Below are 275,345 nucleotides of genomic sequence, written 5' to 3'. Positions count from 1 at the left end.
GTCCCTCCAGTCTGAGCTGTGCCACCTGCCTTCTCTGTGGCGTTGAGCACACAGCCTTGGCACACCATCATGCTTCCCAGCTCACAGCTGGCTGGCGGGAGTCGGGCGGCTCTGCCGGGCTTAGCCCCATGGTTCCTCTGCTCGGGCTCACGGGCAGTTGTGGGGTCGAGGCCCTCCTCGCGCTCTCACTCAGCCCCAGCCCCGCCTCTCACGGGATGACTGTTCGCTCCTTCCGGACAGCAGCTCTGCCAGGACAGAGTCGTCCCTGGTACTCAGGGTCGAGGGCAGGGCTCGTGCAGCATGTGCATGTGGGCGGGGGAGGGCGCTGTGGAGGTTGCTGTCACACCGCCCTGTCTCGGCCTCCTGTGGGAAATCTGACAAGGAGCCACTCACTGTCGTGGGTAGGAAGTGGACAGCGCGTGTTGTACGTGTGGGATTGTGCCTGGGCTCCTGTTTGTCCATGCGGAGAGCTCCCTGGGGAGACCTGCTTGTTTGCAAGTTCACTTCCGGCTCAAGGAGTCCTCTCCCCGCTGCCTCGTGTCAGGAACGTAGCCCTTGCAGGTGCGGCAGCGTGAGCCCAGGGCAGCTGCCGGGGTGGGTGTTCTGGTGTGGAGTCACAGGCTCTGCAGTGCCTGTGTGGGCGGTGAGAGCAGTCAGCTCTGGTTCTGTTGGCCTGGCTCTGTCCGTGCGCCTCTTCGGCGTTTTCTGGCAGAGCTCTGTGGCAGAGATTGCGAGAGTGTTGGAGCGAGCGAGAGGAACCTGGTCAGAGTGCACCTGGTCTGACGAGGCACTTCTGAGGGCAAAGGGGAGACCCCACCCCTGGGGCTGAAGCTCAGGGATTCCTTGCGGCCGGGTGACCCGGCCAGTGCCCACAGGTCCGGTGTTCACATCTGGAGAGCAGCTGCCCTTGCTACAAGGCATTGTAAGAGTGAGCAGCAGGTGGTATTTCCTCTCGCCTGCTGGCTGGCCCAGTTTATGTGGAAGCTATGCTTGATTGAATGGTCCTCCTGCCAGCCAGTCGCTTCGCCCGTGATTTGACTGACATGTCCACTGGTGCGCTCTGAACAGGCACTTGCTTCCTGTCTACTGTCTCGGCACCAGGAAGTGGGAAACCGATTGCCCCGCTGAGAAGGCTCAGCCAAGGGGTGACGGTGAGGGAGCGACTGTACTCCCTTGATGTTGTGATGAAACTGTGGCTGTAAAAGTCTCCTTTTGTAAAAGGAGAGGGAGAAAACACCACCCTGTTAGGTGTGCTTGCTAGTCACCAGGACACCGTGAGGGCCAGGACAGGAGGCGTGCGGTGCGCAGCGCCGGGGTGAGGGTGTTCCTGGGATGAGAGAATCTCGGGGCGACTGCTGGGGGTTGACTTGATCCTGTGGCAGCCGAGCGTTCTTGGGATTTAGGGAAGGATCCAGGATGGCCGTGTGGTTGTCGTGATGCTCTGCAGAATGAAGAAATGAGTGCAGACCCGGTGCACCTGCAGCGGGGTTCACAGCCTCGAGAGCACAGACCAGCCGGCGTGACAGAAACATGAAGCTTGTGTTTGCGCGTTTGTCCAGTGTCCTGAGGGTGTCGCGTGCCGCAGGTGCGGCCCCAGGACTGAGGGCAGCCAGTGTGAGCAGGGGAGGCGGTGTGTGTGCCGTGGGGAGGGGAGAAGCTGCCGAGCGGCCAAGTAGGGGATGCTTTTGGCAGTGGGCGTGTTTGCTGCTGGACAGAAGCTATGCTGCAGTGTTAGCTGACGGGTGGCAGAGTCTGTGGGTCCTGTTGGCTGGGAAGACAGCGTACCTGTTTGTGTGCTTGGGCCGGGTGCAGCGGGAACACCTGGTTTGGATGGCAGTGTCCTCAGCGCAGCACCGAAGCCAGGCAGACAGAATTCACAGTTGCGAGGGAGAGGCCTGACTGTGGCCAGGAAAGATGACCACAGAAGGACTGGGTGGAGAGGGCTGGTGTGCAGTTGGAGCTCTAGATGGAGATCCCGTGTCGCAGCCGTGTGTGCGATGGCCCAGGACGGGCAGGCAGCCTTCCCAGGAGATGGCAAAGATGAACTCAGGGAGCTGTCCTGGGGGGCTGAGGGAGTTTCAGATGGCAGCCCTGTGGCAGGGTCACTTGCACGGCTGCTCCTTGATCCGGGGACCGTCCCAGGCTCAGTTCCACTGGGGCACATAGGTCCCCACCCGTGTTGCCACAGCAGCGTTGCTGCAGGTGTCACATGGCCACTTGGCCAGCAGTGCTCCAAGGTGAGCTGGTCAGGTTTCCTCCTGCCTCCAGGACACTGCCATCCTTCATGTGTTAACTGCTTTCTAAGGTTCCATGGTGTGCGGATACCAAACTCGGGAAGATAACTGGGGTCTTCACATGCAAACCCCGCCAGAGGCACGGCAAAAAAGGACTCTTGTGAAGCACGGTTAGCTTCCGCCACTGCATGGGGCAGCCACGTCCGCTCCTCACGTGATGCCGATCCAAATCGGTCGCCTGCTATTGATGATAGCCCTTTGGCAAAATTGGAGCGATTCCCTGCCTGCCCCGCCGGGCACGTGTGCACACATCCAGCCCGGCAGCTCATGCTGCAAGACCGCGTGCCACCTGACTCAGCCAGCGACAGAGGGCTTCTCCCAAAATACTGACGCACCCGTCCTTGGAATCTAACCTTGCAAATAACAGCAGATAAAACTCGTTCCCGGGGTTGTGGCTCTGGCTAGCTCCGGAGGGCTAGCGAGTCTTGGGCAGCCGCGATCAGCCACACATGAGAGCCATGGGGTGGGAGAGGGCAGGGCAGATGGCAGGGAAACTACTGAGCTCCGCGTTGGCTGCACATGTGCTGATGGCAGCAGGTTCGTAGCTTCCGTGTCAGGGCCTCGAGCAGGTGGCCACACTCTGTATTTGTGGCTTGGTTCCTTCCCACTGCCTTTATCAACCGTATTTTCAGGATGAACCAACAGAGGCCCCAGACACATAGCCAGTGTATGGCCCTGTGCTAGAGCTGGGGATCCAAGGCAAACGGCTTGGCCCCTTGCTCTGTGTTGTGTCGACCAGCAAGAGGGACAGGCAAGAGGTGTACACCTTGGCAAGTGCTAAGAGCTAGGCCCCCTTGGTCATCACGGCCAGGGGACCTGACCACCACCGCACTGGGACCTGTGCACAGGCCATCGTGTTTCCCCTTGTGATCACTTTGGTGGAATCACTTGCATGGGCTGTCCTAGGCATTGCTTGTCCTTGGGTTTCTCTGGTTGGAAGACCTCCCCAACTCAATAGGCTTGTGAGGCACACTGACTACAAGAGAGGCTTCTCCAGTCGTCTGGGCGCCGTGCCGCACGCGTGCACCTTGTGCCCTGGAAGAGGTGTGTGCAGTGCTGTCCTGGGGAGCGCCTCACCGTGTCCCCACTCGCGGCTGAGGACCTCTTGCCATGGGAACAGCAGAGTTACTGGTGGCAGATCCATATTGATTTTCAGAGCCATTTTAGGGGAAGTCCCCTCTAATGTGCAGAAGGGTTCCCCCAGAGCAGCTTGTTAACCGTTGAACTGTTGGGTGTTCGCCATGGCGAACCCACTCATGGTTGCTCTGCGCTCAGTGACCCACCTCCCAAAGCGCCCGCCTGCGGGTGCTGTCAGCCCCGAGCGCTGGCTTGCAGACTGGCTTGTCTGTTAGCTTTCTGATGCCTGAACAATGTGGAGTACTCAATGGAGCAGATAGCGGGAATTAAGGGATTAAGATTGCAGTAAACTGGCCGACATTTTTGAGGTTTTCCTTAGCAGGTGTGCACAGACTCGCTAGACAGCGTTTTATTTTTAAAGAAGATTAACACGTGCTGGCAGGATCACTGCAGACAGATGGTAAGCTTCCGGCTTGGGGCCCGAGGGGCTTCTGCAGGCCCCTGGAGCCCACGCCCTGCCTTCCTCCTGGGTCTTGTTGGGCCCTCAGGTTAGCTGCAGAGAGGAGATGGAGCCCTCTTTTAATCCTGCTGTCTGTCTTGTCACAGCATGGCCTCCCCCTCCCCTCCCCCAGCTAGGCAGGGGAGCTGAGCGCTGTGTTGGGACGGTGCTCCGGGTGCTGATGAGCGGGGGCAGTCCCCAGGGCTCCTGCGTGGGCCCTGAATTCTTCCCGTCTCAGTTCACTCTGATGGACAGCCGGAGTCTTGGCTTCTGTGGGGTACTGACTCGAGTTCATGATATGATTTCTCCTGTGACCTGGCTGTTGGTTACTGAAGGAGAAAAGGGTTTCTAAATAGGTTGTTCCGTTTGTCTCCTGAAGGAGCCCAGGAGGAGACGAGGACGGTGCCTGGGTGCGGGCTGGGGGCCTGTGGGAGTGTGTTGGGGGTTGCCAGCATGGCCGCAAACCTCTTGAAGAGGTGGAGGCAATTCTCGAGGGATTGTGGGGGGCTGCGGCAGCAGTGGGGGCCAGCTAATTACCCAGCATCCTCCTAGCTCTGCCTGCCGCAGAGCTGGCCTGAAGACCTCGAGGTAACGAGCTAATTTTTAAAAAAGACTGGCTCATCTCCCTGTTCTAGTAAGATGCCCACCGTCAGCCAAGAAGCGGCCATGTCTGCCAGACGGCCTTTGGGCTTTCAGTGGGCGCAGTGGGAACCGCAGTGGTGAAGAGACGAGGGGAGGACACGGATTGGGGCGGGCGTCCGTCGTCACCGTCTCCTCTGACTTCCAGATCATGGTCAGGAGCATCTTCCTGTTTCTGGACCGCACCTACGTCCTGCAGAACTCCATGCTCCCGTCTCTCTGGTGAGTGCCCCGGTCACCTGGGCGTCCGCTTGGCTGTGGCCTTCATTTTCTCTTGGTTGGATGTTAGCCAAAGTCACCAGTGCAAACTGGCTCCTGAGTGGTGGGGACGAAGGGTGGAGCTGGGGCAGGCAGGTGCCCAGGGATGAACAGTTCTGGCACTTGCTCCAGTCTTCATTGAGCTTCACAGCTAAGGGATCCCCGTGGAAGCAGTCAGAATTCTGTGTCAAGCCATGTTTCTTTGAATATTAATTTTTGTTTATTTGAGAGGGAGAGGGAGATTCCTCCTCTGCTGGTTTGTTCCCTGGACGTCAGCGACAGCTGGAGCTTGGAACCGTTCTGAGTCTCCCACAGGGTTGGCAGGGACTCAGGAACCTGGGCCATCACCCGATGCCTCCCAGGAGCGCATGAGCAGGAATCGTGCGTGGAGCCAGGCATCCTAGCCGGGGACACAGGTCCAGCCACGTTTAAGTGCCGCACCAGACACCCAGCCCAGCCACGCTGCTTCAGCAGAGCCCGGGTTTCAGAGCTGAGAGGGGCTGATGGCAGCTGCTGACTTCTGCTTTGAGGGTCGAGGCCGACACACTTGGGCTTCTCTCCAGAAACGTGAACCGCCCTTGGCAGTGCTCCAGTTGGAACTCAGAAAGACAGCCCCCGGCCTGGCATGGCTGGCCTAGCTTGCTTGCCCCCGTGAGGCTGGCTGACAGCAGCAGTGCGGGGGTCTGGTCTCCAGGACGCAGAGAGAGCTCTCGAGGCTCGTTTAGGTCAGCCTGTCATTCTCTCTGCTTAGCACCACCATCGTCATCATCTTGTAAGGACACTGCTCCCCTGTGCTGCTCTGGGTCTGCCAGGGGGCACTGGAGTCCCTCCTTGACAGCTTACTGAACCGTGGTTGACCAAGGTTGTGCCTCTGTCTCAACCGTGACTGCCCCAGAGGGTGTGAGTCACGCCCTGTTCCCACTGACTTCACACTCGTCCTCCCCTGGGGCACGGAGGCCTCTGCTCTCACCATGGGAAGCAGCACTCGCTTAAGCAGCCACGCCCTCCCAGAGATCCGTGCAGTGGATCAGTGTAGTCCTTGCTTGGACTCCTGCGTGTGTGTGGCCTCTGGCCCCTTCCTCACGCTCGCTTCCTCTTGCTCCTTTTACCACTCTGACCCCGCCAGCCCCACCTATCTGGCACTCACAGTCCACGTCCTCTCTGAGAAGGCGGGCACAGTACACAGGAGAGACTTGTACCCAGGGACGGGTGAGGGTGACGAGAGTGACAGGAGCAGACCACTCAGCATCAGCACTGCGGAGCTCTGCTCACGAGTTTATTCCCGGAAGCGTACAGAAGGGGTGAACGTCAGCAGCCCCATTGACAGAGTGAAGGTAACTACACCCAGGCCGACACACCCCACACTCAGAGCGCTCAACTTTGATTTCTTTATTTTCCTTTTATTTGAAAGGCAGAGAGCTTCTGTCTGCTGATTCACTTCCCAAATGCCCACACTAGCCATGAAGCCAGGGGCCCAAGTACTGCACCATTGTGTGCTGCCTTCAGGGTGCACATACACAGCAGGGTGGGTCAGAAGCAGACGAGCCAGGGCTTGAGCCAGGTGCTCGGATACAGGATGCCAGCACCCCCTGAGCTCTCGGGTTATAAATATAATTTTTAAAAGATTTATTGATTTGGAAGAGAGATCGTCTGTCTACTGTTTCATTCCCCATATGGCCACCACAGCCAGGACTGGGCCAGGCCAAAGCCAGGAGCCAGGAGCTGCATCCTGGTCTCCCATATGGGCAGCCAGGGCCCAAGCACCTGGACCATCTTCCACTTCCTCCCAAGGCATGTAATCAGGAAGCTGGATTGCAAGTAGAGCAGCAGGAACTTGAACTGGTGCTCTAACTTGGGATGCCGGAGTTATAAACGGTGGCTTTCCCTGCTGTATTACAACACCAGGCCCCGTAAATGTAATCTGTGACGTAACTTCCATATAAATCCTAACAATTTCTCATAGCATAGAATAAATTGCAGTACCTCCTGTCCACTGGGAGGCAGAGCCACGGAACGTGAGTTATCTAGGAAGGGAGCTTTGAGCACGGTGGTGAGGGAGTTCAGACGGGAAGAGCAGGCTGTGGTGAGAGGGAGCAGGTCCAGAGGCAGACGCCTCCCGCTGCGGGAGAGAGGACTGGCATGTGGGCCCGCGCTGGGTGCCGGAGGGTGACCCGGAGGACGGCGGTGTGGGCCCGCGCTGGGTGCCGGAGGGTGACCCGGGAGGACGGCGGTGTGGGCCCGTGCTGGGTGCCGGAGGGTGACCCGGGAGGACGGCGGTGTGGGCCCGCGCTGGGTGGTGGAGGGTGACCCGGGAGGACGGCGGTGTGGGCCCGCGCTGGGTGGTGGAGGGTGACCCGGAGGACTGGCACGTGGGCCCGCGCTGGGTGCCGGAGGGTGACCCGGGAGGATGGCGGTGTGGGCCCGCGCTGGGTGCCGGAGGGTGACCCGGAGGACTGGCACGTGGGCCCGCGCTGGGTGCCGGAGGGTGACCCGGGAGGACGGCGGTGTGGGCCCGCGCTGGATGCCGGAGGGTGACCCGGGAGGACGGCGGTGTGGGCCCGCGCTGGGTGCTGGAGGCTGAGCCCTTTCCGGCTCCCTGAGGGCTCTGCGTGGCTTCCAGAGCGTTGGATGCAGTGATATTTAGAGCATTTGAAGTCCCGCAGCAGGAGTCGGAAGGTGGATTCGGTGGAGAATTAACCGTTCTGAGCACTGGCTACCCATCTGGCAGGCACGTCTTTGACGTGTTGCACAGGTGTGAACTAAGACATCTGATCCCTGTTCACAGTTCAGGAAGGAAAGTTCCTTGCCTGGGACCACGATTTAGGTCCAGGCAGTGGCTCAAGCCTGTGTCTACCCATCCTGCATTACTGCTCTGTGTGCCCCGTGGATTCTCTGAAGCACTCAGAAGGCCACTGTGCGGAGTGTCCAGGGAGCAGGAGCGGTCACTGTGGCTGCTGTGTGCAGCCAGCAAGGGGACGTGGCACCCAGGATGCTGCCCGTGGGGAGCTGGGGCAGCCGCCCGACTGGACTGCAGCATCCGTGCTGTGCTCATGTCCCGGAAGAGTGTGACGGTGGGGAGGCAGTAGGCCACAGACAAGTCGCTGTGACAGGCTCCATCGGGGCAGAGGGGAGGGAGGACACCACGAGGCTCTTGAAGGGTGCTAGTGCGGAGTGGGTACCTCGTGCGCCTGCAGCCGCTCACCCGGGAAGAAGGGTTGGGGCCACGGGCCCACGGACGTCTACACTCTGATGTGGTCCGGCACACATGGTCCAGGAGAGCCTCCACGGCCCTTTGTCAGGCTTGCCCAGCCTCATCCAGGAAAACAGGCGGCCTTTTGTAAGTAAGGAAATACGACACATGCCAGTCTGGCCAAAAAGTCAACATTCTTCAGAGGCAGAGTTACAGAGAGGTGAAGAGACAGAGCGAGAGAGATCTTCCCACTGTGGTACACTTCCCAAATGGCCACACCACTGGGGCTGGGCCACGCTGGAGCCCGGAGCCTGGAGCCGCTTCTGTGTCTCCCACATGGGTGGCCGGGGCCCAAGCACTGAGCCCATCCTCCGTTACTTTCCCAGGCACATCAGCAGGGAGCTGGATCGGAAGTGGGACATCTGGATCTCGGAACCAGTGCCCACATGGGATGCTGGTGTTGCAGGCGGCAGCTTTACCCGCCAGGCCTCAGCACCAGCCCCCAGAGGGCTTCTGACACCTGGCTGCAGGGAGCAAGCACACGTGTTTGTGGGGACCTGTTCCTACAGCATCCAGAAATGAAGTCTTATTTTTCCTCTTTGTTCAGGGACATGGGATTAGAACTGTTCCGAAACCACATTATTAGTGACAAGATGGTTCAAAGTAAGACCATCGATGGGATTCTGCTCTTAATTGAACGAGAGCGAAGCGGGGAGGCCGTGGACAGGAGCCTGCTCCGGAGCCTGCTGAGCATGCTGTCCGACCTGCAGGTGAGCGCCGCGCCCGCCAGGCAGGCTCTGTCCCCAGGAGCTGGGTGCCTCCTGGCTGCCCTCACCGGAACAGGGGAGCCAGCAGAGGTTCAGGCACAGGGAACGAAACCCTAGACCCTGCTGTCGGGAACATGGGACGTGTTCAGTCCCTGCAAGGGGGATGACTCGGCTAACAGGAGCCACAGGAGAAAAGGTTGATAAGTATGCCTATAAAAATGCTAGCTTTCTCACGGGAAGTGTGGAGATAAGAAATCAGAGACCTGGAAAAGCTGTTGGTGGCACGTGTGAAAATCAGAGGGTGTATTTGTAGCATGCACAGAGCCCTGCCGGACCCGACCCCGGGCCCGCAGGTCACGGGCTGCTGGGAAAACCAGCTTTCAAGTTTGCTGACTGCAATGACTCTGGTTTCTTAGGTGTATAAGGATTCATTTGAACTGAGATTTTTGGAAGAGACGAATTGTTTGTATGCTGCAGAAGGCCAAAGATTGATGCAAGAGAGAGAGGTGAGATGAGCGCGAATCGCTGTGCTCCCCTTCCGTGGGAGGAGACCCGGGGTAGCCGCACACGTGCACACATTCTGGAAATCTCAAATCTCACCAAATCCCAGTAGTTAGCTCTCTTCTTGTTAGGGTAAGAATTTAATTTCTTTTCCTTCACTTAGAAGCTGTTCTATTGTCTTCCCCCTTAAAAATCAAAAGCCAGTAAGGGAGGGTCTGAAATTTGTAAAGGAACTCAGGTTTAAGCAAGAAGATAAGGAAACAAATCCTTAATCTGCAAAGTAAAATGTGTCAGAATCTGTCATCTGTGTGAAGCATTGAAAAAAATGAAAACCACGTCATCATAAAAATGCGCCTCGTCCCCGGTTTCCGCCTCATCCGGAAGGCGTCTGTGCACTCTGACCTGACCTGCCTCACTCGGCCTGGCTGCACAGGGCGGACAGAGCCTCGGGGGCATGTGAGGCATGCGGGGGGGGGGGGGGGGGTGCTCAGCCTGCCGCCCTGCTCTCGGCACCCAGCTGTGCATGGGCCCGCGTGGTGAGCAGGCATGCACCAGGCGTGTGGCCTGGGCCCTGACTCCAGAGCTGGGCCTTCGGGAAGCTGCTTCATGTGCTGCTCACAGCCCCCCCTTAGCTGGGGCTGACTGTATACTCTGCTTTTAATTTTATAAGGGAAACAAAATTTCCATTTCTTGGGTAACACCAAGAACCTTTTTGTTACTGATGTGCTTAAATGTTTTCTTTGGAAGGTTCCAGAATATCTTAACCATGTAAGTAAACGTCTGGAAGAGGAAGGAGATCGTGTGATCACGTACTTAGACCACAGCACCCAGTGAGTACTGCAGCTCCTCTGCCGCCTCGCTGAGATAAGAACACCTTTGTCCCTTCGCTCGGTGCCGTCCCCGGGCGCCTTTGTTCTTGCTGGGAGCGTTTGTCATGACTCAGCACTTGGCCGAGGGGCTCCGCACCTGCAGGATTGTGTGTGTGTGCGTGGAGTCGCACTGGCCAGTAGGCGTTTTTTAAAAGAGCTTAGGGTTTTCCTAGGGGGTGGGATAGTGAGATTGAGAGGCAGACAGGGAGAGAACAAGGTGGAACGGGAGCTCCCGTCCTCTGGTCCACTCCCCAGCGCCCACTTGGCTGGTGCCCTGAAGCCAAGAGCTCAATCCAGGCGAAGAAAGGGAGAGACATTTTGTGAGTGTGCCTCACGCGAGGAGAGGTGAGACGCACACGCAGGAGACAGAGAAGAGGGAGTCTGAGGAACCGGAAATGGTACAAGGCGGGAGGGAAGACGCCCTTGGCGTTCACATGTGCTGAGCAGAGTGGGGCTGAGCCAGGACGGGGCCCCCACGACTGTGTCCTGCTCCCCTCTGGTGCATTTAACTTCAAGAGGAAGCAGCCAGGAGAGAGAGAGCAGAGGGGACAGCAGATCCAGGCTCATGGCGGCAGAGGGAGCCACACACTGGGCTCCGCTGGAGCTGTGGCCCTGGGCAGGTCACACGCCTCTGCTGTGCAGAGTGGAGGGCTGCCATGAGAGCCAAGTGGGGAGGAGCGCTGACGCCTCCCTCAGAGCTCGGGAGTGGGTCCCCCACTGTGGCCTGTGGCGCCAGCATCCCACATTGGCGCTGGCTCCAGTCCTGACTGCTCCACTTCTTTTTTTTTTTTTTTTTTTTTAAGATTTATTTATTTATTTATATGAAAATTAGAGTTTCAGAGAGAGAAGAGGCGGGGGTGGGGGGGTCTTCCATCCGCTAGTTCACGCCCCAATTGGCTGCAGTGGCCGGCCAGGAGTCAGGAGCTTCCTCCGGGTCTCCCACACGGGCACAGGGGCCCAAGTACTTGGGCCATCTTTTTTTTTTTTTTTTGACAGAGTTATAGACAGAGAGAAAGGTCTTCCTGCCGGTGGTTCACCCCCCAAATGGCCACCACGGCCAGAGCTGCACTGATCCAAAGCCAGGAGCCAGGTGCTTCTTCCTGGTCTCCCATGCGGGTGCAGGAGGTCAAGCACTTAGGCCATCCTCCACTGCCTCCCGGGCCACAGCAGAGAGCTGGACTGGAAGAGGAGCAACTGGGACTAGAACCGGCACCCATATGGGATGTTGGCGCCGCAGGCGGAGGATTAGCCAAGTGAGCCACGGCGCTGGCCCCTTGGGCCATCTTCTACTGCCTTCCCAGGCCATAGCAGAGAGCTGGATCCGAAGTGGAGCAGCCAGGACTCAAACCGGCGCCCATATGGGACACCGGCACTGCAGGCAGCAGCCCTATCTGCTATGCCACAGCGTTAGCCCCATCCTCCCCCCTTTTTTTTAGGATTTATTTATTTATTTAGAAGCAGAGAGAGAGAGGTCTTCCATCCTCTGGTTCACTCCCCAAATGGCTGCTGGGCTGATCCGAATCAGGAGCCAGGAGCTTCTTCCCAGTCTCCCACGCAGGTGCAGGGGCCCAAGGACTCGGGCCATCTTCCACTGCTTTCCCAAGCCATAGCAGGGAGCTGGATCGGAAGTGATCAGCTAGAACTCAAACTGGCACCCATATGGGATGCCGGCACCACAGGTGACAGCATTACCCACCATGCCACAGTGCCGGTCCCTGGCTGCTCCACTTCTGATCCAGCTCCCTGCTAATGGCCTGGAAAAGCAGTAGAAGATGGTCAAAATGCTTGGGCCCCTGCACCCATGTGGGAGATCTGGAAGAAGCTCCTGGCTTTGGCCTGGCCACAGCCCTGGTGATGGCAGCCATTTAGGGAGTGAACCAGTGGATGGAAATCTCTCCCTCTGTCACTTCCCTCTGTGACTGTCTTTCAAATAAATAAATCATCAAAAAAAAAAAAATCTCTGAAAGGAACCTTGGGAAGACAGCGAAAATCAGTGCTGCTTGGAGTAAAGCAGGTGCCCTGTTCTGAAAACAGCGAACAGCAGCGAACAGCAGCACTGGGCTGTGGGTGGGGAGAGAAGCCCAGGAAGGGCAGCGTCGGGGCCTGTGAACCCGGCAGCCACGGTTGCTGCGTGTCCAGACTGTGACGGGAACTTCTGTGGTCCCGAGGCCCTGCCAGGTGACGCCTGGAGGGAGCACGAGCATGGGCAGGGGCGTCCCACGAGGGTGGAAATCTCGTGTCGGGCTGGGTCTCGGGCTCCACCAAAGCTGCTTGGAACCTGAGGAGTGTGAGTCGTGCGCCTGTGTCCGGGAGGTGAGGGGCGGCGGCACTGGAAGCCTTGGGAAGGCTGAGAGCCTGGGCAGCATGGGGGCGTGGGGGAGAGGGGGACAGGGAGAGAGGCGTGCGTCACCGGAGCCCTCGAGCTGGGCAGTGCTGTGGGGGTTGTAGTCGTCCCTGACGGCCCCTGGACGAGCCGCTCAGCAGGCTCTGGAGGGCTCTGGACTCCACGCTGGGATTTACGTCGCGTGATGCAGGACTGACGTGAATTGGAAACCCGACACAGAGCCTGGCTGCAGGCTGCCGGCCAGTAGCAGGCTGGACTACCTTGTCCCAGGTGTGCTGGCCTGGCTGCCGAGTCTTTGGCCCCGGTCCCACCTGTGTGACCTGCTCGCGAGTTCCTTAAGTTGCCTTGAGCAAGGGCTCCGAGTCCGTCCACCATGCCTGTGTGAGGACAGCGCTTGCTCTCACGCCTTTGGGTTCTGATTGGCTGTGACCCTATCTTTGGTGCACGTTCAGCTCGGGACCGCTGCAGCTAGCCCAGGTCTCTCCCTTAAACCGTATTTCTAACGCTCTGCTTCTCCTTGTGTAGGAAACCACTGATTGCTTGTGTGGAGAAACAGCTGCTAGGAGAGCACCTGACAGCAATTCTGCAAAAAGGTAGGTTCTCCCCCTTCCTGTCGGTCCGCCTGCGTGGTAACTCTTAGCTCGGCAGGAAGGGGAGGGCGATGCCCCAGAGGAGCGCGTCGGCCACTGGGGGAGACGTCAGCAGGTAGGAGAGACAGCCTGCAAGGCGACTGGGAGAACATTCCCTCTCCGTCTGGGGGCTTCGCAGTGGGGACGTGGGTGCACGCGCGCTGGGTGGGCTCCTGTGCCTGTTCACTCATTGTCCTCCTCGCTCTCACCGTGCGCACCCTGGCCTGTGGTTAGGAGCCCACTGGCGTATGGATCTTCATGGGGTCTCTTGAGTGGGCCACGCGTGCACCTCGGTGCCAGGGGAAGCCCCGTCAGCGTGACCTGCGCAAGCAGAGGACACTGTCCGCCCCTGGCCACTGCAGGAGGGCGCGCGTTGTGTTGATAAGTGCCGGGGTTTTGACATCGGTTCCCTTGCTATCTAAAAGGCTTGCTGAGAGCAGTTGCAGTGCTAGGGGTCGGGCGCTGGCTGCCGCCTCTGAGAGCCAGTTCAGTGCATTTGGAGCCCCTGGATCTCTCGAGGAGCAGCCCAGGACCACCCACATGCTGTAGTTTGGGTTCCGCCCTGCCAGATAATGCTGTTGTCTCCAGCGGGAGACTGCGGGAAGGAGCGTGAACTTTGCTCCTGTTACAGACAGCCATACTCCACCCCATGTAGTTATCTTTGAACTTGAGAACAACCCTGAGAGCTCCGAGTCTCCGTGGAATGAAAGAAGGGAAGGAGACGGAAGTTCAGGACGGAGCAGCCTGGTGGTGCTGTGGTCAGGCTGGTGCCCGCAGCCTCTGGTCGGGCGCCTGGTCCCAGTCTGGATGCTTCTCTGCTCCCACCGCACTGAAACTGCGTGTCAATGAGGTCTTCAGTTCACTGTCCATCCCGCAAGACCGGTGCTCAGAGTTGGCACCAGGTGTCATGAAAAAGAAGCCACTACAGAAAAAAAGAAAAAGACTTCAAGTCAACAGGAGAAATTCGCTTAAGTCATTTAGTGCATACTTGGATAAGCAGAATTGTTTCAAGAAAATCATGTATGTACAAATGATCCGAGTGTAGCTTAGAGAATCACAGACAGCTGGAGCGGTGGCCGGGGTGAGCCTCAGACGTATGGCCCACCCCACCCCACCGCCGAGCTGGGACTGGGAGGCAGTGTGGCTGGCGCACGGCCTCTGCCCTGGCCCAGTGACTGCCTCTCCACTGGAAAGGCAAGAAAAGTCTTCCACGAAAACTTTCCTGGTTGTGGTGTAGCTTTAGGAAGTGTTTATTGTTTTTATTTTTTCCGTTTATTCAAGACGTCCCATCTGCTAATTCACTCCCCAGTTTCCTCAAAATGGCCAGGAAGGGCCAAGCCAAAGTCGGGAGCCTAGAGCACCATGTGCATGGGTGGCAGGGACCCAAATGCCGGAGCCGTCAGCACGGACTCCCAGGGCGAACATCACCGCGAGTCTGGTATTGGGAGTGGAGCTGGGCCCAACCGAGGCTGCCACACAGGATGTGGACATCTTAGCCACCAGACCAGATACCCACCCTGGAAAATATCCAGATATCTACAAGAATAAACCTCAAATAGATGCTTCGAATAAATATTTCAAAATGTCTGATCATAAATGTTTGGAGGCCAGCGTTAATGGCACAGTGGGTTAAGCTACCACTTGTGATGCTGGCCCCTCATATCAGAGCTCCACTTCTAATCCAGCTCCCTGCTAATGTGCAGCCAAGGTTCAAATCTGTGGACCCCTGCACCCACATGGGAGACCCAGGTGGAGTTACTGTCTCCTGGTTTCAGCCTGGCCCAGCCCTGCCTGTCCCAGTCACTTGGGAGAGTGAACTAGCAGATGGGAGAGCTCTGTGTCTCTCTCCATCACTCTGATTTTGAAATAAATCTTTAAAAATAAGTGGCTTTATTATTTGATGTGCGAATCGGCTGGAAAATCAAGTGGGTTGGTTTATCTTTAACCATGACGTTTTCCGACTGACGGACTAAATCAGAAATAACTTGGAACCACGAAACTGCCAGGGTGAACAGCTGGTGTGGACGTTCTGGCGTGCGTCTCCCAGCACGCTCCCGAGCAGTGAGGTGGAGCTCAGAGGTTTAACCAGACTGTCTGGCCTCTAGAAATACATCTCCAGTCGTGCGTTGCCTGTGTGGGGGCGTGTGCTGTGGCCCTCCGCGGAGTCACTGCCCTGATGTGCTCCTGTGGCTGCTCTCTCTAGGTCTCGACCACCTGCTGGATGAGAACAGAGTGCCGGACCTCACGCAGATGTACCAGCTGTTCAGCCGCGTGAAGGGCGGCCAGCAGGCACTGCTGCAGCACTGGAGCGAGTACATCAAGGTGCGCAGGGCTGTGTGCTGGGGCCCTGCCCCGCCCTGGCCCCTGGCCACTCTGCACTCCTGCCTCCTGCCGTCTGCAGTTCTGTGCTCTGGGGCCCTGCCCCACACCCTGGCCACTCTGCACTCCTGCCTCCTGCCGTCTGCAGTTCTGTGCTCTGGGGCCCTGCCCCACGCCCTGGCCGCTCTGCACTCCTGCCTCCTGCCGTCTGCAGTTCTGTGCTCTGGGGCCCTGCCCCACGCCCTGGCCGCTCTGCACTCCTGCCTCCTGCCGTCTGCAGTTCTGTGCTCTGGGGCCCTGCCCCACGCCCTGGCCGCTCTGCACTCCTGCCTCCTGCCGTCTGCAGTTCTGTGCTCTGGGGCCCTGCCCCGCCCTGGCTGCTCTGCACTTCCTGCCGTCTGCAGTTCTGTGCACTGGGGCCCAGTCCACACCCTGGCCGCTCTGCACTCCTGCCTCCTGCCGTCTGCAGTTCTGTGCACTGGGGCCCAGTCCACACCCTGGCCGCGCTGCACTTCCTGCCGTCTGCGGTTCTATGCACTAGGGTGCAGTCCACTCCCTGGCCGCTCTGCACTTCCTGCTGTCTGCAGTTCTCATGCCACAGGATGCATAGATGCTTCAAAAAGTTCATGGAAAATGAAATTAAGTTTATTTTGGTGCAAGAAAAAATGTTGCAATCCAAGCATAGTTCGATCATAATATGCATTTTCCAGGAACTTTTTAGAGATTCTTCGTAGGGTAGACAGCAGTTTTCTGTCTGTCCAGATCACCTGTGGGAATGTTTGTGTTTAAAATACATTAGCACTTGGAAGAGGATCTCTGTGAACGCCCACCTGGAGAACCGGGCCCTGACGGGCAGCTGTTTGCTCCCGGCGCTCTGCCTGGGGTCTTGCCCGGCCGTGTCCTCGTGCCTTTTCCACAGAGGCTCCCTCCCTGCCTCTGCTCGTTGTGCCCGTGTTCTTTATTTCTCAGCAGTCTTTGAATCTAGGTGAAGTTAGGACTTCCTGCTTAACCCCAGGGTGGGCCTGTCAGTCCCGCGAAGTCGTTTGGTCTGTCCTCGAAGTACAAGCAGGGTGACTTTGAGGTGGGTAGTGCTGTGTGGCTGTGAGTGAGGTTCTGAGTGTCCGCATGGACCGAGGATCCCCGCCCCACACATCTGTATGTCAGCTGGCGTGCACAGTGCGGCCTCCATGCAGGGGCTTCTCGTGTTCATGTGTCCTGCTCAGAGGTGCCATTCCCCAGGGAGCAGGCCGCACCCCTCGCAGCTTGGACGTTCTCTGTCCTGTTGGCCCCACAGGAGGGTTCCAGGCTGCCCGATGATGAGTGCCAGCGAGGCCTCTGGTTTCGATGCCGGAGAGAACAGACAACATCACCAGAGATTGCCCACCAGCAGCCGTCCTGAGACGTCCTTGCATACCCTAGAGTCCATCTAGGAAAGGCTTTCGAAGTGACAAGACTTACCAGGGTTTAGGGATGGCAGCAGTGAGGGAGGGAGTGGAGCGTTTAAGGCCACAGAGGGGTCCTGGTGCCGGAGTGTTTGGTGTTCTGTGGTCTGACAGAACTGCAGAGTGGATAGATGAGTGACAGGGCTGTCTACGAATGGCAGGCTGTGTCGCGTGTGCAGCCCGGAGGGGAACAGCTGTGTAGTCAGCAGACGGCTGCCCTTGGGGCAGAGGCACACAGAGGTCCCTGCTGCTGCTGCCGCACGTGGGTCTGAGCTGCTCAGTGGCGAGAGAGGAACAGAGGCCCAGGTGCTTGGGCCCCTGCCATCCACGTGGGAGAGCCAGGTGGAGTTCTGGCTCCTGGATTTGGCCTGGCCCAGCTCCAGCCACTGGGGCCATCTGGGGAGTGAACCAGCAGGTGGAAGATCTCTCTCTAACTCTGCCTTTCAAATAAATAAACCTTTCTTTAAAATGTAGGCTTCATTTGTGAAATTTTTAAATTACTCTGTGTTTAATACCAAGAGTAATTATGTTAAAGTGTGCTGACGGTGTGCTGGCCGAGGAAGCACTGTCTGGTGCCCTGCCTGTGGGTGATGGGCACCTGTTTCCCCTTGCAGACGTTTGGAACCACGATTGTCATCAATCCTGAGAAGGATAAAGACATGGTGCAGGATCTGCTGGACTTCAAGGACAGGGTGGACCATGTGATCGAGGTGTGCTTCCAGAAGAACGAGCGGTTCATCAACCTGATGAAGGAGTCCTTCGAGACGTTCATCAACAAGAGACCCAATAAGCCTGCAGAGCTGATCGGTAGACAAACACTTCCAGACGGTTCTCTGATGCGGGAGAGCAGGGCAAAGCTGGGGGGGGGGGGGGGGTAGGGAGTCTTACTAAGACATGCGCACGCCTGGAGATGTGTAGGGATTCCATAAGGCCGGGTACACTTGGAATGGAGTGAAGAGGCTTCACTTCACAGAAGAGGAAGGGGGTGGTTTGTGTTTCCTTGAACGGAGCTGATTTTGTAAAAATTAGCCTTAATTCTCCAACTTGATGGATCTGAGTGATTTCCATTTAGAAATTGGACTGTGAGGTGGGCATTTGACTCTGCAGTTAAGACGCCGTGGTGCGTGTGTGCGTCCCATATCAGAGCGTCTGGGCTCGTGTCCCAGGTCCACTACTTCCTGCTTCAGCTTCCTGGGAAGTGATGAATGACGGCCCAGGGACTGGGATCCCTGCCGGTCACATGGGAGGCCAGATGGAGTTCTGGGCTCCTGGCGTTGCAGGCACCTGGGAGGTGAACCAGCAGGTCAAAGGTGTCAGTCTCTGTCTCTCTGCCTTTCAAATATATTTTAAGCAAAAGAAGAAAATAGGTGGGGTTTATATCTGTTACGAGGCCAGTCTTGTCTGTCTGTAGATGATACTTAACACAAAATATCCTTACTCTCTTTGTGTCCTTTCATCACAGGATGGCATTAGGTGCGATGGCAGATGATAGCATGTTTTAGGGTATCTTTTTAAAAAGTTACCTTAAGAGACTTTTAAGTTACCTTTTGTATAACTACTTGTTATAATATCAAAGTAATAGTTCAGATTTTGTGGACTTCTGAGACGGTAGAAGTTTTTAATCTACAGGCAGGCAGAGGCAAAGATTAACACGGTGATACAGGAGTCTTATATGGTAGAACACGGAGCTCAGTAGTACGTTTTCCTTGACTGTGTTTGTGCAGAATATAACATAATAAGTCTTCAAAGACTAATGAGATCAACAGAAGAATTCACCAGGCAGCTGTCTCTCATGCCGCTTTCTCTGTGGTTGCTCCCAGGGGGCTTTGGGACATTGTGGCTTCCATCTCGTGAGGGCTGGGGTCCCCTCAGACACCTCAGGGTGGCTTGCGTGGGCTCAGGAACAAGCCCAAAGCAGGCGAGCCCCTATTCTGCAGCGTCCCCTTGGTTTAGCCAAAAGCGGCCTTGTGCACGTTCTGGCCTTGCAGCGTCCGCAGCAGTGGCGTGTCCCCACAGCCACGGTGCGTAATGAAACCCAAGCAGGCTGGTGGTCGCTGGCACCTAAAGACGCCTAAACCTGCTGTGCCAAAATCCCGCTCTTGCCTTGTTAGTTTTGGGAAGTGTTTACCTCACATGACTTGAAAGTTCCTGTCTCTGAAATTCAGATATTGGCCTTTTTGTCATAGAAAAGTTTCTGGTAGAAATTAGAGATGTTCTGTGCTTCCGGCTTGGACTGTACACTCCAAATGACTGTTTTCTGGGTTTCTTACACGTTTACTCTGCAGCCAAGCACGTTGATTCCAAGCTGAGAGCAGGCAACAAGGAAGCCACAGATGAGGAGCTCGAGCGCATCCTGGACAAGATCATGATCATGTTCAGGTTCATTCACGGTGAGGAGCTGTTCGGGTGGGCGGGCACTCGGCCGCTGGACAGCCGCGTCCCGCGTTGCGGTGCCTTACTGCGGCCGCCTGCTCGTGCGGACCCCAGGCAGCAGGTGGTGGTGGCCACAGGGCATGAGTTCTCGCTGCCCACCTTGGAGACCCGGATCGAGCTCCTGGTTTCAGCTTTGGTCTGACCTGATCGAGCCCCAGCCGTGGTGGGCATCTGGGGATGAACCAGTGGGTGGGAGCTTTCTCTGTCTATCAAATGATAAGTATATCATCTTTTTAAATGACCCATATCCAGCCCTGTCTTTTCATTTGGGAGTTTAACCCGGGAATGTGTGTGTCCATGGAGCTGGTTTGCATCCAGATGTGCAGCTGGAGTGTGACTCACTCGAGGTGTGACTCACTGGAGGTGTGACGCACTTGAGGTGTGACGCACTCGAGGTGCAGCTCCCCTGTCCTAAACGGTGCCTCCCTCTCATCTGTCGTAAACAGGCAAAGACGTCTTTGAAGCGTTTTATAAAAAGGATTTGGCAAAAAGACTCCTGGTTGGAAAAAGTGCCTCAGTGGACGCCGAGAAATCGATGCTGTCCAAGCTGAAGCATGGTGAGCACGGGGCGGGCCGCGCCCCTGCACGCACGGGGTTGCTGCGCGGCCCCCACCCCCACCCTCACCAACCCTTGGCCTTGCAGAGTGCGGGGCTGCGTTCACCAGCAAGCTGGAAGGCATGTTCAAGGACATGGAGCTCTCCAAGGACATCATGGTGCACTTCAAGCAGGTGAGCGCTCAGCACATTCAAGGAACTGAAATCCAGAATGGCAGAGAAGAGGGGCCCTAGACCTGAGTGACCCAGGACTGCCCGGGCGCGGACCGCGGCTGCCTTCCGTGGAACGCGCTCCAGGGACCACAGTGAACCCTCCCACCTCGGGAGCTGCACCGCTTACTTGTTTCTGACCATTGTTCTGCTGGTGTCTGACGGGATGGCTTTATCCGGTGTGTTTTTAGCACATGCAGAATCAGAGTGACCCAGGCCCCATCGACCTCACCGTGAACATCCTCACCATGGGCTACTGGCCGACGTACACGCCCATGGAGGTGCATCTGACGCCAGAAGTGAGTGCTGGGTTGTGTGTGTGAGCAAGAGCTGAGTCGTCACACAGACGGTTGTCCCTGTGGCCTGGGGAACAGCGCCAGAGTGACCGCCATCTCTGCCCCTTGGGGACAGCGCAGGCACTGTTCTGCCGTGGCACTGTTAGCCTCTCCCGGCCTTGCAGGTGGAGGCCCAGTCCCACTGAGTTAACACCCAGCATGGCAGGCGAGAAGGGGGGGGCCCTTGCAGTGTGGAACCAGGGCAGAGACGCCACCAGCACCTGGATCGGGGACTTCCCGCCTGCAGAACTCCTGACGGTGGCAGAGCCCCGCACTGCAGGGCCGCGTGAACCACTGTGCCGTGAGGGGGTGGGGAGGGTGTCCACACACCAGGGGTGCGTTCCCTCGCGCGTCTGGCGGCTGGAAGTCGGCAGGCACGGCCTCGGTGGGGCTGGTTCTGTTACTAGAGAGCCGTTGCTTAGAGTTCTCAGGTGAGAGACAGTAGTGCAATGAAGAGAGCTCACCGGGCAGACCGGGCTGGCAGCTGAGGACCCCCGAGTTGTTATGGCTGTTGGTGTGGCCCTGGTTTCTCCCTCTGCAGCCCGGGTGTGAGTCTCCCAGCACTTCATAGTAGCCTGCTTGTGAAGAGCAGAGGGGCTTCCCCTGCGCTGCCCCCAGAGAAGGGGCTGGGCGTGGCCAGACTCCGACGTGTAAATGCTGGCTTACGTCCTGTCCCGTCCCAGAGATCCCATTTTCCTTTGGCTCCTCGCGTACACGTAGGCTCCTGTTCATCCAGCCACCTTGCCAGCTCCTTCCGAAGGGCCTTGGAGGAACCCACCAGGCCCGTCTGTAGCTCGGGGGCTGTGGCGCTCCTGTGTTTCTTGGCTGACAGACACGTCCCTCCGTTCCCAGCCTCCCTGTGTGTGTGCATCTCTTACACTGACACCAGCCGTGGGGTGAGGGCCCACGCTACTTGGTGCAACCCCATCTAAATGAGCTCTGTCTGCAGAGATCCAGTTGCCCAGTAAGGTCACATTCTGGGGTCCTACGTGGTCATGAATACTGGGGGACACTGTCCAACCCGGTCTAGCTAAGGCAAGTGAGAAACTTTGTTGAGTATTTAAAAAGAATGAGAGAAAAATTAACCCAGGAAGAAATAGTAACCACACGGCACTTCCTGTCTCAGATCAGGAGCAGCACCAGGGGCACAGGATACAGGAAGTGTGAGTCGAGACCAGGGGCGGCCTCTGCACAGCTGGCCACGGTCTTCAGTGCACCGTGACTGTGGCTGACTGCGGCGAGCCAGCTGTGGGCCGGAGCTCACGGATGACCACCCTCTGACTGGTACATTCCAGTTCAAACGAGGTCCCAGAGGGGACGGGAAACCCCGGCATCCAAGGATAGCAAGTGTCTTCTCAGGGAGTACAGGCCAGAGGAAGAGCTGGCTGTCAGGGAGTGTGGCAGGGGAAGAAGTAGCTGCACGCGGTGCGGTCCAGGGTGGTGGTGCTGGGTGTAACGCTCGCCGTCCGTGCCCTTGCAGATGGTTAAACTTCAGGAAGTGTTTAAGACCTTCTACCTCGGGAAGCACAGCGGCCGGAAACTTCAGTGGCAGACGACTTTGGGACATGCTGTTCTCAAAGCAGAGTTTAAGGAAGTGAGTTTTTGTTCATTTCATTTACTCGGTAAAGTGAATGGTAAGGGGTAAGTATTCCACCCAGAAAACCCAAGATCCCCATCAGCAGAAAGCCGGCTTCCTAGCAGAGAAGAGCATAGCATGTGCAGCCCACCCAGGGGGCCGGCTCCCAGCCGCTGCCCGAGCTCCCAGCCCGGCCGAGGTCCCAGCCGCTGCCCGAGGTGCCAGCCGGGCCAAGGTCCCAGCCTGGCCGAGGTGCTGCTGAGGGAGGACGGTACCCTGGTGAGCTTTACGGTTTGTCATAAAGCTCATTCCAGCACTCCTCTGCCTGCGACGTCCCACGGGATGAGTGGGAGTTTTCCGTGCAGTGCTTACCCTGTACTGCAAGGGAGGGACGCGTGTCGCAGAACACGTGTGGGAGAGGCTCTGATTCTTCAAATCAACCGCGCTAAGCACAGGCGTTGTTACATTCCTGCCTCACAGAGCTGCTGTAATGCGCTCCTCTGTGTTGTCCTATAAATTACACGAACATGTGTGTGTGGTATTGTTGTACGGGGTCGTATACGTAAAACCACAGAGCCCAGACCTTCAAGTGTGGGGAAGTTAATTTCTGTCATCCCAAGCTCGTCCACAGTTAAACTCGGCCTCTGTCTCGCCTGCTGGTAGCTGTCCCCACACATGCCTGGGTCTGCTGGAGCCCCCAACACGGCCTCCTTGGCCCTCGGTTGTCTGCGCAGAGCGTGGAGCGTGCTCACCAGTGCAGGCTGGGATGCAGATGCAGGCAGCCGTGGGCACTTGCTGCCCAGGAGCGGTCCTGCCATAGCCTGGGCTCAGGGAATCGATGACCCATGTGTGTATTTTGTGGTTTTACATTTTTCTTTAATTTACTTTCATTTGGAAGGCAGAGAGAGGAAAAGCGCCCATCTGCTGGTTTACTCCCCAGTTGTTTGCAGTGGCCAGGCTGGGTCAGACCGGAGCCAGGAGCCAGGAGCTCAGCCCAGGTCTCTCATTGGTGGCCAGGCTGGGTCAGACCAGAGCCAGGAGCCCAGCCCAGGTCTCTCATTGGTGGCCAGTCTGGGTCAGACCGGAGCCAGGAGCCAGGAGCCCAGCCCAGGTCTCTGACATTGGTGGCCAGGCTGGGTCAGACCGGAGCCAGGAGCCAGGAGCCAGGAGCTCAGCCCAGGTCTCTCATTGGTGGCCAGGCTGGGTCAGACCAGAGCCAGGAGCCCAGCCCAGGTCTCTCATTGGTGGCCAGTCTGGGTCAGACCGGAGCCAGGAGCCAGGAGCCCAGCCCAGGTCTCTGACATTGGTGGCCAGGCTGGGTCAGACCGGAGCCAGGAGCCAGGAGCTCAGCCCAGGTCTCTCATTGGTGGCCAGGACCCAGGGTGCGCAGTCGCAGGAAGCCGGAATCAGAGCAAAGCAAGGACTCAGACCAGGCACTCCTGCCTCTCTGCTGGTTCACTCCCCACATGGCTGCTGTAGCCAGGACTGGGCCAAGCCAAAACAAGGAACCAGGAGCTCCCGAGACTCCCACGTGGGTGACAGAGGTCCAAGTGCCTGGGCCATCCTCCACTGCCTCCCCAGCACGTTAGGGAGCTGGATCGGAAGCAGAGCAGCCAGGATTTGAAGTGGCATTCCAGGACAGGATGAGGGTATTGCAAGCGGCACTTGACCCTGTTACGCCCAGAGCACCTGCCCCTGTTCCGTCGTTGGACAGAGGTGTCGAGGTTTTTTGCCAGCTGCCCCTCCCTTCCTGTGCTGTCACGGAGCCTCCTCGGCCTTGTGCTGGCTTCAGTGAGAGGACCCCGCTGTGCTCGAGAGTGGAGGGGAAGGGGCCGTTGCGTCTGGGCGCCGGCTTCCGGCAACCGTCATTCCCTTCCAGGCCAGCAGAACTGATGAAAGGTTTTTACTGCAAACTCCAAGAGAAGGATTTCTAGGACTATTCCTAATGATCACTGTATTTTACATTCTGTAATGTAGTTTCTTCTCATTTGGTATGACGAGTAAGTTCATCCCCTCAAAAAAAGTTGGAGAGCAAAAAGCAGAGCAGGTTGTGGGCTCAGGCGTAGCTTCAGCTGTGACGCTCTGTTCTCTCGAAGGGCAAGAAGGAGTTCCAGGTGTCCCTGTTCCAGACGCTCGTGCTGCTCATGTTCAACGAGGGCGACGGCTTCAGCTTCGAGGAGATAAAGATGGCCACCGGCATAGGTAGGCGATGCCACGAGTGCACCGCCCGCGGCACTGCTGGCCACACTGGGTAGCATCATTTCTTTTCTGCGTATTTGTTTTTATTTGAAAAGCAAAGAGAGGCAAACAGTGATCCTCTGCTGCTGGCTCACGCCCCAAATGCCCACAACAGCCAGCTGGGGCCAGGCCTGCGCCGGGAGCCCAGAACTCCAGGTCTCTCACGAGGGTGCCAGGACCCTCACTGCTGCCTCCCAGGGCCGCGTCAGCAGGAAGCCGGATTGGAAGCGGAGCTGGGACTCCCCAGGCCCTCGGATGTGGGATGCCCACTGCCCTCCCCAGAGGATCCCCTGCTGTCTGATGCTGACCCCTCCTGCCTCTGCTTCCCTCCAGAGGAGAGCGAGCTGCGAAGGACGCTGCAGTCGCTGGCGTGCGGGAAAGCGCGGGTGCTGCTGAAGAGCCCCAAGGGAAAGGAGGTGGAAGACGGAGACAAGTTCCTCTTCAATGCAGACTTCAAGCACAAGTTGTTCAGGATAAAGATCAATCAGATTCAGATGAAGGAAACCGTATGTATAGAGTTTGTCTTCTGGCTTGTGCTGTTCCCCAGGAGGCATTGGTCTCGGGGTGACTTCTTCCCAGACTGCTCCTAAAACAGCCGATGAGAGCTTTCTGGCCGTAGCAGCAGTGCCAGTCCAAGGACACAGTAGTCCCTGCTGATCAGGAGGCCACACACACAGTGCACGGCGCTGCCAGAGCCCAGCACCCGGTCCCGCTGCTGCACACGTCAGATGCCCCTGAGCCCCAGCCTCAGGCGGGGCCGTGTCTGTGTGATTGTCGCCAGGTCCCAAGTCCAGAAGGGTGGGGACCACTGCCGCTGCCGCCTTGTCCTCCTAAACACCCAGTCTAGACGGGTGTGCGCAGGGGCCTTGTGGAGTGCTGGGTTCTGTGTAGACGCTGTGTCTGCCCCCGCCGTGCTCCCCTGGGCAGGGGTGTGCTCACCCGAGAAGAAACGCAGGTCACAGGCGCACACTGGGCGGTGGCACCGGGCATGTGAGTGGTCGTCTGGGACGTGTTCAGGGGTTAGAGGTCCCCGGCTTGGCCAGGACACGGGAAGGAAACGGGTTCTTGTGTGGAAAGCTGTTTCATAATTGTGGTTTTATATTCGAGAAATTACTTTGTCATATGAAATGACAAGAAGTTTTGGTTTCCTTTTGGTACATGTGGCCTACAAAACCCGTTAAACTGGATTTTCTTTAATAGACAAGTATTCACATTCTCATTAGCAGAATTCATACTTAAAATTTTTTTAAATGAGAAATTGAATGGATCAAATACTGATCTTACTCACATGTCTTGTGAAATTACTTTTTTGTTTATTTTTTAGCTTTAAAATTTAACAACTTTTAACGTTTTGCCCTGTTCACTTCATATGTACACATGTGCATACACATGTAGACACACGTGCACATCTCTGTGCCACCTCTCAGGTGGCTGAGGAGAGGGAGACGCGCAGGCAGAGCACAGACAGGTGTGAGGGCAGAGACCCACTCTGTGCGCTGCTGCCCATTTATCCAAACCCACAAGTGCAGCACCAAGGGGACAGCTCTGGGCGACAGCCAGGCGGCGGCCACCGCGACACGTCGGGGAGCATCCGTGAGAAGCCAGGCGCATGGGAGACCTGTCCTCTCACACATCCTGTGTCTGTGTCCCCTCTCACACATCCTGTGTCCCCTCACACGTCCTGTGTCTGTGCCCTCTCTCACACATCCTGTGTCTGTGCCCTCTCTCACATGTCCTGTGTCCCCTCTCACACGTCCTGTGTCCTCTCTCACACGTCCTGTGTCCCCTCTCCCACGTCCTGTGTCTGTGCCCTCTCTCTCACGTCCTGTGTCCCCTCTCACACGTCCTGTCAACCCTCTCTCACGTCCTGTCTCCCCTCTCACACGTCCTGTGTCTGTGCCCTCTCTCACGTCCTGTGTCTGTGCCCTCTCTCACACGTCCTGTGTCCCTTCTCACACGTCCTGTGTCTGTGCCCTCTCTCACATGTCCTGTGTCCCCTCTCACACGTCCTGTGTCCTCTCTCACACGTCCTGTGTCCCCTCTCCCACGTCCTGTGTCTGTGCCCTCTCTCCCACGTCCTGTGTCCCTTCTCTCACATGTCCTGTGTCTGTGCCCTCTCTCACATGTGTCCCCTCTCTCACGTCCTGTGTCTGTGCCCTCTCTCACACGTCCTGTGTCTGTGCCCTCTCTCATACGTCCTGTGTCTGTGCCCTCTCTCACATGTCCTATGTCTGCCCTCTCTCTCACGTCCTGTGTCCCCTCTCACACATCCTGTGTCTGTGCCCTCTCTCACACGTCCTGTGTCCCCTCTCACACGTCCTGTGTCTATGCCCTCTCTCACACGTCCTGTGTCTGTGTCCCTTCTCTCACACGTCCTGTGTCCCCTCTCTCACACATCCTGTGTCCCCTCTCACATGTCCTGTGTCCCCCTCACACGTCCTGTCTCCCCTCTCACACGTCCTGTGTCTGTGCCCTCTCTCACACGTCCTGTCTCCCCTCTCACACGTCCTGTGTCTGTGCCCTCTCTCACACGTCCTGTGTCCCCTCTCACACGTCCTGTGTCTATGCCCTCTCTCACACGTCCTGTGTCCCTTCTCACACGTCCTGTGTCTGTGTCCCTTCTCTCACACGTCCTGTGTCCCCTCTCTCACATGTCCTGTGTCCCCTCTCACACGTCCTGTCTCCCCTCTCACATGTCCTGTGTCTGTGCCCTCTCTCTCACGTCCTGTGTCCCCTCTCACACGTCCTGTCTCCCCTCTCACACGTCCTGTGTCTGTGCCCTCTCTCACATGTCCTGTGTCCCCTCTCACACGTCCTGTGTCTGTGCCCTCTCTCCCACGTCCTGTGTCCCTTCTCACATGTCCTATGTCTGTGTCCTCTCTCACACGTCCTGTGTCCCCTCTCACACGTCCTGTGTCCCCTCTCACACGTCCTGTGTCCCCTCTCTCACGTCCTGTGTCTGTGCCCTCTCTCACATGTCCTGTGTCCCCTCTCCCACGCCCTGTGTCCTCTTTCACACGTCCTGTGTCCCCTCTCTCACGTCCTGTGTCCTCTCTCACATGTCCTGTGTCCCCTCTCTCACATGTCCTGTGTCCCCTCTCCCACGCCCTGTGTCCTCTCTCACACGTCCTGTGTCTCCTCTCACATGTCCTGTGTCCCCTCTCACACGTCCTGTGTCCCCTCTCTCACATCCTGTGTCCCCTCTCTCACGTCCTGTGTCCTCTCTCACATGTCCTGTGTCCCCTCTCCCACGCCCTGTGTCCTCTCACATGTCCTGTGTCCCCTCTCTCACATCCTGTGTCTGTGCCCTCTCTCTCACGTCCTGTGTCCCCTCTCTCACACATCCTGTGTCCCCTCTCCCACGCCCTGTGTCCTCTCTCCCACGTCCTGTGTCCCTTCTCACATGTCCTATGTCTGTGTCCTCTCTCACACATCCTGTGTCCCCTCTCACACATCCTGTGTCCCCTCTCACATGTCCTGTGTCCCCTCTCTCACGTCCTGTGTCCTCTCTCACACGTCCTGTGTCCCCTCTCTCTCACGCCCTGTGTCCTCTCTCCCACGTCCTGTGTCCCTTCTCACATGTCCTATGTCTGTGTCCCCTCTCTCTCACGTCCTGTGCCCTCTCTCCCACGTCCTGTGTCCCTTCTCACATGTCCTATGTCTGTGTCCCCTCTCACACATCCTGTGTCCCCTCTCACACGTCCTGTGTCCTCTCTCTCACGTCCTGTGTCCTCTCTCACACGTCCTGTGTCCCCTCTCCCACGCCCTGTGTCCTCTCTCCCATGTCCTGTGTCCCTTCTCACATGTCCTATGTCTGTGTCCCCTCTCACACATCCTGTGTCCCCTCTCACGTCCTGTGTCCCCTCTCTCACGTCCTGTGTCCTCTCTCACACGTCCTGTGTCCCCTCTCCCACGCCCTGTGTCCTCTCTCCCATGTCCTGTGTCCCTTCTCACATGTCCTATGTCTGTATCCCTTCTCTCACACGTCCTGTGTCCCCTCTCTCTCACGTCCTGTGCCCTCTCTCTCACGTCCTGTGTCCCCTCTCTCACGTCCTGTGTCTGTCATCTGTGCCCCCCTGTGACCTGGTCTCTGGCGTGTCGTGTGCCCCTGCTGCAGACTTGTAAGGGGAGAGGGTGGTCAGCCGTCTCCTGGGGCTCGCTGTGCCCTTTCTCTCTCTCTCTCTCTCTCTCTCTCTCTCTCTCTCTCTCTCTCTCTCTCTCTCTGCCTCTCCTTCTCTCTGTGTAACTCTGACTTTGAAATAAATAAATAAATCTGTATAAAAAATAAAAACAATCGCGGGCTAAGTCCCTGTTGGGGAAGCGTTCAGTCTTGTCCAGCAGCAGTTGCCAGCCGCACTTTGCTCCAGGTGAGGTGGGAGCGGTGCAGGGCCCGTGCTGTGATGCAGCACGCAGTGGTTAAACCACGTCCTGCACCCACGTGGGAGACCAGGAGAGTCCCAGCTCCTGCCTTCAGACCGCCTGGCTCGCGCCATTGCAGCCTCCTAGGGAGTACACCAGCTGGTGGAGATCCGTCCATGTCTGTGTCTCTGTCTCTCTCTTTTCTTCCCTCCCTCCCTTTCCCCCTCTTTCCCTCTGTAGCTCTGCCTTTCAAATAAATAAATCTCAAAAAGAACACGCAGTGCAACTAGGCTTTCTCCTTGTCCTGTCTTCTGGATGAAGGGTTCCTTTGACAGTGTGATGGCTTGGGGCCTGCCCCGTCCTGAACCCCCCACCCTCACTTCAGCTGCAGACCCTCATAGGTTAAAGCTCTTTGTGGTATTCGCTGTCTGCTCCCAAGAACTGCTCCTCATCGTGTGTTTAAGTCAAGAGCGATTGTAACTAGACGATGGCTTCCCCGCTGGGCCAGGCTGGCTACACACTGACTTGGCAGCTACACCCCTGGGCTCCTGACGCCGGGCAGAGCTCGGTCTTCGGAACAGATCCTCACGGCCATTACGCTTTGCTCTGTTTTGTGTTGTGCTGATAGGCGCAATCTATGATATGTAGAATTGTTGCATATTTGGGTTGTTTTTTTTTTTAAAGATTTATTTATTTATATGAAAGAGTTACTCAGAGAAGGAGAGGCAGAGAGACAGAGTCTTCCATCCACTGGGCACCCCCCAGTTGGCCACAACGGCCGGAGCTAGGCTGATCTGAAGCCAGGAGCCAGGAGCTTCCTCCGGGTCTCCCATGCAGGTGCAGGGGCCCAAGGACTTGGGCCATCCTCCACTGCACTCCCAGCAGAGAGCTGGATCAGAAGTGGAGCAGCAAGACTCGAACTGGCATCCATATGGGAGCTGGCACTGCAGGCGACGGCTTAACCTGCTATGCCACAGCACCAGCCCCAAATTTTTGCATATTTGTAATAATTTGAATTTTATAAATTACTTTCTTTTGGTTTAAGAGATTTGCTATTCTAGAAAGCTAGCTTTTATGGGAACAATTCAAAACGCATAATAAAACAGGACTCATCTTGAGTCTGTCCTCTCTCCGCGTTTCTCGTGAACCTCGACCCTCTGAAATCACGCTGAGATACATTTTCTCCTCCTCTTGTTTTTGTCCAGGTTGAGGAACAGGTCAGCACCACTGAGCGGGTGTTTCAAGATCGACAGTATCAGATTGATGCTGCCATCGTCAGAATAATGAAGATGAGGAAGACTCTGGGTCACAACCTTCTGGTTTCTGAGTTGTATAATCAGCTGAAGTTTCCGGTCAAGGTGAGCGGTGCTGTGCCAGCAGCCGTCCTGGGGCCCCGTTCTGGGGCCTCAGTCGGTGTGCTGGTGCAGACGTGCTGGGGACCGGGCTCTGTCCGGCGTGTTCCACTGGCTCCTATTTCAAGAAGCAAGAGTGGATGTGACGTGGGTGTCTGGGCAGACTTTTCTCGGCGGTGCTCCGGGGTTGTGAGGAGATGGCGGTGAGAACTCCTCATCTGCAGGTGGCAGCCACAGAGCGTCTCAGCTCTGCACCCCCAGCGCCGGCAGTCACTGCCCTGCACGTGGGACACACGCAGGCAGGGAAGCAGGAAGGAGACCCAGCAGGTGTGCGGTCCGCCCGGGAGTCACGAGCTCTGCCTGCCACCAGCTCGCAGTCCCCCGGCCCTGTGCTGTGGGACCTGGGGACACCGCGGGACAGCAGCCAGTGCTTGAGCCCTGTGCCCGCAGAGGTGACGTGCGTCAGCGTGAAACACTGTCACGGCTGTTACTCTCCTCCCCCACGCCAGGGCCGGTGTCCGCTCTCCTCTGCCGGCCCAGAGGCCTGACAAGCAAACGCAGGGCTGTGTGGCCAGCCCGGCATGCAGCTGCCCGAGCTCCTGCTCTGCCTTTAAGGGAACTGCGTTTCCCACTGTGTCTTAACCGCGTGGCCCGTCACTGCAGAAGCGGTGGCCTGTGGGAAACTCCCTGTGGAGGGAGAGCCTTGCTCGTGCACTCACATAGGTGCTTCCGAATGTGGTGGACTGGGAGGTGCGTGGGTGGCAGGGGCACTTGGAGTTGGTACCATGTGGTGCAGAGACAGTGAGTGTGGTCAGTGAGTGGTAACAGAGCCAGTGCCCAGGGGCGTGGTCCTCCCACACTCGCCTGGGTGCGTGGGGCCTCCCCTGCTGTGCACGCGCCGCTGAAGGCAGGGGCTGTGTGCGCTCCCGCTCCCCCGGGACACCACCCTCTGAGGGCAGAGATTCTCTTAGGCAGGAAACTGCATTCTCTGAGCGCTACCTGGGTGTGCAGTTAGAGGGACGCGTGCATGGTGCGTGTGCACTGGCAGTGATTCTGTGACACCATCGCGTCACGTGTGAGTATCGGCACGTGTGGCACCCCACTGATCGGGGACTCTGCTTTGCTTTTTCAGCCTGGAGATTTGAAGAAGAGAATCGAATCTCTTATAGACAGAGACTATATGGAGAGAGACAAAGACAATCCGAACCAGTACCACTATGTGGCATGACGTCAGCCGTGTCTGCGCTAGAGAAACACTAGAATGTATCTCCAGAGCAATGGGCGCCTCCACGCGGCTCCGGGACTCTGCTGGAGCCAGCTGTGGGCCCTGGAGGAGACGGGAGAGCGCTGGTTCTGGGCTGTCCCCCCAGGGCTCGGGTCTCCAGACAGCATAAGTATCTTTTCCCCCTCTGGTTCTTTTAGGCATTTAAATTGTTCCTATTGCTTTGTGCAGACTGAGACGTTGGTTAACGGCGGCCCTCAGAAGGTCGTGTTCCTGGGGCAGGAGCTGCGTTTGCTTTGGTTCTGTGTGTGTGGTCACGAGTGCGCCGAGAAGACCCTACATGCTGCATTTCGCTCTAAAGATGCCTGAGGTGTTCCTGAAGCCACGCCCCCTCGTGTTCCACCGGCCGACCAGTGATGCAGCCGCAGCAGCCCACACCTGTGTGTTCTGTTTTTCCAAACGTTTCAGGCTTTTTGACTGGATTCCTGAAACTTCAGGCGAGGTCCGGGGGCTGGGCGTGGGGCCGCCAGCACCTTCAGTCCCGCCCAGCTCCGTGCGCTGTCGGTGAGGGCCTGGGGGCTAGTGTGCTGGTGTGTTCATTCTAAGATTGAGTCTAGCAGTCCCTGGTTTTTGGCATTGGGGAAACTGCTGTTTGATTTTTTTAAATTGCAGTATTTGTATGATTACTATAATAATAAAGTCAGGTTTGGTTTTTACAGTCCTGTGCAGGGGCAGCCCTCGTTCTCTGCTCTACCACTATTAAAGTTTTCTAGGAGACTTGAAGTCTTGACATTGTGAAACAGAAGTTATTTTGTCAAAGATTAAAAGGCTTTTGTTGGTATCTGGCTACGTGTGTGTGTGGGTGTGTGTGCGTGGGCGTGTGTGCGTGCGCGTGCGTGTGCGGCCCAGCAGCTCCCTGGAAGCTCCGTGGGGGTGTCAGTGTGTGACTGTGATCACATTTCAGAGTGCTTTCTGTTTGACATAAGCGCATGTTTCACTTTGATTAAAAGCTACCAAAGGAACCTTGATCATGGTATAAGTATTTAAAGCAATATTTTCTGGAATACACCAAGTTTATATCATTTGATTTTGTGGTAAATTATTAAAAGATTCTCCATTTTTGAAACATGCGTGTTTAGGATATGACATCCTTTGGGTTCCCATATTAAATCCTTATTCTTCATTATTTCTATATTTGTAAATTTTTGTTTATGAATTCTGATATGTGGTCTGGGAGAGACCAGATAGACTTCTATTTCTACTTCTTCAATTTTAAGTTCACTGTGTCTGGAGATTGTTCATGTAATTTATGTGGACTGACTTCGAATAGTCTAACAGGCCTTAAAATTGCAGTAATAAACTCTGTGGTATGCAAATGGCACGCTCCTCGTACCTCTTCAGCCCGTGCCCCCCGTCCCCAGGGCGCCAGAAGCAGGGACGCGGCCCGCTGCTCATTCAGTGCTTGTTACGGGTCGGCGGGCACCGGGAGTCGCTGGCGAGGCAGGTGCACAGGAAAGGAGAGGGAGAAGCCGTGAGAGCCGTGACGGAAGGAGCGGGCCGCTCAGTCCCCTGTACGCCTGCAAGGCAGGGCACCGCCACGAAGGTGAAGTGACCGTGTGAACGGCAGAGGCCACCTTGCTCGGGCCGGGGCCCACCACACAGGGCAGGGCTGGGGTTTGGTTGTGATGGTGACCGTGTGAGGGGAGCTGCGGGCTGAAGAGCTGGGCTGCTCAGGGCCGCGGCAGGGCAGACCAGAGAGCTGAGGGCCGAGTCAGGAGGGGTGTCCAGTAGGGGTCCCGTGGGGTGGTCAGGACAGGGCTGCTGGGCCCTGGGGAATCAGGGAATGGACACGCCCTGCCCAGGGTGGAGCAGGCCAGGACAGACCCCAGTTGCCCCATCGCGGGTGTGGAGGAGGTCAGTGTATCGGGGGCACGGGCAGCGGCCCGGGGAACAGGCTGCCTCCAGAGACACCACAGCCGAGCAGGACGGGCAGCCCGGGCAGCCCGGTCTGGGGTTTGCAGGGATGCCCGCTGTGGAGCACCCCGGTGCTGTCCGTGGCAGGAATGGAGACGCACGGGTGTGGCGTGTGGAGGGGCTGCGGTGTGTGTTCACATCAGGAAGATAGTGCAGCCGACCTCCCAGGAGTGGGCTGAGTGCAGGACTGGTCACTCCGTGGCCTCGCGCTGTGCGTGTGTGTGTGCATGTGCTAAGTGTGTACTTGGTCTCTTCTTGCATCCGAAGCCTTCTTGGGTAACGTCCGCGGCCTGAGAGTCTTCGCCACAGCTCCTGCCCACTGCCAGCTGCCACCAGCCACTTCAGCAGTCCCCTCTGAGCTGGACAGAGACCTCCCCGCTGCCCAAGGGCCTGCGGTCATCAGCCTTGATCGAGTGATTGGGTGTCCACCAGCCTGACAGGCCAGCACAGGGACCCAGTCACACCCCCGTAACGGCGTGGACGGCCCTTGCCCCTGCTGGACTGCTAGAGAGCCTCTGTGTGAAGACGTTCTTAACTAAAAACAGTTACAAACTAGGAAGCAGCAAAGCCGCCGCAGCTGGGACCGTCTAAGGGCCCGCCTGGGCTTCCTTACGTGGTAACCGACGTTTTCCCACTGCCGATTCTTGACCCAAGTACTGCCAGGCGAGATGAGACGAGGGCCACGCTTTCCCGTGCCGCCCTGCCTCAGCGTGCTGCCAGCTCTCGTCGGATTATTTGGATGTGTAGACTGAGATTCGTCACCTCTACTGACCAAGTCACCCTCGACCCAGGACATGTGACTCCACACTCTGCAACCCAAAGAACGTTCTCAGAACCCACACGAGTGAGTGCCAGACATCGAGACATTTTATGTTGCCTTCTATTTGCACCATGGCGTTTTTGTCCTGCGTTTTCACTTTTGATGTATTTGACAGGCAGACAACACCATGCACGGGTCCACTCCCTGAGTGCATGCAAAAGCAGGAATGAGCCAGGCTGAACAGAGCCTGGACTCAACCTGGGTCTCCCATGTGGGCGCCAGGGACCCAAACACTGCACCAGCAGGAAGGGTACAACAGGACGTGTCCAAGCTTGCCCAATATGGGCATCAGAGCAGAGTTCAGGACGAGGTGACCATGTGGGCAGAGGCCGCTGTTAGAGCTTCAAGGTGACGAGGCTAAGAGCACAGAGCTGAAAGCTGTGGAGAAACAGACACACGCTGTCCGTGCCCGGGAAGAAAAGTCTGTTTGCCCACGTGGACAGATCCGCACTCTGTGGTCCAGTAGCCCAGATGCTGTGACACTGCTAATCCCTAAACCTGTGTGGGTAGTAACAGCGGCCTGCAGACACACCCGGCTATCCACAGGAAGACCTGGACACAGCTCAGAGCAGCTTTCTCTGAGACAACCAGGAACCTCAGGTGACGGGGCAGGCCCAGAGCGCTGGAGTGAACAGGTGGCACGCTCGATGGGGACTCCCTCATACATGATGCACAGCGGGCTCCAGGCACGCAGCACACACGGCACGAGCTGCCATCTGCATGGGCATCGGTAACAGGAAAAGCAAGTGCACAGAGACAGGAAGTGGCCCAGGGGACCGGCCCTGGAACTCTCCTGGGTCCTGATCCAGCTGCCAGGTCCGTGGCTGTATACCATTGTCAGAATGGGACACCCAAAATGGGTCACGCATGTGAGAGCCCAGGGTGGGCTTGGGCCTGGCCCAGACCTCACAGCTGCATCCTTTGTGGAGTGAACCAGCAGATGGAAGCTCGCTCGCTCTTGTGCTCGCTCAGTGTCACTCTGCCTTTAAAATCAATATTTTTTAAAAGGTAAAAAAAAAGGACACGTAGGGCCCTTTGGCGTAGCTCCAGCTGCTACATGAACAGGCGAGGAGCCCTCAGTTCTTCAGCCCAGGATGTCACGTGGGGACCACAGCCTCAGCCGTCGTCCTTAACTAACGTTTCTGTCCTGCTCCTAACCTCTCCTTTGCTAGGTGGCCAGGCTAACCACGGCTTACATCACACATCACACCCTTGCCCTTCTTCCTCCTGTGTCATCTGAGCACGGTGCCCTGCGGTGTGCCCTGTTAGAGTCCTGGAGCCATTGTTAATCCACCACCCCCAGGATCCGGTTGACAGCATTCCATTGTTAAAAAGAACAGCGCCTGGTTATAACTGTGTGTGTGTGCGTGTGTGTGTGTGTGCACAGTGGAGACCAGAGCAAAACAAACCACGCCATTTGGACACTTCTCTTTAAGGACCAGACTGAACCTTTAAAATCTGTATTTGTCTTATTTGAAAGGCAGAGGAGGTGGGGGGCAGAGACTCCCATCTGCTGGTTCATTCCTGACATGCCAGCACCAGCCAGAAGCTCAATCTGGTCTCCCATGGGAGTGGCAGGGACCCGAGTACCTGAGCATCATTTGCTGCCCAACAGGGTGTGCGCTAACAGGAAGCTTGAATCGAAGGGGCCAGAACTGGAACCTAGGCGCTCTGAACGGGACGTCGTCCCAAGCAGCGCCTCAACACTGAGCCACAAGCCGGCCCTGCAACTATTTTTTTACATCTGCTCTCTTAGAAGGTAAAAGTTTTGGTTCTTTTTTTGTGAGAAGGTTCCTTTTTCATAACCTTCTAAAAACAAAACTTTGTGGTTTAAGTGCTTCAAAGAAATCCATGAAACATGCCAATAACAGCATTGCACTCCGTGTGAGGGCGGCAAGGGTTCCCAGAACCACTCCTGGAAGATTTAGAAAAGGTCATTTAGGGGCCGACCCTGTGGCAGAGCCGGTAAAGCCAGCACCTGTGGCGCCGGCCTCTCACAGGGGCACAGGTTCGAGTCCCAGCTGCTCCACTTCTGATCCGGCTCCCTGCTGACGCACATGGAAAGCAGCAGCAGTGGCCCAAGTGCCTCAGCCCCTGCACCCACGTGGGACCTCTGGACGGAGTTCCAGGCTCCTGGCTTCAGCCTGGCCCAGTACCGCCTGTTGCAGTCATTTGGGGAGTGAGCCAACAGATGGACGATCTCTCTCCCTGTCTCTCCCTCACTCTGTAACTCTTTCAAGCAACTAAAGAAATCTTTAAAGAAAAACAAACACAGGTGTGTAAAGGCTGGGTGGTCCCAGGAGCTTTGGGAGCTGCGGGTTACAGGGCAGACATGGTGAGGTCCAAAAGCCACCCACAAACGACACGTCCTCCAAGTGGCACCAAGGAGGCCCAGTCCCAAGATACGAGTCTCTCAGTGGGCAGACCCCAGCTTCCTGAGGAACAGGCGCTTGTCCAAGAAGCAGAGCGGGAAGCCGGAGTTGTGCCGATCTGAAGCCAGGAGCCAGGTGCTTCTCCTGGTCTCCCATGGGGTGCAGGGTCCAAGCACTTGGGCCATCCTCCACTGCCCTCCCGGGCCACAGCAGAGAGCTGGCCTGGAAGAGGAGCAACCGGGACTAGAACCCAGTGCCCATAGGGGATGCCGGCACTGCAGTTGGAGGATTAACCAAATGAGCCATGGCGTCAGCCCCATCTCTTTCTACAGTTGTTGTATGATGGGAATCTCGCTTTTTTCTCATTTGTATTGATCTCACTTGGAAACTCTGTCTTCTGTCTTTCTGACATTCCTTTGTCAGAGTCACTGAGTCACTCCCATAGCTGAAGAGAACACTGCAGAGCAAGCGAGCTGGGCCCTGAGGCACAAGGGCAGCAAGACAGCCTCTGGCCACCCTCACTTCCTCCTGGGGCCCAGCGTGCGACGTTCTCATCGCCCGTGGTCCCTTCCGGTTTGAGGGACGCCGAGCTGAGAACGAAGAGGTCCCTGCGGGCAGAGTGTGCACGGCCCCGGGCACCACCCACCACCACCTCCCGCCCGAGACTGTCACTCCCTGGGGAACAAACAAGGTATCCTCACAAATGTTTACGTATTTCAGCAAAAGATGAGGGCGAGACCATGCAAAAATGGACACCGTTATGTAAAACATTAGAGCCAGATGACAGTGTCTGTTAAAACCAGGCTCTGCACCCTGCAATACATGGGAGCGCTTGGGTTAGTCGTGGGGCACGGGACACAGTGACATTTACCAAGAGCACATATTCGCAGAAAACAGGGTGGCAAGACTGCCCTCGGTAAGAACTGGCTTTTCCCTTTCTCTACATGTCCCAACTTTCCATTACGAAAGCTAGGGTGCTCACTCAAGACGCTCGGTGGACCTGGCTCAGGCTGGACATGCTCAGGTGAGACTAGGGCGGGTGTGGTGCCACTGCGCCGCCCGCTCCCCCTGTCCAGGGTCTCTAGTCCAAGTGCCAGCACAGCCGGCAGGCAGCAGGCGATGGCCGCCACCCACACAGGAGCCCGGATGGAGCTCCTGGCTCCCGCCTGGCCCAGACCTGGCTGTTGAGGCCCTTTGGGGAGTGAATCAGCGGATGGAAGGTCAGTCTCCCTCCCGTTGCTCTGCCAAACAGACAGGTACATATAGATAAGTAAATGCACCCTCAGCAATGAGCGCTGGTGCGACTCCGTCCCTCACGCTGGAGCTCACTGTTGCCAGCTTCCTCAGGGCGACCTGGCCCAGGACCCCCGTCACGTCAGCTCTCTCGTGCCCTGGTGTCTTCGGGCCTGTGAGTGCCACGCTCCTGTTCCTGCAGGTCCACCTGTGTCTCTCAGGGTCAGGTGGGGACACACAGTGTGTGCCCCGTGGGGGAGCGTGTGGCTTCGGCAGGAACCAATGCTGGTGATGGGACCGGGGACGGGGACCTCCCTGGGCTGGATGTGTACCCCAGGGTCCTCTCCACTACCACGTCAGTCCCTGATGTTATAGGCTAGGTTGTCCCTAAATTAATTTTCCAACTCTTGTCTCTACTTAGAGAAGAATTCTAAATAGAGGCCCAAACACGGCATGCAGTGTGCTGAACTTTCCTTACAAAGTGAGAAAAACACACAGGCCCATTAGGGCCTTTTTAAGGGAGAGTGGGGCCAAAGGACGGGAATTATCACACCTGCTGGGCTCGTCCTGAGTCCACGTGGAGGAGGGCACGAGCTTCTGTTCTTCCAGCTTTGTATGTGCTCAGAACAAGGGGAGTGTTCACGTGGCACCACCCCCACGTCCTGGGTGAGAGGAGGTTCCTCCTGGGGAGGGGTCCCCTGACTGACAGGTAGGTGAACATGGCAACCCAGAGCAAAGGGGGTGCGGCTTCCACTCATGAACTTTCTGTTATCTATCTAAGCTGTCCCACATCACCAAGACTACCCAAACACGTCTCTCGTCAGACGTTCGGCCCCTGGGGGTGGGACGCAGGTTTCCAGGTCCCAGTCCCTTCCATGTTAATTGGAATTTTCTGTCACTCTCTTCTTTTGCTCCCCCCCACTCCGTTAAGATTTATCTGAAAGGTAAACTTAGGGCACACACAGGTGAGACAGACATTCTTCCACCTGCTGGTTCACGCCCCAAATGGCCCCTACAGCCAGGGCTGGGCCAGGCTGACGCCGGAGCCTCAGCTCCATCCGGGTCTCTCACATGGGTGGCAGGGGCCCAAGCACTTGGAGCATCATTGCTGCGTCCCAGACACACACGAGCAGGGAGCAGAGGACTCCGATCAGGTACCGGAAACGATGTGGGTCCCACACCCGTCCACCTACTTTTTTTTTTTAAACATTTATTTATTTATTTGAAAGGCAGAGAGAGAGAGAGAGAGAGAGAGAGAGAGAGAGAGAGAGAGGTGTCTTCCACCCACTGTTTAACTCCCCAGATAGCCACAACGGCCAGAGCTCTGCAGATCTGAACCCAGGAGCCAGGAGCTTCTTCTGGGTCTCCCATGCAGGTGCAGGGGCCCAAGGACCTGGGCCATCTTCCGCTGCTTTCCCAGGCCACAGCAGAGAGCTGGGTTGGAAGTGGAGCAGCTTGGACTAGAACTGGTACCCATACAGGATGCCAGTGCTGCAGGCGGAGGCTTTACCCGCTGCGCCACGGCGCCAGCCCCCACCTACACCTGCTTTTCACACACACGTGTTCACAGAGCCATCTCAGAGCCCGCCCGGGCAGTATGCCAGGACTAAGTCCTTCTCCGACCTGTAACTTCCTCCTTTCGCTGACGGACCTGCCAACGACCACCGTCTGCCAAGTGTGTGTGCCTGTGCACCCTGGGAAACCCCAGGTCGTCTCAGAACCGCTCACCCCACCCCAGACACACGCTTCCGTCAGCGGTGCTGCGCGAGCTCTTCCGCCTGGAAGAGCTATGCTGGTCCAAAACGGCCTCGCTGACAAAGACCGTTCGAGCCACAGAGAAGCAGAGCTGCCCTCTCGCTTCTCAGCCTGAAGACAGAACTGTGCCTCTCCAGGCGCTGGCGGCAAAGCAGCCCCGCGCCCTCTGCACTTTCCCTCCCGGGTGCCCGACTGCGCCCCTCGGTCCTGTCCTCCGCTCTGGGCCACTTGTGCGCTGGCAGACGCAGGGCTCCCGAGGCATGCAGGTGTCGCAGGACAGACGCACAGCCGCGCCGAGCAGCACGTCTATGCAAAATGACTGTCTCTACCATTTCTCACGGAGAACCGTAATTCAGAGCGAAAGGGAGGAGTGTTTACCCCAGGTTCGCGCCGTCAACCTTCACCTGATTCCGAGAAAGGCAGGGGGTGGGGTGGGGGGAGAGGGGACAGGGAGGGGGCCGCTCCCACAAGTGCCTGCGGCAGGAACCCCAGTCCCCGAGCCTCTCCCGCGGCTCCCGGAGTGATCACAGCGACCCGCGCCCGGGGCCGAGCCCGCCTGCTCCCCGGAGCGCGCCCCCGCGTGTGTTCTCAGGCCGCACACACCCGCCCCGCCCCGCTGAGGCGCCCGCGCGCTTCCGCTTTCCCGGCCCTCACTTTCCCCGCCGCGGCCTTTCTGCTTCCTCTTCCCCGGAGCCACCGCACTTTCCGTTTCGCGCGGCCCGGAGCCCGCTGACCCCTGAGCCCGGGGCTGGCCGGGGAGGAGGGGGCGCGGCCGGTCACGTGGCCCCACAGTCACGTGCCGAGCCAGGTCACGTGCGCAGACGGGGCGGGGGGACGTCCGGGAGACCCGGCCCCTGCGGGCGTCGAGCCCCGGCGCGAGACGGGCGCGCTCTCGCGAGATCCGCGGCTCACGTGACGGCGGGCGCGGCGCGGCTCACGTGACAGGCGCTGCCGGTCGTGGGGTCTCCTTGGTGCCGGCGCCGCAGCTGTCGGGCCCGTCGAGTCGGTGGTCGTCGCCGCCCCTCCCGCTGTCTCCACGCCCGCACCCGAGGCCCAACCGACGCCGCCCGGCCCGCGCCAGGCTCCCACCACCGGCTCGGCCGCCTCGCGCCATGGAGGCCCCCGGCGGCGCCCGGCGACCGCTGCTTCTGCTGCTGCTGCTCGGTGAGGCCGGGGGAGGCGGCGGGCCGGGGCGCGGGAGGAGCCCCCGCCGCGGCCCGGCTGCGCGCAGCCCGAGGTCGGGCCGGCGACGAGTGCGGGGGGCACCGTGGGCGGTGCCGCGGGGGGTCCGAGCCTGGCGCGGGGACCCTCGCCCTGCCGCTGGCCGCGGCGGGCGATCAGAGGGCCTGGCCCCGGCCCGGGCCCCCGGGCGGAGAGGTCGTGGCGGCCGTGTGCGCCCGGACGCCCACCTGCCTCGGGCTCGGCCCGCAGACCCCCGCCCTGGTAACGTGCGGAGCTGGTCGCAGGGACCGGGAGGGGATGCGCGTGCGTCAGGTAGACGCGCACCTGCGCGTGGGCGCTGGGGGTGTTGGTGGAGCCCCCCGAACCCCACAGTTCCGTCTGCCGATGGGTCTTGTCTTGCTAGTTGAGTGAACGTATTCCAGGACTTGCATAAGCAGCCACGAGAGACGCCCTGGCCGCGGCTGGGCGCCCGTGACCCTTCGCAGCAGGTGCGGTTAGTTAGACCAGCTCTCCCGCGTCGTAAAGCTTGCGTCACTCTTTGTAAGCACACCGCACCGGCCTTGGGATCAATAAAATGAAGATTCGTAACTTGTTAACAGTGGGGCAGCTTGGAGTACTGTGCCTGCGATTGGGCTCTGTCTTTCTTTCTTACTTTCTGTTTTTGAGAGGCACAGACGGCAAGCCTCCAGTCTCTGGTTCGCTCGCCAAATGGCTGCTGTGGCCCGAAGCTATGAACCCAAACCAGGTCTCCCACGTGGGTGGCAGGGACCCAAGTGCCGAGCCCTCGCTGCTGCCGCCCAGAGAGCGCTGTCGGGCAGAAGCTGGAGTCCAGCCAGCCGGCACGGAAGCCCAGCGCCTTTTGCTTTTTTTAACTGTTTGTTTATTTGAAAGGCAGAGGCGGAGAACTTGGATCCACTGGTTCAGCCACCTGGGCCAGGCAGAAGCCTCGAACCTGCAGCTCCGTTCGGGCCTCCCGTGGGGGTGGCAGGGCCTGAGCAGGGAGCTGGCTGGAAGCAGAGCGGCTTTCAGGTTTTATATTCAAGTAAAACCCAGCTCTTCAAAAGGTCTTTTAACAACTTGAATTCACGTCTGTCTAAAAAAATTTTTTTTAATATAAAACACCAAAAGGCATATTTTCATTAAGAGACGCTCTGTTCAATTTCTGTTCTTATTGGTAATCTGGAGTTAAAGCTGTTCTAGTGGTCGGCAGACCTGATGAGACTTGTATTTGACACGTAGGACTAGCAGTAGTCGCGTCTGTGACTTGTAAGCCACGGAGAGACCTGTTACTTGGGCACTGTGGAGAGTTTTATGCTAATTACCGTTGCCCTGGGCGGTGAGAGTCCTGAATTCTTCGCCAGGTTTCAGACCAGAATGTTTTTGTGGACCTGTGGCTTTGAGTTTCTGTTTGTGGTAAATTCTGCATCGTGGGCCCCTCTCTGTGCATACCAGGAAGTGTAGCGCGCTTTGTGGTCTCTGTCGGCTGTGCTGCGATTGCTCCTGCCCGGGTCTCTGAGGCCCGGCCCCTGCCTGACAGCTCGCCCTGCTTGGTACCGTGTGAGGAGATGCCCGGTCTTCACGGCGCCGCCCTTAGCACGAGGCAGCTCTGTAGGGGTGTGTGTGTATGGGTGTGTGTGTGTGTGTGTGGCCTCCAGAGGCTGCGAGCCCATGTGTGGGGTCGGACCTTGGTCTTTCTCTCCTTTAAATCTCCATAGATGATTGTGCATTTCATTGATTACCAAGAAAGACCCTGGGCTTAAAAGAATCAAGATAGTACAGGTGAGGATGTGCTTAGGAAAGCTAGTATTTCGAAAGATAGACTTTGGATAACAGTCTTTTTCATTTCAAAGCCTGTGTTTCATAATTTTAAAAATTATGTGAAAGGCAGTGAGGCAGAGCTCCCATATGCTGGTTCACTCCCCCCAACACCCTGAACAGTCAGGGCTGGGCCAGGCCAAAGCTAGGACCCAGGACTAAGTCCAGTCTCCCACGTGGGTGGCAGGAACCCAGCCACTTCTGAGCCATCACTGTGCCTCCTGTGGGACACGTGAGCTGGCAGCTGGAATGAAGTGCGGCTGAGTATCTAACCCAGGCCGATATGCAGGCGGGATGCAGGCATCTGAACGTGTGTTACCTCTTGACCAGACTCCAGGTCTCTGCTTCAGGAGTTTGCTACTTTGAAGCCGGTCCCTCCTCACCATGCCTTGGAGGCGGTGTGGTCAGGCCTGGGCCAGGCAGCAGAACCCACTCTGGGCGGGGCTGGAGACCAGTCTCTGGGGTGTGACCTGGAGCAAGGGGTCAGCATCTGTGTGCCTTGGTCTCCAGCTCTGCAGGAGGGAGTCACGGTCGTCAGGTTAGCGCGGTAACTGACGGCAGTGCTTAGGGCGGTGCCTGGCACACAGTGGGTGCCTTACGGTGCTCGCCAGCTCACACTGTGTCAGGTGCACCAAGTGCTGACGGATTGAGGGTCCAGGAACACACGGTCATTCAGGGTGGAGGAGCCACCGAGAACCGAGGTCTGACTCAGAAGTGTGTGTTGCCCGTAGCTGCACTTGTCTCAGATCGGAATTTCTGCACGTGGGAATGTTGAAGGAGCAGCCAGAGCTGTGGTCTTGTGACCCAGGGGAACCACTGCATTTGAGACTGGGTGGAGGGCTGCCACAGGCACAGGCACCCGTGGGTCAGGTGGTGCCGCCTGCAGGCGCTGCCATTTGGCTCAGTTGCCTGTCAGACAAGCCACAGCTCCTGGCTTCGGACTGGCCCAGCTCCGTCCGTTGCGGCCACTTGGGGAGTGAACCAGCAGATGGAAGACCTCTCTCTCTGCCTCTGCCTCTCAAATAAGTAAATATATCTTTTTTAAAAAAATAAATAAAGCCCTTCATTGGGATGGACATAATTGCCCATATCAGAGGTGGAGCGTGCCTGGGCTCAAGTCCCACCTCTGCCTCCCACCCCGTTTCCTGCTGTGCACCCAGGAGGCTACAGGTCATGCCCGAGTGTCTGGGTTCCTGTGTGCACGGCTTCAGCCTGGCAGAGCCCTAGTTACTGTGGGCACTTGGGGAGTGAACCAGCGGATGGAGGATGTCTCCCCTTCTCTGAAATAAATACTTTAAAAAGTTACTTACTGTGAAGTGTCTACTAATGAAGTACTTGGGTTGCTAAAAAGGTTTTTTAAATTTAGGAAAGTGTTTTATGAAAGAGTAGCTTGGTAAGAGTTGGCGCGGGCATCGGCCGTGTGCCGGGCGTGTGCCGGGAGTGTGTGTTCACCAGCACCCACTTCTAAGCTCATCGCAGGCTGAGGAAGCCTGGGCAGATGTGGGCGTGCAAGGCGTGGTACACTCTCCTCTGGCTTCCGTAGACACGCCTGTCCTGTGCTCGCCAGTGGCTATGGGGCTCGTCCTCACCCCACAGGCACAGCGAGACTGTTGCGTCTGCTCTCACTGCGTCAAAAATAACTTGCAGAATTTCCTCGAGGGATTTTTATGGTGGAATAGTCACTCTCGAGAACAGCTTTAACGGGGCCACTGCTGTGGCGTAGAGGATAAAGGTACCGCCTGCAGTGCCGACATCCCATGTGGGCGCTGGTTCGAGTCCCGGCTGCTCCACTTCCGATCCAGCTCTCTGCTGTGACCTGGGAAAGCAGGAGAGGATGACTCAGGTCCGTGGGCCCCTGCACCTACGAGGGAGACCCAGGAGAAGCTCCCGGCTTCAGATCGGCTCAGCTCCGGCCATTTGGGGAGTGTGCTAGTGGATGGAAGACTTCTCTCTCTCTCTGTCTCTGTCTCTCTGTAACTCTGCCTTCAAATAAATAAATCTTTTAAAAACAAAAAAAGAACAGCTTTAATAGGAAATTGCCCGGGTGTGTGTGAGAAGCACAGGAAAGAGTTAAGTGCACAGGTTTCCTGATAGACCAGAGGTGGCTTCGTTCTTGCCTTGCTTTGTACTGTGCACAAGGAACTGTGGTATTGCTGTTACTAGGAGCCTGAGGGATGACGTGGATTCCTTGGTTGAGGCTTCAACAGCAGTTGCTCTAAAGGTTTGTTTTGTAGAGAGTCCTGAAGGTCAGAAGAGTGGTTGATTGCAGTCCATCACTTTCCCAGGAAATAGGATTTTTTTTTTTTCTTCAGTTTGTTTCAAAGAGAGCAAGCGAGCTGTCTGACTGGTCTAAACCGCAAGACCAGGCACCCACCCGAGGGAAAAGCGAGGGCTGCTCTCACATAGCAGCAGTGAGCCCGTGGTGTGAGTGCGGGGCGGGGGACACACACAAGCTTGTCACCACAGAGCCCCGGGACCCCTCCTCCTCCTCAGTCACAGACAGATGTGCCGCTCTAGAGCTAGCAAAAACACCCGTCCTCCCGTCTGTGAAGAGCTGTGCACGTTGTGGAAGTGCTGGTTCCTTTTTCCTTTAAGATGTCTTTATTTGAAGGAGTTCCAGTGAGGAAGAGACAGAGGCAGAGGGAGGGGCAGATCTCCCAAGGCTGGTTCACTCCCCAGATGGCTGCAGCTGCCAGGGCTGCGCCAGGCTGAAGCCAGGAGCTTCTTGCAGGTCTCTCATGTGGGTGCCAGGGCCCAAGTACTTGGGGCCGTCTTCCACTGCTTTCCCAGGTGCGTTAGCAGGAAGCCGGAAGTGGAGTAGCTGGGACTTGAACCAGCGCCCATAGGGGACGCCTGTGCTGCAGACGGCAGCTTAACGCGCTTGCCACAGCGCTGGCCCCAAGGCAGTGTGGTTTTTCTTAGCACACCACCGGTTCATGAGAATTTAAAAAGGTGCTCGAACTTAGACACCAGTTGGGACCACGGTGGACTGCACAGTCACCCAGCTCTTCAGTGGCTTAAGCAGCGCAGACAAGTCTTTGGTGAGAGCGTGGTTGCACAGCTGTCAGTGTCTTTTTGGAAAGGTGTGTGATTGTCTCTGTCTGGAATCAGCAGGTCTTGCGCATGGCGCCTCAGCGGTGTTTGTGGTGAGAAACAGCAACGGCACAGCGTGTATCATGGCCAACTTCTCAGCAGCCTTCTCCGTCGTCTACGAAACCAGGAGTGGTTACAAGGTAAGAGGCAGCGCAGTAGCTCGGGCTTCTCTCTGCGGGAGTGCGGATGCCCGCGTGTGTGCCTGTGAGGGCATGTGCGTGTGGATCTGTGTGCATGGGAGAGAGGGAGAGAGAGACCCCGAGAGGGTGTTTGAAGCTCACAGCGTCCCAGTGTCCCAGGGTTCCTTCCAGGTGTGCCTGTTCTGAGGACGGTCAGTGACCCTTGCTGCGGTGTGTGCGTGCTGACCAGTGCGTCCTCCTGCATGCTCGTCATGAGTGTCTTCCCGCCCTTTGGGAACCGGGACGCCATACTTCATTGTGCTAATCGGTCGTAATTTGTTAGCACACTCCCGTGTGGGTCGCTGGTAAGCTTTCTCGTGCCCAGAGGATCGCTCTGTGACTGTAGTTGTTTTGGTCTGTGGAATTCACTGCCGATCCATCGTTGTACTGCAGCAGGTGTGTGGGTGAACAGCTGCCTGGTGCCGGGTGCTCGGCTGCTTTGCCTAAAATGCTCCATTAGTGGTTCTGTGAACAGCTCTGTGTGTGCAGGAAAGTGATGAGTAGATACATTTCAGAGATCTCTCCAGAAAAGTAGGCTGTGTGTGTTTGTAGTTCTTCCTTTGTTTTGTTTGTTTGTCTATTTATTTATTTATTTATTTTTTGACAGGCAGAGTGGACAGTGAGAGAGAGACAGAGAGAAAGGTCTTCCTTTTCTGTTGGTTCACCCTGCAATGGCCGCTGAGGCCGGCGCACTGCGCCAATCCGAAGCAGGGGTCCAGGTACTTCTCCTGGTCTCCCATGGGGTGCAGGGCCCAAGGACTTGGGCCATCCTCCACTGCACTCCCGGGCCACAGCAGAGAGCTGACCTGGAAGAGGAGCAGCCGGGACTAGAACCCAGCGCCCTTATGGGATGCCGGCGCCGCAGGTGGAGGATTAACCACGTGAGCCACGGCGCCGGCCCCATTTTTAAAGTTTTTGTTTTTGTTTTGAAAGGCAGAGTAGCAGAAAGATGGAGAGGCAGGAGAAAGAGATTTTTCATCCAGGGGTTCACTCCTCATGTGGCCACAGCATGGGCCAAGGAGCCAGGAACTCCATCCAGGTCTCCTACCTGGGGCGCAGGATCCTAAGCACTTGGACCATTGTCTGCTGCTTTCCCAGGCGAATTAGCAGTAAGCTGGATTGGAAGTGGAGCAGCTGGGACTCGAACCAGGGCTTTGATATGGGATACAGGTGCCTGGCTTAATGTGTTGTGCCATGATGCCGGCCCTCTCTCTTCTCTCTTCCTTTGTTATTTTTCCACTAATGGCATTTTATGTACTCGTTCTCTTTAATATTTGCCTTTTAAAATACATCTCTGAACCAGATTTTATTTTGAATTTGCTGTTGAGACAGCGCCTGTCTTTGTGTTACCATGCGGGCTGTGTCGGGGCCCAGGGTTGTGTGCAGATCTGCACTTGCCGAGAGCGTGCTGGACGCAGTGCAGCTCCCTGGCTGTGGGACTCATTGTTCTCTCTGCAGCTGTGTCTCAACACTAAGGACAACTGGGGAGGGCTGGTTTTACAAAACTCCCAGATTATGAATACTTGGCAAGCACCTCACAGTTTTGTATTGGGTTCCTAAAGTGTCCGTTTGTTACATGTTAAAGGTGTCGCCCTGTAGTTTATTGTTTCACAAAACGTGTCCTTGCCCCCTCGGGCAGTTCCTGTGGGTCTACCGCGGTCCGAGCCAGCCACCCGTCTGGCGGACAACAGTGCAGACATGGGGCGGCGGTACCTCCTCACAGACGTCTCCACGGCAGAAAGGAGCGGATTGCTCAGCTTTGACTCGTTAGGGTGACGGTTACTTTCGTCTTGGAAAATTATTTTTTTAAAGATTTATTTATTTACTTGCCGGCGCCTTGGCTTAACAGGCTAATCCTCCGCCTTGCGGTGCAGGCACACCGGGTTCTAGTCCCAGTTGGGGCGCCGGATTCTGTCCTGGTTGCCCCTCTTCCAGGCCAGCTCTCTGCTATGGCCTGGGAAGGCAGTGGAGGATGGCCCAAGTGCTTGGGCCCTGCACCCGCATGGGAGACCAGGAGAAGCACCTGGCTCCTGCCTTCGGATCAGCACGGTGCACCGGCCGCAGCGGCCATTGGAGGGTGAACCAACGGCAAAAAGGAAGACCTTTCTCTCTGTCTCTCTCTCTCTCTCTCACTCACTATCCACTCTGCCTGTCAAAAAAAAGATTTATTTATTTACTTGAAATTCAGAGTTACACAGAGAGAGAAGGAGAGGCAGAGAGAGAGAGAGGTCTTCCATCTGCTGGTTCACTCTCCAATTGGCTGCAACAGGTGGAGCTGGGCCAATCCGAAGCCAGGAGCTTCTCCTGGGTCTCCCATGTGGGTGCAGGGGCCCAGGCACTTGGGCCATCTTCCACTGCTTTCCCAGCCCATAGCAGAGAGCTGGATCAGAAGTGGAGCAGCTGGACTAGAATCGGCACCCATATGGGATGCTGCCACTGAAGGCAGCAGCTTTACCCATTACGCCACAGCGCCAGCCCCTGGAAAATTATTTTAATTGAATTAGAATTTTTTTGTTATATTAATAATTAAGTCAATTTTGTCTTGATTTACTTCTCAGTCTGCTAGGGAGATGTCATACTGAGCTCTCGTTTCTGTCAAGTATGCGTGCGCCAGAGAACACAGGGGACACAGCTGCACTGGGGTTGCCATCAGCATTTCTAGTGACGAGGAGTCTGAAGGTCCCAGCACGTGTATGGGACAGACGTGTGAGGAGGTGGAACGCCTACACCTGAGAGGGTCGTTACAGTGTGCATTCCCCACAACTACAGACAACTGTTAGATGTCAATTTTTAATAACATAATACTTAGCGCCTGGCACTGTGGTGTAGTAGGCTAAGCCTTTGCCTGCGGCACCAGCGTCCCATATAAGTGCTGGTTTGTGTCCCAGCTGCTCCTCTTCCAATCCAGCTCTCTGCTAATGGGCTGGGAAAGCAGTGGAAGATGACGCAAGTGTTTAGGCCCCTGAACCCATGTGGGAGACCTGGAAGAAGCTCCTGGCTTCAGATAGGCCGAGCTCCAGCAGTTGTGGCCATTTGGGGAGTAAACCAGCAAATGGAAGAGCTTTCTGTGTCTTTCCGTGTCTCTGTCTGTAATTGTACCTCTCAAATAAATTTAAATAAAATTTAAGGAAAGAATCCTTGCACCTTAACCGTTATGTCTGAGATGGAGCGAAGGTTGACGTTTGCATCAGCTTTTCCAGAGAGCTCTTTCTTTGGTTTGAGAGACAGAGATCCCACCTGCTGGTTGACTTCCCAGATGCCTGCAATGGCCAGGACTGCCCAGGCCATAGCCAGTAGCTGAAAACGCAGCGCAGGTCTGCCACAGAGGAGCCAGTGACCCAGTCACGTGAGCCATCCCTGCTGCCTGCAGGTTCCGTGTCGGCACCCAGAGCTGTGCGTCACACCCAGGCGCTCCTGAACGGGATGGGGGCTTCGTAGCTCTTGTCCTTGCCACTAGGCCAAACACTGTGTGCCTCCGGTGTTCTGAGTCGCCTGGACGCCCTGCGTTCTAACTGGCTTCTGCTGGCATTGTGTTTGTCCTAGAACGTGTCCTTTGACCTGCCGTCCACTGCAGAAGTACTGAACTCCAGCTCCTGCGGTAAAGAGAACACTTCCAGCCCCAGCCTCGTGATTGCTTTCGGAAGAGGACGCGTCCTGGCCCTCAATTTCACGAGGAACGCAACGCTCTACAGTGTCCCGCTCCTGAGCTTTGTGTACAACCTGTCCGACTCAGACCTGTTCCCCAACGCGAGCTCCAAGGGTAGGGCCGGCGGGCGGGCGTGTGGGGAGTGCTCCGAGCAGGCGGGCAGCTCAGCCTCCTGTTTCCTGTCCGACCTAGACATCGAGACTGTGGGCTCCACCACCGACATCAAGGCAGACATAGACAAGAGGTACCGGTGTGTCAGCGACAGCGAGGTCCACATGGGCAACGTGACCGTCACCCTGCGGGACGCCACCATCCAGGCCTACCTGTGGAACAACAGCTTCAGCCAGGCAGGTGAGCACACACTCCTGCGTGCCCCCTGGCGTACTGCACGGAGCACCACACACGGGCCTTCCCTCTGGAGATGGGGCGGGCACATCGCGGTGCAGAGTGTCCGAGGTGCAGGGGCGGGCATGCGCTCACTGTGGAGTTGTGAAACGCTGGTTGGCCACAGCCAAGGGCCCTCGGGAAACCTGGTGGAAGTGAAATTAAGACAATTTATTTTGGTGCAGAAAGATTTGAAAGCCATGCTTAGTTTTTCGAAATACATATTTTCCATGTACTTTTCTGAACATAGCTTGTGTGCATGGGTTTCAGAAGTGCCTTTGCTTCAAAGTAAACTTGTCTTGTTTTCGTGAACCTTCTAAAGTTCTCTGGCACAAATCACAAATAGGGTGCTGGGGACTGGGGACTGGGGCAGTGTCAGGAGGAGGCGTGGGGAGGTGTGTGGTGGTGTGTGGTGGGGGCTGGGGTGGGGCGGGGGTTGTTGGGCACAGGGTACAAGGTTGTGTCAGGAGGAGGCGTGGGGAGGTGTGTGGTAGTCGTGTGGTGGATACTGGGTCGGGGTGAGGGTTGTTGGGCACAGGGTAGGAGGTGCATCGGGGAGGAGTGGGGAGGTGTGTGGTGGGGACTGGGGTGGGGCGGGAGTTGTTGGGCACATGGTACGAGGTTGTGTCAGGAGGAGGCGTGGGGAGGTGTGTGGTAGTGTGTGGTGGATACTGGGTCGGGGTGAGGGTTGTTGGGCACAGGGTAGGAGGTGCATCGGGGAGGAGTGGGGAAGTGTGTGGTGGGGACTGGGGTGGGGTGGGGCGGGGGTTATTGGGCCCCTCCGCACTCCTCCTGCACAGCCTCCTACCCCTGTGCCCAACAGCCCCGCCCCGCACTTCAGAATGCACAGTGGGCGAATGCAGACGTGTTTGTCTTCAAAGGCTCGCAGAGGGGCAGAGCAGGTGAGAGCAGGTCTGTGCCAGGATTCCCGTGGCGGCTTCCTCTGGACCAGGCTCACCGAGGCCTCGTCGCCCCCTGCCCTGCTCAGGCTGTGCCCTTCTGAGGAGGTCGTGGCCTCTGGCCTGCACCACTAACCCAGGGCTAGCCAGGCAGGATCGGGCCACCTCGCCTCCTCTCAGCTCCTCTGCTTGTGGAGTAAGAAGCATAGCCTGTGTTTGCCGGCAGTTAGGGTTAAAAAAGAAATCTAGAGGAGTTGTAGGAAGCGCTTACCCTGTGTCCAGCCCGACAGGCACACCTGGCACCCTCAACAGGCAACAGACATCCCGCACACTGGTCACCCTCAGCTGTCTCTCTAGGAGGGCTTGCTGGAGCCTCGGGTTGCCCTCCCTGAGCCCTTCTGCACAGTGCTCCTCAGCCCTCTTGCTGGAAGGTTCCACAGTGACCAGGGCGCAGCGCCGAGCGGCCAGGGGCTGGTCGTGTCCCAGTGCTGACGGGGGTCTGGGCGTCTCCCAGGCTTTCACCCTCACTGGTGCAGGCCCAGCTTCTGTACAGCCAGGATGAGAAGAAAACAGCTTTTAAAAAGATTTGTTTTATTTGTTTGAAAGGCAGAGTAGAGAAGGAGGGAGAGACAGAAATCTTCAGTCTGCTGGGTCACTCCCCAGATGACCGTAATGGCCAGAGCTGGGCCACACTGAAGCCAGGTGGCAGGAGCTTCTTTCAGGTCTCCCACAAGGGAGTGCAGGTTCCAAGCACTTGGGCCATCCTCTACTGGCCTCCCAGGCACAGCAGCAGGGATCTGGATCGGAAGTGGAGCAGCTGGGACTCAAACCTGTGCCCATATGGGATGCTGGTGTCACAGGCAGTGTCTTTACCCACTATGCCACAGCGCTGACTCCAAGAAGAAAACATTTTTAAAAGAATCTGTTTCTTTTTTTAAAAAAAAAATTTCTTGCCTTTTTGGTTTATTTTTAATATTTATTTATTTATTTGAGAGGCACAATTAGAGAGGGAGAAACAGAGGGAAAGGTCTTTTATCTGCTGGTTCACTCCCTAAGTGACTGCAGTGGCCAGAGGCGGGTCAGTTCAAAACCAGGAGCCAGGAGCTTCCTCCAGGTCTCCCACATGGGTGCAGGGGCCCAAGGACTCGCGCCATCTTCTGCTGCTTTCCCAGGCAATAGCAGGGAGCTGGATCAGAAGAGGAGCAGCCAGGACACAAACTGGTACCCATATGTACAGAGGCTTAGCCAATTATGCCACAGCCCCAGCCCCCTTGCTTTTCTTATTTTTCTTATTTTTATCTAGTTGAAAGGCAGAGTGACAGGGAGAAAGGGAGAGGTAGCTTCCTTCTGCTAGTTTACTCCTCAGATACCTGCAGTAGCCAGGGCTGGGCCAGGCTGAAGCCAGGAACCTGGAACTCCATCTGGGTCTCCTCCATTAGTGGCAGGGGCCTGAGCACTTGGGTCTTGTTCACTGCCTCCCAGGATGCATTAGCAGGAAGTTGGATTGGAGGTAGAGCAGCTGGAACGTGAACTGACGCTCTGATAGGATCTGTGGGTGTCCCCACAGTCGCCCTAACGTGCTGCATCGTAATGCCCACTCCTGGAGAATGAACCTCTTGGGGCTGGGGCTGGGGCTGTGCTTAAACGTGCTCCGTGCAACGCCAGAGTCCCACATGCACACCAGCGTGTGTCCCGGCTGCTGCGCCTCTGATCCACCCCCTGCTAACGCTCCAGGGAAAGAAGCAAAAGTTGGCCTGTGACCTTGGGCCCCATCCCCTCCATGGGAGACGGGGATGAAGTCCCTGGCTTCAGCCTGACCCAGCCCTGGCCATTGTGGCCATCTGGGGGTGAGCTAGCAGATGGAAGATCTCTCTCTCTGTCTCAGCCTCTTTCCCTGTAACTCTGACTTTCAAATAAGTAACTCACCCCTTGTGTGTGTATATATAAAATCTTAATTTTTGTTTTATTTACTTGAAAGAGAAACAGACAAACAGATCTTCTGTCTGCTGGTCCAGTCCTCAGATGCCCACAGCAGCAGGAGGTAGGCACTCAGTGCAGGTCTCCGTGTGAGTGGTAGGCACCCTCTGCCTCCAGGGGTGCACACTAGCAGGAAGCTGGAGTTGGAAGAGGAGCCAGGACTCTAACCCAAGCCCTCCAGCATGGCATTCGGATGCCAGCAGCATCTGAGGTGCTAAGCCAGACATCCACCCCTGCGGTGTCCTCACACAGAAATGGTCACTGCCCCCGCTGCTAGCCCGCCGCCAGTGCAGGCCTGAGTTGTCGCCACGGAGAACAGCCCACAGGCCTGGACCGCTCAAGGCTGTCCCTGTATGGAAAAGACTTGCCAGCCCCTGATGCAGGGGGGAGCAATATTAGTGACAGAACCAGGGCACAGGGAGCCCCGTTCTTGAAAACCAGGTGTGAGTGGGAGAAACAGGCTCACCAAGCGGGGGAGGAGGAGCCCCGGGGCAGCAGGCTGGGAAGGCCGCCGCGGCTGGCGAGCTGTGCCCCTCGCACACGTCACGTCTGCAGCAGGCCCCAGGGCAGTGCTGTGACTGAGGTCCCGCCCAATCTCTGAGTCTTCCCCCAGGCCGGCAGCAGTGTCTCCTGGGTCTGTGCGAGCCAGAACCTGAGACCGCACGTGCTTGAGTGTGGCCTCTGCCGGCAGCCGTCCCTGGTGTGGAGCTGGAGGTGACCTCAGGGGCGTGACAGCTGTTTGGAGGGGCGGGTGCTCACAGCTGGGAGCAACGTGCCCACGCCCGTGGCCTGCGTCTGTGTTCTCACTCAGTTCTGAACAGTGGAAGGGGAAGCAGAGTCTGGCTGTGGCCTGTCTGTGACCTTCCTTCCTGCCGGCCGAGCCCGAGTGTGGCTCCGTGAGCCGTGCTCAGGTCGTGTGCTGGCTGCTCGCTTCTGCTCCCCGGCTCATCGTGGGGGCTCCACAGGATCTTAGGAGCCTAGGACCGGGAGCGCCGTTCTCCAGACTGAAATCAGAGACAGGACCTGCCAGACACATCTGTGTGTTTGAAGGCTAACTGTTCCTTCTGCTCCCCGGCTCATCATGGGGGCTCCACAGGATCTTAGGAGCCTAGGACTGGGAGCGCCGTTCTCCAGACTGAAATCAGAGACAGGACCTGCCAGACACGTCCGCTGTGTGTTTGAAGGCTAACTGTTCCTTCTGCTCCCCGGCTCATCATGGGGGCTCCACAGGATCTTAGGAGCCTAGGACCGGGAGCGCCGTTCTCCAGACTGAAATCAGAGACAGGACCTGCCAGACACGTCCGCTGTGTGTTTGAAGGCTAACTGTTCCTTCTGCTCCCCGGCTCATCATGGGGGCTCCACAGGATCTTAGGAGCCTAGGACCGGGAGCGCCGTTCTCCAGACTGAAATCAGAGACAGGACCTGCCAGACACGTCCGCTGTGTGTTTGAAGGCTAATTGTTCCTTTTTGCAGACACACTCATTTTTAGAACAGTTTTAGGTTCTCAGCAAAGTGGAATGGTTGCGTATGTCCCCGCCAGGCACAGCCTCCAGCCGTCTGCATCCCACAGCAGCGTTCGTGCAGTGTCCGCGTGGTTGCGAGTGGGGGAGGTCTGGAGGTGAGGCGGGGTCCTCCTGGCCCAGCCACACGATCCCCAGAGGCAGCTGTGTGGTTGCAGTGGCTCATGTTGGCCAGGGGCTGCCTGAAGCTTTGGGCTTCTGCCCACCGTGAGTCCGTGGGCTGTCAGGGAGGCCGTCCTGGCCCTGGCCTGCTGAGACAAGTCTCAGGGTTGGAGCACGGGCACCCGGTGAGCCCACTCCCTGGGCGCTCACTGCTGCCTCCCAGGCCCGCATGAGCAGGAAGCTGGAGCGGGCCAGAGCCAGGATTGAGCACGGGCATCCCAGTGAGGGACGCGGGCACTGCAACTGGCAGACTGGCCCGTCCGCTCTCTCTCGTTCCGGTTCCACAGCTGCTTTGGGGAGAGGGCGCAGGCCAGTTCTGTTCCGTACGTGCCCATGTCTCCCGGTCTGTTGTGCCGTGTGGCTTCCTCCTGAGTAGCTGTTGAGTGGACTTGTTTCTGTGCAGGATGGTCACAAGGTGACTCCTCCCCTCGTGCTCGTGCCCAGAAAGCCGTGTTCCTCTTGCCTTTATTTATTTATTTATTTATTTATTTATTTATTTTTAATAAAGATTTATTTATTTATTTGAAAGAATTACAGAGAGGCAGAGGCAAAGAGAGACAGAGAGAGATCTTCCATCTGCTGGTTCACTCCCCAAATGGGCACAACGGCCGGAGTTGCACCGATCCGAAGCCAGGAGCTTCTTCCGGGTCCCCCATGCAGGTGCAGGGGCCCAAGGTCTCAGGCCATCTTCCTCTGTTTTCCCAGGCCACAGCAGAGAGCTGGATCAGAAGTGGAGCAGCCGGGACTCCAACCAGCACCCACATGGGATGCTGACACAGCAGGCAGTGGTTTCACAAATCAGGCCACAGTGCTGGCCCCTATTTTTTTTTTTTTTTAAGATTTATTTATTCATTTGAGAGGCAGAGCTACAGACACAGGGAGGGACAGAGAGAGAGAGAGAGAGAGAGCTTCCATCCGCTGGTCTTTCCCAAGTGGCCACAGTGGCCAGAGCTGAACCAATCCAAAGCCAGGAGCCAGGAGCCTCCTCCAGTTCTCTCACACAGATGCAGGATCCCAAGCACTTGACCCATCCTCTGCTGCTTTCCCAGGCCATGGCAGGGAGCTGGATCAGAAGTGGAGCAGCCGGGACTTGAACTGGTGACCATATGGGATGCTGGTGCCACAGGTGGAGGCTTTACCCACTCTGCCACAGTGCCAGCCCTCCCCCCACCCCCGATTTCTGTTTTTAAGATTTATTTATTTGAAATGCAGAGTGACGAAGGAGTCAGAGATCCTCCTGCTGCTGGTTCACTCTCCAGATAGCTACAACAGCCAGGGCTGGGCCGGGCTGAAGCCAGGCACCCCGAACCCCGCGTGGGCTCTCCTGTGGGCGGCAGGGCCCAGCGCTGGGGCCGTGTTCCACTGCCTCCAGAGTGCCCATTAGCAGGAATCTGGGCTGGAAGCATGTAGCCAGGGCCGCGCTGTGGCCCAGCCGGCTAACGCCCTGGCCTGCAGTGCCGGCATCCCATATGGGCGCTGCTTCTGGTCTTGGCCGCTCTTCCCATCCAGCTCTGCTGTGGCCTGGGAAAGCAGTGGAAGGTGGTCCAAGTGCTTGGGCCCCTGCACCCGCATCGGAGACCTGGGGAAGGCTCCTGGCTTCAGATCGGCGCAGCTCCGGATGTTGCAACCAACTGGGGAGTGAACCAGAGGATGGAAGACCTTTCTCTCAGTCTCTACCTCTCTTTGTAACTCTGCCTTTCAAATAAATAAAATAATTCTTTAAAAAAAAGAAAGCAAGCATGTAGCCAGGACTCGAACCAGCACTCTGACACAGGCTTAACCTGCTGTGCCACACGCCTGCCTCTGGATTTTATGTCACAAGGAATTTACGCAGAAGCCAAGGTTCAACTGCCTTTCCTGTCAGTTTTGCTAATGAAGCTAAGTTCTGAATGAACTAGATACTTTCTTTCTAAGGATCTTGAAGTGGGGCAGATGATGATTGTTCCGGAATGGTCTTGGTGCTGCAGAGAGCCAGGCAAGTGAGTCTGTCAGGACTGTGTGCCAGGCCAGGCCAGGTGAGAGGCTGTGGCTGTACCCAGCCCATCAGCTGAGCCTCACAGGAAGTGTGGGGTGGACTGAGCCCAGCACCTGGGCCTCACAGGAGGTGTGGGGTGTACCCAGCCCATCAGCTGATCCTCACAGGAGGTGTGGGGTGCATGCAGCCCAGCACCTGGGCCTTACAGGAGATGTGGGGTGGACTGAGTCCAGTACCTGGGCTTCACAGGAAGTGTGGGGTGGTCTGAGCCTAGCACCTGGGCCTCACAGGAGGTGTGGGGTGTACCCAGCCCAGCACCTGGGCCTCACAGGAGGTGTGGGGTGCACCCAGCCCATCAGCTGAGCCTCACAGGAGGTGTGGGGGGGACTGAGCCCAGCACCTGGGCCTTACAGGAGATGTGGGGTGGACTGAGTCCAGTACCTGGGCTTCACAGGAAGTGTGGGGTGGTCTGAGCCCAGTACCTGGGCCTCACAGGAGGTGTGGGGTGCACGCAGCCCAGCACCTGGGCCTCACAGGAAGTGTGGGGTGGGCCCAGCTGAGCACCTGGGTCTAAGCGTCCCCAGAGGAACTGGGCGTGTGTGCGCTTGTGAGTGAATCGAGTGACTTCTGTAGCCACTGGAAGTTAGAACTGAAGCTGCTTCCCACACTGGCAGGCCGCGATCTCCTTCCCACCCAGTCAGCTTTGCTGGTAGGATAACAGCTGGCTGCAGCTGAGGGCACTAGTGCTAGAGTAGCTCTCGGCATTGAGAGCCTTCTGATTCTGACCTGCGGGTGTGGCCCCCACTCCTGGGGCCGGCTTCGCCCTCCTGCCTGCCCTGTCCATGGGGACAGAGGGCCTGGATGCGCCGCCGGCCCCCGGCCCCCAGCCCCCAGAGCTGCTGGACCACAGCTCCCAGGGTGAGTTTCTGAGCTCTCGTATTGTGAGCGCTCGCAGGAGGCCTTTGGGAGCGAGGGCTTGTGTGGGTTGAGTGGTGGTATCCGAGGCCTTGGCTGGAACCACAGCGTGCTTTATGCTGGCTTCTGAGGGTGTGTTGGTGTTTACAACTTGACATTTTGTAACCTGCTTTGTGAAAATGAGGTAGGAAGACCAGTGTGTCGGATACATTGAGAGCAGTTGTCAAGGGGTGTGGCCGTCTGCCCTGTATTGATCTGTGCCGGTCACCTCCAGGGTTCTGGGAGGGCTCAGAAAGCCATGGGGAAGCCGGGGCTCAGAGTCCAGCTGTCAGCCCAGCTCGTGGGCACTGCCTGGGCCAGCCCTCTGGGCCCTTCTCTTCTAAATCCGGGGCTCTGACTGCTTTGATGAGAGGCACACCCCCTCCTCGCCCACCTGTGGGTGTTTGGGGCCATGGTCCCGTGGCCCCACCTGTTGCAAGTGTGTAAAGAGACTGGGTGGGAATTATGCAAATGCTGCTCGGCACACCCTGATTCTCACGGGAACGGCTGGCACAGGGAACCCGAGTCCAGGTGGCGGCTGCCCCGGGAGCCAGCCCCGGCCTGTCTGCTCACGCAGAGGCTTTGGCTCGCTCTGCCTCCATCTTGAATCACGTTTGTGTTAGGAGCAATCTTTAAGGACAGCCCTGAGGGGCAGTCGTGTGCAGACTCTCCAGCATGGGCCTGGGGGCTGGAGACCCCCGCCACAAGGCGCTTCCTGTCTCCCGCGTGGCCCATGCCGCTCTCCCGTCTGTGTCTTTCCCTCGCCTGTGCCCTCACCCCAAGTAGAAACCTGGGGCATCTGGCCCCTTCCCGCTTGACCCTCTGCTCGCAGGGGGCTCCCTGCCGTGGTCAGGCCGGTGCTGCACTCTGCTGGCGTGTGACGGCTCAGGGTGACGGCCGCTGTCTCCAGTGCAGGTGATGTGGTCCACGGGGCAGCAGCAGGAAGGTGGCTGTTGAGCGTGGCGGCCGCGCCGAGGCTGGGCTGAGAGTGTGCAGGCAGGAGGTGCCGACTGCTGGGAGGGTGCTCTGTGTCCTGCTTGCCTCCTGCTGTGCTGAGCCTGCCGCCTGCACCACCTGGCTTCGGCCCGTGCCTCCAGGAGGGTGGAGGATCGGACAGGCGTCTGCTGGGAGCCCAGAGGCAGGCTGTGCGGTGGCTCCTGGTGCCTGCTGCAAAGCGGCAGTGTCTCTTCTTTCCATTGTCCCCCCAGAGTCTCGCTGCCGGCAGGACACGCCCTCCCCGACCACAGCACCACCGGCGCCGCCCGTGCCGCCCAGCCCCTCACCGCCGCCCAAGCCCGAGAGCCCCTCTGTATCCAGGTACAACGTGAGTGACGGCAACGCGACTTGCCTGCTGGCCAGCATGGGGCTGCAGCTGAACCTCTCCTACGTGCACAGAGACAACGCGGTAGGAACACGGGTCTCCCGGCGCGTGCCGGGGCCTGCTGGGGGCGGGGGGCAGCCTCCCAGCCTGCTCTGAGGTGGCCCCTGATAGAACGGCCCATCTCCCTCACACACACGAGTGTGGACTGGCCTCCCCTGGTGACACAGTCAAGGGCCCTGGGGAGCCTGCTGGGCTGAGGTCCGGGGCTGTGGCTGCTGGAGGGACAGGTAGGTGACCTCCCTGGAAATGTGCAGCAGGTGCCACGGTGTTTCTGGCTTTGGTTGAAATGACCGTGGACTGGCAGGTACAGTGTCACGGTCGCTTTGTTTCTTCAGGAGTGAGGGGGTCAGAAGCGGTAACTTGGGGTTTCCTTCTCCAGACCGTGACCAGAGTGTTCAACATCAACCCGAACAAGACCAAGCACAGCGGGCACTGCGGCGCCCAGCAGGTGACCCTGGAGCTGCAGAGTGAGAGGAGCACCGTGCTGGTCTTCCAGTTCGGGATGGTAAGGCTCTCACCCCCTCGGGAGCCCAAGGCTGCTGAGCCACGTGCACGCACCACGGCAAACGTGGGCGGAGCCCTGGCGGTCATAGCTCTGCCTCGGGGAGGGGAGACTGTGGCTTCTGCCCTGCACGTGTCTGGCGTCTCCTGGCCCCTCAGTTCCCACCTTCTTGGGAAGGGCCTCCGGTATGCTCAGCAGTGGGGGCTGGGCTCCCAAGAGGGGTCGCCATGCAGGGCTGGCAGAGGCAGTGCTGTGTGTCCTGCACTTTGTGCCTGGGAGCCACGTGCAGAGAGAGCGCGTGGACTTTGCCGTGCGAAGGGACTGATGAACGGGCGGCCCTTGGCGGGGGTTTTGGCCTCCCCATGCCGCTCAGGCCGGGATGCCCAGCCCTGGGCTGATGGGCACAGTCTGTTTGTCTTCGCGGTGAGTCCAGCGCGTGACTGGGCTGTCTTCTCCCTTTAAAGAATGCCAGTTCTGGCCAGTACTTCCTGGAAGGAGTCCTTCTGAACACAACCCTTCCTGATGCCAGAGGTGAGAGTCGCCCTTCTCCCCGCCCGCCCGGGGCCGGGCCGGGGCAGGGCTGGGTTAACGCCTCTGCTATGCCTGGCAGAGCCCGCCTTCTCGGCCACCAACAGCTCGCTGAGGGCGCTGCAGGCCACGCTGGGCAACTCCTACAAGTGCAACTCCGAGGAGCATGTCCGCGTCACGCCCGCCTTCTCCCTCAGCATCTTCAAGGTGTGGGTCCAGGCTTTCCAGGTCAAAGGTGACAAGTTCGGGTCCGGTGAGTAGTCGGGCCAGCATCGGCAGGGCTGTTGGTGGAGAGGTTTGGGCTCCCCCGCTGTCGGTGAGCGCGGTCGGCGCCATGGTTTCTGAGGTGGGAGAAAGCACCACGTGGTGGCCGGGGTGGGGTGGGGTCAGCGGCGACGCCTTTGTCCCCGCAGTGGAGGAGTGCCTGCTGGACCAGGACAGCATGCTGATCCCCATCGCCGTGGGCGGCGCCCTGGCCGGCCTGGTGCTCATCGTGCTCATCGCCTACCTCATCGGCAGGAAGCGCAGCCACGCCGGCTACCAGACCATCTAGCCGGCGCCGCCCGCCCCGCGGCCCCTCCCCCTGAGCCCGGGCGGGCGTGCAGGGGAGCGCGCTTCCCAGCCAGCTGTCCACCTCTGCTTTGTCGGGTGAGGCCCGCCCTGCGGCTCGCTGCACGGAGGCGCGGCTGTGGAGAGGAGCTGTGCATTTTGCTAACTGGGTTAAATATTTTGCTAACTGGTTAAACGTTCCTATTTACCAAAGTAGAGCTCTGCGGGAGGCAGGGGCGCTTTCCTGATGGCCACGGGCTCCACTCATTCGGCTTCTTAAGATTCTGGTGTTGGTTTCCTCATTCCTTACTCAGACGAAAGCCTTGTAAAGGGAAACAAGCTCTGGTCCACACGGGGCCGGAGGGGCCCTGCCGCCCGAGAGCCGGCGCCTCCTAACGCAAGAGCGGGCGGTCTTTCATTGACTTTCTTGTAAAGTGGTTTCCAGCCCTGGCTTGGTGTTGGGGTGACCCTGTTCTGTGCTGTGTGTGACACCAGGCCCACTGCTGATTGTGCTGGGGACCGGCCCGCGTGCAGCGGCTGCCTGTAACAGTGCTAATAAAAAGGCCCTCTTTGTGAGGACCCCGCGCTTGTGTCGCTGTGGGCCGGGGTTAGGGGGACAGCTCTGGGTAGCAGCTCGAGACCTCAAGCTGGGACAGTCATGCGGCCAGTGTCGTGGGTTCTGCAGCCAGCACCCTGTGCCATGAGAAACGAGGCAGGGCTGGCGTGCGAGCTCCCTCACGGCCCTGACCCCTGGGAGACCTCTGCTCCTCAAAGCGGCAGCCTCAGACACAGCCCTGCTCATAAAGGCAGGCCTGGGCTCTGCAGACGCCCCCTTTGAAGAGGCAGCCCCTGCCCTGGTCCCGAGGTAGGCAGCAGGCGCACACCCCCTGCCCTCAGGGTCTGGCCTGTGGGAGTAGCCGAGGACGGCCTGCCAGGTGGCCCTGGGCTCTCCTTCTCTGACCTGTACCCCAGCACCCTGTCCCAGGATCTGCCCTGCACACAAGACCTGCAGGTGGGCTCCAAGTCCCATAAAACTGGGGGAGGACCATAGGGGTGCAGGGAGCCATGGGAGCTGAGCCAGGAGCAGGGTGGGGTCTCCACCAGCTGAGGCTTAGACATCACCCCTGGGCTGAAGACGGAGGGGCAGAAGGGGGCATCCTGAGGCCGGGACGGAGGCAGGAAGTTCGGGCTTTGCAGCATCTTGTGTGGAGAGCAAAGGCCTCTGGGGCCCCCATAAGCTCCTGGGGAGATGAGGCTCGGGTGGCCGCTGGTGCAAGGGTGTTGGGACGGCTAGGCCTGTGGCGGGGGGGCTCCCCAGGCGTGCACATCAGTCACGTGTGTGCTGTGAACATGTTGGCACCAGGCGGCCTTGGTGCCTGAACAGGTACACAAGTCAGAGCCTGGGATGCGACCGCATCTTGGCCTGGTCCAGCCTTACAGCCTTGGAGTGTCCCCCAGGCTGCTGGGCCCCTCTGCCTGTGAACGCCGGGTTCCCTGGAGGAGCCAGCCGCCTCTGGGCGCTGCCAGAGTCCCAGCCAACCACCAAGTAGAAAGAAACAGCCCTCAGAGGAACCAAAGGGGTTTGCCAGGAGCTCAGCCCCTCCCATCCCCCCGGTGTGCTGCACCTGTGCCCCGGGCCCGGGCCTGCGAGGCCCATTGTGAGTCTTGCCTTCCACGCTGACCCGGTCCCCTCCATGCACCTTGCACACACGGAAAGCAGCAGAGTGCTGGGCCGTCACCAGTCCCACCAGAGGACCGTGCCCTGTTCGCTTATTTGAAAGGCAGAGTGACAGGAGGAGAGAGCGAGCTTCCTTCCACTGGTTCACTCCCAGCCTGGCAGGCCAGACCGAAGCCAGGAGCCAGGAACTCCGTCTGGGGCTCCCATGTGGATGCAGGGGCCCAACTACCTGGGGCGTGTGAGCAGGAAGCTGGATCGGAAGTGGAGTGGGGGGACGGGCACCAGGTATCAGCCTGCACCACACCTGCCCCATGGTTTCGCTGCAGTCACAAGCGGGCGACCACAAAGGCACAGGTGTTGAGGGGCTAAGCAGCTCATTGTACTTTATTCCTAATGTCTGATGAAAGCAGGCTTTCCTCACAGGGTGACGGGCGGGACAGTTACAGCAAGTTAGGCGCATCGGTGCAGGGCCTGCGGGTGGGCTCAGCCCTGGGCCAGCAGCGCGGCCCTGCAGGTCTCACGGAGCTTGGTGATGGTCGTCATGGGCAGGCTCCCAGGCTCCGAAAACACCTTCTGGGGAGAGACGGGGCTGTTGGAAAGGGGCACACGCGGGCCCCAGCTGTCCCGTCAGGGCTCGACCAGGGCAGGCCCCAGGCTGCCGCCACCGTCCCCTGGCCACGTAGCTCTGACACTGGGTACGTCAGGTGAGGCAGAGCAGCCCCTCAAAGCCCCCCACAGGTGCTCAGACCACCAGCCTCTGACACGCATGACCCCTGTGACAGCCCCACCCACGGGGACACCGAAGACTCACCTGCATGAACTCATGGCACTCGGTCACAAAAGGGCCCCGGGTGATCTGCTTGAACTTGTCACAGATGTCTGGCGCACTAGCGGCTTCCAGGATCAGAGCCTGGTGCTGCTTGATCAAGGTCAGGGCCACGCGGAAGATGATCTTGGAGCCCTCGTTAAACAGGCAGTCCCAGATCCGCAGCACGGTCTGCAGGGGACACACCCGGTCAGGCCACGGCGGCCGCTCACCTCCACAGGCAGGATGTCCACCGACAGGCAGTCCCAGGTCCACAGCACGGTCTGCAGGGGACGCACCCAGACAGGCCACGGCGGCCACTCACCTCCACGGGCAGGATGTCCACCGACAGGCAGTCCCAGGTCCACAGCACGGTCTGCAGGGGACGCACCCAGACAGGCCACGGCGGCCACTCACCTCCACGGGCAGGATGTCCACGAACAGGCAGATGAACCAGCGGGACACGAGCAGCGTCCACATCACGCCGTGCCCATCCATGAGGGCCGCCACGGCCGGCAGCTTCATCCTGACCAGCTCTGCGAGCACCTGCTGGTCAGTCTTGAGGCCCAGCATCTCAGGGCTGTAGTAATCTGCACAGGAGTGGGAAGGGAAGCCGGAGTCAGGCTGCCCGTTCCCCGGGGAGGGCTCGGGGGACAGCCGGGGGTCAGGATGGTCGTAACCTGCAGGCGAGCCCGGGTTCCAGTCCCATCCGGCTCCCTGCTGATGCACCTGGGGAGGCAGTGGAGGATGGTCCAGGCACTTGGGCCCCTGCCACCCAAGTGGGAGACCAGGATGGAGTTTTTGGCTTCCGCCTGGCCCAGACCTGGCTGTTGGACCATCTGGAGATGAGTCAGCAGATGGAAGATGTCTCTTTCTGTGACTGTCACTCTGCCTTTCAAATAAATCTTTAAAAATTAGAAGGGGCTCTGGCGTTGTGGTGTAGTACGTCTCCACCTGCAGCACTGGAATCCCATATGGATGCTGGTTTGAGTCCCGGCTGCTCCACTTCCAATCCAGCTCTCTGCTGTGGCCTGGGAAAGCAGTGGAGGATGGCCCAAGTCCTTGGCCCCTGCACCCACGTGGGAGACCCAGGTCCTGGCTCCTGGCTTCGCATCAGCCCAGCTCCAGCCCTTGCAGCCATTTGGGGAGTGAACCAACGGGTGGAAGACTTTTCTGTCTCCCTCTCTGTAACTCCACCTCTCAAAAAAAAAAAAAAAAAAAAAAACTTAAAAAATTTTTTGAAACAGAAACCTAGGTCACAAGTCTGCAGGCAGAAACAGACCTGGGCCAGACGTGTGGTGTGGTGGTTGTCGCTGCTTGGACCCCTGCACCCCGTGTTGGAGGGCCTGGGCTGAGTCCTGGCCTCCTTACTGCCCACCTGGGTCCCTGCGTGTGTATCCTAGGAGGCTGTGGGTGATAGGGCGGGTACTCGGGTTCCTGCCACCCACTCGGGAGACCTGGATGGGGTTCCAAGCTCCTGGCTTTGGCCTGGCTCGGCCGTGGCTGTTGCAGGTATTTGGGGAGTGAACCAGCACGTAGAAGTGTGCTCACTCGCTCGCTAGGTGAAAAGTAAGTACAAGCAAGCACCTGTGCTCACAGCAGTGTTGCCACAACAGCTGGAGGTGCCAGCCGGGGATGGACAGCAGGCCAGAGTGGTCCTGGAGGGGGTCTGACACCTGCCAGCACCCGTGAGGTGGCAGACTCGGGAGGCACTGGCGTGGGGGCCCGAGTCAGAAATGGCCAGCAGCTGCCATGGGCCCTGCAGTGTCTAGTGGGGGCAGTTTCCGCTGGGGAAGACGAGAAAGTCCAGAGATGAGTGGCTCTAGAAAGAGACGCACGCTCAGACTGACGGACGCGTGTGTGTCCATCTCCCTGGGAATGGGCCTCTGTCTCTCCAGCTTGTTGCTGTGACACGGTGGATGTCCACGTGTGGTCTGTGCCAGAGGTGAACCCACAGACCGGGCCACGGCACAGCCTCAGGCAGGGGGGTGGCTGAGGAACTCACGGCCGGCCAGGAGCCACCTCAGCCACAAAGGAGCAAGCGCTGAACAATCCTCCCCTCTCCTCCACCCAGCCAGGGAGGCGAGGGGGCGGTCAGCATTGACCCCCAGCCCCCACGTGGTGCCGGCGAGGAGGCCAGCGCCAGGAATCCCGGCCGAGGCCCAGCGTGACCTTGGCCAGGTCAGAGCAGCTTCCAGAAATAGAGGCGCTTACCTCCCGCCCGGGGCGGCACACTGAGCCGGGGCCGGGATTACCTTAAGCCGGGCAGCTCCTGCCGCGCCCCCTGGGACAGCAAGGACAGCCCCCGGCTGGCCACGCACAGAGAGGTGCCTCCAGCTCCCGGTCAGGGCCACCCACAGGCTGCCTGATATCTCCAGAAAGTGGCCCTGGCCTGTGCTTGCCCCCCGGGGACATCACCTTTGCCAGCCCCTCATCAGGGATCCAGGTGCCCCACTCCCTCCCACCCCAGCCCTTGGCTGGGCACCTCCCAGCTTCCTTCCGTAATGGACACACGTGCTCCCGCTCATGCACTCACACGGGCCCACTGGTGAACTCCCAGGTGCCCAGCACACACCCGCACAGGCTGCCCACCCCCAGGGTCTCCACGTCGCGAGCCGCCTGTAACCGCACTGGAGACGGAGGGCTGTGGCCTCAGCATCTGTGGGCCTGCAAACCCTGTTGGCCATGTGCAGGCCAGGGCCACGGACGACAGGCGATTCCAGCCCAGTCCCTCGGCCACCCACACTGAGGATCCAGGGTGACCGGCCACAGGGGAGGGCTCGGGGCAGCGACTGCCTCAGGGAACCGCCTGGGCGCTGGGCCCATGCTCCCCCCCTGGGCACCGCAGATCATTGTAACTCCAGGCCAGCAGCCTGTCTCTCCAAAATCATTATCGATTTTTACGTAATCGTGTTTTCATACTTCTGAGGGGTGTTCAGTCCTGGACCACCCGCCTCGTTCTCAGGGATTCGAAGTTTGGCTTTCTCACGTTGGAGTCTCTGACCCACGGGCGGGGCTCGGCGCAGCGACTTCGATTCTGCCACCGGCTCTTGCCCGACCACCCCAATGCCGCCCTGTCACCACCGTGGCACCATGGCTGCCTGTGCTCTGCCTTGGACTTCTCCCGGGATGGAGCCATGGCTGCATTCCAGGGTGACTGTGTGGACAGACCTGGCAGCCAGCCTGTCGGTCACCCTGGCTCAGCCTGCGTGCGCCGGGTGTCTGCGCACCCGGAGCTGGTCAGCAGCTGTCTCCTAGCTCCTGCAGGACTTGTTGGAAACAGCAGGAGCTGTCTGCTCCAAGGCTTGGAGAGGCGTGGAATCTGTGTGCCACAGGGCAGCTGTGTTAGGTTGTGTTTTCCCAAAACACCTGCGTGACAGACAGGTGTGTCAGGAGCCACCTCTTCTGTCCTCAGTGCTGTGGCCGCTGAGCTGCTGCAGCGAGATCAGCTCCACACGTGCCTTGTATAACTAAGGGCAGGGTAACCGCAGCACTCACATGGACGTGGGCAGGCAGGGAGTCGGTGAGGGCCCAGGAGCCGGGCAGGGGCGGCCAGCACCCAGGGGTGTGCACCACCCCGGCCTTGTCGCCCTCCGTGCTGAATCAACATGGCTGGGGCTTGGCACACCACTCCCATCATGCAGCTCAGCCAGCAGACCCCACGACACCTGCCTGAGAGCAGGACCTGCGCTGAGCCCGCCCCAGCCCCGGCCCTCGGCCGAGTCCAACAGGGCCTTCCGTAACGCGGCTTTCGATCCAAGACCTGCCTCTCACACACACACACACACACACACGTGAGGCCAGCTGACATGCACACACACACCTGTGACCCACCTGACCACTCACACATGCACACACAGACATGTCAGGCCAGCTGACCCCTCAGTCACACATGCACACACACGTGTGACCCCACTTGACCCCTCACACATGCACACACACACCTGTGACCCCCCGACCTTTCAGTCACACACACACAAATATGTGTGACCCCACCTGACCTCTCATGCGCACACACACGTGAGGCCACCTAACCCCTCACATGCACACACGTGTGAGGTCACCTGACCTCACACACACACACGAGACCACCTGACCCCTCACACACACACCTGTGACCCCCCCGACCCTTCAGTCACACACACACAAATATGTGTGACCCCACCTGACCTCATGCACACACACACACACGAGGCCATCTGACCCTCACACATGCACACACACATATGAGGCCATCTGACCTCTCACATGCACACACGTGTGAGGTCACCTGACCTCACACACACACGTGAGACCACCTGACCCCTCATACATGCACACACACACGAGGCCAACTGACCTCTCACATGCGCACACGTGTGAGATCACCTGACCTCTCACACACACACCTGTGACCCCCCGACCCTTCAGTCACAAATATGTGTGACCCCACCTGACCTCTCATACATGTACACACACACACCTATGACACCACCTGACCTCACGCATGCACACACCTGTGACCCCCACCTGACCTCACACACACACACACCTGTGACCTCACCTGACCCCTCAGACATGCACACACACACACGTGAGGTCACCTGACCTCTCACACATGCGCACACACCTGTGTCCCCGCCTGCCCCCGCAGTCCCACACACGCACACGTGTGAGGTCACACTGGCTCCCAGAGTTGAGTCCATACAAACGTCAGGGAGGTGCCAATGCCTCCACGGAGCGGAGCCCATAGGGGACTGCTGGGCTGAAGGGCCGTTGTCAGTGCAGCTGTGAAATGCCCAAGCCAAGGCGAGCCAGCTCCGTGCTGGGGGCTTCCAGCCCTGCGGCCCAGGTGCAGCCTCGGGGGGCAGGGAAGGTCTCAGGGCCCGAGCAAGGGTGAGCCAGCTCCATGTTGGGGGCTTCCAGGCCCCGCAGCCCAGGTGCAGCCTCCGGGTTGGGGGGAGGGCCTCAGGGCCCGAGCGAGGGCGAGCCAGCTCCGTGCTGGGGGCTTCCAGCCCTGCGGCCCAGGTGCAGCCTCGGGGTGGGGGGGAGGGCCTCAGGGCCCGAGCGAGGGCGAGCCAGCTCCGTGCTGGGGGCTTCTAGCCCCGTAGCCCAGGTACAGCCTCCGGGTGGGGAGGAGGGTCTCAGGGCCTGAGCCAAGGTGAGCCAGCTCCGTGCTGGGGGCTTCCAGCCCTGCAGCCCAGGTGCAGCCTCCAGGGAGGGTCCCAGGGCCAGAGGGGGCGGGGCCGGCTTGCTCCTGAGGACAACTTGCTCCAGTGGGAGTATGGGGCCCCCAGGACCTCAGTGCCGCTGAGGGCAGGGCCCACGGTGAGCCGCGTCACCCACGGACAGGCCTCAGCACACAGACCCGGGGCAAACACGACCACAGCCGACACCAAGCCCGAGTCGGCGCCCACCGGTTAGGACCGCCTCTCCGCTAAGCCGACGGTGAGAACTTGCACTCAGCTCCCAGACAGCCCTGCACGTGCCAGCAACAGCCACAGCCGAGGCACGGCGGGCGCACGGCGGGCACACGGCAGGCACACGTACCGGGCAGTATTCTCCCAACAAGCGCGTCCAACAGCCAGAAAGATTCTTCCTCGCTCTTCGTGATAAGAATCAAATAGCCGGCTATAAAGTTCATCCCCTGAAATTGGAAAGATGAGAGGCGTAAACGCCGAGTCACGGGGGCCGCTCACCACTGGGGGCCCCTCCTCTGCTCTTCCCAGCGGAACCCAGGAGATGGGAAAGGCTGTGTTCCAGTGCGAATCCAGAGAGCGAGGGCGTGGCTCAGAGAGGCCCCGCCCCCTGGGGGGGCACTGAAATCAAGGCTCACCACCGCCTTCTAGAAAGCTCAGTCCGACGCCTACTGCCTACTGCAGGGCTACCACAGACACCCACGCCTGGACAGAACCACGGGAGCGCGATTCGTGCTGGAGACGGGAGGGGGGAGCTCCCAGAGCACAGGGGGCCGAGGGTGGAAGTTGCCAGAAACTGTGAGAAGCGCCTGGACGTTTCGATCCCACACGCTGTTAGATTTATGCCCCTTTGTGCTTTGATTTGCTGGTGTTACTGCAAATGGTCCTTATAGAAGATGATTTATTTATTGGAAAGGCAGGGCAACAGAGAGAGAAGAGAGAGAGACCACTCCCATCTGATGCCTGCAACGGCCAGGGCTGGGCCAGGCCGAAGTCGGGAGCCTGGAGCTCCATCTGGGTCACCCACGTGGGTGGCAGCAACCCCAGCGCTTGAGCCGTCACTGCCGCCTCCCAGGTGTAGGTGAGCGGGCGCTGGTCAGGAGCCAGGTGCTCCAGCGCGGGTGCGGGGTCCCGAGAGCAGCCTCAGTGCCCGCCCCAAGACGACTGCTAAACCCCAAAGAACAGAAGTCGCATCTCCCAAGGACGGTTTCTCTGCCTCTCTGCCTGAATCCTGGCGCCCCCGCACAGGAAGCAGGTACCAGTGATGGGAGCGCCGCCCGAGAGGGCCCAATCCAGCTGCGGGGCGCGAGCGGGGTGGCTGCCTCGCCCCCTTCTCTCCCCAGCCGCGGCCCTGGCTCAAACACGTGTGCTTTCATCCCCGAGCCCCGGCAGCCAAGACCACGTGCTCAGTTACTTCCCGCTCCTCCTTCCCTCCGGAAGCTCCCGGCGCTGCTGATCGCGGTAGCCGGGCCCCGGCCTCCAGGAGCTCATGACGCTCAATGCAGGGGAGGCCCCTTCTGCTCCCGGTGACAGCCAGGGACAGCCAGCACGGGCTCCTGCTGTGTGCCGTGCCGGGCGAGGCCGGGCACGGGCCGCCCACCCAGCCCAGGGCAAGCTCAGCGAAGGGACCTGCCCTGGCCCTGGCTCTGCTGGCCTCCAGGTAGGGACGCTGCACACGGCCAGCCCTGCTGACGCCCACAGCACTGAAACAGGTGCGGCCAGGGCTCCTGGGAGGGGCCTCCAGGACACCATCCCCACAGCACACGGGCAGTCCCCATCGGGGTGTGTCTGCTCTGTGTCCCGTCACCCCCCTCCTCCGGACTCCCACCCTCACCCGTCTACATCCACTGCTGCCCTGGCGAGGCCTGACGGCAGGCAGTGTACGGCCTGGGCTGACACTCACCTGGCAGTAGCCCACACCCTGGTTGTGGCGCCCGTACGCCAGCAGCACGTTGTACAGGGCCTGCTGCAGGCAGGGCTCCGCGGTCTTCCGGAATCTCACGTTGTCCGGGAAGGTCCGGTTCAGATCTGCACAGGAATCACAGCAAAGGGCACTCAGGACCCTCGTCCAGGCCCCCACCCTGGGGTCTCAGCCGTGGTCCCCACCCTGCTGCCCTTGAGTCCCCGAGAAAGGCCCGGCCGCCGCCCTGGGCACACCGCAGACGACCAGGGAGGACGGGGGCCGGCCTGGGTGCTGGGACGGTGCTGGCTCCCAGCCAGCCTTCTGCTTGGGACCAGGGCTCCTGCGGGCCCAGGCGGCTGCTGACCCAGCTCCCTGCCCCCTCCTCACTGGCCACTGCCCCCCAGGGCCCAGGGTCACGGGGGGCCGGCGTGAGGCACAGTGGTTCTGCTGCTGGGGATGCCCGGGGCCCACCTCGCACTGCCTGGCTGCGGCCCCTGCCTGCTTCCACGTCCAGCTTCCTGGGGGGCAGCAGTGCTTGCCCTCCCCGCCCCCCACGTGGAGGACCCAGACGGAGGTCCTGGCTCCTGACTGGCCTGGCCCAGCCCTGGCTGTTATGGCTGTTTGGGGAGCGAACCAGCGGATGGAAGATCTCCATCAGTCTCCCTGCCTTTCAAATTAAAAAAAGGAAAGAAAGAAACTAAAAAAGATTAAAACAAAAATTAAAAACAAACCAGAACCTGAGGAAGCTCCGTGACCCGTGAGCTCTTGGGGAGGCGGAGGACATGCAGGCCCCTGGCGGGCACGAACAAAGCGGGGCACTGGGGCTGAGCCCCCTGCCGGCCCCTTGCTGCCTCGGGACACAGCCCCATCATCCCAGCAGCAGCTGAGCGAAGCCGCCCTGGGCTCCACACGCCGTATGGCCACACGCTGCCTGCCACGGGTCACCTGCAGGTCCACCCTGCCACCGGCGGGTGAGGACATGTGGCCCCGGATCGGCCCTTTTGTCCAACTCCACGGAGCCTGGGCTTGCTCCTGTACCAAACACGGCCACAGGGACCCCGCGTGGTCCGAGGCGTCACAGCCTCTGGCCTCAGCCTCCAGTGTAAGAACGCAGATGGGCAGGGCAGGCCCAGGCCTCCAGCTCGCAGGGCCCCGCCCGTCTTCGCCAGGCAGGCTGTTCTGGAATTCTGAACATTCCCGTCACGCCGCACACGCCTGTTATCCAGCAGTCCCCGAGGCTTTGGCCTCTGCCTGGGGAGGAGGGAGCCCACACCTGCAGCCCCCCCGGGGGAGGCGGTCAGGGTCACAGGCTGGGCGGGGCCGCGGCAAGGTCCAGCAGGAAGACGAAATCGTCAGAAAGCACGTGTCCAGCACACACTAGCGGGGCCTCCTCGGGCCTTGGCCTCCTGGGGCCGTCCGCTGTCCCCGACCACGGCCCACGCTGGGGCAGCCGCTTCCTCAACCTCTCAGCTCTCTAAAGTAGTAGGGTTTTCAAAAATCCCACATTTTGTATTTAATTTAAATTTCCCCAAGACCATGAAAATCAGAAAAGCAGATTATTTGCCAAAAAACCTATGGAGTTCAGGTGAAACTGTCACGGTGTTTGCTCCTCGCAGCGCCCACAGCCCAGGAGAAAGCAGCCAGGCCGGGGCAGGGCGGGGACGCTGGGACACGGTGGCAGGGGCGCAGGCTGCGGGTGGGGCGCGCGTCCCTCTTCCCCTCGGTCTCCGGGGGCCGCCGTTCAGGGGGCCGCCTTGAGAAATCCGGTGTGCTCACCACCAGGTTCGCTCCTGGCGGCCGAGGCGCTCACCGAGCAGAGACCGTGTTCCCCCAGGGATTCTCCCGCGCCTACCACCAGTCTCCCCCCAGCCCAGGACTCTCGGGACCCCATGCCCGGGCCAGCGCACACTCCCACCTGTCCGGATGGCCTCCTGCAGGCCGGGGTTGCTGCCTCCCTGGACAAGGCGCTGGTAGTAGCCAGGGTTCCGGTCCATCTGGGCCTGGGCTCCGCTCACGGCCATCCAGACGTGGGCGCGGTGCTGCAGCGGGACCCCCTTCCTGACATAGCGCTTCACTGCAAGACACGGCAGACGCGGGCGGCAGCTGCAGCAGCACCTCACTCCCAGACCCGTGGCTGCCACTCCACACACACACACACGCAAGTACACATGCACATGTATGTGCACACACACACATGTACACACACCCAGGCACACAAAGATCCCCCCCTCACTCCCAGACCCCTGGCTGCCACTCCACACGCGCACACACACATGTACACACACATGTATGTGCACATACACACACATGTACACACACCCAGGCACACAGATCCACCCCTCACTCCCAGACCCCTGGCTGCCACTCCACACGCACACACACATGTACAAACACATGTATGTGCACATACACACACATGTACACACACCCAGGCACACAAAGATCCACCCCTCACTCCCAGACCCCTGGCTGCCACTCCACGCGCACACACACACATGTACACACGCACATGTATGTGCACACACACATGTACACACACCCAGGCACACAAAGATCCACCCCTCACTCCCAGACCCGTGGCTGACACTCCACACACACACATGCATGTACACACATGTATGTGCACATACGCACACAGAGAAAGATCCCCCCTCACTCCCAGACCCCTGGCTGCCACTCCACACGCACACACACGTACACACACATGTATGTGCACATGTGTACATACACCCAGGCACACAGAGAAAGATCCCCCCCTCACTCCCAGACCCATGGATGCCACTCCATACTCACACATACAAGCAACAATACACACACACACAGATCAGAACCTCGTCCATCGCCACCCAAACTGATGCACGCTCTCCACAACTCTGCCTTCCTGCCCAGAACCCAGCGCAGTCAGACAGCGCCCGGCCCACCCAGAACCCAGCACAGTCAGACAGCGCCCGGCCCACCCGGGACCCAGCACAGTCAGACAACACCCATGCCCACCCAGGACCCAGCGCAGTCAGACAGCGCCCGGCCCACCCGGGACCCAGCGCAGACAGCACCCAACCCACCTAGAACCCAGCGCAGTCAGACAGCACCCGGCCCACCTGGGACCCAGCGCAGGCAGACAGCGCCCGGCCAACCCGGGACCCAGCGCAGGCAGACAGCGCCCGGCCCCCCGGGACCCAGTGCAGTCAGACAGCGCCCGGCCCGCCCGGGACCCAGCACAGGCAGACAGCGCCCAGCCCACCCAGAACCCAACACAGACAGCACCCAACCCACCCAGAACCTAGCACAGTCAGACAGCGCCCGGCCCGCCCGGGACCCAGCGCAGGCAGACAGCGCCCGGCCAACCCGGGACCCAGTGCAGTCAGACAGCGCCCGGCCAACCCGGGACCCAGCGCAGGCAGACAGCGCCCGGCCAACCCGGGACCCAGTGCAGTCAGACAGCGCCCGGCCAACCCGGGACCCAGCGCAGGCAGACAGCGCCCGGCCCCCCGGGACCCAGTGCAGTCAGACAGCGCCCGGCCCGCCCGGGACCCAGCACAGGCAGACAGCGCCCAGCCCACCCAGAACCCAACACAGACAGCACCCAACCCACCCAGAACCTAGCACAGTCAGACAGCGCCCGGCCCGCCCGGGACCCAGCGCAGTCAGACAGCGCCCGGCCCGCCCGGGACCCAGCACAGGCAGACAGCGCCCAGCCCACCCAGAACCCAACACAGACAGCACCCAACCCACCCAGAACCTAGCACAGTCAGACAGCGCCCGGCCCACCCAGAACAACACCGGCAGGGGTGGTCCGAACTCAGGACAGAGATAAAGGAAAGGACCGGCCGCAGTCACTGGCATTTCTGCCAACTAACAATGAGTAACTGGAAGCCAAACGCCCCGAGACGGCACCAGGGCAGGCACTGAGGGGCAGTAGGCTAGCCGCTGCCTGGAATGCCCACACCTGTATCGGGGCCAGCTCTGCCTCTGCCCCCACTTCCCGCTGCTGGCCTTAGGAAGGCTGACGATGGCCCACGTTCTTGGGTTCCTGCCTTCAGGGGAGACACGGATGAAACGCCAGGTGCTGACTAACACTGGCTGTGCAGGCATCTGGGGCGCGAACCAGCGGACGGAAGGTCCTCTCTGTCCTGCCTGTCATATAAGTTCTTAAGAACCAACACAACAGCATCAGTTACAACAACAGCAAGAACTCCAAGGACAAATCAATCTAACACAACGTCTGCAGAACCCGGATGCTGAACTCTGCACAAGAAGCCAAAGAGACGGCAGGTTCTCAGCGGCAGCCCCCCCAAGACTCGGCTCTTCCCAAACTGACTACGAGGTCCTGCCATGGCCACAGGGTCCCAGCTGCATCTAGAAACCAGAAAGGACCAGATCCACTTGGAAAAGAAGCTGCAGCAGCCGCTCCGCCTGATGTCAAGGCGTATGGTAAAGCCACAGTGGTAAAAGAAACGTGGCGACGGGCAGACCTCAGGCAGGAATAAGGGGGAGTAATAAAGAACCCCGACACAGACCCACACCCAGATCTGCCGCTCTGACACGGTGGGAGGGAAAGGTGTGGGTGCAGCAGGGCGGGGCCGGGAGGAAGACAGCCACACACAGAGCCAAGGCGCCCGGGCCTCAGAACACGACCTGCAACTCCCTTCTCGCCGAACACACACTAGCACCTGGCCCAGAACCCCTCCACAGCGTCTGCCAAGAGAAGTGAAAACTAAGCTCACACGAAAACCAGAGTGTGAACATGCATGACGTCGGCCTAAACTGGCATCACAGTGTACCCTGGTCAGCAGTGCCGGTCCAGCCCCTCCCTTGGGACCACCCTGGGACACTCTTAAAAACTTACTTGGTTTATTTATTGGAGAGACAGGGAAAGAGCAAGCGCAGGGGCAATGGAGCGCTCCTGTCTGCTGGGTCACTCCACGGCCAAAGCCAGGAGCCTGGAACTCCACCCAGGGCTCCCACACAGAGCCCAGGGGCTATCCTGGGTACCTGGGTACTGGGCCATCCTCTGCTGCCTTCCCAGGCACACCCGCAGGAAGCTGGGTTGAAAGCAGAGCAGTCGGGACTCGAGCCGGCAGAGCAGGCTTAACCTGCTGCCCACAACACGGGCCCTGGGTTTTCCGTGTCTGTGTGAGAATATGTGTCTGCAATGCATGTCAGTGTGCATGGTGTAGTTTGATTTCTAAGGAACTGAGGAGACATGACAGAAGCCACACTTGCTATAGAAGAGAGAATTTAGGGTTCGCGGGGCCCAAGAAGCAGCAGAAAACACCACCTTAGGAAGCTGTCTCCTAAGACGCCAAACGCCAAGCCTGGACCCATTCTGTCACGAGGGGGCATTAAGACAGAAAGGACACAGGAAAACCCTCCCCTCAACGCAGGGGAAAAGCCAGTGAGACCCCAACACCCCTGGGGGGCTAGGGGGCAGGCCCTGCAGCCCCTCCCAGCAGCTCCGCCCCAGCACTGAGGGCAGACGCGTCCCGCGTCCCACGTACTCCGTTTTCCCACTTCCATTCCGGCTTTGGGCTCTTGCGTCTGGGAAGGCAGCAGGTGACAGCCCAGGTGCTCGGTCGGGTCTCTGCCACCCACATGGGACACACAGATGGAGTCCCCGGCTCCGGGCTTTGCTCCCATCGGGGGAGTGAACCAGCAGATGGAAGGTCTCTCTCTCTCTCTCGTCCTCCTTGTCACTCTGCCAGCCCAGCTCCTGCCTCTGCTGCCCTGCAGTCCACCATGGACAGCCGCAGAAGATGGGCCGCCTCCCCCGCCCTCCCTTCCAACCAGGCAGCATTTCCCGGGACCTGTCATGGACCACCACTCTGGACCCCCACTAACCTCTGAGGGCCCGCAAGGACTGCAACTCTGGACCCGCCCCCACTAACCTCCCAGGACCTCCATGGGCCACCACTCTGGACCCCCCACTAACCTCCTGGGAACCACCGTGGACCGCCACTCTGGACCCCCCACTAACCTCCCAGGACCCGCTGTGGACTTCTACTCTGGAGACCCCACTAACCTCCCAGGACCCGCTGTGGACTTCCACTCTGGACCCCCTACTAACCTCCCAGGACCTCCATGGGCCACCACTCTGGACCCCCCAATAACCTTCTGGGAACCACCATGGACCGCCACTCTGGACCCCCCACTAACCTCCCAGGACCCGCTGTGGACTTCCACTCTGGACCCCCCACTAACCTCCTGGGAACCACCGTGGACTGCCACTCTGGACCCCCCCACTAACCTCCCAGGACCCGCTGTGGACTTCCACTCTGGAGACCCCACTAACCTCCCAGGACCCGCTGTGGACTTCCACTCTGGATCCCCCACTAACCTCCTGGGAACCACCGTGGACCGCCACTCTGGACACCCCCACTAACCTCCTAGGACCCACTGTGGACTTCTACTCTGGAGACCCCACTAACCTCCCAGGACCCGCTGTGGACTTCCACTCTGGACCCCCTACTAACCTCCCAGGACCTCCATGGGCCACCACTCTGGACCCCCCAATAACCTTCTGGGAACCACCATGGACCGCCACTCTGGACCCCCCACTAACCTCCCGGGACCCATGAGGACCGCCACTCTGGAGACCCCACTAACCTCCCAGGACCTCCATGGACCACCACTCTGGACCCCCCCCACTAACCTCCCGGGACCCACCGTGGACTACCACTCTGGACCCCCACTACCTCCTGGGGTCTGCCATGGACTGCCACTCTAGACCCCCACTAACCTCCCAGGACCTGCCGTGGACCGCCACTATGGATCCCTGCCCTGCACTAACCTCCCAGGACCTCCATGGACTGTCACTCTAGACCCCCACTAACCTCCCAGGACCTGCCGTGGACCACCACTATGGATCCCCGCCCCGCACTAACCTCCCAGGACCTCCATGGACTGTCACTCTGGACCCCCCCCCCCCACTAACCTCCAGGGACTGCCGTGGACCGCCACTATGGATCCCTGCCCTGCACTAACCTCCCAGGACCTCCATGGACTGCCACTCTAGACCCCCACTAACCTCCCAGGACCTGCCGTGGACCGCCACTATGGATCCCCGCCCTGCACTAACCTCCCAGGACCTCCATGGACTGCCACTCTAGACCCCCACTAACCTCCCAGGACCTGCCGTGGACCACCACTATGGACCCCCGCCCTGCACTAACCTCCCAGGACCTCCATGGACTGCTACTCTAGACCCCCACTAACCTCCCAGGACCTGCCGTGGACCGCCACTATGGATCCCTGCCCTGCACTAACCTCCCAGGACCTGCCGTGGACTGTCACTCTAGACCCCCACTAACCTCCCAGGACCTGCCGTGGACCACCACTATGGACCCCCGCCCTGCACTAACCTCCCAGGACCTCCATGGACTGCCACTCTAGACCCCCACTAACCTCCCAGGACCTGCCGTGGACCGCCACTATGGATCCCTGCCCTGCACTAACCTCCCAGGACCTGCCGTGGACTGTCACTCTAGACCCCCACTAACCTCCCAGGACCTGCCGTGGACCACCACTATGGATCCCCGCCCTGCACTAACCTCCCAGGACCTGCCGTGGACTGTCACTCTAGACCCCCACTAACCTCCCAGGACCTGCCGTGGACCACCACTATGGATCCCTGCCCTGCACTAACTTCCCAGGACCTGCCGTGGATTGCCACTCTGGACCCCCCCCCCCCCACTAACCTCCAGGGACTGCCGTGGACCGCCACTCTGGAGCCCCCACTAACCTCAAGTCCTTTAGTCGCCACCTCCCTCTGCTGGCTTCTGGCTGACCACACAGCTCCAGCCCCCGGCCCTGGTGCCGGGCCCCCATGTCATTGCCTATGCTCCCCCACATCTGGTCCTGGCTGCCCCTCTTGTAGGGAGCCCCAACACCCCACTCTGCTCCCCGAGCCCGTCCTGTGTCTGCAGCCACTGCTTGGGCAAACACTGGAGTCCTGTTCCACCGAGCACTGCTCCAGGTACTGAGGGTCTGGCGGCCGGAGCACGTAGGGCGCTGGATCCCGGGCAGAAGAGAACCCACGGGGACCTGTGCTGCTGGCACAGGGCTGAGAAAGGCAGGCAGGGGCCGGTGGGCACCTGGGGGCGGCCGGCTGGCGGACCCCCTCAAGAGGGGAGGGGTCCTGTGCCTCCCTTTAGGGCTGGCACGGGTCAGGCGCGGCCAGGAAGGGGGAGGGGGACCGAGGAGGGGGCGGGTCCCGCGAGGGTGGTTTTGTCCCAGGCCCGATCCGGTCCAGACGAGGAAGACGCCGCTTTCCTCGGGCCCGCGGCGACCCCGGCCTTCGTGCCTCCTCCTGCCCGGCAGGGTGGGCCCCGGGCTCCTCCTGCCCGCCCAGCGCTGCGCGTGGCCGGGGAGCTGCGCCCACCTGTGCCGCTCCTGCGGACGCCGCGGCTGCGCCGGAGCAGCCGGGACCACTTGGCCGCCCTCCTGGTGAGAACCACGAGGTAGGAGGAGAAGAACTCCTCGTAGGCGGCGTAGTCGAAGTCCTCCGGCCGCTCGAATCCGTAGGGGTCGATCCTGCGCGGCAAGGGGCAGGGGCGGCTTCTGGTCAACTTAGCACGCGCGCCGCGCTCTGCGTGCACCTGCGTTCCGCGCGCGTCGTGGGGAGGACGCGGGCCCGCGAAGGGCCCCGCACGCAGGAGGGGCCGGGCTGGGGACCCTACGCTGGCGGGAGCGTCCGGACCCCCGCACCCCTACCATCGCCACCCACCTGGGACCCTGGACACCCCCTACCCACCTGGGTACCCGGGCGCGCGCGTCCTGCGAGCACTCGGTCGGCTCCATCGGGAGGGGCCAGGGCCCCGCCCGGAGCCGCGAGGACCAGGAGCGGGGACAGCGGGTCCAAGTCCGCGCACGGAGCCAGGGACGCGTCCTTCCGGCGGAGCGGGACGGGGGCGGGGCCGGCGCCGGGTGGAGAGCCGGGTGTGGGGGTGGGTGAATTGGGAAGGGGCGGGGAACGCCAGGGCGGGGAGGGACCGACAGGGGCGGGGCGGGGGTGGGGCCAATGGGGAGCAGGGGCAGGGGCCGCCAGGGCGGGGAGGGGCTGGGGGCGGGGCGGGGCGCGGGGGCCCGGCTGCACCTGCTGCTGCGAGGTCTGGCTCCTTGGGCTCCTCCGACCCTCGCGCCGGAACGCCTGCCATCTGGCGCCTGCTTTTAAGTTTTTATGCAGCAAATGAGGGGCTCTTGTTTTCGCTGGCTCCCGCATCTCAGGCCGGAGAGCGAACCACCGATGAGGAGCCCGCGGCCCCGCGCCTACCTCGGGTGGCCCCCAGCCGCCCCGGCCTGTCTCTCCTTGGTCCGAGGACCTCACTGCGGCTCCGGAAATCTGCCAGGACCGGGTGGGCCTGACCGCCCGCCCCCACCACAGGGAGCCTCGTGGAGGCGCAAATTGAACTCTGTGTCATCTTCCCAGACTGGGCGGGGGGAGCGGCTTTGCCCGCGTTCCTGCAGCTGTGTGTCCCGCCTTGGGAACCGACATGTCGGGCAGTAAGAGTGAGTCAGGGTCCAAAGTTGAGGGTGCGCCCCGGCCTTCCTCTGCCTGGTCCTGATGGGGCCAGCGGGTAGACTCCAGTCTGTCTGGGTCTAAGGGGACACTGGGCGTGAGTCTCTAGGGCGCGAGCTTGGCCCTGCTGGAGACATCCGGGTAAAGGCCACAGCGGTGCGCATGCATTTAAGGCTACAGCCAGGGGTTCTGCCCGGAACTTCTCATCAGAGCTCTCGGAGCAGAGGGAGGGTGACTGCTCCTCGGACGGACACAGACGGGCACCCAGGGCTAGCCACAGGACCGTTGCATTGCCTCCTGGAGTTGATGAGTGGAGCACCACAGCATCAGTGTTAGTGCCGGGGTCGGTGTTAGTGCCGGGGTCGGTGTTAGTGCTGGGGTCGGTGTTAGTGCCGGGGTCAGTACTAGCCTCAGTGTTACTGCTGGTAGCAGTATTAGTGCTAGTGTCAGTGTTAGTACTGGTGTTGGCATTAGTGCTAGTGTGCTAGTACTGGCCTCAGTATTAGAGCTGGTAGCAGTATTAGTATTGGTAGCAGTATTAGTACCAGTGTCGGTATTAGTACTAGTGTCGGTATTAGTGCTAGTGTCGGCGTTAGTGCTAGCGTCAGCGTTAGTGCTGGTACCAGTATTAGTGCTGGTCTTGTCGTTAGTACCAGTGTCACTATTAGTGATGCTGTCAGCATTCGTGCTGGTGTCAGCGTTAGCACTAGTATCCTATTAGTGATCGTATCAGCTCTTGTCACCAGCTGAGCAGGGAGCATTGCCACCCACAGTTTACAGCCAATCATCAAGGAAAATCCAACACTGGGTTAATACTGGCACACAGGGCCCTGGGGGTGACAGGGTTAACACTGGCACACAGGGCCCTGGGGGTGACAGGGTTAACACTGGCACACAGGGCCCTGGGGGTGACGGGGTTAACACTGGCACACAGGGCCCTGGGGGTGACAGGGTTAACACTGGCACACAGGGCCCTAAGGGTGATGGGGTTAACACTGGCACACAGGCCCTGGGGGTGACGGGGTTAACACTGGCACACAGTGCCCTGGGGGTGACAGGGTTAACACTGGCACACAGGGCCCTAAGGGTGACGGGGTTAACTCTGGCACACAGGGCCCTGGGGGTGACGGGGTTAACACTGGCACACAGGGCCCTAAGGGTGACGGGGTTAACTCTGGCACACAGGGCCCTGGGGGTGACGGGGTTAACTCTGGCACACAGGGCCCTGGGGGTGATGGGGTTAACACTGGCACACAGGGCCCTGGGGGTGATGGGGTTAACACTGGCACACAGGCCCTGGGGGTGATGGGTTAACACTGGTCACAGGCCCTGGGGGTGATGGGGTTAACACTGGCACACAGGCCCTGGGGGTGATGGGTTAACACCGGTCACAGGCCCTGGGGATGACGGGGTTAACACTGGGTACACAGGCCCTGAGGGTGATGGTGTTAACACTGGGTACACAGGCCCTGGGGGTGACGGGGTTAACACTGGTCAAGGGCCTGGGGGTGACGGGGTTAACACTGGCACACAGGCCCTGGGGGTGATGGTGTTAACACTGGTACACAGATCCTGGGGGTGATGGGTTAACACTGGTCACAGGCCCTGGGGGTGATGGGTTAACACTGGCACACAGGCCCTGGGGGTGATGGGGTTAACACTGGTCACAGGCCCTGGGCATGTCGGGGTTAACACTGGCACACAGGCCCTGGAGGTGATGGGTTAACACTGGTCACAGGCCCTGGGGGTGACAGGGTTAACACTGGCACACAGGCCCTGGAGGTGATGGGTTAACACTGGTACACAGGCCCTGAGGGTGATGGTGTTAACACTGGCACACAGGCCCTGGGGGTGATGGGTTAACACTGGTCACAGGCCCTGGGGGTGACGGGGTTAACACTGGCACACAGGCCCTGGGGGTGACGGGGTTAATACTGGTACACAGGCCCTGAGGGTGATGGGGTTAACACTGGCACACAGGCCCTGGGGGTGATGGGTTAACACTGGTCACAGGCTCTGGGGGTGATGGGTTAACACTGGTCACAGGCCCTGGGGGTGATGGGTTAACACTGGTTACAGGCCCTGGGGGTGACAGGGTTAACACTGGTCACAGGCCCTGGGGGTGATGGGGTTAACACTGGTGCACAGGCCCTGGGGGTGATGGGGTTAACACTGGTGCACAGGCCCTGGGGGTGATGGGTTAACACTGGGTACACAGGCCCTGGGGGTGATGGGTTAACACTGGTCACAGGCTCTGGGGGTGATGGGTTAACACTGGTCACAGGCCCTGGGGGTGATGGGTTAACACTGGTCACAGGCCCTGGGGGTGATGGGGTTAACACTGGGTCCACAGGCCCTGGGGGTGATGGGTTAACACTGGCACACAGGCCCTGGGGGTGATGGGGTTAACACTGGTCACAGGCCCTGGGGGTGATGGGTTAACACTGGTCACAGGCCCTGGGGGTGATGGGTTAACACTGGTCACAGGCCCTGGGGGTGATGGGTTAACACTGGTCACAGGCCCTGGGGGTGATGGGTTAACACTGGTCACAGGCCCTGGGGGTGATGGGTTAACACTGGCGCACAGGCCCTGGGGGTGATGGGTTAACACTGGTCACAGGCCCTGGGGGTGATGGTGTTAACACTGGCGCACAGGCCCTGGGGGTGATGGGTTAACACTGGCGCACAGGCCCTGGGGGTGATGGGTTAACACTGGTCACAGGCCCTGGGGGTGACGGGGTTAACAGTGGTCACAGGCCCTGGGGGTGATGGGTTAACACTGGTCACAGGCCCTGGGGGTGATGGTGTTAACACTGGCGCACAGGCCCTGGGGGTGATGGGTTAACACTGGCGCACAGGCCCTGGGGGTGATGGGTTAACACTGGCGCACAGGCCCTGGGGGTGACGGGGTTAACACTGGTGCACAGGCCCTGGGGGTGATGGGTTAACACTGGTCACAGGCCCTGGGGGTGATGGGTTAACACTGGTCACAGGCCCTGGGGGTGATGGGTTAACGCTGGCACACAGGCCCTGGGGGTGATGGGTTAACGCTGGCACACAGGCCCTGGGGGTGACGGGGTTAACACTGGTCACAGGCCCTGGGGGTGATGGGTTAACGCTGGCACACAGGCCCTGGGGGTGATGGGTTAACACTGGTCGCAGGCCCTGGGGGTGATGGGTTAACACTGGTCACAGGCCCCGGGGTGCCTGGCCCTGCAGACTGCATGTCCACCATTCTGTCCACCCCGCTCTGCCTTTTCCTTTCATTCGGTGCCGTTCAGAACCAGCTGCAGACTCCCTCTCCTTTTACCCTCAACACTGTTCTCTTTCTGCAGCAGAACTAGAACCAGCCAAGTCCACAGAGGCAGGTGGTTGCTGGGGTGGTTGCCAGGGCAGCAAACAACTGGTGGGAACTTGGCGGCCTGGGTGTGAGGGGCGGCGAGCACCAGGTGCGTCGTCAGTGGCTGCACCAAGGCCGTTCTGGCACTGTGGTCTGGGCAGGCTCCCGCCGTCAGGGACACAGGTGGCTGGGCTGGCGCTGGCCCGGGGCCATGTCAGAGAACCGGACCTCAGGAGGGGCCCTGCTCAGAAGCCCCCGGAGCTGCTCCTCAGGATGTCTGCCCCTGCTCAGAGGGGATGCAAGTCCGTGGTCCCCCAGCCAAAGGCTGGGCTGTGGGGGTCTATGCTTGGCCCAGAGGACAAGGGACCTCACCCGTTTTCACCCAGCCTTGAGGGCGGGGGACGCTGGCAGCGCCAATTCCTGGAACAAGAACGAGGGAAGTTACTTTACCTCTCTCTGTTTCCCAGGGTCCCAGGGTCCTGGCCAAGCTCTGCAGTGGCACTTTCCAGTACTAGCAGTAGCACTAACACCAGCACCAGTACCACACCGATGCTGATACTAATAGTGATACTAGTGCTAACAGTACAGCAATACTAGCATAGTACTGATGGGAGTCCTAACACTGACACTAGTACTGACTCCAGTACTAGGAATAATACTGAGGTAACCACTAATAGGATACTAGTACTAATATTGATACTGTCACTAACAGTGATACTAACACCGACACTAGTACTGACTCCAGTACTAGGAACAATACTGATGTAACCACTAATAGGATACTAGTACTAATATTGATACCATCACTAACAGTGATACTAATACTAACATTGATGCTAGTACTAACATCGACACTAGCACTAACACTGACACTCGTAATAATACTACTACCATCAGTAACACCAGCACCAGTACCACACCGATGCTGATACTAATAGTGATACTAGTGCTAACAGTACAGCAATACTAGCACTAGTACTGACGGGAGTCCTAACACTGACACTAGTACTGACTCCAGTACTAGGAATAATACTGATGTAACCACTAATAGGATACTAGTACTAATGTTGATACTATCACTAACAGTGATACTAACAACGATCTAGTACTAACATCGACACTAGCACTAACACTGACACTCGTACTAATACTACTACCATCAGTAACGCCAGCACCAGTACCACACCGATGCTGATACTAATAGTGATACTAGTGCTAACAGTACAGCAATACTAGCACTAGTAGTGATGGGAGTCCTAACACTGACACTGGTGCTGACTCCAGTACTAGGAATAATACTGAGGTAACCACTAATAGGATACTAGTACTAATATTGATACTGTCACTAACAGTGATACTAACACCGACACTAGTACTGACTCCAGTACTAGGAACAATACTGATGTAACCACTAATAGGATACTAGTACTAATATTGATACCATCACTAACAGTGATACTAATACTAACATTGATGCTAGTACTAACATCGACACTAGCACTAACACTGACACTCGTAATAATACTACTACCATCAGTAACACCAGCACCAGTACCACACCGATGCTGATACTAATAGTGATACTAGTGCTAACAGTACAGCAATACTAGCACTAGTACTGACGGGAGTCCTAACACTGACACTAGTACTGACTCCAGTACTAGGAATAATACTGATGTAACCACTAATAGGATACTAGTACTAATATTGATACTGTCACTAACAGTGATACTAACACTGACACTGGTGCTGACTCCAGTACTAGGAATAATACTGATGTAACCACTAATAGGATACTAGTACTAATATTGATACTGTCACTAACAGTGATACTAACACCGACACTAGTACTGACTCCAGACCTAGGAATAATACTGAGGTAACCACTAATAGGATACTATCACTAACAGCGATACTAACACCGATGCCAGTACTAACACCAACACTAGCACTAACAAACACTGACAGTCGTACTAATACTGCTACCATCCTCACACTGACTCCAGTACGAGGAATGATACTGGCTGAGGCCCTGTGCTCTGCCGTGCAGCCTGCGTGGTCTGGGAATTGGAGCCAGAACCGCCCTTTCAGGTCTGTTGGGTGAGGGGGACTTAATGAGCCTGTGGGAGGTGGAACAGTGCAGAGGAATGGTCAGGGGTTGGGGACACCCAGGGGAACAGTGTGGTGCTGAGAGGCACCCTGTACCCCCAGAACGCCTGTGCAGTGGCTAAGAGGCTGGGCAGGACGTCCACTTTCCACGTTGGAGCGCCTGGTTCATGTCCTGCCTCTGGCTTCTGACTCCCGCTCCTGCCGTAGCTGAGCTCCTGCCTCCACTGTGGGGACCCAGACTGGGACCTCACTGAGCCCCAGGGCTTGTGAGCATCTGGGGAGTGAGCCAGTAATGGGGGCACTCGCTCTCTCCTTGCCACAGCACAGTAGCATCCTGGGGCCCCTCCCAGGCCTCCCACCAGCGTCCTGCCCTCTGGGTGAGACCCAGGCTGGGCAGAGACAATAGATGGTCCACGTGGGTGGGGCACACAGGGGAGCCCCTCCCCAGCCACCCACAGTCCTGGCCATGGGTAGCTCGGCTCAGCCAAAGGTGAATGAGGGCGGTGGGAGGGCGTGGCTGGCCCTGGTGCCCACGTGGTCTCCTTGCTGGCAGAGCACAGGGATTGGAGACTCCAGCCAAAGGTGCTGGGGCTTCAGCCTTCGAAGGCAAGCGACGGGTCTGGGATGGGCAGCGCTCCTCGGGCTGGCCCAGGGGTAGCCTGGACTTCTGTGGTTTGGTCCTGCCGCCTTGTCCTGCAGCTCAGAGTCTTGATGGTGGACATTTTGCCCTGTGGACACTGTGGGCAGTTATGACTTGCTCTGGGAGGAAATGCTGAGAGCCTCGCCAGCCGTGCAACCTTTATAAGGTAAGGATTTTTAGCAAAGATGCTGCTGTGCAACGCGGCACTGTGTAAACACTGCAAGTTCTGAGCAAGCGTCCCAAGGAGGAGGGTGAGGGAGCCAGGCCTCTGGGCAGCAGGGATGTGCCTGCGCCTTGGTGGACAGCCCGAGTCTGCCCTGCAGAGCCAGGGGGGCGGGGCAGAGACCTCGGACCCTGCGCTGTAGTGTGGGTCAGTGCCAGGGCTGGGCGGCTTAGCCGCAGGGTGTTTCTCACAGATGGGGCGGGTGTGTGCTCAGGGCCTCCTTCTCACACATAGAAGCCCTGCAGTAAAGGCAGCCCCGCCTCTCCTGGCCTCTCCTTCAGCAGATGGAGCTCACAGCTGGCGCGGGTTCTAATCGCCGGACGCAGGAGTGATCGCTTCTCAGTGGATCAGAACCTGGCTGGGCAGAGTTGTCCCGGGGTGGTTTGTGTGGAGGGATTCCAGGTCTGAGCGGAATGTAGCTGCCACCTGCACGGACGCCCCGGACCAGCGGAGCGCACCTGGCCACCACACATTCCCTGAAAAGCAGGGCGCCACTGACCATGGGCACCGCTGGCCGGCCAGGGAGCTGGACGCGAGCTGAACACACAGCTCTCAGCCCCAGCTTCTGTCTCCAGGAGCCTTCACCCCTCCCCGCCCCTGCTCGGGAGCCTGGGAATGAAGCGACCGCTGCCGGCTCCTTGCTCTGTGCGTTACCATCAACACTCACTCCCCACCCCACCCCCATCAGAGATTGGCCTGGGCCTCGGGCAAGCGGACCCAGCGTGTATCCAGGTTGTTGGGGCGCACCCGGGCCTCTCCCCTTGGCAGCAGATGCCACCGTCACCTGTGTCCCCGGCCCCCATGTGGCCGTCTCTCCATGTCTTCATCCTCATCTCCTCTTAGAGTCTTCTGTCCCCTGGTCCACTCCCCTGATGGCCACAGCAGTCGGGGCTGGGCCAGGCTGAAGCCAGGAGCCGGGAGCTCCCCTGGGGTCCCACATACGTGAGCTCTCATTGCTGCCTCCCAGGCGCGTCGGCAGGGAGCTGGATGGGAGCAGAGCAGGACTGGACTCCGAGTCTCCACCTGCTGGACCAGGACCCTGCCCCTCCTCTCCTGATGAGCTCGCCAGTCAGAGGCCCAGCAGGCGTCCTCATTCTGCCTCATCACCCCCTGCGAAGACCCCATCTCCAAACTTGCATTCTGGATACTGGGAGTCGGGACCCCGGGTGTCCCCTGGGCCCATGGCCAGCAGGCGTCCCTGCCGGTGTGTTCTGAAGAGGCCATGAGGGCAGCACGGGCTCTGGCAGCCTGGGGCCCGCGCAGGCTCTCAGATCATTACCGGAGAATGGCAGGGTTCTTGTCTTCACCCAAGAAAGAATTCAGGCATGAGACAGAGTAGTGGGAGGTAAAATAGCAAGGTTTATCAGGGCAGGGACATCCGTAAGGACGGAGGGGCACCTCTCCAGACTGGACCTGGGAGAGAGTGCCCAGTCACTCGGACTCTGGGGGAGCGAGGTGCCATGGCTGAGTGGAGAGTACACCTGGCCAGGCAGGCGGGCGGCCCAGCAGAGAGGCAGAGGGCTGAGCGCGCAGTCCGGCTGAGGCCGGGGCCGGGGGTGGGGTGGGGTTATGGCTGTAAATATTAAGAAGCTCCTATCTGAGTTTTCCCCTGAAGGTATCAGACAGGAGGAAGCCTAGCTGGTGCCGTCCTGGGTTCAGAGGAAGGGTGAGCAGGATCCCCTGGGGAATGGGGATCCGAGCAGGGTGTTTGAAATGCAGATACTGGGCTGCATCTGGGAGACTGTGGAAGATTGTGGGGCAGAAGGGGCCGGGACCCCCACCTGGCAGGTTATCAGGCAGAAGGGGGCAGGGCAGGATGCGAAGGCCGGGCTGCCCCTGAAACATTGTCGCGATGACTTTGAGATGCAGATGCATATGCTGGACATAGATGTCTTCTCTTTAGGCCTTTATGTCGCACACGCATAAGCTCATATCTGACTTCCTACCTAACACCTCCTCCCTCTTCCTCCTGGGTCTCCCGGCCTTGCTCCCTCCATGCTGGCCTGTGGCTTCTCCTGCCTGGGCCACACCTCTCAGAGTGGCTGGCCCATGGCCATGGTGGTGGGGAGGGATGGGCCCCGGCTTGTCCAGCACCCTTGTCTACCTCGTGTTTTTGTTTGTTTGTTTGTTTCCCATCTGTGTCCTGACCGTGCTGGGTGCACAGCCCAGGGGTGCTGAGCACAGCCACAGTGGCCTGCAGTCACCGCCCACTTGTCCCTCCCTGGCCCTGGGGCCCCTCCTACTTCCCCTCAGCAGGCTAGCCTGCTCCCGGCCGGCGCTCATCTGTCAGATGCTCCCCCACATGCAGCACAGGCACCAGCCGTGCAGGCTGCCGCCCTGAGCCATGCGTCCCAGAGCGAGCTTTCCAGCCGGCTGCCCGGCTCCCGGGAGCCGGTGCGAGGCCATTCCTGCGACAGTGCAGCCCGCGGCCTGTTCTCCCCAGTCTCCCGGGGAGCCCGCGGCCAGGCGTGGTACCCGCTGCCTCCCCGTGGTGGCTCGTAGTGGACAGTATCGTTGTCGTGGGCTTGCTGGCCGTTTTGAATGTGCTATATTTTATTACTGTTGTTATTTATTTGTTTGAAAGACGGAGGTGGACACACAGGTGAGATGGAGAGAGGGGAGAGCCCTCAGCGGCTGGCCCACTCCCCACGGGCCCACAAGCAGCCCGGGCTGGGGACGGCCAGGAGCTGGATGCTGACCGCGGTGTCCCACACGGGCGCAGGGACCCTGTCGCCGCCACCGCGCAGGCCGCGCACCAGCAATGGAACCCAGGCTCGGACCGGGACGGCCCGGTCAGCGACCTAGCCCGCCCCTCCAAGCCTGGGGCTTCCGCAGACACCGCGTTCTCCGCCCCGCCGCGCCCCCTCCCCGCCTGGACACCTCCTGCCCGGAGACCCCTTTCATCCGGGAACTCCTGTCTGGATGCCCCGCGCTGCCCCGGGAGGGGGCGGAGCCGTGCGTCCGGGCGGGGACGAAGCCAACGCATCAGGTGTCCCAGGAGGGGCGGGGCGGGGCCAGCGCGTCAGGTGTCCCAGGAGGGGCGGGGCCACGGGGTGGGGGCGGGGCCAGCTCGTCAAGGGTCCCGGGCCCCAAGCGGTGGTGTGGTGGGACAAGCCGCGCCCGCCACACCCGCGCCCCGCAGGCTCGAGCCCCGGCTCCTCTGCTTCCCGGCCCCGGGTCCCCGAATGCTCGGGCCCTGCACCCACGCGGGAGACAAGCACGGAGCTCCCCGCCTGCTGTCCAGCCTGGCCACAAAGGCCGCTTCAAACTCTTTCAAATAAAACATAAATCTTTTTTTTTTTTAAAGATTTATTTATTTACTTGAAAGAGTTACTCAGAGAGAGGAGAGGCAGAGAGAGTCTTCCATCCCCTGGCTCACTCTAAAGCCAGGACAGGAACGTCTTCCGGGTATCCCAAGCACTTGGGCCATCTTCTGCTGCTTTCCCAAGTGCCTTAGCAGGGAGCTGCTGGCAAGTGGAGCAGCCGGGACTTGAACCGGCGCCCACTTGGGATGCCAGCATCACAGGCCCGCTTTTCCACTTGACCGTGCTTGGGGGTCCTGCTCTGGCCCCCTCCCCTGTTCTCATGACGAGTGCCCCTTAGAGCCTGAAACCAGACAGGGCTGGTCAGCGCCGCGGCAGGCAGCTGCAGGGTGCATTGGGTCAGTGCTGGCCTCGCTGGAGACCTGGGTGGGCAGAGTCAATGCGGCCATTTGCTGGGGCACGGCCCCTTGGAGGAGGACCCAGGTGGAAACACTACTGGGGTTCTCATCTCTGAGGGCAACCAGGGTATGAAGTCTCCCCAAAGTCCAGAAGCCTAAGCAGGAGGGGCCCACCTGGGGTCTGCCTGACGCGGAGAGCCGGGCTCTCCGTTAGAGGAAAAGAGGCCGTTCCCAGACAGGGCCGCGGGACAGTGACAGGAGTGCAGCCCACACCCGCGCACTGACGGCCCTGGACGCCAGGCCCCACCGGGAGTCCCTGACTCACACCAGGGAGGGCTCTGGGCGCTTAGTCCAAAGCCACGTCCACCATGACGGCCAGTGGGTGTGTCCCCAGGAGCGGGACCCGGCAGCCGTGGGCCTGCCGCGTGTCCGTGGAGCAGGCCGCCCGGGGAGCTTCCTCGGCCTCTCTGGGGTCACGCCCCCACCAGGTACAGGCAGCTCTGGAGCCGCACACCAGGGGGTGAGAGGCGGATGCCTCACCAAACACAGGCCCTCTCCTATTTATTTATTTATCTTTTGAAAAAAGATCTATTTAATTCAAAGGCAGAGATACAGAGCAAGAAGGAGAGAGAGAGAGAGAGAGATCTTCCATCTGCTGGTTCGCTCCCCAGATGACCTGCAACAGCCAAGGCTGGGCCAGGTTGAAGCCAGAGGCATCATCGGGTTCTCTCACGTGAGAGGCAGGGACCCGAGCAAGTACTTGGGTCATCCTCCTCGGCTTTCCCAGGCGCGTTAGCAGGGAGCTGCATGGGAAGTGGAGCAGCCAGGACATGAACCGGCGCTCATATGGGATGCCGGCATCGCAGGTGGCGACCTAACCAGCTGCACCACAGAAACAAAGCCCTGTCCCACCGTGAACCTGGAGACAGGCGTCCCCGGGGCCCTGCACCTGCCGTGGTGTGCACGTCAGCTCCATCCACAGGTCCAGTCCTCCTGGCCCCGGGCCTCGTCTTCCCGCGAGGAGAGCACCTCAGACCTGAACCGAGCTGGGCAGCCAGCAAGCTGGAGAGGTTGATGGAGAGACCGCGGCTGGCTGGGCAGCCCTGGGCTCTTGTGGGAAGGGGCCTGTGGTTTCTCCTCCCCCTCCTGGACTTTGCTGGACGAGGTCTATTCTGGGTGTGGAATTTGTGAGATTCTTCTGGGGAGGGGCGTGCATCGGCACAGGGTGGGGAAGATTCCACCGGATGTCGCTGGGGAGGGCTGGGCCCGCCTGCGAGCTTTGGGACGAGGAGAGACCTGGGTGACTGACGCTGGGCTGCTGCCCGGGCAGGCTTCTGCGCGTCTGCCCTCATTCCGCCCCGGGGACGTCCCATTTCTGTCCCAAGCCCGTCTCACACACACAGGCTGAGGCCTGCCTTCCTACAGAAGCTGCCCCTAGCCCTCGGCCGTGTCCTGTCCTTAAATCCACAGGAACCCGGCACCCTCGCTGCCCCTGGCCGCGGACGTCCGTCCACCAGCTGTCCTGTGTGGGGTTATTTAGTTGCTAATTCTGGCAGCCCTGTCCCAGGGGTTACCACGTCCAGCAGCAAACCTAGAAGCTGCCGAGCTCTGAACGCTGTGTTTCCGGCTCTGGAATCGGGCGACGCCACCTGCCATGCAGCAGGGGGCGCTCTCGGGCTCTCAGCAGAGCAGCCAGAAGCAGTGAGGCAGGGACTGGCCGGCGTCAGCTTACTCCTGGTTCCCGTTTCTCGTTTCTCGGAAGGTCACAGGAGCAGCTCAGGTTTCAGCTCAGTGGCTTGGGCCGTTGGCATCCGGGACTCGGTTGGATTTTTTGCCTGGGCTGTGCAGAAGTCGAATCCAAAGCAACGGCCTTTATTCTGCGCTTCGCGGGCAATGAGCTGCCGACGGCGGGGCTGGGTCAGCGGGTCGTGGGCCCAGGGACCGAAGGGCGCTGGGGACCTGAAGCTTTGACTGCTGCCCTCCTGACTCTCCTCCTGCCTTCGGGCCATGGCCAGCACAGCCCGGGGGACCCCACACTGCGGGCCTGGGGCTCAGGGCGGGGCTGGCCAGGGGACCCCCCATTGTGGGCCTGGGGCTCAGGGCGGCTCTGGCAGCCCCCCCCCCCCCCCCCCCCGGCACTGTCTTCTCCAGGACAAACCCTTGCTGCCCAGAGCAGCCTGGAATGCGGCCCAGGGAGGGGCCCCTGCACCCACGTGGGAGCCAGGAGGAAGCTCCTGGCTCCCGGCTCCTGCGGCCGTGTGGGGAGTGACCAGCGGATGGAAGATCTCTCTCCCTCTCTCTTTCTCTCTCTGTAACTCTGACTTCAAATAATAAATCTATTAAAAAAAGAGTGAAAAGGGCCTCTCCCATGTTATCAGGCTCTTGTGAGATGGGGGTGGAGCCTAACTGAATACCCAAAGGGGGTGGGGCTTGTGTGTGTGTGCATATGTGTATGTGAGTGTGTGGTGTGTGTGAATGAGTGTCAGTGTGTGCGTTTGTGTACATGTGAGTGTGTGTATGTTAATGTATGAGTGTGTATGTGTGTGACTGTCGGTGTGTACATTTGTGTACATGTGAGTGCGTGTGTATGAGTGCATGTGAACATGTCAGTGTGTGAGTGTATGTGTGTGTACGAGTGTGTCAGTGTGTGTGAGCATGTCTGTGTGTGTGAGCGTGTCAGTGTATGTGTGTATGAGTGCGTCAGTGCGTGTGACTGAGCGTGTCTGTGTGTGTGAGCGTGTCAGTGCGTGTGACTGAGTGTGTCAGCATGTGTGACTGAACGTGTCAGTGTGTGTGACTGAGCGTGTCAGTGTGTGAGTGTATGTGTGTATGAGTGTGTCAGTGTGTGTATGACTGAGCGTGTCAGTGTGTGTGACTGAGCGTGTCAGTGTGTGTATGACTGAGCGTGTTAGTGTGTGTGACTGAGCGTGTCAGTGCGTGTGACTGAGAGTGTCATTGCGTGTGACTGAGCGTGTCAGCGTGTGTGTGACTGAGCGTGTCAGTGTGTGACTGAGCGTGTCAGCGTGTGTGTGACTGAGCGTGTCAGTGTGTGACTGAGTGTGTCAGTGTGAGTGACTGAGCGTGTCAGTGTGTGACTGAGTGTGTCAGTGCGTGTGACTGAGCGTGTCAGTGTGTGTATGAGCGTGTCAGTGTGTGACCGAGTGTGTCAGTGTGTGAGTGTATGTGTGTATGAGTGTGTCAGTGTGTGTATGACTGAGCGTGTCAGTGTGTATGACTGAGCGTGTCAGCGTGTGTGTGACTGAGCGTGTCAGTGTGTATGACTGAGCGTGTCAGTGTGTGTATGACTGAGCGTGTCAGCGTGTGTGTGACTGAGCGTGTCAGTGTGTATGACTGAGCGTGTCAGTGTGTGTATGACTGAGCGTGTCAGCGTGTGTGTGACTGAGCGTGTCAGTGTGTGACTGAGCGTGTCAGCGTGTGTGACTGAGCGTGTCAGTGTGTGACTGAGTGTGTCAGTGTGTGTGACTGAGCGTGTCAGTGTGTGTATGAGCGTGTCAGTGTGTGACCGAGCGTGTCAGTGCGTGTGACCGAGCGTGTCAGTGCGTGTGACTGAGCGTGTCAGCGTGTGTGTGACTGAGCGTGTCAGTGTGTGTGCGCTCCCCTGTGTGCTGCAAATGGACCACTCTTCATGACAACCCCTGGGAGCGTGCAGGAAGTGCGCCGTGTTTCAGTGGACACAGACACCGCAGGCTGGGCCGCGGGAGAAGCCCACCCACTTGCTGGCCTCTTCTCCAAGCCTGAGTCCATGCCGACCGCAGCCCAGGCACCGGGGAGCTCGCCAGGACGCGGGTGCTCAGCCCCAGGCCCTGGGTTCCAACGAGGCCTCCAGGCACCTCTGATACGGCAGATCCACGCACTGGGTCGGGAGGGACCTAAAGCCCGGCCTCCGCGGCAGGTGCAGAGGCCGGGTCCTCCCCCGTGGGCGGCGGGGAGGGGGGTGGTCACTCCCGCTCTTCCCTTGTGGGTGTGTGCAGCGCCTGGGCTCCTGAGACCCCGCCCGCCCCAGGGCCGGTGGCCTGGGTGCCTCCAGCAGTAGCCCTGGTCGGCAGCTGTGCAGAGGCTTCCTGGGTGGGGAGGGGCTGTCGGCTTCATTTGTGCTTTCTCAACCACTGCCCACTGGAACCCCTGATGTCCCGGGAGACTGACACAGGGGGTGGGGCTGGGGCAGAGCCTGTGCCCGCCTGGGAGTCCCACCCCCGCCTGTACAGAAGGCCAGAGCTTCAACCCCCTCCCGCCCTCCACTGAGTCCTTTTAAAAATATTTATGTTCATTTTATTTGAAATGGAGAGAGAGAGAGAGAGAGAGAGAGAGAGAGAGAGAGAGACCCTCCATCTACTGCTTAACTCCCCAAACGCCTGCAACCTCCAGGGCTGGGGTCCGGCCGAAGCCAGGGGCCGGGAACTCCATCCGGGGCTCCCACGTGAGGGGCAGGGACCCCAGCACTGACACCACCACCAGCTGCCCCTCAAGATTCCGCCAGCAGGGACCTAGTGGGCGGTGGAGGCACCGTGGTGCCTGGAACCAGTGCTCTGCCCAGAGGATGTGGGATGCCAGTGTCTTATCTGCTGGGCCACACACCCATGTTTTCAGCACCTACTGGGCACGTCCCTGGCCGAAGGCAGAGCCAATGGAGCCTTGGAACTGCTCGCCTTGGGCTCCACCCCCATGTCCTTTCACCCAAGCCAAGGTCTGGAGTCAGTCCTGAAGATCAGTTGTTGGGCCACCACTGTGGCGTGGGCTAAACTTGTGCCTGTGGCACCAGCATCCCATATGGACGCCGGTTCGAGTCCTGGCTGGTCCTCTTCCGATCCAGCTCTCTGCTGTGGCCTGGGAAAGCAGTAGAAGATGGCCCAAGTCCTTGGGCCCCTGCACCCACATGGGAGGGAGACCTGGAAGAAACTCCTGGCTCCTGGCTTCAGATAAGCGCAGCTCCAGCCGTTGTGGCCTTTTGGGGAGTGGCTGGGTCAGCTGGACCTGAGTTAGGCATGGTCCACCCACAACGTGCCCCCGTGTGGGCCACAGCTAGCCGGCCCCCAAGGACACAGGACACTGGGCCTCTGCGCCATGCAGCCTCTGTGCTGTGTGTTTGGGGTGGGGCCATGTGACCACCCAGCATCCTGACTGCTGCCCTGGGCTCCAGGTGTTTGAGGGGCACTTCTCCAGCCGCACACCCTGCAGGCCTCCTGCCCCTGGATGGAGGCTGCCGTGAGGGGCCTTGGCCGGGAGACACAGAACCACGTGTCCAGGACAGCCAACGTCCCTTGACCAGCAGGCATGGGTGGGAAGGGCGGGCGTGGGGAGGGGACAGCAGGTGCGTTTCCTGGCATTGCGGGGCTGTTTTCAGAACGTGGCCACTACAGCCTGCTGCTGCTTAGGTTAAGACGGGCGCTGCTGGAGGGGACGAGGGTGTGCAGACCCGGAGCCAGGCTCGAACAAGTCCTCTCCTGCGGTGAGACTGACAGTTGAGCCGGGTGCTCCCGGGCAGGGCTGGCTGGGGCTGCGCAGGCTCTGGCGTGGCACCGACGCCCATCAGGAACACCGTGAAGGAGGAGTTGGCAAATGTGCCAGAGCGTGAGTCACGAACACTCTGCGTGGTGACCTGCTGTCCTGCGCAGGAAACCCAGGCTCGTCAAGGTGTGCCACGGATGTGATCAAAGTTGCAGGTGGTCTCGTCAAGGGCCCTTGGAGTGCGAGCATTTAAAGAGGCGGAGGGAGAAAGTGAGTGGGGCGGGATTGGGGCGGGATCTCGTCCCAGACGCCAGCAGCAGCCGGGCTGCCAGGCCGAGGCCATCAGCTGAGGACTCCGTCCGGGTCTCCCAGGGACCCAGGTGCTTGGCCAACTCTGCTCCCCCGGGGTCTGCACCAGCAGGGAGCTGGGTTGGAGTGGAGGCAGGACTCCGCCCAGCTCTGGTATGGGACGCGATGTCCCAAGAGGCATCTTAACCTCTGCAAGACACCTGCTCCCTGCCAGAGCTTTTAAATAAGAATTCTAAGTCATAAGGAAGCCCCGCGCCACGCTGGACGGGCGGGCAGGAGGCGGCTGCGCTGCCCCAGACCCTGGCTGCCGGCCCGCTGCCCTCCACGGCGCCTCTGCCCGCCCTCTGTTCCATCCTGAAGGGAAATGGGTTTTCTTTTCTTTTCTTTTCTTTTTTTTTTTTTTTAAAGAAATAAAGTTAGCAACTCTTCAAAGGAGAGAATACACAGAATACATTCAGTAGCTTTTCCTAACAAGTCCGTTTTGGACTGGTTTATACTCAGAGACGGACACAGAGGGGGAACTCAATCCATCGCTGCGGACCAGTGCGCATGGCCACAGCGCCCTAGGAAGAATCAGCGATGTAGAATGTGCACGATCCGGGCGGAGCGTCCGACTGTGGCTGCCCTCGGAGGTCACTCCTGGCAGTCTGCTGCACCCAGGGCACCAGCTCTCCACAGCTCACAGGCGGTGCAGGGCTCATAGGTGGGTCACAGGTCACAGGAGATGCAGGCTCACATGGCAACACTAAGAACCCCACAGGTGTGCCATGAACTGCGAGGCAGTCAGCTCCGCAGACAAGGCTACCAGACCGGACGCTGGAACACACGTGCGGTTTTTCTCTTTCCCTCGGCTTTTATTTGAGACGCCTGCTGAGGGGCGGCATTTGGTGCAGTGGTTGGGACGCTGCTGTGCCCGGGTTTGAGTCTCGGCGCTGCTTCTGAGTCCAGCGCCCAGCGAACGCGCCCCCTGGGAGGTGACACGCAGTGATTCAAGTACCTGGGTCCCTGCCACCCACGTGGGAGTCCTGCACGGAGCTCCTGGCTCCTCGCCTCGGCCTGCCCGGCCACAGCTGGTTTCAGCCAATTGGGGAATTAACCAGCGGATGAGATCTCTCTCTCTCTCTCTCTCTCTCTCTCTGCCTTTCAGATAAGGTGAAAACAAAAAGGAGTAAATAGAAATTGAAGGAAAAACTTGTCCAATAAAGCAAACTGCCAGTGCAGGGCAGGGCCTGCAGCAATGGCCGCAGTGGGGGGCTGGGGGGGCTGGGGGGGCGGTCTCCTGCGGAGCTGGCACCCCACTTGGCCGTCCCAGCTGGTCCTGGCTCACCGCCATCGGGGCACGGTGGGAAATCACCGTTCCCACACAGAGCCGCTGCGGGGCCCACGAGCAGAGCCGAGGGCGCTGTGACATTGAGCCCGTCCCCCGCGTGCCTTTCCTCCCTGTCACCCGCACGAGATTCTGGTCGTTTTTTCCACCACTTAAAATAATTCCACTCAGCGCGTTCCCCAGCGCTGTGTAAAAATAGAGCCAGGCCCTGGGCTGCTGCTGCCGCGGGAGTGTGATGACTTTATCTGCCCTGCCTGTCATCCCGCCTACACCGGCTCCAGGCCTCTGTGCGACCACAGGTCCAGCAAGAGAGCGCGGTCGGGCGGGGCCTCAGCCCCCATGCAGACGCCCGCCCCAGGGCCCTGCCTGCGCCCCCACCCCCAGGCCAGGCCCTCTGACTCCTCAGGCTGGGTCACCACGGCCCTGCAGCCCCCCCACCCAGAGAAGGGACCCCCACTCTCCCCAGATGCCCAGCAAGACCCCCGAGCCAAGTCCACAGGCCCTCAAGTCCAGGTGGGGGTCGTCTTGTCCCCGAGGGCTAGCGCCTGCGTCCGGGCTACTCTCAGGCACATGGGACCCAGCCAAGAACCCAGCAAAGCAACTACCCCCCCGGGGGGCAGGGGCGTGGCTCCGCGGGGAGCAGGCCCCACGTGCCGAGGGGAGCCCGCGTGGCCCCGCGGGGAGGACAACAGAACTTTGCAGGATTTCGAGGGAACTGCTCCATGGCAGAGGCCGGACGGGGCACGGCTCTGCTCTCCCTGAGCACCGGGCGGCCCCAGGCTCGCTGTGGGCGGGATGGGCCTGGGGAGGCCTCCCCAAAGCTGAGGTCAGAAAGCGGCTTCCGCTGCCCAGGGCCCAGTGGGTATTTGTGACATCATCCGCGGGCCAGACCAGGATTCTGCTGGCCTTCTGCGGCCCAGGGGCGGACATCCCCACCCCCACCCCTGCTGGACGTTGGAGGCAGAGCCAAGGCAGCAAAGGCCGGGAAGCCTTTGGAAAGCCGAAGTCAATTTTCTGCAAAGAGGCCCGTGAGCAAGCCGGGAGGGCCAGGGTGCAGGCTGTGGCCACAGCAGCCCCGTGTGCTGGGAGGTGTGGCCGCCCGAGAGGCCCGGGGCGTGTGGGCACGCGGCGCTGCACGGCGGGCAGCTGGGACTTAGCGCGGGGAACGCTGCCGGCTGCTCACAGTGGACTGTGTTTCCTCCTGTCGACTTCTACACGAGATGCCCACGTGGAAGACTCAGGGCGCAGCGGGGATGGTCGGTGGCCACGGCGGGGGCTGCAGTGACAGCGCCGGCACCCTCCTCCCACGCGGGCTCTGCATGGAGGCTTCTTCAAGCCATGCAGCTAAAATCCCTGGCACAGAGGAGACCTCTCAGCCCCACGCGGTCGCCGTCTGGACCTCAGCGTGGCGTTTCCAGACCCAAGGCCCAGGGTCCTGGCGCCGTATGGCCCACCGGGGCCCCTGAGCACGGGAGGCCCCAGCCCCTCCAAGTGTTAATAATCTGTTTTTATTTGAATGGCAGATAGAGATATCCCATCCACTGGTTTACTCCCCGAATATGTACAACACGTGGGGCTGGGCCAGGCCAAAGTCAGGAGCCAGGAACTCCAGCGGGGCTCCCATGTGGATGGCAGGGGCCGGCCACGGAGCCCTCACCGATGCCTTCCAGGGGCGGTGTCAGCGGCAGAGCCAGGACTCGAACCCACGCACTCCGACGTGGGGCCGTCCTCTCCAGGCATGTCACGGCTACGTGTTGGCCACGGGGGAGCAGCGGGAGCCCCAGTGGGAGGCCCGGGGCTCCTGCCGAGCTCTGCCTGTGCAGTTGGGGGAGTGAGGCTGATGCCTCCAGGTGGACCAACCTGGGCCTGGCAAGGAGAGACCTTCAGGCCCTGCGCCGGTCACCTCCGTCCACGCCAGCGCGGGTGCAGGGGAGGGGAAGGGCGGCAGCGGAGGACGTGGCTGCCCGGGGCGTCGGGGCTGGGAGTGGACGCTGCAGCCGGAGCTGGCCTCACTTTGGGGGCTCACACGCCTCGTGGGCCCTGGCCGTGGTTCTGAAAGACAGATCGAAGGACCTCTGGTCCCCGAAGCTCTGGGCCCTGTACTTTGCCAGGCGCACCGACCTCCGACGCTCGTCTCCCAGCGTCCCCTCCACCGAGGCCCTTGCGGCCCTCTCTGGCCCCTGGGCACCTGGGGCTCCCTCCGATGCTGGGGGCTGGGGCCCTGGGTGGCCTCCAGCATCGAGCTCTGGGGAACAGGCCATGGTGCTCTTGCTCCCAAGGCCGCCGGCTCTGGGGGTGGGACCGGGGGCTTCCTCACGCCAGCCAACAGTGGGTGCCCCTTCCACCATGCTGACAGGTGGCTCCCGGGCCTGCGCTGCTGTCCCGCTGGCCTGGGCCTGCCCCCAGGCTGCCTGGCCTCTGGACGCATCTGCACGCTGGGTGTCATCTCCCTGGGCTGGGCTCCTCACCGGCCTGCCCTGAGCTGACGGTGCCTGAGGCTCAGCCTTCTGGCCTCCCGGGGCTGCCCTCACCTTTCCAGAACCACGGGGCTGCTGGGGCTGCTGCGACCGCACGTCTGGCCCGTGGTCACCTTCCTGCCTCCCCACGCCTGCCCGTGCTTGCCGGGTCTGGGCCGCACTCCCCGAGCACTCTGCCTCCAGGTTAGCCATCTGCTCTGCCTCCAGGCTTGCTACAGGTGTCAGGTGTGCCTGGGGGACCGGGGGCTCCTGACCCCGGGTTCTCCATACCTGCACAGCCTGAGCCCCCTCCCCTAACACAGCCTGGGCCCCCTCCACCTGCAGAGCCTGGGCCCCCTCCACCTGCACGGCCTGGGCCCCCTTCACTGGCACAGCCTGGGCCCCCTCTGTCTGTACAACCTGGGTCCCCTCCACCTGCACGGCCTGGGCCCCCTTCACCTGCACGGCCTGGGCCCCCTTCACTGGCACAGCCTGGGCCCCCTCTGTCTGTACAACCTGGGCCCCCTCCACCTGCAGGCCCTGGGCCCTTTCCACCTGCACAGTCTGGGCCCCCTCCCCTGGCAGAGCCTGGGACCCCTCCCCTAACACAGCCTGGGCCCTCTCCCCTAACACAGCCTGGGCCCCCTGCACCTGCAGGCCCTGGGCCCCCTCTGCCTGCACAGCCTGGGCCCCTTCTTCCTGCATAGCCTGGGCCCCCTCCACTGGCAGAGCCTGAGCCCCCTCCCCTAACACAGCCTGGGCCCCCTGCACCTGCAGGTCCTGGGCCCCCTCTGCCTGCACAGCCTGGGCCCCCTCCCTTAACACAGCCTGGGCCCCCTGCACCTGCAGGCCCTGGGCCCCCTCTGCCTGCCTGGCTGCCCCCTTGGCTGGCACTGTGAGACGTGCATGGGAGGGCCCGGCGGCAGAAGGGGGCTGCTGTCCATCCTGGGCCTGCACAGCCACCAAGGGTCCCTGCAGGCTGCCCAGGCCGTGTGCTGAGTGCTCTCCCTGGGACTCAGGGTGACTGGCAGCTGCTGTCTGGGGCTGGCCACCGTCACCCAGAGAGTCTTCCCCCACGGCCTCGCTTCTGCTTCCTAACGCTCGGCTGCTCTTGCTGGCTGCCCACCCATTGGAAAGACACAGCCGGGGCTCAGCAGGTGCCGGCCCTGGGGGATGGCGCTGCCCTGTGCCTTCCGGGGCGCTGCCCTCTTCAGCTGCACACAGCCCTGAGAGGCGGCCGCCCGGTTCTGGGGCGAGACCCCGGGGCAGGCGACTTCCCTCCCCGGTTGCACGGCCTGCTGGCCTGACTCCACCTTCCTCCTTGTCCAAAGTCACCCACTCTCCTGCTGTCTTGGTCTCGGGGCTCTGGGTGCTGCTGGGCGACCGCACCGTGGGAAGCTCGGTGTTCCCCATGGCCATCGTCTGCCCAGAGCCTTTGCTGCCTGGCGTGGCTTCATCCGAGGAGGGCAGCCTGTTCCGGGCAGAACGGTCGGCGTCTCCCTGGGCAGCCCCTGGGGGCTGAGCAGATGCTGTCTCTGGGGGCCTTTTGCCTTCTTCCTGCTCCCACAGGGCGCAGCTGTCGGCCATGGAGAAACCCTCCGGCCCCCGGCCGTCCTGGGCCGCGGAGCCTCCCCCGGCATCTCCATGCTGACTGCTGGGGCTCGGCCAGGTGCTTCTTCCTGGGTGGGTTTTTGTGGCCCTGGGAGAATGCGAGGCTGCACCCTGGCTGCCTGTGGGATTTTCCTTTGGTGCCGGGAACCAGTGCTTCTCACAGCTGAGCTCGGGAGCACCCTCTCCGGGGGGGCACTCAGGACCTCCGAGCGCACCTGGGCCCTGGCAGCCGCACCTGCCGTCCTGCCCTCTGTGGGGAGCATCCTTTGGCCCCAGCACTGCCCCTGGGCCCTCAGGACCGGCACCAGCCGTGCCTGCCGGCTGTGCCCGTGACCCCTGCTCGGGAGCTGGTCTCCCGGCAGCCCGGGTACCCATCCTGTCCTCGGCCACGGTGGGAAACACGGCCTGTGTGCTGTCGGCCACATGCCCTCCCCCGGGGGTGCTCGCCACGCTCTGCGGGGGGGCGGGGGGCATCTCGTGGACGACGGGAAGGCGCAGTGTCACCTGGGGGGGCTCCATGGCACACTGTGTCCGCCGAGCGGCCTGCACGGCCAGCGGCTGGAGCGGGGGGATAAGTTCCAGCACTTCCTCTTCCGGGAGATGCTTTTGGGTGGCAAAGACAGGGTCTCCTTCCCAGGCGGGGCCTGCCTCCTCGGCCTCCTCATCAGAACTGCACACCGTCATGGTGACTTCAGGGGCTCCCCCTGGGCCGGCCCTCACCTCCCAGGTGGCACCGGCGCTGCCCCCCGCCCTGGGCTCCACTGCCCGGTCTCCTGCAGCTGACCTGGCGCCCCCTGGGGATGGCCCAGGCATGAGGCCGGGGAGGGCGTGGCCTTCGTGGGAAGCACGCTCCGTGCTCAGAGCCAGGCGGCCGTCCCCGTGGGCCATCAGTGGCAGCGTGGGGTGCTGGGCTGGCCGGCGCCGGGACTCCGCATGGCTGATTCTGGCACAGTGAGCCAGCCAGCTCCTGGGGCCGCAGACCACGGTGGCGATGCTGAGGGCGGGCAGCGGCTCGGCCGTGCAGGCCAGGAAGCGGGCGGGCGGCGTCCTGAGGCAGGTGCTGGCCATGGTGGCCGTGTGCAGCACGCGCACCTGGGGCCTGTGCATCTTCCTGCGCTGCAGGTGCTTCCTCTTGCCCGAGTCCTTGCGCAGGGGCAGCAGGCCGGCCTCGGAGCACAGGCAGCTGCTCTGCTCGAACCTCTCCCGCAGGCGGCACAGAGCCGAGCTCCTGCCCGGGGCCTTGGGCCGGTCCGCGGGGGGCCTCTCGCTGGCCTCCTTCTCCTCCACCGCCAGGAACTTCTTCAGGATGTTTTTCACGAAGCTCTTCCCGGCCGGGGGGCCCCAGCGGGGCTTCTCTCTGGGGAGGGGCCTCTGGCCGGGGCCGTCGGCTCCTTGGCCGGTGCTTTCCTGGAGCCGATTGATGGTGGCGTTCACCAAGCTCCTGCCGGGCCCCTGCTTGTCCCTGGAGATCAGCCGACCCACCTCCCGGGTCCTCTTGAGGTGGGGCTCTCGGCCCGAGCCCATGAACTTGGCCTGCAGGAGCTGGAAGCGTGTGGGCCGTCGCTGGGCCTCCTGGGGCCCCGGCGGGCAGCTGCCTCTGTGTTCTGGGCCCTCGGCTGCCAGGGGCCCGTCTGCACGGCCGGCGAGGTATAGCAGGAGGCTGCCGAGCAGGGCGCGGGCCACGGGGTCCCAGGTCCTGCTGACCCTCTTCCTCAGACCCTGCTGCGTGTGCGCCGGCGCCGCCCTGCTGCCGGGCTCCCGGCTCTGTGGGCTGTGGAAAGAAACTCACGGTCACATGCCTCGTCATCACCTCCTCCAAGGGGCTACGGAACGTTTCTAAGGGGGTCCCACTCCTGAGTGCCCAGGGGTGCAGAGGGAAGAGCGAGGCTGGGGCGAGGGGGGGCTACCACAGCCAGGGGCACCACGGGCGCTCAGGGCCCACTCCCTGCGAAGCCGCTGTAGCGTCTCCCACCTCCTCCTGGCGTCTTTGAGAGCTCACACTCGGTGTTTGTGTGTTTGCGGGGTGTGTGTGTGTGTGTGTGTGTGCTGTGGAGCGGAGGGTTAAGCTGCGGCCTGGGACGCCCGAGGCCATATTGGAGTGAAGTTAAGTCTCAGCTCCTCCGTTCCCATCCAGCTCCCTGCCAGTGCCCTGGGAAGGCCGCGGAGGCCGGTCCAAGTGCTTGGGTCCCCGCACCCCTGGGAGGCCTTTGGCTGCTGTGGGCGGAGGGAGTGAACCAGCTCTGCCTTCAAATCGACGAATCAATCTTAAATCCAGCCTCGTGAAAGAAGGGGGCAAACCACTTTGCCTAGGTGAGGCAAGTGGAACACGAAAATGGGCACATCCTGCTCACGTAGACAGGCAAAGAACCAGAATCGCTGTGGGTACACGCTCACACCTCAGGGCCCCTGGGCCTGCCCTCACCTCCCAGGTGGTCTTAGCCCCTGTGTGGCCATTCTTCTGCAGGCTTGTGGGGCCCTGAGTGGACAGCACAGCCCCCGTGACCCAGCTCTGGGCAGGGCCTGGGAACCTGCATCCTAAGGGGAGCCTGTGGAGCCAACACTGCTGGTCCAGGGCCCGGTCCTGAGCCCACAGAGAGAGCGGGACCAGCCCGTATCACAGACAACTGTGGGTTTACAGAACCAGCACACTGGGACAGACACTGACAGACACACACCAAACCCGGATGCGTGCGCGCCACAGCGGGTGTGAGCGAGCTCGCTGCACAGCGGGGCGGCAGAGTGATCCCACAGCAGCTGCACAGCACGTGGGGGCTCTGCCGCCCCGGAGGCAGCCGCCCCTCTCCTCACAGCTGGCAGACCGGTCCCGGGTCAGCCACACGCCCCTGGGCCCAGACGCCCCACCCCGCATCTCGGGGACCAGGAGGGACGCTCTCAGGGTCGTGCAGCTGCCTGGTGCAGGCGGTGCCCACTGAGGCTGGCCCTCAGGCCACGCCTCCACGACACTGGGGCCACGGCCAGCGGCTGCCTCCCCGGCCTCCTGAGCCATCTGCCAACCCATCCCCTCCATGAGGGCCAGGTCGGCCGAGGAGGCTGCACGGGGCCGGGACCCGGGGGGCTTCACTTCCTAGGACGTGGTCCGCAGGGCGTCCCTCGGGGTCTCCAGGCCGGGAGGGCACTGTGGGCACCTGCGCCACCCTCAACCCTCCTCCCCTGCTCTTCAGTTAGGGTTCATGTGCTGTGCCCGTCCCCCGGCCTGAAGTTCCCACGTGGTCTCTGCAGCAGTGGGGTGGCCACCTGGCCTCAGCCTCGGGGCTGTGAGTGACCACGGGCACCACTCAGCTGATGGCCACTCAACTCAGCAGCACGGGGCTGCCCCTGCCGCTGCCCAGATCGAAGTGTCTGGCAGGACATCTGGGGTCTTAAAGGCATCAAGTCACGTGACTGAACCCAGCCGCCCTCACCTCGTGTCCCCTGCCTGGGTAGGTGGAGTCCCCAGGCCTGAGCGTCCTCCGTCGGCTGCTCCCACCCGGTGCCACCTCCGGCTAGCAGACTGCGTCCCCAGTCTCCGCCTCCACGCTGGCCTGTGGCCCGCAGCTCTGCGCCGTGGGCCCAGCAAGGAGGCCTGCTCCAGCAGGGGCTGCCCACTGTTTCAGGGTGGAGTCCAGGCTCCTGACGGCCACGGGGCCCCGGGACCCCCGATCCTCCTCTTCCAGGACCTCTGCTCGCTCCGAGTCCTCAGCCGTCGGAAGCTCGGCCATGGCCACCGTTCCTGTGCCCTCCTGGCTCCCCCGGGAGGTCCACCTCCTGCTCTCCTCAGCAGTGCCTCTTGGGGTCACTCAGCTCCCGTCCCTCGGGACCTGCCCTCTGCTGTGGCAGCACGTGGCACATCTGCGGCTCCCAGTTAGCCACACTCCGTGCAGGCCTGTGTGGGCCCATGTGTCCTCTGCTGGGTGCCCAAGACCCAGCCACGCTCCGTGTGGGCCTGTGTGGGCCTGGGTGGTCTCTGCTGGATGCCTGAGCCATGCTCCGTGTGTTCTCTGCTGGGCACCTGAGACCTGGCCATGGCCCGTGTGGTCTCTGCTGGATGCCTGAGACCCGGCCATGGCCCGCGTGGTCTCTGCTGGTGCCCGAGACCCAGCCACGCTCCGTGTGGGCCCGTGTGTTCTCTGCTGGGTGCCCAAGACCCAGCCACGCTCCGTGTGGGCCTGTGTGGGCCTGGGTGGTCTCTGCTGGATGCCTGAGCCATGCTCTGTGTGTTCTCTGCTGGGCACCTGAGACCTGGCCATGGCCTGTGTGGTCTCTGCTGGTGCCCGAGACCCAGCCATGCTCCGTGTGGGCCTGTGTGGTCTCTGCCAGGTGCCTGATCCCCAGCCACACTCCATGAGGGCTCGTGTGGTTTTTGCTGGGCGCCCAAGACCCAGCCACGCTCCGTGAGGGCCTGCGTGGTCTCTGCTGGGCGCCTGAGACCCAGCCATGCTCCGTGTGGGCCTGTGTGGGCCTGGGTGGTCTCTGCTGAGCGCCTGAGCCATGCTCCGTGTGTTCTCTGCTGGATGCCTGAGACCCGGCCATGGCCTGTGTGGTCTCTGCTGGCGCCCAAGACCCAGCCACGCTCCGTGTGGGCCCGTGTGTTCTCTGCTGGGTGCCCAAGACCCAGCCACGCTCCGTGTGGGCCTGTGTGGGCCTGGGTGGTCTCTGCTGGATGCCTAAGCCATGCTCCGTGTGTTCTCTGCTGGGCACCTGAGACCTGGCCATGGCCTGTGTGGTCTCTGCTGGTGCCCGAGACCCAGCCATGCTCCGTGTGGGCCTGTGTGGTCTCTGCTGGGTGCCCAAGACCCAGCCATGCTCCGTGTGGGCCTCTGTGGTCTCTGCTGGCGCCCAAGACCCAGCCACGCTCCGTGTGGGCCTGTGTGGTCTCTGCCAGGTGCCTGATCCCCAGCCACGCTCCATGAGGGCTTGTGTGGTTTTTGCTGGGCGCCCAAGACCCAGCCACGCTCCGTGAGGGCCTGCGTGGTCTCTGCTGGGCGCCCGAGACCCAGCCATGCTCCATGCGGGCCTGTGTGGGCCTGGGTGGTCTCTGCTGAGCGCCTGAGCCATGCTCCGTGTGTTCTCTGCTGGGCACCTGAGACCTGGCCATGGCCTGTGTGGTCTCTGCTGGATGCCTGAGACCCGGCCATGGCCCGCATGGTCTCTGCTGGTGCCCGAGACCCAGCCACGCTCCGTGTGGGCCCGTGTGTTCTCTGCTGGGTGCCCAAGACCCAGCCACGCTCCGTGTGGGCCTGTGTGGTCTCTGCTGGGAGCCTGAGACCCAGCCATGCTCCATGCGGGCCTGTATGGGCCTGGGTGGTCTCTGCTGAGCACCTGAGACCCAGCCATGCTCCATGCGGGCCTGTGTGGGCCTGGGTGGTCTCTGCTGGTGCCCGAGACCCAGCCATGCTCCGTGTGGGCCCGTGTGTTCTCTGCTGGGTGCCCAAGACCCAGCCACGCTCTGTGTGGGCCTGTGTGGTCTCTGCTGGGTGCCCAAGACCCAGCCATGCTCCGTGTGGGCCCCAGCCATGCTCCATGTGGGCCTGTGTGGTCTCTGCTGGGTGCCCAAGACCCAGCCATGCTCCGTGTGGGCCCACGTGGTCTCTGCTGGTGCCCAAGACCCAGCCATGCTCCGTGTGGGCCCACGTGGTCTCTGCTGGTGCCCAAGACCCAGCCATGCTCCGTGTGGGCCCACGTGGTCTCTGCTGGTGCCCAAGACCCAGCCATGCTCCATGTGGGCCTGCGTGGTCTCTGCTGGTGCCCGAGACCCAGCCATGCTCCGTGTGGGCCTGTGTGGTCTCTGCTGGGTGCCCAAGACCCAGCCACGCTCCGTGTGGGCCCACGTGGTCTCTGCTGGGTGCCCAAGACCCAGCCATGCTCCATGTGGGCCTGTGTGGTCTCTGATGGGTGCCCAAGACCCAGCCATGCTCCGTGTGGGCCTGTGTGGTCTCTGCTGGTGCCCAAGACCCAGCCATGCTCCGTGTGGGCCTGCGTGGTCTCTGCTGGTGCCCAAGACCCAGCCATGCTCCGTTAGGGCCCGTGTGGTCTCTGCCAGGTGCCTGATCCCCAGCCAAGCTCCGTGAGGGCCTGTGTGGTTCTGCTGAGTGCCTGAGCCCAGCCACGCTCCGAGGGCCTGGGTGGTCTCTGCTGGTGCCCAAGACCCAGCCATGCTCCGTGTGGGCCCAGATGGTCTCTGCTGGTGCCCGAGACCCAGCCACGCTCCGTGTGGGCTTGTGTGGTCTCTGCTGGGTGCCTGAGCCCCAGCCATGCTCCATGTGGGCTTGTGTGGTCTCTGCTGGGTGCCCAAGACCCAGCCATGCTCTGTGTGGGCCTGGGTGGTCTCTGCTGGGTGCCCAAGACCCAGCCATGCTCTGTGTGGGCCCGGGTGGTCTCTGCTGGGTGCCCGAGACCCAGCCACGCTCTGTGAGGGCCCGTGTGGTCTCTGCCAGTTGCCTGATCCCCAGCCATGCTCCGTACGGGCCTGTGTGGTCTCTGCTGGACACTGGAGCCCCAGCCATGCTCTGTGTGGGCTCGGGTGGTCTCTGCTGGGCGCCCGAGACCCAGCCACGCTCCGTGAGGGCCCGTGTGGTCTCTGCCAGGTGCCTGATCCCCAGCCACGCTCCGTGTGGGCCTGTGTGGTCTCTACCTCACTGCTGGATGCCTGAGCCCCAGCCCCGTGGAGAGCGGGTGGCAGTGGGGATGGTGGGTCTGAGCTGTGGAGGCAATGGGAGCCACAGGCCTGAAGAGACCACGTGCTGGGCCTCCGGCGTGCGCAGCCCTGCCTCCCCGGAGCCCTGGTCACACAGCAGTTGCTGGCTCACTGGGCTGTTTCAGTGTGTGCATGACTGCGGTGCTGAGTCACCACGAGGACTGAAATAGCCACACTGACCACACGCTGTGGGCATGTGCTGGCCGGCGGGCCAAGACCGTGAAGCGCACCCTCGTGGACGGTGTTGGAGCTCCGTGGTCTGGGCAGAGAGACGGGAACGCAGTGGTCGTGCCTGGAGGCGCACAGGCAGGAGGAAGCCCAGGGCTCCGCAGACGCGGGTTCCGTGCGGAGCGCTGTTCTGGGGGTGCCGTGGTCACTTCTCGGTGCTTCTCACGGCTCGGACGTCACAGCGGGCCCACGCCCAGCACAGCGGCCACAGCAGGTCCACATCCCTTGGCCCTTGTGGCCAGTGACACAGCTGGGCCTGGTTCCAGGGCAGCACTGGGCAACCAGCGAAGCTAACGGCCCGACTCCCTGTGCCCACGGCAGCAGGCTCTTGTCTCCAGTCCTGGGGAAGGTTCTGGCAGGTTCCAGAAGGCATGTGTGCCCCCTGGGGAAGCTCCTACAGACAAGCTCAGCTGTGCTCTGGGCCCTATGGGCTGAGGACGTGGGTGGGCCCTCAGCAGGAGAGGACAGAGGAGCCACACCCACGCGAGGCCACTGGCTGCACCGCCTGCCCCGGGAGCTGAACCTGCATGCTGGGCCTTTGGGCCTGGAGCCGTCCCCTCCCTCCCGGCAGATTCCTACTCATCCCTCAAAACCCTTCCCCAGTGATCTGTGAGGGTCTGGGTTGGGGTGGCAGTGTGGCCCTCAGAGCAGAGCAGCCTAGCACGTTTTGCGAGGCCCATGTGTCCTGTCATGCCCACTTGTGCGCCCCCGGGATGACGGCTGGGGCACCTCGTGGCACTTGGCGGCCTGTCCCTGTGCTGGCAGGCAGGGTGTCCTGGGGCTGGGGCGGCCGGCTCCACAGAACAGAGACCACAACTGCGCAGACTCTGCCAGAGGGCCGAGCCGGCAGGGGCGTGGAGGCGCTGCATGTAGCAGAAGTGGCCCTGGCAGAATGGAGTGCGCTCCTCCAGGGCCAGCGTGAGCCGCGCCGCGAGCCTTCCACGTTCAGCCGGCCAGCGGCGAGAGTCACTGCTAGCATATCAGAGGGAACGGGGAGCCCGCGGGGGAGACACCCCCAGGCCCGCGCCTGGGCTGGACGCCACCTTCATGCTCAGCCAGGGACCTTGGCAGACCCCGCACTCCCAGGGGACGCCTGGCCCACCCGGCCACACCCTGAGGCCCACGAGTGCACTGTGGAGTGGCCGCCAGCAGGGCCCCCATCACCATCCTGCCCTCCGCGGCCCCCCGCCCCCGGAGGCCAGTCGGAGCCGCACTGTGCCCGGGTGGGGGCACCCTCCACCCACCCTCGGAGGGGGGCTCGGGCTCTCCTGCCCCCACCCCAAGATGCTCAGGTGCCCTTGGGAAATGAACTAGAGCTGCAGTGAGTGATCACACTGCTCGAGCCCGCCCCGCCCAGCCTGGGGACTCAACTCTCCTGCACCTGCCCTCAGCACACCTGTCTGCTTCTCGGGTGGCCTGGCCCACGGCGGCCCTGTCACCTGCTCGCAGGAGGCCCGTGCCTGTCTGGTGCGTGTCCCACCCAAGACCTCACATCTGCCCCTGGAGCACCTGTGCACAGGGCCGGGGCTCAGTGCCCCGCCCCCCACGGAGTCTTCCTCGCACAAGCAACTCCTAGGGACACGCAGCGACCAGACAGGCAGCCACGTCCTCACCTCCGTCTACACTGGCACATAGCGACAGCCTGGGACATGCAGTGACCAGAGACGGGCAGTCATGCCCTCATCTCCGTCTACACTGGCAGACAGCGACACCCTGGGACACACAGTGACCAGAGATGGGTGGCTGTGTCCTCACCTCTGTCTACACTGGCACACAGTGACAACCTGGGACACGCAGTGACCAGAGATGGGCAGCCACACCCTCACCTCCGTCTACACTGGCACACAGTGACACCCTGGGACACGCAGTGACTAGAGATGGGCAGCCATGCCCTCACCTCCGTCTACACTGGCACACAGCGACACCCTGGGACACACAGTGACCAGAGACGGGCAGCCGTGTCCTCACTTCTGTCTACACTGGCACACAGCAACACCTGGGACACGCAGTGACCAGACAGGCAGCCACATCCTCACCTCTGTCTACACTGGCACACAGCGACACCCTGGGCCAGACAGGCAGCCACGTCCTCACCTCTGTCCTCCGTGGTGTACAGCGATGCCTGTGGACACACGAACCTGTGAGTCTCGAGGTAGTGGCTGCTGTGTCCATCCCTACCAGGCCACAAGGACCAGGGAGGCCGGGCCCCCTCAGCCCCACCCCCACACACCGGCACCCAGCAGTGTCCTGGGGCAGGCGAGTGGAGGGGACGGGGCCATCTGCCCGGTGCCCTCCTGGGCTCCACTGGTCCTCCCAGGACAGACTGTTGAGTGCTCAGAGCCCAGCCAGGGTGGGGTCCGCGAAATGCAAAGGCCGGTAGTGAGCGGCCTCCACGGCCGGGCGGTCATCCATGGCCAGCAGCACTGCCCGGAGCCGGCTTTCCCTGCAGTGACCACTTGGGGCCCAGGGGCCATGTGGCAAATCACTGTTGCAGCAAGAACAGCAGCCTGGCCAGGCTCCAGAACACAGAGTAGGGTTCTCAGTGACGTGGGTTTAAACACCGAGACTTGAGTCAGAGCTTCCCGGTGTTCTGCAGATAAATCGGTGTTGGATTCCTGAGTGTGGAAACGGACACTGGGAGCTGGGGGCCTCCTGAGGCGGGGGGAGCTCCCTCCCAGCGGGCCTGAAGCCACCAGCACGGCTGTGACGGCTGCGGTGTGGCCGAGCCCACGAGGGCTGGGCACGGCTGCTGGCTGTCTCCTGGGCGACCCCGCAGCTGCCAGGAGAGGCTGTGCTAACAGGTCAGTCAGAGGGCCCGGACGCCTGTGTCTCCCTGGAAACAAGCCGGCTTCAGGCTGATGGGGGGGCCACGTGCCCCCGGCTGTGACAGGAAAATGTCGCCACGTGTGGGTTCTCACCCTGAGCTGTGCCGAGTGCGCGATGGTTCGTTTGGTGTAACTGGCAGCGTGCACGGTCAGGGCTTTAGGTGAGGCCGAGCTGTGGTGCTGGTCCCAGGGTCACTTCCAGTGCTGGCCCCAGGGTGGCTTCTGTCGGGGGTTCAGGCTGAGAGGGTGCCGTGGTGCTGTCCCCAGGTCGCTTCCATCGGGGGTTTAAGCTGAGCTGGTGTGGCCCCGGGTGAGGTTTTGGGTTAAGGAGACTTGCTCTGGAGTCCTTGTGGGGGTTTCCCATTCCGTCATTGACCTTGGGTTGGTTTCCCGACCGCTCGGCTGGGCGGGCTGGCGTCACACAGGTCACTCCGGGGTTGAGGGCGTGGCAGAGTGGGCAGGCCTGGGCTGGGCCGTCACCTGACCGGATTGCTCTCACACCCTGCTGCTTTGCTCTGGGGGAGAAATTCACCCCCTCTTCCAGCCGACATCTTGTCTACACAACCCACACATCACCCGCGCTGCAGGAGGCAGAGTACGTGGACCCCAGCGCAGTGGGACGGACGGGGTGGGGCCGCCTCACCCTAGGGAGGCCCCAGCACACGCCGCTGTCGACTCCTGCAGCCGAGTGACCTGAGTGCTCCCCGCACGGTCAGGACAGAGCGCAGCGCCTGCCACTCCTGCCTCTTGCTGGTCCTCAGATGTGAAGACGCGGGGAAAACAACTTCCAAGGAAAAGCAGCCCCTCTCCTGATGCACATTGTCCACACGTGGCCTCCACCGGGGACCAGGCCACAGGACCCTGGCACGGGGCCTGCTACACCTGCGAGGACGCCATCCGCGCTGTCCCCCCCACCCAAGCCACCGCAAGGGGTGCTGCTGACGGATGTGGAGGAAGCAGGTGCGGCGGGTCACCCGCCCCACCCACGCCTGCCTTGAGAGCTCACCCGGCCCTCAGGCGCCATGTGGTACAGGCGGCGACTCACGGCGTGCGCCACCCCAAGGCCCTGCAGCCACACCGCCCTGGCAGGGGCACTCGGAGGATTAACCTGGGGACAGAACGTCTAAGATCGTCAGCATTTCAGAAATACTGGACACAAACAGTGCCGCAGTCAGAAGCAATGCTTAGAAGGACCCACAAGCTGTTTGGAAACATCAACCTCCCGGGCCCAGCACGGCGCTGTGCCTCCTCCACCCTTCCCCACCCCGGGACGTGCCTGCCAGGTGGTCTCCGTCATGTTCTGGGCCTGGCCGCTGGGGGCTCTCGTCAGCTGTCCTCTTAGACAGAATCCCTCCATCCCGCCATGAAGGGAGGGTCTGATTTGCACCCCTGCCACCTGCCCCAGCCTCGCTCCCCTGCGGGGCTGCGGGAGTCCCATCCTGCCCCACAGCACGGGGTGCATGGCCGCCTGTACCCGCCTGCGCCATAGAAGGCCTGCCCACAGTCACGTGGGACCGCAGAACAGGTCTTCTCCCTCCCAGGTCTCTCCCAGGCAGACACCTCTGCCATGCGCCCCGGAACACCAGTAACAGCACGGGCAGCTCACGGCCCGTCTTCCCCGTGAGCCATTCCCCAGGGGTCGACCTTGGAGTGCGGGTGTTTCTGAAAACACGGGCCTGGAGGGAAGGCGCCATGCCTTTCTGTCGTGAGGGCCAAGTGCACCGAGCTGCTGCCCAGGCCGCGTGCGTGGGGAGGTGGCAGGTCTGCCCACGGACGGGCGGGCGGGGCTGTCGCAGGGTCACTGCGGGGAGCGGTGCACCCGCTGTGCCACAATAAAACACACCCGTGGCCCGGGAGGCCGCTGCTTACGCTGTATTTGCAAGTTTGAGTGGCAGACCTAGGGACATAGGCAGTGCCAAAGGTTTGGTGCGGGTGAACGAGACACTCACAGGACAACGGTGACTGCATCAGAGCTGGGTCCTGAGCCTGGGGCCTGACACCAGGCCGCAGCCCATTAGGCGGCCGGCCCTGCTGAAGACGTGGTGTGGACGCCGGGGCCGCCCTCACTGAGGACCGCGGGTGGTGTGGACCCTGGGGCACCCTCAATGAGGACCGTGGGTGGTGTGGACACTGGGGCTGTCTCACCGAACCGTGGGTGGTGTGGACCCTGGGGCACCATCACTGAGAACCGTGGGTGGTGTGGACACTGGGGCACCCTCACTGAGGACCATGGGTGGTGTGGACACTGCGACGTCTCACTGAGGACCATGGGTGGTGTGGACACTGGGGCACCCTCACTGAGGACCGTGGGTGGTGTGGACCCTGGGGCACCGTCACTGAGGACCGTGGGTGGTGTGGACCCTGGGGTCGTCTCACTGAGGACCGTGGGTGGTGTGGACCCTGGGGCACCCTCACTGAGGACCGCGGGTGGTGTGGACACTGGGGCACCCTCACTGAGGACCGCGGGTGGAGTGGACATTGGGGCACCCTCACTGAGGACCGTGGGTGGAGTGAACACTGGGGCACCCTCACTGAGGACCGTGGGTGGTGTGGACACTGGGAACCCTCACTGAGGACCGTGGGTGGTGTGGACCCTGGGGCACCATCACTGAGGACCGTGGGTGGTGTGGACCCTGGGGCACCGTCACTGAGGACCGTGGGTGGAGTGAACACTGGGGCACCCTCACTGAGGACTGTGGGTGGTGTGGACACTGGGGCACCCTCACTGAGGACCGTGCGTGGTGTGGACCCTGGGGCACCCTCACTGAGGACCGTGGGTGGTATGGACCCTGGGGCACCGTCACTGAGGACCGTGGGTGGAGTGAACACTGGGGCACCATCACTGAGGACCGTGGGTGGTGTGGACCCTGGGGCACCATCACTGAGGACCGTGGGTGGAGTGAACACTGGGGCACCCTCACTGAGGACCGTGGGTGGTGTGGACCCTGGGGCACCATCACTGAGGACCGTGGGTGGTATGGACCCTGGGGCACCGTCACTGAGGACCGTGGGTGGTGTGGACACTGGGGCACCCTCACTGAGGACCATGGGTGGTGTGGACCCTGGGGCACCCTCACTGAGGACCGTGGGTGGTGTGGACACTGGGGCACCCTCACTGAGGACCGTGGGTGGTGTGGACCCTGGGGCACCATCACTGAGGACCATGGGTGGTGTGGACACTGGGGCACCCTCACTGAGGACCGTGGGTGGTGTGGACACTGGGACATCTCACTGAGGACCGTGGGTGGTGTGGACACTGGGGCCGTCTCACTGAGGACCATGCATGGTGTGGACACTGGGGCACCCTCACTGAGGACCGTGGGTGGTGTGGACACTGGGGCACCCTCACTGAGGACCGCGGGTGGTGTGGACACTGCGACGTCTCACTGAGGACCATGGGTGGTGTGGACACTGGGGCACCCTCACTGAGGACCGTGGGTGGTGTGGACACTGGGGCACCGTCACTGAGGACCGTGGGTGGTGTGGACCCTGGGGCACCCTCACTGAGGACCGTGGGTGGTGTGGACCCTGGGGCACCATCACTGAGGACCGTGGGTGGTGTGGACCCTGGGGCACCGTCACTGAGGACCGTGGGTGGTGTGGACCCTGGGGCCCCCTCACTGAGGACCGTGGGTGGTGTGGACCCTGGGGCACCATCACTGAGGACCGTGGGTGGTGTGGACACTGGGGCACCCTCACTGAGGACCGTGGGTGGTGTGGACCCTGGGGCACCCTCACTGAGGACCGTGGGTGGTGTGGACCCTGGGGCACCATCACTGAGGACCGTGGGTGGTGTGGACACTGGGGCACCCTCACTGAGGACCGTGGGTGGTGTGGACCCTGGGGCACCATCACTGAGGACCGTGGGTGGTGTGGACCCTGGGGCACCGTCACTGAGGACCGTGGGTGGTGTGGACACTGGGGCCGTCTCACTGAGGACCGTGGGTGGTGTGGACCCTGGGGCACCGTCACTGAGGACCGTGGGTGGTGTGGACACTGGGGCACCCTCACTGAGGACCATGGGTGGTGTGGACCCTGGGGCACCCTCACTGAGGACCGTGGGTGGTGTGGACACTGGGGCACCCTCACTGAGGACCGTGGGTGGTGTGGACCCTGAGGCACCATCACTGAGGACCATGGGTGGTGTGGACACTGGGGCACCCTCACTGAGGACCGTGGGTGGTGTGGACACTGGGACATCTCACTGAGGACCGTGGGTGGTGTGGACACTGGGGCACCGTCACTGAGGACCATGCGTGGTGTGGACACTGGGGCACCCTCACTGAGGACCGTGGGTGGTGTGGACACTGGGGCACCCTCACTGAGGACCGCGGGTGGTGTGGACACTGCGACGTCTCACTGAGGACCATGGGTGGTGTGGACACTGGGGCACCCTCACTGAGGACCGTGGGTGGTGTGGACACTGGGGCACCGTCACTGAGGACCGTGGGTGGTGTGGACCCTGGGGCACCGTCACTGAGGACCGTGGGTGGTGTGGACACTGGGGCACCCTCACTGAGGACCGTGGGTGGTGTGGACACTGGGGCCCGCTGCCTAGGAGGGAACCAGAGTAGCTTTACTTCTCCTCGGTGGACAGGCGGTAGAGGGCCGTGCCCAGGTCCTGCAGCCGTGCCTGGTGCTCCAGCCCCTGGTAGAGGCCCTTGGGGACAGCGTCCAGGCCGTACAGGAGTCCAAACAGGAAGCCGGCGATCGTGCCCGTGGCCCCACTCTCACCTGAAACGGCAAACATGGGCCCGTGCCAGTGCCACCCCCACGGCCTTCCCAGGCTGCCCACAGCCTGCCCCTCCTCCCTCACCGTGTCCCATGTCCCCTCCCGTCCCCCTCCAGGGACACCGCTGTGAAGGAGGCGCCACTCAGGCCCGCACACTGCCTCCCGCTCTGTCTTGGGGTCGGCGCTTGTGCAAGCTGCTCGACTCCCTTGGGATCCATCTTTCAAATTGGTGAAGATGGGAATGTGGAACGATCACTTATAGGTAGGCTTCCGAGATTTCCCGGCTGAGAATAATAATAACAAAAGAAAATACCGTGGGGAGCAGGCGTTTGGCCTGGTGGTTAAGCTGCCCAACCCCAGGTCAGAGTGCATGGGCTCAAGTTCCGGCCCTGCTCCTGCTAATGTGGCCCTGGGAGGCAGCAGTGGGGGCCCAGGTACCCGGGAGGCCTGGGGTGTGCTCCCAGCCCGAGGCTGCTGCAGGGGCTCGGGGTGTGAGCCGGGGATGGGAGTTCTCCGAGGGTCTGTGCCTCTCAGAGAAGCACTTCACCCCGCGTCTCTGGGGCTGGACCCCTCAGCACCTGTGATCACGCTTCCCCCGCCTCCACACTCAGGGCATCGCTGAGTTCTGTCCTTTTCACACACATCTGCTTGTGCGTACACGCACGCATACACGTGTACACACGTGGGAAAGAGAAGCTGGTCTTGATGAGGCTGGGGCTGCGGTGGGTAGGGGGAGGTGAGGGGCCACAGCAGGGGACTCCAGGAGTGGACACAGCCGGGGGCTGGCCCCGAGGGAAGGCTGGACACAGACCCCTGGCCGATGGGCAGACCAGGAGCCGCCTCGGCCGAGCCCTTGAGCTCTCGCCCCCGCCCTTGCTCCCTCCACCAGGACGCGCACTGGCCAGGGAGAAGTAGAGCCAGGGTTTGCTGGGCATCTCCCCACCCTGATTCCTATCTTCAGCTGTGCAACAAAGCTCTGTCCCACACAGAACTTTCTAGTAGGAGTGGACGGCAAAGCGTACAAGGCTGTACAGAGCACTTGCCCGGGGGCCCGGTCAGAGAGGACCTTTCTGAGCAGGGCCTCCCCCCAGGCTCTGCTGGGCCCCCTTGGCCATCTCCCTAGCCCATCACGTTGCCCGCATGCTTGCCCGCCTCAGTGACTTGGCATCCATCCCCTGTGCCCACAAAGGAGACTGCCCAGCACAACACCTCCGGCCCAGGCTCCTGTGTCCGACCCCACATGCCCCACTCAGGGCCTTCGTCCTGTCCTCGGCTGGGTGTCCCTGGATCCCCCAGAAGCTCCCGCACCTGGCCCCAGGCAGTGTTAGCGCCTCCTCCTGGCAGGAGAGACCAGACCCAGCCCTCGTGACAGTGCCTCTCCCTCCCGCCGGGGCCCTGCGAAACGTGGAGTGAGGCGCGTGCTTGCTATCGCACTTCAAGGGCACAGCACCCCAGGGGTGGTGCCACCCCAACCCAGGGCCCCTGATTCTAAACTGATCTGAGCTGTGCAGAGGCTGCAGAAGCAAGGAGGCGTGAGGAGGCCTCACAGACCCCACGTGGTCAGGGGGCAAACTCTGAGTCTCGAGCCGGGGCAGTGAGGGAGAGGAGCCCGATGGCCACCCTGCCCTCCTGAGCGCAGTGGGCTGGCCACTCCAGGGCAGGCGCCCGGAGCCTGTGGCGTCCCTGCAGGTGCATGCTGGGACAGTGGCCAGCAGGTCAGTCAGAGCCCTCCCAGAGCAGCTTCCAAATAGAAAGAAGCCACTGCTGGAGCCCAGAGGCTGCCCGCTCCATGTCTGGCCCCAGGACGCCCTGAGAGGACACTCAAAGCCCACGGCCCTGAGGGGGCCATCTCACCTCCATGGAACATGGCACGGCGACATAGCTCGTCCCAACTGCTGCCTGCAGCGAGGAGGGCGTCGTAGGCTATCATGGGGGCATCGTGGCCTCGTCGTCCCCCTCGGCCCTCAGAGCTCCACTTCTTGTAGGTCTGAAGAGGTAACCCAGGTCAGAAGCAGAGACATCAGTGTGTGTCACAGCAATGTGCGTCAGAGCAACGTGTGTCCCCACAGGCTGTCACTCGCTCATTAGCCCCAGTCACCCATCCATTTATCGTCCATTCGTCCCTCCCTCCTTTCTCCCTCCCTGCCTGCATCCCTCCATCCATTCCTCTGTGTATCTAGCTATCTAGCCTTCCATCCGTCCATCCACCCACCCACTCATCCACCTGTTCACCCACTCTCATCCATCCACCCACCCACTCATCCACCTGTCCACCCATTGACCCACTCACTCATCCACCCACCCACCAATCCATCCATGCATCCACTCCTCCACCCGTCCACCGTTCCACCCACCCACTCGTCCATCCATGCATCCATTCTCCGCCCCCTTGTTTGCCCCTGTTGAGCACCAAAGCAGTGCCAGGCCTTGTCCCAGTGTGGAGGCGACACTTGCCTTGTCTCTCTCCTCTGCGTCATAGTTGTCAGGAAAGACGGCTTTGTTCTCTGTGTCTTCACTGATCTTTCTTTCCTCCAAATAAAACTGCCACTTAGCTTCGAAGTAAAACCAGTGCTCCTGGTATTCTAAGGGGAAGAAGAGAGCGACCGTGTCGGAGGTGATGGCCGTCCAGCCGCAGTGGACGAGGGAGGGAGGCAGGGTGTCTCCCTCCGTCTGCAGGTGCACAAAGCGCTGGGCTCCTGCTGCTGCACAGTTGCTGCACACTGAGCAACTGTGCCAGGAACACGAAAACGCTGGCTCCTGCCGCTGGTGTGAACAGGAAGGGAGCAGCAATGGGTGGAAGTCAGGCTCCAGAATCGCTCAACTCTCTCCTCAAACGAGGGCGGCCGCGGAAGGCTTTCAGTGTATCCTCCCCAAATTCTGAACCTGCACTTCTTCGTGAACTGAACACTGTGTCTGCCACGTTGGGAGGGAGGGGCTTCGCTGTTCCGGATAATGGCTCTCGGTCTAAGCCCTAGAGATGTCAGGAGGCTGAAGACCATCGTAGGAGGCTGCTGGCCCAGCAGAGTTGACAACACAAAGTCACCGTCCTCAGCCTCCGGGGAGCTGCAGGTGGAGCCGGGCACTCAGCGCAGGCCTGCGTCGCCCCTCCCACCAGCTGTGCAGGGACACGATGGTGGTGACAGACCACCTGTCCACAGGAGCACGGAGCTGAGATCAGATCGGGGGTGGGGCGGGGCGGCCACAGAGGGACGCTGGCTCCTGCTGTGTCTTCCTGGCCACAGCAGACCAGGAGGTCCCAGGACGGGTGCTGGGACGAGGGTGCAGGTCGCCCTGGGACTCAGGTCTCCGGGAATGCTGGGCTGACTTTGGCTTCACAAAACCCAGGCAACGTGAGGTGAAGAGGGGGCACTCGGGATGAGGAGGTGTGCGGTCCACCACCCCCGGACGTTGGCCTGGGGGAGCCCAGCACTGCCCTGGCCGGGGGAAGCTCGGCTGGCGGACTCGCAGTGCTCTTCCAGTAGCCAGGGGCAGGGCGGGGCACTGGGCTTGAGGGAGGGGCCCCTGGGCCCCTGGGCCCAGCTGTGCAATCAGCCCTGGGAAGGAAGCCAGCTCCTCTCGGGAGAGAGCAGGGGTGGGTGGGTGGAGTCTGCAGATCTCGGGGACCTGGGAGGAAGCACCGCCCTAAGCAGGTCACCCGTGGCCTGAGGAGGCCAGCTCCGTCCACACTGACGGGACGCGGGTTCTCTGGGCTCCACGGCTGGGGGCGGGGAGGAGCCGTGTCTGCACAGGCTGCACTGAGATCCACAGTGGGGCGAGTGACAGGGGCGGGAGGCCGGCTCACCTGCCATGTGCCGGATGGTCCTCTTGCAGTAGTCCTCGGCCCGCGGGAGCACCCGCACCATGTCACGCCCCCACTGCACCAGCGGCTTCCCTTGCACGGCGTACGACACAAACAGGGCCGTGCACAGGGACCCCAGGAAGCCTGGAGGTCGAGGAGAGAAAGACGGTGCTGTCACTCAGTGCCAGCCCACTGGGTCCTGCTCAGACCGGCATGCGGATGGCGCCGAGGGATGGCACGGTCATGGTGTAGCGGCACTGAGGGTGGCGGTGGTGATGGTGCCAGCCGCTGATGGCTGCAGTGAGGCTGACGGTAGTGCTGGTCACAGCAGCCATCGTGGTCAGGGAGGGCCGCAGTAGAAAGGGTGGCGACCCCAGTGACACCAGCTGTGATGGTGTCAGTTCTACTGGTGGTGTTAGCCGCCCAGCCTGCCCTCCCGGGAAGACCGCTGCTTCCCTATCAGGGTGGCTGGGTGTGGAGAAGGCCCAGGAGGCGGCCGGCCATGCCGCAGGGACCCCAGGGAAGCCTAGGGTCTTCTCACACAGCCCAAGAAGGGGCATGCGCTCCCTCACTACAGTCACCTTGTAACAGGCGAGGGAACTGAGGGGCGGGGCTGGGGGGGCTGGCCGAGCCCGCTCCCTGGGCTCACAGCCGACAGCATGATGTCAACCAAACCAGGTCCCCGATGCCAGCCTGGCTTCACCAGGGCCCCATCACCAACACCAATGAGAAGTCTTTCCCTTGTACACTTTCTCCAACATCACCACACTCAGCGTCAGTCCCACTTTTAAGTTGAAAACATTAAAAACCGTCAAGCCCCCCACGAATCCGCAGTCCCATGGGAAGGCCGGGGTGGCCCCGCCGGCAGCTCGGTACCTGTGGGGTGGTTGTGGGTCATCCTGCCGCACTCGATGCTGACCTCGATGAGGGTGTCCAGCCGCTCAGGCTTCCAGTACCTCAGGCCGATGCACATGGCTTTGGTGGCTGCTCCGAATCCCGAGCCTGCGTGCGACAGGGACACCTGGGTTCACACTGCTGCTCCAACGGTCCCACCTCTGACAGCCTGGCCTCACAAATACTTCAAAAAGTGCAAAACTGCGTGTAACAACGCGCTCGCCAGAGTGTGACTTAAACGAGTGGCCGACAGGTGAACCGCCAGGCGGCCAGCACGGAGGTCACGCGGCACCCTCATGCTGGGACGTGGCCCGGCTGTTGAAAACGGGGTTTCCTTGGCCGAGGACGTGCTGGTGAAAGACTTGTACCTGCCTCCGGGAAGTGTGAGCGCAGAGCTGTGTGCCTGGTGCGCTTCCGTCGGAGCTGAGTGTTCTTTTTGTTTTAATGAAGACTTACTTTATTTATTTGAAAGGCAGAGTTACAGAGAGGGATGGAGGACACAGAGACAGGTCTTCCATCTGCTGCTTCCCTCCCCCAGTGTTCACGATGGCCGGGGCTGGGCCAGGCTGAAGTCAGGAGCTTCTGGGTCTCCCATGTGGGTGCAGGGGCCCAAGCACTTGGGCCATTTTCCACTGTTTCCCAGGCCATTAGCTGGGAGCTGGATCAGAAGTGGAGCAGGCGGGACTGGAACCAGCACCCATAGGGGATGCCAGATGTTGCAGGTGGCGGCTTTACCCGCTACACCACAACACCTGCTCAGGGTGAGCGTTATCCTAACAGAATGAGGGGCATGCGAGGTTCGACAGGTGTCCCCTGTGACGCCACGCCTGGTCACAGAGTGACCCTGTCCAGCGGCCGGCAGCTGTCCCAGGCCCTTGGCCCTCCCAGCAGGCACCGATCTGCCCGGGCACAGCTGCACGTTCTCGGGCTTTATACAGTCACACAGAGCGCAGCGCACTCTCCCCTCGCTCTGTCTCTCAGCAGCAGTGTTCCAGCGTCCCCTTTTCATGGGTGGCCACTGTCTGGGTCGACACGGGGGTGTTCCCCATGTACCTGTTGGTGGACGTGTGGGCGGGCTGTTTCTTTCTTTCTTTTTTTTTTTTTTAATATTTATTTATTTGAAAGTCAGAGTTACAGAGAGAGGAGAGGCAGAGAGATAGAGAGAGAAGTCTTCCACCCGCTGGTTCACTCCGGCTGCAATGGCTGGAGCTGCGCCAGTCTGAAGCCAGGAGCCAGGAGCTTCTTCTGGGTCTCCCACGTGGGTACAGGGGCCCAGGTACCTGGGCCATCTTCTACTGCTTTCCCAGGCCATAGCAGAGAGCTGGATTGGAAGTGGAGCAGCTGGGACTTGAACCGGTGCCCATACGGAATGGCAGCAGTGCAGGCAGTGGCTTTACCGGCTACACCACAGCACCAGCCCCAGCGGGCTGTTTCAGTCTGGGGCCATTACCAACAGAGCTGGCGGGGACACGAGGCACCAGTGGGTGTGGCTTTGTTTTCTCTTAGGTGAGTGCGTAGTCGGGGAGAGTCCCAATCACATTTCCATTTTTTAAGACGCTTCCAAGCTGGCTTCTAAGGGGGTGACCCATCCCTAGTGACTGCTGGCTGCTGCTCCACACCCGGGGACACTCGCCGTGCTCCGTCTTCCTCACCCCAGCCGTCCCGTGGGCACGCAGGGTGCCCATTGTGGATTTACCTGACACAGGATGCTGAGCGGGTTGGGCGCTCACGTGCCGGCTGTGCGTCGTCTTTGGCAAGGACAGGCCTCTGCCCACCCTCTGTGCGCCCGCAGTGCCGCGCCGGCCGGGCTCCTGCCCAGTCGCCTCTGCCCGCCCTCTGTGTGCGCCTGCAGTGCAGCGCCGGCCGGGCTCCTGCCCAGTCGCCTCTGCCCGCCCTCTGTGTGCGCCCGCAGTGCCGCGCCGGCCGGGCTCCTGCCCAGTCACCTCTGCCCGCCCTCTGTGCACCCGCAGTGCCGCGCCGGCCGGGCTCCTGCCCAGTCGCCTCTGCCCACCCTCTGTGCGCCCGCAGTGCCGCGCCGGCCGGGCTCCTGCCCAGTCGCCTCTGCCCGCCCTCTGTGTGCGCCTGCAGTGCCGCGCCGGCCGGGCTCCTGCCCAGTCGCCTCTGCCCGCCCTCTGTGCACCCGCAGTGCCGCGCCGGCCGGGCTCCTGCCCAGTCGCCTCTGCCCGCCCTCTGTGTGCGCCCGCAGTCAACGCCGACCGGGCTCCTGCCCAGTCGCCTCTGCCCGCCCTCTGTGTGCGCCCGCAGTGCCGCGCCGGCCGGGCTCCTGCCCAGTCGCCTCTGCCCGCCCTCTGTGTGCGCCCGCAGTCAACGCCGACCGGGCTCCTGCCCAGTCCTGGCCGCCCTCCCATCCTTTCAACAGCGCTGCCTAGAGAGCGGAGGGGGGTTTGGGAGCCCCCTCCTCATCAGTTCTCCGAAGATTGCGTTCACCAGGCGTTGGGGGCGTTCGGCGGGGAGGCCACAGGTGCCCGTTTGCTTGGTGACCTCCTTCCTCGGAGGGGCCACTTCCTGTGGCGGGACGGCCGGGGTTTGTGTCTTTCGCGGAATGTGTCCATTTCACGCGAGCTGGCGTGACGTTGCCAGTGTTTCCTCGTCCGTGGCTCCCGCGGAGCCTGCAGCCGGCTCCCTCTCCCGGTGGCGGCGGTGTCATTTGTGGTGTCCCTGGTTCGTCGGCCCGTCCTGTGAGAGGATCCTATCCTTTCTGATCGTCAAGAACCAGCTTTTGGCTCCATTGACTCCATTCTGGAACTCATTATTCCCTGGCTTCTGCTGCCTTGGGGCCTAGTTTGCTCTTATTTTTCTAGTTCTGTAGAGCGAGAAGTGAAGTGGCTGGTGCGCCGCTCGCTGAGTCTGCTGCGCTGGGACTTGTCCGCTTCGCACGCGGCACTGTCGGTTTGCTCTGTGTCTGGGGTCTCTGGGCGCTGAACACGTAGGTTTGTGCTGGGCTCCTGAGAGCCCGCCCCTTCCCTGATGAGACCGCCCTCTTCACCCCGGCGCAGTCTTGGCTCTGCCGCTCGCTGTGTGTGGCATCGGCCCAGCACCGCGCCTGTCTTCCGGGTACCCGTGCACCTTCATGTGGGGCTGCGGCTGGGCTTGCTTCTCCCTCCAGGCTGACGGCTCCGATGCTGCATGGGATCCTGAGCCCCCCTAGGGTCGATGCCAGTATCGCCGGGCTGGGATTCAGCCCGTTGCTGGCTTGTTTTCCATGGGCTTCACCTGTCGCCCTCGGGCGCTGTCCTGCCAGTGCGGGATTCGGTGTTGTCTGAAGGATTCAGCGTGAGCCCTTCTGTTGCTGCTTGTGGTCTCCGTGGAGGCTTGGGCTTCCGTGCGCATCCCTAACTCGTTACTGCCCACATGGTTTGAGCCCTGGGAGGCTTCTCTCACCCACGTGGGAGACCTGGATGGAGTCCTGCCTCCTGGCTTCAGCCATGGCCCAGCTCAGCTGTTCAGGCATCCGGGGGGTGTGAGCCAGAGGTGGGCTCTCTCTCACACCTGCCCGTGTGACTGCAGCTCCACTCTCTCTCTCACACCTGCCCGTGTGGCTGCAGCTCCACTCTCTCTCTCTCACACCTGCCCGTGTGGCTACAGCTCCACTCTCTGTCTTACACACCTGCCCGTGTGGCTACAGCTCCACTCTCTCTCTCACACCTGCCCGTGTGGCTACAGCTCCACTCTCTCTCTCTCACACCTGCCCGTGTGGCTGCAGCCCACTCTCTCTCTCTTACACCTGCCCGTGTGACTACAGCTCCTCTCTCTCTCTCACACCTGCCCATGTGACTACAGCTCCACTCTCTCTCACACCTGCCCGTGTGACTACAGCTCCACTCTCTCACACACCTGCCCATGTGGCTACAGCTCCACTCTCTCTCTCTCACACCTGCCCGTGTGGCTACAGCTCCACTCTCTCTCACACCTGCCCGTGTGGCTACAGCTCCACTCTCTCTCTCACACCTGCCCGTGTGACTACAGCTCCACTCTCTCTCTCACACCTGCCCGTGTGGCTGCAGCTCCACTCTCTCTCTCTCACAGCTGCCCGTATGGCTACAGCTCCACTCTCTCTCTCACACCTGCCCGTGTGGCTACAGCTCCACTCTCTCTCTCTCACAGCTGCCCGTGTGGCTACAGCTCCACTCTCTCTCTCTCACACCTGCCCGTGTGGCTACAGCTCCACTCTCTCTCTCTCACAGCTGCCCGTGTGACTACAGATCCACTCTCTCTCTCTCACACCTGCCCGTGTGGCTGCAGCTCCACTCTCTCTCTCTCACACCTGCCCATGTGGCTACAGCTCCACTCTCTCTCTCTCTCACACCTGCCCGTGTGGCTACAGCTCCACTCTCTCTCTCTCACACCTGCCCGTATGGCTACAGCTCCACTCTCTCTCACACCTGCCCGTGTGGCTACAGCTCCACTCTCTCTCTCACACCTGCCCGTGTGGCTACAGCTCCTCTCTCTCTCTCACACCTGCCCATGTGGCTGCAGCTCTACTCTCTCCCCTTCTTCCTGATGGACCGACCTCCTTTAGACTTTCTCCCAGCGACTGCCGCTGGCGCCGTCTGCAGCCCTGAGAAAGGCCGCTCGCCTTCATCCCTCACTCCTACCTGAAGTCGTTCCCGGCCAGCCCCGGATGAGGGGCTCCCCTCTGTCCTCCCCGTGCTGTCCCTCTGCCGCCTCCGTGTCAGCCGCTCGGAGCGGTTTGACTGCTCTGTGCCTGGTGTGGTTCCCCTCGTGCTCCTCGCGCTGGGACGTGCGCGGTTTGACCGCAGTTTCCAGACATTTCTGGGGCTGTTCTGCGCTGTGGCAGGCGCTTGTGCAGTTTGGACCCCGGCTCTCTGTGTGGGCCACGCTGGGCAGTTCTGTTGCTGCTGCCTCAAGGGCACTGATCTTTTCTTTGAGATGTTTCTAGTGTTCAAGCTCAGACGTCAGAGTTCTCATCTCAAGGAGCGTGGTTCGGTCTCTGCGCCTTCCACGTCTCCACGTAGCTTTCAGAGCCTGGGGTCCCCGCCTGACCCTCCTAGGCCCCGTGTCAGCTCACGGCAGGTGCTACTGACTCTTCTCTTCATTCTCGGCTGTGTTCCCGTTCTTTGCACACCCAGTGAGATCTCAACCGAACGCCAGCCGTAGTGAATTTTCCTTTGGGGGTCCTGATATTTTCGTATCCCTACAGATGTGTTTGAGCTTTGTCTTGGGGTGCAGTTAATTTGCTTGGAAATAATTGACCTTTTCAAGTCTTGCTTTTTAAGCGTTGGGTCTCAGGGCTGGCGCTGCGGCCCAGTGAGTTAAGGCCCCGGCCTGCAGCGCCGACATCCCATATGGGTACTGGTTTTGTCCTGGCTGCTCCACTTCCAATCCAGCTCCTTGCTAATGGCCTGGGAAAGCAATGGAAGATGGCCCAAGTCCTTGGGCCCCTGCATCCACGTGGGAGACCTGGAAGAAGCGCCTGGCTTCAGATCAGCACGGCTCTGGCTACTATGGCCAGCTGGGGAGTGAACCAGCGGATGGAAGACCTCTCTGTGTCTCTACGTCTCTTTGTAACTCTGTCTTTCAAAATAATAAAAATAAATCTTTAAAAAAAAAAAAGACGAGTTGGGTCTCACTCTGAGGACCAGAGCAGCGTCCCTACAGTGCCCTGTGAACCGGGTGGCTTTGCTGGTGAGGACAGGTGCACTTCCTGGTCCGTGCAGGTGAAGAACCCTGGGAGCTGCTCCTGACTGGCGCGGGCTGCCCAGTGCCCGGCCAGATGCCCAAGGGACACTCAGCAGGCTCTGCCTCAGTGCCCTTCCCCGCACTGTGGCTTGGAGACCCCGGTGGTGACCCCGGCCATGGCTGGCCTCACGTCCCATCTCGGGATCTGTGCCATTCATGGGCTGATTCCAGCATCCAGGGCACCCATGTGCCCCAAAGCCTGATTCTCCGGTTGCTGCAGACGGAGGGTGTATCTGGGCCTCGTCATTCATTTTGGCAGACGTAGGGGTGTGCTTATTTTCACACTCAGGCACGGTGGTGCCCAGGGCTGGCAGAGCACACACTCAGGAGCCCACGCCGCGCGCTCCCTCACAGCCCTGTGCTTTCTAAGGGTTCTAGTGAAGAGGGCCTATTTTTATAATGGCAGTAACGTTCTAGAAAGTACTCTGGCGACAGAGGCTGTGATCACTCACTTTCTCCCATGAGCCACTTGGGCTGTGGCCCGAGAAGCCCCACAGATGCAGAGCTGCTGAAGTGGCCCCGTGGGGAAGCCGGGCAGATCTGGGTCCTGCTGCCTGCTGGCTGTGTTTTCACTTTGTCTAAAAGACAGAGAGCTCCAGGCTGCTGAGCCACTCCCCAGATGCCTGCACCGGCCAAGGCTGGACCAGGCTGAATGCAGGGGCCCAGAACCCAGGCTGGGTCTCCCATGTGTGTGGCAGGGACCCGAGCTCTTGCCCTCACTGCTGTGCCCTGGGTGTGCGTTGGCAGGAGCTGGACCCAGGACTCCGAGAGACGCTGGTGCAGGAGAGAAATCACTTCTTGAAGAAGCGTTCCCTCGGCCACCTAGCTCACGAGGGTGCTTTAAATGTTCAGGGAAGGGGCCAGTGTCGCGGCCTAGCGGTACAGCCGCAGACACCAGCATCCCTGTGGGTGCCGGCTCATGTCCCGGCTCCTTGCTGCTGGCCTGGGAAAAGCCGCAGAAGCCCTGCCACCGAGATGGGAGACCTGGAAGAGGCTCCTGGCTTCAGCCTGGCCCAGCCCTGGCCACTGCAGCCACTTGGGGAGTGAACCAGAGGTAGATGACTACTGCCGCCCCCCCCCCCCCGCCCCGCCATTGCAACTCTGCCTGGCAAATAAATAAATCTTAAAAAATGTTCATGGAAAAGTAGAATTAAAAATGTTTTGTTGTGAAACTTAAAAAACTCTGTGCACTTGTTTTTCTACAGAGTTTTTGAAGGCTCCATAAATCCCAGGCGTTGCATAGGATGAACAGACCGGGCAGAGCCAGCGCCGCTCTGCGTCATGGGGCCGGCTGGGGGTGGGGCGGTGCCCACCTTGCTTGCCTTGAATGCATGCAGATTGCTCTGGAATGTTCTAGAAGCTGTGCAGGTGTACAGTGATTCTGACCCTCGCGAGGAAGTTGGACGTGGCTGCTACCATGCCTGGGTTCAAGTCCCAGCTCTGCTCCTGACCCCAGCTTCCTGGGAGCGTGCACACTGGAAGGCGACAGTGAGGGCCCAACTGTGTCCCTGCCGCCACGTGGGGGATGGGATGGAGAGTCCCTAGTGCCCAGCTTTGGCCTGGCCGTTAGCGGGCATCGGTGGGGTGACTGGCAGGTGGGAGCTCTCTGTCTCTCTGCCTTTAAATACATATAAAAATACAAATGAAAATGACCGGCCCTTACCACCCGGGGTCCAAGGCAGTGTCTTCGCCCTCACAGGCTGAAGCATCTTGTTTGAGCCAATGGCTTTCAGCCCGGGGTCTTCCCTGGGTGGGAGAGCAGAGAAGGCCCAGGCCACGAGGGGCGGGGCAGGGTTCCCTCCCAGCCCCACGTTAGGGCTGTGGGCATCCGGGCACGGGGTAGCCATGGGAGTGTGAACACTTCCTCTCCCAGAACACCCAACTCACAGGGATAATAACACCGGTGCAGCTGTTCACACCATTGCTGTGTGGACGAAAGTGTAAGAATGGAAAAATCAACCGTGTTAAAAGGTGGTACGTTGGGGCCGGTGCTGTGGCACAGCAGGGTAAGCCACCTCGTACATCACCAGCATCCCATACCGGCACCGGTTCTAGCCATGCCTGTGCCACTTCCGATCCAGCTCCCTGCTAACGGCCTGGATGGCCTGGGAAGGCAGAGGAAGATGGCCCAAGTGCGTGGACCCCTGCACCCGCGTGGGAGACCTGGAAGAAGCTCCTGGCTTCAGCCTGGCTCAACCCTGGCTACGGTGGCCATTTGGGGAGTAGACAAGCAGATGAAGAGCCCTCTCTCTCTGCCTCTGCCTCGCAACTCCACCTTCAAATAAATAAATAAATAATCTAAAAAAGAAATGCTGGTGTGTGCCCCTGCGAGCTGCGCTATTTCAGTCTACATTATTTCAGCTCGCTGTCCTCCTTGGATCCTCTCTGAGCCTGCTTCCAGGCCCACGGTGGCTTCCTAGGAGGCTGTGGCGGGGGACTGTGTGGGGCGCCACCCCGTGAGCACGAGGCCTCCCGGGCACGGAGCCGAGGTCGGAGGCCAGGTCTTCTGATTCCAGGCTGCGTTCTTAAAATGAGCAGTATTTAAACTAGGCTTTTATAACAAGATTATACACGTGCATGGTGAAAATACAGAATGAGGGTCTGAAACAAAACCTAATTAGGAACCAAAAGCAGGAGTAAGCATTTGTCACAGCCGCTGTGACACACGCAGACCATGGGAGTGCCTGTCCACCGCCCAGCTCCCAGCTCATGGGCGGGGGGGCAGCAGCTGGTGGCTCAGGGTCTGGTGCCCACGGGGAGACCTGGGTGGAGTTCTGGGCCTGGTGAGCCGCAGCTGCTGCCGGCTTCTCTGTGTCTCTGCCTCTCGGATAAAATGAAAAAGCAACTGAAAACTAAACAAGGTTTAAAAAGCAAGAACTGCACTGCTTCCACAATTCCAGCCTCCACTGTGGAGTCTCGATTACCCTTAGAGAACGGCTCTAAGAACACACGTGTCTATGGTTGTGTGCACGCGTGTGCACAGCATGCAAGTCTGCGGGTCTATGATAGTGTGCTCATGTGTGGAACATGTGAATCTGCGCACATGCGTGCAGAACACGTGAGTCTGATAGTGTTCACATGTGTGTGCAGCACATGGGTCTATGAGAGTGAGCACATGTGTGTGGAACATGTGATCTGTGCACGCATATGCAGAACACACAAGTGTGTGCATGTGTGTACAGAACATGAGTTTATGACAGTGTGTGCAGAACATGTGAGTCTGTGGTTGTGTGCATCGTGCGGAACACACAAGTCTGTGACTGCATGTGTGTGCAGCAATGCAGATCTGTGATTGTGTGCAGGTGTGTGCAGAATACACAAGTCTGCGATGGCACCTGTGTGCGGTACATTCAAGTCTATATGTGCAGATGTGCCAAACATGCACACGTTCTGTACACGTGCAGAACGCACGAGTGTGCACACACATGTGCAAAACATGCAGTCTGTGCATGCACACATGTGTACAGAACATACAGTCCGTGTGTACATGTGTGTGTACAACTCTCCCTCTGTGCATCCTTTGGTGACAGAGCTGGGCTTGGGTCAGATGCACTGTGTGCAGCCTGCACGGGCAACCTCACCAGCATCCTAGGGAGTAGGGGCTGTACCGGGAGGGGCAGGTATAAATGACAGTGCACACGCAGCACCCTGGCAATGCAGTGCCCTGGCACACACAGCGCCCCGGCACATGCAGCACACCCTGGCACACGTAGCGCCCTGGCAATGCAGTGCCCTGGCACACACAGCACCCTGGCACACGCAGCGCCCTGGCACACGCAGCGCCCCGGCACACAGCGCCCCGGCACACGCAGCGCCCTGGCACACACAGCACCCCGGCACACGCAGCGCCCTCGCTGCTGCAGCCTTACCTCACCAGGAACATCCCAGCTGTCTGAAGGAAAACCGCCAGACCCATGCATGCATCCGCCCAGCGCTGATGGGCGACCCGGGCTCCCCTCGGAGGCTGGCGCTGCCTCCAGGCACAGGGAAGCTGTTTGCGCCTTAACTGCACCCTGGAGAGGGCCCTGGGCTTAGCCAACAGGGCCAGCGATGCCTTCCTGTGCTGTGCACCTGCCCACTCTGCCTCCGTGTCGTCTACACTGCCCACCCTGACTCCCATGTCCAGTCTACATTGCCCACCCTGACTCCCATGTCCAGTCTATACTGCCCACCCTGATTCCCTGTGTCCAGTCTACACTGCACACCCTGACTCCCCATGTCCAGTCTATACTGCCCACTCTGACTCCCTGTGTCCAGTCTACACTGCCCACACTGCCTCCTTGTGTCCAGTGTACACTGCACACCCTGACTCCCTGTGTCCAGTCTACACTGCACACCCTGACTCCCTGTGTCCAGTCTACATTGCCCACCCTGACTCCCGTATCCAGTCTACATTGCCCACCCTGAATCCCGTGTCCAGTCTACACTGCCCACCCTGATTCCCGTGTCCAGTCTATACTGCCCACCCTGATTCCCTGTGTCCAGTCTACACTGCCCACCCTGACTCCCTGTGTCCAGTCTATACTGCCCACTCTGACTCCCTGTGTCCAGTCTACACTGCCCACACTGCCTCCCTGTGTCCAGTCTATACTGCCCACCCTGACTCGCTGTGTCCAGTCTGCACTGCCCACCCTGACTCCCGTGTCCAGTCTACATGCCCACCCTGACTCCCTGTGTCCAGTCTACACTGTCCACCCTGACTCCCAGTGTCCAGTCTACACTGCTCACATAGCCTCCCTGTGTCCAGGCTACGCTGCCCACACTGCTGTTCCTGTGGTGTTAGTGGGCAGTCTGGTGCCCGTGGGAAGGCCACACCTAGACCTGCTGAGGGTCCCTGCCCTGCCCTAGGGGCCCTGGCCAACCTCTAAGCAGAAGCAGGCTGCGGTGTCGGGGCTAGCGCGGGCGGCAGGTTAGTCCAGGATCCTTGCCCTGCCCTGGGGCCCTGGCCAGCTCTGTGTGGAGGTGGACTGTGGTGTCGGGGCTAGCGCGGGCGGCAGGTTAGTCCAGGGACCCCGCCCTGCCCTAGGGGCCCTGGCCAGCTCTGTGTGGAGGCGGACTGCGGTGTCCGGCTAGCGCGGCGGCAGGTTAGTCCTTGCCCTGCCCTAGGGGCCCTGGCCAGCTCTGCGTGGAGGTGGACTGTGGTGTCGGGGCTAGCGCGGGCGGCAGGTTAGTCCAGGGTCCTTGCCCTGCCCTAGGGGCCCTGGCCAGCTCTGCGTGGAGGTGGACTGTGGTGTCGGGGCTAGCGCGGGCGGCAGGTTAGTCCAGGGTCCTTGCCCTGCCCTAGGGGCCCTGGCCTGCTCTGCGGACTGTGGTGTCGGGGCTAGCGCGGGCGGCAGGTTAGTCCAGGGTCCTTGCCCTGCCCTAGGGGCCCTGGCCAGCTCTGCGGACTGCGGTGTCCGGCTAGCGCGGCGGCAGGTTAGTCCAGGGTCCTTGCCCTGCCCTAGGGGCCCTGGCCAGCTCTGTGTGGAGGCGGACTGCGGTGTCCGGCTAGCGCGGCGGCAGGTTATCCTTGCCCTGCCCTAGGGGCCCTGGCCAGCTCTGCGTGGAGGTGGACTGTGGTGTCGGGGCTAGCGCGGGCGGCAGGTTAGTCCAGGGTCCTTGCCCTGCCCTAGGGGCCCTGGCCAGCTCTGCGTGGAGGTGGACTGTGGTGTCGGGGCTAGCGCGGGCGGCAGGTTAGTCCAGGGTCCTTGCCCTGCCCTAGGGGCCCTGGCCAGCTCTGCGGACTGCGGTGTCCGGCTAGCGCGGCGGCAGGTTAGTCCAGGGTCCTTGCCCTGCCCTAGGGGCCCTGGCCAGCTCTGCGGACTGCGGTGTCCGGCTAGCGCGGCGGCAGGTTAGTCCAGGGTCCTTGCCCTGCCCTAGGGGCCCTGGCCAGCTCTGCGGACTGCGGTGTCCGGCTAGCGCGGCGGCAGGTTAGTCCAGGGACTCCGCCCTGCCCTGGGGCCCTGGCCAGCTCTGTGTGGAGGTGGACTGCGGTGTCCGGCTAGCGCGGCGGCAGGTTAGTCCTTGCCCTGACCTAGGGGCCCTGGCCAGCTCTGTGTGGAGGTGGACTGTGGTGTCGGGGCTAGCGCGGCGGCAGGTTAGTCCAGGGTCCTTGCCCTGCCCTAGGGGCCCTGGCCTGCTCTGCGGACTGCGGTGTCCGGCTAGCGCGGCGGCAGGTTAGTCCAGGGTCCCCGCCCTGCCCTAGGGGCCCTGGCCTGCTCTGCGGACTGCGGTGTCCGGCTAGCGCGGCGGCAGGTTAGTCCAGGGTCCTTGCCCTGCCCTAGGGGCCCTGGCCAGCTCTGTGTGGAGGTGGACTGTGGTGTCGGGGCTAGCGCGGCGGCAGGTTAGTCCAGGGTCCTTGCTCTGCCCTAGGGGCCCTGGCCAGCTCTGCGTGGAGGTGGACTGTGGTGTCGGGGCTAGCGCGGCGGCAGGTTAGTCCAGGGTCCTTGCCCTGCCCTAGGGGCCCTGGCCTGCTCTGCGGACTGCGGTGTCCGGCTAGCGCGGCGGCAGGTTAGTCCAGGGTCCCTGCCCTGCCCTAGGGGCCCTGGCCTGCTCTGCGGACTGCGGTGTCCGGCTAGCGCGGGCGGCAGGTTAGTCCAGGGTCCTTGCCCTGCCCTAGGGGCCCTGGCCAGCTCTGTGTGGAGGTGGACTGTGGTGTCGGGGCTAGCGCGGGCGGCAGGTTAGTCCAGGGTCCTTGCCCTGCCCTAGGGGCCCTGGCCAGCTCTGCGGACTGTGGTGTCGGGGCTAGCGCAGGCGGCAGGTTAGTCCAGGGTCCTTGCCCTGCCCTAGGGGCCCTGGCCAGCTCTGCGGACTGCGGTGTCTGGCTAGCACGGGCGGCAGGTTAGTCCAGGGTCCTTGCCCTGCCCTAGGGGCCCTGGCCAGCTCTGTGTGGAGGCAGACTGCGGTGTCCGGCTAGCGTGGCGGCAGGTTAGTCCAGGGACCCCGCCCTGCCCTAGGGGCCCTGGCCAGCTCTGTGTGGAGGTGGACTGTGGTGTCGGGGCTAGCGCAGCGGCAGGTTAGTCCAGGGTCCTTGCCCTGCCCTAGGGGCCCTGGCCAGCTCTGTGTGGAGGCAGACTGCGGTGTCCGGCTAGCGTGGCGGCAGGTTAGTCCAGGGACCCCGCCCTGCCCTAGGGGCCCTGGCCAGCTCTGTGTGGAGGTGGACTGCGGTGTCCGGCTAGCGCGGCGGCAGGTTAGTCCTTGCCCTGACCTAGGGGCCCTGGCCAGCTCTGTGTGGAGGTGGACTGCGGTGTCGGGGCTAGCGCGGGCGGCAGGTTAGTCCAGGGTCCCCGCCCTGCCCTAGGGGCCCTGGCCTGCTCTGCGGACTGCGGTGTCCGGCTAGCGCGGCGGCAGGTTAGTCCAGGGTCCTTGCCCTGCCCTAGGGGCCCTGGCCAGCTCTGTGGACTGCGGTGTCCTGCTAGCGCGGGTGGCAGGTTAGTCCAGGGTCCCCCATCCTGCCCTAGGGGCCCTGGCCAGCTCTGCGGACTGCGGTGTCCGGCTAGCGCGGCGGCAGGTTAGTCCAGGGTCCCCCATCCTGCCCTAGGGGCCCTGGCCAGCTCTGCGGACTGCGGTGTCCGGCTAGCGCGGCGGCAGGTTAGTCCAGGGTCCCCGCACACCAGCTGACCCTTTTCGTTGAAAGGTGTGTGCCAGGCCAGGAGGTAGTTGTCTGGCTTCAGCTGCGAGCAGCCTTCAATCGTGGCTGGGTCTGGCCGCCGTTCTGGAAGCTTCTCAATGACCTCCACGTAGCACCTCACCATCTCGCGGTACAGGTCGTCCAGGCACCAATAGTCTGAGGGGAGTGGAGAGCAGCGTGTCAGGTGCGGAGCTGTGGAGGAGTACCACCTGCCCCGCCTCCCGTGGGGTGGGGCTGCTCTGCGGGGACCCCGGCCCCCCTCCCAGCTGCAGAGACGAGGGAGGTTCTAGGGACCTGTCACAGCCGAGCCTGCTCCCTGGGGACATTCAGCTGGGAGACAGTCACTCTAGATGTTCTTTTTATTTCTGAAGACTTGTTTTATTTATTTGAAGGGCAGAAGGACTGGTGCTGGCGGGGAGAGCTTCCATCCACTGGTTCATGCCCCAGGTGGCCCGGACAGCCAGGGCTGGGCCAGGCTGCAGCCAGGAGCCAGGAGCTTCCTCCAGTCTCTCACGTGAGTGCAGGGGCCCAAGCACTTGGGCCATCTTCCATTGCTTTGCCAGGCACATTAGCAGGGAGCTGGATGGGAGGAGGAGCAACCAGGGCTTAAATTGGCGCCCACACGGGATGGCGGCGCTGCAGGGGAAGGCGTAGCCCACTACGCAGCAGCCCCGGCTCCCCTAGGTTTCCGACATTATGGGTGGCTGCTGCACGCATCAGAGACATACGTGAGCACCTGGAGCAGAACTCAAGACCCTGTATCTGCGCTGCTGGCCCCGTCCTGGCGGGAACGGGGGGGAGCCGCATTCCACCTGCTCTCCGGTGATGAAGTGGTGTCTGGGATGGGGCCGGCTCCCTGTCTCCCTGGACACCCTGTGCCTGCACAGCCAGCCAATGCCACACCACATCCCCAGCCCACAAGAGCCACCCTGGGGACAAATACGGCCCCAGCCCCTCCCCACAGGTGCAGGTCCTCGCCTTCTCCAGGTGGCGCTCCGGGACCTGCTGCGTCCCGCCCAAGGTGGAGCTCATCAATGGGTTTAAACACTTGTTTCTTGAGTGGCAGAGAAACAGAAAGAGCCCTCGTCTGCTGGTTCACTCCCTAAATGCTCACGACGGCCAGACTGGGATTCCACCTGGGTGTCCCCTGTGGTTGCAGTGACCCAGGTTCCTGAGCCCCACTGTGGCCTCTCTGGGTGCACATTTGCAGGAAGCTGGAAGCCGGAGCAGAGAAGGGTTGCAGCCAGGCTCAGACAGGGGATGTGGGCGTCTTGACCGCCAGGCTGAACGCCTGCCTGCCAGTGGATGCTGACTGCCAAGCTGTGTGTGTGATCTTGGCCCTGTCGGTCCACAGCATGGCGGACAGAGGGCCACGCATCCTCTAGCACACCAGGGAACAGGCCACGGCTGGTGATGCAGGAGCAGGGCGCACCTGCCGCTGTCCCCTGAGAGCAGCCACGCACTTGCATGCTGAGTGAGCTCCAACTCAGGGCTTTGGGGCTGACTCCAAGAAGCAGCCGTGTCTTCCCGTGCTGGTGGGCACCTTGTCTCAGGGTGGAAAAAAGCAAGAGACCAGGGAGCAGGCCTTGCCCAGAGCTTCCCGTGGTAGAGCCGGGCTGGAGACAGGTTGGGAGGAACGAGGGCTGCAGGCCACATGGGAGGGTGGACACCGTGGCCCTGCAGGAGTGAGATCAGCTCTGAGTGCACACAAGCCCTGTGCCAGCAGCGTGGGCTGGGCCCGTCCACTCTGCAGCCCACGGGCCGTGGCTCTCGGCAGCAGCATGATCTGCTCACAAGCAGCCTCTCTCCACTGTGTCCTTAGCCAGCCAGACCCTTCTGAAGGCCCTCACACAATTCCCTTTGTTCTGGAATCAGATACATAGAATGTACTGGGGGCTGGCACTGGTGTAGCGGGTAAAGCCGCAGCCTGCAGTGCCGGCATCCCATGTGGGCACTGGTTCGAGTCCTGGCTTCTCCATGTCCGATTCAGCTCTCTGCCATGGCCTGGGAAAGCAGTAGAAGACGGCCCAAGTGCTTGGGCCCCTGCATCCACGTGGGAGACCCAGAGGAAGCTCCTGGCTCCTGGCTTCAGATCAGCCCAGCTCTGGCCATTGCAGCCATTTGGGGAGCAAACCAGCAGATGGAAGACCTCTCCCTGTCTTTCCCTTTCTCTAACTCTGCCTTTCAAATAAAATAAATAAATTTTTTTTAAAAGTCTGTACTGAACTGAATTTAGTTGTTTTAAAAAGCCCATTAAATATATCAACAGAAAGCATGGTCTTGGCAGTTAGGATTGAACTAGAAACGCGTGTGCGAAGTTGCTGTGCCTGGGGCTGGCGTTGTGGCACAGTGGGTAATGCTGCCGTCTATGGCGCCAGCATCCCATATGGGCGCTGGTTCAAGTCCCAGTAGCTCCACGTCCAATTCAAGTCCCTGCTAATGCGCCTGGGAAAGTAGCGGAGGATGCCCCAAGCACTTGGGCCCCCACACACACGTGGGAGACCCAGAATAAGCTCCTGGCTCCTGGCTTTGTTCTAGCCCAGCCCGGGCCATTGTGGCCGTTTGGGGAGTAAACCATCAGAGAGAAGACCTTTCTTTCTCCCTGTAACTCTGACTTTCCAATAAATAAATAAATAAATAAGGAGCGTTTCTGTTTTGTGACGCAGCCACCTTACGCTTCTCCGTGTCACCTCTTGGTTGCTTAACAGATACTCAGTTCCCGAGACTGCCTTTGGCTCCCCTGACGCACGCGGGGTCGAAGAGGCCGAGCACCAGCGGGGCTGCACCCCCCGCCCTCCCGCCAGCCCCCCACAGCCCTGGGCTAGTCGGTGGTGCCAAGCCGGGCCCAGAGCTTGCCCTCAGGGGACACAAGCCTTCGCCGGACGCCTGCCCTGGCGAGATTCAGGTGCCTCGGCGCCGTGAGCACCGTGTTCGGCGCGGTATGCACGGCGCCACTGACGCAGCCTGCTGGGCACGGGACGCTGCTCCTTCCTGCTTGCTTCAGCTCTCTGCCCTGCTCAGAGACACGCCCCACACCGGAGGCCACACGGCTGCCTTCCCCGGGGAGTCACAAGCAGAACTTGGGCAGCGACCCCAAGATGTAGCTGCCCGCGTGAATGCCTGGCCTTGGAAAACGGAAAACCATTGCACATGGCGTCCCCTAAAATATGTGCATGGCCCTGGGGGCCCCGGGGGTGGGAGAAAGCTCGAGAACGTGGCGGTGAGGCGCCAGGCTCTGGGCGCTCCCAACACCAACCTCCTGTGGCTGCCTGTGTGCGTCAGCTCCTTCTCCTGTCGGATGGTGACCAAGTCGGCCTCCAGCCCCCCTGGGGGGTAGGGAATGGCTTGCAGGACACATGGCCGTCAGCCAGTGCCTGGACACGCAGCACCATGGGAGTCGGCTCCTGCCACACTGGCCCAGCTCCTGCCACCCTCTTCTGGGGGCTAGGATCTGTTAAAAACACTGGGCTGCTTGGAAAGTGACTTTCAGTGAAATGTAAACTTGATTTTCAGCGAGTTGGGAGAATCGCTTACCTCGCGGAGGAGCGAGGGATTCGGGGGCCCTGCTGAGTGCTGGCCTAATCCGGCTCCACCATGACCGCCATGACGCCCTCTCGTGGGGGCTGATTCTCCTCGGAAGCCAGTGCACCCCCCCCCCCCGCCGTGAGTGCTGCTGACCCAACCTCAGGGGCTCAGCGGGCCCCCAGCAGGACCAGACACTGGGCTGCAGGCTGTGACGCTCACCAGGCGCTGACAGAGAGCAGGACGCGCGGGGGCCAGCACATATGTGGGATCGCCAGGCCCAGCGCCAGACACGGGGAGCCGCGCTCGGGGTGGGGGCTGGGGGGAGTGTGCTGCAGGACCGACGACGGTGGCCATGTGCAGCAGCTTGACCCACAGGCCTTCCCGTCCTGCACCGGCTCTGCTTGGGGGGTGTGCCTGACCACCAAGGCTGCTGGGGGACCGCTGTGGCCCTGAGACTGCGGGCGACCTCAGGGACTGGAGGGCGGCTTCATCGCCGCCTCCCGGTTGGGTGCCTCAGCCCATCGGCACGCCCCAGCTCTCCCTAGCTATTTAGGGACGCAAGGCCGACGGCATTCCTGCAGAATGACCACACAACTAAACTGAGCTGTCCACAGCAGGCGAGCCAGTCCCATTCACTTAGCGGCTGCCCTCGGGGCTCACCCTGCAGTGCGGGGGGGAGAGCGGGGCGTGACGCCTGCTGTCCCATCCACTTCCACAGCACACCTAAAGAAACTTTGTCCCCCCCGCCCCCAACTCCATCAACCTTGTACCATTTTCGAGAGGCCGTTCACACACGAGCTGCCCCGGCTGGCGGCGCTGCCACCTGATGCACCGGGCTCAGGGTGCCCAACCACACTATCTGAGTGTCGGACTTCAACGGCTCCCTCACTGACCGCACGGCTCACAGCTCTGCACAGCCGCGCCCGGCCTACCTGTGGTGAGGGCCTCCGCGGTGGCCATGTGCATGATGGTGTTGTCGCTTACTGGCCACTGCTCTGGGGAGAGCACGAGCTGGTCCAGCCCTCCGCTCCGCTGCAGCTCGCTCTGCACCGAGCCCGCGGTGCTGTTCTCCCTGCAGAAGTTGCTGTAGCCCAGGGCGTCGCCAGCAGCCCCCAGCAGCATTGCAGCCTTGAACTTCTCCATCGATGGGGCCGGGGACGGCAGCTGCGGCTGCGGCCTTTGTCCCTGCCTCTGCTGCCTTCGGCCAGCGACGCTGACATTTATACTGTCACTCTGCTGTCAGCGCGTCCTCTAAGTGGCTGGACGTTCCTTTCTTGTGTGCTGGTGCCACCAATGAGCTTGGATCCCACCACGTGGGAGGTGTCAGGTTCCCTGGCGTCCGGAGCACAGCAGCTGCGGGCTCCTCTGTGAGCTGAGCCGTCCCTCGCAGCAGGAGGCGTGTGCACATGTGGGCAGCCGGGCCTTTCGCTGCACGAGGCCCGCGCCCACTGCCCCGCTCACCCGTTGCCTCTGGCTCTCGCCTTTCCCAGAAACTGCAAACAGATGCGTCTACCTTGCCACAGACTAGATTTTCCAGAAATTGCTAGAACCGCCGTGTGGCCTGTGCCTGCTGCTCTGTCCCAGCGAAGCCCTGCCCACCTCTGGTTTCCTCTCTTAGGAAGCCTTTTTCTTTCCATGTTGGGGATAGAAAACGTGTAAAAGGGTTGCAGAAGCGAAGTGTCCTCCACACAAGGCTGTGGTTGGGAGGCGGTGGTGACTCTGGCCACCTCAGGGCCTCACGCACTGAGCCCTGCCAGGCTGTGAGGAGGACGCAGGTGCAGCAGGGTCATTACCCCACCCCAGCCCCGGAGGGGGCCACGCCGCCCTCCCACCTCCCTGGGGATCCGCTCTCGGTTCCAGAGCAGAAGGAAATACACTGTGAAAATAAAACTTCTTGGTTACAGCAAGACAGCGAGCTGCCCTGCAACACGTGGTGCGGTGTCAGGGCTTGGGAAGCCGGGGTTCTGGAGCTGGAGCCAGGCGCCCAGCCTGCTCCAGGGCACTCGCCGTCCCGGGCCAGGTCTCCTGCCGGCCTTCACTGAGAACACCCTGGAACAATCCCCACGGCCTGAGCTCCAGCGGCAACACTGAGATGAGCTCACCGGTTTCCGCGTTCGGGCACAGGAACCGCGGCTGTGGTGTGAAGTTCGCTCCGGCCCCGCGGGGCAGAGAACACACGTGCTGCCCGTGAGCTCTACGCTGTTCCACAGCGTGCACTACGTCAGAGACAGGACAGCGTCAGCCAGGCACTCTGAGGGCACAGGCGACCTTACACCACTCTTACCAAGTCGGGGCTCGTGCTGGTACAAAATTCCCCTCACTTCTCTGTGAATTCTGCTCCCACGGAAGCACACCACGAGACGCAGCTGATGGGAGTGCGCACCGGGAGCGTCCCAGGCCAGCGCGCAGGAGCCCGCCCTCCGGTGGCGAGAGCCGGCACAAGCCGGCACAACCCAGAACAGAAGCAGACGACACGCAGCCAGAGAACACACCTTTAATGTTTCTGCAGATCTCAGCCCTGCACACAGCACGCGGCCGAGCGGCGAGCCTCTCTGCCACGTGTGCACAGCCCACAGGGTGTAAGTCTCAGAGGGGAGTGCAGACCCGCGGTCTCCATGTGGCTGAGCTCTGGGCACTTCTCTGAACCCAGGTTACAGGTCGAGCACACAGGGCCTGGAAGGAAAGCCAACGTGCCTGAGGTCGTATTAACAGAGACGGCCCAGCTCCTGCTATGAAGAGGGGAGCAGAGGCGAGAAAGGGCACGTGGCTTGCTCTAGATTCTGCTAGTTACGTCTTCACACGACTGGTTATGTCCTCACACGACTCGTTATGTCCCCATGTGACTGGTTACATCCTCACACAACTCGTTATGTCTTCACACTAGTTATGTCCTCACACAACTAGTTATGTCTTCATACTAGTTATGTCCCCACAAGACTAGTTACGTCCCCACGTGATTGGTGACATCCTCACACGACTCATTATGTCTTCACACTAGTTATGTCCCCACATGACTAGTTATGTCCCCATGTGACTGGTTATGTCCCAAGACTAGTTACGTCCTCACACAACTAGTTATGACCCCATGTGACTAGTTGTACACCCGTGACTGGTTATGTCTTCATATGACTAGTTATGTCCCCACATGCCTAGTTATGCCCCCATGTGACTGGTTATGTCCCAAGACTAGTTAAATCCTCACACAACTAGTTCTGTCCCTACACCCCAGTTCTGTCCTCGTGGGCCTAGTTATGTCCCCACGTGACTGGTTACATCGCCGCATGACTGGGAGGGGCCGGCTCGTCCCACCTGGGGCAGGGCACACAAACTGTGGGCAGTAGCGAGCATTCCCTGAAGTGCAGAGGGCACCTTGGGGGGGTGCTCTCTGTGGTGTCTGGAGGGGGTCCCCCCCCACCACAGAGCGACCCCAGCCCACCTGTTTCATGGCCCAGTTGCAGGCAGGCAGCAAGGCAGGCCTATGAGGCCAAACGTGGCAAGCGAGGTGTGGCCACAGAGCGATGGTCACAGCTCAGCACCAGAGGGGCAGGGGCGTCCAGACCCTCTGAGGCAGGAGGAGCACGGGCACCCAGCCAGGTGCCCAGCGCAGGGGTGGGCTGCGGCCCACAGGTGAGACGGGGGCCTGGGGCCGGCGTCAAGCGTGCATAACCGTGCGATGGCTGGACAGCGCGGGTGTCACTCATGGGTGACAGGAACCAGCACGTCTGGTTTTCACATCTAACTCGTCACTCAACAGAAATCTTTCTCATGGAAAAATCCCTTCTTGAATGTAATAAAACATATTACAAACACTCGGACTTCCCAGGCAGTTCAGTAGCATCACCAGGCGCGGAGGGGCTCCTCCGGCACGCAGCTAAGCGAAGCTTCACTGGGGACACGCTGCCTGTGCCCGCGTGCAAACTGCAACGGTGTCTTAGAAACCAGAAAGTGATTTCCAGATAAACACTACCGAAAGTGCAAACAAAAATAGATCTGGCAAATCTAGACATTCGATAATTCAAAAAAATATAACTCTTGAATTTCTGGCACAAATTTAGAAAACGACGCTGTGTAGAGGATCACCTTCTCCGGGTGCATCTTCAACAGCTCCGACTTGTCTGGAGGTGCAGCGCCCCCCGAGGACACAGCGCGGCTCCTCAGGGCGATCACAGCGCAGTGCAGAGTTCTGGTGACCCTGGCGTCACCTCGGACCCTGAGCTAAGCGTCCCTGCAGCCCTGCCCACGGCCGTGGGCCGTTTCTTTGTAACTAGAAAAACCATGCAGCAGTCTCCCGAAGCAGCGGCTGAGGACAGGTCTCCGAGTCGGCCGCCACCGTCGGGTGGACAGAGGTGGCTAGGCCGGCCTCACCCCTGGTCGCGGATGGCCTCTGAAGAGGGTGGCAGGCGTGCAGTGACTGACCAGAGCGTGGCCGCGCGGGATGCCTTCATCTCACAACCCGGCCCCGTCTCCACTCTCCTCCTAGCAAGGGCGGGGCTCACCCGAGACCACTGGCCGGGCGTACTCGACAAAGTCGTCTATCAGGACTGGCCACGCGCCTAGGAAACACAGAAGGTTAAGTCGGTCAGACAAGGTTTTTCCCACAAAACATCTGCATTTCAAGAATCCGTGCCGTGCTCATGGACTAAGCCGGCTGAGGTTCCACAATCCTTACGCTCGAGGAGGCCAGGTGTGCGCTAACTTGGGCTCTGTGAGGGCAGCCCACACATGGCCCCTACGTGTGCTCCAGGGCCTGGCTCCCAGCAGCCAGGCCCACCTGTCCTAGGAGGCAGCCACGAGGGGCAGCTCTCTTCTGGTCAGTGGTGCTCCGGACCCCAGGCAGGGCCGCTGGCCAGATCCCCCCAGGGGAGCCCACTCACACAGGGCCCCGGGCCCCCCGCAGCTCCCGCAAGCCGAGCCTCTGTCCCTTGACAAGTGCTGATTCGCTGCCTGTGAGGGACGGGAAAAGGGGGGAGCTGAGGACAGAGATGGATGAACTAAAACGACCCGCACACCGCAGTCACCCAGTGCCCCGGCTGAAGGTGTGGGACGAGGCTGCCCCAGAGCACGCCCTGGCCAGATGCGTGGCCACGAGGAAGACGTGAGGGGGGCTTCAGAGACCCTGCAGCCCAGAGGCTCTGCTGCTTTCCCAGTGTGGCACACGCGCAGGGTCCTGAAATCCCGGAAACCATGTAAGCCGAAACAGCGTGCTGCTGTCTGTGATCTCTGAGAAGCAGGAAGCAGCGGGCGCTGCTCCACCCCCCACGTCTTGGGAGACGAACGGGACCTGCCTGACTGCTGGTTCTGAATCCGTCAACCCCTCTCCTCCTCCAGGCCCCTGTGCCCTCAGCCTCTGGAGGCAGGGAGAGGTGACAGTCCCATCCGACACAGCATCTCCCACAACCTCCAGTACCTTCTTCATCGTAGTTGGACATATCGTCTGCAATCATGTTTCCAAAATCTAGCAGGAGGTTCCAGGTGTCCCTGGGAATGGATCTTTTGTGATGTTCCTAATATGCAAGAGAAAAACCCCCGGGTTGACACCGAGTTTGGCTCTCAGATGCTCAGGCCGGCGGTCCACACCTACTGAGGGATCCTCATTAACCCAGGGGCGAGCCCAGCAGCAGAAACGCTACAGGTCACAGTAACAGCAGCACCCAGGCTAAGAGCAACAGTGCCCACGACCAGACAGGGAACGGGCGTACTTGACCCCGACGAACACCTCACACTCCAGACCAGAGACCGCCGCTGCTCAGACACCTGGCCGTACCGTGCCCTCGCTGCTTCCCGCAGACCAGTTCAGGACGAGTGCCAGCGACTACAAACACTCATCTCGTTATACACAGGCAGGTCTTCCAGTGGGACGTGACACCCCTCCAAGGGTACCGTGGGGATGGCGTGAGGCACGGGCTCTGCTTCTGATTCCAGCTTCCCGCTAACCTGCCCCTTGGAGGCCGGGGTGAGAGTTCAAGGACTTGGGTCGCTGCCACCCTTGTGGGAGACTAGCAGTGTGTTCCCAGCTCCGGGCTTTGGCCTGGCTCAGCCCTGGACGTTGTGGACATTTGGGGAGAGAACCAGAGGATGAAGAGCTCTCTCTTGATCTTTCAAATCAGTAAGTAAGTGAATAAATAAGCAACCTGTGACTCAACGTTACAGGTAATGTAAGAGCTGCGTCCGCCCTGCCCGATTCAAGGGAGTGCCTGGTCTCCCAAAGTCAGCACTCATCTCTCTCATGCCTGTCCTTGCGTGTTAATTACCTCTATACGTAAACTCATCAAGAGCTTATAAGCTGTTTAACACTTTAAAACATTAACTCCTACCGAGTTATTCCTGGTTTCCTGCCACCGTCTTTTCCACTCAGCATACGTGGGCGATGGAGCCTGTGACCGACGACGCACACCGAGCTCACGCACCCTGCGGCTCCGTAACCAGGGCTGCGTTTTTAACTCGTTCCCTACCCATGGACACTGGGTGCTCCAGGGTTTTGTGGTCACAAGGCCAGGGGCACGTTCATCCTGACCCTGCGCACTGGGAATGTCTGCCATTCGGGTTTGACCCCAGGTGGAGTAAGGGGTCACGGGCAAGGTTTCCTCCACCTCTGGACAGACGTAGCCAGACGGGATGTGGTGGGATTTCTCAACACAGCTCTCACAGTTAGCTCCCACCGTCCCCGTGCCCACTCTGTGAGTGCTGTGCCTACGTGAGGAGACTCAGGCACACACAGGGACTTGCCCAGGGCCACATGGCTCATTCTGTGGCAGGGCAAAGTACACACACCACCTGGCATCCTAAACCGAGTGGTGGGGGCGCAGGTGCTCGGCCAGGCTGTGGGCTGTGCTGTGAAGACCACTTCCTTTGATTTCCATGGCGGGGACAAGCTGTGTGGGTCTGCCACCCTCAGGGCTGTCCACCTCACCAGACGGGCCTGACATGGCTACAGGCCCCGCCCTACCGTCTCTTGGCCAACAAACCCACTGTACACACACGTTACAGTGCCATTGGCCTGGGAGCCGTGGGGCAGCTGGAGACCAGGCACAGCCCTGTGGCTGCACCAAGCTTTTTCCTTAAGGCCTGGAAACTTCCTGCGGGGAGGCACTGATTTAGCTCAAGGGGTTCAGATGGCATCAGGCAGAGGGCTGCTGACGCTGGCAGACCTTGCAGAACCCAAGGAGAGGGTGCTTGTGGGGCGCCATGAGCGGTTCTCCGGGACCCCCGAAGGGCAGTCCCTACCTGGGCTCGCCGCCGTGCCTTCCATGCGGTGCCAAGGCTGTGCACTGGCTCACCTGGGACCTGAGGGAATCTGTGAGGGACATCCCCTCACCCAGCACCAGTCATGGGACTGCACACAGCCGCACACCCGACAACCCCACCTTCAGGCTGGGCACACACAGCAAGCCACGGGGCGCTACTTACCAGTAAGAACGTGTTCCAGAGATCTAAAAACTTAAACCTCCCAGATAACACCAGTTTCCAATAGGCAACAGCCATGTCTAAATCTGGCAAAAAAAGAGAAAGAGCAGTTAGTAAACCCACTCTCTTTTTTTGTCTATTGCCCAAGAACAAGAGCTTCCAGCAGGCTAACACCCAGGCGTCACAGGAGGGCTGACGGCTGAACGTCCCTGGGCTCTGCGGATGTGGGAGAGGACTTGTGCGCTGAGCTGTCTGCACTGGGAGCTGACTGTCCCTCAGCGGTCAGCGCGGGAGACCGGCGCGCGTTCTTTGATCCCGACCTGATCCCTAGTGACGCGTGCTTTTCTGAACGCAGGCTGCTCTCCTTTCTCCGCAGTAAGCTGCAGTTTGGCATCTTGGCCAGGAGCGACACGCCGCCCTCCACACGGACCTGCCCTGCCCTGCACCAGCGAGAAAGCTCTGAGAACTGCCGACTTCCAGAGCGGGCCAGACGCGTGAGCAGCTCAGGGAAGAGCGCCCACTGCCACTGAGGTCAGGAGCCTTCCAGGTCACGACTGCTGCCAGGCCCGCCCGCAGGGCAGTGATACACCTCCGCGCCCCGGCCCCTCTCCAGCAGGTGGCTGACGGGGTGCGTGGTCGCAGGCTTTGCAACACTGACTTGTTCTCTCACTGCAGGGTTCCTGTTTGCTGTCGTGTGCCAGACAGACCAAGCGCACACACAGGGTAGGAGGTTTATGTCTTCAAACCAATCACCTCTAGCTTGTAGGCAACAGAGCAGTTACACTGAAATAATTTCCTGATCACACCAGATAAACTGATGTGAAAAGCAGATCAATAAAGATGTCAAGGGGGGCCGGCACCGTGGCTCATTGGCTAATCCTCTGCCTGTGGCACCGGAATCCCATATGGGCGCCGGGTTCTAGTCCCGGTTGCTCCTCTTCCAGTCCAGCTCTCTGCTGTGGCCCAGGAGGGCAGTGGAGGATGGCCCAAGTGCTTGGGCCCTGCACCCACACGGGAGACCAGGAGGAAGCACCCGGCTCCTGGCTTCGGACTGGCGCAGCGCTGGCTGTAGTGGCCACTTGGGGGGTGAACCAGCGGAAGGAAGACCTTTCTCTCTGTCTCTCTCTCACTGTCTGTAACTCTACCTGTCAAATAAATAAATAAAACATAAAATAAAAAAATAAAGATGTCAAGGGACTACATTTGTTTAGGGCAAAATACCCAATTAAACACTTCAAAAGATCTCCGGTTGAACCTGCTGTAGTCCCAAGTGGGTGAAATGGTGACTAAAGCCGGAGCTCGGAGGTTGCCAGGGCCGGTCCCTGTTAGAGGGGACACGGAGCGTGGTCTAGGCAGCAGCCAGCTGACAGAAGAGCTCTGTTTCCGTGTCTGAAGGGCCCGCGGGGGCCTCCGAGCAGCAGACACCCTGGGTCTCGATCAGAAAGCGAGAGGAGTCAGACGTCCCGGACCGGGCGCGTGGGCAGCTCTCTAGGCCTTACCTATTGGGCCCGCAGTACAATGCTAAGGAGGTTACTCTTGTCCTGCTTATAAGGCTACATCCTTATCCCTTAGGAGCAACATTAATTGCAATCTATATTCAGCTCATCTGAATGGTGTAAAGCTCTCACACTGAGAGGTGGAGGTGAACCTGGGGAGGAAAGAGAAACAAAGTTCACGGCAAACATTTCACCTGCTTGCTTCCGGGCCAGTTTGGTCCTAGAAACCTTTCTTACAAAGTACCTGACCTGCATGCTTGACAATCGTACGACTCACAGAAAGTGTGCAAGTTTCCCACGGCTACCATCCGTGCACGGTGCGAGTCTCCCACGGCTACCGTCCGTGCACGGTGCGAGTCTCCCACGGCTACCGTCCGTGCACGGTGCGAGTCTCCCACGGCTACCGTCCGTGCACGGTGCGAGTCTCCCACGGCTACCGTCCGTGCACGGTGCGAGTCTCCCACGGCTACCGTCCGTGCACGGTGCGAGTCTCCCACAGGCTACATCTGTGCACGGTGCGAGTCTCCCACGGCTACCGTCCGCGCACGGTGCGAGTCTCCCACGGCTACCGTCCGCGCACGGTGCGAGTCTCCCACGGCTACCGTCCGCGCACGGTGCGAGTCTCCCACGGCTACCGTCCGCGCACGGTGCGAGTCTCCCACGGCTACCGTCCGCGCACGGTGCGAGTCTCCCACGGCTACCGTCCGCGCACGGTGCGAGTCTCCCACGGCTACCGTCCGTGCACGGTGCGAGTCTCCCACGGCTACCGTCTCTGCACGGTGCGAGTCTCCCACGGCTACCGTCTCTGCACGGTGCGAGTCTCCCACAGGCTACGTCTGTGCACGGTGTGAGTCTCCCACGGCTACCGTCCGTGCACGGTGCGAGTCTCCCACGGCTACCGTCTCTGCACGGTGCGAGTCTCCCACGGCTACCGTCTCTGCACGGTGCGAGTTTCCCAGGGCTACCGTCTCTGCACGGTGCGAGTCTCCCACGGCTACCGTCTGTGCACGGTGCGAGTCTCCCACAGGCTACGTCTGTGCACGGTGCGAGTCTCCCACGGCTACCGTCCGTGCACGGCGCGAGTCTCCCACGGCTACCGTCTGTGCACGGTGTGAGTTTCCCAGGGCTACTGTCTCTGCACGGTGCAAGTTTCCCAGGGCTACCGTCTGTGCACGGTGTTTAACACAGTCCCACACGGAGCCGTGTGCAAAACCACCACAGTAACGAGTCAAACTGAGAGCAGAGACCGCAGGTGGCCAGCACGGGGGCCAGAGTTCCAGAGCGGCCGCTTTCTCCCCAAGGACCTGGGCCCTCTCCCCTGAGTTGAAATGCTTAGGGCCAGACGAAGACGATGGTTCTCTGCCAGGGAGGGGCCTCAGGGCACACAGGACGTAGCCACGTCCGGAACCAGGCTTCCTCGGAACCAGCACTCCCAGAGCCAGCTCCAAACTCGAGCCAGGAGGAAGCCACTCAAGTTCCTTACGTGAAAACAGAATTGAAACACCTTCATGAGCCCCTGTACTGCGCTGGCCATGGACACAGACATGTGAGCACACGCAGTCTCAGTGCACAGGGGCACACAGGAGCAGGCTGCCATCCTGCCAGGACAGCCCAGGGGCACACAGACACGGCAGCACACGCAGTCTCTGCACAGACGGGGGCTCAGCAGTGGAGGAGGTACTGGGCACACCTCCCGTGCACCCTCGAGCCCACGCGTTCCAGCTCCCCAGGGACAGAGACCTCGCGATAGTCAGATTTGAAATGGTTTAAATCAGCCACTCTGGTTTTGGTTTACGATCACAAAAATATTCTTCTTGCTTTATTTTTTTTTAAAGCGCTCTTAAATTTTCTAAAACAGTGTGTAATCTCTATGAAACAGCCACACAATCCCAGAATTCTGAAGAGACTATGGTTTGAATGTAATTTCATTTTTCTTCAATTACCCCCATGAAGCAAAGAAACAAAATCAGGGTGGACGCCTGGTAAACACTTAGGTGTCTCAGGAGTAAGAAGATGATCTGCTGCTGTCAGCAGAGAAACTGAGGGCCACGCTCTAGCCGGTTTGGCTTTGCCGGCCTGTTGCGCTGCTTCGTGCTAAAATGCATCAGGTCCGGTGTCGCAGACGAGGTTTCAAACACTGCGTATCCTTAGGCTGAATGTTGTTGGAATACCCGTGAGGAAAGCAAGCACTGTCACTTTAAATCGGGCAATGCAGAGCCTGACTTCCACCTACTGGGAATTGCTGTGGTGTCGTCCTGGGTGGGCAGTATGGGGGGAGGCGAGGGCTCCCTGGCCCGTCTACCTGGCCCGCGGGAGCGGGAGCTATGGAACAAGCCCTCGTGTGCAGCGCCTTGCTTCCGAGGCGGCTGCTTGTGTGGCAGGTGCCGACCCAACCAGCGGTGCTGTGGGCGCTGCCTGCAGCCCAGCTCCCAGCGTTCCTTGCTGCATCTCAAACACAACGACCCTGGAAGTCACAGGAAATGCCAACCACTGTAAACACTTTCCCTTTCAAGACTATAAAAGGAAGGGTGCCGAGCTCGCACAAGCAATCAGTACAAATGAGGAAGAGGAGGCTACTCTGAAAACGATGAAGAGGAATGGAGCAGTGAGACGGAGAGCTCCACACACTCAGACGCCAGGTGCTTTCTTATGAGAACCAGCAAGCAACACGGTGCAAATGCTGCTGCCGCAAGTTCAGATCAGGCTAACGTCACAAAGCCAGGAACGCCTCCCGGGACAAACTCAGCAGCAACGGGCCCCTGAAGCCCCTCTGAAAACCAGGGCGGGCCACAGACCAGAAGAGGCCCTAGTTCAGTAAAGCAGGGGGGTGCCCCTCCTGTAGGAGTGAGTGTCCCTGTGAACACAGGGACCCAGGAGACACAGAGGTGAAAGCCCTGGAGTGCAAGGAGAAAGGGCCATCCAGCAGGAGCAGGCCGCCACCCTGCCCGGACGGCCCAGGGGCACACAGGAGCTGGCCGCCACCCTGCCCGGACGGCCCAGGGGCACACAGGAGCAGGCCGCCACCCTGCCTAGATGGCCCAGGGGCACACAGGAGCAGGCCGCCACCCTGCCCGGACGGCCCAGGGGCACACAGGAGCAGGCCGCCACCCTGCCCGGACGGCCCAGGGGCACACAGGAGCTGGCCGCCACCCTGCCCGGACGGCCCAGGGGCACGCAGGAGCAGGCCGCCACCCTGCCCGGACGGCCCAGGGGCACACAGGAGCTGGCCGCTACCCTGCCCGGACGGCCCAGGGGCACGCAGGAGCAGGCCGCCACCCTGCCTGGACGGCCCAGGGGCACACAGGAGCAGGCCGCCACCCTGCCCGGACGGCCCAGGGGCACACAGGAGCAGGCCGCCACCCTGCCCGGACGGCCCAGGGGCACACAGGAGCAGGCCGCCACCCTGCCCAGATGGCCCAGGGGCACAGTGGGCGCCTCTGCTGCTTGCTTGTCCATTTCTCGACAAGCTTGGCAATGAGCTCTAGAAAACACCGATGACGGCACTGTCACTGGGGTCATGGCTTGAATTCTGCCACAGAACAGTGTGGGATAGAGAACAGGAAAAAAGGAGTGTGTTAGTCCCCACGGAAAGAAGCCAGCTGCTCAAAGAGCAGCCTTGAGCACAGCCAAGGGGGGCGGGCATCAGGAAACCCTGTGCTCCTGGCAGTCTCCACCTGGAGGCTCCAGTCCCTCTCCGGCTCCCCCCGCGACGCCTTCTCATCTGAGAACACTGTTTATCGACGGGAGTCTCTCTCTGAGCACTTTCTGTTGGAGTCTGATCCTTACTTCAGAGGCCTCATGGCCGCCCCTCCAAAGCGGCAGGCGGCGTCTCTGAACGGTGCAAGACAACAAGGATGATCAACTTGGGCTTTCAGACAGCGGTGAGCCAGAAATGAGGGAAGAGAACAGAGCAGGATCAAAATCCAGATGAGCAAGATCTCCAACTGGGAAATTAAGTTTTCCCGTGAACAACACATAGTAAAAGCACAAGTCACAGCGGTCACTCAGCGCACAGCACGACCCGCCGAGCCACCTGCAGGTCACCTGGCTGGTCTGCCCAGCTGGCACCACGCTCCGACCATCACTGCCGACTGCCGGCCATCCCAACCGGTCAGCGAGGTGCAGGGGGCACAGAACGCGCACTGAAAACTCACCACCACCGTTTGCTATGCCAAAATCATGGTGAGCATCTCCACTTACAGTCCCGCTAAGACCTGGCCTCTCACAGGGCTGCACGTTATACTCACCTAACCCTTTTTGCCCAGGGTTCTTAGCAAAGGTAAAAGTAAACTGATAAAAATCCTTAAACTTCGTGGAGTCCTTGAGTTCCTGCTCCAGTCTCGGCAGAAGCGCTTTCAGCTTCTCGGTGCTGTCACACCTGCAAGAGAGACAGCTGTGGCTCAGGGCAGACACATCTCCCCGGCCGGTCCTCCCTGCTCCGTGCTGCAGGGCTGCGGCTACAGGGCTCCCGTTTCCCAGTGTCCCCTGCAATGAGGCACATGGACACCGTTTTGAGTGCGGGGCCCAGGGGAGTCACAGGGCCCACCCCTCCTGCCCAGAGGGAGCCGAGAGGCTCTGGGCTGCAGGTGCTGACGGTGGACAGCTCTGTGCATACGCTGAAGCCACGGAGGGTGAACTTTATAACTTTTAAGATTTATTTATTTGAAAGACAGAGAGGGGAGAGATAGGGAGGAAGGAGAGAAGGGGGAGAAAGGGAGAAAGAGAGCCAGAAACAGAGAGACAGATACATCTTCCATCTGCTGGCTCGATCCTTAAATAGCCCCAAAGGCTGGCCAGGCTGAAGCCAGGAGCCCAGAGCTCCATCCAAGTCTCCCTCACAGGTGGCAAGGAACCCAGCACTCGGTCATCTTCTGTTGCACATTCAGCAGAGAGCCGGACAGGATGCAAGCAGGTGCTCCGATTTGGAACGCAGGCATCACGGGGGCCGCACCACGCCACTGGCCCTGGGCTGTGAACTTTAAATGGGAGAAAACACAGCCTGTGCGTTATGTCTCAGCAAAGCTGCTGTCCAAACAGAACTTCTTCTTGTAAACCTGAATAAGGGCAAGGGTTAGCTGCAGCTTCAGCCGTGCCCAGGCCAAAGCGCTGAAGACAGCACAGTGACGGGGTAGGCAGGCCGTGGGACAGGACTACTGCCTCTCTGTGCCATCGAGCAAGGCAAAAGCAAACCTGTATCACTAAGATGCTGTGTTTCGGAACTCTTCATTGCAGCTGGTTAAAGCAGCCATGGACAGGAGCTGGCACTTGTGGCACACTGGTTAACTTGCCACTCCATACAGGAGTGCCGGCTCAAGACCAGCTGCTCTGCTTCAGATCCAGCTGCCGACAGTGCCCCTGGGAAGCAGAGGACGGTAGCCCAAGTCCTTGGGCCCCTGCCCCCCACGCGGGAGACCCAGATGGGGTCCCAGTACCTGGCTTCAGCTTGGCCCCGCCCTGGCTACTGTGGCCATTTAGGGAGTGAACAAGCAGATGGAAGCGCTCTCTCTCTGCTCCTCCTGTCATTCTGCCCTTTAAATAAATAAATCTTTTTTAAAAAATCCGAGTATTACAAAATCTCAAGTTTTAAAATTAAATTTTCTTCCAAAAAAGTCAAATAATCTTTAGAAATATAAAATAGCCATTTAAAATCAATTTTAAAAAGTTTTGTTTTAATTTTATTTGGAAGGCAGCTAAGAAACTCGAAGACAGAGACCTTTCATCTGCTCGTTCACTCCTCAAATGTCGGCAACCGCCAGGGCTAAGACCACAGCCAGGGTTTCTCACGGGCACGGCGGGGATCCAGCTGCTTAAACAACCGTCCGTTACTGCCAGGGCGCACAGCAGGAGGCTGGGGTGCAGGGGAGCTGGGATCCAAATCCAGCCCCTCTGATGGGGGAGGTGTCCCCAGTGAGGTCTCAAGCACTGTGCCCATGGCCCACACCTAAATGACCTGTAAGGCAAAACCTGGAAAAAGGAAACAAAGCCTATTTTATTCCAACTGAACTGCGAGGACTAGAGAAAGCAACACTTCCCTTATCCACTTATCCAATCAGAGCAGAGCTAAGGAAAGACGAAAGGAAGCCTCAGACAGCACCCCGGAAACACATGGGATGGCCCACGAGCACACGCAGACACACACAGAGCAGCCACGAGCACACAGAAACACACAGAGCAGCCACGAGCACACAGAAACACACAGAGCAGCCATGAGCACACAGACACACACAGAGCAGCTACGAGCACACAGACACACAGGAGCCCACGAGCACACAGAAACACACACAGGAGCCCACGAGCACACAGACACACACAGGAGCCCACGAGCACACAGACACACACAGAGCAGCTACGAGCACACAGACACACACAGGAGCCCATGAGCCCATGCAGACACACACAGAGCAGCCATGAGCACACAGACACACACAGGAGCCCACGAGCACACAGAAACACACAGAGCAGCTACGAGCACACAGAAACACACAGGGCAGTCATGAGCACACAGACACACACAGAACAGCCACGAGCACACAGAAACACACAGGAGCCCACGAGCCCACGCAGAAACACAGGAGCCCATGAGCACACAGAAACACACAGAGCAGCCACGAGCACACAGAAACACACAGGAGCCCACGAGCCCACGCAGAAACACAGGAGCCCACGAGCACACAGAAACACACAGAGCAGCCACGAGCACACAGAAACACACAGGAGCCCACAAGCACACAGAAACACACAGAGCAGCCACGAGCACACAGAAACACACAGAGCAGCCATGAGCACACAGAAACACACAGGAGCCCACGAGCCCACGCAGAAACACAGGAGCCCATGAGCACACAGAAACACACAGAGCAGCCACGAGCCCACGCAGACACACACAGAGCAGCCAGGAGCACACAGACACACACACAGGAGCCCACACAGGAGCTCACAGCCAGCTGCAGACAGCACCAGCCCCAAGGCCCCTGGACACAGCCTCTGCTCCTGCACAGGGGGCAGGTGGACTCCTGTGCTGGGTGCTCCTTGCTCTTCTAGCTGCACCCCGTGCAGGAGCACCGCCCCCTCGGTGTCTCTGAGCCCACAGAAAGAGACCTCCCAGGTGTGGTACTCGGGTCTGAGCTCCATCTCTGGGCACGCACAGCTTCTGCGAACTCCTTTCGTCTGCCTCGTGGGCTTCCGTTAACTCCGTATCTTGTAACTCGCAGCTCCTGCTGAGGTGAAGCTTCCTGCTGTTTCTGGTTTCCTGGTTATGCGCTCGCAGATCCTGGCACACAGGAACGCGTTCCATAGCTGTGCGTCCCAGGGTGGCACAGCTGGGTCCTGAGCTCTGCAAACATATGGCAGAGTCCCTGTGGCCCACACCTCCACGACGTGCTGCTGAGGGTGGGATCTATTCCCTGTGGCTGTCCTCGGTCATGAGTGTGGCAGGGCAGCGTCTCACATGTCCACTGGCTGTTAGGGTGACCTCTTTCGCTAAGCGTCTGTTCACATTTCTTGCTCACTTTTCAATCCGGCCGCCTTTCTCTCACTGATCTGTAGGAGTCGCTGTACGCTGGCTGCCTTCCCACTTCTCGAGGGTCATGTGTACAGCACAGTGCACTCTGTCTCTCCCTTGGCTTGTTCTTGGTGACACGTTTTAAACCATCCTTACTGCTTATCATAGTTCCACGTTATCTTCTAGCGGCTTTTAAAAAAGATTTATTTGAAAAGCAGAGTCACAGAGAGAGGGAGAACCAAAGGAGGAGAGATCCTCCACTGCTTCACTCCTCAAACAGCCGCAATGGCCAGAACTGGGCCTGGTCGCAGCCAGGAGCCTGGAACTCCATCTGGGTCTCCTGCATGGGTAGCAGGGACCCAAGCACTTGGACCATCTTCTGCTTTCCCAGGGCCATCAGCAGGGACCTGGATCAGAAGTGGAGCAGCCAGGACCCGAAGTGGCACCCATGCCGGCTGCGCATCACAAGTGACAACCTGACCTGCTGTGCCACAACACAGCCCCTCGAGGGCCTTTCTGACTTTGCCATTTAGCCTTTTGTACTGAAATCCACAATCTACTGACCACTGCTGCCCTTCACACACGCTGCGAGGTCGAGAGCAAGATTAGTTTTCCCCTGTGACTAGCCCGCTCCCCCAGGACTGCTTATCAAACATGTCTTTCCTCCTCTTCTAGGTAACACCTCTGGAACATCCCACACACAGGCCGGCTTCTGAGCTCCCCATTCTGTCCACTGACACTAGTACCATGGAGCATTTTCTCAAAAAAAAAAATCATTTGAAAGGGGAAAAGACACACAGGTACACACACACACAGAACAATCTTTCATCTGCTGGTTCACTCCTCAAACACCTACAACAGCCAGCGCTGGGCCTGGCGGAAGCCAGGAGCCTGGAACTCCAGCTGGGTCTCCCATGTGGGTGGCAGGGACCCGAGTACTTGGGCCATCACCTGCTGCCATCAGCAGGAAGCTGATCTGAGGTGGCGCTGGGACTTGAACCCAAGCACTCTGACATGGCACGCGGGTGTTCCGAGCCGTGGAACCACTGCGCCCAATGCCCACCCCCGCCACGTAGCTGTGATTACTGTAGCTTCCAAACCTAGTATCTGATAGAGAAAAATCTTCGCAACGCCTTCATCTTCTTCTGTTGGTTATTTCTGACTGTGCATCTGCACAAAAATTTCAAGTCATCTTGTCAAATTGCACATAAACCCATGGTCTCTTGGGGCTTCTGACGGCACCTGCACCACACGAACAGATAAACCTAGGGACAGAATACTGAGTGCCTCTGCTTCTCCACTCACTCAGTTCTTTTCTCCTCTCCATCACTGCCTTCCCTACATCTTTAGCCACACTTACCCTCAATGGTTTGCATTTTTTGATACTGGAAATGGCACATCTAAGATTCACATGGCGTTTGAAGTATGACTGCTGTTTGCTCGCCGTGGGTCTTGTGGCCTGGGCCCTCACCGCCAGTGCCGGTACTTCTCGTAGCACAGCCACGGTCTCCTGTCCAGCCGGTGAGAAGCAGGCATGGGGTTTGGTTCCCTCAAGGAACAAGTAGCTTACAACCTGAGTGAGTGTAATGTTTGCTGTGGGGTTATTTTTTTTTTTCTGGCCAGATTAGTTTTCTATCAGTTTTTAAGATTTTATTTACCTGAAAGGCAGAGTTAGAGAGAAATCTTCCATTATCCACTGGTTCACTCCCCAAGTGGCCCCAACAGCTGGGGCTGGGCCAGGGGAAAGCCAGGAGCAAGGAGCTTCCTCCAGGTCTCCCACATGGGTGCAGGGGCCCAAGTGCTTGGGTCATCCTCCACTGCCTTCCCAGGCCGTTAGCAGGGAGCTGGATGGGAAGTGGAGCAGCCGAGAACCGGCGCCCACACGGGATCCGGCACTGCAGGCGGTGCTCTAACCCCCAGTGCCACAGCCCCGGTTTGGAGTTTTTCTGTTTTTTAAGAAGTCTTAAATGGAAGCTGAATTTTACCTGGAGAGTATTAGGGGTGTTTCTTCCTGTGACACAGAGAGTTGAACAATCCTGCGTTCCTGGACACGACAAGGCCCGTGTGTTCTCCCGGCCTCTCGGCCACTGTGTCTCCGGAGCTCGACTCCGCCTGTTGTCCGCACGCTCAGGGCACCACGGCTTCTGTCTCTTCCCTCTGGGGTCTCCTCACTGAGGGCAGCCTGCAAGTCTCCCTTCTCTTCCCAGCGCTTGTCACTGGGCTGCGCAGCCTTAGGATGGGGGATCTTTCCTGCTCTGCTGTTCTCCCACGGGTTTGTAACACTGGTAACATTTTTCCCCAATAAGTTTGGAAGGATGTGCTAGTGAAGCCATCCCATCCCGCAGTTTCCCCTTGAGATTCTAAGTTACAGGCTCAAACCCCTAAAGATTATCCAACAACATTCTTCATTTCTGGCCGGTGCCGCGGCTCACTAGGCTAATCCTCCACCTTGTGGCGCTGGCACACCGGGTTCTAGTCCCGGTCGGGACGCCGGATTCTGTCCCGGTTGCCCCTCTTCCAGGCCAGCCCTCTGCTGTGGCCCGGGAGTACAGTGGAGGATGGCCCAAGCCCTTGGGCTCTGCCCCCATGGGAGACCAGGAGAAGCACCTGGCTCCTGGCTTCGGATCAGCGTGATGCACTGGCCGCAGTGCGCCAGCCGTGGCGGCCATTGGAGGGTGAACCAAGGGCAAAAGGAAGGCCTTTCTCTCTGTCTCTCTCTCACTGTCCACTCTGTCAAAAAATTTAAAAAAAAAAAAGATTCTTCATTTCTTTATGTCAGTTTCAGCAAGTTGTTTGAGGGCTGGCACTGTGGCGTGGCGGGTTGGGCCAGCCGCTGGTGTCCCACGTGGGTGCTCCGCTTCCAGTCTGGCTCCTGCTGATGCCAGGGAAAGCAGTGGAAGACGACGACCCCAGTGCTTGGCCCCTGCACCCACAGGGAAGACTGGGAGAGGCTCCTGGCTCCTGGCTCCTGGATCTGACCTGGCCCAGCCATTTGGAAAGTGAACCAACGGATGGAGGACCTCTCTCTGTCTCTGTCTCTCCCCCTCTCTAACTCTATACCCTTCAAAAAGAAACAGAACAAATCCTAAATAAAAAATAGTTGTTTCTTTAAAAGAATTTCTCTGTTTCACATAGATTGTCAATTTATTGGCATTAAGTTGTTCACGATAGTTATTTTCTACAATGTAAGATTTACAGAGATGCTCTTTTTATTCTACATTGGCTGCTACTGCTTCTAGAAGCCTTTTCAAACGACAAGCCTCCGGTTTTGCTGGCTTCTCTGTTGACAGCTTGTTTCTATTTAACTATTATTCTATTAAATCAGTTTTTAAAAGTGAGTTCCTCCTTCCACCATCTTTAATTTCCTGCTCCTTGACAGGCTGTCTTGCTCACTGGTCTTACGACACTTACTGTCTTTTCTTCTGAAATACGCGTTGAAGCTGAAACCTGCAAGGTTTCACATCAGACTTTTCTTCATCACTCAATTCAAAATATTTTCTAGTTTTCATTGTAACCTTTATTTTCAATCCAAGGGTTAGAGGTATACAACATCCACATAGATTTTAAGCTGCCTGGCTATCTTGTTACATTCCTGGTTTAAGCGTACTATGGCCAGAAAACACACCTGGATAGCTTCAATCCGCTGAAACTGTTCCAATTCACTTTATGGCCAGTATCATCCATTTTTACCAGGTTTCTAGAATATTTCTGAAGTGACTATATCTTCATCATGATACATTAATTTTTCTCTACCCCATGTTTTAAATCTATTGTTAGCAGTATGCACAACAGCTGGTTAGTTGATTTAAAAAAGATCCATTTTGCATTTAGTTTATTACAACTATGTAGTTACTGACATTCTGGTTTAAATCATCCATTGCCTGCCTAATTTTCCTTGCATTCTTTTGACTGTATTATTTACTTAGCAAATAGAAAGATACAGAACAGTCTGATAAGCTGACTTCTCACTCAAATGTTCGCTGTAGCCATGAGCCAGGGGTAGATGCCAGGAGCCAGGAATTCAATCGAGGTCTCTCACATAGGTGGCAGGGATTCAGCTACTTGGGCATCACTGCTGTCTCCCAGAGTCCACATTAGCAGGAAGACAGAGTCAGAGAGAGAGCCGGGTATCAAACCTAGGCCTCTGATAAGGACAGACACTAACTGCTGTGCCAACACCGCCGTGGCTGGACTCCTATCTGCACAGCACCCGTGAGGAGCCTGTGGGATACCGACCACATGCACGTGGGATACTCAGGAAGTACTGAGCTATGCGTCTGCCTGTGGCGTTTGAAATATTTGCTATTGGTCCATGATGCACTTATGAGATACCTGTAAGATATTTTTGAGGTGTTTGGTATCTGATGTCCGACATTTGATGAGGTATTTACAAGTATTTATGCTTATGAGGTATTTGATATTAGTATTTATGAGGCATTTATGAGATATTTCTGAGATTCCAGATATTTGATATTTCTATTTATGAGGTATGATAACATTTGAAATATCTGATATTTGAGGTATTTATGATTTTAATATTTGAGCTGCTTAAGGTATTTGAGATTTGAGGTATTTGATGTTTATATTTATGAGGTATTTGAGATACTTATGATAGTTATAAGGACCATGAGGTATTTGATATTTATGAGGTGAGATATTTGATATCTGAGGTGTTTGGTGTTTGTATTTCTTTTTTTTTTGACAGGCAGTGTGGACAGTGAGAGAGAGAGACAGCGAGAAAGGTCTTCCTTTACCGTTGGTTCACCCTCCAATGGCCGCTGCGGCCAGCGCACCGTGCTGATCCGAAGGCAGGAGCCAGGTGCTTCTCCTGGTCTCCCAGGGGGTGCAGGGCCCAAGCACTTGGGCCATCCTCCACTGCCTTCCTGGGCCACAGCAGAGAGCTGCCCTGGAAGAGGGGCAACCGGGACAGAATCTGGCGCCCCGACTGGGACTAGAACCCGGTGTGCCGGCGCCGCAGGTGGAGGATTAGCCTATTGAGCCGCGGCACCGGCCTGGTGTTTGTATTTCTAAGATATTTGATATTCACAAGACATTTACACAAACATTTCCTCCCACGACCCTTTGCCTTTTCTATTCCCTTGACACCTGTGGATAAGCAGAACTGTGAAGTCAGCTCAAGTCCCATTTACCAACTTTTCTTTTATTTTTTGTGGTGTGAAAACTCCAGAGTTTGCATTTCTGTCTGGCTCTGCAATCGGGCTGACCCTGACGTACACCGTGAGGCAGAGACCGAGGCTGGAGTCTTCCTGCGCCCAGTGCTTCCCCTCCCCTGCTCAGGAGGCCCTCCCCTCACCGAAACGCCCTGGCTCGTCAGCGGGAAAACCGGCCCTGGGCTGCTTTGTCCTGAAGCGTTATCCTGGCTGTCGAGACGTCAGGCGGCGTGAGCCCTCCCACTTTACTCACCTGTCTCAAGTTCTGCACGAGACTGTAACGTCTAGCTCCCTGGTAATCCTGCAGTCTTCCGTCTGCTGAGCAAAGCGAGCCGAGTTCTTTTCAAGTCTGTTTAAACATCCTATCACCTGGAACCACCAGGTCCATTTCTGCCGTCCGGTTTTCCTGCTCGCTCTTTTCATGTAATCCTATCTTCTCACATTTCTGCTTCTTTCTGATACTGTGCTGGACACTGTATTAGAAAAACTTGTCTGTAGACATGAGGTCTTTTTCCAAATAGTATTTCACTTTCTTCTGCCAGCAGCCGCTGAGCCTCAGCCATGCAGAATTCAGAGGGCGCTACCTTCTAGGCTCAGATGGCCGGGGTGAGAGCAGCTCCGGTGAGGGCTTCCGCCTGTCCCTCCCTGCACCTGGACGACGCCTTCAGTGCCGTTCCTGTCTGCACACCTAGAAAAGGCTGTCGACTGGCAACCACCTTTAGGGAAAAGCAGGCCCGGCTGCTGTGCTCACCTTTTGGATCTCTGCTTCCCAAGCCTTCACTACCTGGTTAGCCCTTTAATCCCTTCAAGCAGATTTCAAAAAAAAAAAAAAAGTTCGCAGTGTTCTAGCTATCCCTGTGGTCCAACTCATGTGAATCTCTCCGTACACCACACTCAGAAATTTCTCTCGGTTTACCTAAGAGTCCTCAAGTCCCCAACGAAGTGAGGTAGCACTGTTAAAAGGAGGTTTGCTAACTTCAGTCAGGAGAGTTGATAGGAAAAAGTATGAAAAAATAAAAATAGTGCAAACAAAAGAGCTAAAGTGCTTTTAAAACTCAGTGCTATTTAAATTAAAGCCAGCAGTTCTAGAAGCACAGGGCATTAACAATGCATAGAGAATTGTAATATTTACCAGGCTCACAGTGTCAGATATGGAGAGTGGTGTTATTACCCATCATAAACCTGATAACCTTAGAACATTTACCTGGGACAAGAAGGCAAGAAACTGTCCTATTTTGGGAAGATTCATGCCAAAAATCTCTAAAATAGGTTATGTCGCGTAGTAGGCTAATAGGAACTTCAGGAACTTTTACAACGTGTTTGTGGACGATAACCAGGACACGCCGGTAAGTGCTTCTGCAGGAAGCACCCATGCCCAGGACTGCCCATCCTGCGGAGGTTTTAGCTGGGGACATGGCACAGCCTAGCCCGACGGGACACCGCTTCCAGCAGCCATCCACCAGGCCTTCAGACTTGCAAAGCCACAGCTGTCACAGCACTGCAGGCTCGGGCTCCTGTTGGTCCTCAACAACCAGCAGGAGCGTGGGACACTCACTAGAAGTCTTAGACTGCACGCCTACACAGGGCACTCACTGGGTCCGCAGAAAACAAGCACTGTTGGCTTTTCCCCCCTTCCGTGCTGTAAGAACACTTGTTTACCTGAAGGATGGGGTGGGGAGACTTTTCTCTGCCAGGGGCTAGTTGGATATTTATAACATCATTCTCAGGCCACACAAATTTATCAACTGAAATATTAGCCTGCAGGAGCCGGTACTGTGTGCACAGATGGCTAAGCCGAGGCCTGCAGTGTTAGCATCCCACATGGGCACCAGTTCAAGTGCTGGCTGCTCCACTTCTGATCCAGCTCTGTGCTAATGAGCCTGGGAAAGCAGCAGAAGGTGGCCCGAGTCCTTGGGCCCCTGCACCTATGTGGGAGACCCAGAAAAAGCTCCTGGCTTTGTTCCTGGCACAGCCCTAGCCGTTGTGGCCATTTGGGGAGTGAACCAGTGTATGGGAGACCTCTCTCTCTGTCTTCTTCTCGCTGTGTAACTGTACCATTCAAATAAACAAGTAAATCTTGAAAACACACCAGCCTGTCACAACCTTATTGGATCTCGAGTCCTGCCTGTGGCTGCCCTCACAGGCTCCCTCAGACCAGACGACCTCGCAGGCTCCCGCAGACCACGGCTGACGTCCCCACCGGGCTGTAAAGCTTGCGTTCTTCTCGGCAGCTGGAGACGAGCTCTTCCACAGTGTGGCACTGAGCCGCCTGACGTGGCAGCAAGGGGCTGGGCGCACACCACGCCGCGGAACAGGTCAGCTTCCCACCGGGGACTCTCACTGCTTCCATGACTTACCGGACAGGCGAGAAACATGCTACATTACAAATTTACTTACTAAATTAGGCTTTCACCCCAACCCTGACCGTAGATAGACAAACGTTACAAGCAAAAACCAAAATATTTTATTAACGTTTAATATAGCATTGTAATGAATTACACATTGGGTACATAACATTATAAAATAACTGAATGGCTGAAAATAATCCTGTTTTTACTGTTAATTCAAAATTGGAAGGGAAAATTTTTTTTTCTTTTTGACAGGCAGAGTGGACAGAGAGGGAAAATTTTTTTTTTTAAAAATTAGTTACAAAAGTGATTAAAAGAAACAAAAATAGTAAATAAAACTTTACACTGGAACCTAAAGGAAAGCCAAAGGCTTAGCAGTGCAAACATACTAAGAAATTCTAAGATACACAAAGGAAAACGGCAGATATGAAACTGGTATTCACGGGGCGGTGAAAAAGAATTAGTGCTGAAAGTATCTTCCTTTCTGGAAAGATTTAACTGAAACAACTTACTCACCCAAGCTCCGTCATTCCCTCCATAAACTCCTTTTTGCTAAATTCACACTGAGTTGCCGCCCTGAATTTCCACGCGATGACCAAGACGCTGATACTGGCAGGATCCAAGCTTAAATCATCACAGAACTGTTGAATTCCATCAATTCCGATTTTGTTTTCATCTTGTGGGTCTGCAGTCAACATGAAGAGAGAGAGAAGTTACACTATCTTTCAAAGTAACTCTAGGGGCTGGCGCTGTGGCGTAGCGGGTAAAGCCGCTGCCTGCAGTGCTGGTATCTCATACGGATGCTGGTTCTATTCCCGGCTGCTCCACTTCTGATCCAGCTCTCTGCTGTGGCCTGGGAAAGCAGCAGAAGATGGTCCAAGTGCTTGGGCCCCTGCACCCACGTGGGAGACCCAGAAGAGGCTCCTGGCTTCAGATAGGCCCAGCTTTGGCGGTTGCGGCCAATTGGGGAGTGAACCATCGGATGGAAGACCAACCTCTCTCTCTCTCTCTCTCTCTCTCTCTCTTCCTCTCTTCTCTCTGTGTAACTCTGACTTTCAAATAAATAAATAAATCTTTTTTTAAAAAAAGAAAAAAAAAACACTGCATTTATAGGCATACCCATCGCCAGGGCACTCGGTGATTTTACTAGCCTCAGACTGGCTGCCATGACGCCACTCTCACTGCACAGAAGTTGGGCGAGGGCTTGCTCAACCCTGGCATCCCCCTCCTCCCTACCTCCCCAGTCTACCCTGAGTCACGGTCCAGTCTCATTCAGACTGAAGGAAGTGGGTCCTGCCACTGAGAACCAGGAAGACGACGAAGGGAACCTGGACCAGATATTTGAGACACATACCATGCACTCTGCATGCTAGACACGCATTCAGTCCAGCTCTGCTGCCATGACACCCCTTACCTTTGTACCTGCCGTACAGCTGTTCTAGCTTCTTCTGGTCCACAGTGCTCCGCAGGGACTCCCTGTGAAACGAGTCTGGGTTCTGGAAGAAGCTGTCCGTGGCCTCATCTAGTTTCCACTCATTCTGTGTCAAGCAGTAGATGGCGGTTGTTTCGCTAGCCTGAGTACACGCCATAAACTGGCGGACTTTGTCCTTCTGAGATGACTTCAGCTTATGCTGTGGGACATGGAAGACACCGGAGAGCCAGTGAGACACTGCAGGGCTGCTCTCAGTCTCTACTCCTAAGGCCTAAATATATAATTTTTAGAGATTTATTTATTTGAGTGACCAGCGCTGTCGACGTAGCGGGTAACATGCAGTGCTGACATCCCATAAGGGCGCCAGTTCGGGTCCTGGCTGCTCCACTTCCAATCCAGCTCTCTGCTGTGGCCAGGAAAAGCAGCAGAAGATGGCCCAAGTCCTTGACCCCTGCACCCATGTGGGAGACCTGGAAGAAGCTCCTGGCTTTTGACTGGCCCAGCTCTGGCCACTGCGGCCATTTGGGGAGTGGAGCAGCAAATGGAAGGCCTTTTTCTCTATTTCTCCCTCTCTGTAACTCTGCCTTTCAAATAAATAAATCTTTAAAAAATTTTATTTGAAAGGCACAGTTACAGAGCAAGAGGGAGAGAGATCTGCTATTGGTTCACTCCCCAGATGGCTGCAACAGCTATGGCAGGGCCTGGCCAGGTGGAAGCCATGACCTGGAACCCCATCTGGGTCTCCTGGGATGCCAGTACTGCAGGTGGCCGCTGAACCCCCTGAGCCACGACGATGGCCCCAAGGCCTGTGTTTTAACTGGACTTTGCTTTGTTGGGTGACTCCATTTTGGAACTGCAGGGAGAGAAAAGCCTTGTTCTTCAGTTAAGACTGCAGTCTTAGGAAACGGAATCTGTCCAACACACACTCTGATCCTCCCCAGCTGACTCTGCACGAGGCAGATCAGCACTTTTCTAAGTCTCGGCACAACTCTGCAGCATCCACTCAGCCCCCTGATGCGAGGCACCTCTGTCACCCTGGGACACATCTGCACACTCTCCGTCTTTAAATTCAGGCTGCGAGCCGTGGGAGGACGCCTCACAGCTTAGGAACGTTTTAAGATTTTCCTCACTTTACAGTCAACTGGACCCCATTGATGAAAGCATACATGCACCCCCAACAAAAATGTTCTAACTACTAAAGTGCCACAAGGAGGCACAAGGAGCCAATTACAGTTAAATGAAAATGATAATACTAAGGACGTCTGTGTACGCGAGACAGAAATAAAATGAAACATGCGGCAGAGGCTGTGGAAGGTGATAAATCACTGTCAAGTACCTGTACTATATATAGTAACTACTGAAACAAAGTAACACCATACTACTTCCAGAGCCAGGATGGGTAACCCCATGACAGAAACACCAAACACTCTGGGCCACTGCCAGCGTATGACGGCCCCAAACGTTCTGTAGAATAAGGGAGCGACCGTCATTTAAAGGACTGCACTCGGCTTGTTCAAATAAAGATGAGGCGATTTACAGAAACACAATAATAATTACAACTGACAGAAACATACAAATGGAGAACACAGATGAAGACACTGAGAGGGAAACAGGCCCACCACACAACCGAGGGGGCAGTGGGCTGAAGGCAGGCTCCCAGCTTCCCGGCTGACAACAGTTCTAGTAAGACTTAAACACCGGCCACGGTGGCCATTGGAGGGTGAACCAACGGCAAAAAGGAAGACCTTTCTCTCTGTCTCTCTCTCTCACTGTCCACTCTGCCTGTCAAAAAAAAAAAAAAAAGACTTAAACACCTCCAGTGCTTCACCTGTGGCTCTACTCCTGTCCTGAAAGCCGAGGGACCGGCTCCTGTGGCCTCCCACCAAGGGTGCACACGCAACGTGGCCTCGCCACCGAGTCCTCACCAGGATGCTAGCAGCAAACAGCAGGGCAAGCGGTCGGCATTTTCCCTCCCTAGGGCTCGCTGACACACAACACCGGACACCGTTGGCAGGTGGCACAGGGCAGCCTCGGCCACAGCTCTCCCAGGCAGGCTCTGCAGCTGGCCTCCCCAAACCCGTCTTCCCAAGAATTCTCAGTGTCTCGCAAGCCACAGGAGAGGCCTCAGGGGCTGCAAGACGCGTGGTATGACGACAGACTGAATGCATGAGATTTGGGAAATGAACTTTTATAAAGCTATGAAATGGATTCATCACTGCTAACTTAGCAAATGTATTTAATTTCCAACATGGCCAAACACTGATGACTGTTTCCAACGTAAGCAAAAGCTCTGTCGAGAAACAGTCTGTGAGCGGCTGGCGGAGGCGGGCTCTGGGAGCTAACCCGTCCTCCATCGGGACAATGACTCCATGTTCAGGGAGTCTGGGGTCCCATTCAGAATTATGTGCACCAGGAGTCCTCCCGGGGGGCACATACATGGTACTGTCTTGTGCATGTGGTCTTGCATGAAATCGGGGGTCCCACAGCCATTTTGAGCCCACCTGTGGAGTCTCCAGAGCGGGGAGGGTGGCAGAGGCAAACTGTCTCTTCAAGACCCAGGTGGAAAAGGTGCTGGGCCACAGACCCCTGGGGACCCGTTTTCTGCAAGGACACCTGGACATTCATCACACCACTCACAGCAACGTAAGACCATCCGCTTAGAGCCAGCCGCTACAGACCTGATCTCCAGTCTGCCTGTGGCTGCCCCGGCAGGCCCAGACGGCACGGAAGGTGGTGTGTGAACCCGCAGCTCGCCCGTGACCGTGGCTGCCGACTGACCCTACGCCGGAGGACCACGAGGAACAGACGCTCTACACCCCCTCCTGAGGGCGACTTCTGAGGACAGCAGGCAGGAGCGTAAGGCTGCCCTCTGGTGAGATCTGGTGAGATCACATGAGCGAGAGGAGGGCAGAGCCGTGCGCGGGCAGTGAGCCAGCGCCCGCTGGGGAAGCGGGCAGCCGCCCAAGCCGACAGCCACCTCCGACCTTAGGACAAAGATAGTCACGCGGTCTCAAGGGGAACAGCCGCAACGTCGTGATCACGGGACAGTCGTCAGTCCTGCCACGGTGATGGGACAAAATCGGCTACGTCCATAAAATGAAGTTCCACGAAGCCACAACGAAGAATGAACCCAGACACCATGACAACATGCTGCCGGCACGGCCGCTCGGTGCAGCAGCTGGGACACCAGTGGGGGCTGCATCCTCTGCCGGCGTGCCTGGGCTCGAGGCCTGGCTCCGCTTCTAATCCCAGCCTCTGCGAGTGCCCAACCTGAGACCGCAGAACGCACCAGCACTTGGGTCCCTGCCACACACATCGGACACCTGAGTTCCCGGATCCTGGCTTAGCCTCGGCTGCCATGTGCATCTGGGGAGCGAACCACTCGAACCACTCGGTGGAGATCTGTCTCTGACTGTGCCTCCTTGTTTTCCAAATAAAAAAATTTAAAAATCATGCCTTTAAAGAAGAAACAAAACATTATGCTGAGTGAATGATGCCAGACAAAAAAGGCCACATGCAGGGGTCGGCACTGTGGCACAGTGGGTTAATCCTCCGCCTGTGGTGCCGGCATCCTATATGGGCACCGGTTCTATTCCCGGCTGCTCCTCTTCTAATCCAGCTCTCTGCTATCTCCTGGGAAAGCAGTAAAGGATGGCTCAAGTGCTTGGACCCCTGCACCCACGTGGGAGATCGGGGGAGGTTCCTGGCTCCTGGCTTTGGACTGGTCTAGCTGCAGCCGTCGTGGCCATCTGGGGAGCGGACCAACAGATGCAAGACCTTTCTCCCTGCCTGTTCCTCTCACTGTAACTCTGCCAAATAAATAAATAAAAACCTTTAAAAAAAAAAAAGGCCACACGTGATTAGACCTCAAAAGCTTTACAAAACAATGGAATTAAAAGGCAATTTTAGCTGTGGGCTTAGGGCTAAAGTGCCTGCGTCTCCCTTCAGAGGCCGAGCCAGGTTCCCACTGTGGCCCTCGCCTGCCTCCAGCTGCCTGCCAACATGAGAGGCAGCAGTGACGGCTCAAGTACCCACCACCCACGTGGGAGGCTGGGTTTGAGCTCCTGGCTCCTGGCTCCGCCCCTGTCCACTGCAGGAAACCAGAGGCTGGGAGCTGTCTCTCAAAATAAACAAATACATTAATTAAAAAATGCTTGAAATCTGTGCATAGTTGTTTTCATGATATTCACGTCTATGAACTTTCTGAAAACCCACCTCTCTTTTTTTTGACAGGCAGAGTGGACAGTGAGAGAGACAGGGAGAAAGGTCTTCCTTTTGCCGTTGGTTCACCCTCCAATGGCCACCGCGGCCGGCGCATTGTGCTGATCCGAAGCCAGGAGCCAGGCGCTTCTCCTGGTCTCCCATGCGGGTGCAGGGCCCAAGCACTTGGGCCATCCTCCACTGCCTTCCCGGGCCACAGCAGAGAGCTGGACTGGAAGAGGGGCAACCGGGATAGAATCCGGCGCCCCGACTGGGACTAGAACCCGGTGTGCCGGCGCCGCAGGTAGAGGATTAGCCTAGTGAGCCGCGGCACCGGCCCGGAAGGCCCACTTCTATGAGACACCTAGAACTGGCAACTCTGGAGAGCGGCAGCGGAGGAGCAGCTCTTGGTGGGCACCAGCGTGCTCCGGGGAGATTTAGATGTTCCCGAGCTAACACAGCTCCGTGAGTGCACGGACCGCCGAGTTCACTTCAAAACTGACAGAGAGCTTTAGCCAGGGTCCCGAGGAAGGCGCCAGGCCAGCCACGAAGACACGGGCTGGAAGTGAGGCCAGCCGGCCAGCGTAATGACAGCCAGCGCTCTGCAGCCAGGCCTCCGGACCAGCCCCGCCCCAGGCTGTCCACACTGCCTGACCCCGGCCAGAAGTCCCCGCCCCAGGCTGTCCACACTGCCCGACCCCGGCCAGGAGACCCCACCCCAGGCTGTCCACACTGCCTGACCCCAGCCAGGAGACCCTGCTCCAGGCTGTCCACACTGCCCGACCCCAGCCAGGAGACCCCGCCCCAGGCTGTCCACACTGCCCGACCCCGTCCTCCACCCCAGGCTGTCCACACCGCCCGACCCCATCCCCCGCCCCAGGCTGTCCACACCGCCCTACCACGGCCAGCAGAGGTCCAGCGCAGGTTTCCTCGGAAACTAACAGTGACCGCCGGCCGCCCGTGCACCTGCCCAGGGGAACTCGCGGCCTCTGGGGGAAAAGGCGGCTCCTCCGCTGACAGTCGCACGGGCCGGGGGCGCGTGCCCACCCAGGCGGGACTGAAGGCGACAGAAGCCGAAAACCACCCCTGGCGGAGGCAGCAGGTGCAGCAATTAAGGGCAGCGAGTAGAGGGGAAGGGACTTCGCTTCGTCGCCGTATTCTGCTCAAACGCACTAAACTGCAGGGCGTTCACGACGCAGGAGACGGCCCCGGACACCCACGCGCGCCCAGAGCCCCGATAACCCTCCAGGGAGCTTCTCGGGCTGCGCTCGCCAGGCGGACGGCGGGGCGGCCTCCCCTGCCTGGCCCGCAGCGTCCGAGCCGCCTCCCCGCCTCGGAGGGGCCGCCGCGGCCGCCGCCGTCCCGCGCCCCCGCCGAACGCCGACCCTGACCCCGACCCGCAAGGGCGACGCCGGCACCTACCATCCTCGGCAGCGGCACCGCGTCTGTGGGGCCGCGCTCTGCGCAGGCGCAGCCGGCAGCCGGCCGCCGGCCCGGGCGAAACCTGTGTCCGAGCGCCCCGACTCCCGGCGTGCACGGCGCCACGCAGGGGCCGACGGGACGTCCATCTCGCTCCGCCCCTCCTCCGCTTCCGGGCGTGCACGGCGTCCCGCGTCCTCGGGGCCTACGCGCCGCGCGCTCCGACAGGGGCGAAGCCCGACGCCGCTTGCCGCTGCGAAGCCCCTCTCCCGCCGGAGCTGCTCCGGGAACGAGGAGCAGGTCGGTCCCGGGAACTGCAACTCCCGGTGCACACAGCGCCGCCCGAGGGCCGACGGGAACGCGCCGACTCGACTTCTTAAAGGGGCCGCACAGCCCCGCCGCAGCTGACGCGCGTCCGTGGAGCCGGCGCAGGGCTGAGGCGGCCCCGTCCTCCCCGCGGGTCACGCCCTGGGCGCCCGGGAAGGGATGCGGGACGGCCCGCGCGCACCGCGCTCCGGCTCGGGGGCTGGCGAGACCGGGTGGACGAGCGGGGCGCGACCTCCTCCGCCCGGGTGAGCGCTGCGGGGCGCACGGCGGCGGGCCCGGCCCCGGCTCCGGCCACAGACGGACGCCCCTGGCCACGGCCGCGAGCGCCGCGCGGAGGGCGGCCCTGTCCCTGGTGCCGCGGGCCTTGTGCGGGCTCTGCCGTCTTCAGCCTCCCGGCGCGGGTGGCCTGGTGGCGTCTCGGGCGCTGACGCCCGGCGCTGGCCGTGTCCCTGCCGCGCCCTCCGCCTGCACCGCCTGCGTGTCGGTCACCAAGCCGAGCTGCAGTCCCTGCCCCGCGGGTGCGCTCGGCTCTATTCCCGCACGTGCCTGCGCGAGCCCCCGGGGCCCTGGACGCGGTGGACGCGGGGCGCGGCCGCAGCCTTCGTCCCCGCCGGCCGAGGCCCTGGACCCGACCGCGGCCTCCCTGCGGGGGCGAGGAGTCGGTGCGTGCCGGGTGCGGTTCTGGCGCAGGCGTGGTCCAGGGCGTTCAGATTTCCCCCGCGGCTGGACCCTCGTCCGCCTCGGAGCACGGTTCGGGGTTCCTGTCCCCGCTGGGCGCTGGCAAAGTCGGCGCCCTGGGTGCACGGCGCGGGGCTGGTTTTCCCGGGCTCTGAGCCAGGGCCGTCTGGGCGTCTGCAGGTTCGGGGCGCGCACAGCACCCAGGGCATTCCCCGCTGCAGACTTACCGGACGCTCCCCACCCTGCGTGCGTGCTTGTCCCGCTCGCTCGGCTCCCCGGCCTGATGGGGCAGCCTGTCTGGTTGCGGACTCGCACTGTGGGAACCGATTCAGAGCCCACCCGCGGCGCAGGCCCGCCCCTTCCCCAGAGCGCCTGGGCACGCACGAGGGCCAGTGTGAGCCTGAAAGCCAGTGAGTGCGTGAGCGAGGGTGAGTGTGAGAGCCAGTGAGTGCGTGAGCGAGGGTGTGAGAGCCAGTGAGTGCGTGAGCGAGGGTGAGTGTGTGAGAGCCAGTGAGTGCGAGTGTGAGCGTGAGAGTCAGTGAGTGCGTGAGCGAGGGTGTGAGAGCCAGTGAGTGTGTGTGATGAGGGTGAGTGTGATGAGAGTGAGTGTGAGAGCCAGTGAGTGTGTGAGCAAGTGTGATGAGGGTGAGTGTGAGCAAGTGTGTGTGTGTGATATGAGGGTGAGTGAGTGTGAGCAAGTGTGTGTGATATGAGGGTGAGTGAGTGACAAGGATGAGTGTGACTGAGCGAGTGAGCATGAGTGCCCCGGTGCGGGGGTGTGGACCGATGCCGGAGCCCTGCAGCCCGTCGCCGCCTGCATCGCGTCCTTGTGGAAGCTAAGCCTCCGTCCGCCTGGAGTGCTGGCCCCGTGCGGCATTGCTTTGTGTCCCGGCTGCTCCACTCGCGTGCAGCGCCCTGTGCGGGAAAGCACCTGTCCCCGGGCCTGGGCCGTCCTCTGCTGCCTTCCCAGGCCATTGGCAGGGAGCTGGGTTGACGTGGAGCAGCCGGGACTCCCAGGCGCCCACGTGGGATGCCGGTGCCACAGGCTTTGGCTCACTGCACCACGATGCTGGCCCCAAGAAGTCTTCAATAACTGAAAATAGCTGACAAAATGACCCAGAAGCTCTGAGTGTTTAGCAGTGTGCTAGCACTGCTGGTTTTATTTGTCCTTGGAACTGCCGAGACACGAGACGTGTTTGAGGTGAAAGGAGGAGGTGTGAAAGGGGTGACTCACTTGCAGGGTGGCAAATCTCATGTTCTTGTCAGACGCGTGTTTCAGAGGAAGATGAGTGTGGATTCAGAAAAATGGACGCTGCCTTACCTGTGGCCGGGGGGTGACTGATGTGGGGCCCCTGGGCAGGAGGGCCAGACGGGGGTTCCATGGAGCCAATGATGGGGTCAGTGTGTGAGGGCTGGACGTGGGTGTCCACGGAGCCTGGGACAGGGTCAGTGTGTGAGGGCTGGATGTGGGTGTCCATGGAGCCTGGGACAGGGTCAGTGTGTGAGGGCTGGACGTGGGTGTCCATGGAGCCACTGATGGGGTCAGTGTGTGAGGGCTGGATGTGGGTGTCCATGGAGCCTGGGACAGGGTCAGTGTGTGAGGGCTGGATGTGGGTGTCCATGGAGCCTGGGACAGGGTCAGTGTGTGAGGGCTGGATGTGGGTGTCCATGGAGCCTGGGACAGGGTCAGTGTGTGAGGGCTGGACGTGGGTGTCCATGGAGCCAATGACGGGGTCAGTGTGTGAGGGCTGGATGTGGGTGTCCATGGAGCCTGGGACAGGGTCAGTGTGTGAGGGCTGGACGTGGGTGTCCATGGAGCCTGGGACAGGGTCAGTGTGTGATGGCTGGATGTGGGTGTCCATGGAGCCACTGACGGGGTCAGTGTGTGAGGGCTGGACGTGGGTGTCCATGGAGCCTGGGACAGGGTCAGTGTGTGAGGGCTGGATGTGGGTGTCCATGGAGCCTGGGACAGGGTCAGTGTGTGAGGGCTGGACGTGGGTGTCCATGGAGCCTGGGACAGGGTCAGTGTGTGAGGGCTGGATGTGGGTGTCCATGGAGCCTGGGACAGGGTCAGTGTGTGAGGGCTGGACGTGGGCGTCCATGGAGCCAATGATGGGGTCAGTGTGTGAGGGCTGGACGTGGGTGTCCATGGAGCCTGGGACAGGGTCAGTGTGTGAGGGCTGGACGTGGGTGTCCATGGAGCCTGGGACAGGGTCAGTGTGTGAGGGCTGGATATGGGTGTCCATGGAGCCACTGATGGGGTCAGTGTGTGAGGGCTGGATGTGGGTGTCCATGGAGCCTGGGACAGGGTCAGTGTGTGAGGGCTGGATGTGGGTGTCCATGGGGCCTGGGACAGGGTCAGTGTGTGAGGGCTGGACGTGGGTGTCCATGGGGCCTGGGACAGGGTCAGTGTGTGAGGGCTGGACGTGGGTGTCCATGGAGCCTGGGACAGGGTCAGTGTGTGAGGGCTGGACGTGGGTGTCCATGGAGCCTGGGACGGGGTCAGTGTGTGAGGGCTGGACGTGGGTGTCCATGGGGCCTGGGACAGGGTCAGTGTGTGAGGGCTGGATGTGGGTGTCCATGGAGCCTGGGACAGGGTCAGTGTGTGAGGGCTGGACGTGGGCGTCCATGGAGCCAATGATGGGGTCAGTGTGTGAGGGCTGGACGTGGGTGTCCATGGATTCTGGGACAGGGTCAGTGTGTGAGGGCTGGATGTGGGTGTCCATGGAGCCTGGGACAGGGTCAGTGTGTGAGGGCTGGACGTGGGTGTCCATGGAGCCTGGGACAGGGTCAGTGTGTGAGGGCTGGACGTGGGTGTCCATGGGGCCTGGGACAGGGTCAGTGTGTGAGGGCTGGACGTGGGTGTCCATGGAGCCTGGACAGGGTCAGTGTGTGAGGGCTGGACGTGGGTGTCCATGGAGCCTGGGACAGGGTCAGTGTGTGAGGGCTGGACGTGGGTGTCCATGGAGCCAATGATGGGGTCAGTGTGTGAGGGCCAGACGTGGGTGTCCATGGAGCCTGGACGGGGTCAGTGTGTGAGGGCTGGACGTGGGTGTCCATGGAGCCTGTGTCGGGGTCAGTGTGTGAGGGCTGAACATGGACACGGCATGGAGCCCATATAGGGTCTCCGTGTGAGGGCTAGACGTGGACACACCCTGGAGCCCGTACAGGGTCTCCATGTGAGGGCTGCGCGTGGGTGTCCATGGAGCTTGTGACAGGGTCAGTGTGTGGGGACCGGACATGGGCATCCATGGAGCCCCTGATGAGTTTGCCGTGTGAGGGGCCAGACGTGGGCACGCCATGGAGCCCGTACAGGGTCTCCGTGTGAGGGCTGCACATGGACACGGCATGGCGTCCATACAAGGTCTCTGTGTGAGGCTGCGTGTGGGCACGCCATGGAGCCCCTGACGGGTTCGCCATGTGAGGGCCCTTGAAGAACGAGGGAGCCCACCTGGGGCCTCTCCAGCTTCTGTCTTGGTTCTGGGTGATCCAAAAAGGGTGTGCCTTGCCCTGTCGGAACGAGAGTGAGTCACTGAGCTCACACATCCGTGTTTGCCCTGTGTGACAAGCTCAGTTTGTTTTTGAGGTGGTGACATCCTGTGAGCCGTGTGGAAAGCAGCTCAGCCTCTCGCTTGCCGTGCAGGCGGGGGCGGCAGGCCGGGCTGGGAAAGGTCTCGGGAGCCACCACCTGAGGTCTTGAGGTTCCGCAGCTTGTCCTAGTAGACGGTAGACTCTGCAGGTGAGTTGGGTTCCAAGTCTGACCTTCTGGCGTGCCCGGCCAGCAGGGCACAGTGAGTGCAGACCAGGAGGCCTCTGGGATCCTTATGGAGGTTTGTGGGCTCTGTCTGTTGACGGTGCTCCTTGCTGGGCTGAGAACGCCGTCTGGAAAGGTCTCTGCTTGCCTGGAAGCCAGAGTGAAGTGATGAGAGTTGGCGACAGCAGTGACATTGCAGTGCGTCTACAGCTTCCAGAAGGCAGGGACCAGGGAGGGGAGATATGGGCGTGTTTGATGGCTGAGTAGCATGGCGGTGTGGCAGAATGCGGGTGCCACGATTGAGTGCAGGGAGGGTCCGTGTTCCCCCCTCAGCCTCTGTTGAGTGCAGGGAGGGTCCGTGTTCCCCCCCTGGGTCCTCTGTTGAGTACAGGGAGGGTCCGTGTTCCCCCCTGGGTCCTCTGTTGGTCTGTGTTCCCCCCTGGGTCCTCTGTTGGTCTGTGTTCCCCCCTGGGGTCCTCTGTTGAGTGCAGGGAGGGTCCGTGTTCCCCCCTGGGTCCTCTGTTGAGTGCTGAGAGGGTCCGTGTTCCCCCCTGGGTCCTCTGTTGAGTGCAGGGAGGGTCTGTGTTCCCCCCTGGGTCCTCTGTTGAGTGCTGGGAGGGTCCGTGTTCCCCCCTGGGTCCTCTGTTGAGTGCTGGGAGGGTCCGTGTTCCCCCCTGGGTCCTCTGTTGATCAGAGTTCCCCTCTTGGCCTCTGTTGAGTGCTGGGAGGGTCCGTGTTCCCCTCTTGGCCTCTGTTGAGTGCTGGGAGGGTCCGTGTTCCCCCCTGGGTCCTCTGTTGAGTACAGGGAGGGTCCGTGTGTCCCCCCTCCCCCCTGGGTCCTCTGTTGATCAGAGTTCCCCTCTCGGCCTCCGTTGAGTGCTGGCAGGGTCTTCATCAATGCTTAATGTTTTCTTCAGGTTATAAATTCTGTCAGTGGTAGGTTTGTGTCCTTGGTTTTGGCGTAACTTCCCGTGGTCAGTGGTCTGCCACGGCCAGATTCCCGGATTCTGCGCAGAGCTCCTCTCGCGGCCTCTCTTCCCTCTCCCACGTCTCCAGTCGCTGCCTCCAGCGCTCAGCTCGTCCTTGCTCAGTGACCTTTGCCGACTGCTCTCCCACCTGCTCATTCGAGGAGCTCTGCCCTGCCCTCCGGACACCCACTCTGCCGCCCCGGGAAGCTTCCCCGCTCGTCAAAGATCCATCAGGGAGTGGGCTCTTGTGCGTGCGGCGCCGGCTGGGATAACCTCGCCCCGTGTCGTTCCAGGTCTCCCTGAGGAGAGGAAGAGGAGCAGCCGGCACCCCCGCGGTCTGGCCGTCCAGTGAAGCCGGGACATCCAGGTACAGCGCTACCGCGTGATGCCTCCTTTCCGCCTCGATGCCTTACCAGCACCTGGCCACAGCCTGAGCCCCGCGGTGCTTCTGGAAGGGAGCAGAGTGGCAGGGCCACGTGCCCAGCAGCTCAGAGGAGGCTCGTGTGCACTGGTGGTGGCAGGGCCTCGGGCAGCCGCGGCCTGTGGCCCGTGGGCCCCCTTCAGTGGGTTGGCTTCTACCTTTTGTACATGGTGATCTGGTGGACGTGAGTTTTTTGGTTTATTTGTTTGTTTTTTAAAGATTTATTTATTTATTTATTTGAAAGGCAGAGCGAAAGGGAGGGAGAGAGATTCTTGCATCTACTGGTTCACTGTCCAAATGGCTGCAACAGCCAGGGCTGGGCCAGCAGCCAGGAGCTTCTTCCGGTCTCCCACGTGCGTGCAGGGGCCCAAGGACTTGGACCATCTGCAGCTGCTCTTCCCAGGCCACAGCAGGGAGCTGGATCAGAAGTAGAGGAGCAGCAGGGACTTGAACTGGCACCTATTTGGGATACTGGTGCTGTGTGCGGAGCCGTAACCCACTACGCCACAGTGCCATGAGGTTCTTAATTGCTTCTTATTTAGGTGTCACTAACCTGTGATTCAGCTCTTTATCAGGAACCCAGAAAGGCCCTTCAGTGGTTTAACTTTTAATTTGACTCTGCTTCGGCCTGAGTGCCTGGCTTTGAGTTGCTGAAGTGGCTCAGGTGTGGGCAACAGCCCGGGACAGAGAACACCCCTCCAGGAAGGCGGCCGTGTCCAGGCTGATTGTGTGGTCCTAACGTGGCAACCAATCTGTTTTCCAGCTGAAAATGCCGCTCTAAAATGCAAGCGCAGCATAGCAGGAACCTGTGCGCTGCCCACCCGTGGCCTCGCTGCCTGGGCCATGAGGGCGCTGCGGGGGCAGCCGCTCCTCTGGGCCCTGCTCCTGTGCCTGCCCTGGCCGGCGCGCGCGGCCGAGCATGAGGAGGTGGCCCGGCACGCCATCAAGCTGCACCGGGGCAAGGGCGCCGCCGCGGCTTCCCGCAGGCAGTGGCTGCTGGGCGGCTGCCGCAAGCTGTCCGGCCTCCTTCACCAGAAGAGCGTGGTGCTGGACAAACTGAGAAACGCCGTCCGCGCGGTGGAGCGAGACCCCGGGCTGTCGGAGGAGGAGAAGCTGTTCCAGGTGCACACGTTCGAAATCTTCCAGAAGGAGCTGAACGAAAGCGAGAACTCCGTGTTCCAGGCCGTCCACGGGCTGCAGCGCGCCCTGCAGGGGGACTACAAGGACGTGGTGAACATGAAGGAGAGCAGCCGCCAGCGGCTGGAGGCCCTGCGCGAGGCCGCCATAAAGGTGAGGCCACCCTGCCGGGAAGCCCCTGGCTGGGGGCGGGCGGGGGGTGGGTGGGCAGTGGGCCTTTGACCTGGGCTCCCCAGTCCTTCAAAATGTTACCCACATTCTGCCAACAAACTGACGCAGAGACGAGTGTCGGGTGCAGGGGGAGTTTGGACACTGGGTCCACCCCAGCCCCGTAGGGTCTGCTCCAGCCCCTCAGGGTCCTGCTCCAGCCCCCCAGGGTCCGCCCAGTCCCTCAGGGTCCACCTCAGCACCCCAGGGTCTGCCCTAGCCCCCCAGGGTCTGCCACAGCCCCTCAGGGTCCTGCCCCAGCCCCCCAGGGTCTGCCCAGCCCCTCAGGGTCCACCTCAGCCCCGCAGGGTCTGTCCTAACCCCCAGAGTCTACCCAGACCCTCAGGGTCTGCCTCAACCCCCCAGGGCCCACCCCAGCCCCCAGGGTCTACCTCATCCCCTCAGGGTCTTCCCAAGCCCCCCAGGGTCTTCCCCAGCCCCTCATGGTCTGCCCCAGCCTCCCAGGTTCCATCCCAGCCCCTCAGGGTCCACCTCAGCCCCTCAGGGTCTGCCCCAGCCCCTCAGGGTCCACCCCAGCCGCCCCCCCACCCCGGGGTCCTGTGAGGGCCGCCACATGACATAGCCTCAGTGTTTGGGACAGGCTTGGTCTGGTCACTGTCCACATATTGAAACAAGAATTTCAAAGTCAGTTTTAACAGTGTATACATTTAGAGTGAGGAGTTTGTCCCAGTTTACTTTTAAAAGGATGAGAGCCTATCTCAGATGTCACATTGTTTGTGTCGCCTTCCAACACCATGGCACCAGACACACTGTCACACACGTCTCCTTAAGCCTTTGTTTCTGGGGTCCCTGCTCTGGGTCAGGCACATGCTGCAGCCTGGAACGGATGAAATAGCGTTGCATCGCCACAGGAAAACCATGGTGTTACCACAGCCTAAAATGGGCCAGGGGATACAGAATTACTAAATTTTTATTACTGAACTATAGTTTTTTTGGGTAGAAATATGGTGATCGTCAGATGTTTATGTCAAGGTCTCCAACAGCCCTGATCAGTCACGTTGCTGGTGTTACACGTGTGTGAACACCATCAGTCACCCTGCCTGTGGTAGGTGCTTGTGAGCCCAGTCGCCCAGCCTGTGTTACACGTGTGTGTGTTACACGTGTGTGAGCTCCGTGACTGCGGTCGTGCGTGAGGACAGAGCAGGAGCTGTCTTTGATGAGGTGTTACTGTTGCACGCAACCCTCCGCACAATGTGCCGTTCGGGTTCTGGCGTTTTAAGGAGGGATCCAGGTTTGTGATAAAGTAGACAGGCAGGAGCTCGAGTGGCTGACGCTGGTTCAGACGCCCATGCCCTATCCACTTGTGTGGCTCTGTTGTGCACCAGCCGCCCTCCTGTCCAGGATTCTCCTGTGTCTGTCAGAGGCACAAGAAGGTGGCCGTGGTCACAGGGTGCTGGCACTGTCCCAGCCGGCCCCACCCCCTTAGATGTGGGTGAATATTTCAACACTCAGGGTGATGATTACGAGTGCGTGTATAAAATGCCCTGCCCATCAGTTTCCGTGTAAGTAACACTGTCAGCTTGGACATGTGTTCTGGAACAATTCCCCCTTTGTAACTGGAATGTGACTGTGTGTGTCTTGTTTAAAGATGTAGGTAGCGGCTGAATGTGCAGTATCACAGCTGTGTTCAAGTGTAGGAGGGGCATCTCCACGTTCATGAACATATGACCTGTGTGCTCCGTCACAGCTCACACTTGTGGCGTGTGTGTGTATGAGAGGCTCTCCATAAGCCCTTGCCAAGCGCAGCTCCAGGCAGGGACTGGGGCACCCTGCCCGTCCTGGCCGGCTGGCGCTGGAGTCCCTCCTCCGTGGACAGAGCAGCCTGCGGGAGCCTGGGGGTTATTTCCTAGTAAACCTCACTCTGTTTCCTGCAAACAAATAGGAAGAGACAGAGTACGTGGAACTTCTGGCTGCAGAAAAGCATCAAGCGGAAGCCCTCAAGAACATGCAGCATCGAAACAAGAGCTTGTCCATGCTGGACGAGATCCTGGAGGACGTGAGGAGGGCGGCGGACCGCCTGGAGGAGGAGATTGGCGAGCACGCCTTCGACGACAACAAGGCGGTAGGCGCCGTGTGGTTGGAGGCGCTCCCGTGTGGGCTGCAGCAGGGTGGGCATGCGGGCGTGCTCCGGGAGACAGCTTTGCCTCCAGGAGGGAGTCGCCCATTATCGTCGGGCCCATCTCGCTGTCCCAGTTGTGCCACCAGGGCACTGGGCCTCTGGTCCCTAGAAAACGTAGGCGACTCCAGTGCTGAGGGTGGGACCGTGAACTCTGCTGACCGCAGTCTGCGTCTGGAGCAGGACTCTGGCTGCCCCCTCATTGCAATGTGTCCAGGGTTCTGAGGGGAAAGTTGAGATGGATGCCAAAAACTGACTGTGGGTCTCGGTGTAGACTCCGAGCAGTTAGTGATGAGCCGAATCTGAGCGAAGCCAGAGCAAAGAGGGGGAGAAAGAAACGGACGTTTACACAATTGGCCCTGGGGGTGGGGGAGACTCAGAGGCCCTGGCTCTCTGAAAGCGTGTGCCCTGGAGTAGATATTTGGAAGCAGCAGAAGTCCTGGTGTTTCAGTCCTGGAAATTACGTCTTTGTTTTAGAGCAGAGTCCCACCGCTTGCTGACGGACACCTCACAGCACGTTCTCCGGTGTGGCCATCGCTTTCCAGACACTGAGCGTAAGAGCGTTGAGTTGATCTCCGTTGGTGCTGCCGGTTGTCTTTCAGGTCAAAGGCGTCAATTTTGAGGCAGTTCTGAGGGTGGAGGACGAAGAGGCCAGCTCCAAGCAGAACATGACGCGGCGTGACGTGCAGGGGGACCTGGGGCTCAGCATGCTGATCGACTCCCAGAACAACCAGTACGTGCTGACCAAGCCCAGAGACTCGACCATACCGCGGGCCGACCACCACCTCATCAAGGTGGGGACCACGTGTGCCTGGTGTGTCCCATGTGGGCAGGTTACCACATGATCAGGGCGGGGACCACGTGTGCCAGGCGTGTCCCCCCAGGCAGACCACCACATGATCAGGGCGGGGACCACGTGTGCCGGGTGTGTCCCACGTAGGCAGACCACTGCCTGATCAGGGCGGGGACCACGTGTGCCAGGCGTGTCCCCCCAGGCAGACCACCACATGATCAGGGCGGGGACCACGTGTGCCAGGCGTGTCCCCCCAGGCAGACCACCACATGATCAGGGCGGGGACCACATGTGCCAGGCGTGTCCCCCCAGGCAGACCACCACATGATCAGGGCGGGGACCACGTGTGCCAGGCGTGTCCCCCCAGGCAGACCACCACATGATCAGGGCGGGGACCACATGTGCCGGGCGTGTCCCCCCAGGCAGACCACCACATGATCAGGGCGGGGACCACGTGTGCCAGGCGTGTCCCCCCAGGCAGACCACCACATGATCAGGGCGGGGACCACGTGTGCCGGGTGTGTCCCACGTGGGCAGACCACTGCCTGATCAAGGTGGAATGCATGTGCCAGGCGTGTCCCCCCAGGCAGACCACCACATGATCAGGGCGGGGACCACGTGTGCCGGGCGTGTCCCCCCAGGCAGACCACCACATGATCAGGGCGGGGACCACATGTGCCGGGTGTGTCCCACGTGGGCAGACCACTGCCTGATCAAGGTGGGAATGCATGTGCCAGGCGTGTCCCCCCAGGCAGACCACCACATGATCAGGGCGGGGACCACATGTGCCAGGCGTGTCCCCCCAGGCAGACCACCACATGATCTGGGCGGGGACCACGTGTGCCGGGCGTGTCCCCCCAGGCAGACCACCACATGATCAGGGCGGGGACCACATGTGCCGGGTGTGTCCCACGTGGGCAGACCACTGCCTGATCAAGGTGGAATGCATGTGCCAGGCGTGTCCCCCCAGGCAGACCACCACATGATCAGGGCGGGGACCATGTGTGCCGGGCGTGTCCCCCCAGGCAGACCACCACATGATCAGGGCGGGGACCACATGTGCCAGGCGTGTCCCCCCAGGCAGACCACCACATGATCAGGGTGGGGACCGCATGTGCCGGGTGTGTCCCACTTGGGCAGACCACCACATGATCAGGGCGGGGACCACGTGTGCCAGGCGTGTCCCCCCAGGCAGACCACCACATGATCAGGGCGGGGACCACGTGTGCCAGGCGTGTCCCCCCAGGCAGACCACCACATGATCAGGGTGGGGACCACGTGTGCCAGGCGTGTCCCCCCAGGCAGACCACCACATGATCAGGGCGGGGACCACATGTGCCGGGTGTGTCCCACGTGGGCAGACCACTGCCTGATCAAGGTGGGAATGCATGTGCCAGGCGTGTCCCCCCAGGCAGACCACCACATGATCAGGGCGGGGACCACATGTGCCAGGCGTGTCCCCCCAGGCAGACCACCACATGATCTGGGCGGGGACCACGTGTGCCGGGTGTGTCCCACGTGGGCAGACCACTGCCTGATCAAGGTGGGAATGCATGTGCCAGGCGTGTCCCCCCAGGCAGACCACCACATGATCAGGGCGGGGACCACGTGTGCCAGGCGTGTCCCCCCAGGCAGACCACCACATGATCAGGATGGGACCACGTGTGCCAGGCGTGTCCCCCCAGGCAGACCACCACATGATCAGGGCGGGGACCACGTGTGCCAGGCGTGTCCCCCCAGGCAGACCACCACATGATCAGGGCGGGGACCACGTGTGCCAGGCGTGTCCCCCCAGGCAGACCACCACATGATCAGGGCGGGGACCACGTGTGCCAGGCGTGTCCACCCAGGCAGACCACCACATGATCAGGGTGGGGACCACGTGTGCCGGGCATGTCCCACTGCAGCCTGGTCTTCTGAGCGTCCACAGAGACCTACGTTGTCTCTGATCTGAGATGTCTCACGTAATCTTAACTTTTTCCTAGTCGAGTACCCATGTTAATGTTGAAATGAATTGTGATTCTGCTTTTGAGAGTTTGGAAGACTCTTTGTCAGGCTCCTATCTTCAGCTCTCTGGAAACTGTTCTCAGTGACATAGAAAGCCCCTGTGAGGAGTGCCGTGTGGCCTTGCTCAGATGTGCACAATGTGGGGCCGCCGCACGCATGCGTTCCCAGTGGAGGCCGCTTTGTCGTCCCATGCTGCTGTCCCGGCAGCTGCCTGTCAGCTCACATTTCTGCTGCCTGTTTTGCTCTGTGTAGGACATCGTCACCATAGGAATGCTGTCCCTGCCCTGTGGCTGGCTCTGCACAGCCATCGGATTGCCCACGATGTTCGGTTACGTCATCTGTGGGGTGTTGCTGGGACCTTCAGGACTGAACAGCATTAAGGTAAGAGCAGAGTGACTGTTGCAGGATCTGTTTACGGGTGTGGCACGTCTGACCCATGGGCCGTCTTAGGCCAGCCACGTCACCTGGTCTGGCCTTGCCAAGGTAACCACAGGCAAGACTCCAAATTCAGTGCAGCTCTAGCAGGCTGATTTGTAAGCTGGTGATCTTGGGTGGCTTGCGAGTGATGTTGCAAGGATCCGAATGGCCCTCGGCAGAAAGCGGGTTCCCCAGCCCTGGAGAGAATGAAGAGGAAGCACTCATGAAGACTAGGACGGGGGCCAGGTGACCGGAGGCCTCCCCGAGGTTCCGTCAGACGGCCATCTGAACTCGGGTCACGTGTGGAGGGTGGCCTGGCTGGAGAGCACCTTGGGTCAGGTCCGTTTTCGAGGTTCCGTCTCCTGTGGTGGACCAGACTCTTCAGAAGCTCCCCTCCCCGGCAGCGCTGCATCAAATGTGTCCTAGACAGCCCTTGACGTGTGGGAACTGACCAGGACCCGGGTTCTACAGGCAGGGCAGCCACGAGGCTGCTCTTGTCGGGGCCGTCTGTGGGGCAGGCAGACAGCCCTGCCCACGTGCGGGGGCTTCCGAGGCCGTCATCAGTGTACACGTTGTGTGTGCAAAGGAAAAGGCCGCCAGGAGCTCCAGGCCAAGGTGACACCCTGCAGCCACCGATCCCCCAACCTCCCGATCTCCCCTGGGAGCCTGGCGCCCTCTGCAGCCAGTTCACAGCGGGCCGGGTCGGAGGGCCGCCAGGATTGCCTGGAGCAGCAGCAGTTGGAGGAATCGGCCCACGAGACTGCTGAGGTGTTGAGCCGTGCCTGGCCGTCTGCAAGCAGGGCCTTGGCTGCGCTGACGTCAGCCTCTGGGAGCGGTGCTCTTCGCAACTTCCTTTTCTTCCCCTGACTGAAAGCCGAGGTGCAGCCTCTTCCTGCCCCACCCACTCCTCCCTTTGCAGCGTTTGCAGATGGATTTACCACACTCCCCTTCCTTTCTGAACAGCAAAGCTGGCTCCTGCGCAACTGGGCGCTGTAAAAATTATGATTATTTTCTTTTTTTAAGTATTTATTTATTTGAAAGTTCAAGTTATATATAGAGAGGAGAGGTAGAGACAGAGAGAGAGATCTTCCATCTGCTGGTTCACTCTCCAGTTGGCCACAATGGCCGGAGTTGGGCCGATCTAAAGCCAGGAACCTGAACCTTCTTCCGGGTCTCCCACGCGGGTGCAGGGGCCCAAGGGCTTGGACCATCTTCCACTGCTTTCCCAGGCCACAGCAGAGAGCTGGATCGGAAGTGGAGCAGCCGGGACTCAGACTGGTGCCCATATGGGATGCCAGCACTGCTGGTGGAGGCTTTACCTGCTACACCACAGCACCGGCCCCTGCTCATTTATTTCTCATTTCATGTCCTCTGCCACACTTCCTTGCTACTATTGTTTTCTCTTATTTCTTCTCAAAATTAGGTTGTGACTTAGGACTTCAAAGTAAGAGTTTAAAACCTATGCTTCCTGAGGCTGGTGCTAAGGCAGGGAGTTAAGGCGCTACCTGTGCCCCTGGCATCCCACGTGGGTGCTGGTTGGAGTCTCAGCTGCTCCACTTCTGATGGCCTGAGATAGCAGAGGAGGATGGCCCAGGGGTGGGGCCCCCTGTGCCCACGTAAGAGAACCGGATGGAGTTCCAGGCTCCTGGCCTCGGCATGGCCCAGGCCTGGCTGCAGCTGTTTGAGGGCTGAACCAGTAGATGGAAGATCTCTCTATAACTCTGGCTTTCAAGTAAATCAATCTTTAAAAAGCCTGTGCTTCTTAACGATTGCAAGCCAGCGACTTGCTACCCAGGAAAGGTAAACGTTCAGGCCCAGCTGTGCTTCTGCCCCTCGCACTTGGGCCGCCCTGCTCTTGGGGCTTCATCTTGCTCTGCCTGTGAGGACACTGTCTCCACGGTGTTGGGGACTTATTAAGGACTCATGGAGATGGAAGTGCAGCAAGTCCAGGAGTGGCTCCTGGAAAGTGGAAGGAGGTGGACACTGCAGCCGAGCCGGAGCCCGGGGAGCCCACTGTGACCGGGAGGCCAGGGTTCTTTGTGCAGAAGATGGCCTCTGGGGCTGTGCTGCCTCGGGGGTCTAGGGAAGGGTGTTCCCGCTGAGCACCAGCCTCACGCCACTTTGTGTCTTGTTTTTCAGTCTATCGTACAAGTGGAGACTTTGGGAGAATTTGGGGTGTTCTTCACTCTGTTTCTTGTTGGCCTGGAGTTTTCCCCAGAGAAGCTGAGGAAGGTGAGACCCCACAGCTCAGGGTCGGGGGTCGGGCTGCTCCCAGCTGGTACTGTGGAACAGAAGGTGGTACTTAGTGTGGTACTGTTTTTGGAACATAAACTCAGCTGGGATTGCTTTGCTGGTTGCAGAGGTCTGAGAGGGGCAGGACTTCCCGGAGGTGTCAGACTGTCAGGGATGTGCCTCAGCTGAAGTAAATTGATTGACGGGCACTTTGTTTCCCAGCAGAGCTCTTAGAAGAGGGACACAATCGGGGCCAGCGCTGTGGCGAAGCAGGTAAAGCCGCTGCCTGCAGTGCCGGCATCCCATATGGGTGTTGGTTCGAGTCCCGGCTGCTCCACTTGTGATCCAGCTCTCTGCTATGGCCTGGGAAAGCAGTGGAAGATGGTCCAAAAGTCCTTGGGTCCCTGCACCCATGTGGAAGACCTGGAAGAAGCTCCTGTCTTCAGATTGGCACAGCTCTGGCCTTTGCAGCCAATTGGGGAGTGAACCAGTGGATGGAAGACCTCTCTCTCTCTGCCTCTCCTTCTCTGTGTTACTCTGACTTTCAAATAAATAAATCTTTAAAAAAAAAAAAAAAAAAAAGAGGTACACAGTGAACACTGGTGGTGACCAAGAAGGGAAGTAAGATCAGGTGCCAGTGCCTTCAGTGCGAGGCTGCTTCAAAAAGTGAGTGGAAAACAGAATTAAAGTTTGAGGAACAGAAGCTTTTTTCAGAACACGTGGATAATGTGTTATGAAAAAACTACATGGATCACAAAACATTTCGCACCAAAATAGACTCTCTGTAGAGTTACAGAGAGAGAGAGGGAGAGACAGAGTGAGGGCTTCCATCCTCTGGTTCACTCCCCAAATGACCACAATGGTTGGAGCTGGGCTGATCCGAAGCCAGGAGCCAAGAGCTTCTTCCAGGCCTCCCATGTGGGTGCAGGGGCCCAAGGACTTGGGCCATCTTCTACTGCTTTCCCAGGCCATAACAGAGAGCTGGATAGGGAGAGGAGCACCGGGGACTTGAACCAGCGCCCGTAAGGGATGCTGGCACCATGGGTAGAGGCTTAGCCTGCACCACTGCACCATCCCCTAGACTCACTTTTAATTCCATTTTCTGCCGTGCACTTCTTGAATTAACCTCAGTGCTAACATCAGGGTGGCCCGGGGTGATCACCATGCTGGGGACAGCCTCCTGGCCTTTATGGGAGCCTGAAATGTTCATCTCTTCTGCACTCCCAGGTCTCCCAGCACAGGAGGGATCAAATGTAGATTAAAAAAGAATTTACACACTGAGTGTCAGTGGCTAACCTGTGACACAGCCACTGCCGGAGAATGTGCGGGGAGGAAGAAGGCATTGGGCCCTAACTTTGACAGGCAAGCGTGAGCCTGTGACGTGCCCATGGAACCCGGAAGCACAGACACGTAGGCAGCCATGTGCCCAGTCACTGTGGACAGCTTCTTTTCCTTCTCCTCCACTTTTCTGATTTCTTGTAACAGTTGTCGCTGATCCTGCCACAGCTCCCCGGCTGTTTGTGGGCCAGTCCTTCTAACTCAGAGAGCGCCCTGTGCCTGCCCACTGCTCCTCTCCCTTTGCACACCTCTCAAGGTGTGCCTCTGTGCAGGGATTCTGAGTTACTTTAGGGTGTGGCTTGGTAATTCCCACCTGTCAGGTTCTGAGTCCAGGGTTTACAGAAGTGGGCATTGGCCCAGTGGTTAAGCCACCTGCATTCCGCATCAGAGTGCCTGGGGTCGGCTTCTGGCTGACGCACACCTGGGAGGCAGCAGGTGATGGTTAAGTGGTTGGGTTCCTACCCCTGTGACAGACACCTCCATTGAGTTCTTGACTCCCAGTTCTGGCCTGGCCCGGTCTGGCCATTGTGGACATTTGGAGAGTCAGCCAGCAGATGGGAGCTCTGTGTCTGTCTCTGTCTCGCTGTCTTTTGAGTCATTAATTCACACAGAGACATTTTAAGGGAATCGCCCCGTTCCTGGGACCTGACAGGAGTGGCCCGTCCCTCTGCGGCCCTTCCAGAGGTGTGTGTGCAGGGAAGAACTCGGGCTCCGGTGGTCAGCGCCAGAGCAGCCAGGCCTTGCCTCACAAAGGCCACCTTGGCCCGCTCCAGGAAATACAAGGCTTCCGTTCCCTAGCACACTGGGCCTGTGTGGTTTCTGTGTGTGTCAGCTACAGACGTTTGTAGAAAACTGTGATTCAGGGTGGGGCGGACTGGGGTGGGGAGACAGGTGCGAGGGGTCCCCACGAGGACACACCAGGAGTGTGAGAGTTCATTCACGTTCCTGTCTCTACATCTCCTAGTTATTCCTAGTTATTATAGTTATCTCCTGTAGCATTCAAAGGTAAATAATAATGTTACATAACATAAAAATGTGAACATAGTGGCTTTGTTTTTTTTTTTTTTTTTTTAAATTTTACTTTCATTGTATTTGACAGGCAGAGAGACAGAGATCTTCCATCCGGAGTTCACTCCCCAAAATGCCCACAACAGCCAGAGCTGGGCCCAGCCACAGCCAGGAGCCAGGGGCACTTCTCCTCTAGGAGAAATGTGCTGAGTCAGGTTTACACAGTGCTGGGTTTTACTCTTTCCTACAGGTGACATGTGCTGAGTCAGGTTTAAGCAGTGCCAGGTTTTACACTTCCCTACAGGGGTCACATGCTGAGTCAGATTTACACAGTGCGGGTCAGCCTGTGGTTGTCAATCACCCTGGAATCAGCAGGATGTTCCCGACAGGCGTGAGTGTTGGATAAGTGGTGCTCACCTCCCACACCCAGTGGTCTGTGTGCACTCTTTCTACCGTGGCTCCTTGTGGGAAGGTCACTTCCCATTAAGGCACAGTGGACGTTCCCTGAGGCCACCATCGCCTGGGAGCTGCAGGTTCTCGGCATGGACTGCACCTGGCTGGCATGGGCTCAGTAGTCAGCGTGTGTGACCGCAGAGGACGGCATGCCTGTCCTGTAGGAGTGGCCGTGGACGGCGGCAGTGTGCTGTCTCGGAGCAGACGCGTGGCCGTGTGCTGTGCTGAGGCATCGCTGCTGTGATTTCTCTGAGGTGTGGAAGATCTCCTTGCAAGGCCCGTGCTACATGACACTGCTGATGATTGCCTTTGGCCTGCTGTGGGGACACTTTCTGCGGATCGGGCCCACGCAGAGCGTCTTCATTTCTGCTTGTCTGTCCTTGTCCAGCACACCCCTCGTGTCCAGGTTCCTCGTGGGCAGTGCTCGGGGTGATAAAGAAGGTAGGTGACGTGTCTGCACATGGGAGAGAGCGTACGTGAGCATGCAGTGGGGCTGGGCTAGGGCTGGGCCAAAGTCGGGAGCTGGAAACCCAGTCCAGGTCTCCCACATGGGTGGCAGGAACCTAGGTAGTTGAGCCATCAGCTCCCAGGACCTGCACTAGGGAGCTGGGTTGGGAGCTGCAGCTGGGAATCGACCCAGGTACTCCATGTGTGACATGAGCATCCTAACCACCAGGCTGAACGCCTGTTGGTGTCTTTAACAAAAAAAAACAAGATTTATTTATTTGAAAAGCAGAGTTAGAGAGAGAGAGAGATCTTCCATCTGCTAGTTCACTCCCCAGATGGCAGTTGTGTCTGGAGTTGGGCCAATCGAAAGCCAGGAGCTTCTCCGGGTCTCCCATGGGGGTGCAGGGGCCCAAGCACTTGGGCCGTCCTCCGCTGCTTTCCCAGGCACATTAGTAGGGAGTGGATCAGAAGTGGAGCAGCCAGGACTTGAACCTGTGTCCATATGGGATGCTGGTGCCTACTCGCTGTGCCACGGCGCCAGCCCCTGGTGTCCTTTTTATAAAGGCCAAGCTAAAGCCCGAAGTGAGGAGATGGAGGTGTTGCCACTGTGTGGGCTATGTGGTGGGCTGTAGATCTCAGTGGGAGTAGATAGTTGAGCCTGCTGTTGACGTGTGCACCTGCAGCCCAGGTGTGACCTGGGGCAAAACATTGTCTTATCACCGAAAGGAAGTACCGCCCTTAGTGCGACTACTGATCGAAAGATGGGAGCTGGCGTTGTGGCATAGCAGATTAAGCTGCAGCCTGTGACACCGGCATCGCATATGGGCGCCGGTTCTAGCCCCAGCTGCTCCTCTTCTGATCCAGCTCCATGCTGATGACCTGGGAAAGCAGTGGAAGATGGCCCAAGTCCTTGGACCCCTATGAAGCTCCTCGCTTCACCTTGGCTCAGCCTTAGAGTAATCCAGCAGATGGAAGACCCCTCTCTCACTCTCTCTCTCTGTCTCTCTCTCTCTCTCTGTAACTCTGCCTTGCAAGTAAATAAATGAATTAAAAAAAAAAATCACACATTATTGAAGACATCAATGGAGAAAATCCATGGTCATGGATAAAAAGTGTTACTGTGTAAAGATGCTGTTTCTCCCCAGATCTATAAACTCGTGGTTATTGTAATAAAAATTAGTTTTCCATGAAACTTGTTAAACGGATCTAAAGTTCACTTAAAATAAAAACTGCTACAAGCAAGATGGACCCTGGATGCCAGAGGACGGTGCTGTCCAGTCCTCTGGGCACCCTTCTCGCCTACTTTGGCTTCTTCATGCTCCTCGCCACGTACAGAAGCTGACACAGCAGCATATGCCCCACCCCAGCCCCACAGGACATCTCTGTGCCCCCTCCCCCCAGCCTGCCTTGTCGGCCAGCAGGTGGGACTACGGGTGGTTGCAGGAAGGGCCTCCAGCTGGGGGCCAGAGGTTCCATGTGAAAATAGCACAAGGGTTTGGACCGTGGTCATTTCGGGCAGGAAGGGGCCCCGTCTGAGGCTGGAAGGTTGAACTTAGGATAGGATCATGGAAGCGTGCCAACTGAGCCACCCAGCTTAGATCTGTCTTGGCGTGGCATCCTCCAGTGTGCTGTGGTCAACTCAGAACCGCCGGAGTCCAGCCTGTGACATCTCCCCTTTTAACACCCAGACGGCCTCTCGGGGAAACCCCGTCCCAGGAGCCCAGCCGCTCCTGGAGACAGGTGGGAACATGAGAGGACAAAGGAAACGCCAAGCGTGAGAAAACTTATTTCACATGCTTGTCTCCTTCTTCCTGGTGTGGTCACAGGTTAGCTGTTCCCATCTCCCCTTTGCCAAGCTGTCCCCACCCCTTCTCCACATTAAATATCCTGCCTGGGATCCTGGCAACAGTTGCTAAAGCTTGATTGCTCTCCCCCGACCCACTGCGTTGACATTGTTACACAGTGCTTTCCTATGCCAGATGATGGGGTTTGCTCTGAGGGGGCTCCACCGGTGCAGTTTAGAAGTGAAATGTGGGTAAAGCAAGGAAACAGATCCATGTGAACATCGATTTTGGATGGGGAATGGAAGCCAAAGACCCCACGATAGAATCTTAGGAGTTACTGGGTGATGGGTACTGGGAAGGAGAGCAGGGAGGCTGCGGCCAGAGGCAGAAATCGTTACTGATAACACCTGCCCCGGCCACTTGTCCCTCTCAGTCCGTGCTAGTTCCAGGGTGTTGCCTGCCTGGGCTGTTGCTTTAAAGGGGGGTGGGGCAGCACAGCAGGGTGGCCATAGGGAAAGAAGCTTAGAATGCTCCCATCCTCCCATCTTTTTCTGGTTTAGTTTCCGTTAGTTCACGGAAGGGACGTAACCACGGCCGACTCCTCCTCTCGGATTCTGGGTTACGCTGCTTCCCTCTGGCACCGCGAGCGTCTGCAGCCCTTCTTTCCGCGCTCACGTTTCTAGGTAAATAGGGCCTTGCGCCACGGCGTGTGAGTGCTGGCTCTGATGTTCCTTCGTTAACCTGTCACGCACTTACTCCTGTTCTGAATCTGACCTTGTGCATGCAGCGCATGCAAAAAAAAGTTTGCTTTTCAAAACTGAATGGGAGAAAGTGGCATTCATCCACATGGAAAAAAGCAGAAGCAGCCCCGACCAAAACTGTGCAAAAATCTGCTTCTCCATTGATCAGACGTGGAAATGAGAATAGCAAAACTAGAACTATTGAAAGGAAATGAGGAAATGTGGGCGACTGGAGAAGAGAGGACCCAGAAGAGAAAGTAATCACCATGGACACACTAACTTGGTGCCTTTGTTTAAAGGTGTTTTATAAAGTCCCAGGCTCGGGGAAGGCGTTCGCTGCGGACAGAGAGAGGTGACTGTTCAGAGTGTGTCGGAAGTTCCCGTACATCCCAGCACAGCCGTAGCCCAGGAAGGAGCAGGACGACTGATGGTGCAGACGCTGCCCTCGCGAGGTGCCAGTGCCTGTGGGGAGGGGCATGGATTTTCAGACCGACGTCTTCACACCAGGGAGAGCGTAGGGTCTGCAGGACTCCTTGCATTCTCGGAAGAGAACCATTTCCAGACAGAAGACCAGAGGATCCCTGCGATCAGCACACATCCGTGGCAGCCACATCTTCAGTGGCAGAGTTGGCGCGCGGTTGCAGTGTTCGCTCCCCCCCAGTGACTGGGTGACAGCAGCATGTTCGTGCGCTGGGATGCTGCAGAGCTTGCTCTTTTTTTCTTTTCTTTTTTTAAGACTTATTTATTTGAAAGGCAGAGTGACAGAGGTCTTCCATCTGCTGGTTCATCTCCCAAATGGCCACTGTGGTCAGAGCTGGACCAGCTGAAGGCAGGAGCCAGGAACTCCATCTGAGTTTACCATGCAGGTTGCAGGGGCCCAAGACTTTTGCTATCTTCTGCTGCTTTCCCAGGAGCATTAGAATGGAGCTGGATCAGAAGTGGAGCAGCTGGGACTTGAACCAGGACTCTGACATGGGATGCTGGCATCACAGGCCGAAGCTTAACCTGCTGGGCCACGACGCTGGCCCTGGGTACTGCAGAACCTGAGCTCCTGGGAGGAACACAAGTGCAGAAGCAATGTGTGTCATGACCTCTGGTACCAACTCTGAAAACCTGCCGAGCTTTCGCTAGAAGCCGGAAGACGGCTTTGCAAGGGTCGGTCCCAAGTGTGGTGCAGAGTCACGGCCCGAGGGGACGCTGTGGTGCCTCTGGCGCTGTTTCAGATGCCAGGAACAGACCCGGTGTGTGCCTTCTGCTCTGCCCAATGCATTTTATAATAATTGTTTTTGAAACAATGGATAGCCACTAAGATGTGGAAGCATGGTCCGAGGATTCCAAATCACGCCATTTTGATGTCTGCAGTTTTGTCCTAAGTTTTGATCAAGAATTGTGGGTCCAGCTTTGTTCTCTTCAGGGTGGTTTTGGATTTTCCTGTTTCTTCAGAAAACAGGGATGGAGCTGGGGAGGTGCTGTAGCCACTGGGGCGTCTTGGGTCTCTATCGGCTGTGCTCTGAGGCCAGCATCCAGGCCCGTTGCCCGTGGGGTCCACCCTGCTCCTGATCTTCATGGAGGGGTTGTCTTGGGTTTTGTCGCTGCAGTCTTTAGCTTTCTCCACGAGAGATCTGCAGCTGTGAACTGCGGTGATTCCACCCTCCCGGCTGCCGGCCTCGCCTCTGAGAGGTGCTCGGAGCTGTGCTTTTCGGGGACCGCGGGGTGGAGCGTCGGTGGCTCAGGCAGCTGCGAGCTGATGGTTGAAACCGGGCTGGGTATTCCTGGTGTTCCTTGCATTCTTCTGCTGCACGTATTAGAAAATGTTGTCAGAAGTTCCTGCACAACCTGGACCTACTGCCAGCCCCCCGCAGCCCAGAGCTGCCCACATAGCTGAGACACCCGCTATGGAGTTCTGGTTTATTTTGTGGTTTTTAACCAAATCATGCTGCTGTTCTGCTTCTGGAGCCAGTTCAGCAGATACAGGGATCCCCTCGAAGGGACTCAGTGTGTACCCCCACCCCACATGACTGCTCCATTCAAGTCTTGGCAGCTGGACCATGGTGGGCATTGGCTTAGAAGGTGTGTCTCATACGTGGGCAGGGTTGAGACACAGCCCAGCACTGACACTTGGAGGCTTCCTGGGTGGGACGTGGCCCACAGAGCCCAGGGTGGCACGGGAGCTCTGAGTCCTGTGCTGTGGCCTGGTGGTTCCCCAGGCATGAGGACAGGTGGGCGCCAGGTGTGCTGGGTAGGGTAAGGGGCCCCAGTGGTGAGGAGGAAGGAGCTCGGGTGGGAAAATGAGCGAGGAGAAAGGGATTTTTCCGGACAGGTACCAGAATGTTCCCGACAGCCTGTTTGTGACAGTGGAGAGTGGAAACCTGAGTGTCCACCAGGCAGGCGTGGCCAAGTGCAGGATCTGCTGTGCTGTTTAAAGAGAGTCAGAGCTTTGTGTGTCACACAGGCGGTTCTCTCTTTTCCTTTTTAAATATTTATTTATTTCAAAGGCAGAGTTGGGGGCGGGGGCGGAGACAGACGGAGAGATGTCTTCCTTCAACTGGTCCTCTCCCCAAATGGCCTAAACCAGGAGCTGCAGCTTCTTCCATGGCTCCCTCATGGGTGCAGGGACCCAAGCCCTGGGCCATTCTCTACTGCTTTCCCAGGTACGTTAACAGGGAGCTAAATTAGGGCTGGCACCATGGCTCAATAGGCTAATCCTCCGCCTGCGGCACTGGCACCTGGTTCTACTCCCGGTCAGGGCACCAGATTCTGTCCTGGCGCCTCTTACTGTCCAGCTCTCTGCTGTGGCCCGGGAAGGCAGTGGAGGATGGCCCAAGTCCTTGGGCCCTGCACCCGCATGGGAGACCAGGAGAAGCACCTGGCTCCTGGCTTTGGATCAGCGCGGTGCGCCTGCCACAGCGCGCCGGCCGCAGCGGCCCTTGGAAGGTGAACCAACGGTAAAGGAAGACCTTTCTCTCTGTCTCTCTCTCTCACTGTCCACTCTGCCTGTCAAAAAACGAAAAACAAAACAACAACAACAACAAAAAAAACCAGGGAGCTAAATTAGAAGTGGAGCAGCCAGGACACAAACCGGCACCCATATGGTACGCTGGAGTCGCAGGCAGGGGCTTTACCCGCTATACCACAACGCTGGCCCCACATGGATGGTGTTCAAAGGGCAGCAGAACACAAGGAGCAGGTTGTACCAAAGTCAGCTTACAGGTTTGAAATGAAAATAATATACTCTGCTGTTTCTAGATTACACAGACGTTACTACCTTAAAGTAGAATTCATTCGAGGGACAAAACCACAAGAAATATGGTGATGGGGCAGGCATTTAGCCTGAGGGTTAAGACACCTGCGTCCCACGTCGAAGTACCTGGGTTTGAGTCCTGACTGGCTCCTTGCTTCAGCTTCCTGCTGATGTGCACCTTGGGAGGCTCAAGTATTTGGGTCCCCCTGCCACCCAGCTGTGTTCCTGGCTCCTGGCTTCAACCTAGTCCTGGGTGTTGTGGGTATTTGGGGAGTGAACCAGTGTATAAGGGCTGTCTCTTTCTTTCTCTTTCAGCCTTTTGAGTAAATAAATAAAAACTTAAAAAACCAAGGCATCATGGTATAGCAGATGAAGCCACCGTCTTAGATGCTGGATCCTATGTCAGAGCACCGGCTGCTCTGCTTCCCTCCAGCTCCCTGCTAAGTCACCTGGGAAAGCAGCAGGTGACAGCCCAAGTGCTTGGGTCCCTGTACCCATGTGGGAGACCTGGGTGGGGTTCCTGGCTCCCGACTTCAGCCTGGACCAGCCCCGACTGCTGGCAGCCGTTTGGGTATTGAACCAGCAGATGGGAAATCTGTGTGTGTGTGTGTGTGTGTGTGTGTGTGTGTGAGAGAGAGAGAGAGAGAGAGAGAGAGAGAGACTCTGCCTTTCAAGTAAATAAGATAAATCCTTAAAAAAAAAAAAAAAAACAAGGCAGTAGCTGGGGAGTGCAGTAAGGAAGTAGCTCCGGCAGCCCAGTGTCACAGGGCCCCAAGGTAGCACACCTGGGGGACTTAATTTCTTTCTAAAAAGCTTAAGTGAGTGAGAAACTCAGCAGTGAGTCTGTGGGCACTGGTATGCTGTTTTCTGTGCATCTGACGTATGCAGTGAGCCATCACCGTCTAGCGCCAGCGCTGCCTCTCACTCACCAAGCTCCAGATGAGGAAGGGGGATGAGCAAGGAGGTCTTCCTACCATGGCTTGTACAAAGACTGCCCGACATCTACTGGCGGTGAAGCACCCAGTAGGCAACAGGCTACAGAAGCCACTCGCGAGAGTGCGCCCTCTACTGGAGGGGTGAAGAAGCCTCATTACAGGCCTGGTGCTGGGCGCTCCGTGAAATGAGTCCACTGAGCTCCTGACTCACAAACTCCCCTTCCAGCGTCTGGCACGAGAAATTGCTCTGGACTCCAAACAGATCTGTGCTTCCTAGGCGCAGGTGTTGGTGCTTTGCAGAAGGCCAGTGAGACCTGTCTGGCCTCTTTTTTTTTGGACAGGTAGAGTTAGACAGAGAGAGAAAGAAAGGTCTTCCTTTTTCCGTTGGTTCACCCCCAAATGGCCACTACGGCCGGCGCATTGCGGCTGTGCGCTGCGCCAATCTGAAGCCAGGATCCAGGTGCTTCCTCCTGGTCTCCCATGCGGGTGCAGGACCCAAGTACCTGGGCCATCCTCCTCTGCACTCCTGGGCCACAGCAGAGAGCTGGACTGGAAGAGGAGCAACTGGGACAGAAGCCGGCTCCCCGACCGGGACTAGAACCCAGGGTGCCGGTGCCGCAGGCGGAGGACTAGCCTAGTAAGCTGCGGCGCCAGCCCATCTGGCCTCTTGAAGACACTGGCCTGTGTGCTGTCCATGTCAGACAAGTGACAGTTATGCCAACAGACAACTAGCCGGCATGCCACATACATGCGGAGCATGCTTGAAAATCCACCGTGACGGGAAACGGCATTCTCAAAAAAGTGGGTTTTTTTTTGTTTTTTTTTTGTGGGCTTCCTGTTGTCTGAATGGTGCATGTTTTTTCCCCCATGGGGTCAAAAGGTACCTAAGTATATGGTTGCCGGAGGAAAAACGGGACAGAAAACAGTATTGGCAGTTTTTCCATTTTCGTTTGTGTGTGGATTTTTAACGTAAATGCAGGAATGTAAAGCAGCGAACGAGTTTCAGCAGCTCAGCTTTATAGCAGCTGGAAATAAACTTATGGGTAAACTTTTCTGGGCAAGACCAGCATTTGGATTTTTTTAAGACAAGTAAATTTCTTACAAAAAAAAAAAAAATCAAGAACGTGTAATGAACAGACTGGGAAACATCAAGGAAGAGTTGGGCTCAGTGCGAAGTGCAGACAGACAGACAGACATGGGAGACGCGGTGGGTCTTTGGCGTCTGCTGTTTCCCAACAAGTAACTGCCGTCTTCGTGTTGGTTTTACGGCCGTGCTCATTCGTGTTCCCTGTGGTCCCCGTGGTTGTCCACTCGTTTCCGCCTGTTCCCTATGTTAGGTGCGAAGGCAGGCACAGGGCCTGGCCGAGCCTCCTCGGCCTCTGTGTGGAGTGTGGGGTGGCGGGAGGTCTTCTTTCTGGGAAGAGGAGGCGCAGGACTGGCTGCAGCTGGAAGGGCTCGAGAGGCAGTGACCAAGATTCCATGGAACCGAGACAGGGAAAACATGCTGACTTTGGAGATATCCCAGCATTCTGTGCTGGCTGGGCGGAGGCGCAGCCGTGGCCATGTGCTCAGAGCACTCTGAAGTTCCAGGCCAGGATACGCTGGTCGCCAGGAATGTGGTTGTGTGCAGTCAGTAAAGCAGGCCCCTGCAAGGAGGCTCGTGACCAGAGTGAGACCTGGCTTTGGTGTGGTCTCTCCCTTCCTTTTATGGAAGCCTAAAAATCTGGTTTCAGCAGCTCTCCTTGGAGATGAAAGTGCCTTGTGTTGGGGTGCAGATGACATTACTTCTGAAAGACCCTACGCCAGGGCCGTGTCCATGAAGACGTGTCCCCGTCCCTTCCTCCTCCTAGGACAGCTGTGCCTCCCCTCTTTTAAAAAAAAAAAAAAAAAAAAACTTATTTTTGTTCTATCTAGAAGGAAGAAGAAAGAGATTTTGATCCATAGGTCCACTCCCCAAATGCCCACTAAGCCTGCGCTGGGCCAGGCTGAAGCCAGGAGCCCAGAACTCCATGCAAGTTTCCCCATGGGAAACGAGGACCCAAGTACTTGAGCCCCTGCCTGCTGCTTCCCGGGATGCACATTAGCAGGCAGCTGGGTGAGAAGCAGAGCGTTGGTGTCTAAGCCAGGGGCTCTGACGTGGGCTGTGGATCTCCCAAGCGTGGCTGAAGCTGCTGCACAAAGTGCCCGCCCCGCTGGTGATGTTCACAGGAGGACGTTGGTGTTTGGGGCAGGGGTTGGCCTCACAGTGAAGGTGCTGCTGGGGTTCCTGCTTCCCGTGTTGCAGTACCTTAGTGCAAGTCCCAGCTCTGCATCTGGCTCCTGCTTCCTGCAGACGCTGGCTCAAGTGCTTGGGTCCCTGCCTCCCGCGTGGGACACTTGGATGGAGTTTGTTTCCTGGCTTCAGCCTGGCCCAGCTCTGGTTGTTTAGAGGATTGGTGGAGTGAGCCAGTGTATGGGAAATCTCTCTCTCCTCTGTTTCTCAAATAAACAATTTTTAAAAAAATATTTCATTTATTTATTTGAAAGGGTGATGGAGAAACAGAGATCTTCCACCTGCTGGTTCATCTCCAAATGGCCACAACAGCCAGGCTGAGTGAATGAAGCCAGGAGCCTGGAACTCCCATCTGGGTTTCCCGTGTGGGTGGCAGGGGCCCAAGCACTTTGACCATCTTTCATTGCTTTCCCAGGCACATTAGCAGGCAGCCAGATTGGAAATGGAACAGACAGGTGTCAAACCAACACTCTGATTTGGGATTCTGGCATCACATGCAGAGGCTTAACCTTCTGTGCCATAGTGCCAGCTCCTATGTTTTTAAAGATGTTTTAGTCTTTAAAATGCTTCAGTGTTTGCCCTTAAAGAGATTTTCTTTTGAATATTTATTTTACTTGAGAGAGAGAGAGAGAGAGAGAGAGAGAGAGAGAGAGAGCGTGCGCTTCTGTCTGCTGGTTCCCTCCCCTAAATGGCTCCAACAGCTGGGTCAGGAGCAGGAACTCGGAACTCAAGTGCTTGAGCCATCACCTCTACCTCCCATGTGCGTTTATAGAGAGCGGTAACAGGGTGTGCTGTCCCACAAGGGGCTTAACCCGCTGAGCCACAGTGCCCTCCCCGCAGAGGGATCTAGGGTCTGTTCTTGTTTGAGACGCCCAGGTTGTTTGAGGTCTGCACATGTGGCTGACTATGTGGCTTTCCCACAGGGGACCTCGACTACAGCACCGTGCTGCTGGGGATGCTGGTGGCGCAGGACGTGCAGCTCGGGCTGCTCGTGGCTGTGATGCCCACGATGCTGCAGGCGGGAGCAAGTGCGTCCTCCAGGTGCGTGTGCTGCACACAGCTGTGTTCCTCACTCAGTTGTGACTGTGTCTGCTGCCTGTCTCCTCAGAGGTGTCCAGAGCTCATCTCAGGCTGCTGGTAGGCAGCACCGACTGGGCAAGGTGCTGGCTCTGCCCTGACCACACGTTCTCCCCTCGTCATCTGTCCATTGTCGTCCCTGGCCACCTCTCCCTGTGAGCCTGTCACCTGGCCACACGTTCTCCCCTCCTCATCTGTGCAGTGTCGTCCCTGGACACCTCTCCCTGTGAGCCTGTCACCTGGCCACACGTTCTCCCCTCATCATCTGTGCAGTGTCGTCCCTGGCCACCTCTCCCTGTGAGCCTGTCACCTGGCCACACGTTCTCCCCTCCTCATCTGTCCATTGTCGTCCCTGGCCACCTCTCCCTGTGAGCCTGTTACCTGAATGTGTGTTCTCCCCTTGTCTTCTGTCCAGTGGGATGGGCGCAGGCTAATAGTACTCGCCCACAAGGTGAGTTAAGACACAGGCATGCTTAGAACAAGACCTGTAATGTGTGCATGTGTGTGTGGTGTGTGTCCTGTGTGTGGTGTGTCCTGCATGTGGTATGTGTCCTGTGTGTATATGTGCATGTGTGTGTGGTGTGTGTCCTGTGTGTGTGTATATATGTGTGCATAGTGTGTGTCTTGCATATGGTGTGTGTATATGTGTGTCCTGCGTGTGGTGTGTGTCCTGCACGTGGTATTTGTATATGTTTGGTGTGTGTCCTGTGTGTTGTGTGTATATGTGTGCATGTGTGTGTGATGTGTGTCCTGCATGTGGTATGTATATGTGTGCATGTATGTGTGGTGTGTATTTTGCATATGGTATGTGTATATGTGTGCATGTGTGTATCCTGTGTGGTATGTGTATATGTGTGCATGTGTGCGGTGTGTGTCCTGCGTGTGATATGCATATGTGTGCGGTGTGTGTCCTGCGTGTGGTAATGCATATGTGTGCATGGTGTGTATCCTGCATGTAGTATGTGTATGTGTGTGTCCTGCATTTGGTATATGTTCACATGTGTAATGTGTATGTATGTATGTATGTGTGGTATGTGTATGTGTACATGTGTGTGGCATGTGTATGTGTGTTGTGTGTGTCCTGCGTGTGGTGTGTATATGTGAGTGGTATGTGTCCTACTTGTGTGATATGTGTCTTGTGTGTGGTATGTATATGTCTGCATGTGTGCATGGTGTGTATCCTGCATGTGCTATGTATATATGTGTGCATGTGTGTGTCCTGTGTGTGGTATGTGTGCCCTACATGTGGCATGTGTATATGTGTGGCATGTGTCCTGTGTGTGGTGTGTGTATGTGTGTCATGCATGTGGTATGTATATTTGCATGTGTGTGCAGTGTGTATCCTGCATGTGGTATGTGTATATGTGTGTCCTGCATGTGGTGTGGTGTGTATATGTGTGCATGTGTCTTGTGTGATATGTATTGTGCACGTGTGTGCATCCTGTGTGTGGTGTGCATGTGTGTATTTGTGTGTCCCATGTGTGGTATGTATGTGCACATATGTGTTGTCTGTGTCCTGCATGTGGTGTATGTATGTGCACATGTGTGTGGTGTGTGTCCTGTGTGTGGTGTGTATCCTGCATGTGGTATGTGTATATGTGTGCATGAGTGTGTGCTGTGTGTATGTGTACATGTGTGTGGTATGTGTCCTGCGTGTGGTGTGTATCTGTGCATATGTGTGGTTTGTATGTGAGCCTTTTCTTTGTCATTGCTCCCGTGTTTCCAGTCCTTCCTTCCATCTTCCCACTAAAATAATCCCATACCTTGAGTACGTTGGACAGGCTCGTGTGGAAGGGAAGCCAGAGGGAGCTCCAGTTTAACCAGCAAGTTGCTGGCTGTGCCGCCGGGTTGGAGATCAGATTTCTGTCCACGATATGGGTTCTTGGAAGCACACTTGGAGAATGTCAGCCAGAAATGAGCACAAGGGGACGTGTAGGAGCCTGTAGAGTGCCTGGCCGGGTTGCATGGGGGCAGGACCAGGAACCTGGTCTGTGTGAAGCAGACCTGCTGCAGCACACGCGTGTAGGTGTTGTGTGTAAGCACCTCTGGAGGTTGCCTTGCTACACCTCCTACAGCCCAGAGCCGTCCACTGTGAGGTCACTCTTGGAGCTGGGGAGACTTGGTCAAGCCCATCCGAGTCCCCTGCCTGCTTCCTGTCTGGTCCATGCGCTATGGCTATCTCCTGGGCTTGTGGCACTGCCTGGGCCATCCAGCACGCTGCCGGTGAGGTCAGATGAGAGGGCAGCCTGCCTCGGCCTTAGTCTCCGGGAACGGTGCACAGCCTCCCACCGCTCGTCGCGTGTTAGCCGTGCTCGTGTGCAGGTCTGTGTGGGACGGAGGGGGTCCCGCCGCTCTTGGCTGCTGGGTTTTCACTGCGGGGGGGGCTGTGTCTGTCCATGTGCTGCCCGACGTGGAGGCCACGTCGGTGCCAGGTTTCCCGGCCTTGCACCCCTAGATTCGTGTATGCACTTCTGCCTTTGTGTGCTCGCTTGTTGAGGATTTCTGGGTTTCGCACACTGACTGGGGTGGGTGTTGAGTCCCGCTGGGCCTGTCAGTGATCGGAAACGGTTCGTTCTTCTCTTTCGTGGAAAATACAGTGCACACAGACGCTCTCAGCCGGGGGCCGTCCACGCCCACAGGGGACTTGGCTGAACCTCTGAGGTCTGAGGGTCACAGGTTTGACTTCCGTAGTTAGAAGCTGTGTAGGGATCGGGTAATTCGTGCCGTGCTCCAGAGTGAGAGGGTGCTGTTGGGCTTCAGAGAGGCACATCTGCAGGGGAGGTGACTGATGGTCTCTTCTCTCCTAGCGCTCTCACGGAGCTGCTGCGAGTCCTGCTGCTCGCCGGGCAGACCCTCTTTTCACTGGCCGCCGTCCTTCTCTTCTGTCTTGTCCTGAAGACGTACCTCGTGGGCCCGTACTGCCGCAAGCTGCACGCAGAAGGCAAAGGGAACAAAGAAATCCTCGTCTTGGGAGTGTCTGCGTTCGTCTTCCTGATGCTGACGGTAACCAGGCCCTGTTACTTCTGTTGTCTGATTGGTGACCCGTTTCCCGGGAAGCTTAGCGCAGCTCCTTAGTTTCCACGTGGGTAACTTAAATCTTTGGAGCCAGACCTGGTTAGCTGTTTCAGCTCCTAGGCTCAAGCACTTTGTGCGGATGTCGAGTGCTGAACTGAACACACACCTGTGGCTGTGACAAGCCGGAGAACCAGTGTCAACCGTGTTCCTGTCACACCTCCACTTGCTGACGTGACTTGAGTGCTGTCTATGATGACAAGCCGTTAGTGGGAAGCCTCCACTGCACGCTGTCAAAGACAAGACTCGCCTTGGAGGCGTCCATGAAAAGTGGGGACAACGGCCACGGCCGCCCACAAACTGTAGCACTGTCACGGACCCTGCAGTGAGCGCTTACACAGAGCACGGGGAGGTTGCTTGTGGGGGTCACTGGGTCCTGTGGCATCTGTGAGATGAGCTCAGGGGGGCGGGGCCCCATGGGGGGGGGTCAGTGGGTCCTGTGGTGCTCCTGAGATGAGCTCAGGAGGGCGGGGCCCCATGGGGGGGTCAGTGGGTCCTGTGGTGCCCCTGAGATGAGCTCAGGGGGGCGGGGCCCCATGGGGGGGTCACTGGGTCCTGTGGTGCCCCTGAGATGAGCTCAGGAGGGCGGGGCCCCATGGGGGGTCACTGGGTCCTGTGGTGCTCCTGAGATGAGCTCAGGGGGGCGGGGCCCCATGGGGGGGGTCACTGGGTCCTGTGGTGCCCCTGAGATGAGCTCAGGGGGGCGGGGCCCCATGGGGGGGTCACTGGGTCCTGTGGTGCCCCTGAGATGAGCTCAGGGGGGCGGGGCCCCATGGGGGGGGTCAGTGGGTCCTGTGGTGCCCCTGAGATGAGCTCAGGAGGGCGGGGCCCCATGGGGGGGTCACTGGGTCCTGTGGTGCCCCTGAGATGAGCTCAGGAGGGCGGGGCCCCATGGGGGGTCACTGGGTCCTGTGGTGCTCCTGAGATGAGCTCAGGGGGGCGGGGCCCCATGGGGGGGGTCACTGGGTCCTGTGGTGCCCCTGAGATGAGCTCAGGGGGGCGGGGCCCCATGGGGGGGTCACTGGGTCCTGTGGTGCCCCTGAGATGAGCTCAGGGGGGCGGGGCCCCATGGGGGGGGTCACTGGGTCCTGTGGTGCCCCTGAGATGAGCTCAGGAGGGCGGGGCCCCATGGGGGGGTCAGTGGGTCCTGTGGTGCCCCTGAGATGAGCTCAGGAGGGCAGGACCCCATGGGGGGGTCAGTGGGTCCTGTGGTGCCCCTGAGATGAGCTCAGGAGGGCGGGGCCCCATGGGGGGGTCAGTGGGTCCTGTGGTGCCCCTGAGATGAGCTCAGGAGGGCGGGGCCCCATGGGGGGGTCAGTGGGTTCTGTGGTGCCCCTGAGATGAGCTCAGGAGGGCGGGGCCCCATGGGGGGGTCACTGGGTCCTGTGGCATCTGTGGGATGAGCTCAGGAGAGGGGGCCCCATGGGGGGGTGCACTGGGTCCTGTGGCATCTGTGGGATGAGCTCGGGGGGGCTATAGGGGGTGCACTGGGTCCTGTGGCATCTGTGGGATGAGCTCAGGAGAGGGGGCGCCATGGGGGGGGTCACTGGGTCCTGTGGCATCTGTGGGATGAGCTCAGGGGGGCGGGGCCCCATGGGGGGGTCACTGGGTCCTGTGGTGCCCCTGAGATGAGCTCAGGAGGGCGGGGCCCCATGGGGGGGTCACTGGGTCCTGTGGCATCTGTGGGATGAGCTCAGGAGAGGGGGCCCCATGGGGGGGGTCACTGGGTCCTGTGGCATCTGTGGGATGAGCTCGGGGGGGCTATAGGGGGTGCACTGGGTCCTGTGGCATCTGTGGGATGAGCTCAGGAGAGGGGGCGCCATGGGGGGGTCACTGGGTCCTGTGGCATCTGTGGGATGAGCTCAGGGGGGCGGGGCCCCATGGGGGGGGGTCACTGGGTCCTGTGGAATCTGTGGGATGAGCTCAGGAGAGGGGGCCCCATGGGGGGGGTCACTGGGTCCTGTGGCATCTGTGGGATGAGCTCAGGAGAGGGGGCGCCATGGGGGGGTCACTGGGTCCTGTGGCATCTGTGGGATGAGCTCAGGGGGGCGGGGCCCCATGGGGGCGTCACTGGGTCCTGTGGAATCTGTGGGATGAGCTCAGGAGAGGGGGCCCCATGGGGGGGGTCACTGGGTCCTGTGGAATCTGTGGGATGAGCTCAGGAGAGGGGGCCCCATGGGGGGGTCACTGGGTCCTGTGGCATCTGTGGGATGAGCTCGGGGGGGCCATAGGGGGTCACTGGGTCCTGTGGCATCTGTGGGATGAGCTCAGGAGGGCGGGGCCCCATGGGGGGTCACTGGGTCCTGTGGCATCTGTGGGATGAGCTCAGGAGAGGGGGCGCCATGGGGTGGTCACTGGGTCCTGTGGCATCTGTGGGATGAGCTCAGGAGGGCGGGGCCCCATGGGGACGTCACTGGGTCCTGTGGCATCTGTGGGATGAGCTCAGGAGGGCGGGGACCCATTGCGGGGGTCACTGGGTCCTGTGGAATCTGTGGGATGAGCTCAGGAGGGCGGGGCCCCATGGGGGGTGCACTGGGTCCTGTGCATCTGTGAGATGAGCTCAGGAGAGTGGGGCCCCATGGGGGGGGGTCACTGGGTCCTGTGGCATCTGTGGGATGAGCTCAGGAGAGGCGGCCCCAAGAGGGGGTCACTGGCTCCTGTGGCATCTGTGGGATGAGCTCAGGAGGGCAGGACCCCATGGGGGTCACTGGGTCCTGTGGCATCTGTGGGATGAGCTCAGGAGGGCAGGACCCCATGGGGGGGGGTCACTGGGTCCTGTGGCATCTGTGGGATGAGCTCAGGAGGGCAGGACCCCATGGGGGGGGGTCACTGGGTCCTGTGGCATCTGTGGGATGAGCTCGGGGGGGCAGGGCTGCCCTGCGAGGGCCGAGTCCTCACTGGGAGCCCAGCGAGGGTACAGAGCACTCTCGTTTCTTACCACTGTGTGTGAGTGTGTACGTGTCTTGAAGTAATCGGGTGCATTTTGAGAAAGAAAATGAGCAGAAACGGTGCCCTCGGCGCTGGATGCTGCTCAGGTTTTGTGGTCCTTGGAGAGGGCTACGATTCGTGCTTCTCGGGCTCTGTGACGGTCTTCACCGTGTCGAGATTGTGACTTTTCTGCATTTCACGGGCTTTGTCTGTTCTTTGGGAATGAGTTCCAGCAAACGCGTCTACCAGACGGCTTCCGTGTGGCCCGCCGGGGCCCGGTGTCTGCTGTGTCACACCAGGTGCCTGCACTCCGCGTGCCGGGTGCTCCGTCAGGCCTGCGTCAGACTTCCCTTGCGCACCGCCGTGTGCCGAGCGTGCCACACACGGATATCATGGATCACCTTCCTGCTGCCTGTCAGTACGGACAGAGCTGCTTTGCGTGCTCACCCGGGTTTCTGACGAGGTTCTGTCCAGAGTTGGGGTTGCTGGGCTGCGGCGTATACACGTTGTTAGATCGGGACTGCGTGGCTGTTCGCTCTGCGGGCGTAGTGCACTGGTTTTCCCCCCAGCGCGGCACGGGGGTCCAGGTGCTGCTCGTCCCCAGCTCTGATTTCAGCGCTGTCGGTGGCAGTGGCGTCTCAGCACCTCCAGGGATGTCTGGGGCGTCCGGGCGTCTGCCTTGCCGTGTGCCTGAGAGGTCTTCGGGTTATTGTTTCCCTGCGTGTTTGCAGGAGCTCTCCGTGTATTCTGGCAGACTGTCACTTTCTCCGCACTGAGGTGAAGCTCACGTGGAAGTCGCCCTGTTAACGTGTGCGTGCAGTGATTTCCCAAGCGCTGTGTGGCCCTGGCCCCCATCCCCTACCCAACCCGAGTCCCCGGGTCACATCCCCATCCCGTGACACGCGTCCGCCGTGTGCCCTGACGACTGAGCAGGACGCCGCGGGGGCTTCCTGTCCGCCTGCTCTGCTCTGCACCACGTCCCGCTCGCCCCTGTGGTCGCCTGCTGGCCTTCACCCCCCCCCCCCGGCGACTGAGCAGGACGCCGCGGGGGCTTCCTGTCCACCTGCTCTGCTCTGCACCACGCCCCGCTCGCCCCTGTGGTCGCCTGCTGGCCTTTACCCCCCCGGTGACTGAGCAGTGTCCACGTCGGGTCATCTCTTGCTGATGTCTTCTGCCTTGGGCCTCTCCGTCTCACTCACTCAGTAGTGTTTTCATGAACGGAAGTTCTTGAATTCAGCGTAGTTGATTGTCCATGGTTTTCATTGTGGTCGGCACGTTTGCTGTTCTGTGTGGAAGATCTGTGCTGCCCGAGTCAGGGGGACGCTTGGCTCCTCTGTCGCCGCCTCTGTTTAGATCGCAGCCGTCTGGAGTTGAGCGCAGTCTGCCGTGAAGACAAGTGTTCAAATGCTGTGTGGGAAAGACCTCTGGCCTGCTCTTTGCACCTGTGTGTGTGTGTGTGCGTGTGCACGCACATTGCACATGTGGGGGGTACACTGTGGGTGCATATGTGCCCACACATGCATGCAAGGATGCTGGTATAGATGCATGTCCGTACTGTGTGGTGTGTGTGTGTGGTGCGCATGCATGTGGTACACATGCCAGTGTGTGCATGTGTGTAATGTGTGGTGTGTGTATGTACACATGCTATGTGCATGCCTGTGGCATGTGTATGTGTCCTAGTGTGTATGCAATGGTGTGTGCATATGTATTGTGGACTGCATGCAACTACATGTGTGGCACGTGTGTTGAGTGTGTGATGCATGCATGCATGTGCACGTGCACACGTGTTCATGTAGTGTGTGCATGTGTGGTGTGTATATGTGTGTGATGTGCACACTTGTGACGTGCATGTATGTGCGTGTGTTTATGGCTACATGTATGGCGTGTGTGCATTGAGTGTGTGGTATGTGCGTGTATGGTGCTTGTGTGTGTGTGTGTGTGGTGTGCATGCTTGTGGTATCTGCGTGGATGTGCATGTGTTTGTGACTAGCATGTGTGTCCATGCATTGAGTGTGTGGTGAATGTGCACGTGTATGTGGTGTGTGTACATGTGATGTGCATGCTTGTGGCATGTGCATGAATGTGTGTGTGTTGACTACACGAGTGGCATGTGTGTCCATGCATTGAGTGTGCTGGCCCAAGTTAGCCGTTCGGGGATTTACCCATGTTTTAGCTGCCCGTTGTTTGTGTCTGTTCTCTGCCTGGCTGGGGCTGGTGACGGTAAACATGCTTGTCAATGCCACAGCCAGGCTGTCGTCGATTCAAGGTGAGGAGAACAGATCACAAGTACTTACAGAAGGTTTACGAAGATGCTCTCGTAGTCTCCGAAACGGCCACAGTCAGGGGACGATGATTTCAGAGGCTGTAAGGTTCAGTTAATTCAACTGATGTCATCCTGGGTTGTCCCAGTGCAGGCTCCCTGGGGACTCAGACGTGAGCAGGAGTCTCTGCAGACGCTCGGTCATGGCTGTGTTTGTGGCTCCTGGACAGCAGATGGAGTGACCTGGTGCCACCATGTGTCCTCACCTGGGCAGGGCCCTGTCCGCTCTCTGACCCGGTGTCACCGTGTGTCCTCACCTGGGCGGGGCCCTGTCCGCTCTCTGACCCGGTGTCACCGTGTGTCCTCACCTGGGCGGGGCCCTGTCCTCTCTCTGACCCGGTGTCACCGTGTGTCCTCACCTGGGCGGGGCCCTGTCCTCTCTCTGACCCGGTGTCACCGTGTGTCCTCACCTGGGCGGGGCCCTGTCCGCTCTCTGACCCGGTGTCACCGTGTGTCCTCACCTGGGCGGGGCCCTGTCCTCTCTCTGACCCGGTGTCACCGTGTGTCCTCACCTGGGCGGGGCCCTGTCCTCTCTCTGACCCGGTGTCACCGTGTGTCCTCACCTGGGCGGGGCCCTGTCCGCTCTCTGACCCGGTGTCACCGTGTGTCCTCACCTGGGCGGGGCCCTGTCCGCTCTCTGACCCGGTGTCACCGTGTGTCCTCACCTGGGCGGGGCCCTGTCCGCTCTCTGACCCGGTGTCACCGTGTGTCCTCACCTGGGCGGGGCCCTGTCCGCTCTCTGACCCGGTGTCACCGTGTGTCCTCACCTGGGCGGGGCCCTGTCCGCTCTCTGACCCGGTGTCACCGTGTGTCCTCACCTGGGCGGGGCCCTGTCCGCTCTCTGACCCGGTGTCACCGTGTGTCCTCACCTGGGCGGGGCCCTGTCCGCTCTCTGACCCGGTGTCACCGTGTGTCCTCACCTGGGCGGGGCCCTGTCCGCTCTCTGACCCGGTGTCACCGTGTGTCCTCACCTGGGCGGGGCCCTGTCCGCTCTCTGACCCGGTGTCACCGTGTGTCCTCACCTGGGCGGGGCCCTGTCCGCTCTCTGACCCGGTGTCACCGTGTGTCCTCACCTGGGCGGGGCCCTGTTTTCACTGTCACCTGGTGTCACCGTGTGTCCTCACCTGGGCGGGGCCCTGTTTTCACTGTCACCTGGTGTCACCGTGTGTCCTCACCTGGGCGGGGCCCTGTCCGCTCTCTGACCTGGTGTCACCGTGTGTCCTCACCTGGGCGGGACCCTGTCGCTCTCTGACCTGGTGTCACCGTGTGTCCTCACCTGGGCCGGGCCCTGTCCTCACTCAGGTCACCGAGCTGCTGGACGTCTCCATGGAGCTGGGCTGCTTCCTGGCCGGGGCCCTCCTCTCCTCTCAGGGCCACGCGGTCACCGAGGAGATCACCGCCTACATGGAGCCTGTGCGCGACTTCCTGGCCATCGTCTTCTTCGCGTCCATAGGTGAGCTTTCCTCTGCTGTGGCCACTGCTCCGTCGCGCTCCACGGTGCCGTGGGCCCGTTCTCCAGTGGCGCCTGCTCAGGGCTGTCTCGGGCCCGGTTCAGGAACCTTCCGTGGTTCAAACCTGTTCATCGTTACTGCGCTGTGATGTGGGTGCCTCACAGGGCGCCAGGTGAGCCGTGAACTGAACCCACAGAGGTTGTATGTGCGGCCGCTCCCTCTCCGCCCTGCCATCCCGCCTCCCTGTTCCCAGACACACCCGTGCTGAAGCCAGGCCCATTCATAGCCCGCCAGCCTCTCGTTTTCACGTGAGAGGAAGAGCCGACAGCTCCCACTGTAAGTCAGGAGGAAAAGTGAGCTGAGCGAGGAGGCCACGTTGAGCCGGGCTAGGCCGCTGTAGCCCCTCCTGCCAGCTGCCGAGGATCAAAGCTGCAGGGAACACATGCATGGCAAGACAGGGGAGCTGCCTGATGCTAATGTGGAGAGACTTCTGGATAGAAGGCCAGCCCTGCCACGGGTGGTCTGCCACGGGTGCTCTCCCCTGAGGCCAGAGCGCCCACAGTCAGGACAGGCAGGCAGAGGCCAAGGTGAGAACCGGTCTGTCGTGTGGGGGTGCAGGTGAGCCAGCACGTGTGTGCGGGAGCTGCGGGAGCCGGGGTCTCAGCCCACGGGTGGGGCAGCTCCTTGCAGCCACGGATTTTCGGTGGAGGCGACAGCGTCAGTCAGCAGCTGCCGTGCAGGACACTCACGGCTGGAGAGGAGACGCCGGGGCCTGCTTCTGAGCCTCACAGGGCAGGCCGATTGCTGGGGGCCCCCACAACTGGCCCCTTCACGGGGCAGCCACTGCTGGCTGACCTGCCATGCTGCCTGCACGGCCAGTGCTGTCACCACAGCAACAGAGCCCCGACGACCCACGTCTGTTGGCAGCACGGTTCACGGAGTGTTTCAAGCCCCCTGCTGAGACCTGCTCAGAAAATACCGCAGCCCGTGGACAGTGCGCCTGGCCTCCCAGAGCTCTGGTAGACACAGCGGCAGCAGCATGCGCCCCCTGCTGGTGTGGAGCCCTCACTGCAGCCGGTGGGAAAGCCCCTGCCAGGCAGCGGTGCCTGGATCTGGGCCAAGACCACCACAGCCTTCTGCAGGGTTCGTCCTTCCCTTGCCGATGGCAACAGAGACCCACATTCAGAGCTTGTTGGATTCCAACCCTCGTGCATGCCTCTGAGGTTTGGAATTTCTGCCTGGCGTGACTTGTGGGTGGCAGCCAGAGAGGCAGCCGGGGGTCCCCGAGCGCAGCCCTCAGTCTGTCCTGGGAGGCTCTGCCGGTGCCAGGCCTGGGACACGAGGAAGCCACTGTGACCTCAGATCAGCTACGTGTGGATGGCGTCCCAGCACCAGCAGCTCTAACGCTGGTGCTGCAGAGGGTCGCGTCCTGGAGGGACGGGGACAGAGCGGGGACAGGACCCTGTAGGCAGCAGGAGAGCTCAGCAACCCCAGGGGACATGAGGAAACCACTGTGACCTCAGATCAGCTAACTGTGACCTCAGATCAGCTAACGCTGGTGCTGCAGAGGGTCGCATCCTGGAGGGACAGGGACAGAGCGGGGACAGGACCCTGTAGGCAGCAGGAGAGCTCAGCAACCCCAGGGGACACGAGGAAGCCGCTGGGGCATGCAGCGAGGGGAGGCAGTGGGTCTCCAGGAGTCTGGGGTGAAAGGGCCAGTTTGGGGAGCTAACTTCAAAAATAAGTGTTGAGAAGGGGGCAGCCATGGCCCCCCAGAGGGACCGGGCTGGAGGAAGAAACCCAAGAAAGGCCTGGGACGTGCGCGGGAAGCTGTGGTGGAGCTGCAGCAGCAGCTGGGTGGTGACCTTGGCGTCCAGGATGACCAGCTTCCTTGGGAAGGGGGTGCCAGCAGCAGCAAGGCAGGCAGAGGCCCAGGTGGCTGGAGAGCAGTGCGTGGGGCCCGTCCCTGCATGTCTCTGGCCGGAAAGGGCCTCAGCGGCCCACCAGCAGCCAGCTTTGGTTTTAGGATGGGTGGGTGAGGCCTCTGGGGGAGTCACTGCGGAGGGGCGCTGGTGGGGGTGGCGATAATTGTCCAGGGAAGATGCTGTGTTTTTCCAAAATGGGTGAGTGATATGGAAAAGGAAGAGGCGTGCTGGCGGTCAGCGCCTCTGGACGTGCATCTCGGTGCCACTGGGCATCCTGATGAGGCCCAGACTGCCTCTGTCGTGCGGCTGCTCTTGCTTGTCCAGTGTCTTGGGCCCTTTGCCCCGGGCAGAGTATTTTCATAGCAGCCAGCCAGGCTGGCTGAGTAGCTGCCTCCCAGGCCTTGGTAGGCAGAGCCTGCGGGAGGCAGCCTGGGGCAGGGGTCGCCTGGGTCACCCAGATCCCTGCGGGGAGCACAGGGCTCCACAGAGCTGCCTGGCGTCCGCTGTGCCTTTGTCAGCACTCACGGCGGCGAGGGTTTCAGCTGAATTCCGCCCTGAGGCTCCCCGAGCCATAGGTGGTGCTGCAACAGAGGCTGCAAGTGACCGTGACACGTCCCTTCCGTTCCCAACAGGGCTGCACGTCTTCCCCACGTTCGTGGTCTACGAGCTCGCCGTGCTGGCATTCCTCACGCTCTCCGTGGTGGCCATGAAGGTACCGCTGTCCTCACCCCTGTGGGCACAGGCACTTCCTGTGGGGCCTGAATCCCAGCCCTGGAGAGCATCCAGGCTCTGGAGCACCGAGGCTGTCCATCTGCGCCAGGCCGGGGGAGGTGGCCCGCGTTCCCCCCAGCAGGGCCGCGCTGCGCCAGGCCGGGGGAGGTGGCCCACGTTCCCCCCAGCGGGGCCGCACTACGCCAGGCTGGGGGAGATGGCCCGCGTTCCCCCCAGCGGGGCCGTGCTATGCCAGGCCTGGGGAGGTGGCCCGCATTCCCCCCAGCGGGGCCGCGCTGCGCCAGGCTGGGGGAGGTGGCCCGCGTTCCCCCCAGCAGGACCGTGCTATGCCAGGCCTGGGGAGGTGGCCCGCGTTCCCCCCAGCGGGGCCGCGCTGCGCCAGGCTGGGGGAGGTGGCCCGCGTTCCCCCCAGCAGGGCCACGCTATGCCAGGCCTGGGGAGGTGGCCCGTGTTCCCCCCAGCGGGGCCACGCTGCGCCAGGCCGGGGGAGGTGGCCCGCGTTCCCCCCAGCGGGGCCACGCTATGCCAGGCCGGAGGTGGCCCGCGTTCCCCCCAGCGGGGCCGCGCTATGCCAGGCCTGGGGAGGTGGCCCGCGTTCCCCCCAGCGGGGCCACGCTATGCCAGGCCGGGGGAGGTGGCCCGCGTTCCCCCCAGTGGGGCTGTGCTACGCCAGGCCGGGGATTGGTTTGTCAGTCCGGGCAGTTTTGGCCCCAGAGTTGGGGGTGTTTACTCCGGGAATTACCAGCAGCTGGGAGGGGAGACGTTTTTTCTGGCTCCCCAGACAAGCCCTCGCCCGGCCCCTCTGCCTGCTTGTCCTCTACGGCAGTTCCCCAGTCAGCGCAGCGTCCGTGGCTGCCGGTGTGCGTGTGTTTTGGTGTTGTCTGGGTCTGTTTCCGTGGCAATGGGCACGCTTCCCTTGCAGTTTCTTCTGGCAGCGCTGGTCTTGTCTCTGATTCTGCCCAAGAGCAGCCAGTACATCAAGTGGATTGTCTCCGCGGGGCTGGCCCAGGTCAGCGAGTTCTCCTTCGTCCTGGGGAGCCGCGCGCGGAGAGCAGGCGTCATCTCGCGGGAGGTGAGTGTCCACCATCCGGCCGGACAGCGCTGCCCTTCCCGGACCTGTGAGTCGGGGGCCCAGCTCCTGGCAGCCCGTTCAGGCTGGGCAGGCACGCTGCCGCGCCAGGTGTGGAATCTTTTGGAGGGAAGCTGGTTAATGCCAGTGGGCACCGTTACGTCACTGACGTTCCTGTGAGAAGAGGAGAGCCCATTTGTAAGCGAAGCACGGACTCGTACACCACGCGTGTGGGCTGCCCGCTTGCTGCAGGTTCAGGGGGCGCCGGTGGAGGGTGACTGAGCCCGAGCGTTCAGCGTTGTCTCTGCCACCCTGCTGGTGTGGGGAGAGCAGAGGGACGGGGCCTGCCCGAAGCTGCACCGTGCTAAGGGCTTCTGGGTGCGTCAGCTGACCTCAGGCCAGCACTGACTGCAGACAGTGACCCTGACTCCTCAGAGCTGACCCCAGACCTCACTGTACATAAGATCTCAGGGCACCCACGAAGCCCCTCGGGGGGGTTGTACTCAGGTGAGACCTGAGGGGATATCTGATTTGTGGGTGAGCTGCCTCGTGCTCCGTGATACACTGGGCCTTGGACCTGTGCAGTGCACCTGCTCGTGTCAGTGACCACACAGGGCCTTGGACCTGTGCAGTGTACCTGCTGATGTCAGAGTGACCACACAGGGCCGTGTACCTGTGCAGTGCACCTGCTCGTGTCAGTGACCACACAGGGCCGTGTACCTGTGCAGTGTACCTGCTGATGTCAGAGTGACCACACAGGGCCTTGGACCTGTGCAGTGTACCTGCTGATGTCAGAGTGACCACACAGGGCCGTGTACCTGTGCAGTGCACCTGCTCGTGTCAGTGACCACACAGGGCCGTGTACCTGTGCAGTGCACCTGCTCATGTCAGAGTGACCGCACAGGGCCGTGTACCTGTGCAGTGCACCTGCTGATGTCAGGGTGACCACACAGGGCCGTGTACCTGTGCAGTGCACCTGCTGATGTCAGAGTGACCACACAGGGCCGTGTACCTGTGCAGAGCACCTGCTGATGTCAGAGTGACCGCACAGGGCCGTGTACCTGTGCAGTGCACCTGCTCATGTCAGAGTGACCACACAGGGCCGTGTACCTGTGCAGTGTACCTGCTGATGTCAGAGTGACCACACAGGGCCGTGTACCTGTGCAGTGTACCTGCTGATGTCAGAGTGACCACACAGGGCCGTGTACCTGTGCAGTGCACCTGCTGATGTCAGAGTGACCACACAGGGCCTTGGACCTGTGCAGTGCACCTGCTGATGTCAGAGTGACCACATAGGGCCGTGTACCTGTGCAGTGCACCTGCTCGTGTCAGAGTGACCACACAGGGCCGTGAACCTGTGCAGAGCACCTGCTCGTGTCAGTGACCACACAGGGCCGTGTACCTGTGCAGTGCACCTGCTCGTGTCAGTGACCACACAGGGCCTTGGACCTGTGCAGTGCACCTGCTGATGTCAGAGTGACCACACAGGGCCTTGGACCTGTGCAGTGTACCTGCTGATGTCAGAGTGACCACACAGGGCCGTGTACCTGTGCAGTGTACCTGCTGATGTCAGAGTGACCACACAGGGCCGTGTACCTGTGCAGTGCACCTGCTGATGTCAGAGTGACCACACAGGGCCGTGTACCTGTGCAGTGCACCTGCTGATGTCAGAGTGACCGCACAGGGCCTTGGACCTGTGCAGTGTACCTGCTGATGTCAGAGTGACCACACAGGGCCGTGTACCTGTGCAGAGCACCTGCTGATGTCAGAGTGACCACACAGGGCCGTGTACCTGTGCAGTGCACCTGCTCGTGTCAGGGTGACCACACAGGGCCGTGTACCTGTGCAGTGCACCTGCTGATGTCAGAGTGACCACACAGGGCCGTGTACCTGTGCAGTGTACCTGCTGATGTCAGAGTGACCACACAGGGCTGTGTACCTGTGCAGAGCACCTGCTCATGTCAGAGTGACCACACAGGGCCGTGTACCTGTGCAGTGCACCTGCTGATGTCAGAATGACCACACAGGGCCGTGTACCTGTGCAGTGTACCTGCTGATGTCAGAGTGACCACACAGGGCCGTGTACCTGTGCAGTGCGCCTGCTCATGTCAGGGTGACCACACAGGGCCGTGTACCTGTGCAGAGCACCTGCTGATGTCAGAGTGACCACACAGGGCCGTGTACCTGTGCAGTGCACCTGCTCGTGTCAGAGTGACCACACAGGGCCGTGTACCTGTGCAGTGCACCTGCTCATGTCAGGGTGACCACACAGGGCCGTGTACCTGTGCAGTGCACCTGCTGATGTCAGAGTGACCACACAGGGCCGTGTACCTGTGCAGTGTACCTGCTGATGTCAGAGTGACCACACAGGGCCGTGTACCTGTGCAGTGCACCTGCTCGTGTCAGTGACCACACAGGGCCGTGTACCTATGCAGTGCACCTGCTCGTGTCAGAGTGACCACACAGGGCCGTGAACCTGTGCAGAGCACCTGCTGATGTCAGAGTGACCACACAGGGCCGTGTACCTGTGCAGTGCGCCTGCTCGTGTTGGAGTGACCACACAGGGCCGTGTACCTGTGCAGTGCACCTGCTGATGTCAGAGTGACCACACAGGGCCGTGTACCTGTGCAGAGCACCTGCTGATGTCAGAGTGACCACACAGGGCCGTGTACCTGTGCAGTGCACCTGCTGATGTCAGAGTGACCGCACAGGGCCGTGAACCTGTGCAGAGCATCTGCTCATGTCAGAGTGACCGCACAGGGCCGTGTACCTGTGCAGAGCACCTGCTGATGTCAGAGTGACCACACAGGGCCGTGTACCTGTGCAGTGCACCTGCTGATGTCAGAGTGACCACACAGGGCCGTGTACCTGTGCAGTGCACCTGCTGATGTCAGAGTGACCACACAGGGCCGTGAACCTGTGCAGAGCACCTGCTGATGTCAGAGTGACCACACAGGGCCGTGTACCTGTGCAGTGCACCTGCTGATGTCAGAGTGACCACACAGGGCCGTGAACCTGTGCAGTGCACCTGCTGATGTCAGAGTGACCACACAGGGCCGTGTACCTGTGCAGTGTACCTGCTGATGTCAGAGTGACCACACAGGGCCGTGTACCTGTGCAGGCCACCTGCTCGTGTAGTGTGACCACACAGGGCCGTGTACCTGTGCAGTGCACCTGCTGATGTCAGAGTGACCACAGAGGGCCGTGTACCTGTGCAGTGCACCTGCTCGTGTCAGAGTGACCGCACAGGGCCGTGTACCTGTGCAGTGCACCTGCTCATGTCAGGGTGACCACACAGGGCCGTGTACCTGTGCAGTGCACCTGCTCGTGTCAGGGTGACCACACAGGGCCGTGTACCTGTGCAGTGTACCTGCTGATGTCAGAGTGACCACACAGGGCCGTGTACCTGTGCAGTGCACCTGCTCGTGTAGAGTGACCACAGTCTGTGTTTACCTGTTGCAGGTGTACCTCCTCATCCTGAGTGTGACCACGCTTAGCCTCTTACTGGCCCCGGTGCTGTGGAGAGCTGCCATTTTGAAGTGCGTGCCCCGACCAGAGCGGCGGTCAAGCCTCTGACAGCACTGTGTGGACGCTCACTCTGGGAGGGCCTTGTGATGGCCAGAGCTGCACTGGAGCCGGTCTGCTCGGCTGCACCTGCACCGTCTCTTTCGCAGGCACAGAGGGATCAGGTGGCTGGGGCTGTTGGGCCTGGACGCGCCTTTTTTCAGAAACTGCAGTTAACTTTATTATTAATTCATCAGTTTGATTTTTTCGGTCAAGAGGAAAAATTAGGTTGCTTTTTTATTTATTGTACATCTTTAGAAGTATAACCTACTTTTCAAGTATTTGTTATTTAACATTTCTGTGATACGAAATTTTAATCCTTTTGAATTTAATTTAAGGAGTTGGGAACTTTTATCTTGAAATCATGTTTTCTGAGATGGCTATCTTATAGATGTCTATTTACCTTTTATTATAACTATTTTAAATAAAACACTTTCATGTCCGTTTTTATTAGGTTTATTACTCTTCAGGTATTTTTTTGGGGGGGGACACATGCCTTTGGCTTGGTGGTTAAGGCGCCTGCGTCCCATGTTGGAGGGCCTGGGTTCCAGGCCCAGCTCCGGCTCCTGACTCCAGCTTCCCACTAGTGCAGACCCTGGGTTCAGGAGCAGGGGCTCAGCTGGGTCCTGTCACCCGTGTGGGAGACCTGGTTGACGAGTCCCTGAGTCCCGGCTTCCGTCCCAGCCCAGGCCATTGAGGGCATCTGGGAAGGGAACCAGCCCCCTCCCGCCCCTCCCCCCTCCCTCCGACTCAAGACCATACGTGGTTTTGAATCACAGTAATATACATTTTTAATGAAGGGCAATTATGATAGGGTATAACTAAATGAAATTTGTTGAAAAATTGGGTTTTTTAATGAGACTTTTGTATTGCGCCAATCTGCACGAAACCCCAGCTACTTTTCTTATTTGGAGGATTCATTATTTACCTTACCCTTCTCTGCAGTAGTGCAATGCTATTTGAAAAGCTTAAATCCTAACTGATGTTTAGCAAGTGTCTTGTGGGTGCTCTGTGCTGTGCTTTAGGGCCTGACCGCCGCAGGGTTCCCGCAGGGACCGTCCTGCCCTGTGTGCAGCTCTGGCAGAACCCCTGAGGCCCAGAGAGTCATACAGGTTCCTGGGCTGAAGTCCAAGCAGCACCAGTGGGCGGGGCCAAGGCCTCTGGGCCCCACGGGCGGCGAGCGGGAGAGGGAGCCCTCCATGGCCCTCTTCACAGTGACACCACTGCCCGAGACCCCCTCCCAACACCCCTGCGCCTGGGTTGAGTTTCCAAGCCGTGCGGCTGCGAGGGAGAATGCGTTCGAGCCAGAGCAGGTACGGGTTTTGTCTCCCATCCGTGTTCTTTAATTGACAGGCAGAGCTGACCCGCTCGCCGTGTCCTAGGCGGCAGGTACTTCACAGTGGGTCTGGGCGACGGCTGTGAGAGCCGTGTCCTAGGCGGCAGGTACTTCACAGTGGGTCTGGGCGACGGCTGTGAGAGCCGTGTCCTAGGCGGCAGGTGCTTCACAGTGGGTCTGGGTGATGGCTGTGAGAGCCGTGTCCTAGGCGGCAGGTACTTCACAGTGGGTCTGGGCGACGGCTGTGAGAGCCGTGTCCTAGGCGGCAGGTGCTTCACAGTGGGTCTGGGTGACGGCTGTGAGAGCCATGTCCTAGGCGGCAGGTACTTCACAGTGGGTCTGGGCGACGGCTGTGAGGGCCGTGTCCTAGGCGGCAGGTACTTCACAGTGGGTCTGGGCGACGGCTGTGAGGGCCTAGCGCTCAGCGGTGCAGGCGTTGGACATGCGTGTACACAGACACACACACGCAGGTACAGGTGTACACTGGAGCACGTCGGTGGAGAGATGCTGCAGGTGTGCCTGCTGCGACTCCTTAGACCTGCTCGTTGCTGAAGGAGGTGTGGCGGCTCCGCCACGGGCAGGGCTCTGATCCGGCGTGGGTGAGGGTGCTGGGCGGCCGCTCCTCTGCAGGGACCTGTCCCGCGAGGCTCCCAGCCTCCGTCAGGATGCGCAACACCCGAGCCCTCTGAGGAGGTTTCCTGCCCCTGTGATGCCGGGACCTTGGTGGTTCTGTTAACTGAAGAAGTCCTTCCACAACACGAAATCTCTGTCACGCGTGGCAGCGGAGCAGTGAACACGAGGCCTTGGTGACAGGAGACGTGTGCCCTTCAAGAGTTCAGTCGCTGGCAGGAGACACAGGTAAGACCCTGGCGTGACCTCCCTGGGGAGAGCGCTCGGCCTCCCGGTCCAGCTGCCCCTCTACCCTGACCCACGCGAGGCCTTGGCAGGGCCCTGCCGCACCGCCCCCTCCCCAGCTCTCGCGGCTGAGGTGGGGTTGGGCGGGTCCCATGGACACATCCACTGCTCGAAGCACGAGGGTCCTGACGTCTGGGTCCTAAATGCTGACTCAGCTCCTGACATTGGGCTGGGGCGGGTGCGTCGGGTGGCAGCCACTCGTCGGAGGCTGCGCCAGGGGCTCAGCTCCACCCTCAAACGGCCACCACCAGCTGTATTTTGGCCGTTGTCACTTGGCTTTTGCTGTAAAATACAAATTAAAAATACAAAAAAACTTAAGAAAATATGAAATAGCTGTTCCCACTCAGCCCCTCTCAGCCGCCTGCCTTGGGGCCACGGTGCTGTTCCTGTCCTCACCGCCTGCAGCTGAGAGCTGGGAACTCCCCCCCCAGTCCCCAGCCTCTGGGATTGTGGGGAGACAAGGGGATCTCTGTCCACGAGGTGGGGGTGGAGGAGGGGTCTCTGTCCACGGGGAGGGGGTAGGAGAGGTCTCTGTCCATGGGGAGGGGTGGAGGAGGGGTCTCTGTCCACAGGGGTGGGGGTGGAGGAGGGGTCTCTGTCCATGGGGAGGGGTGGAGGAGGGGTCTCTGTCCATGGGGAGGGGTGGAAGAGGGGTCTCTGTCCACGGGGAGGGGTGGAGGAGGGGTCTCTGTCCACGGGGAGGGGTGGAGGAGGGGTCTCTGTCCACAGGGGTGGGGGTGGAGGAGGGGTCTCTGTCCACAGGGAGGGGTGGAGGAGGGGTCTCTGTCCACAGGGAGGGGTGGAGGAGGGGTCTCTGTCTGTGGGGGGGAGGAGGAGGGGTCTCTGTCCACGAGGTGGGGGTGGAGGAGGGGTCTCTGTCCACGGGGAGGGGGTAGGAGAGGTCTCTGTCCATGGGGAGGGGTGGAGGAGGGGTCTCTGTCCACAAGGTGGGGGTGGAGGAGGGGTCTCTGTCCACAGGGGCGGGTGGAGGAGGTGTCTCTGTCCACGGGGAGGGATGGAGGAGGGGTCTCTGTCCACGGGGGCGGGTAGAGGAGGGGTCTCTGTCTGTGGGGGGGTGGAGGAGGGGTCTCTGTCCACGGGGAGGGGTGGAGGAGGGGTCTCTGTCCACGGGGAGGGATGGAGGAGGGGTCTCTGTCCACAGGGAGGGGTGGAGGAGGGGTCTCTGTCCACGGGGAGGGGTGGAGGAGGGGTCTCTGTCCACGGGGAGGGGTTGCGGGGAGGGGTCTCTGTCCATGGGGAGGGGTTGCGGGGAGGGGTCTCTGTCCACAGGGAGGGGTGGAGGAGGGGTCTCTGTCCACGGGGAGGGGTGGAGGAGGGGTCTCTGTCTGTGGGGGGGTGGAGGAGGGGTCTCTGTCCATGGGGAGGGGTGGAGGGGAGGGGTAGGAGGGGGTTAGGCTGACCCAGAGCATGGCAGGCATGCAAAGCCGGCGGCGGGTGCTGGCCGTGTCTCGCGTGCCTGCACTCGGTCTGCTGTGGCTCAGCAGCCTGCATCTCACGGTTACCTGAAGGACTCTCGCCTCCCTGGCCTGGATTCCTGTGGCGTCTCAGTCACAGAGCCACTGCTGAGCCAGCTCAGCCCCGCCCACAGGCCCTCCAAGTTCACCCGCTGCTGCTTCAGGGGACGCCGTCCTGCTGTCACGGTGGAGACGGCCGGGAGCCTCGGCTGTGTGGAGCCGAGTCGGCACTGTCCCTTCGTGGTGATGGGGGCGTGCGCTGGAGCGGGAAGCCTGCAGCGCCGATGGTGGGCAGAGCCACTTGTGGCCTGCAGCCCCGCTGCACCCAGGGCCAGCCTTGGCCCCACTGGGCGTCCAGGGGTGACAGCTGCCCAGGGCACGTGGGGGAGAGGGGCTGCAGTGTCCCTGGGCAGCCTGGGTTTAAGCAGAGTCACTGACCAGTGACCGGAATTAACTTATCAATTAATGCAACTACAGGACAGAACGGTCAGCCTTGACTGAGGGCTCTCGGTGTCACCTGCGAAGGTCCATGATGACAGCACACGTCCGGCTCTGATTGGATCCTGCATCTGTGTGGCCCTAAGGAGCTGAGGGGCAACATCCGTCCCGGGCAGCATCTTGAGTTACTGCAGACCGGCGCTCCTGGCGTCACCACGACAAAGCACCTGGTGCCCAGCAGTCCTGTGGCCCACAGCACAGCCCGGGGCGGAGCCCCCAGCCAGCAGCGTCTCAGAGGCCCCTCCATCCACACCTGCTCTCCCGCAGAGAGCGACAGCAGCCGGTGCCTTGGTTCATGCGAAGGCTCTGGGGCATTTGCCTGCTGATCTGGCCTGGCTGGCACAACCCCTGTGGCGCTGGCCTGTGGCTGGCGTCCACTCAAGTGGCCTGTGCCCCTGAGACTGGACGGCCACGTCATGGGAGTCTCCCCTGGCTGGGGTTACATCCCCAAACCCAGCGGAAGAAGCCCTGAGCTCGCGAGGGAGTGCCAGGGTCAGGGCGAGTGGCGGTGCCTCGGCCCACAGACGCTCCTGGGGCGGGAAGGCTCGGGGGCCACGGGGAGCTGCGAGGACACCCCCATCCTGCAGTCCGCGGGGGCTGTCGCTGCTGGAGCGACTCCCACCAGCACCGCCAGCCTGGCAGACCTGGGAGGGCATTTGGGGAATGAAAGATTCTCTCTCTGTCTCTCTGTCTCTCTGTCTCTCTGTCTCTCTCTCTCTCTGTCTCTCTCTCTCTCTCTCTCTCTCTCTCTCTCTCTCTCTGTGTGTGTGTGTGCTTTTCCAATAAAAAGTGAAAATAAATCAGCGTATGTTTTTTTTTTTTTTTTTTGACAGGCAGAGTGGATAGAGAGAGAGACAGAAAGAAAGGTCTTCCTTTTGCCGTTGGTTCACCCTCCAATGGCTGCCGCGGTAGGCACGCTGCGGCCGGCACACCGCGCTGATCTGATGGCAGGAGCCAGGTGCTTCTCCTGGTCTCCCATGGGGTGCAGGGCCCAAGCACTTGGGCCATCCTCCACTGCACTCCCTGGCCACAGCAGAGAGCTGGCCTGGAAGAGGGGCAACTGGGACAGGATCGGTGCCCCGACCGGGACTAGAACCCGGTGTGCCGGCGCCGCAAAGCGGAGGATTAGCCTAGTGAGCCGCGGCGCCGGCTAGCGTATGTATTTTTAAAAGATTTATTTACTTGAAAGAGTTACAGAGAGATTTTCCGACAGCTGGGTTACTCCCTAAATGGCTACAATGGCTGGAGCTGGGCCAGTCTGGAGCCAGGAGCCAGGAGTTTCACCCAGATCTCCCACGTGGGTGCAGGGGCCTAAGTACTTGGTCCGTCTTCCTCTGTTTTCCCAGGCCATTGGCCTGGAGCTGGATTGGAAGTGGAACAGCCAGAACTAGAACCAGCACCCATATGGGCTGCTGGCATTGCAGGTGGCGCCTTAACCCGTTGTGCCGCAGCGCCGGCCCCTGTATACGGATTTTCATAAAGAATTCAACACTTGCTGCGGCTGCATCCAGTCCAGTGTGGGGCAGGAGCCCACCTGTGACCTGCGACCCCCAGCCTCACAGGACACAGGCCCAGGGACTCCAACAGCGCCCTTTGAGTGAGAATAGCTGATTAAAATGCATTCTGCGGGGCTGGCACCATGGCTCACTTGGTTAATCCTCCACCTGAGGTGCCGGCATCTCATATGGGCACCTGGTTCTAGTCCCAGCTGCTCCTCTTCCAGTCCAGCTCTGCTGTGGCCCAGGAGGGCAGTGGAGGATGACACAGGTGCTTGGGCCCTGCACCCCATGGGAGACCAGGATAAGCACCTGGCTCCTGGCTTCGGATCAGCGCATCGCCAGCTGTAGCAGCCATTTGGGGAGTGAACCAATGGAAGGAAGACCTTTCTCTGTCTCTCACTCTCTCACTGTCTGTAACTCTACCTGTCAAATAAATTTTAAAAAATGCGCTTTGCTTTATGGTGTTTGTGGCTTTAGAAAGTGCTCTTAGGGGCTGGCATCGAGGCGCAGTGGGTCAAGTCACTGCGTGCAATGCTGGCATCATGTCCGGCAGCCGGTAAGGGTCCCAGGTGCTCTGCTTTGGTTCCTTCTGCTGGGAGGCAGTGGAAGATGGCCCAAGCGCTTGGGACCCTGCCCCCATGCAGGAGACAAATGAAGCTCCTGGCTCCTGGTTCTGGCCTGGCCCAGGCCTGGCTGTTGTGGCCATCTGGGGAGTGAACCACCTGATAAAAGATTCTCTCTGTGTCACTGTGCCTTCCAAACACATAAATAAATATTTTTAAAAAAATGAAAATGGGCTGGGGCTATGGCGTAGTGGGTAAAGCTACCACTTGAAGCGCCAGCATCCCATAAGGATGCCGGTTCAATTCCCGGCTGCTCCACTTCAGATCCAGCTCTCTGCTATGGCCTGGGAAAGCAATAGAAGATGGCCCAAGTCCTTGAGCCCCTATACCCATGTAGGAGACCCCGGAGAGAGCTCCTGGCTGCTGGCTTCAAATGGGCCCAGCTCTGGCCATTGCAGCCATTTGAAGAATGAGCCAGCACTTGGAAGACCTCTCTCTCCCTCTCTTTGCCTCTGCCTCTCTGTAACTCTGCCTTTCAAATAAATAAATAAATCTTAAAAACCAAAAAGCTGAGGGCCGGCGCTGTGGCGCAGCAGGTTAACGCCCTGGCCTGAAGTGCCGGTATCCCATGCAGGTGCCGGTTTGAGACCCGGCTGCTCCACTTCCGATCCCGCTCTCTGCTATGGCCTGGGAAAGCAATGGAAGATGGCCCAAGTCCTTGGGTCCCTACACCCACGTGGGAGACCCAGAAGACTCTCCTGGCTCCTGGCTTCAAATTGTCCCAACTCTGGCCGTTGTTGCCAATTGGGGAGTGAACCATCGGATGGAAGACCTCTCTCTGCCTCTCCTCTCTCTGTGTAACTCTGACTTCCAAATAAATAAATAAATCTTTTTTTTTTAAAGCACTTTTACTTCCGTTAATGGTTCATCCTGGAGGGCACCTCTGGCCCCCGGCCCTCCAGTGCCTCCTGCTCTGGGAGAGACGCCGTTTCGAGGGGGGGACACAGCCACACCGTGGAGGAGGTAATTTGCCAGTGTGTTTCTGGTTTTCTGGTGCAGGATCATTGTCAGAAATGTACCAAGAACTTTAAAAAACGAAGTAAGAAAATGACAGCTTGGTTGAAAAACGAGCAAAAGACCTGAGCAGGCGCCTTCTCTGGATCTCCGGGTGGTGAAGTCTCCCAGCTGTCTGCCAGCAGGGAGCCTTCAGCCGCAGGAGACACCAGCGTGCGTGAGGGTGTGCATGGCCAGGCTCCGCCTCGCTCACTGCTGGCGGCAGGGCCAGTGGTGTAGCCACTTAGGAGGGCAGCTTGGAATGGTGACACGCTGGACGTTCGCCACAGGGCCCTGCAGCTGTGCTCTGCAGATTGGCCCAGGTGGACTGAAGGCTTAGGGCCTCACGGATGCGAGTGGTGCCAGCTGGGGCCAGCCTGCTGCTGTCTGTCCAGACCCACAGTACGGACAGCCGAGAGCAAGCTAACCTACGTGACAGCCTCCTGGTGACGGTGATGGTGACGCGGCAACCCAGGCTCCCCAACTGTGACGACTGTGCCACTCTGGTGGGCATGCTGGGGTGGCTGGGGAGAGGGTGGGGAGGGCAAGGTTAATGGGAACTCTGCCCATTGTTGCCGTTCATCTAAAACAGCTCTAAAAATAGCCTTTTAAAAAATCAGGTTGCCGGGGCCGGTGCTGTGCATAGCAGGTTAAGCATCTGCCTATGGCACCAGTACCCCACATGGCAGTGGGAGATGGCCCAAGTCCTTGGGCCCCTGCACCCATGTGGGAGACCCGGAAGAAGCTCCTGGCTTTGGATTGGCCCAGCTCTGACCATTGTGGCCATTTGGGGAGTGAACCAGCAGATGGGAGACCTTTCTCTCTGTTGCTCTGCCTCTCACATAAATAAGTAAATCTTTTTTTAAAAAATCAAGTTGTCAATTTCTGGAAAAAAGTGCCAAGATTTTGATTGTGTTGAATCTCTAGGTTGATTAGTTAGTTACACCAGCCATCATAATGATACTGAGTCTCCCATTCTGTGAGTATAGGGTATCAGCAGGTTTTTTTGCCCCCAAAGATTTATTTATTTGAAAGGCAGTGTTACAGAGAAAGAAAGACACACACACACACACACACAGAGAGAGAGATTTTCCATTTGCTGGTTCACCCCCCAAATGGCTGCAATGGCTGCAGCTGGGCCAATCTGAAGCCAAGAGCCAGGAGCTTCTTCTGGGTCTCCTAGATGGGTGCAGGGGCCCAGGGACTCGGGCCATCTTCTGCTGCTTTCCCAGGCCGCAGCAGAGAGCTGGATTGGAAGTGAGCAGCCGGGACTCCAACCAGTGCCCATATGGGATACCGGCACTGCAGGCCAGGGCGCTAACCCGCTGCACCACAGCGCCTGCCCCACTTCTTAGAGCAGCACTTTACATTTTTTCTGTGGAACTTCTGAACATTTAAAGGAATTCCTGATTTGTCCCTCTCATTGGCTGGTGGTGTGTGGAAGTGTGGCTTCGGCTGTAGTGGTTCTGCCGGCATCTGGGGCGGCAGCTCCGCACAGAGGGTTCCCCAGGTGCTGCTTGGACCTCTTGATCCACGTTGCTGCGCAGCAGGATTTGCCCCAGGTTTGAAACGTGCGAGGTACAGAGCACTTGCACCTCTCGGGCAGTGAGCCTGCTTCCATCCGCTCTTTGTATGCCATCTGAAGGCACACTCACACAGACCCGGGTTTCTTCTGAACCATTGGAAAGCAAACTGTCGATATCCTGACGCTTGGCACCTAAACTCATCACCATGCCGCTTCTAAGAACGAGCGGGTCTCTCGGACCACGATAGCCTTGATCGCACCTAGTTCTCTTCTTACCTGACATTAGAAACAGTTTCCCCGTCCTCCCCAAAATGTCCTTAATAGCTTTTAGAAAATGATGTTATGGATACATAGTTGCCATACCATACAGTTGCTCATTTAAATTCTACAATGTTTCCTGGTGTCCTGTTGAACATTGTCATACGAAACATGTAACAGAATTTGCTACCTTAAGCATTGGAAGTGTACAGGTGTGGTGCTAACGTGCAGCCATCAGCACTCACCCTTGGCAACCTTGGCGTGAGCCCAGCAGAGAGCGGCCACCACCGAGCTCTGTCTCTGTGGGTCGCCTCCTCCAGTTCACAACGGCGGAGTCCCACAGCGTCTCCATCCCTGTCTGACCTCTCACTTAGCACAGAGCGTTCAGGGTTCCTCTGTGCTGTGGCCCGTGTCCGATTCCATCCCCCTGTGTCCACGGCTCTGTTGGTGAGCACTGAGGGTCCTTCCACCCTGAGCTGCCGTGCCTAATGCTACAGTGAACATGGGTGTGTGCGTGTGCTGCTACCATGCCACACTGACTTACTAGCTTATGCTGAACTACCTTCGCATCACTGGCTTTGGCCAGCCCAACCCTGATTGTTGAAGCCATTTGAGGAGTAAACCAGCGGATGGAAGCTCTCTCTCTCTGTGACTCTGCCTTTCAAAAAATAAAAATAAAAAATATGTAAATGGAATAAATTCACCCACCAAAAGACACAGATTAGCAGAATGGGCTAACAACCAGGATCTAACTACTGTCCACAAAGGACCTGCTTCGGCTCTAAGACACGCAGAGACTCAAAGACAGAGGAAGGGAAGACTGCACAGAGTGACCGAAAAAGCAAGAGCAGCCATGCTGGTCTCACAGAACGTTCTGGAAGTCGAAAACTGCCGCGGGGCAGATGCTGGGGTTCAAGTTCCAGCTCCGTCCCCATTTCCAGCTAGTGTGCCCCCTGGGAAGCTGCCCCGGTGGTTCAGGTAGCTGGGTCCCCGCCACCCATGTGGCTCCCAGCTTTGGCCCAGCCCTGGCTGCTAGGGGCATCTGAGGGACAACCAGCAGATGGGAGGGCTTTGTCACTCTGTCTCTGCCTTTCCAAATAAGTAACGTTGGCACCTGTCACAAGAGACAAGGGTACCAGACGAGCCAGTTCAGGGGTCGGCATGTGGGACGCCTGCATTCCATGTCCGAGTGCCAGCCCCTCCACTTCCGCCCCAGCCCCCTGCTAATGTGCATCCCGGGAGGCAGCCACCGAGGGGTCACATCCTCGCAGCCCAGCCAGTCATGTGGGAGATACGGATTGAGTTCTGGGCTCCTGGCTTTGGCCTGGGCTCAGCGTGGCTGTGCTGGGCATTTGAGGATGGAAGATTTCTTCCTCTCTACCTTTCAAATAAAATGAAAATAAATAAATTTTAAAAATTTTTAGAAGGGGTCAATTCACCACGAAGACTTAAGAATTATAAATATGGAGCTGGTGTTGTGGCACAGCAGGTAAAGCCACTGCCTGTGATGCCAGCACCCCATGTGGGCGCCGGTTTGAGTCCTGGCTGCCCTACTTCTGATCCAGCTCCCTGCTAATGGCCAGGGAAAGCAGCAGCAGATGACCCAAGTCCTTGGGCCCCTGCTCCCACGTGAGAGACCTGGAAGAAGCTCCTGGCTGCTGGCCCAGTCCTGGCTGTTGCAGCTATCCGGGGAGTAAACCAGAGGATGGAAGGTCTCGATTCTCTCTGTCTCTCTGTGACTCTCATCAATCAATCAATAAATCTTTAAAAGGATTCTATGTCTGTACCACCAAGCACCAGGCTTCCGTGTACAGCGCGAACGTGGACAGTGGGAGGCAGCGAGGTCAGCTCTGCAACAGGAGGAGCAATCAGAAGACCCGTGAGGAGGAGGAGGGAGCCCAGGACGCACTCAGCGCCCACGAGGAGCCCTTGGAGTCTGCTGGGCCCTAAACTTCCTAGGAAACCTGGGACCGCAGCAAAGAGAAACTGACCATAAGTGGGCAGCGGATAACCCACAGGCATGTACTCCCAGGGTTCCGGGAGGTTCTGGCAGGTGTCTGTGTGGGACTCGCTGGCTGTTCGTGGACAGCGTTCTTTTGCTGGGCTGTCTGTGGCAGAAGGGGCAAAGGCGTCTCTGGCTTCTGACAAAGACCCCAGTCCCATTTCAGCTCCAGCCTGAGACCCAGTCACCGCAGTGACCCCGCCCACTAACACGGCTCTCGTGGGGTCAGCGTGGAACGTTGGGGACACTTGTGTGCACCCCACTGTGGCGGGTGGAGTTCATTTCCTGAGCTGGGGACTGCGGGGCCGGGGACAGCTGGCCCAAGGCAGTCATGAGTTCATGAGCCAGGAGCAGCCTGGTCGAGAGGCCTCAGGATTAGCCGATGGCCTGGTTCCACTCACGAGAGTCACCCTCGTCAACGTTCCCACAGTTACCTTCGTGTTCTCGTCACGGAAGAGCAAACCCAGGTCTGGAGGAAATCCACTTTGTATCAAAGGAGAGCATTGTTTTATTTTTTTTCTTATTTTTATTTATTTATTTATTTATTTTGACAGGCAGAGTGGACAGTGAGAGAGAGAGAGACAGAGAGAAAGGTTTTCCTTGGCCGTTGGTTCACCCTCCAATGGCCACCGCGGTAGGCACGCTGTGGCCAGCGCACCGTGCTGATCCGATGGCAGGAGCCAGGTGCTTCTCCTGGTCTCCCATGGGGTGCAGGGCCCAAGCACTTGGGCCATCCTCCACTGTACTCCCTGGCCACAGCAGAGAGCTGGCCTGGAAGAGGGGCAACCGGGACAGAATCCGGTGCCCCGACTGGGACTAGAACCTGGTGTGCCGGCGCCGCAAGGCGGAAGATTAGCCTAGTGAGCCGCGGCACCGGTCAGAGCATTGTTTTAAATCTGAGAGGCAAAGGCGGGGGTGGGGGCGGCCACCCACTCGGCCAGTCCCCGAATATCCACAGGGACCGGGGCGGGGGCGGCCACCCACTCAGCCAGTCCCCGAGTATCCACAGGGACGGGGGCTGAACCCGTAGCCCACGTGGGTGGCAGGGCCGATGCCTAAGCAGGAAGCTGCCGCTGGAGCCGGAACCAGATCTGAACCCAGCACTCTGGCGTGGGCTGGGGGCTTCCTAACTGGTGCCGTAACTGGAGGGGAGGGTCGAGCAGCTCGCCCTGAGTGGAACGGTAGGTGGGTTTGTGTGAGGAGCTGGACTTGAGTGAATCTCATGGGTCCCACTGCCCATCTTCCCTCCCAAGCGCGCGTGTCCCTCACCGTGGCTGCCTCTCTCAGGAGCTGCCCAGGCCATCTTCCTCCCCACCCTGCAGAGCTCTCCCACCTCCTCTCTGCTTCCCTGGCCCCTGCCCCACCTGCTGACAGTGTCACCGCCCAGCTGCCTCACTGCTAACCCACTTAGCCCGCGACATGCCGCTCCCCTCCTCTTCAGCCAGGGCCTGCAGGAAGCCAGCACCGCCCCAGGCCCAGGAGGCTGCGCACCTGAGGGCTGTGCATGGAGACCAGGCCGGAAGAGGGCAGGGCGGCCCTCCCCACCCCCTTCTCCTGTCCTCTGACCTCCCCCGTCGTCTGACCCCAAGTGGCCAGCCTCCCCTGAGGGTGCTGTCCCTGGAGGTTGGGGCCCCAGTGGAGGGAGGGCAGAGCCAGAGAGAAAGGAGGGGGTGGGGTCCTCACACCTCCTCAGGGCACAGCATGGGTCTGCCTGGAGCTTTCTCCCATGGGTGCCCAGGCCCAGGTCCTCCCCCATGACAGGTGCTTGGAGCTTGTCCTGCACACTAGGAGCTCCCTGTCCACCATACCTGCTGCCTCCCGTCCTCAGCATGGCCTCGTGCACCCTCAGCATGGCCTCCCAGTGAAGCGAGCCAGCGCCTGTGAGCTGGCCACGGCATTCGGGAAACTGCTCTGCTCCCTGCTGGCCTGACAGGGGCCACCTCTCCTGTGGAAGCCCCAGGGACCCATGCGAGGGCACTGGAGGGTGCTGGGCCGATCGGAGGCTCCAGCTGGGCCTAGCGTCCACAGTGCTGGCAGCCCTGGCAGGGCTGGCCTGTGTCACTCCCAGCCGGCACCTCACCCAGCCCTGCTGCAGTGGGCTCTCTCCAGTGTGCACCAGGCCCGCGCCTTCCGACCCACGTCCTCGCTCGCTCACGCTCTCTCAGGAGCGGGGAGCCCCGCAGAGCAGGCAGACCCGAGAGCATGTGGGAGAGGAGTGCCTGTCACTTTCGTCTGGTAAAACGCAGAGCTCAGCATTTCTGAGCCGCGGCCGGCACCCTCAGTCAGCATTGTGCCCCAGGGCTGGACACCAGCCCCTGGGATGGGATGGCTCAACAGCGACTACGGCTCTCGCCGAGACCAGGCCTCCTGCACGGCCAGGCTCAGGGACACAGTGTGCCCAGGGTTCAGCTCACCGCAGGGCGTGGGGTCGGCGTGCTCAAGGCTGCATCCAGGGCCCTGGCTAAGACACCTGCACCCACAACCCAGAATGAGAGCGAGCTGCCGTTGACTGTGTTAGAGAGAGACAGCTCCCTGGTGGCTGGGTGTCTGCCGAGAAGCCTCGATGGGCTCCCTCTGCTGTGAGGCCCCTGGAGTTCAGCGTGTGTCGCCATGGGGATGGAGCACCCCACACCCCGGGCCTGTGGGCTCCGGAAGCTTGCCGTCCAGGCGGGTCCACGAGGCTGGGAGATCGCTCACTGCTGCTCTCGGGGGCTGAGAGTCCCTAACCCAAGTTTAGGGAAAAATAAGATCCTACAAAAGAAAAGGAAGAGCGAAGGAAAAGGGAGAGCGAGGAACACGCACGGCTTTTGAGGACAGAACCAGGAGACGCACTCGCAAATCGGGACTGGCGGGCGGCGGTGCGATCCCACCGCGCGGAACACCCGCTTCCCTGGGATGGGCCGATTCCAGGGTTTTGATCTTAGAGGCCGGGGGACAGAGGGAGAGCGGGAGGGACTGCCCCACCCCTGGCTCACTCCCAGATGCCCACATGGCTGTGCACCAGCCTAGCAGGGCACTCACCCGCGGTCTCCCACGTGGGTGGTGGGCACCCAGCTCCTTGAGCTCTCATCACCGCCTCCCACGACTGGAATCAGGAGCTGTCTTATTTTACTTATCTCTTTGAAAGGCAGAGGGAGAAGGAGTGTGCGAGACAGAGATCTTCAGTCTGCTGGCTCACTCCCTAAATGCCCACAGCAGCCAGGGCTGGGCCAGGCCGAAGCCAGGAACCAAGAACTCCATCCAGGTCCCCCATGTGGTGGCAGAGACCCAAGTACTTGAGCCATCACCTGCTGTCTCCACCTGCTGCATTAGCGGGTCAGATCAGCGTCCTCATCCCTGGGCCAAACACCGCTCCCCCCCAGCCCCATCGACCTTCTCTAAGGACCTACTGTGTGCAAACAGACAGGAAGGTTTCTGCCGCAAAGAAACCAAACTGCTCGCATAGAGGACGGGCTGCCAGGGTGGGGCTCTCCTGGGCAGGAGTGGGTGCAGTGGGCGTGGATGGGGTGGGACTTGGGAGGTGTGCAGAGGGGTGCAGGGTGGGAGAGGCTTGTTATGGCTGTGTGGGACTCCGTGCAGCCTGGGCTCGGGACTGGCCTCCACAGCCGTGTCCCTGACACCCAGCCCTGGGTGACGGCTGTGTCTCCAGGGCAGGGCCCCGCCGGCCTGCCTGGCGATGAAGCTGTCTGCAGTCAGAGGCGCACACTGGGCTCCACTCTGCGTGGAAAGGCTGCTTGCCCCTGCGCCCGGGAGGTGTGGAGTCACTGGGACTCTGAGGAAGCCGCCGGGATATGGAGCAGGGCTGCAGGCCTCCCCTCCCCTCCCCTCCCTGCCCAGACACCTGCGCAAGCTCAGCGCCTGCCTCCACCCCTGCATCCATGCAAACCAACGCGCCCAGGACCCTCTTCGGTGCGGCACACCCACCCTGGCCTCCCGCTTGCCCTCCATCTGCTACTCCTCCAGGTGCACACTTGCACCTGACCCCTTCTCCTCCCTGTGCACACGCACTGGTGTACACAACAGCCCAGCCCCACGCACACAGCGAGCACACAACTGGCCCCCTGTTCCACGCACACAGCAAGTGCTCTTGGTCTCCTGCCTGCAGGTGCCTCCTCCCCACCCCCACACCCATGGCTCGCCTCCAGCTCTGCCCCCCAACCCCGGCCCCCTTGGGTCTCCACGCGCGGTCTCGCTCCGTGCATACACACACACGCTAGCGCGCGCACACACGTGGCCCCTCTGCCCCGCGCGCGCATCCCTAGCGCCTGCTGGCTCCATCCCGTCCGGCGCACGCGCAGGCTCGAACACGCGCGCACAGCCCTCCCCTCCCCCAGGGCGGCAGCGCCGGCGGGAGGAGCGGGAGCAGGAGGGGCGGAGGAGGAGGAGGGCGCCGAGGAGGAGGAGGGCTCCGAAGGCGCGAAAATGCGCGCAGGCGCGCTGCGCGGAGCGGGCCCGCCGCCGCCCACGTCACCGCGCCGCGCGCACGTCACGCCGGCCCGACGCTCGGCCAGGGTGAGCCCCGCGTCCCGGCGCCGCTGGCCCAGGGCAGGGACCCCGCCAGGGCCGGGAGCGCCGCCCGGCCCCCGCCGCCCGCCCGCGCCCCGCGGCCCTGTCCCCGCGCGGCCCGCGCCCCAGACTGCGCGGCCAGACCGGGCGAGCCAGGTGCGGGCGGCGGAGGATGCGGTGGGAGCCGGCGCGACGGGGCCGGGCGAGCGCGGGGCGCGGGCCACGCGGGGCGCGGGCGGGCGGCGGCCCCCGAGCTGAGTCCCCGCCGCGTGCGGGCGCCGCGCGGCCCCGGCCCTCCCGCGCCCTCCGGGCCCCGCGCGCTCCTGGGCGCCGGGGCCCCGCGCCAGGCGCCCTTGCTGCGGGCGGGGGCTCCCAGGTGACCGGGCGGGGCGGGCGGGGGTACGGGGCCTGGCCTCCGGGGCCGATGGCCGCGCCCGCGCCTTGGGGGTCGGGGCCGGGCCGCGCGGGGCGGGGCGGGAGGCGCCGCGGGGCTGGAGTGCGCGCGGTGGCTGCGGCCTAGTGACAGGTCGCAGCGGGCGGGGACCCGAGAGCCCACCTGTCAGAGTTACCGGTCGGCGGCCGAGCAGCCCGGCGCGCAGCCCAGGAGGGTCTGGGGGAAGACCTGGGAACTTGCACGTTTGGGCTTGTGCCCTGTTGGGTGGTCGTGTGCGCCTAAGTGGGTGACCCAAGCCCACCCCGCGGGGGCGGGCAGCGCGCCCTGGGCTCCCCGCGGTCTCGCCTCCGGACCGGCCATTTGGGGTGCGCGGGGCGGGGGGGGGGGGCCCGGGCTGCTGGCCGTTTGCACTGGGCGGGCTGCTCGCGGGGTCTGAGGGTGGTGAGCGCTGCGAGAGCCTCGCGTCCAGCTGCAGCGAGACGTCTCAGCCCCCGGGCCCTCGTGCTGGCCGGGGAGACGGTTCCTTTAAAGTGGGACATCTTGTAAACTTAGCTTTTCATCCTTGCTCATTTTTCTTTTTTCTTTTTTTCTTTCTTTTCTTTTTCTTTTTTTTTTTTTAACCAGAAAAGTCATTTCTTCCCTGGAGAGTGAATGTTGATAGCATTGATTTCCTGGACCTGGTAACATGGCAAAAGATGTGAGTATCCTTGCTTAATGCTCAGACACCTGTGCCTGGCACCAGGCCCCTCCTGTTTGATGGGCAAAACCTGAGTTATTAGTATTTCCTGGCTTTTTAAAAGAGAGGTGTGTTTGTGTGTTTGGAAGGGTGAGTGACAGGAGAGACAGAGGGAGAGCTTCCATTAGCCGGTTCACTCCCCAGATGGCCATAATGGCCACATCTGGGTCGGGCCAGAGCCAAGAGTTTCATCTGGGTCTCCCACCCTGATGACAGAGGCCCAGGCACTTGGGCCGTCTTCTGCCCTCCCGGGCGCATTAGCAGGAAGCTGGAGCAGAAGCAGAGCAGCCGGGACTTGAACTGGTGCTCCTGTGGGATGCTGGCATTGCAGGTGCCCACTTAACCCTCTGCGTGCCACAATACCATCCCCTTCTGGGTAACTTTTTAAAGTTGGGTGGAGAAATAGGCTGTTAGGTCCAAGAATGAACTGAGTTTCCCATCATGCCGTCAGCCAGATTCCCTGAAACGCGGGGTCTTCGCACACTGGTGCAGAGGGGCTGCGTGCTTGTCTCCTGCACAGAGCTGGAGCAGGCTGGTCCTGCTGCCTCGGTGCGCGGCTCTGCAGGTTGGATGGCTCTGGAGCGCGTTCTGTCAGCTCAGATTTCCCCAACTCCTTGTGCCGCGTCCTCTGCCTGTGCCGGTCAGGGGCTCCCTGTCCTCCGATGCCGCGTCCCTGCCTGTGCCGGTCAGCGGCTCCCTGTCCTCCGATGCAGGCCAGGTGCCGTGTGCAGGGTTTTGGTTTGACGTTCGTTTTAAAACTGCTGTCATTTGGTTGGTGCCATCGCTCCTGGAGGTGCCAACATGTGGCAGGTGCCCCAGCGCAGCTGGACTCCTGCAGTTGCCCAGGAAGGGTGGTGCCGGACCCCCGCCCGTCCACATGCTTCTGGTTTCTGGAACAGTTTGCTCTCGTCTCTTTAAATGCTTAGATACTCACTGGTGTCATCTTTGAAACCCTTTGTGGTTCCGCGTTGGTGTGGCTGGCACTGTCTGTGTGGCACGGAGAGAGGCGTGGGAGGGAAGGACAGACAGGTGCTGGAGGAGGGGACCCTGCAACCCCCGCAAGGTCGCCTGGCCAGGGCAGGGGCTGTGCCGGCCCCCTAGCTGGTCATCGTTGCATTTGGAGGACTTGGAGTGTGTGCTGTTAGGAGGTGGCAGGGCCCCACGGGTTGAGGAGTGGCTGGTGGGGCAGACTGGCAAGGTGGCCTCCGTGTTCTACAGACAAGGGCTGTGCTGGTCCCGTGGCTGGTGACGCTGCTTTCATGTCATCCGTGTGCTCTGAGGAGGTGGCAGGGTCTCACGGGCTGAGATGCAGCTGGCAGGGCAGACTGGGAAGGTGGCCTCCGTGTTCTACAGACAAGGAGGAGTCAGGGTGTCGGGGACACGCTGGAAATGCAGGATGTGGGCAGGTGGTGATGGAGTGGATGGGCAACCGGCAAGGCTGAGGGCCTGTGGGAGGGGGCAGTGGCTGTGTTGTGCACAGGTTGCCTGATGAGGTTGTTGCAGAGTGGGCCCTCTGGTGTGAACTGAGGGGCCTGGAGCCCATCGGGGGCCCCTAGGCCAGTTTTTGGTGCCCTCTGCTCATCTCGTGCGGTGATTTCTGTGGTCACGAGCAGCTTCTGATCGCACAGGCCTCCGGGTGGCCTCTGGGGTGTGTGTGAGGAACGATGGTCTCTGTTCGTCCTCGTCATCCTGTGAGCCCTCTCTGGGCCCGTGGGCCGGGAGGGTGCGTGCTGGCCACAGCCCGTGCAGGCTGCTCCGGGGTGACGGGTACATCAGGGCTGACAGGAAGGAGATGCACTTGGCACCTGCAGGGCTGCCTGGGGGCTGGCACAGGACTGGGCAGATGGCGCGCGACCTGTCTGTTCTCTCACGTGGGTGTGCATCTTGTGCCCTCTTTTCTGGTTCTTAAATACAAATACGTGCCTGTGTCAAAGGAATCTGGTGAAAACCTTGCCGTTGTCTTGTAATAAACACGGAGCCGTGTGTGCACACAGCCCTGTGTGTGACGGTTGCAGGTACCCCCATCAGGGGACTTCTCTTGTGAGCTGTCCGTGCGCCCCTCACCCAGGTGTGGTTAAGCAGGCCACTCCCTGGGCTGTCGCGTTGTGGAGCGATTCCGGTGCTTGGAGATCCTTGTGGCTCTGAGAACGCAAGGGAAATGGGTGCGGGGGTGCAGGGAGGGGAGGGAGGGTGCCAAGGACGGGCCCCTTGCTGTGAGGCACCGTGTCTGTGCTGGTCCCCACCTTCCTGGGTTTTGCCTCTGACATTCATATATGGAGTAGCACTGACACATGTCCCAGGGAGGTGCCCCGTGTGGAGGGGGACTTGGAGGAGAGACACAGTGGCCCCCACAGTGAAGTGACGGAGACCCGAGTCTCATTTCGCCCCAGAAATTGAACAGGAGGGAGTCGCCATCTGCTATGGGCATTTGGGGCAGGAATTTCCATGTTAGGGGAACAGTTCACTCCCAAGCCTGCGTAGTGACAGCAGGGGCCTGGGGCAGTGCTTCCTTTCCTCTGTGTTCACGTTGGGGGTCCACGCGGCCTGAGCAAGTTCCCAAGCTGTCACTGACCCTAAAGGGTCTGCCCAGCTGCTCACCAGCGGGGCAGCAGGTGCTTGGACCGCAGAGGGGCTGGGAGCAGCAGAGGGACCTGGCCCGGGAGGGGCCTCGGGTGGGGGCCGTGGCAGGGAAAGGTGAGGGCTCTCTCTGGAGGTCACAGCCCATGCTCCCTGCCCCCGGAGGAGTGAGCCCTTGGAGGGGCCGGGCATGGGCCTCCCTCCCTGCTGCCCCTCTGGCCTCGGCTGGCCTCGGGAAAGTCTGCAGGTGGAGTGCGTTGTGGGGCTGTGTCGGGGTGCTGCCCCACCCCTCAGCCTGTGTGTGCCCCAACACAGCCGTGCTGTGCGCTGAGAGCCATCTGTCCAAGGGTCTGCAGGGTCTGCGGGTTTGGAGTCCTCTCTGGGTTGCAAGAGTTCGGAAGACATTGTATCGGAACTGAACATGTACAGGTTTCCCCATTGTTACTTCCTAAACAATACAATAGGAGGAGAGCCCTCCCAGGGCGTTTACAATGTATTAGATTCTCTGGCCCTGGAGGGCCTGTGGGCGCCTGTGCGAATTCTCCACAGCCCTTACAGCCGGGACTTGGGCATTGTGGGTTTTGAGCTCCGCTGGGGCCCTGGAACCACCCCCTGTGGGTGCTGGGGGACGAGGCTGGCCCAGGACAGAGCCGTACTATGTGGGCCCCTCTCAGCATCTGTGCCTCATTTCTGGAGGCTGCTTCGTGATGCCGGCTTCCGCCCTGTGAGTTTACGGGACAGCCCCTGCATGGCGATGTTGGAAGCTGGAGACCCGAGAGACGCGGCCCGGTTCTCTGCTGAGGCCTGGGTCCCTGCCTGCGACTGCTGGGGAGCAGGGACCGCCCCCTTCAGGCTTGGAGGAGGTGAGTTCTGGAGACAAATGCCAATTCATGATCCCAGCCTGAGAGGAGAGGGCTTTGTGTGTGAGGTGCGGGGCAGTGAGGTCAGCTGCTGGGCTCAGCGTGGGGGAAGTCTCCCAGGGCACTTGTTCTTAGACAGCTTTTCATGTTGCAGAATTCGTGTTTTCTTTTTCTTTCTTTTTGTGAGAAAGATTTATTTATTTATTTGAAAGGCGGAGTTTACAGAGCGAGAGAGGGAGAGGTCTTCCATCTGCTGATTCAAGCCCCAATTGGCTGCAATGGCCAGAGCTGGGCCAGTCCGGAGCCAGGAGCCAGGAGCTCTTGTGCGGGTCTCCCACGTGGGTGCAGGAGCCCAGATACATGGGTCATCTTCCACTGCTGTCCCAGGCCATTAGCAAGGAGCTGGATGGGAAGTGGAGCAGCCGAGGCAGGAACCTGCACCCATGTAGGATGCTGGTGTCTCAAGCAGTGGCTTTGCACTGCACCACATCACTGGCTCCTGAATTCAACATTTCTACATGGGTGAGCTTGGAGAAACTGAGCCGATATGAAAAATTAGAAAAATCACAGCTTAATTAAAAGTGTTTCCCCATAACATGTTTTATTTATTTATTTTTTAAGATTTATTCCTTTATTTGAAAGAGTTACAGAGAGAAAGAGAGAGAGATCTTGCATCTGCTGGTTCACTCCCTAGGTGGCTGCCACAGCCAGGGCCAGGCCAAAGCCAAGAGCCAGAAGTGTTTTCTGGGTCTCCTACATGGGTACAGGGGCTTAAGCACTTGGTCCATCTTCTGCTGCTTTCCCAGGTGCATTAGCAGGGAGCTGGATTGGAAGGGGTGCAGCCAGGACTCGAACTGGTGCCCACGAGGGCTGCCAGTGTCACAGGCGGAGGCCCCAGCATCCTGTTTTACAGGTGTTGTGTGAATACCTAGCCCGAGGTTGCTGAGCTGAAGGTGCCTCTTCTGTAGCTCGGGTGTTGGAGGCAGGGGCCCTGGAGTTGGCCCTTAAGCCCCGAGGGGACCTGTGGCCCCTGCCGGGCACTCTTGGCATGAAGTGTTCCTCACGTGGGCGCCTGCTTAGGATAGCTCCTCCCTGCTGGGACTTTAAAAAGTAGCTTTCACCGTAGAGCACTCGGTGCATGTGTGGAGTTGGTTCTTGGCTCAGCCTTCAGCGTGGTTCCATGCTGTGTTACGAGGACTGGTGCTTCCCATGTTGTGCTCGGAGAACCGAGCTGTGGCTGAGCGTGCACAGGGCTTTGGGGTCAACTGAGGTAGAGGTCGAATCCGGTGACCCCCTGCCTCCAGGTGGTCCTGGGTTACCAGGGTGTTGGCCACAGCTGCTGCCTCTGGTGGGGGTCGTGCCCAGCACAGGGCCCAGTGCAGCCCTCCCGTAAGGAGTGTACCTTTGAGGCTCCTGCAGAGCCGGCCTCATCCTCGGGGCCCCGGTGCAGGTATTGTGGTTCTGGGTCCCTGCCGGGTGTGGCACAGGCAGCCCTGGGGCTCCCGGGTGAGTCGTGGCTTCTGCCCCTTCTGTCAGAGTGCCTTACTCGACGTCGGGGCCCTGGTTTATAGGAGCCTGTTTCTGAGGAATCTTTCGGGGCAGGTCTAGGGTGCACGTTGCACACAGGTGCCTGTACCTGCCCTGGCCCTGGGCAGATCATGAGACAGTGCCGGCCTGTGTCCCAGAACCGCCCTGCTCCGGCCCCTGCCTTCCTCTCCCGGGTCGCCTGCCCTGGTGGCAGGTATGTGGGGGCTCCTTCAAGAGCCTCTAGAACTCGAGGTTCCTGCCGCGTGACCCATGTGCCGCTGGCTTCCGGGGCCTCTCCTGCTGTGGTTGCCCTGTGATGGCCCATGTGTAGGAAGTCCCGTAGAACAGAGTTTGAATTATTAGGAACAATTCAGGTAGTGGTTTTCTGCTTTTGGAAGTAAGCTGAGTTGCAGAAAATTTGGAAATTTATAGAAAAACAGAAGGCAGAGAGCAGTGCCATCAGTCAGTCCCCAGGGGGATGGCAGAGTAGTGGCCTGTCCCTATGGGTGCCAGCTGGTTCCCACATTGCGAGGGCTCCCGCACAGAGATGGGGGCTCGCTGGCTCCCCTTCCTGGCTTTCTTTCACGCTGTGCACGGTGAGTGTCTCATGGCAGGCACTTTTTTCCTGCCACGGTTTTAGCAGCTGTATGTTTGATTGACAGGTAGGATTTGTAGACGCCAGTTATGGGAAACTTAAGTTGCCCTGGGAAACTGTACAAGTGCCCTGGGCTTGGCACCTCGCTGTAAACTTGGTCTGTGGACTGAAGGCCCCTTCAAGATGGCCGCCGTGCTCGAGTTTCTTGGGTGAGCCATCCGCAGCCTCTGCTATTTTAGACGGAGGACGGGAGACGTGTAAGTGCAGCCTCCAGGCTGTGGGCAGAATCTCCAGGCTTTAACTACAAAGTACAGGGCGTGGCCACGGGCGTGGCCCAGGTGTGCAGGGAGCAGGCGTGGGCGATGCAGTTAACTGGGGAGGCAGTTGTAGGGAGGGGAGCGTCTGCCTGCCTCACCTGGGGCTGGGCCACACGTGGTTGTCCACTGCCTCTGGCTGGGGTTCTGGTGGTTTCCAGGTAAAACTTTTGTCAAATTTGTTGAGATCTACAGTGAACCTCAGTGAGCCCTGCACGTGTGTCTGTGCGCAGTGATAGGTGAATATGCATGTATGTGCGCACACAGGCGTGCGCTGTCTGGGAGACGTCCTGCCAGGTTCTTTCTGTAAAGATGGGGCCTGTCCTCTGGTTGAGGGTCAAGGTCTAGCTGTTCCCTCCCCAGCACTAGTTCGATGGTGATAATTTGGAAGTGCACAGAACTTGCTTTGATAGGTGAAGGTTTTTTTTTTTTAAAGACATATGTATTTATTTATTTGAAATAGCTAGAGATAGGTATCTTCCATCTGCTGGTTTTCTTTCCAAGTGGCCATGATGGAGCCAGGAGGTTCATCTGGGTCTCCTGCATGGATGCCCTTGGGCCACCTTCTACTGCTTTTCCCAGGTCATTAGCAGGGAAGCGGAGCAACCAGGACTCATACAGGAAGCCGGCATTGCAGATGGCAGCTTTACCGGCTGTGCCACAGCACTGGCCCTGATAGGTGAAATTTTAGATTTATTTATTTGAAAGGCACAGTGACAGAGAATCTTCTTTTTGCTGGTGTACTCCCAAATGGCCGTGGCAACCAGGTCTGGACCAGGCTTAAGCCAGGAGCCAGGTACTCCATGTGGGTTTCTTCCACGTGGGTGGCAGCACCCGGGCCATCTTCCCGCTGCTTTCCCAGGGAGCCAGATGGGAGGCAGAGCAGCTGGGACTGGAAGTGGCGTTCTGTAAGGGACGCTGGCATTGTTAGTGGCGCCTTAACTCTGCACCACAACACTGGCTCTGGTAGGTGAAGTTTTAAGGCATCCTGTTCTGGTTTGCGTTCTGATTTAGAAATGAGTGCTTTCCATTAAAACGCTGCCTTTGTGAGCCGAGCAGCAGGCCCTGGGCTTGTTCCTATGCAGCGCAAGTGCCTCATAGCCTTGTCCTCGCTGACAACAGAGTGGCAGTGCTTGTTTCTGTCATGCAGTGCAGGTGGGAACAGGAGAGAGCACAGGTCTGTGCCCTGACCCTGGGGTGCATCTGCTGTGTGTCTGTGTCCTGACCTGGGGTGCATCTCCTACCAGACTATGTCCTGACCTGGGGTGCACCTGCTGTGATCTGTGTCCTGACCTGGGGTGCACCTGCCGTGGGACTGTGTCCTGACTCTGGGGTGTATCTGCCATGGGACTGTGTCCTGACCTGGGGTGCACCTGCCGTGGGACTGTGTCCTGACCTGGGGTGCACCTGCCGTGGGACTATGTCCTGACTTGGGATGCACCTGCCGTGGTCTGTGTCCTGACCCTGGGGTGCACCTGCCATGGTCTGTGTCCTGACCCTGGGGTTCACCTGCTGTGGGCCTATATCCTGACCTGGGGTGCACCTGCTGTGGTCTGTGTCCAGACCTGGGGTGCACCTGCCGTGTGTCTGCGCCCTGACCCTGGGGTGTACCTGCTGTGAGCTGCATCCTGACCCGGGGGACACCTGCCATGGGACTGTGTCCTGATTTGGGGTGCACCTGCCATGGGACTATGTTCTGACTTGGGGTGCACCTGCTGTGAGCTCCTGACCCTGGGGTGCACCTGCCGTGAGTCTGTGTCCTAACCTGGGGTGCACCTGCTGTGGGACTGTGTCCTAACCTGGGGTGCACCTGCTGTGGGACTATGTCCTGATTTGGGGTATACCTGATGTGAGCTGCATCCTGACCTGGGGTGCACCTGCTGTGAGTTTGTGCCCTAAGCCTCATGTGGAGCCCTGATGGCCACTTCAGTGCCACCTTTAAAACCTGCAGCAGTTGTATTCTGATGTCATCATCAAGACCCTATGGTTTGGCCGGCGCTGCAGCTCAATAGGCTAAGCCTACGCCTGCGGCGCTGGCACACCGGGCTCTAGTCCCGGTCGGGGTGCCGGATTCTGTCCCAGTTGCCCCTCTTCCTGTCCAGCTCTCTGCTGTGGCCCCGGAGTACAGTGGAGGATGGCCCAAGTCCTTGGGCCCTGCACCCCATGGGAGACCAGGAGAAGCACCTGGCTCCTGCCTTCGGATCAGCGCGGTGCGCCGGCCGTGGCGGCCACTGGAGGGTGAACCAATGAAAGGAAGACCTTTCTCTCTGTCTCTCTGTCTCACTGTCCACTCTGCCTGTCAGAAAAAAAAAGACTCTATGGTTCACAGCTCATGGCAGCAGCATTTAGGGGAAAGCTCTGCGATGGCATGTTTTGGGATGCCGTGTGGTGAATGATGTGTGATGGAATGGTGTGTTTTTCTTTTTCTTTTCTTTTTTTTTAAGATTTTATTTACTAAAAGTGAGAGAGTTACACAGAAGAGAGGCAGAGAGAGAGAGGTCTTCCATCCGCTGGTTCACTCCCCAGTTGGCAACAACCGCCAGAGCTGCGCCGATCTGGAGCCAGGAGCCAGGAGCTTCTCCCGGGTCTCCCACGTGTGTGCAGGGGCCCAAGGACTTGGGCCATCTTCTGCTGCTTTCCCAGGCCACAGCAGAGAGCTGGATCGGAAGAGGAGCAGCTGGGACTAGAACCAGCGCCCATATGGGATGCTGGCGCTGCAGGCCAGGGCGTTAACCCGCTGTGTCACAGCGCCGGCCCCAGGATGGTGTGCTTTTCGTGATGTGTGGTAGATGAGTTGTGGCTGGTGTGTGGTAGATGAGTTGTGGATGGTGTGTGGTAGATGGTGTGTGGTGAGTGACGGGACAATTGTTTCACAGCAAGATTTCTGGTTATGTGGTTGAGGTTTTGTGCTGTTTAGTCAATGTTAATCTGTAAGAATGATTTACACTGGGGCTGGGGCTGGGGCAGGGGCTGTAGTGTAGTGGGTTAAGCCACTGCCTGTAGTTCCAGCATCCCATGTAGCTTCCAGTTCAGGCCCCGGCTGCTCCACTTCTGATCCAGTTCCCTGCTGGTGCACCTGGGAGAGCAGTGGAGGAAGGCCCAGGTGCTTGGGTCCTTGCACCCACGTGGGAGACCCTGAAGAAGCTCCTGGCTTTGGCCTGGCTCAGCCCTGTCCATTGTGGCCATTTGGGGAGTGACTCAGTGGATGGAAGGCCTCCCACGTCGTAGCTCTGCTTTTCAAAATAAACAAAATCTTTTAAAACAGAAAAATGACTTACATGAAGAAGTCAGAGAGCCTGTAATTGGGTCTATTTCAGTGTGTTCCTAGACAGAGTTGTGTTTGATGTCGTGATTGGGCAGACTTGATGTCTAAAGTGTCGGAGGCCCCAGCTCCCTAGGGCAGCCCCAGTGGCAGCTACAGGTGGGGCAGGTACAAGGTGGGGCATCGGATCCTGGGAGACTGACACAGGATTGGCTTTTGAGGTGAGACCTTGTGCGGTCACAGGAGCAGTCGCTGTGCCGGCCCCTTGTCTAAACTGAGCAGGGTTGCAGGCCAGCTGGCTCAGCCCCTTGTGAGTTGTGCCGGTGTGTCACTGTTGGCAGCTCCTGGGGCTAGTGGCGCTTTTTTTTTTTTTTTTTTTTTTGACAGACAGAGTGGACAGTGAGACAGAGAGACAGAGAGAAAGGTCTTCCTTTGCCGTTGGTTCACCCTCCAATGGCTGCCGCGGCTGGTGCGCTGCGGCTGGCTCACCGCGCTGATCCGAAGGCAGGAGCCAGGTGCTTCTCCTGGTCTCCCATGGGGTGCAGGGCCCAAGCACTTGGGCCATCCTCCACTGCACTCCCGGGCCACAGCAGAGAGTTGGCCTGGGAGAGGGGCAACCGGGACAGAATCCGGCGCCCCGACCGGGACTAGAACCTGGTGTGCCGGCGCCGCAAGGCAGAGGATTAGCCTGTTGAGCCACAGCGCCAGCCCTGGGGCCAGTGGCTCTTGACAGCAAGCCCGAGTCCTGCCTGGGGTGAGCCTGGGAGGTTCTGCACCCTGGAGCCCCTCTTGTCCTGGGCAGGGCTGGACACTTGGTCGTGCTGGGCACGAGTTTCATGGACACCTGATCAGCACTATTTGGGGCGGGCGTGGAAGCCTTGGGTCTCCATCCTGGGAAGGAGGCGGGGCAGGGGCAGGCCAGTGGCACTGGCCTGGAGCTCATGTGGAGGCGTGTGGTTGGCGCCGTTCTGGCTTCCCCGGCTGCCTGTGCTGGTGGGTTCTACCCAGGTCTCCACTCCCTGTGCCTGTGCTTCTGGAAGGCGAGCGCACTTGGTGTGGTTTTGGGGGAGGGAGGGATCTGGTTCCCACAGGTGGGCTCAGGGTCCTCCGGAAATGTCTGCCCCGGCTCTGCCCACTGCGCTCAGGGTGCGGGTCGGGCACTGCCCACCGCTCTGGGCCTTCAGAGCCGCTCAGAATGAGGCGTCTGTGGCCGGGTGTCAGGGATGGGCTGGGTGGCACGTTCTGCCTGCAGCACCATGCACTCCGGCCTCGGTTGTCGGGAGCCGCACGGTGCTTCCCCTGCTGCCGGAGGGCCCACGCCCTGGCCACACGCTCTCCAGAGGCCCCACATCAGCGCCGTCCTCTGAGGGACCCCACGTCAGGAGCCCCCTCAGCCCCGCCCTCCTGGGGCTGCAGGAGTTGGCTCAGCGAGGAGAGCAGGGACATCTTGGCCCCGTGGCTGCTGTGACACAAACCCCAGGGCACACTTGGTGGCTTCGGTGCCCAGATGCTTCTCTCTCTGCCCTGGAGTCCCCGGCTGCTGATGGGCCCCGTATCCGGGGTGCGAATCCCACCCTCCGCCCTCGGGACCACATCTCCTACAGGCCTTGCCTTGGTCGGTTCAGCACCCGAATTCCGGGAGGGGCACAGGCATCTGGGAACAGGGGCTGCCGCACACGTGCTGCGGGCCCTGGTGCACAAAGCTGCGGCTCTGCGGGGTTGCCTTATGTTCAACAAGAGACTAGTGCTGTTCGGTTTCCTGATTTCCTCCGGGAAGGAGCGGCCTTGGTGACTTTGAGACCCTCAGGTGGAGGGATGGATGTCTGTGTGGCAGAACTCATTGTTGGGAGATCCGGCTCTGCCCGGTGCCGGTGCCGGTGCCTCAGAGCTGGCGGTGTCCACCCTGGAGGCCAGTTCCTGGGGCCCCAGCATAAACTGAGCACAGACGGCGTGGGCACCATGGGCCCCGGCCATGCCAGGCTGCTCCGAGTCTGTCCCCGTGGTGCTGCTGGAGCAGGCGCCGCCCCTGCCTGCACTGTGCTGAGTGGCTGTGGTGGGGTAGCTCAGGAGTAGGCAGGTAGCAGTGAACTTCAGAGAGAGGCCTTTGGAGCGTGACATGGGACCCCTGGGGTCGGTCATCCTGGATCTGCCGGTGCTAGGGTGTGGCCGTGGCCTCTGCGAGCGAGTGGTCAGAGGGGCACCCGTGCCACTTTGCGTCTAGTGTGGGGTGAGTGTGGCCCTCAGCTGCGTTAGGCCTCAGCGGTGCCGGTGCCTGTGGGACTGACCCGCGCCCAGAGAAGGACGGCATCCCCAGGCAGGGTGGGGGCCCAGCCTGGCCGTCTGTCACAGCTGTAGTCACTGAAATGATTGCTGGAGCTGGGGCTCAGGCCGTGCGCAAACCCCAAGCCGCGGGGCAGCTGGCCTGAACCTCCCAGCCGTTCTCTCCTGGCCTCCCTTCCCTCAGCCTTGCCTCCCTGCCTGCCTTCCCGTCCTGCTGTGCGCTGGCCTGAAACACGTGTGGCTCTCCTGGAGTTCCCCGTGGGCTGTGCTCACCAGGTCCTGGCTGCCCAGTGTGGTCCTGTGGGCCTTACTGCGAGGTGTTACCTACCTGCTCTGCTTTCTTCGCCTGGCCCAAGCGCCCGGCTCTGCCTGCCCAGGTCACCCACCTGACTGGAGACCCTGGCCCTGGTCTCAGGCCTTGCCCTGTAGCCCAGCCTCTTAGCCTAGCCTGCCCACACATGTGCCTGCACTGGGCTCAGTGTCATGCAGAGTTGCCATGTGTATGTGCGCGTGTGTACGGAGTTGCCGTGTGCATGCACTGAACTGTTGTGTGTTTGTCTGCATGTGTTTGTGTGTCTGCAATCTTGTGTGCGTGCGCTGAGCTGTTGTGTGCGTGTGATATGGAGTTGGCATGTGCTATACTGAGGTGCTTTGTGTGCGTGTGTGTGTGTGTGTGCATGTTGCCTGCAGGAAGCCCATCATTCCCAGAGTCTATGCCCCTGGGGAGCCCTCGCCCTGGGGACTGAGAACAGGAGATTGGAAGGTCGGTCCCCTTGGTTTCCTGGAGGAGCGGCTGAGGGGCACTTGGAGACCCCCCCCTGAGCTTGCCTGCTGTTCACTCTGCCCTTTGCTTGGCGCCTGTTGGGAGCGTGTGCTCTCCATTGCTGATGGGCACGGCATTCTTGTGTCATTGCCATTGCCTGGCAGACTGTGCTGTTTGGCCCTGGAAGTCATCCCTGTCGGTGTCCAGTGTGTCGGCATGGCCTGTGCCTGAGGGGTGAGCCGTGACAGCAGCAGCCTCTGTTGTGGGCTGTTACTCTGCAGAGCCCTCCGAGGGGTTTGGTCTGAGAGGGGCTGTTGCGGATGCTGAACTCACTGTTGCTGTTGTTGCTGTCTGCAGGCCGGCCTGATTGAAGCCAACGGAGAACTGAAGGTCTTCATCGACCAGAACCTCAGCCCCGGGAAAGGTAAGGGACCGCCTCCGGAAGTGGGGGTCTGCCAGTGGGTGCGTCCAGCTTGGTGTCATCATGGACATGTGGCTGCTGAAGCAGTGACTGTAGAAGCGCCACGCATGGCTCTCTTGCCCCAGGGGCCATCTCATGTGGACTTGGGCTCCAGCATTCAGGGCCCACCTGGGCCTGCACAGCCATAGCTGTTCATTTTGGTTTCTGATTTATGCTTACTGTTTGCATAGTGAGAAAACCGTAGACAAGTTGGGAGAAGAAAATGGAGTTCTCCCAGAATAATGAGTCGCCCATCAATTGTGTAGGTGTGGCTGACGTTTGCTTTGTGGCCAGGAGCACTAATGGTGCCGTAGAGGGAAGATGGCTGCTCATGGGGCCTGGGTGCGTGCCTCAGGCCAGTTCTGCTCCAGGGCTGGGTGCACACCTCACACCGGCTCCAGCTGGGGCTGGGTGCAGCCTCACGCTGGCTCCACCTGGGGCTGGGTGTGCGCCTTAGGCCAGTTCTGCTCCAGGGCTGGGTGCACACCTCACACTGGCTCCACTTGGGGCTGGGTGCACACCTCACACTGGCTCCAGCTGGGGCTGGGTGCAGCCTCACACTGGCTTCAGCTGGGGCTGGGTGCACACCTCACACTGGCTCCACTTGGGGCTGGGTGCACCTCACACTGGCTCCACTTGGGGCTGGGTGCACACCTCACACTGGCTTCAGCTGGGGCTGGGTGCACACCTCACACTGGCTTCAGCTGGGGCTGGGTGCACACCTCACACTGGCTCCACTTGGGGCTGGGTGCACACCTCAGGCCTGCTCACATGGGGGCTGGGTGTGCACTTCATTCCTGCACCCAGTGACTCCCAAAGAGACCTGAGAGGGAGTGGGGTGCGGATCTGGGAGTCCTACCTCTCCACTGGCTGCACGCTCAGTCTGCCGTTGCGTCGGGGTTTGCCCTGCGGCTGTCCCGGACGTATGAAGGGCCAGAGGTGCATGCTGGCTGCTTGCAGTGTAGTCTGCAGTGAGACTGCTCGGCGAATCTCCGTTTGTCCTGAGAATCCTCTGCCGGCAGGGCCAAGAGGTGTCCCCTTTGCTTGTGGAGCGGTGGCATTTTAGATCATTTTTAAGCATCACCTGTTTCTAGCTTTTCTAATTACTCTCGAGTATAAAATTAACTGTTTTTACTCTAACCGTGAGACCTTAGGAAGTGATCTCGGATGCTTCCTGGAACCGAGGGGTGGGGAGTAGTGATGGCCTCCGCTTGGCCTTCTGCTCTGCTGGCTAGGAGCCACCCACACCCAGAGGAGCCAGGTCCAGATGTCCCCAGGGCTGGGCACGTCCTTCCTGGTCTCTCCCTGGGTGCAGGACAGAGAGGTCCAGAGGGCTTGAGCTGGAGGTTGCAGAAGGCTCCCGCTTCCCTGTGGGGTGCACTACAGCCCCGTGTGCCCTGCGTGCCTCACACAGGGGCCATGGTGTTCCTGCCTGTTTGCTGAGGGTGCAGCCCGGCTCGCGGAGCCTCCGAGGGTGAGGGAGGCAGGGCTGTCCACCTGGGCCTGCGGTGCGCACAGGCGCTTGTGGAGGTGTTGGTTACTGTCGCTTACTGGATTAAAATGTCACAGAAGTTTCGGGCATGGTGTTTTCTGTCTAAGTGATGAGGCAGGAACCACGGAAACGTTGGGTTTTGTGTCCTCGGAGGAAGTGTCCCCAGCTGCTTGAGCTCCTGCTGTGTCTAGGCTCCCAGGTGCACCTGCTGTGCGATACACTGGCTCGCTCCTCCTCTTGCTGGCAAGCCTGTGCTTAGATCTGTACTGTTTCCTTGTGAGCCGGAGATGCCGAGCAGGGCTTGGCAAGTGCAGCGTGGTGTGTCTTTGAGATGTGCACTTGGGCCCTTGCCTCTCCCGTTCTGCTCACCCTGTTGCTCCCAGCCCAGCTGTGGGCCGCTGCTGTTCCAGGCACCAGGAGGCATGCTCACCCTGCATGCCTGTGGCGCCCTTGCTTCCAACCTCGGAGGGGCTCCTGAGTAGCTGCACTTGAGCCTCAGGCCCAGCCAGCAGTGTCCAGATGACAATGACCACTGCACCCCTGACAACCTGGAAGTTCTTTTCCCCAGAAACACTCCAGATTCATAAAATTTTGCATGCACAGACGTCCAAGGGTGAGAGCCTCCAGTGCAGTTTTAGGGAAGAATTTTCAAACAGGCTCTGCAATGGTGGTAGCCGTTTCGGTTGTTCCTGTTTTTTATGAATAGCAAATGCTGATACAGGCGCTTACACACACATTCCTGTGTGGACACAGACATGCATCGCATGGGGGCAAATGCTTGGAGAGAGACTGCTGGACAGTGCGTGGACACAGGTGCGTGTTGCTTTGGGCACACACTTGGAGAGGGATTGCTGGCTGGCTCAGGTCTCCCGGGTCTCAGTTAAGCCTCATTTAGCATTCAGACGGCCACACTGCACCTGGGAGTGCACATGGGAGTGTGAATGTGTGTTCTCCGTGCATTTGCTGTTGCATCACGGACTTTCCAGCTGTGGTGGGCAATGTATGGCTTTTTGTTTTGTTTTGTTTTGTTTTTATTTGAGAGGTAGAGTTACAGAGAGAAGGAGAAACAGAAAGATCTTCCATCTGCTGGTTCACTTCCCAAATGGCCACACCAGCTGGAACTGAGCCAATCTGAAGCCAGGAGCCAGAAGCTTCATGTGGGTCTCCCACATGAGTTCAGGGGCCTAAGCACTTGGGCTGTCTTCCACCGCCTTCCCAGGCCATAAGCAGAGAGCTGGATTGGAAGAGGAGCAGCCGAGACACACACCGGTGCCCGTATGGGATTCAGGCACCACAGTGCCGGCCCTGTGTGGGTTTCTTTGACCTTAACAGTTCCAGTGTTTTGGCTGTTTCTGTTGTAGTGTTTAAAACTAGAGTGTGTGATTGACATGTTATTTGTAGAAGCTTTCTTCTGGCTGGTTGTTAATACGCATCAGTGGTTTCTGGAAAGAACTGTGGCACCAAGACTCACGCACGGGCTGGGTGTTCATCCTCGGCGTGCCTGCAGGCGTGGGCACCTGTTGAGGTGACCTGGAGTGGACTCTCGTGAGACCCCATCCTCCTCCTCGTTGTCTTTATTCTCCTCCCTCTCCAGTCATGGGTCGTCTGGCTTCAGAATAGGGTCCAGTGGCAGGCAGAGGGAAGAAAGCACACGTGGCTGCACACACATGGACTGTGCATGGGGTCAACCTGGCCTGCCTTCCCCGGTAACTTTTGTCTCCCCCCCCCCGTTACCTCCAGGGAGCCTCCTGGAGACACCACCAGCCAGCTTTTTTTCTCCTTTTATCCGTCTACCTCTTGTATCAAAAAGCTTTATTTATTGAAGCAGAGAGATTCCATCCACTATTAGATCATTCTCCAAATGGCCACCAAAGGCCTACTCCCTACCCCCTGTTTCTGACTGAAAGGACAATTGGAAAAGTCGGTGTCCATCTTCAGCCCAGTAATGATGCTTCTGCACGCACAGTGACCTTGCTCCTGGGTGGAGACGATGGCCCTTCAGTGACGTGCTGCTCAGGATGCCAGAGGGCTGCACAGCCAGAGGAGAGGCTGTGGGGTGGCGTAGCATGTGCAGTTGTGTGCTGTGTACAGACTAGGGCCATGTGTGCAGACGCATGCTGTGTGCAGCTCTGTGCCCTGTGCAGGTGTGGGCTGTGTACAGATGTGGGCTGTGTGCAGGCTGGGCCCTGTGCAGGTGTGGGCTGTGTGTGGACGCACGCTGTGTGCAGATGTGGGCTGTGTGCAGGCTGGGCCCTGTGCAGGTGTGGGCTGTGTACAGATGTGGGCTGTGTGCAGGCTGGGCCCTGTGCAGGTGTGGGCTGTGTGTGGACACACGCTGTGTGCAGATGCGTGCTGTGTGCAGGCTGGGCCCTGTGTAGGTGTGGGCTGTGTGTGGACACACGCTGTGTGCAGATGCATGCTGTGTGCAGGCTGGGCCCTGTGCAGGTGTGGGCTGTGTGTGGACACACGCTGTGTGCAGATGCGTGCTGTGTGCAGGCTGGGCCCTGTGCAGGTGTGGGCTGTGTGCAGGCTGGGCCCTGTGCAGGTGTGGGCTGTGTGCAGACTGGGCCCTGTGCAGGTGTGGGCTGTGTGTGGACACACGCTGTGTGCAGATGTGGGCTGTGTGCAGACTGGGCCCTGTGTAGGTGTGGGCTGTGTGTGGACACACGCTGTGTGCAGATGCATGCTGTGTGCAGGCTGGGCCCTGTGCAGGTGTGGGCTGTGTGTGGACACACGCTGTGTGCAGATGCGTGCTGTGTGCAGGCTGGGCCCTGTGCAGGTGTGGGCTGTGTGCAGGCTGGGCCCTGTGCAGGTGTGGGCTGTGTGCAGACTGGGCCCTGTGCAGGTGTGGGCTGTGTGTGGACACACGCTGTGTGCAGATGTGGGCTGTGTGCAGACTGGGCCCTGTGCAGGTGTGGGCTGTGTGTGGACGCACGCTGTGTGCAGATGTGGGCTGTTTGCAGGCTGGGCCCTGTGCAGGTGTGGGCTGTGTGTGGACGCACGCTGTGTGCAGATGTGGGCTGTGTGCAGGCTGGGCCCTGTGCAGATGTGGGCTGTGTGTGGACACACGCTGTGTGCAGACTGGGCCGTATACAGGCTGCGCCGTGTGCAGACATGTGCTACATGCAGATGCATGCTGGGCAGACTAGTGCTGTGTGCAGACATGGGTGCCTGGACGTGGGCCGGCACCTGCAGGTCACCAGGAGTGTGCTGTGCCGATGTGCTGGCCGCCTCTGGCTCTGTGGGCCTGGGGTTTCTGCAGCGAGAGGCGCCGTCTGTGCCAGCTCCAGGGTTTTGGCCCTGAACCTGAATGCAAGCCAGGATTGCCCGTGGAGCCTGTTTTCCCCACGTGTGTTGGGGGGCAGACGTCCCTGCTGTGCTGTTCAGGGCAGAACTGCAGAGACTGGCTCTGGTCTGGGACCCTTCAGGCCATTTTAGCGAACAAACTGTATGTAGCACAGTGGGCAAAGTGAGAGCTCTGGCAGCTCAGGCTTCGGAAGTGGACAAGTGACTGGCAAGTGTCCAGGAAGGCGAGGGCAGAGCAGAACCACGGTGAGCGGCCACTGACGTAAAACTGGGAAGGGACTGTACTCGGCAGAGAGGAGAGGCTCTGCACGCCGAGGCTGGAGTGAGGTGGAGCAGCCATGGCGCAGAGCAGGGCAGGGCCCCGGCATTCACATGCCCCCACCCCACCCCTGCCTGAGAGGTGGCCAGAAAGGCAGCTACCTGTCAGCAGGGAGCAGATGGACAGGCACACGGGGGCCGGCCCATGCCGGGGTCGTTACCCTCCCGCCGGCTGTCTGCCACAGTGCAGAGCACGAGCTGTGTGACACAGGACAGGCACAGAGAGAACTGTGGGACCAGCCCAGCGGAGTGTACGCTGCATAAAAGTGAACGCTCACAAACAGCGGGCAGAGAGGTGGAGGGGAGGCAGTGGGTACTGACAAGGAAATGGAGGCCTGCAGGCAGAGGACAAGGGCAGGGGTGTGAGGAGAGGACACGGGGAAGGCATGTGAGGAGAGACACGGGGGCAGGGGTGTGAGGGGACGACACGGGGGCAGGCGTGTGAGGAGAGACACGGGGGCAGGGGTGTGAGGAGAGACACGGGGGCAGGGGTGTGAGGAGAGACACGGGGGCAGGGGTGTGAGGGGACGACACGGGGGCAGGCGTGTGAGGAGAGACATGGGGGCAGGTGTGTGAGGAGAGGACATGGGGCAGGGGTGTGAGGAGAGGACACGAGGCAGGGGTGTGAGGAGAGACATGGGGGCCATGGGGGCAGGGGTGTGAGGAGAGGACACGGGGCAGGGGTGTGAGGAGAGGACGCGGGGGCAGGGGTGTGAGGAGAGACACGGGGGCAGGGGTGTGAGGAGAAGACATGGGCAGGCGTGTGAGGAGAGGACACGGGGCAGGCGTGTGAGGAGAGGACACGGGGGCAGGCGTGTGAGGAGAGGATGTTGGACCTCTCAGTAGTAGAGATGCCCACTTGCTCGAGAGGACACCCAAAAATCCAGACTCCAAACCAGTTGATGTAAAAGCACGAGGTATTTATTGTACGTTTGCGCAAACGGGCCCCCACCTCAGGCAGTGAGGAGCCCTGAGCGGCAGTTTCACACAGGTTATATAGGCAACGAATTAGCATATTCCTAACGCATGCATAGGATTGGTCAGTTCAGAGGGACCGTTGGCATATGGGAGAATGCTGGCGAAGAATGCTGGTGGAGAGTGCTGGTATAAAATGCAGAGGTGGCACGGGATTGGTTGGTTCGGAGGGACAATTAGCATACCGGAGAATGCTGAGGGAGAGTGCTAAGCGAGAGTGCTGAGGTGTTACAGGATTGGCCGGTCGCAGTGACATCATAAGTGTGCGCCTAGAGACCCTCCGAAGGGAGGGGCAGCTCTGCTCTGGGCGCGCCCAGAGGTTTCCTGGAGGGGAGGGGCAGTTCTGCTCTGGGCGTGCCTAGAGGTTCTCTGAAGGGGATTGACTTTTCCTTCCCAGAGAACGTCCTGCCCGCTAGACTCTGGGGAACATCTAACCTCTTAAGAAGCCCCTGATATTTGCCCAGGCCTAGTTTCTTGTCCCCCTCCCCCATAAGGGTCCTTCAAGGACACGGGGCAGGGGTGTGAGGAGAGGACACAGGGCAGGCGTGTGAGGAGAGGACACGGGGGCAGGCGTGTGAGGAGAGGACACGGGGGCAGGCGTGTGAGGAGAGGACACGGGGCAGGCGTGTGAGGAGAGACACGGGGGCAGGGGTGTGATGAGAGGACACGGGGGCAGGGGTGTGATGAGAGGACGCGGGAGCAGGGGTGTGAGGAGAGGACGCGGGGGCAGGCGTGTGAGGAGAGGACACAGGGGCAGGGGTGTGAGGAGAGGACACGGGGGCAGGCGTGTGAGGAGAGGACACGGGGGCAGGCGTGTGAGGAGAGACACGGGGGCAGGCGTGTGAGGAGAGGACGCGGGGGCAGGGGTGTGAGGAGAGGACACGGGGCAGGGGTGTGAGGAGAGACACGGGGGCAGGGGTGTGAGGAGAGGACGCGGGGGCAGGCGTGTGAGGAGAGGACACGGGGGCAGGGGTGTGAGGAGAGACACGGGGGCAGGCGTGTGAGGAGAGGACACGGGGGCAGGGGTGTGAGGAGAGGACACGGGGGCAGGGGTGTGAGGAGAGGACACGGGGGCAGGGGTGTGAGGAGAGGACACGGGGCAGGGGTGTGAGGAGAGACATGGGGGCAGGGGTGTGAGGAGAGGACACGGGGCAGGGGTGTGAGGAGAGACACGGGGGCAGGCGTGTGAGGAGAGGACACGGGGGCAGGGGTGTGAGGAGAGACATGGGGGCAGGCGTGTGAGGAGAGGACACGGGGGCAGGGGTGTGAAGAGAGACACGGGGGCAGGGGTGTGAGGAGAGGACACGGGGCAGGGGTGTGAGGAGAGACACGGGGGCAGGGGTGTGAGGAGAGGACGCGGGGGCAGGGGTGTGAGGAGAGACACGGGGGCAGGGGTGTGAGGAGAGACACTGGGGCAGGGGTGTGAGGAGAGGACACGGGGGCAGGGGTGTGAGGAGAGACACGGGGGCAGGGGTGTGAGGAGAGGACACAGGGCAGGGGTGTGAGGAGAGACATGGGGGCAGGGGTGTGAGGAGAGGACGCGGGGGCAGGGGTGTGAGGAGAGGACGCGGGGGCAGGGGTGTGAGGAGAGGACGCGGGGGCAGGGGTGTGAGGAGAGGACGCGGGGGCAGGGGTGTGAGGAGAGGACACGGGGGCAGGGGTGTGAGGAGAGACACGGGGGCAGGGGTGTGAGGAGAGGACACAGGGCAGGGGTGTGAGGAGAGACATGGGGGCAGGGGTGTGAGGAGAGACACGGGGGCAGGGGTGTGAGGAGAGGACACGGGGGCAGGGGTGTGAGGAGAGACACGGGGCAGGGGTGTGAGGAGAGGACATGGACAGGCCTGTGAGGAGAGGACACGGGGGCAGGTGTGAGGGGAGGACGTGGTTACAGGCGTGTGAGGAGAGACATGGGTTCAGGGTTGTGAGGAGATGACGTGGGGACAGGCGTGTGAGGAGAGGACATGGGGCAGGCGTGTGAAGACACGGGGGCAGGTGTGTGAAGAGAGGACGCGGGGGCAGGGGTGTGAGGAGAGGACATGGGGACAGGCCTGTGAGGAGAGGACACGGGGGCAGGGTTGTGAGGAGAGGACACGGGGGCAGGCGTGTGAGGAGAGACGTGGGGACAGGCGTGTGTGGAGAGGACACGGGGGCAGGCGTGTGAGGAGAGACATGGGGGCAGGGGTGTGAGGAGAGACACGGGGGCAGGGGTGTGAGGAGAGACACGGGTCAGGGGTGTGAGGAGAGGACGCGGGGGCAGGGGTGTGATGAGAGGACACGGGGGCAGGGGTGTGATGAGAGGACGCGGGAGCAGGGGTGTGAGGAGAGGACGCGGGGGCAGGCGTGTGAGGAGAGGACACAGGGGCAGGGGTGTGAGGAGAGGACACGGGGGCAGGCGTGTGAGGAGAGGACACGGGGGCAGGCGTGTGAGGAGACACGGGGGCAGGCGTGTGAGGAGAGGACGCGGGGGCAGGGGTGTGAGGAGAGGACACGAGGCAGGGGTGTGAGGAGAGGACACGGGTCAGGGGTGTGAGGAGAGGACACGAGGCAGGGGTGTGAGGAGAGGACACGGGGGCAGGCGTGTGAGGAGAGACACGGGGGCAGGGGTGTGAGGAGAGGACACGGGGGCAGGCGTGTGAGGAGAGGACACGGGGGCAGGCGTGTGAGGAGAGACGGGGGCAGGGGTGTGAGGAGAGGACACGGGGGCAGGCGTGTGAGGAGAGGACGTGGGGACATCGTGTGAGGAGAGGACTCTGGGTACAGGAGTGTGAGGGGAGGACTCCTGTGGGGACATCGTGTGAGGAGAGGACTCCTGTGGGGACATCGTGTGAGGAGAGGACTCCTGTGGGGACATCGTGTGAGGAGAGGACTCCTGTGGGGACATCGTGTGAGGAGAGGACTCTGGGTACAGGAGTGTGAGGGGAGGACTCCTGTGGGGACAGCGTGTGAGGAGAGGACTCTGGGTACAGGAGTGTCAGGGGAGATGTTGCGGCCACATCGCTGTGGCTGACTTGCTCAGAATTTTGTCCTCCTGGATGCGTGGCTCCTGTTGACTTGTGGTGGTTCTGTTCCCTGCGTCACTCGATGGCTTTGCTCTCTGGCCCCTGTACCTGCGCGCCGTGCATGGCACTCAACAGAAGTTACTTTGAAGAAACACACCCCGGGGGTCTGGAATGTAAGCGTGTTTCGGCAAAGTGAGTTTTGAGAAAACCTCGAACATCTAAGACGTCTTTGGAGTTCTAGATGTTGATGGAATGGCGAGACTTCATAGGAACTTGAGTGTTCCACCTGTAGCATCCTTTTTCTGTTAGCGGGCCCGGAGCTCTGACCACAAGCATTCCTGGACCGTTTTCCTCCCAGAAACACCTCCCCCTGCACTGCTGGTTTTGGACATGCGTGTTTCTCCATCCTGGCCTAGCTGTAGGCTGGCAGTGACACGGCATCGCTCTCTGGCCCCTGTCCTCATTTACTCCTCCGCCTTCAGAACATGTGTGTCTGTCTTGACCAAGAATGGTGTGGAGATTCTGGCTCTGGTTGGCACAGGGCCACACAGTGAGACACCTTCGCACTGCAGACTGACCACAGCCTTCCTGGGGCCACTGGGAGGTGCTGTGGAAAAAGGTGCTCTGGGCCCGGCTTCAAGGTTTAAAATGGACACCTCGGGGGCTTGGAGCTGTCGCCTGGGGGTGCCTAGGCACCAGTGCCTCTGAGATTGAGAATGAGCTCAGTGGATGTGGGTGCCGTGGAGCCACGGCTCTGAAATGGTGGACATCGGGGCAGGTTTAGGATGTGTGAGGAGAAGCCGGGCCGTCGTCCAGGACAAAAGTGCGGCTCCTAACCCGTGCCCGTGTGTTGCAGGTGTGGTGTCCTTAGTGGCCGTCCACCCGTCCACTGTGAACACGATCGGGAAGCAGCTCTTGCCAAAGACCTTCGGGCAGTCCAATGTCAACATCACGCAGCAAGTGGTAAGGGGCCCGGACGCTGGGCAGCCTGGCGAGGACCACGTGGGCAGGGGGTACAGGGGCTGCCCTCCCTCTCCGCCCTCTGCAGCAGGCTCCAGAGCCTTGCTGTGTGGTGGGGGAGTGGGTGCCAGCCGTGCCGCAGGCTGAGCCTTGCGGGGCCCTCTCTCCTGTTTGGGTGAGCTCCTGCGGAAGGGCTGGGCCATGCCTGTGGCCCCAGGGCAGCTTCTCGGTCTGGTTTCAGAGAGGGGCAAGTGAGTGGGCCTCGCGGGCTAGCCGCCCTCCCTCCCACGCTGTGTTCCTTTTGTTTCCTCTGCATCCAGATGTGCAGCTCTCGGGTCAGGGACCCCCCCCCACCCCAGGTGCCCGCGGCCTTGCCCTCCTAGGCTCCCGAGGAGCTGCTGGGGCAGGTGCATTGCGGCTTCTCTGCTGTGTGCTCTGCTGAGTTTGTCTCGACAAACGCTGAGAAATTAGTTTTGGTTTTGCTTTATCTTTCAGATAGTTTGGCTTTGTCGCTGTGTGTGTGATGTCATAGCGGAGTTGGCCCGGGAGTAGCCGTGTTAATTGTAGCTGCAGCCCCACTTTTATTGCAGGTATAACAGGTGGGGGAGAGCTCCTGTGAAGATGACCTTTTTTTTTTTTTTTTTAAATGAATGAACTTTAAACTTTATGAGTTGGAAAATCAAATCTCTGATTTAAATTAAGCTGGTTTGGCTGGTGCTCTTCATTGTGAAGCCTACAAATTACAGGTGTCTCCTAGAGCTTTCTATAGACCAAAGGTGTAAACAACGCAGGGCTGATTCTGACAGGAGCGAGGGCGCCGTCTCGTGGGGGCTGCGGAGGCCAGGTTCTGGGATTCTGACAGAACAGTGGGCAGAAGTGCTCAGGTTCCTTGGAGCTGTGCCCTAGAAAGCCTGCAGCTGCCCTAGAGTGTGCATGCTTGTGGGGAGCTCGCTGGTGGTGGGGTCCCGGATGCTGCAGTGTATGCCATCGCACTGGGGACCGTGAGGGCCATCACCTGGCACGTGCACCCCATGACATTTGTCTTGATTTTTCCACCAAGGTGCAGAGAGTGCTCTGAAGCACCAGGGCTCGCTTGGACCTGCTGGGCTGGGCTAGGACGCCGAGTCCTTGGCTGCCGTTCCCGCTGCTTGGTCCCACCTCCCCCAGCTGCCCTCAGCAGCATACAGCTTTGGGTTGGAAAACTGGGTGGCCTGGAGCCAGGATCATCGTCTTCCGCAGCTGCTGGGCTGGACTGTTGGTGACCCGGCAGAGCGCACAATGGCTCAAGGCTCCCACCACTTGGGTCTGAGAAGCAGGGTGCCTGGGCTCCCACTACTCCTCATCCTCTGGATGTCGGGGGCAGACAGAAAGTGCTGGCTGGTGTGGGCACTGCCATCCACAGCCGTGGCTCTCTCCGGGGTACTGTGGCCTCTGCCCCAGCCACAGTGTGGCTGCTGCCTTTCTTTTTCTTCTTTTTCTTTTCTTTTTTTTAAGGTTTATTTATTTATTTGAAAGGCAGAGTTACAGAATGGCAGAAGTGGGGGGGGGGGTCGTCTTCCATCCACTGGTTCACTCCTCAAATGGCTGCAATGGCCAGAGCTGGGCCAGTCCAAAGCCAGGAGACTGGAGCCTCCTCTAGGTCTCCCATGTGGGTGCAGAGGCCCAAGCACTTGGGCCATCTTCTGCTGATTTCTTGGGCACATTAGCAGGGAGCTGGATCAGAAGTGGAGCGTCCAGGACTTGAACTGGTGCCCATACTGGATGCTGGCATCACAGGCTGTGGCTTAACCGGCTGCACCACAACACCAGCCCCAAGTATTAATTTATTTGAGAAAGAGAGAGAAAAAGAAAGATCTCCTCTGTCTACCGGTCCACTCCCCCAGATGCCTTCAACAGCCGTGGTTGCACCAGGCTGAAACCAGGACCAAGAACTCAGTCTGGGTCTCCCACATGGGTGGCAGGGGCCCAAGCACCTGAGCCATCGCTTGATGACTCCCTTGTGTTAGTAGGAAGCTGGGGTCGGGAGCAGAGCTGGCACTGGGCCCGGGCACTCCAATATGGCGTCGCAGGTGCGCTCCTGCTGCTTCCGGCCGTCCTGCCACCCTCGGCCTCTGTGGTCTGGGTGCCTGCCACTCCCCTCCTGCCCCACACACCCTCCCCTGGCCTAGGTCTCGGCTCTGGGTGCAGTGTGGGTAGCAAGAGTGTAAGGAGTGAGTTTTGCAGAAGAGCTGCATCTGTCTGGGTGGCTCCTCGTGTGCTGGAGACACGGAGGGCCCCCCAGAAGGGCAGCGCGGCCCTGAGGAGCAGCCCACGCTCGGCTCTGCCAGCAGTATGACTGCTGGGTGTGTCCCTGAAGAGCCTCTGAGGCCACTCCCTCCTGGTGCCAACCTTGGCTTAGCGCTGATGACTACACTGGTGAAGAACTCGAGTCATGGTGCAAGGCACGGCACACCGGGTGGAGAGGAGCTTGCCGTGGAAACAGCAGGTGCAGACGGCACTGCGGGTGGCGGGGAGGATGCTGTGGGGGTAGCAGGTGCAGGTGGCATGCCAGGTAGCCGGGAGCTTGGGGTGGAAACAGCAGGTGCAGACAGGCTCAGGAGGCCCTCAGCCTGGACCTCGGGCCACGTGTCTTTCCTTGGTACCAGTCAACTCTGACTTCCAGGTGAAATAGTTGACCAAGAACACGAAGGGTTCCTCATGGGCCCAGCCATCATGAGCAGGGGCTCAGGGCCCATTTGGCTTCTACATCCTGGCCTACAGGAGGGTGTCCTGGCCTGCAGCAGCCCGGAGTGTGGGCTGCTGACCACAGGACTGTTCAGGCTGTGCACACGTGTGTGGGGTGAGCACAGAGGCAGGAACTTCACCTGCAGCACTGTCCCCAGGACAGCACTGTGCCCAGGTACCTCCAGGCCTGCCCACCACAACTTACCGCAGCCCTTCTGGAAGGTTCTGTGTGCTGGCCCAGTGCCCCACGCGCTTAACGAAGACAGCAAGTCTTGGGAAGCACCTGTGTACCCGGGGGGATTCCCTCTTGTTTCTGTGTTGCGATTCTTGGAGCATTGACTGACAGGATGTCATGGGCTCCTTGCAAGGGGGCAAGCCCCACAGGGAAAGCCCGGGAGGGGTCCTGAGCTGCCCGAGGTGCAGGATGCATGGTGCATGCTTCCTCCTCGAATAGCCTGGTCAGGTGCCGCTGGGAGGGGCTCAGGGGATGCTCTTGGCCGGCAGCCTGAGCCCCCACTCCCCGGACTTACGCTGTCTGCAGTGGCGCCTCTTCCTGTTTTCCGAGAGCTTTGACGAACAGCGAAGCTGATTCCGGCAGAGGGAGATCAGGGTCTTTGAGGAGGCAGCATGTGAGAGAGTTCAAAGGTCAAACCTGTTTTCCGAGGGCATCGTGGCTCTGTGTGCGGCTGGTGGGTGTCCACCACCAGGGCGCTGTGAGGCCTGGGGCATGTGGGGCCCCTGTGAGAGCTGCTGGGGCAAACCTGGCAATGCGCGTCCAGCGTCCCACGTGTACTGGGAGCTGTTTTCTGGCCTCGTTCATGGTCAAACTCCTGGTCAACAGGAAGTGGCAGGCAGCACAGGAAGCGGTGGCAGCAGAGATGTGCTGCAGTTCCCTGTGCCCAGCGGACTGGGGTCTGGTCCTGTCGCCACCCCCGCCCCCACCAGTGGCCTCGTCCACTGCTCCCTTGCCTGGGCTGTCTCCGGTCCCAGTGCTTTTGTTTGGAGAAGATGCCCCATGTTTGCTTCCTTGTCCTGTCCTTGCTGCTCTTGCGTGCCTAGGTCACGGGCGGGGAGCAGCAGCATGGGCCCGGGGCGCTGGGCTGTTCTGATGGGTCTGGCTCTCCGCTGCAGGTGATCGGCACGCCCCAGAGGCCGGCCGCGTCCAGTGCCATTGTGGTCGGGAGCCCGCACACACCCAGCGCACACTTCGCCTCTCAGAACCAGACCTCCGACTCCTCCCCTTGGTCGGCCGGGTGAGCATTCCTCAAACCCGTGTGCTCTCTTGCTCGGGGTTGGGCCCCCACGGAGATTTCAGCGCAGACCCAGCCGTGGTGCCCAGCGTGGGCAGCAGCCTCGTTCCGCTGCCTGCACCGGCCGTGGGGGTCAGGTTTCTCCAGGGTCACAGGCAGCCTTTGCAGGCTCTGGGCTGCAGCCCTTGGACGTCCTCCAGAACTTGGCTCCCACTGAAGCACAACCTAGCATGGAAGTGGCTTCACCCGGTCGGCTGTCCGTCTTCCCTGGTGTGCTAGTGTGAAGCCGGCTGCGCTGGTGCTGCAGCCACAGTGCCCCAGGCTCAGGCAGCTCTGGCAGCGGGAGACCTGCAGGCCTGTGTCCCTGTGGCCTCCAGATGGGGGCACAGCTGGGTCAGCCCCTTCCCCCACGGGGGTAGTGTGTCGACATGGGCTGTCAACATCCCTGAGCTGCCTCTGCCACGCGCGTATCTGGCGCTGGCCAGCAGCTCTGGATCACGGTGGTGCCTCGGATGCAGTTGCCCGGCCTTTTGGACATCTGGCCCAAGATGTGTTCTTGTCCGCTTCTCGGCACTCAGAAACACTGCCCCTCGTCAGTGTCCGGGACGAGCCGCCTCCGGCGGGCCTTGGTCTGGCAGGTGTCTGCCCCGAGTCCTGGTTGCAGTGCTAGCAGCGTCTGCTCTCTCCCCTGCTGCAGCAAGCGGAGCCGCAAGGGCGAGAAGAACGGCAAAGGGCTGCGGCACTTCTCCATGAAGGTGTGCGAGAAGGTGCAGAGGAAGGGCACGACCTCCTACAACGAGGTGGCCGACGAGCTGGTGGCCGAGTTCAGTGCTGCCGACAGCCACATCCTGCCCAGCGAGTCCGTGAGTGCGCGGCGGTGCCCCGGGGGGTGTGAGGACCGTAGGGAGCAGCACCTTCCCCTGCCTGTGCCCGTGGGCCGAGCCATGGACGCTGTGCCCGGCCCCCAGGCTTACGACCAAAAGAACATCCGGCGCCGAGTCTACGACGCCCTGAACGTGCTGATGGCCATGAACATCATCTCCAAGGAGAAGAAGGAGATCAAGTGGATTGGCCTACCCACCAACTCAGCCCAGGAGTGCCAGAACCTGGAGGTACTGGCCTGGGGGTGTAGGAGGCTGAGGGTGCTGGCCCCGGGATGTGGGAGCCTGAGGTACCAGCCCATGGGTGTTGGAGGCCGGGGATTCCAGCCCAGATATGTGGAAAGCTGGAGGTCCTGGCCCTGGGGTGTGAGAGCCTGGGGTGCTGCTGGGTGTGGTGGGCTTTGTGTCACTGCTGGTTCTGGGGCTGCCGGAGCTATCCTGACAGGCGGCGTGCGGGCAGGTGCATCTGGGTCCTTCTGTTTCCCTTCTGGCGTGGGTGCAGTTTGACCTTCCTTAGCCAGGTCCCACAGATGCTTGGCCATGGGGGTTCAGTAGCCGCTGGCCTGACCACGGGCCTCGAACCCTAGTGTGGGTTCATTCTGAATCCTGGTTGGGAGACTCCATTTCCATACCCAGGATGAGAAACCTGCCTGTCTGTGCCATTAGGTGCAGGGCCAACTTTCTTGGCCAGAATTTACTCAGGTGATACGTGGGACTTGATGCTGTGAGACAGTGGTGACAGTGATGTGGGTGGAGTTTGATACTGTGAGACAGTTGTGATGGTGATGTTGTGGGCGGGGTTTGATGCTATGAGACAGTTGTGATGGTGTTTTTGTGGGTGGGGCTTGCTGTGAGTTGTGATGGTGACATTGTGGGCGGGGTCTGATGCTATGAGACAGGTGTGATAGTGACATTGTGGGCAGAGCTTGATGCTGTGAGATAGTTGTGATGGTGACGTGGGCGGGGTTTGCTGTGGGACAGTTGTGATGGTGACGTGGGCGGGGTTTGCTGGGGGACAGTTGTGAGAATTTCTTGCACGGTTCTTGTTTCTGAAGGTGGAGAGACAGAGAAGACTCGAGAGAATAAAACAGAAGCAGTCTCAGCTTCAGGAGCTCATTCTTCAGGTGAGGACCCTTGTCCTTAGTTCTCGGCCACGGTGTGTGTCTGCCTTGGGGGCAGGGTGCTCTGTCCCCTGCACAGCCTGCAGCAGCAGAGCCTTGCCCAGGGCCACCCTCAGGAGGTGAATAGAACCTCTGCTTGTGATTCGCGGTGGTGGTGCTGTGGGCCGGAGTCCTGAGAGTGTGTGAGTGGCAGGAGAGGTGCTGAGAGAACTTTGTTTTTCTGATGTCCTTTGTGTCTTTTTTTTTTTTTTTTTGTAAGATTTATTTATTTATTTGAGAAGCAGAGTTACAGAGAGGGAGAGACAGAGAGCAAGGTCTTCCATCTGCGGTTCACTCCCCACATGGTTGCAACAGCCGGAACTCAGTTGATCCGGAACCAGGAGCCAGGAGCTTCCTCCGGGTCTCCCACATCGGTACAGGGGCCCAAGCACTTGGGCCATCCTCCACTGCCTTCCCAGGTGCATTAGCAGGGAGCTGGATTGGAAGTGGAGCAGCAGGGACTCAAACCAGCACCCACATGGGATGCAGGCGCTGCAGGTGGAGTTTTAACTTACTATGCCACAGCACTGGCCCCCAGGAGAATTTCCTCAGAGGGAACCTGTTCTGAGAACCAGGTGCTGGAGCGAGTGTTTGAGTGGTGGAGTGACAGGCTTGGCTGTGGGCGGGGGCTGGACCCCGTGGAGAGCGTGGGGAGCTGCACTGGGCACAATGGGTGGTAGTGAGAACACAGGTGCCTGTGAGGGGCTGGCTCCTGGTGAGGTGCTAGAACTTTCCAGGGAGCAGTGCACGGAGCCAGTGGTGAGGGTTTACAGGCAATGGGGGTGGCACCAGCCCAGGAAGACACAGCAGGGCGCTCTTGGGGGCCAGTGTGTTGGGGACCCCAGGTGTTGGCTGTGTGGCAAGGCCACAACGACCTCTCAAAACCCTGATGCTCCTCTCTGAGCGGCTGCTTGGAGAATGTGGGCTGGGAGGGCCCCGTCCACCAGGACTGGGGGAGTCATCTCCTGGGAGGTTGGCCCTCAGGGTGGACGTCCGCTGTTGAGGATCTGTCACAGTGGCCTGCACGGGCGAGCTTAGAGGATTCAACTTCCCCAATCTCGTTTTTCCCTCTACCCCGTGTCCAGGGTGGCGGCCGCTGCGGCCCTGTGTCCCTGGGGGTTCTGCCACGTGGGTATCTCTTGGTTCCTCCTCGTTAGCAAATTGCCTTCAAGAACCTGGTGCAGAGAAACCGCCAAGCGGAGCAGCAGGCCAGCCGGCCGCCTCCGCCCAACTCGGTCATCCACCTGCCCTTCATCATCGTGAACACCAGCAAGAAGACCGTCATCGACTGCAGCATCTCCAACGACAAGTGCGTGGCGGGCGTGCGGGCGGCGCTGCCGCTAGGCCTCTCAGGCCGGTCGCCTCCGGGCCTGCACGTGTACTGGATGCCCGATGATGCCCCGGGGTGGCCGGGCCTCCGCCGTCCAGGGCTCTTTCTCACCATGTTGCCCCCTGCAGGTTTGAGTACCTATTTAACTTCGACAACACGTTTGAAATCCATGACGACATTGAGGTGCTCAAGCGGATGGGCATGGCCTGCGGGCTGGAGTCGGGGAGCTGCTCTGCCGAGGACCTCAAAATGGCCAGAAGTTTGGTGCCCAAGGCTCTGGAACCGTATGTGACAGGTCAGTCCTGCCTGGGGACCAGGATCAGAGACATGGGGCCAGGGCAGGGATGGGGTCTAGCCAGTGCCCACCTGCTGGCCATGGGGCAGTTTGCGTCCACAGTGGCCTCTGTGGATTTGCCCATGTGCTTTATACATAGAAGTGCTGAGGGAAGCTGATCGCCCCCCCAAGTGACCGCAGAGAGCCCTGCACGGCTCCTGCTCCTGCCAAGGGTGAGCTGTCCATGTGTGCAGTGTTCTTTGACCACCAGCAAGACTGGCTTTGTGGTGTGGAGTCACCGGAGGCCGTCTCTGCTGTGCCCTCTACTTATTCCTGGGTGGTCAGCTTCCTCCCTGTACCTGGAGGGCCTTTGCCATCCCCACCCCACGGCAAGCAGAAATCTGGTCTGGCCCCACCAGCGTGATGCTGGGCTCCTGGCCCGGGTCCCGCCTCCAGCAACCACGGGGATGGGGGATAGGACCCCGCCTCAAATCTAGGTGCTTGTCCCTCTGTCTGGCTCCCGGTGGGGCCCAGGGTGGGAGTGGCAGGCGGCAGAGGTCCTTGTGCCTCTGGATGTGGCTTTGGCCGCATCCTCTGGTGCCTCTGCTTTCTGTTTCTTTTTTTTTAAATGTTTATGGAGTGCTTCCATCCAGGGGTTCACTCCCCAGAGGCCCACAATAGCCAGGGCTGTGCCAGGAGCCTGGACCTCCAGCTGGTCTCTCACGTGGGTGGCAGGGGCCCAGGTACATGAGCCGTCGTCTGCTGCTCCCTGGGCGCATTAGCGGGCAGCTGAGTTGGAAGCAGAGCTAGGGCTTGAGCCCAGAACCCTGGCATGGGTGTGGGTGTCCCACGCGGTGGCTCAACTGCTGCTCCCAGCACCCGCCTGTGTCTTCCGTAGTGGGTGTGATGAGTGTATGCCGTGTGTGGGGGAGGGATTCTCGTGCCTTTTGCGGAAGGACGACCCCAGCCCACAGAGCAGGCGTGTGCCGCCCCGGCGGGGCTGTGGCCCCGTCCCTGCTGCGCTGCCTGCAGTGTGGCATTTCCCGACCGTTTGCTCTGTTTTCCTCTCCAGAAATGGCTCAGGGATCGATTGGCGGTGTGTTCGTCACAGCGGCGGGCTCCACGTCCAACGGCACGAGGCTTTCTACCAGGTGACGGGCGGGGGAGGCGCCGTCTGTGCTGGCCGCGGCGCCCGGCCGCCCTCGTGGAGAGCTGGCTTTTCTCAGCAGCTGCTCCCGGGACGCTGGCGTCTGGGTTTAGAAAGGAGAGTGCCGTCAAGGGGCAGAGCCCCCGCGGCCCCGGCTCGGGGGCTGCTGTGCCGAGCGCGTTGGCGTCAGCGTGCGTGGGTCTCTCACTTCACATTTTGCTGCTGTTACTGAAGGGGCTTTGCGATGACCGTGGACGTGCTCTGACCTTTGGTCTGCAACGCCACAGAGCAGGAGCTGTCCCTGTGACCACCTGGTGCCTTGAGGAGCTTCGCACTGAACGTCCACAGAGCAAACCATGGTTTCACTGACCCGCGTGGCTGCACGTGTTGCAGTATCGCTTTGTGTTAACCGTTACCGTTTTTAAAACTGAGAGGTAGGGAGGAGGCGGCACAGACTGCTTCCACTCCCTGGTTGACTCCCCAAGTGCCTGCAATAAGGGGGGCTGGGCTGGGCTGAAGCTGGGGACCGGGCGCTCAGTCCACGTCTTCCGTGGCCACCTTCTTTCTGCCTCCCAGGTGCACACTGGCAGGAACTGGAATCAGGAGCCGGAGCTGGGACTCCAACCCGTGCACTCCTGTTTGGGGTGTGAAAGTCCCAGCCAGCCAGGGCTTAACCACTAGGCCAAATGCCTGCCCTGCCTGTATTGAATCTTTTCATTATTTTTTTAAGATTAGTTTATTTATTTATTTGAAAGGGTGACAGAGGGGTCTCCCATCCACTGGTTCACTCCCCAAATGCCAGGAGAGCCAGGAGCCAGGAATCTCCATCCAGGTCTCCAGTGTGGGTGTCAGGAGCCCAAGTACTTGAGGCCTCAGTTGCTGCCCCCCAGGTGCATCAGCAGGGAGTAGGATCGGAAGCAGAGGCGGGACTCAGCCAGCCCCAGGCACTCCGCTCTGCGGTCTGGACGTGGCGCGGGAGGACTCGGCCAGCCCCAGGCACTCCGCTCTGCGGTCTGGACGTGGCGCGGGAGGACTCGGCCAGCCCCAGGCACTCCGCTATGGCTCTGGACGTGGCGCGGGAGGACTCGGCCAGCCCCGGGCACTCCGCTGTGGGATCTGGACGTGGCGCGGGAGGACTCGGCCAGCCCCAGGAACTCCGCTATGGGTCTGGACGTGGCGCGGGAGGACTCGGCCAGCCCCAGGCACTCCGCTATGGGGTCTGGACGTGGCGCGGGAGGACTCGGCCAGCCCCGGGCACTCCGCTATGGCTCTGGACGTGGCGCGGGAGGACTCGGTCAGCCCCAGGCACTCCGCTGTGGGGTCTGGACGTGGCGCGGGAGGACTCGGCCAGCCCCAGGCACTCCGCTGTGGGGCCTGGATGTGGCGCGGGAGGACTCGGCCAGCCCCAGGCACTCCGCTATGGGTCTGGACGTGGCGCGGGAGGACTCGGCCAGCCCCAGGCACTCCGCTGTGCGGTCTGGACGTGGCGCGGGAGGACTCGGCCAGCCCCAGGCACTCCGCTATGGCTCTGGACGTGGCGCGGGAGGACTCGGCCAGCCCCGGGCACTCCGCTGTGGGGTCTGGACGTGGCGCGGGAGGACTCGGCCAGCCCCAGGCACTCCGCTATGGGTCTGGACGTGGCGCGGGAGGACTCGGCCAGCCCCAGGCACTCCGCTATGGGGTCTGGACGTGGCGCGGGAGGACTCGGCCAGCCCCGGGCACTCCGCTATGGCTCTGGACGTGGCGCGGGAGGACTCGGTCAGCCCCAGGCACTCCGCTGTGGGGTCTGGACGTGGCGCGGGAGGACTCGGCCAGCCCCAGGCACTCCGCTGTGGGGCCTGGATGTGGCGCGGGAGGACTCGGCCAGCCCCAGGCACTCCGCTGTGGGGTCTGGACGTGGCGCGGGAGGACTCGGCCAGCCCCAGGCACTCCGCTGTGGGGTCTGGACGTGGCACGGGAGGACTCGGCCAGACCCAGGCACTCCGCTATGGGTCTGGACGTGGCGCGGGAGGACTCGGCCAGCCCCAGGCACTCCGCTGTGGGGTGTGGACGTGGCACGGGAGGACTTGGCCAGCCCCAGGCACTCCGTTGTGCGGGTCTGGACGTGGCGCGGGAGGACTCGGTCAGCCCCAGGCACTCCGCTATGGGTCTGGACGTGGCGCGGGAGGACTTGGCCAGCCCCAGGCACTCCGTTGTGCGGGTCTGGACGTGGCGCGGGAGGATTCGGCCAGCCCCAGGCACTCCGCTCTGCGGTCTGGACGTGGCGCGGGAGGACTCGGCCAGCCCCAGGCACTCCGCTGTGGGGCCTGGACGTGGCGCGGGAGGACTCGGCCAGCCCCAGGCACTCCGCTGTGGGGTGTGGACGTGGCGCGGGAGGACTCGGCCAGCCCCAGGCACTCCGCTATGGGTCTGGACGTGGCGCGGGAGGACTCGGCCAGCCCCAGGCACTCCGCTATGGGTCTGGACGTGGCGCGGGAGGACTTGGCCAGCCCCAGGCACTCCGTTGTGCGGGTCTGGACGTGGCGCGGGAGGACTCGGTCAGCCCCAGGCACTCCGCTATGGGTCTGGACGTGGCGCGGGAGGACTCGGCCAGCCCCAGGCACTCCGCTGTGGGGTCTGGACGTGGCGCGGGAGGACTCGGCCAGCCCTAGGCACTCCGCTGTGGGGTCTGGACGTGGCGCGGGAGGACTCGGCCAGCCCCAGGCACTCCGCTATGGGTCTGGACGTGGCGCGGGAGGACTCGGCCAACTCCAGGCACTCCGCTATGTGTCTGGACGTGGCGCGGGAGGATTCGGCCAGCCCCAGGCACTCCGCTGTGGGGTCTGGACGTGGCGCGGGAGGACTCGGCCAGCCCCAGGCACTCCGCTGTGGGGCCTGGATGTGGCGCGGGAGGACTCGGCCAGCCCCAGGCACTCCGCTGTGGGGTCTGGACGTGGCGCGGGAGGACTCGGCCAGCCCCAGGCACTCCGCTATGGGTCTGGTCATGGCGCGGGAGGACTCGGCCAGCCCCAGGCACTCCGCTCTGTGGTCTGGACGTGGCGCGGGAGGACTCGGCCAGCCCTAGGCACTCCGCTGTGCGGTCTGGACGTGGCGTGGGAGGACTCGGCCAGCCCCAGGCACTCCGCTGTGGGGTCTGGACGTGGCGCGGGAGGACTCAGCCAGCCCCAGGCACTCCGCTGTGGGGCCTGGATGTGGCGCGGGAGGACTCGGCCAGCCCCAGGCACTCCGCTGTGGGGTCTTGACGTGGCGCGGGAGGACTCGGCCAGCCCCAGGCACTCCGCTATGGGTCTGGACGTGGCGCGGGAGGATTCGGCCAGCCCCAGGCACTCCGCTCTGCGGTCTGGACGTGGCGCGGGAGGACTCGGCCAGCCCTAGGCACTCCGCTGTGCGGTCTGGACGTGGCGCGGGAGGACTCGGCCAGCCCCAGGCACTCCGCTGTGGGGTCTGGATGTGGCGCGGGAGGACTCGGCCAGCCCCAGGCACTCCGCTGTGGGGTCTGGACGTGGCGCGGGAGGACTCGGCCAACTCCAGGCACTCCGCTATGGGTCTGGACGTGGCGCGGGAGGACTCGGTCAGCCCCAGGCACTCCGCTGTGGGGTCTGGACGTGGCGCGGGAGGACTTGGCCAGCCCCAGGCACTCCGCTGTGGGGTCTGGACGTGGCGCGGGAGGACTCGGCCAACTCCAGGCACTCCGTTGTGCGGGTCTGGACGTGGCGCGGGAGGACTCGGTCAGCCCCAGGCACTCCGCTATGGGTCTGGACGTGGCGCGGGAGGACTCGGCCAGCCCCAGGCACTCCGCTGTGGGGCCTGGACGTGGCGCGGGAGGACTCGGCCAGCCCCAGGCACTCCGCTGTGGGGCCTGGACGTGGCGCGGGAGGACTCGGCCAGCCCCAGGCACTCCGCTATGGGTCTGGACGTGGCGCGGGAGGACTCAGCCAGCCCCAGGCACTCCGCTATGGGTCTGGACGTGGCGCGGGAGGACTCGGCCAGCCCCAGGCACTCCGCTGTGGGGCCTGGATGTGGCGCGGGAGGACTCGGCCAGCCCCAGGCACTCCGCTGTGGGGTGTGGACGTGGCGCGGGAGGACTCGGCCAGCCCCAGGCACTCTGCTGCGCGGTCTGGACGTGGCGCGGGAGGACTCGGCCAGCCCCAGGCACTCCGCTGTGCGGTCTGGACGTGGCGCGGGAGGTCTCGGTCAGCCCCAGGCACTCCGCTGTGGGGCCTGGACGTGGCGCGGGAGGACTCGGCCAGGCCCAGGCACTCCGCTATGGGTCTGGACGTGGCGAGGGAGCGGGGCAGCTTAACTGCTTTGTCCTGACGTCACCCCTTGGAGAAATGTCTTCTGTCAGTCACATGGCAGCTCTGGGCTGTGGCAGGTTTTGGGGTGCTACCCCTGTTGCCAGGTGGTGGTCTCGCCCCTCACCCAGGCGTCCTGACCTGCCGTGGCTGCCGTCTTTCAGCCTTGCACACGTGGCTTTTCTCTCCCCTGGGGCCTGAGCTGAGCCGCGCACAGCCGCTTCAGGAAGACAGGGCTGGAGGGGACCCAGGGGCTGCAGGGCTGGGTTCCGTGACGTGGGGACTTGATCTCCCCTTGAGCCTGAGGCCGGGCTGGGTAGAGGCCGTGCCTGACGCTCGTCTGCCTCCTGTCCCTGCAGCGACTTGACCAACGGTGCCGACGGCATGCTGGCCACAAGCTCCAACGGGTCTCAGTACAGCGGCTCCAGGGTGGAGACGCCTGTGTCCTACGTCGGGGAGGACGACGAAGACGACGATGACTTCAACGACAACGACGAGGAGGACTGATGTCCCGGCCCCTTCCCCACAGATCCGGCTTCAGGAACCGTCTAGGGAAGAGACTTTTTTTAAACGTGGGGTTTTCTGTTTCTTTCTGGCCTTCCCCTGAGAAGATGCTGGTGAGCTGCGAGAGGGCCCCACAGGCCCCAGGCCGCCGCCAGGGCGCTGCTCGCTTTGCAGGAGTCTGCTTTCCGTTTCTAGCTCTTTTTAAAATTCAGAGTCCGTATTTGCCCCTTCACAACTCTCGCTGAGTTTGCTGAAGAAATCTTACTTCATCAACGAAAATAGACGCTCTCCTGCCATGGCCGCGGGCGCCGGCGGCGCGTGGCGCCCTGCGTCGGGCTGGTGGGGGCGAGACGCGGGATGCGTTTTCCTCTTGTGAATCATGCGATGTCCAAAGACGGAAGCGAACACTCAGCGCCATGCGTCCTGCCGGGACTGTGTGCTCCGTAAATTATACTGACTGGTGTGACTCCATCAAGCTGACCGTCTCGCTCGCTCGCTCGCTCTCTCTCTCTATTGCAGCAACAAATTGCAAGTCCTCTTTCTTTTTGTTTGTCGTTTTGGTCTGCTGGGCAACGTTTGCTGCCCGCTGGTGCGGCTGTGGAAACTCTGGAAGGTTTGTTGCTTATGGTGAAATTTGCCTGATTTCTTACAGGCTGCATTTGGAAACTTTTTATTAAATAGTTGTTTACATACCTATGAGTCTGTCATTTAAAGACACGCACCGAAACAAATGTGGGATTTGTTTCCTGAGCATCTTCCGTAATCTATTATAAAGTTGAAATTAAACATAGAGAATGTTTTAACAGTTTTTTAACTCAAAATTTGTCAATCATTTTTAATAGTTCTTTTTTTATAAAGAGAAAAGGAAATTAAGGACAGGCAGTGGTCTCCTTCGAGATGTATTCCCAGACACATTAACTGCTCAGTTGCTGTCAGCTGCCTGTTCTGAAGCGATAGTCTTTTTATTGAAACACAAATAGACTTTTCTGTAATATTTTATGGAATATAAAGAGACTTTAATTGTTTGACTTGTTTAACTTGGCACTGTTAGTTTTTATTAATAAAACGCGCATGGGCATTTTCAACGAGCTCTGTGTGCTCCATCTCACTTTCCCGGCCAGGGCCCCCTCCCCCCATCCTGCGGCTCGCAGCATGTGCGCTCCCTGGCCTCTTCCTCAGCCCTGAAGGTCAAGACGAAGTCCACAGGTTTCACCTTCAGAAAAGGAATGACAGCATGGAAGGTTCTGGAAAGGAGTCGGCGCAGGAAGCGCCAGGTGGTGGGGCGCGAGGTCCGCCTCCTCGCCGCTCTGGGGCTCTGCAGAGGCCGCCACTTCTGGTTCAGCTTTGGCTTCCCACTCAGCAGCTGCCCCCGCCCGGCCCTGGCAGGGGCTGCCTGCCGTGCCTGCCGTGCTGGCACAGCCCGCACATGGGTACATGGGTGCACGCGGGTGCACACAGTGTGGAGCCAGGGCAGGCCTGTGCTCTGGTCAGTAGCGAGGAGACAAGCCCGGCCACCGTGTCTGAAGCCCCCGCCCCTGCACTTACCCCCACTGGAGGCCAAGACACTCAGCTGTTCATGCGGGGAAATCCAGAAGGTGGCCTGCCCCTCCAGGCGGCCAGCAGAGGCACAGCCAGCAGCCCCCTCGGGGGGGCCGGCGCCGCTGTAGAGCTGCCTATCAGGCAGAGCTGGGAAGTAGGGGCCATTTACAGGGAGGAGACCTGGCGGGAGGTATCCAGGCAGCGCCTTCGAACAGACAGGCTGCAGGCGGAAGGGGGGAGTTACCAGTAGGGGGACCCAGGAGTGAAATCCTAGAGCTGACCAGATGGAGACGGGCAGCCAGGGGTGCCTGGGCCTGAGCAACCCGGGGGGAGGGGAGGAGAACTGAGTAGAAGGAGGGGCACAGCACGCCCCAGGGAAGAGGGGAGACATAGATGCCAGCCCCTAGCAAGTGGAGGAGCTCAGGAGGGCTAGCTCAGGGACCCCTGCCCCTCGGGACCTCACTCCAAGCCTATGGCAGACACTGCGTCTTGAAATCACAGAAGAGCGGCTTCCACGGGAGTCCCGGGGAGGTGCTGGAGAGATTGCTCTCAGAAGAAGGAAGACGCGGCCCACTGAGAAGCCTACGGCGGCCACGCTGTCCCTCAGACGTGAGGGCAAAGTGAGGCAGGTGGACGCCGAGGGAGTTTGCACCAGACCTGCGCTGCAGCGGACCCCTGGGGAAGTCACGCGGCTGCAGGAAGACCCTGGGCAGGAGTTCGCAGGGGCTCAGAGTGAACTGGCGCCAGGGCCACCGTGTGATCCACGTTTTGTGTTCTGCGTGGCTTAGGGACCGGTGAATTATTAGCTTCTCTTCTGGGGCACCGAAGGTGTGCAGATGTCGCCTCGTGCGGGGCAGTTTGTGGCGCAAGTTCCGACGAGAGTGAAACGTGAAGATGTTGAATGTGAACCCAGTGGTTACGACAAAGGGCATACTACAGCGAATGCACCGAGGAAACAGGAAGTGAACTTCAACACTGATCACAAAACAACAACTAATCACGCGCGAGAAGGCTGCGGGGCATGAGGGACTGGAAAGCTGGGGGGCATTTACAGAGCTGTGGTGCTGCCAGCGAGCCCTCCCCGTTAGAAAGATCGCAGCCTCAAACAGATGGGAGAATGGATAAAGTCATGGGCAGCCTGCCTGTTGTCTCCAGGACGCCCCACAAAGAGCCGGAGTGTGAAACACGGGGCGGGCGGTGCTCCGCGGACGAGTCACCTGGGAGCGAGCGCCAGGCGGGGTCCCGAGAGGCGTGGCCGGAACGCAGAGCGCTCACCTAGTGACAGGCGGTCAGGACAAGAAGTTGGACCTAGCGGCTGGAGTCGGAGACTCCTTTCACACTGGGGTTTCTACACCCGCCCTCAGGAAGCAGCAGGTACAGTGAACCGAGCGGGTCTCCCGTTGCCCCTTCCTGGGGGCTGCAGCGCCCTGACCTGTGTGCGTACAGCCCTTGCAAGCTGCCCAGGGGCCAGAAGCTGCGCTGTTAGACTCTGGGTTTTGGGAGATCCACCCGCCCAGCTGGCATAGTGTCTGTGGGTCCCGAGGAGTCTCCTGAGTCGCCCCGTGGCTGCTCTATGTGGCATGCGGAGGCTCCCAGTGCACCTGAGCCACTTCGTAATACCCAGGCCTGCCACGCTCAGAGTACACTGTGCAGCTGGAGTTGGGGTGTTTTTGGCGATGGGGCTTCAAGTTTTGGTGATGAATTGTTTCACTTCAGAGCCTGTTTTTCTGTACGCAGCTGTCACTATGGCCATTACCCCATGACAGCATTGGCCACGCCACCCTGGGGATTTGTGTTTTGGAGTGAGGGGAGCTTTTGCTGTCCCCTGAGTGACTGTGAGCAGTTAGTTTTTGAGAGTTGAAATCAGTTCATTGGCCAGCGCCACAGCTCACTAGGCTAATCCTCCACCTGTGGCGCCGGCACCCCGGGTTCTAGTCCCAGCTGGGGTGCCGGATTCTGTCCCGGTTGCTCCTCTTCCAGTCCAGCTCTCTGCTGTGGCCCAGGAGGGCAGTGGAGGATGGCCCAGGTCCTTGGGCCCTGCACCCGCATGGGAGACCAGGAGAAAGCACCTGGCTCCTGGCTTCAGATTGGCGCAGCGTGCCGGGCACAGCGTGCCGGCTGTAGCAGCCATTTCGGGGGGGGGTGGGGAACCAACGGAAGGAAGACCTTTCTCTCTGTCTCTCTCTCTCACTGTCTAACTGCCTATCCAAAAAAAAAAAAAAAAAAAAAAATCAGTTCAAGTTCCATGATACTTAGTGACCAACATTTTTTTTTTTTTTTTGACAGCCAGAGTGGATAGTGAGAGAGACAGAGAGAAAGGTCTTCCTTTGCCGTTGGTTCACCCTCCAATGGCCGCTGCGGCCAGCGTATCGCGCTGATCCTAAGCCAGGAGCCAGGTGCTTCTCCTGGTCTCCCATGAGGGTGCAGGGCCCAAGCACTTGGGCCATCCTCCACTGCCTTCCCGGGCCATAGCAGAGAGCTGGCCTGGAAGAGGGGCAACCGGGATAGAATCCGGCGCCCCGACCGGGACTAGAACCCGGTGTGCCGGCACCGCAAGGCGGAGGATTAGCCTGTTAAGCCACGGTGCCGGCCGTGACCAACTTTTTTTTAAAAATTATTTTCATTTTATTTGAAAGATAAAGGAACACAGAGATCTTCCATCCACCCGTCCGCTCCTCAGACGCCTGCCACAGCTGGCACTGGATCAGTGGAAGCCAGGAACTGGGCACTCGGGCTGGGCCACCCACTGGGCTGCTGGGACCCACGTGCTCAGGGACCTGCTGCCTCCCAGTGTGTGACCAGCAGGAAGCCATAGCGGAAGCACAGTAGCCAGGACTCGAACCAGGCTCCCTGATATGAGGTACGGGTGTCCTCAGTAGTGTCTCCACCCCCGTGCCCAGCGCCCGTCCTGAGTGAGGTGCAGCGTAACCCAAACAGATTGCCCAGAAAGTACAGCTTTGCTTTAGCGTGAAAGCTTTCCACCTGGAGAGGCCACTTGGAATTCTGAACTGATCCTGTTGGGAGGTAAAACTCCCAGTAGGTTCCAGAAGCGAGTGTGGAGCACCGCCTGGGCCTCCCCTCAGGACCTGGGGCAGGTGTGCGGTGAGGTCAGCACCACCCGGCGCGGTGCCCTTGCTTTACCGGGAGCTCCGCCTACAAGGACCTGGGAGGCGAGAGCTGCCAGAGGCCGTGCTTGGCCGTGCTGGGTCCCCGGGAGCCCTGGCCTTCTGTCTTTGGTCTCCGCATCCCCTTGGTCTGGCTCCGGTTCCTGTCTGGGACAAGCCGTGTTAGCTGAAGTTACGAGGTAGCATGGCCGGTTACCCTTAGACACGGCCGCTGCAGTAAACAGCCTGCCAGTCCTAAACCGGAAGTTTCTGTAAAACGCACATCGGGTATAGACACAGCGTGGCTTCATGGACACAATACGGACCCCGCGGGTGCATCAGGGAGCCACCCCAGGGTGACTGTCATCCCTGTAACCGGCAGCCCTCACGCAGTTCTGTGGCTGGCACAAAGGGAGCCTGGGAGGCGGTAAAAGCTCGGCCTGCACGTCCAGACTGGCCGCGTGGTCCTGAAGCATCGCCGTGGGTCTCAGCAGGCAGCCTGCTCCACCCTCTGGGTTGAGGCAGCATCACCGGTGTTTGTGAGGCCGGTGGCAGTGACGCAGGTGAGCACCGGAGCGTTCCAGCGGCCACGGCACGGCCAGGACGCCTGGCTGGCCCCGCAGCTCTCAGCTCCTGGTGCGTTGCTTAAGCAGAAAGTTGAAAACAGGCCGGGGTCAGCGCTGTGGCACAATGGGTTAACGCCCTGGCCTGCAGTGCCAGCATCCCATTGGGCGTCGGTTCAAGTCCTGGCTGCTCCACTTCCAGTCAAGCTCTCTGCTGAGGCCTGGGAAAGCAGTGGAAGATGGCCCAAGTCCTTGGGCCCCTGCACCCCGCATGGGAGACCCAGAGGAAGCTCCTGGCTCCTGGCTTCGGATCAGCGCATCTCCAGCTGTTGCAGCCAACTGGGGAGTGAACCATTGGATGGAAGACCTCTCTTTCTCTCTCTCTCTCTCTCTCTCTCCCCCCCCCCCCTCCCTCCCTCCCTCCCTCCCTCCTCTCTCTGTGTAACTCTTTCAAATAAATAAATAATCTTTAAAAAAACAATAGAAAACAGGTTAGTCAGAGGTGTTTGTGTTTTACCCAACGTACATGGCCCTTGTCCACGGTTCATGGTTCTTGCGTATCTTACGGCCCCTGTTGGAGACCAGGGCACCTCCCCTCCGGAGACTGTGGTCAGGCTCCTCCAGGGGCCGTGCTGCCTCCTGGGCTCGGAGGAGCTCTCCAAGGTGCTGAACGCCCCTGGTTCTGCGAGAGCCACTGGGTCAGTGCTCGGTCTCTGTGTGCCTTCCCTTCAGGATGCTGAGCAGGACGGGGCTGTCGGATCCAGCTGCGGCCACTCTTCTGTTGTCTCTGCACTGCCAGACTCAGCTTTTCTATTTATAAAATAAATGTTACTTATTTGACAGGCAGAGAGACAGAGCCCCCATGCTTCCAGCCGCTGCTTCACTTCCTAAATGCCCATACCGCCCAGGCTGGGCCAGACTAAAGCCAGGAGTCTGGAACTCCACCTGGTTTTCCCTCGTGGGTGGCAGAGCCAAGTACTCGAGCCGTCAGCGGCTGCCTCCCAGGTGGGCGTTAGGAAGCTGGATGGGAGGTGGAGCTGGGACTTGAACCCAAGCTCTCCCTTAAGGAATGTGGTGCCCCAGGCAGCACCTTAACTGCCCCTACTTTTTCCATTTTTGAGACCAGGAAAGATTTTTATTAAAATTGCTGGGGGCAGGGGGCAGTGACCAAGTCCAGGAACTAGAACAAGAACAAGCTGAAAACCCAAAGCTAGCAGAAGGGAGACAATAATCAAGATCATGGTAGCGGCAAGCGAAACAGAGAATGGAGAAATGATGGTGCCAGTAACACCCAAAGAGGGACAAAACCGACACACATCCAGGTAGGTGCACTGCGGGGAAAGACTTCCACTACCAGAATCATGCAAACGGGATGTTCCTCCCTATTCTACAGAAGTTAGATAGACTATGAGAAAATACTGTGAGCAACTGTACATAAATACGTTTGGAAACCGAGATGAACTGGACAAATTCCTGGGAGCAAAACCTAAGGCTAAATCCGAAGAAAGAAAACACCTGTGACTGGCAGGAGACTGGATCAGCACTGACAAAGGACCTCCCCGTGGGGTCCACCCCACGCCAGAGGACAGCACGTCCTCGGACTTTCTGGAAGACTGAAGAGGCGGGGACACATCACACCCCATTCTGTGCCACCAGCCTGGCCCTGGTGGCAGAGCCACACACAGACTGCAGGTGCCGGCCAGCGTGTGTGAACTCCGAGTCCTCGGCAGATACTGGTGAGCAAGAGGGAACCATGTTTAAAGGCTTGTGCACCAGGCCCGACTGGGGCTTGATTTGGGGAAGCAAGTAGGGCTCGGCATGTGACAGTGGGGCAAACGGCGTGAGGGGAGAAAGCCACACAATTGTCTCAGTGACCTAGGAATGCATTTTACAAGATTCACGCTTTTATGGTTAAAAAGAAGTAGACATAGCAGGAAACGGCTTCAGTATGATTAAAACAGGAAAAACTCCCACGCTCAGGAGGAAGGCCACAAAGTCCACTTTGCCACTCACATTCCACTCGGTGCCCGGAATTCGAACCAGGGCAATTAGGTGGGAAAAAGAAATAAGAGTTACTGACATTTGAGAAGGAATAAAAGTTCATTTGTGCATGATAATGATCTATAGGTGGAAAAGCCTCCAGTAGCCACTAAAAGTGACAAGGACTAATAATCAGGCAAGGGCACAGGCTGCAGATTAAACAGAGGGGTGGGTGCCTCTCAGTGCGCCGACCATGAAAACTGAGAAAAAAGGAATCCCACCTATCAAAGTAGTAAAATACTTAGCAGTCAGCTTGGCCAGTGGAACTAAGAGACTTCTACAATGAATACTAAAACATCGCGAAAACAACCCGAGGAAGTAGCAGCACACCCATGGCTATGGATTGGGAGCCAACAGTTCTGAAATGATTGGTAGGTGACAAAGGCCCTAGCAAAACTGCAGGGACTTTTTTTTTTTTGGAAATAGAAAAACCAATGCATCCTTGATTTCACGTGGAATCTCAAGTGACCTTGAATGTCCAAAACATTCCTGAAAGAGAGCAAAGCTGGGGACTCGCCCTGTGACTTCAAAACCTGCTCTGGGATGGGTGTCTGGCACAGTGGTTGAGCCGCTGCCCGGGACCCCTGCATCCCATATCCAAGTCCTGCTCCTGCTTCTGGTCCAGCCTCCTGGGAATGCACACTGGGAGGTGGCAGGAGGTGACTCAGTGCTTAGTGCCTTCCACCCACATGGGAGACCCGGATGGAGTTCCGGGCTTGTGGTTTTGGCTTGGTCCAGTCCTGGCTCTTACAAGCATTTGAGGAGTAAACTAGATCTCTGCCTTTCAAGTAGATAAAAATAAACTAAAAAAAATAAAACTTACTACAAAGCTACTGTAGCCAAAGCAGTACAGTATTAGACCAAGGGACTAGATGAGACCCCAGAGAAGCCCTTGCACTTGTGGTCCTGTGAGTTTTGACAAGGGTGCCCAGGCCATTTAATGGGGATAGGACCGGTTGTCCACACGCGGATGAATGAAGTTGGACACCCACCTAATTCTGTATATGCAAATTGGCTCATGAGGACCAGAGGCCTTCATGTAAGACCTAAAGCTATAAAACTCTTAGAAGAAAACAGGGCAAAATCTTCAGGACATCGGCTAGCAATGAATCCTGGGAGAGCACACCAAAGGTAAGGCCACAGAAGAGAACGTGGGCAGATGGCACACTTGTGTGTGTCAGCAGACACTGCGCAGTGGGAAGGACCCCACAGGAAGAGTTATGGCTGAGACACCCACAGACCCGGGAGCTGCCACTGGGCCAATACCCAGAACACACAGAGAACACTGGAACCCCAGCAGCAGAGCCACGCACCCGAGTCAGCACTGGGACAGGGCTCCAGTAGGCTTTTCTCGGGATGGACAGGTACTGATCCTCCAGGAAACACACGGCAAAGCGAGCAGACACCGCCTCAGGCCGGCTGGGAAGGCAGAAGTGGGTCCCGGTGGGGGTGTGGAGAAGCCGGAGTCCTCCTGCGTTGCTGGCGGCACCATGGGGCGGGCAGCTTGGAGGACAACGGTGGCTGCTCCTCGGAAAATCCAACGTGGAGTGACCGTGTGGTTCCGCAGCTGCACTTCTGGGTGCGCCCACGCCGCGGAGACATCCGGACACCGCCGTTCGCAGCCGCTGAAAGGCGAGGCAGCCTGGATGACCGTGCGCGGAGGAGCGGACTGAGCTACGGCCGTAGGACGGCAGCCCAGGCCGGCCCGATGCAGGGAGGTGTTCTGACACGGGCCGCGACGGCGAGCAGCCGGGGACCAGAGCGCCCGAGGACCGGTAAGCACCGCAGGACTCTCCCCGTGGCCTTGCCTCACGCCTCCCCTGACGAGGCCACACACGGGCGCAGCCTCTTTCTTGATTTGTGATCACAGAAAGTCTCCAATGACTTCTCAAAAGCAAAACAAACCCCAGGCTTTCGAAGCGGTGCCTGGCACTTCCACGGAATCCCAGCTACGCGGGGGAACGTCGCTGGTGCCCGGGGACCAGGAGGACTCAGCTGGGCTTGCAGGACCCTCCAACCCCGCTGGAGCCAGGAGCCTCTCCCCGGGGGCCCACCACTGACACCCTCATCTCTGGCTTCATCTTGGGCTTGAGTTCGTCCACTTAACCCTGTGCCTGCCACATGTCCTCTTTTTGTACAGGGACTGCTCCTTGTGTGTTTATAAGTGGAGTGTGTGTGACCACTGCATGGTACAGACAAGCCTTCACACGGGTGAGTCCCTGTGTGTTCATAAGGTACAGTGTGTGGGGCCGGCGCTGTGGTATAGTGGGTAAAGCTGCTGCCTGCAGTGCCAGCATCCCATTGGGCGTCGGTTCGAGTCCTGGCTGCTCCACTTCCGACCCAGCTCTCTGCTATGGCCTGGAAAAGCAGTGGAAGATGGCCCAAGTCCTTGGGCCCCTGCACCCACGTGGGAGACCTGGAAGAAGC

At 59.8% G+C, this 275,345-nt stretch overlaps 7 protein-coding genes across 14 annotated transcripts in view; 4 read left to right on the top strand and 3 right to left on the bottom strand.

Moving 5' to 3' along the window:
* Positions 1-31,949, top strand: part of CUL4A (cullin 4A) — a 43,044-nt gene extending 11,095 nt beyond the window's left edge. Inside the window, exons 4-20 of the mRNA XM_062193912.1 lie at positions 3,763-3,831; positions 4,658-4,731; positions 8,565-8,727; positions 9,141-9,230; positions 9,973-10,055; positions 12,964-13,031; positions 15,271-15,389; positions 17,443-17,635; positions 19,114-19,218; positions 19,708-19,818; positions 19,905-19,990; positions 20,218-20,325; positions 21,842-21,955; positions 24,034-24,139; positions 24,509-24,681; positions 29,740-29,892; positions 31,019-31,949. Of these exons, the coding sequence (XP_062049896.1) occupies positions 3,763-3,831; positions 4,658-4,731; positions 8,565-8,727; positions 9,141-9,230; positions 9,973-10,055; positions 12,964-13,031; positions 15,271-15,389; positions 17,443-17,635; positions 19,114-19,218; positions 19,708-19,818; positions 19,905-19,990; positions 20,218-20,325; positions 21,842-21,955; positions 24,034-24,139; positions 24,509-24,681; positions 29,740-29,892; positions 31,019-31,114 (1,911 nt within the window). The 3' untranslated portion in view covers positions 31,115-31,949. The remainder of the gene's footprint in view (positions 1-3,762; positions 3,832-4,657; positions 4,732-8,564; positions 8,728-9,140; positions 9,231-9,972; positions 10,056-12,963; positions 13,032-15,270; positions 15,390-17,442; positions 17,636-19,113; positions 19,219-19,707; positions 19,819-19,904; positions 19,991-20,217; positions 20,326-21,841; positions 21,956-24,033; positions 24,140-24,508; positions 24,682-29,739; positions 29,893-31,018) is intronic.
* An 8,252-nt stretch (positions 31,950-40,201) lies between these two features.
* On the top strand, positions 40,202-60,587 carry LAMP1 (lysosomal associated membrane protein 1). Of its 2 annotated transcripts, none has more exons than XM_062193907.1 (9): positions 40,202-40,426; positions 45,374-45,492; positions 49,075-49,291; positions 49,370-49,528; positions 58,257-58,453; positions 58,809-58,934; positions 59,396-59,462; positions 59,542-59,712; positions 59,873-60,587. In XM_062193907.1, exons 1-9 carry the CDS (start codon positions 40,375-40,377, stop codon positions 60,010-60,012), a joined length of 1,248 nt encoding a protein of 415 aa, XP_062049891.1. In that variant the 5' UTR covers positions 40,202-40,374; the 3' UTR covers positions 60,013-60,587. The 2 variants fall into 2 exon arrangements, with proteins under 2 accessions (XP_062049891.1, XP_062049890.1); XM_062193906.1 differs by having other exon boundaries at positions 45,371-45,492.
* A 1,376-nt stretch (positions 60,588-61,963) lies between these two features.
* GRTP1 (growth hormone regulated TBC protein 1) lies at positions 61,964-78,457 on the bottom strand. Of its 3 annotated transcripts, XM_062193908.1 has the most exons (8): positions 78,321-78,447; positions 77,949-78,100; positions 71,487-71,645; positions 69,572-69,696; positions 68,021-68,117; positions 62,909-63,081; positions 62,498-62,683; positions 61,964-62,259 (listed from the first exon to the last, which is right to left on the bottom strand). In XM_062193908.1, the coding sequence occupies exons 1-8, from the start codon at positions 78,365-78,367 to the stop codon at positions 62,170-62,172; spliced, it is 1,029 nt and encodes a 342-aa protein (XP_062049892.1). In that variant the 5' UTR covers positions 78,368-78,447; the 3' UTR covers positions 61,964-62,169. The 3 variants fall into 3 exon arrangements, with proteins under 3 accessions (XP_062049892.1, XP_062049894.1, XP_062049893.1); XM_062193910.1 differs by lacking the exon at positions 77,949-78,100 and having other exon boundaries at positions 78,321-78,457; XM_062193909.1 differs by lacking the exon at positions 61,964-62,259 and having other exon boundaries at positions 62,519-62,683; positions 62,817-63,081.
* A 35,941-nt stretch (positions 78,458-114,398) lies between these two features.
* On the bottom strand, positions 114,399-137,428 carry ADPRHL1 (ADP-ribosylhydrolase like 1). The gene is made up of 7 exons (XM_062195249.1): positions 137,187-137,428; positions 132,721-132,885; positions 119,382-119,507; positions 118,509-118,649; positions 117,161-117,288; positions 116,561-116,693; positions 114,399-114,708 (listed from the first exon to the last, which is right to left on the bottom strand). The coding sequence occupies exons 1-7, from the start codon at positions 137,395-137,397 to the stop codon at positions 114,551-114,553; spliced, it is 1,062 nt and encodes a 353-aa protein (XP_062051233.1). The 5' UTR covers positions 137,398-137,428; the 3' UTR covers positions 114,399-114,550.
* Positions 137,429-138,739: 1,311 nt separating this feature from the next.
* Positions 138,740-167,315, bottom strand: DCUN1D2 (defective in cullin neddylation 1 domain containing 2). Of its 2 annotated transcripts, none has more exons than XM_062193904.1 (7): positions 167,229-167,315; positions 161,589-161,805; positions 160,691-160,859; positions 149,402-149,532; positions 143,662-143,744; positions 141,662-141,758; positions 138,740-140,807 (listed from the first exon to the last, which is right to left on the bottom strand). In XM_062193904.1, exons 1-7 carry the CDS (start codon positions 167,229-167,231, stop codon positions 140,731-140,733), a joined length of 777 nt encoding a protein of 258 aa, XP_062049888.1. In that variant the 5' UTR covers positions 167,232-167,315; the 3' UTR covers positions 138,740-140,730. The 2 variants fall into 2 exon arrangements, with proteins under 2 accessions (XP_062049888.1, XP_062049889.1); XM_062193905.1 differs by lacking the exon at positions 167,229-167,315 and adding an exon at positions 166,706-166,760.
* A 104-nt stretch (positions 167,316-167,419) lies between these two features.
* Positions 167,420-213,101, top strand: TMCO3 (transmembrane and coiled-coil domains 3). 3 transcript variants are annotated; one of them, XM_062193901.1, is made up of 14 exons: positions 167,421-167,525; positions 173,246-173,319; positions 174,137-174,663; positions 176,621-176,800; positions 177,457-177,648; positions 179,907-180,035; positions 182,211-182,303; positions 185,357-185,543; positions 195,445-195,562; positions 198,406-198,601; positions 205,221-205,371; positions 207,927-208,006; positions 208,949-209,098; positions 212,558-213,101. In XM_062193901.1, the coding sequence occupies exons 3-14, from the start codon at positions 174,217-174,219 to the stop codon at positions 212,669-212,671; spliced, it is 2,037 nt and encodes a 678-aa protein (XP_062049885.1). In that variant the 5' UTR covers positions 167,421-167,525; positions 173,246-173,319; positions 174,137-174,216; the 3' UTR covers positions 212,672-213,101. The 3 variants fall into 3 exon arrangements, with proteins under 3 accessions (XP_062049887.1, XP_062049885.1, XP_062049886.1); XM_062193902.1 differs by lacking the exon at positions 167,421-167,525 and adding an exon at positions 167,695-167,797; XM_062193903.1 differs by lacking the exon at positions 182,211-182,303 and having other exon boundaries at positions 167,420-167,525.
* A 15,155-nt stretch (positions 213,102-228,256) lies between these two features.
* On the top strand, positions 228,257-266,755 carry TFDP1 (transcription factor Dp-1). 2 transcript variants are annotated; one of them, XM_062193899.1, is made up of 12 exons: positions 228,257-228,295; positions 229,308-229,380; positions 241,955-242,021; positions 252,004-252,110; positions 255,963-256,084; positions 256,779-256,944; positions 257,050-257,193; positions 258,018-258,086; positions 259,280-259,431; positions 259,581-259,747; positions 260,799-260,877; positions 265,528-266,755. In XM_062193899.1, exons 2-12 carry the CDS (start codon positions 229,369-229,371, stop codon positions 265,673-265,675), a joined length of 1,233 nt encoding a protein of 410 aa, XP_062049883.1. In that variant the 5' UTR covers positions 228,257-228,295; positions 229,308-229,368; the 3' UTR covers positions 265,676-266,755. The 2 variants fall into 2 exon arrangements, with proteins under 2 accessions (XP_062049883.1, XP_062049884.1); XM_062193900.1 differs by lacking the exon at positions 228,257-228,295 and adding an exon at positions 228,367-228,445.
* Positions 266,756-275,345: the final 8,590 nt, after the last annotated feature.

Source organism: Lepus europaeus, chromosome 6 (genome assembly GCF_033115175.1).
Source record: "Lepus europaeus isolate LE1 chromosome 6, mLepTim1.pri, whole genome shotgun sequence".
Lineage (NCBI taxonomy): Eukaryota > Metazoa > Chordata > Mammalia > Lagomorpha > Leporidae > Lepus > Lepus europaeus.
This window is presented reverse-complemented; position numbering and strand designations above follow the sequence as displayed.

Coding starts and splice junctions, on each gene's coding strand:
- LAMP1 (XM_062193906.1), top strand. CDS start 40,375: ATGGAGGCCCCCGGCGGCGCCCGGCGACCGCTGCTTCTGCTGCTGCTG. Junction 58,935..59,395: donor TGGTCTTCCAGTTCGGGATG/GTAAGGCTCTCA, acceptor CTCCCTTTAAAG/AATGCCAGTTCTGGCCAGTA. Junction 59,713..59,872: donor AGGTGACAAGTTCGGGTCCG/GTGAGTAGTCGG, acceptor TTGTCCCCGCAG/TGGAGGAGTGCCTGCTGGAC.
- GRTP1 (XM_062193908.1), bottom strand. CDS start 78,367: ATGGAGCCGACCGAGTGCTCGCAGGACGCGCGCGCCCGGGTACCCAG. Junction 68,118..69,571: donor AGGGTGTGGGCTACTGCCAG/GTGAGTGTCAGC, acceptor TTCCAATTTCAG/GGGATGAACTTTATAGCCGG. Junction 62,684..62,908: donor TGGACATCCTGCCCGTGGAG/GTGAGTGGCCGC, acceptor TGTCCCCTGCAG/ACCGTGCTGCGGATCTGGGA.
- ADPRHL1 (XM_062195249.1), bottom strand. CDS start 137,397: ATGGAGAAGTTCAAGGCTGCAATGCTGCTGGGGGCTGCTGGCGACGCC. Junction 116,694..117,160: donor ACGCAGAGGAGAGAGACAAG/GCAAGTGTCGCC, acceptor TTACCTCTTCAG/ACCTACAAGAAGTGGAGCTC. Junction 114,709..116,560: donor CCGTGCCATGTTCCATGGAG/GTGAGATGGCCC, acceptor TTGCCGTTTCAG/GTGAGAGTGGGGCCACGGGC.
- DCUN1D2 (XM_062193904.1), bottom strand. Junction 149,533..160,690: donor GAGGGAATGACGGAGCTTGG/GTGAGTAAGTTG, acceptor TCTCTCTTGCAG/GTGTGACAGCACCGAGAAGC. Junction 141,759..143,661: donor TCTGGAACACGTTCTTACTG/GTAAGTAGCGCC, acceptor CTTGCATATTAG/GAACATCACAAAAGATCCAT.
- TMCO3 (XM_062193901.1), top strand. CDS start 174,217: ATGAGGGCGCTGCGGGGGCAGCCGCTCCTCTGGGCCCTGCTCCTGTGC. Junction 176,801..177,456: donor CCTTCGACGACAACAAGGCG/GTAGGCGCCGTG, acceptor GTTGTCTTTCAG/GTCAAAGGCGTCAATTTTGA. Junction 205,372..207,926: donor CGTCTTCTTCGCGTCCATAG/GTGAGCTTTCCT, acceptor CGTTCCCAACAG/GGCTGCACGTCTTCCCCACG.
- TFDP1 (XM_062193899.1), top strand. Junction 242,022..252,003: donor GAACCTCAGCCCCGGGAAAG/GTAAGGGACCGC, acceptor CGTGTGTTGCAG/GTGTGGTGTCCTTAGTGGCC. Junction 260,878..265,527: donor GGCACGAGGCTTTCTACCAG/GTGACGGGCGGG, acceptor CTGTCCCTGCAG/CGACTTGACCAACGGTGCCG.